This window comes from Rhipicephalus sanguineus, chromosome 1 (genome assembly GCF_013339695.2).
Source record: "Rhipicephalus sanguineus isolate Rsan-2018 chromosome 1, BIME_Rsan_1.4, whole genome shotgun sequence".
Lineage (NCBI taxonomy): Eukaryota > Metazoa > Arthropoda > Arachnida > Ixodida > Ixodidae > Rhipicephalus > Rhipicephalus sanguineus.
In genome coordinates, this window is record NC_051176.1 from 224739584 (window position 1) to 225027941 (window position 288358).

Below are 288358 nucleotides of genomic sequence, written 5' to 3' on the forward strand. Positions count from 1 at the left end.
CACACACAAAAAAAAAGAGCGCGAACGTATGAAAAAAAGAAGAAAGGAAGGAGGCAAACAGGCACACCGAGCATCAAAGGACCTCGGCTATCAGGCGTCGTGTGCATCCAATTGAGTATACGTGCGGGCACGTCACTGCCAGAATCGCAGCAAAAGGGCGAAATGGCCGAGTGCGTGACCGACCGACGTGGATCGTGAGAGCTGCAAACAGTCGGCGAAACGGTATAGCTGCGTCAGTGGCGCACATGCTGCATGTTTGATCTGGGACCATCCCGCGCGCGGTAGCCTCGGCACCGGCGGGCGCGTGCCGGTGACGGCGCGGCGCTGTTGACCCATCGGATGAGCTGCTGCCGGATTAACGGCCCTTTAATTGTGCTCCCCATACGGTTTCCCGCGTAGTCGCACCGCCATTCCCATACGCCCCACGCAGCCATCGGGCTGGGCTTCGACGAGAGGAATTCCGCGTGCGATCTGCGTCACCGTCACGCCGTAGTGCGTTTGGTGACGCGGCAGATCTGTTTGCACCGCTGGAATACGCTCCCGCCTCCCCGGTATAGGCAGGTCCCTTCGCGCGAAGTGTACACTGTGCAGCGAAAAGGAGTCCGACGCTGTCTATAACGGCTGTAAGTGAACATGGGTGATTAACATGCAATACCGAGTTCCCTTTCCTCATTTTTTCTTTGTAGGCTTAATGCAAATTTTCGATGAATATAAGAATGTGCTGCAATACAAACATTCACATCGAGGCGGTTCTTCGGCTTAAAGGCGTGTGGTGCGAGTTCGCTTGCACAAGATGTACGAGGCGAGCGTTTAACATCACGCGAGTATCACTCTTTAATATTTATTTATTTATTTATTTATTTATTTATTTATTTATTTATTTATTTATTTATTTATACAATACTGCAGACTCTAATTGGGTCCAAGCAGGAGGGCAATACATGTTTTAATACAGAGAAGTGCTCTCATTCACAATGACCTTGCCACTTCGCGAATTAAAAACGTGAGTTCGTAATGTAATGCATTTTGCGGAGAGCAATGAACTTATAATTGCGTGTGAAATTCTTAGCTGCGGTATCGATTCTACTCGTGTAAAGAAGTGTAAAAATATGACCCATTGTTGAACACTTCAGCAAGTGTCGATCTCAGTACTCTTCATGAGATTTCGGCTTTAAGGTTGCAACCTTATGCCTGTGACGCTGTGGAGCTTGTTGCCGTTACAGATATACTAGATGCGCTTGTCGACTTCTCGAAGAGCCGGCCTCTGTAAACCATATGGACTTTACCTCCGTATTAAGTGCACAGCTGCCCATTTTGTGCTCGGATGTTTATAAATGCGTATTATTTGTCTAAGGACGCCAAGGCGTAGAGCTCTGCACTTATTGTTTATTCCCTCTGAGCATTAAACAACCTTGTAGTAGGCGCCAACAGCATTGAACTAACGCATTCCGACAGCAATGCTGTCTTAGACGAGCGAATAGCAAACGAAAGGCGGGTATACAGAACGTAAGATTGCGGCTTCAGAAAGCAAAAATATTGGCATATTCGATCCGAAATTTATCGTAGGATAAGCCCCTTTCTTTTTCAAGCGACAACAGGTGGCGCCACGGTTTTAATTCCTTGACACAGAATGCTTCGGTTTCTTTCTGTAGTCTGCCGAATGTTTAGGCCGGCGCTTCAGCGGTCCGTGAGTACACGAAACGCTCCTTTCCTAGTCTCCGCATTTTCGGGGGTACGCATGTATACATCACAATGTGATGCCTACATTTAGTTGAGCTCCAATTTTTTTGGCAGGCTTAACTAAGCTACGTCTTTTTCCGAGGCCCATTGTGTGGGCAAAACTTCAACTGTTACAGAAAATACCTTGAGTGGGCCTTTTTTCGTTCAAATCTATCGACCGATACTTCATACAGATTTCCAGTTTCTGCCGCCCCATCACACTGCTGCTCCCATTTTCTTGCAGGCAGCACTGAGTGGTGCGTGTAATAGGTATTTTTCGTTCGCTCCGTCAGATACGCATCTTCATTGCGTCAACAGGATTATGGCTAGCCGCTTAATGCAGTGGACTGGCTGAATGCAGGTCGGTGCGCAGCACGTATATAATAGGCCGCGCGGTGATCCCCTAAGCCACGGGGCCCGGCGGAGATTAAGCCGGATTAGGAACAAATCCGTCGATAGCATTCACGAGCGTTTGTTGTTTCCGCCTGCACCGAGCAGGACTCTCTTGTGATCCCGACGCCCATCCGTGTTTGCGATTGCGCCTGGGCGGCCGTGCTGCTGTACGAGGTGGCGGCGTCGCTCGGGCCACTTTTGTTCGCATTCCTTCCTTTGTCTCCTCTGCTTGCTCTTTTGCACAAGTGTGCGGGGATTCGAGGCGCGCCTGCAGGATTATGGAGGTGGTAAGTAGATGACACGCGATGCGATTTTTCCCACTCCATGTTGCGGTTTAATGCGGCTTTGATGGACCGGAGACTCGATCTTTCAGTTTTGCTTTGGCTCCGTTCGCAATATTTGCTTTAAAAAATATGAAACATGGAATAAAAAGTTGCATTGCGTGTAGTTTTAGGTATAGGTTCTCAATTTTAGTGCGGGGAGCATTAATGATAAGATAACCGAGTTCAACCGTTCGAAACGTCTCGCTTATAATTCTAAGTTTAAATTGTGCTCACGTGCGGGACAGGAGAACTGTGGTGATAATATTTGACATATATTAACAGGTGAAATTTTAAATAACTTTCGAATATCTTGGTGGTTGTGGGCTAAGCAGAGCCACACTTAATTGCTAATAAGGAACCACTTCGAAGCCGATTGCAGCCACGCGGCCATGTGAAGCGCGGCTGACAGCCACGCTGAACTTGGCCTTCGAGGAACTGGTGGTGCGAGGAACTCGACTGCAACGAACTGGTAAACGCATGTGATAGTTTTCGCGCTGAACCTTATAGCGATGTTCGCTACAAGCCGTAATAGATCTGGCGGGGGTGAAAACTGCATTAATGGCAAGATCGAATTATAAGTTGTACCGACGTAGGGGAAGTGTCAGGACATCATGCGGAGAGTGCTGTGACCACAATGATAACCGAAGCTGCATGGGTCCGCGGTCGTCGTCCATTTGCTACTTTCACACTTCTCGACGTCGGCCGTGCAGAAAGCTACTCGTGTGCTTTTGCATTTTTAACACGAAAGTGTTTTATGCCGGGGTCCAATAAGTACATCCGTCACGGATATGACGTTGATAAAAGGGACACCAACGGGTGAGAAAGAAGAAAACCAAGAAAACGATACCCCGCTGGGAATCGAACCCACGACGTTGCGGCCGCGACGGCAAGCGCCCGACGCCCTACCCACTAAGCCATCTCAGAAGATGCTAGGCACGGCGCGAACGCGCCTTATACCTTTCACACATTCTCTTTTCGCGGCGGGCGGAGCGGTGCAGTGCCGCCGTCTGTGAGAGGTGAAAAGAAGTAATGCTTCACGATCGACACTTACTAGCGCTTACTCCGAGATTGCACGCGATATCTGAGGTCATGGTTAAAGCGGCTCGTTACCAGAGAGGTAGAGTGGCCGCGCTGGCGTCGGCGAGGCACCCTTGACGCAGTTACGTTCTTTGCGGTTATTTGAAGTGCATCTAAATCTAAGTGTTCTTGCATTTCGCCTCCACCGAAATGCGGCCGCCGTGGCTGCAGCGAGCCTACGTTCTTGTGCTTAGCGCAACACGCACAGCGTCCGATTTTTGTTTAGCCTGAACGCGCGAGCGAACGCGTCGGCTGATCGGAGTAGTGCAGCTTCTACGTGCACCAACGGGATTTCTCCGCCACCGACTGCTTCAATTGCGAGAGCACCGACTAACAAAACTGCTGCAGTATGCGTTGCAGAAAGGACGCGATTTCGACGGGCGAATGTCGTGCCTTGGTGGAGCGAGAGCAGCGCCTGCGAGACAGAGGCCAGCGGGACGCACGCGTTTGCGGCTCAGGCTGCGAACCTCTACCTCCCGTGTTGCTAAAGCGCAGTGTGTGTTATGTATGCATGAGCACAGGCGTCGGCTAGCCATTACTAGAAAGCGCACACCATGCTGTTTCTCTCCTTAATTGACGACGCTTTGAAGAAGTGCATACCGGGTACCAGTGTTGATTATGAGCTTGTTGATATCATCCTTACGCGGGATTCACGATTCGCTGTGTCCAAATATATGTTCACACCGTCAGCTACCGCAAGGGTTTTAATCATGATCATGGGCGTTAGTCGTCGCGATAGAGACATGCTGTCAACATGGGTGCATCCACGTCAAACGGTGCTATAGCTGCCAAACACGAATAGACGTTGTACAAGCTCTCATATATCATTACACAATAAGCACTACTTCTGTGAAGACACGTTTCACTTTCGTGTTATACCGATTCCTATGACGGAGGGATCAGCCATGTTTTTTGAAATGCACCTGCCTCATCATCCTTGCACACTGGATTCAATCCCTCTTGTTTTTTTTTTTTACTCTGTCTACTCTTTCCTAGATGTGAATTGTTTTTTTCTTTTCGTCTACTGACACCGGAAAAACAGCTTTCGACCTGATCTGGCCTCGTACCTGCACGCACTTCAATAAAATAAATCCCGCTGTTTGGTGGTGGCGCGTATCGAACCAGGGAACAGAATTCAGACGCCTTGAACGTATGAAATTTCAACCATACGTTGCTAGTAAATAACACACAAAACTGCCGTCGCAGTGACGTCTCGTCGCGGTTTCTTGTAACAGGGTCAGGCGCGCTTACCTAGCGTCGGTGCTGCATCTGTAGCGAACAATGACAAATCATGTGAAGTAGTGCCTCGTGGTTGTGGTGAAAAACCTTATTGAGTCGTTCGAGCCTTATGCGGTTACATTCTAGCACCGGGTTGGCTCTTGGCTGCGTGCGGTGGCTGGTAGCTGGTGCTTTTCAGAGACTGCTAAAGCCCATTCCGTTAGCTGTTGTTGCACAGCCGGACCAGAGCTAGACATCGCGGCCTCCCATCGTTCGAGGTTGATGATTTGCCATTGGCAATCGGCAGGCGGTTGGAGCGTAGGGCATAAGTATAGAATGTGATGGAAGTCTGCTTTTCGCGTACCGCAGAGTGTGCACTCAGGCGAGAAAAGTCGCGAGTGTAGTAGCTCTAGATGGGCGGGGGAAAGGAAAACGCGTCACTGATTCTTCTGCCAGAAAGAATGCAGTTTGAGTTACATAGTGTGTCATCGCTCGCTTTGCGCTGCAGTGGTGCAGTATAGAGCTAGGAGCGTAGCAGAAGGTGGGGCCTCGCGAGGAGTGACCACCGCCTTACAACATTTACCACTTTATCGTATTCAGAATGGTTGTCTATAGCATCAACACAGATAGAAAATCATCGCATATAATATCTGACTTCAGTATTCTCGTTGCCATTTGTGTGATGTAGCGACCCGACACTCTTGCCGTCTTCAACTCCTTCATGGTGTCAATACAGCGTCAACACAGGGACGCAAGAGAGAAACGAACGACACAGCTCTGTGTCGTTCGTTTCTCTTCTTGCGTCCTGGAAGGTTCGCAGCCATTCCGACGTGGTTTTCGCAAGGCAGTAATTACACGTGTAATGGTCCGGCAACATAAAAAATAAAAAGAAAGGAGTGCGTGTGGCAATATATATGTATGTATTTGAACGCAATCTTTTATCTAGTTTCTTGCCGGTGGCTTTAGTTTTGTAGCTAACGCTGAATAATGTGGCTAGCAGCGTTAACTTCCACCAATGGTTCTAACCTTACTTAAAGACTCGTATTTCGATCCCACTTAAGCATTTCTTGTGACGAATAAACGTGACGGATGTAGCAGAAAGAAGACCGCATTTAATGTAGCAAAGAGAGAGAGAGAGAGAGAGAGAAAATAACGAAGTGCTGAAAGAGAAAACTCAGTTTTGGAAGAACTTGTATAACAGAAGAGACGAAAAAAAAAAAACACAGACATATAGTACAGGTATTTCGCTCAACAGCAGCAGTCGGGCCTCAGAATCGGCGGCTTTGTACTCGGCTGGAAAATTTCGACCTTACGAGTTCACTTAACGAGCATGGCTATGTACGTGTAAACGAAGTTTTCCTTTCAATTTGTTGACTATCTTTTGAGAAAGTATACGTGGAAGGAAATGAGGCTCAGAAGTAGCATCAGCGTCGCAGCTTTCCGCAGCTTTATCTTTCACGGGCGTCTTTGCAAAAAAGGGCTCGCTCTCATGCGTTCAGTGGAGGCGAGCTTTATGTATGTGCCACAAAATGGATGGAAAAGTCAAGTTCTTGAGTAGTGGTCGGAACATTAACGGATTCGTGGTTTTCTCTTATAGTCTGCCCTGAACGGTATAAAATACGTGGACCGACATCCAGTGCATACACGGGAGTTTAATTAGACTTTTGCTTTGTGTAATAAAGTTTGTATTTAAGAAAGCTTATGCTTTTGTGTCTTTCTCTGCACACAGCATCCAGGTTTTCAGGGGGACTGGAGCTTTCCGTTATGAAGGAAACTGAGAACTCACATACGGTTCCTCTAAAGAGCTCCTATTGAGGCTAGATTTTTGACGCTTTTAAAGGAGCTGTGGTCTTGCCCCGTTTGCTTTTTCTACGTTTTATTATGGCGCTGTAGCACCTAGCGACATCATGTTACTCAAGCAGACCACCGGAATTCGTCCCCAGCAAAGCGGAAGTTGAGCGTTGACTCGGATGTCGTGAGACCCCAATAAAAAAAATAAAAACTCGTACAAAAAGCAGGTAATGGTTTCAAGAGTTGTAGAGGGTTCATATGATATCGGAGCATAAGTTTAGTAAAGATAAGGGCCAGTAGCCTGTCAGAATAATTAATGAAAATTAATCGACCGATTTCATTGAAAGGGCAGACAGTTTTCTTGTGGGTATGTGCCATCAAGATGGCACATATCCACTGCTGAACGGTCTTCTTTCGCTCATCAGCTGACACAATGAAGTGCACGACGGCGAAAAAACCGGTCCTAGTGCATTGCATGTGCACACTGAAGCTAGGAAAGTCGACGACCAAACGTTAATCTAAAGTCTACCCAAGAGAACCAAAAGTTTACCAAACGCTAAGGGCTTGCATTTAAGCGCCACTTAAAACACTTAAATGAAACATTAAGGTCGCCTAAAGTTTTTATTTCCCGATCTGCCTTCATCGCCTGTACTGCATCACGATGCGTGAAGAAGCATCATTTAATATGAAAGCAGCCATTGGTGGATTTCTTTGACGGGTTGCGTGAAGAGTGGTTACATGTAGTTCGGCGATGAATAATGCTAAAAAACAGAAAAAAAGGGGAAAAAAACAAAACAATGTTGCTCATATGGCAGAGGACATCGCGTGTGCTACAGCGACCTTGAGGGTGATCACTTTCGGAGACAGTTTATGAACAGACAGATAGCAGTGCCGAATCTCGCGGATTCTCGCGAAAGTGAAAATATTTCCCGAAAACGTCACACCTGATCTTGCGCATTTGCAAGCATGTGAGGAAGAGAGGGAAGCTTGAGGGACTCTGTGTAGGGAGCACAGAAAACAATAAATAAATAGAGGTAAGGCGAATGGGAAATTTTACATAGGCATTTTGCTTCTGTGCATTGGCAGAGAAGCAACCTCATGAAAAAGCGAATGTAGTTTTTTTTTTTAAGGGAAATAGCCAGGCCCCACTGTTTATCAGTAGTGTATAGGTGGATAAGACGCGTCCTCCAAGGACTTCTATAACGTAGCTGTTATACAATAATGCTAGATAAGTTTATTTCGCTTTTCATGTCACTGATATACGCTTTTCTGGTCATTGTGAGCCTTAGTGAGACCTACTGAATCTTTAAGCGATGAGAAATCCTTGAACAGGAAATTTCACTGGAGCCAAAGTTTCGTCAAGGCAGCAACGTTGAAGCCGTTGTTGCCTTGACGAACACAGATACATCCATTCGTAGTGCGTGCACTAAATAAATTTCAACGTCTACCTTTGACTGATAGAACGAGATGAGAGAAGTGACGAACCTTCTCCAACCCCATACCTGTTTCGACCTGCGTCCACGTACGTGACAAGTACGGGACGTTGTAAAGGCCGCCGCTACATAAGTTCAATACATATTTCAGCACTTGACTCTTTTATTAAGCGTATTGCCCAGCTGTTTTTCGATTATCTTGTTACAAGCATTAGTTGTGCTTTGTAACTCGTCACACGATAGCGTGGGCTGATACTGTGATCTACTATGCTGCGAGGCACGAGGTTCTCCAACTGCCACAGCGCATGAGCACCGGACCCCTTGTGTCAGCGCATCATTCGTCACAAGTGGCCCGGGACGCGCTTGTAGCACGCTTTTGCTCATGACGTAAATAGGCGCGAAAAATCACGATGACGCAGACTAGAAATTACAGGACGACGCGCTGCTATAGCAACTTACATACTTTATTCAGGAACGCAATTATTTACAAAGCGGTTGTTCCCAGTTACCCAAACTCAAACTAAATACTGCGCAGTTACTTCACGTGTCGTCCGAAGAACTTCAGCTTCTTGTAGATTAAGCGAAGGATGGCTTACACAGACTCCTCCCAGTTGGTACGTAAAGCTTCCACTATCTCTGTCTGTACTTGTCTTGACCCTGTGCCTGTGCAAGTTTTTCGCGTCTTTTTTACATCACGAGTCGAAATCAACTCGCCCAGCTTTGCATTGTGCGCTTTTTTTTTTCTGTTTAGTATTCTTTTCCGTCAGCGAAAGTATTGGTAGTATTGGTGCGTTCGTAATCGCAACCACCATTTCCTTTTCGCCTTGAGGACGCTCTTTACGTTAGCGTACTTGTCGTTCAGAAGAATAAATCGGCAACTGCATGAAGCTTTCCTTTACCTGTATTTACCTTTACACTACGTACGCTCCCACAAACGCATACCTCCGTGTTCGTTGGCCTTTTCCTGAGCCTTATCAACACCACCGAGATTCAACAGATGGCCCAGCGTTTAACCACTCCACAGTCGAAGCGTCTTATGCTTTTGCAAGACTTGTTTACTTCAAGAAGCAGCCTGTTTTAAAGATTTTTTAATCATCTCGGAAGGGCGCATGCTGAATGGCTCTATACCAGGTGTTTCTCTCTCTTTTTAAAATTTTCAACACGAAAGTGTTTTATGCCGGGGTGCACCGAGACTTCAGTGACGTATTTCCGTCACGGAAATAACGTCGAAAAAATGTACACGATCAGATGGCAAAGAAGTTCCGTCAACGGGCATCGAACGCACGACCGCTCAGTCCGCAACAAACACATGCCGGGCACGCTATCCACTGCGCCACGATCACAGACACTAGAGGCTTTACAAACGCGCCTTTTGAGGACTACAAGACGGCACAAAAAACTCACTCAACATCACACCGTCGCTTACAGAAATTAGGTAAGAGACGATGGCGAGAATACTGCTCGTCGTTGAGTCCTTTCACTCCTGTTCCTAAAATATGGGCGGTTGTCCGATCCTTCAGCGGTCCCGTTACCCAGATCAATCCTTTCCGAGCTCTTTCAAAAGCCCTTAACACTCAGCAAGCAGATGTTGCTGACGAATTCTGTCGGCTAATAACCAGACCGGGAATCACAATTACATGCCCACAATTTACAAGTTCCGAAGCACTTGCCAATCAAAAGGTGCGTGCGTGTTTTATGTCGCAACACCCTCAACTTGATTGTGAGTTTAGCTTAGACGAACTGAAGAGTGCTCTTGAGTTATGTCGTACAAAGACAGCTGCGGGACCAGATGGCGTTACGTATATGATTCTGAAGAACCTTGGACCAGCAGGTAGAATGACACTGCTAGAGCTATTTAACGATATGTGGATATCAGAGACTCTTCCTGATTCATGGAAATTAGGTCGTATAATTCCAGTCCTAAAACCAGGAAAGACCCCTCTATGCCTTGAATCCTTCCGCCCGGTCTGTCTCACAAGCTGTCTCTGTAAGTTGATGGAGATAATGGTAAACAGTCGACTTCAATGGTGGTGTGAACATACAAGAGTGCTGTCAGACTACATGACAGGTTTTCGGCAAAGGCGATGCACAATGGATGCGGTATTAGATATTGTCACATGCGTTGAGCATGAACGCATATGTGGAAACGTCACAATTGCGGCATTTCTCGACATTCAAAGGGCATTCGACTCTGTTAGTCACATTCACGTGCTGGCTGGTATGTTAGAACTTGGGTTATGTGGTCGATCGCTGCGATGGATTTCAAATTTTTTGAGTGAAAGGCAAATATACATGGTAACAGTTGAGGGACAAAGTAATTACCATTCGGTCACACAGGGTGTTCCACAAGCAAAAGCAATGAATCACGTGATCGCATTCCAATGGATACCAGGTCACTGCAACATTCCAGGAAACACTGCAGCGGACGCCGCGGCAAATCGGGCGCACAATAACGAAGAGACAATTAGCCTTCCAATTTCTCACAATGAAATCCGCCTACTCCTGAGACAGACAACCTTTAGCCTCACCAAAGACAAATGGTTCGATGAAAAGTCTAAAAGTTCGGACTTATATTAATAGACCCTGACATAAAACTATGCATTCCATCAGACTTGAGAGAAAATAGAAGATTTGAAGCATTAGTCCACCGCCTACGGCTTGGCACAGCATTTACGCGACACTTCCTACACAGGATAAAACGTGCGTCTAGTACAGAATGTTCCTGCGGCCACCCTGACGAAGATGTACATCATCTACTTATCGAGTGCACAAACTATGAATCACAACGAAAAGTATTACGAGCAAGTCTACTACTTTTAGATAGAAGGCCTTTCACATTGACGAAAATACTAGGTCCATGGCCAACGGCAAGTCTTCAGAAAAGAGCGCTTGTCGCCTTGAAGAAGTTTCTTGAAGAATCGAATATTTTATGGAAATATTGACCTACTGCACACGATGTCGACTTCCCCTTCATACTGAAGGAATTGTGTTATGTTTGTGATAGTGTGTTTGATTTTAGGTGTCATCATTTGTGTTAGTGTGTTTTCCTGTACATGTCAAGCAATACAGAATATTTGAGTTTGAGCGTATACAGGTGAACTGACTTTTCCCATTTGAACTTGTCATACAGCACTTGTGTACATATGAACCTATTAGACGTATATGAACTGCCATGTGATGTCCGGCTGTGCGTATTTTGTACATATGAACCTATTAGACGTTTTAGAAGTTTATGAACTGCCATGTGATGTTCGGCTGTGCGTATTTTCCTGTGTTCTACTGTATTGCATTTTGTGCCCTTATTAATCTTGTTACTACATATTCTGTATTCTAAGCGAGAAGGAGTAGCCGGTGCCACTATAATGGCACCAACCTCTCCTATTCCATTATTTCAATAAAAAAAAAATATATCTACCACCCTCCCGGTCGGCGGGATGGTGTTGCTCTCTGGGAGCGGCAGAGTAAAGTAATTCGCCATTACTGTGGCCTCCGTGATTAGTACCTGCAACGCGTTACACGTCCGTCCCATTCGGCGCGTTTTCAATAGAAGTTCAATTTTGTCAATGCCTTAACACATGGCGAGGTGGCTACCTTAGCTCAAGCGTCGTAAAAGCGTCAGCCTCTCTCATAGCATCACGCTAATCCAAACCAAAAATAGCTCTGCGAAGCGCGCCTGCCTCACCTGGCTTTAACGCCGCGTTCCCCGCTCACGCGCTCGCCCAGAGAAAAATCGCGGCCGGGCTACCGGGGCAGCACGACGCGCTTTGCGTTTCCCTCTAGTCCGGCGCTTGGTGTTCAATCACATTTTAACAGGCCGCGGGATGGCGACCAAGTTCTGCGTCAAATATGCGACTCTCTTCTGGCTATCACACCTCGTTCTCTGATTACGCTTTCACCGTCAACTACTACAGCTACCACAAGGGTTTGTTTAATCATTTGACATGGACGTTAGCCTTCGGGATGGAGATGTACCACCAATCATCAAAGTGAGTGCATCCATGTTAAACGATGTTATAGCTGCCAGACATCAATATAAATTGTGCAACCTCTCTTATATAAATGTACAGTAAACATTCAGTTACTTCTGTAAGGGCACGCTTTACTTTCGCCTTATTCCGATTCCTATGATGGAGGGATCAACCATTTTTTTTATATCTATAGGCCCCTGCAGTTCTTGCTGACGCGTTTCGGAGCTAGGCGGAGGTTGCGAACAAAGAGAAAATATCATGACAATTCTGCTAATTAATTAAACAATGCAAAGTTCTTAACTACTAACCTTAGCCCACATACACTAATGACGAAATTGAAGCAAGGGAGTAATGAAACCATGCCTGCTTAGCAGAAACACTAACGCTAGCATACGTTTGATGTGTGCCTCCTTGCAATGTGCTATAAAAAACAGCGTCACAGTTGACAGTTTTCCCAAAGGCTCGCCACTGATAGCTCGAGGCAATCTTAAACGGAACGGCTTACAACATCAGTGGGACCAATGAGAGATTCTACTGCCACGATACTTCATCCCAAACGGCTCAGGAAAACTGCTAGTGCACATAGTTGCATTTTTCACATTTTGGATAGGTTTTGGGCTGCGGGTTACGATTAGAACTACGGAAGCCTGTCCATCCACTAGTCGCGATTGACTACTTTTTGCACCGACTCTCACTGGGCAGTGAGTATAACCGGCCGAGGCAACTGACGTGATTAAAAGCTTACGCACCGCGATTATCAGCCGTGACACAAAGAGTCACCGACGGCAAAATAAAGGACGAGGAAGATGGCGATGTGCCTTCTTACGTGTGGAGGAGAGAGAGCAAAAAAAAAAAAAAAAGATGGGGCCGGATGTCGCGTGCGTGTTGTTAGCGCTGCGACGACTCTTTCAGCCGAAGAAAACAGGGGAAAAGAGACGGCGACGGTCTCCGCGCGACCGTGGGCTCATCACGTGATCGATGACGCCCCACGTCGTGATTCGCTTCGATGCTCTGTTCCGCGAGGGTGGCTCACTAGAAAACTAATTCTCCCCTCCTCCCCCACGCGTTCGGAGGAGTGAGCCCCGTCCGCCATATTGGTGCTCGCCACTGTCGCTGTGCCGGCCTCGCCCCCACACTCGGTCCCGAATGTGTTTGTTAGCGTATGCGATTACAGGCCGGGATGCCGGGCTTGCGCAATAAATCAAAGCCTCCCGCGACGCGATAGAGGTGGCCGTGTTGCGTTCTGTTGTCGTTGCCGATCGGAATCGAATAGCGGGGCGAGATCGTTGCATGCTCCTCTGCCCTTTTGGCGCGCGAGAGCGGCGTTTTGTTTGCTTCGGCGACGTAAAGAGAAGCGCAGGAGTGCCTTAAGTGAGTTTTGCGCCCGCACGTGTCGTCGGGATCGGGGGGGGGGGGGGGGGGGGAGCGCTGGCTCGGATTCGCGCCCGTCTTCGCCCGAGCGCCCAGAGGTCGGAGGGAGCGCGCGGATACGGACGTGCACGAAATTCGAACACGCACCGCGACTCCTGCTCGACGCTTCTTGTTGCGTGCGGAGGAAGGGCTTATTCTGGAGGTTAACATGATCCATATATGCATGGTCTTCCGGTAAAGATTGACGCGGTTTATCGCCCTTTAAATGTTGAACATGAAACTCGTCGCAGTGTCCTAGATTCTTTATTTACTCATGTTTTTTTTACGTTTACTCAATTCGAAAACGGGTTACATTTTTTTTTTTTATTGACATGATGTAAGGAGATGTTGGCGCACAAATAAGGCTCCGGCTACTCCTTAGCTCTTGGAGGGTTACATTTTCCTTTGCATGTTATTTATAGGCTACGCTGTCATTAATAACGTTGCATGTTAATCACGGGTAGGATACTTATTGGGAGAAGGAGAGAGAGAGAGGCATAACTTTAGTTTTGTCCTTGCTGGGGTCGAGGGAGGCGGGGGCCGGAAGACTGAGGAACAGGAAAGAGAGAAAAAGCAGGGATGTTAACGAGTCTTGAGTAACTTATATGCTACCCTACAATAAGGAATAGGATGGGGGAGTTGACGTCGCTAAGCGTTGTAGCGGACGCAGTAGAATATAAATCGCGTGTCCTAAGTCCTCTAAATACCGTAGTGGAAGGACTGTAGAAAATCTAGTAATTGCATGCGCAGGCCCTCGTTAGTCGCGCTGGTTTGTTAGCATGTTTGGGTTAAGAAATTAATGTGGAACTGAGCCTGTAAGCAGAAGCCCACTGTCATGTTTAAGACTTGTACAATTCGCGCTTTGGTGCAAGCCTGTCTGCAGTAAAATCATATGAGCGTATGGGAGCTTAAGAAGGATTCAACGTAAATTAAAAGAGACAGAGAGATATAGGTTCTGTAATTAGTAGTCATGCCTCGTTAATATGGACGCTTCCGTTGCCCAGAACAATCGTCCATAATGTGAGCTGTCCTTAAAAACGAATCAAGGTAAAAAACACAAGAAAGGACACGGGTTATTCAGCCAAAAAACAAGGAGATGTGGATATTCACTGGTGCCTTCGATCATAATATAGTGTCAAGAAAGCGCAACGCGTCGGCTACTTAAAGTGATCGTTTTCCGTGTCCCTTCTCTGTTCAAGGTATGCGATTGCCGTTACCAAGCCACGGCGAGCTTCATGTCGAGTAACGACGTGATGCAAATATTGTCACGTGGTTGCGGCGTTGTATTGGATGTTCGGCGAAGCGTGTCGGCTTGCGTTATCACTGGTCGTCGCGCCAGTTCCAGAATGTGCTCGATAGGCGCACGCGCGTCGAGCAGGCAATCTGATGAGACAGTTCGACACCATCCCAGCAGGTTCCTCTGCACACAGGCGCGGAACTTGTTCCTTCGCTTTTGAAAATTTTTGCTTTCTGTACCCGTGTCCACAATAACAAGACGAAAATGCCCGTATTTACATGTTTCGTCCCCAAAATGGCCCTCCATGGCCCGGACTGCGGGTTTCTATATTAATTGCGTGCCGAGAGACCGGTCGCCGAAAATTTCGTCCACATTGCGCTGCGTCCATATTGCCACGCCCGCTTCTTCTTTTGTTTTGATGTGTTCGAGTTTGACCAGCAAGGACGGTTATCAACGCTCGACGCTGGCCCCAAAGCAGTGTTCGAGAAGCTTCACGATTTTGGTAGATCGTTTTGTTAAGATTGCGCGCCGCACGCGAATGTTCCAGCTTTGTCGAGAGATAACACCGCCACCAGCGATATCGCTGGAAAGTTCCATAGCGCCTGTATAAAAGCCGACGCGCTTGACCGCTTGTCAGTTGATCGACGGACGACGCCCTGTTCGCCGCTATCATTGTACAGCGTGTATTGCTGTATTGCTAGTTCTCATTTTCCGGCCACAAGTTCGGCCAAATAAACAGTTTCATCCTGCAAACGCCGACTGCTGTCTTCGTCGACGTCACGACCACGTGACAATATTAACGGGGTCCACATTAACGAGACGTTACTGTATACAGTTAAGTGTGCCTGGCGGTATACGCATGGTATGCTACTCCAGGTGGCTGTCACATTTTGTTGCCCCTTCGTTATGCAGCAAATGTGGGACTCTCATCTAATTCTTCGTAAAACGTTTACATTGCCCCTACTTCCGGCTATTTACTTTCGTCGAAGTGAAATGACAGAGCACATGCCGGTAACCTGCACAAAAACATCGCAGGAAAAGGAAGGTCCTTATTTCCCCGTAAACCTCTCTAATGAGTGGTGGGTTCCAGATCGGAGCATGCTTTATGTCCTTGAAAACAAGAAAGAAATAATAAAAACACACTAGTGAATGCATAGAAAGCGCACGTCCCGTCCTCTTTCTGTGGTCCCTGTCTTATCAGCGCTATGACTTCAATGAACGTAACAAACCAACTAGCCCAAAAGTCTGTTCTCTAGTGAATGCATAAACACAGATTCCATATCTAAGGTTTCGCAGATATGTCGGGCAGGACTATGCGTAAAAATATATTATTAAAAAAATGATTTTAAAAGCTTCTCCTATACTGCTCACTTTTCACTGGCTCACTTTTTTCAGAGACCGAGCCGCATTATGGTCTCCACCGAGGAGCTCTTTTCATGGCACTCAGACTAACAAACTACCAAGAGTGAAAGCCTGACGTTTCTTCTTTCGTCGTTTGATCATACTATACGTGGTTCTTTTTTTGTCTTTTTTTTACGATAACAAAATTATGAAACATCATCTTTGACGTATACACTAATCTGCTCACCGAGCTGGGTTACTCTAAGAGGTGGACATTATGCACAAAATCGATATACATAATTAACTAATAAATGAAACTTCACTAATCAAACTTATAATTAATTACTCTAACGCACGCATCGTTACGTACTAAAGGAAGCCAGTGATTTCGCAAGGCACATTCACACGAAACGAATTTTGAAATTAACAGCACTTTCGAGATGATTAATCTACAACTTAAAGGGGTCATGAACCACTTTTCCAAGTAATGATCTAATGGCCTCAGTATCGGAGTGTACTGCCTCCCGAATCGATTGCCGCAAAAATTTCTCGAATCCGTCAAGAATCAGCGGAGTTACGGGGGTTTGGCGCACGCTCCCAGCGCTTTCTCTCTTTTCTCGTGCCGGCGAGCGCACTGGAAGCTAGACAGGGAGGGATGGCATGGGGGAAAGAAGTTACGCCAGCGCGCGTCATGAAACGCGATCGCTCTCCCGCTGTGATTCGCTTGCGCGAGTGCGCTAACCGTGCACTGAGGAGTGCGGCGCCGGCAAGTGGCGGCACCCCGCGGCAAGAAACGCATCTGATCCGAACGCCGCTCTCGATTTACGTCGGCTATCGGCCAATAAGCATGCTATGTCTCTTGCGACGTACAGCGGACCGACGCCCCGCCCACCGACGAGAGTGAGAACCGGCCTCTGTTTGAAAAGAGGGTGCCTGGGGAAACGGCAACTTCGCGCTCCGCTTGTGGTCATTACGCGGCGCGCACGACTGTAATATTTGGCAGAGCAGTTCATAGCCGTGTCAGCTTTCCGCAGGATGTGTTTTTTCAATCAGCCCAAGGGGTGCTTCATGACCCCTTTAAGGTAAAAGTGCACTATTTTTTAACTTTTTTTTAACAAACGTCTTTTTTTTATACATTGAAGCTCAAAAATTAGTCGACCACAAGTGTTTATCGGCGTAAAGTTTGGGAACGCAGATCTTGAAGCTGATGTCATTACCAGAGGTCATTTCAAGCGGATAATACTTTTGAAGTCAGGTCGGCTGCATTTCGTAAATTGCAGTATGTGACACAAAGCGACTAGTTTATAAGTTAATTAGCGCATAATTTGTAAACCACTCAAGCATTAATATTGACTTTCAGTCTAAGCAATACGTTGGCCTTTGGTAGTAATCCACGCAGAAATTACAGTTGTGTTATATGCCAACTTTCTCAGCAACTTTACCGTGCGTCAGGGCAGCAAAGTTTCTGCCCTGACAAAGATAAGTCCTCTCGTTGACGCGTTAGTTCAAGCGATATTCCCTTTGCATCAATTTTCCATCACCTCTTGGGGCGAGATTATATATAGGGTTTATTTTTTTAAAGGCAATACGGAATTTTTAAAAGTCTGCTGTGACAGCATAATTGTAGTCTTTGAGCACGATCACTCTAAGAGGCGGTTATTGTAGAACAATATCAAAATACATAATTGACTAATGAACTAAGCTTTTTAATTAATTTTAATGGCTTATTTCTCGGCACATATTGTAATTGATGAATATTAGTCGGCTAGGCACGTAAACGCTGTTTTGTGCGTTGAAGTGCTAAAGTTACTTGAACGCCCGTATCTTTCGTCGATACTTGTGCATATTGACGAATTGCAATATGTGCCGTAAAGTGATTAATTAAGATTTATAATTAGCAAAATTCTGTTATTTAATGAAATGTGTATATTGATTTTTCGTGCTAGTGATGTCCGCTGCTCGGAGTAATCCAGACGAGAAACTGGAATTATGCTATCTGTCGCAGGGAAATTTTAAAAACTACGTATTGCCTAAAAGAACACCCGGCATCGTGCTATCTTGTAGCACTTAGCAGGGCAAGGAACAAGGACAGCGACATAGTGCTTAATTGTTGCTTTCTTGCTTGCGGGCTCTTGTAGTAGTACCATGTGCAGCTGCGGACCGACTTCGTTCAAGAGAGCAAATGGAAAGAAGGGAAGACAGAAAGGTCATCCACGAAGATGCAGCCCGTTTTGCTGCCCGTCACCGGTGGTAGGGATGTAAAAAGGAGAGGGAAGTATGACCTGAGGGGAGCGCTAGCAATCTTTATGCGTGAGGCTATCTATCACACTGACAATCGTTCATTGGGGCCAGTCGATTTCTGGCAATTTCTGTGAAATAGACTAAAAGCAGCTACCCCGCGACTTCGCGCGGCTGGTACTGCCCTCCCTAAAACTTTTCATACATTTAGTTGTATGCCATTTAATAAATGGCTAAGGCACGCAGATTTCTCTAAAACGCATCTTGGATTTTTAGCATTCGGCCACTGCCTGATAAGTCATTACAGGAAGCGCTATGACCCTTCTGGGGTACCAGGCGAGGCGGCGCTGGCAGAAGGGAAAGCTGGTTGACACAAGCTTTCCCAATATCCTGCTTGTTCCGAGCCTACTGAACGTAATAGGGCGTTCTTTTAAGCAAAAATACATGGGTTATAGCGATATCCATCGATGATGCATAAAGTGATCCGCGCGCTACTACAATTTTTGCGGAACACGGGCTTCAGTGGTTAATTTTATAGTCCAGCTGTGCATCCTACTTCCTGCATGCAGTTCTCCCTGTCTGGCTCGTATCTGTTTTCTATTACTCCTTGCTAAGTTTAGAGTAGCAAACGTCAGGTTGTACTCCGTACCTTACCCCCCTCTCTCTCTCTTAAAAGGCTGCGCGGGTAGCGAACGCTCCAAATGTTACCTTGGGTCTGGACTACTTAAGAGAAACCAAGTAACCTACTAAAAAAGTTATGACAGGTTCTGATGACGTGTCGTGCCGGCAGTCGTTTCCAGAGGGAGTGTTAGATGACATGTACAGATTCACATCAGTATGGGGCTCTTTTTTTTCTATAAGGGCTCTAAAGACAACTACTTTCGCTTTAAGAAAGGGAAAATAGACAACCACCTGTTGGTAGCACGAAGCCACAAGGAAATCCATACGGATTTCTCAGAAATAAAGCCTCTTAGTCGCCGAAAAATTCGTCCTGCTCCGGGGTTCGAACCCGGGACCAACGCCTTTCCGGGGCGGTCGCTCTACCAATTGAGCTAACCAGGAAGCCAGCAATTGGCAGCGCGAGGGCGAATTCATCGACAACTCGAATCAACTGGACACACATTGTAAATCAGTTCTGCGAAATCCCGCAAGGTGGTGGAAGGGTTAAGAAAGGGAAAATAGACAACCACCTGTTGGTAGCACGAAGCCACAAGGAAATCCATACGGATTTCTCAGAAATAAAGCCTATTTTCCCTTTCTTAACCCTTCCACCACCTTGCGGGATTCCGCAGAACTGATTTACAATGTGTGTCCAGTTGCTTCGAGTTGTCGACGAATTCGCCCTCGCGCTGCCAATTGCTAGCTTCCTGGTTAGCTCAATTGGTAGAGCGACCGCCCCGGAAAGGCGTTGGTCCCGTGTTCGAACCCCGGACCAGGACGAATTTTTCGGCGACTAAGAGGCTTTATTTCTGAGAAATCCGTATGGACTTCCTTGTGGCTTCGTGCTGCCAACAGGTGGTTGCCTATTTCCCCTTTCTTAACCCTTCCACCACCTTGCGGGATTTCGCAGAACTGATTTACAATACTTTCGCTTTAACATGGAAGTCCTTCACGTGAAGCTGAAGTAGGAGCACGGGAGCTTCTAATTCTTGCCCTTGTTGTCCTTCCTTGTATACCAAATATATCGCATGTTCAAAAGTGGAAGACAACGTACTGCACATCTTCGTGAACGTCTGTCTTTTGAGGCTACGTGTGGGACTTCTTTAAGTGCTGTGACACGTTAACCTATCTGCCGTTGTTGCATTTGGGCAGAACTGCGAAGCCTTCAATTTTTCTGCCTGTATACACTGTTTAGTGTTCTGGCGGTTCACCGTTTAACCTGTGCGCGCAGATGAATTTCAATACATGATGAGCGTGCGTCAGCTGAATGTTGCGGAATGACACGTTATTTCAGAGAGTCTATTAGCCTTCAATACGCATGGCTCCGACAATTAGCTCTGGCAGAACTTAGCTTGGGGCTTGTGACACCTCTTCAACTGCAACGGATTCTATTCCTGCATTTTTTTCCCCTTGTAGCTTTTTGCCTGTCAGGCCTCTAAGCTTCTGATCCGCGCAGTGCTGTTCCCACATGGCAACGTGTCGGTGTCATTCAAGCATTTGTGTGTGTTGCTTCACAGTGTGTGTGTCACGACAAAATTCATGCACGACGACAGGCGGCATGACGACTGCGAGACGTTGACGACGATGATGCCGACGGCAATGAAGCCTCTTCACGATGACGGCCACGTATAAAATTAGGCGCGTTAAGAGAGTATGATAAACCACCAGTGTAAACAAGTCAATAACAAAGTAAGGACGTTATCAGAGTCCACTTTAGCTATTTTGAGATTGCTCTAATAGCTTCGACGTCATTCCTACGAAACTCCTTTTCCTACTGTTGTTTTCCTACGACGGCGAAGTTACTCAGTGCCGAAACGCGTCTGTCACTGCTAGCTGTTTTTCGTCATATTTTCCACAATAACTGGGGCGCTCTCCGAGTCCCACCTTGTGGCGATGGCCGCGTTCTGCAGGCTCGCGCGGCCAGAAGTCGCCGACCTCAAGCTCTTCAGTGGCTCAAGGCTCAAGGTCCAGCACCATCGAAGGCTCAAGAGATGCTTCTGCTCTCGTGCCCATGGAATGAAGAGCTGGCCACAGCTCAACAGTCTTCAGCTCCTCAAGGAAACGAGGCTCTTGGTGCAGCTCCAGCGAAGACACAGATATCTACTTAGTCACTGGCGACGACTCATCGGACGACAACTTCGTGTCTGTGAGGAGTCGAAAGACAAAAAGGGGCTCAACAAGGCGTCATCACCAGCGAGTACGTCAACCATGAAGGCAGGAAGTGAACGCTGGCCGCATACTATCCTCTTCATTCCCGTGGATTCTGGCGTCAGCCTTCGAGTATTGAACAGGCAAGCTATACAAGTTGCTCTTGAGGGAATAGCGCCAAATGAAATTAAGGAGGTCCGACTAAATACACGTAAGAATCTTTTGGCTATCGACACAATACGTGTAGACACGCTGGATAAACTTCGACCGATGATAGAGTTGGGAAACGTCAAAGTACGACTGGTCGTGCCAATGGATGGGGCCTGCACTGCAGGTGTAATTTACCTCATTGACTTGGCACTTCCAGACACGGACCTCCCCATTCTGATAAAACTGGCGTATGAAGGAGTGGTCATCACGCATGTACGCCGCCTCGGGAACAGCCTCTGCGTGAAGATAGTCTTTAAGGGTGTCTCTATCCCCACGCTCGTCAAGGTTGGTCACTTCCGGCATGTCGTACGGCAGTTTGTCCCAAAGCCGCTTCAATGCCATAAGTGCTTCAAGATCGGTCATGTCAAGGGCGTCTGCGAAAACTACCGTATGCCCACGGTGTGCGGAGTCAACACCTACTGTGCGACAACATTTAAATGCAGCAGCTGTCAAGGTACCCGTGAAGCCGCGTCTAAGGAATGTCCAAGACTCAAGAAAGAAGTTGATATTCTAAAGCAAATGGTCACAGATAACTCCACCCATAGAGAAGCCTCAGTCAAAATCCGGTGTCGGCGCCGCCATTGACGGAAACGCACAAGTCGCGGTGGTGGTCGTGCACCACTTGAGCCAACACCATCAACTTCTAGTAGAAAGTCGGAGAGCACAAGGTGGGCCTAGGTGGTCAACAATATTGTTGGACACGCAGTTACTTAGAAGGACGGACTTTATATTTGTGAACACTGAAGATGGTCCAACCTCCCAACATCACACGTGCCGTGGAGTCCGCAAGGTGGCGTCTTGAGTCCAGCTCTCTTCAACCTCGTACCCATCGGTCTTATGAAACGACTACCGAGTGTGGTCAAGCTATCATTCTATGCTGACGACATCTGCGTCTGGGCGTCTGGTCTGGCGTTACACGACTTGAGGTACGCGCAAGGCTTCAGAAAGCTGCGACGTTGGTGTCGGTGTACCTCAATGAAAAAGGTCTCAAGATATCGCCAGCGAAATGCGCATTGATTGCTTTTAGCCGAAAGCCTATGAGACCATTCGCTATATCTATCGACGGCCACGTCATACCTGATTTCAGTACGCACAGATTTCTAGGCGTACTCTACTCATCGATAGGGACCTCTGCTGGGGTCCTCACGTGGCCTATCTAAGAGAAACGCCTGACAGACATTGCTAATTGATTCAAGTATCTGGAGGAAAAACCTGGGGACCTCAGTACATGCAATGTTGCAACTATACAAGACGCTTTTTCTCGGCTATTTGCGATACAGCTTGCCTGTGCTGACTACTACCTGCAGAACCAATATTCGCACACTCGAAAGCGTTCAGGCTATGGCTCTTGGAGTTTGTCTGGGGCTAACGCGATGTTCTTCAACTGCTGAGGCCATTGCGATTGCAAACGACTACCCGGTCAAGACGCAAATTGCAATGGAAGTGCTCAGCGCACACGTGAGGCATCTTGCTCGCGCCCCTGCCCATCATTTAGCCTCACTGACAGAAGACCAACCTCGGGCCTCATTTTGTCAGGCAGTTCTATCCTACCGTACATGCCTACCAACAGGATATACAGCTCCAGCAAGTGTTCCAACTACCCATGGTGTATGACTCATCTACAAGTTCGACTCACTCTTCCAGGTATAAGGTCAAAAGCACAGCTCTCGTCTCCAGCGCTCAAGGAGCTTTCTCTTCTTTTGTAGTATGAGAGGTACAGCGAGCATAGTCATCTACATACTGACGCCTCGACCACTGTGGATGGGCCTGCAGGGTCGGTGACCTTTCCTGCAAGAACAACCCCTGCGAAGATTAGGCTATCCCACCAGACGACGCCGACAGCTGCGGAACTTGCTGCTCTGCGTAGCGCACTTGGAGTAATTCATGATCAACCACCCAAGAAATTGAGCTTCTTCACGGACTCCAAGGCAGCTCTACAGTGCCTGATATTCGCCTTCCGCCGGGGACCTCACGAACAACTAGTGTTGGGAATTAGAGAGTTGCTCCATAACATTTTTGTGTAAGGACATGGCATCACATTTCAGTGGCTGCCGAATCATTGCGGCATGTTGGGCAACGAACATGCCGACGCAGCTGCCCTATGTGCACACGAAGACGGCGTGCAAGGATCCATACCGTTCTCAAGAACAGATGCTGCAATGAAAATTCGAGAGATTGCTGATGATGACAGAAAATCTTTGTGGAACACACTAAGTTTACAGCACACACGACTCCATAGACTGGACCCGTCTCGTCGACTTCGGCCTCCGTCCGGACTTTCTCGACTCGAGACAACGGTGCTTTGCCAATTGTGGCTTGGTGTCGCTTTCACCAAATCTTTTGCCTTCCGAATCGGCATGGAAGACATTGCTGCTTGCAGCTACTGCGGCAGCGATGAAACGATAGAACACGTTCTTTGTCGCTGCCCTTGCTACAGCGCGCACAGACTGCCGCTAGCTGCTGTGTTGGCCCGCCTTGACGACAGACTCCTGTCGGAAGAGTCAGTGCTAGAATACCGACCCGAACTGTCTTCACACCGAAAATCAATTAAGGCCTTACTGAACTTTTTGCGTGGCAGCGGCCTATTGAATAGGCTATGGTACTCTCGCTCTACACCTTCCTTTTGTTTATTTGTTCTTTTTTCGGGCGCCTGCTTTTCTCTGAGCTTTCCTTTCCATCTTTCTTTCTCTTTACCTTTAGTGTAGGGTAGCAAACCGGATGCTAGAATTCTGGCTGACCTTCCTTCATTTCTCTCATTTTATTATCTACTACTTCTACTTCGGGTTAATACTTCGAAGCCACACCGGCGCGGCGGACGTTTGTATAAACAAGTAAGAGCAAAAATGAAAGCCAAAACAGCCGACCTTTCAGACCTCCTCTTCTGGTGACAACATCCATTTCGGTGGTGACGTCAACTATACCACTTGAGCTATCTTTGCGCCTTGTCTGAATGCGATGCAGAGACATATCGAAACACGTTCGAAGGTAGACGTCGCAGGCACAGTCGCTTCTAAACACACGCGCACGCACGCACGCACGCACGCACGCACGCACGCACGCACACACACACACACACAACACACACACACACATACACACACACACACACACACGCACGCACGCACGCACACGCACACACAGGAAGCCTCGCATTGTGGATGGAAGTGTGGTGCGTCAAAATACACGGTCTGATTATGGAGGCCGATTCCGGAAATACCTGCGCAGGAACTGTAGGATTAGAAAGTCACTGTCAATCGAAGGTCCTGTAAAACTAACGACAAGCCTTGATTCTCTTCTTTTTAGTTTTTATAGAATGGACGCTATTCTGCTACGCTCAAACACAGCGTACACGTATGCCTTCACCCGCGCAGTATCTGTGCTCTTGTTGCTGTGCTATTATGAACTAGCGAATGCATTTCAGCGTACCCTTGGATTTCGCATATGCCGTAGTCAAAACGTCTCACATAAAGCAGCTAGAGTGCAATATTCCCACCGCTGGGCCACGACCCTTTTTCTGCGCCTGAAAAAGAAAAGGGCAAGGCGAGTGGTCACCTAAGTTCGATAGGGCCCTTTGACACTGCATAACGCCTTTCCCAGCAGTCAGGTTACTTAAACCAACAATTAATTGGTCATGGTTTTGATCAACAGATCAACATGTGTTGTCAACTATGTCACGCTACTCAAGAGTGTTGACAACAACGGCGACATTGCCCGGTTAGAAAGTGTTGGCAATAAAATAAAGTGGCAATTTTGACCAACACATGATCTCTTTTTTATTGGTTGTACCTTCCCCAACGTGCGTCTTGCAGTGCGTACAATTATATGCATCAGCGGGTTTTTATTTGCGGTATTTTCTTTTTTTAGGGGGGGGGGGCTACACTCCACGCTGGGTGTCAAAGTACAGGAATCGCACTTTTAAAATAGCTTGTGCTCTTGAGCTTGTAAGTACACAGCGTGACGCTCTGCGTATTACGAAACATATTTTATTATATAGCTTTTTAAGAACAACCTTAAGATGGATAGGCGTGGTAGATAGATGATAAATAAATTAACAACAAAAAAGTAGAGTGTCCACGCTTAGTATAAAGTAGCGTGTCCGCTCTTAGTGTACCTAACGACTTGACAAAACTTTGCTCGTATAGAGGTCATAGGCGCTAGCATATTTTTGTGAAGGTTTTTCGGATTATCGGGAAGTGGCTTGTCTTGAAAATGTTCGGGAATAAAGGTAAAGAAAGCGTCTCTCAAAAAGAAAAGAAATGAAGATAATAATAATTACCGAAGAGAAGATGTATCGTTGCCCAAAAGTACGTGGGAGTGGGGGCATGCTAAAAAGAATAAGCTCTGCTGTGGCAACACCGTACAGTGAAAGAGAACGCAGCCGCTGCTCCTTAAAGGGTACCGATACGGCTTTTGGAACTATGTATGCGATTAGGCTACAACTCGAGTAAAATAATTTGCGCCATAATTTAAACGAAGCACCTTGTATCAGTAGAGGTACGGGCCATTAAAGGTTACAATCATTCTAAGCAGTGTTTCTCCTCCTCAACTTCGTAGCCGAGCTCCGCCTTCCGCTATCGTCTGCCGGCGCACGGAAGATCGCGGAGGCCACACTCCGTGTTTTTATGGTTGACCTCTGCGCCACCAGGTGCCGCCACAAATCCGGCTGCTCGCATTTTTTTCCGGCATAAATGCTATAAGAAGCCGATCAAATCTGTCGCACGTATGACGTCCCAAAACAATGCCACGTCCTAAAATAGGGGCGGCTGAATGCCCGGTGTGGTGGCGTGCTGTGGTCTGGAGCGATGCGCATGCTTAAAACATTACAATAAATTACTCGCTTTTTTTGCAGAACGTTTAAATAGGTCTGATAATGATCCGAAGGGCCTAAGCTACTGGCTCAGTGGGTTCGGAAAAAAGTCGTAACCGTTTCAATGTTCCTTTAACTATTTCGTAACCGTGGGAAAATTGGTCACATTTTGTATGTTTTAGTAATTATTTTTTATTATGAATAATATGATACATACAGTATAATATTATATATCAACATGAAGCTAAGTGATTGCACTTTTTAATGGTGTTACTTCAAAAAATAATAGTAGGGTATAATATGCAAGAATATTTACGAAAAACAAGATTTATTGAACATTACATTGAACAATCTTTAACGTTGTGCCCCCAGCATGAAAGAAAAAAAAAACGAAAATTAATCTGCGATATACAAAATATTTGCTCAACAGCGTTCTATATTAGAGGAAAGTTTGAATGATCTAGCTTAAAAAAGCATATGAGTTACAAATTCTTTTGTCTGCCCAGTGAAAACTGCATTATTCCATCAGGTTACACGCTGATATTTTTCCCTCTACAAAATTTTGAAACACAGCAATACAATAAGCATAATTGAGAAAGAGAATAAATTTGCTATTGAGCCATAGGTATTTTAGCAAATTATGCTAAATAGCAGCACAGAAAAAGAATCAGATACCAAAAGGTAGCACAGAACACGGCACCAAAACATCCTAAAGCATGGGGCTTCACCGCACACAATAATAATCTTCTAAACTTGTAAGCTACAAAAAAGTCTTTACATTACAATGTCTGACATTATCGAAATAGGTAGAGCCATGCCTGAAAGCTCTAAGATATAAAAAAAAAGTTCTTTTTATAAGGTTGGTGCGCCACTGGGCAAAACAGGCGTTGCAAGTGGCATTTGTCCAGTCGTCAAGTTTCTTGTCCCCTTGGGACTTTTTGTATTAGGGGCGAAGCACCTTAAGGCGGCACCCGTTCGTCCCTCGTAGTCGTAGTCGTAGTCGTAGTAGTCGTAGTGCGTAACCAGTCTTACGCTTTGACCTCCAAGGTGGTGCCGGTGGGAGATTTTTCCTGTGCGTTGTTGAACAATAAAAAATTCGCAGCGTGCGCGTTAACTAAAAGCCGAATTCTTCTGTCTCTCATTCCCCATTAGCAGCCATTGGCATGTTCCAGTAGGAAACGTTAGTAGAAGTAGAAGTGTAAGTGTTAGCTAAAAGCCGACTTCTTCTGTCTCTCATTCCCATTACCAGCCATTGTTTACCTCCAAGGTAGTGCCTGGTGAGATTTCTCCTGTGCGTGATTAAACAATAAAAATTTTGTTCAAAACGCCGTTGATTGATGAAATAAACCAACGAAAGACGCCAGATGTTTTGTAAAAGCAAAACGAAAGAACGCCAGATGTTTCTAAAGCAAAACGAAAAGATGCCAGCTGCTTAACGAAACACGCCAGATGTTTTCTAAAGCAATGGTTTTCTAAACAATGAAAATTCACAGCGTACATGTAAAATTAAAGTGAGCTGCAAGTCGTCATAACTCATCGAACCTTTAGTATAAACGCGCCCGATCTCACGTCGGTGATGATGTACTGGGCAGAATTCACGGAAGATTCACGGTTTACCGATGAACCTCCGCAGCTTCGCCCACTCATCATCATTCACTCCGTGGATATGCTGTGATTTTTTTCTCCGCTTCGTCAATCGGTAGGACTTGTTCTGAATGTACTTGTTTTGGGGAGGTGTAGTCACGGAAGCTCGACGATGCCCATATAGATCAGCAGGCAAATGAAATTCACCATCTCGCGGCTGTGACCATTTCCCAAGAACGATCATCTTTGGCATAAGACTGCTTGTACAGGATTTGCAACCACGAACACTAATTTTTGTCAGCACAAGTCCTGCTTATTCCTTCCGCGTTGAAAAAGATGCCCAAAACGCCGATTTTCTTTGTGACACATATCGCTTCACTGCGGAGCACTACTCTGAGGTCACGGCCGGGTAGCCTTCTTGGGCTGAACATTACTTCCTAGTGGTTGAAGCTTATGTCAGCAAATGTTTACCATATACTGTTGAGACACTACAAATAAAAGATATAACAGTGCCAACGTCCTTACGATGTTTCAATCGGAGTGAAAAATCGATGTGCCAGAAAGCGTAACGCACTGATCAACACCTGACTACGATCCGGGCTCGTTCTGCGGTTTTTAATCATCCGAACTATATTTCCATAATTCGACATCATCCTCGGAGTCACTTCTGCTAGAAACAGCAGAAAAATCGCTTGCGGACGCAACGGAATCGTCCAAGGAACAACATTTCTGAGAGGGTCTCGCTACCGTTTCGTCTGCCATTTTCGCGAACCAACCAAGCGAACCGCTATCTGAGTCGCTGTTAAAAATCGCTGCCACTCACAAAAAAAAAGAAAACTAACTATGCAGGAGAAGGAACATTAGTGCTTGCAGAATGTGCTAGATATGGTACAACTAAGTGATAGGAGCGCCCGTACTTTTAAATTCTCGTTCGGCGCTTTCGGGTCGCCGATGACCCACGTTCTATAGGCTCGGTCACGAAAGAGATAAAATAAACATTTTCATGATTGGTCAGTTAAACCACCATGCAATCGGCTGTGAGTGTGCCTGGATGGGAACAAGCCATATAATAGATCACATCGTGTCCGAGTACCAGAGAGCTCTTTATAGATACACTACTCTAGCATGTAAAAAAGCACACAGAGACTTTTTTTTTTTACAGAAAACGTAGTTGACTGTTTTTATTGTGAGTCAAAAGTAAGTTAACAAAAAAAGTTCACAGCTCGCGACAAAATGTACAGCATTAGTATAATACACACAATCGAATAAATAAATCAGCATACAAATACAAGCTCCAGGAACCATCAAATTTGGGACCATTAAGTTTCACGTTTAATATCAAGACTACATTCGAAATCACAGTGCTTGAGCCTCTAGAGATCCGTAAAGCTGGGCGCTATTCGACGGTGTTCGTGTAATTTTTTTTTCTTTTCTTGTTTCGTTTACACTATTGAGATATGCAGAAAAGACCAGCCTCGTGCCCTGCCACCATAAAGCCTAAATCTGGTGTTTAATTTATCCGAAATGGAGTAAGCGTTGCATCTAGGTTACATTTATGGCGCTTTAGTGGCGGTAAAAAAGCCGCCAGTAATTGCTTTTAGAGCACGTGGAACATCGAGTTCATAAAAACCAGAATAAGTCAAGGACGAGTTCCACTTTACGTGTGGGAAGTGTACCTATTTTTTTTTTTTAGTCATTCTATTTAGCACGCGATCTGTCTTCCAGCATAGCGCGTATCAAATTGCCCTGTTACAAATTTTAAAGCAATAGCTGATATTTTATGGCCGTTTACAGCTCAGACAACCGTTTTTTGTATTCAAGCTGAGACAGGCCAATGTTCAGTAACAAGAGATATAACAACTCTAAATCGAGTATGTTGCTTGTTGAAGACACGGGCTATATGTTCAGTTGTAAGCATCTGCAGCATTTTTCTGTTTTGTCTTGCCCCTAGGAATCGCAAGTAAACGTTTGAAGGTCTCCCCGTGGTAATCATTCAGATTTGAGCACTGTCTTGCAAACAAATAAAGAGCCGGTCAACAACATACTGGACAACTACGTTTCCGTGAACACTGGAGACAATGTAATAATATTATCTGTTAACCGAACATTCTGTTGTGGTGATGCTGCTGCTCAGCTTTAAATATTACTGTCCACAATCTGAAGGAGCGTGTAGCGGATATTTATCTGGTTACCTCCTCGTAGTACTGTGGAACTTCCAATTGTGTTGCGAATAAATTCTGTGCGTAAATGACTTTCGTAGGAAAAACAAAAGAGTCGAAAACAAAGAAGTTGACTAGATTTGTTGTGGAAACACAGGCAGCTTTGTCGCTTTTTGGTTTTGCTGCACACACACAAAAAAGACCGTCAATGTATGTTTAACATACGTTAACACCAAGATTATATTTCCCAATGCTTCACATTCATGGGAAGCTAAATTTAGGCACAGTGATAAAAGAACGAAAGGGAAAAAAAAAAGTGTAAGCGTACAGTGTGAAATCTTCTTTGGCTCTGCGATTACTTCAGTAGGCATTCGCTAACAACAGATCGAGATCTTCGAAAGAAAAGCATCAGTCAAAAATTCAAGCACAAGAGTGACTAGACCATTAAAACGCTATACTCGACATTTTCACACAGGATGACAAAATTCGGTCAATGGATACTGAATCATTTCATAACGAACGCCACAGCCCTAACTTCACTGGGGCACATTTCATAAAAGCCGTGTGAAGTGACGACGTAACAACCAACAGAAGATGAGCCGAAATTTAGCGTGCGGTAAAAGTAAACGTCGAAACTTTAAGTATAGAGAGTGCCAAGCATGTGTCATTACGTCGTTTGTCTCACTTTGAGTTTTGTATAGCATGTAAAGGAAATAAAAGGTTTATATATGAATGTAAGACCACTTTTGCGTCATGCTCGTGCTTGTAGTGGGACCAGGTGGCAAGAAAAAAAAACACGAGACTGCAAGGAACCAAGTTGGCAAGGTTAATTTTTACAGTAATTTTCACGCGAACATAGTTCAGAGATGATAAGTATCTTTTTCATGTGTCAATTGCGAAAGGTCACCGAAATCGCTCTTCTAAAAAGATCACAGAGAGTGCTACATAGATACGAGGCAAAACGAGTAAATAAACTCTGCATGACCAGGTAGTCCTTTTTCAGAATATGCACGTGCGCTAAAATAGGAAGCGCTCTTTGGCATGGTCAGATGCCAGTGTTGTCCAGCTTATGTATCAACATATTATGACATCTTGAGTGCTACGTCTAGTCATTAACTTCTTGGGTACGTTAGTTGAAATGTAGTTAACGTATCCCCGCCCTCTTCAAATAGATCTCAATGGTGATTCATTAGAATAATTAACCAATGTTCGGGGACTAAACCTGACTAGGATAAATGAAGTAAATTATTTTTTTTTGCATCTGCCAACATATAAAATAATCGTGGCACTTTCTTATTCTTCGCATTCATTCTTTTGATACATAAATATCGGAAACAGCCCCGTAGAAACAAGTACGTATGAGGCTTAATCTGAGACTTGTTTATACAACTTAGTACAGAGGTATATACTGAAAACTTGAATCACTGTTTTGTTTTACTATACACTGCTGTGTAACGGGAACACATATCTTAACGCCTAACTGAGAAACAACGAAAAAAATAATGTAGAGGAATAGAAAAACGCTATACTGCTGGACGAAATTGTTCTCGACTTTTTTTTTTTATAAAGATGGAGGGCGGTAAACCCGAAACACTGAACGACTACATACATTAAACCGATAACCTTGTGGCTATCGTATTTGATTCCACGATATTACCACCATTTCGCTTCACCTGTCCCAACACAACTCAGCCATTCCACCGCGACCTCTGCCCGTCACTTTTTTTTTTGTCTCACTTTGGATGCGCTTCAAGAGACAAAAACGAAGTACTGGTCACTTCGTTGGCGGGAGCCATTAGACGACATACTCTAATATTTACAAAACTTATATTTTGAGTACAAGAAATTACACGGCGATGCAATGTGACAGCTATCAGCGAAACCCTGGGTACGTACGTATTTGTTCAACACACACACACACAAAAGTGGCGCCACCAATGGTGTATGCGCAGCCGAGCGCCTGATTCTGCTGCATCGACCGCCTGCAGGGCGGCACTTGGTGCAGTCAGCGGTCAAAGTAGGACAAAGCCCCGATTTCGTGAAGACATGGGGATGCATGATGCTCCCGAGGTTGCTCAGACTTTTTTTTTCCGAGGCCATCTTCGTCGCTTGGCGGCGCCGAAAGCACGACAAGAACGTTCCTCAAGCACTAGGGTTACCCGATGTTCCCCTCCGTACGACCGCAGCGTCGACAGGGATGACTCCCGGAAAAAAATAGCAACCTTGTCCTTTCGGCGTGAAATCGCAGCGATAACCCCGTTTTACTTATTCTGGTGTTCTGCAGCGTCATAATATGGGAGAGTCATGACCTCACCAGGAACATCGAGCCGAACCACGCTTGTCGGTCGCTTTCGCTGTGTCGCAGACTAGAACCGCAATCGGACCAAGCCGTCGAAATGACATTGCGGCAAGCTGGGCGCCCGCCGTTACATTTCTCGGGACCAGCCTCGATCGGGCTGCTGCGCAGCTTATACAAGACTAGGACGACCTGCGCGGGCTCACATGATGGTACGTAGGGGTCAGGCGCCCCGTACATTGTCGGCGCGCCGCCAGGTTCCGGCGCGCGAGCGCGCACACACAGACACGAGCGTGGGCCACGCTTCGGGGTCCGATCGCGCAGCGTCCGGCAAGCCCGCCTACATCGGGAGTCACGCGTAGTGCGGATAGGAGCCGATGTGTCCCGGGTGCGGCATGGAGTGGTGCGACGAGGCGTAGAGGTTATTTGGTGACGTCCAGTAAGGGCTAGGCGACGGGAACAGCGATCCCGTGGTGGAGGGAAAGTTGAGCTTTGGGCTGGCGTGGTAGCCGAACAGATCGCTGGCCGATGACTGGTGGTGGTGGTACTTGTAGGCCGCCGGGTCAGCGGCCGCGGCGGCTGCGGCTGCTGCCGACGGCGGCTGTGTGGCCTGCGCCAGGCCCTGGAAGTCGAAGCGATAGGCGTACCGCTTTCCGTGCACTTTGGTCATGATGTTCTTGTCGTAGTAGTAGCGAAGCGCCCTGCTAAGCTTGTCGTAGTTCATGTTGGGCTTGCTCTTGCGCTCGCCCCAGCGACGCGCCACTTCGTCCGGGTCGGTGAGCTTGAACTCGCCGTTGGTGCCTTCCCAGGTGATGCAGCTGGCATTGCTGCTGTCCGACAGGAGCTCGAGCAGGAACTGCCACAGTTGGATCTGGCCGCTACCTGCATGCCACGACGTGCGCGCATCGTGAGTATACGCGCTCGCTAAAGCATATTCAGTGTCTGCAGGCGATTTGTAATCAACTCCCCACTTTGTAACGTACTACATTTTTTTTTCTTTCGTGATAATCGCACTTAATTCGAGGTATCCAAGACGGAATTGCGACGCTAAATCTAGAAAACATAAACCAAACGTGCAGGGTGTATTTGCTTAGTACGTTCCGCGGGCCATTTTGTTAAGCAGGGTATGAGAACCACAGCGCGAATTCAAGAGACAAGGGCAAAACATTTACACGCAACACAGGCGCGTCTCATATATCGCGCAGGAAGCACAGAAGAGACAGCCTGATGCACGTAAGGCTGAAACGGTTCGTTAGGAAGTGCGCCACGAAGTTTTAATGATGAAACACAGCGGCGCTTGTCATTGTTACTCTTTCAATGCACTTATGTTTTGCGCACTTATCCAATGACTGGTTTTAGGTCTTACGAACTAACATCTAGAGTTACGGCAGGCGCTTGACAGACCAAATATGCAGAATCAACGCGTTTCGCGACTGGGAGTGACGTTCAGTTTTAAAATCAGCTTTTCGCCACTGGGCTTTCTGTCTGACATAATAGCCGGGTGATTTTTTCCCCGTAGCTTCCGGCGTGCTTGGTTTTCGTGGTTCTGGCCTTGATTGAGCATCGCAATTCAACAATGAATATGCAAAATTAGCTGTGATTTAGAGGTAAGGAGGTTGTGTCAAAATGTTCCTTGATCTAAATGTTGAAATACAGAATTGCGAACGAGGTTCAGACAAAAAAGTTACTCAACGAAACGTGATTAGCAGTTAAATATGTCTACGTCGCCCAGGAACTCCTTTTCGATCTAGCAGAATTCTTGTTTGAGCTAGTTGGTACTGGCTCATAACTGAGGATACTTTTGGCGCAAATCGAACGAGGACACGTGACACAAAAGAACAGGACGGGCGCCAATCGGCGCCCGTCCTGTTCTTTTGTGTCACGTGTCCTCGTTCGATTTGCGCCAAAAGTATCCCCAGTTATGATCCTTTTCGAATACCACGTTCGCTATGTTCACAGCTTTTTAATGCATGTAACAAAAAACGCCATTATGTTAAAGCTTTTCCGTGTTGCGTCGAGGCGCAACACAGAGACAAGATTGTATGTGTATCATGACAAAGAATCTGGCAAGCAAACAAATTGAAAGAATGCACACTAGCTTTTATATACAAGACCAGGAAACGCGGTCATGGTGCAAAGAATAGTGCTAGCTCACCTGAACTGGCGAGCCTGCTACTTGTGGGTCCAAAAACCTGGTACGGATCTGTAAGAACATATTTTAGAATTATTCACACATACGTCCGCTGTTTGACATACGCTTTATATTGCAAAGTTAGAAGTGGTACGCTATTCTAAAAAGAAACAACGAAAGCAGGGCTCTTCTGTGGGGTTTATGTTACATGCCTCGTCATGCATGAAATCAAACAGGCCACTATGTAAAAACTGATAACCGAAGCTTTCATTTCAATAGAATGCACCCAACCTGGATTGAGAAGCATATTTCAAATGCACTAAGCCCTTTTCTTCTTCTTCTCTTTGTGTTGGGCTCGCAGAGTTAAGCGACATTTCATGTAAGTCCCTTCAGTATTGAAATTCACCGGGCTTGGTTTTTACCGGTGCAACTTCTTTATTCCTAACCTATTTTCTTTACATGTACCGACAGTCATATAGGCCTGCATATGCGTTCTACCTGTAGTCGGCTAATTTTTTGTCTCGTTCATGTCTTTTTATTTTTGTAGCCTTTCCCAATACATTTGAAATACGCTTTATAAGTCGAGCAACCGAGACGTGTAATGATGGATTGACTCAGCTAGGTTATTTCGTTTGGCGAAAGGCTGTACCCGAATTCAGAGATATTCGTTTCAATATTTCTTTTTAAATGCAGTTACTCATAGCGTGTGGTTTCTCTTCATTTCTGTCCCATAAAAAATAATAAAAACTGAGAAGTTGGGCTGGAGGCACGGAAGCACGATAGCCCACAAAAGTACGCTGAACCGGCACGTGCGCGCCCTTATCTACGTATATTAAAACATGTAATAAATTTAGAAAGAAAGAACATTACGCGCATGCATAGTGTGCGCGCGAGCCTTGACAGCGGCGCGTCTCCCAACTTAGAAGGAATTCGTTCGCGTGCTCTTTGTCGTCTCTTTCCATCTTTCCGCGCACGTCCGACAAGCACGTCGAGGCCGCCTTCCTTAGCTTTCCGATACCATTTCTTTTTAAATCCCGATGATACAAGCCATTTTGACTGGCGCGGTTGTCATTCGTAATGCGGCTCTCGTGTAGACAGGAGTAGGTCAAAAAAGAGACGAAAGGAAAACATATATAGCTCGATAGTCAAACATAAAGCGCCGCCAGTCTCCATAGCTATAGAAAACAAGCACTAAAGCGAAATTGCCGCGAATACGGCCCACACGACTGGAAAAAGAGAAAAGTAAAAGGATCGGCATAAACGAAACAGCGAGCGAGAAATATATAAAAAAAGGAAGCCTTAAGCGACGAGCAGCAGCGACAAAGCGCGAGTGCTCTGGGGCGCGCGCAGCGGAACGGAGGCCACGCCGCGGCTGGCGAACACAAAGGACGACACAGATTCATCATTCTGCTTTGGACTGTCGCAGAACGCGAAATCGAATAATGAGAGTCCTTTGACCCTTCTCCCAATATTTAGCGTGTGTGTGCGTGCGCGAGGGCGGCTTTTCGGCGTCGCCTTGGACGCGGTGCGGCGCAGTTCGCGGCTCCTTCAACTCGGCCGCTCCGGCATCCAATGCATCTCGCTTCGTCATTCGGGCATGCGTGCTGCGGCGTCTACTTTTCATGCATATTCCATCTCTATTTATCAGTATCTGTTTTCTTAAAGGTCGCATAAGATGACTACAGGCAGATCAACTTTGAAGTGATCGAAAAATGTAAAAAAAAAAAATGCGAGCCTATTGAGGGCCGCTAGATTAGCGCATTCGCTGCTCTATATATGTGTAGTGCAGCGGGTTGGGCTGAAATAACGTTTACACAAAGATTAACATTATCGAATAACATGGGTTCGGTTCTTCTTTTCTTCCGAAAGAGAAAAGTTTTGATAAATAATTTCTTCCACTATTGGACATTACAACCCACTGAAAACTTACGTACACGTCACTATATAGCACTGTTGCATAAAGGTTCCTTCGTGACTGGCAGGGCCAGCGATAGTGAAACAAAATTGCACTCGAACGGGTCCTTACTTCTGTCACTCTTTCAGTGCCAATGAAGAAGTAATAATAATACTCGTAATGGTAATAAAACCCAGCGTAACGTAAAATGCACGTGAAATAAATGGGGATCGAGTCCTCATAAACGAGGAGTGGTCAGGAGCCTCGCTTGCATAAGCTCATCCACGTTGATGCGGATTAGATCAAAGGAAAATGAGGAAGAGCCATGCTAATCAGATGCTTAAAGAGGTGACGGCGCTCGTCGGCTTTGACGCCGTCCCGTTACTTCCTTCCTTTAAAAGCGCGTCCTCTGTCGAGCGTGATAAGAAGCGAGGGCGCGATAGCGCCTTGTTCAGTCGCCAACGCGTCGCGAGCGCCCACGGTATAGACGCGGGCCGAGTGCCACTCCCCGTTGTGTCAACGTGGGAGCAGCACGAGGTGGCAGTCGCGAGCAGCCGCCCGCGAGCAGGCTGTACTTTCTCCGTAGAAGATGCCGCTGTGTGTCTTTTGCCGCACGATTCTGAGCAGTAAAACGTCCGAGACCTCCAGCGCAGGGAGCAAAACGTTTTCCGACAGGGAAAAAAAAAAAAAAAATGCGGTGGAGGGTACGGCGACGAGACTGGCCGAAACAAAACTAAATGAAATGTTCGCACTTCGACAAAGTCGTCCCCTACATGTAATCAAGGCTTGTTCTCTGCCTAAAGCTTCTAGAGCACCCCCCCCCCCCCTTCCTTTCTTTTCTCGCTCTACGGCTCGAGCGCTGCTTCCTGCCCACATATACGCCTCACGCGCGCTCTCCTAACTCAATCCCCTCCCCGCCTACATTTTTTTCTTTCTCGCAGCTCTATCAGACCTCGCTTCCCTCGCGTATTCTGGCGCCTCAGTCGTTGGCGGCTGTAGGCCTTCTGGCGGCGCTGTTGCCACTGCGCAAGCAAACTCGTTTCAAAACTGCTCCCCCTCCTCCGGCGTGCGGCCAAAGTTCTTCGCAAACCCCGCTGGTTTCTCCCCGGGCTTTTCCCTTGTCGCGCCCCGCTCGTCTAACGCCTCGGCGGTCGTCCTCTTTTGTTTTTGTTTCGCTCGACTCTAGTTGTTCGCTGTCGAGCGGGAGAGCTGTCTGCTGCGCTCCTCGGGGACTGCCAATATCGAGCGTGATTGGTCAATTTTGAAGCGCAGGCGCGTCGGGCGCTCCGCGTGTGTGGATGTGTGCTTGCGGCGCATTGCCAGGGTGCGACGCCGACGCCCTCTATTTAACTTCCGGAGGAGCCTCGCTAAAGCGGCGCAGCGCACGAACCGTCGCTCACCTTCGGTCGCCGCACGTCCTGAGCGTTGCCGCAGCTGAAGGCCGAAAAAATGAGGGAGCCGAGGATGAGAGCAGAGTGAAGCGCGCCCGCCGCCCAGGGCTCCGAGGAAAGAGCGGCGCCAGAAGTGGCTTTCCACCGGCGTCCTCTACTTCACAAATATGTACCGCCATGCGCGTTTGCTTTGTTCGCCCTGTAAATTTGTGTGTTTATTGCGCTGCAGGCCTTCCGAACATTTTGTTAAGCGTTGCCATTGCACCTATTTGTGCCCTCTGGGGAAACTCTGTCGTTGCTGAAAAGTAGCCGAGCGATTTTAATTTTGTTTGCATCTTTTTTATTTATGTATCTGAAAATTATTATTTTTAACATGTATTTTTGGTTGCCCTGCAAAAACACTGCGTGTGCCAAGTACTTAGCACTTATTCTGACTCTTACATGACTACGTGAAAAAACTTTTTGTTAAGTTCCTCACAATGCACTTGGTTTTGGAAACGAAGAAATTACCATTAGATAATTATGAGCCTTCAAAGTTCGAAACACTTAAAAGCGAAAGAGGGCGATTGAAAAGAACATGCTAACTGATGAATGAGGAAGTATGCCACTTTAACAACAAATCTAAACCGTAACAAACGAGCGTATACATCGATCACAAGGTGTACAGGCTTCAAGAAAAAGCGATGTGGAGGTGCGAATGTGTGTAATTAGGGTTTGGGGGGGGGGGGTATATTCAAAAGCCTAAATGCCAGGAAATGCTTTATGTCGTACATGACGTTTCAATATCAGTTGGCACGGAGCCGATAAAAAAAATCTTAAGAAAACAGGTATATAAGTAGCTGCAATCTTCAATTTGCTCCCACATGTTTCAGTCCGTCAGAATGCGTACAATCTAGACACAACTATCGTATCTCGGTCATAAAAGAGATAAATCATGAATGTTCTTACGAAGCAAAGGTATTGATGCAAAAGCTTTCTTATTAGGTTCATGTCATGCGAGCTATTATTAAGCACTACCATGTTAAGCACCGTGGAATTGCCAGAGACTCGACGGTACTTAACAACGTTTGCGGACCTTTATTACATTCAAATTGTATTAGAAGAGAGAACAGAAGCTGTTTTTGTAAAAAAAAAAACGGTAATCCGCTTCTTGGGATGAATAAGCCTGCATGTTTGCTTTTGATTGATTTACGCACGAACTTTTCCGTGCGCGTGTGTCCGTGTCAAGTGTAACTTGCTCTCATCATGTCTTAGCCCTCTTTTTTCCTTCCCCAGTGCTCGGCAGCCACTCAGTCTCAGCTATAGCTAACATCCCTGAATTTCCCTCGTGAGTTCTCTCTTTCTCTGTCTCTCACTGAACATTTTCTCTTACGTTGATGAATTCTTCCATTTTTCCATCCAGATGTTTTCACCACTGTTCACCCGTTGAAATGACTTGGGAAATAAATGTAAAAATTGGTGAAGGCATAGACCTTTTCTTTGACGATCACTATACTCAAGTGCGCCTGACTATTGTTTGGTTAAAAGTTTTATGAATTGACGCAAGTGCCATGTGGAGAATCATCTGCAACAGTTATGGACACTGTTCTTAGACAGGCGGCAGTCTTCTCCTTGCCGGACCTTCTTACACGAAAGCCACCTTATTTTTATGAGCCATCCCTGTAGTAAAGAATTAGCCACGACAGACGAGGCTTAGCACGCGTGATAACCTAACTAGACGAATAGCCAAAAAATAATCACGCAGAGGCTCAGGTGAGAGATCAAAAGGAAGGAAAAAAAAGAGGGCCAACATCGGCCTCCTACGAGGCGACGAGAACGAACGAGAAAAAAAAAAATGCAGAAGCAGGGCAGCGCCGAGAGCAATCTCATCCGAGGATGATGCCGGAGAGAGGAGCAGATTGTCGCGCAGCACGCGCTGCTATCGCGTGGGTCGTCCTTGGCGAGCGTCGACCGCCGGAGCGGCTCGAGGCGAGGAGGGCGCGCAGTCAATTTCCGGAGCGTGCCTGAGCGCCGCGAAAAGCGCATCATGCCCGAGGCAAACACGTCTCCGGAGCCGCCGTTCACTGCGACGCACGCGAGAGCCCCGGCACCGAAACGCCGACGAGCGCGGGCGGCGAAGACACGCCGCGGTGGACGCTGCGCCATTGATCCTGTTACGCGATCCTATCTGCCACCCCGGCAGAGTAGCGCTCGCACGAAAGCCGAGATTATTAGTCCGAACATAGTTCATGCCAACGAACGGCCCGTTTAACGCGCGCCGTTTTGGGCCGTGTCGTTCACTGTCTCTCAGTTCAGTCAGTGATCGCTTTTCGTGCTCATCATATGCCGTTGTGTAAGAGCGCCACAAGACGTTTTGTTTTTGCACAGCGTTCTTATAGAAGCGTCGCTTTGGGGTAAAAGAGGGGCGTAAGGTTCGATCTAAAGCTTCAATTAAAAAACTAAGGCAACTTGGAATGGAGAGAGCAATAGAGTGCTAGTAAACCTGTAGGTGTGCTTTGCCGCATTATGATAACAACTGCGGAAAAGCACGCTTCGAAGGGCGTTAAAATTGGAAACTCCATAACTTTGAAATTACGCTCGAACGTCTGAATTGACTCAGCAAAATTTATCGCAACACCCATATAGCGACCCGATGTAAACCGAACAAAAGCGAGACATTTACGGCTCAAGAGGGGACTTAAATATGTTGCTCGAAGGCAGAATTTATGCATGCCTCTAATTTTAATTGGGATTGTTCTTTTATTGTAGCTTGGTTTTAGACGCACTTTGTCTGGACATAAATGACACAGCGTTACCATGGACATCAGATGCAAACAAAACAAAATGATTTGACTAAACATATATGTTACGATGCAGTATCTTGGCACATTTGAGTGCGTCCAGTTGGTGTCAAATGTTACGGGCTACAGGGATCTGAGAAAGCACTGATTTTCTGAACATTTTGTGACCGTAGCTGGTAGAACAGTACAGCATTGTGTTATTCACATTCACTATCACAAACTGGGAATCAGAACATCAGTAGGAACCCAATCTTTGGAAACGCTTCGCATTTTTCTATTTCGTTTTTTTTTTTCAGCTTCCCCACTCCGTAAGAATTTAATCTCCTGTTGTGCGTTCGAACACGGGCATAACGCAATAACGGCGATGTACTCACCTTGCATGTTGCGCAGATGATTGTGGGTATGAGCGTCAAGAGCATTCTTTGGCATAGCTGGCAGGGCGTTGTGTGGGTAACCTATGGGGAACAGAAAACAAAATACTGAACACATGTGGATCGCTGGGTGCCTGTCTTCTTGTATGGTTTTAGTCTGGCTCTATAAGTTAGATGTTCACTAATACTTTTTCTGCGTCTTTTTTTTTTCTGTTGTTGGACGTTTAGGGGTGCACAGTAGCAGATGTGACTGTGTTTCGGAACCGAAAATTGGCTTCAATCTCTTGAAATCTATGTGTCTGTGCGCCCATGTGCAAAAATCAAGTATTGCGTAAGTTCGGCATCGCTTAATCTATCAAGTAATGAACTAGCATACCTAGAGATAATGACATAGGTGTTGAATAGCGCCAGCTGGTTTTTACATTGATATGGATTGAAATGAAATAACTCTCATATAATGTTTTACATGCCGAAACTATTATTTTTGTTTGATTTTTATAGTATATGCATCTGTCCGTCTTTAATAAAATCAGCCTAAAGTCGGCGCTCATATACGTCGTTAGATTTGTCTTTGTCATGTTTTTTTAGGGCTAGTCGCTTCAGTTTCATTCATCCGACTGACGTGCGTTTCAAAAGCTTGAAACGCTGAAAAAAAAAAAACGATTCTGTTATTATCATACTGGGGAGTTTGAGACCATTATGTAAACGTTATTCAAGCACTCGCGCCCGTCATGTAAACGTTTTCTTTTTTTTTTTGTCTGATAAATCAAATTAGCTCAAAATATATAAAAAAAAACTACCGTGATAGAGCGCAGTTAAACCAATTTTATCGAGCGATAGCTCGGTTTCGCTTGTTTTGGGAAAGGACGAGACCATTGGTTTGCAGATATTTAACTTTATTAAATGTCTTAGTTTAGGCAGACAGCCGCTTTTGTAGCAGCAACTGCCCCATCTACAATTGCACCACAAGACAACACACATACACTGCTTGGTGCTCTCGGCGCGAACGTGCAGTGAACTTGGGTGCAGCCAGCGCTTCTTACGGTGGCGGCATGAAAGCCTGACCTAGAGCCGCTGTTCGTTTTCGCGAACGCGGCGCACAGGCGTTTCGATGAAGCTCTTTGGCCGGCGTTACGACGACACCCGAGGTGTATGGATCAAAGTACGGGATCAACACACGGATACGCTAGAAAAACGTCGGCGCGAGCTCATAATCAAGAACTTTTGCGCCATCTCGCGAGCGATGTGTAAAGACTTTTCTGCTGCTCTGACGCAGCTCAGAGACGCTGGCATGACCTTGGCTGAGCTTGAAGGTCAGATTCACGGAACGAGGCGTTCTCTGGCTTTGTACATGGAGGAGTTGAGCTAACGGTCTAGTATTTGAAAGCGTTAATTTGGCGAAGGGACTGTGTAGAGCGCACGGCGCTATGTGCATGCGGCTCTTGATAACAATGGAGACAGCAAGTTAGCTTTATCGCGCCAGAAGGGTCACACAGTATTTGAAGCCTCGAGTAGCTGGTAGTTGACTAGAGATTACACCGGCTACTAGCGTACGAAGCCCGTCAGATGTTTGTTTGTTTGTGGGGTGTTTTAACCACGCGATGTTTTAAACCCTTCGTGCGTCAGCTCGACCCGTACGTCTCATTTTTCTTTCTGCTGAAAAATTTTTCTGCCACATCACCTGTCGCAACCCCTGCAACGCTGAGTGGCTGCTATCTTAGCTAAGTCTGTGTACGCTCGAGAAAACTTGTTTTACCGCAGTTTCGGAAGGTGGCAGTGGTGCCACAATGCCGTTGAAATGTGTTCTATTTTTTGCTGAAACTTCTGAATTTTCCTCTCGTTCATATAAAAAAAGAACTGTTATTCGAAATGACAGGTAATTTGTTCCTTTCCTGGTTTTCTAGAGAGGCGATTCTAGCTCCCAGTCATCATACGTTTTTGTAGACTTGTGCAGTAACTCATCTGATAAATGCATCGAAACACAATTCTTTGCGAAATTGCCACTCTCTCTTCGCTAAGCCTAACTGTAACAGTGCATGGGAATAATTTTCTTGATATCATATACCTTTTGAAAAGTGCGCAGATATTCAGGGACAACATCAGTACTCGACAATTTCGACAGCGGAAGGAGGGACAACCAAATCGACCAAAAATGGTTTATGCATGCGGTGAAGCAAGCTTTACAGGAACAGACCACCGCCCTACGAAGGCTTGTAAGGCGAATGTGTAGGTGCTGTTGAGCTGCTGGAAATGAGGTGCGCATAACGTCCGTCTGCACATTTTGAGAAGTGCTCCTCTGCGCCACTTGTTTCAGCCGTTTCATTCTAAATACCCGGTGACGTGATCGCATGGTGGTGCCTTCATGAGACAGTGGGACATATGTGTCCCACTTTTTTTCCAGCAAAGTACTGATGAAATTTGTTTTATACTATTTATTTGTGGTTTATATGTATATACCACAGCCTGTTTTTATAAGATCATGTCAAAAATATAGGCAAACCTACAAAGGGCTTAAGGTTACAGTGCAATAGTAAAAATAGTAAGCTGCCGACATCTGCCGTCAGCAAACCGGCCTATAAATTACTTCACTTATTATTACTATTATTTCAAGTGTTCGGTGATCTTGCTACTATTCGTGAACCTTACACTGCTGTTCATAAACTTAACTTGCGTTCCTCATACCGCCCCTTTCATTAAAGAGCGTGATGTGATCCTGTTTCTAGAATAAATTGGAAAAAAGAAGTCATGGGGCCCTTAACAGCCAACTACAAAACTTGGTTTCACTTGCTTCACCCCTGCCCTTAGCTTCTTTTCCCCCTCCCACATTTTTTTTTTATTTTGATGAGTGGTAATTTGTTGCATTTGCTTCGTATGTCTGACTCTTTTTTAATGTCTTCGCATACACACGGTGTTCCAGTTATTATTCTATGCAAGACGCTAACTTTTAACGCACAATATATTAATGCTGCTAGAGGGACAAACATAATAAACTTTGATTACAACCGGAAATTAGCTTAGGAGCCTAACAATTTTATTTATATAAATCGCATAGAGAGAGAGAGAGAGAGACAAACATTTTAATGAAGCTGGAGATGTTTGCCTGGCTGTACGCCCGACTTGCTACTCCAGGTGCTGGGTGACGATTATGATATATACAGTGATAACCACATAACACATACAGTCACACAAGTTTACAAAGTTTCGTTCAGGCTCGTGGCCCGCAAGAAAGTCAACAGCGCTTTCGTGGCACGTAGCGCACAGGTGCTGCTTTGCCATGGGCCCAGAACATGTCGCAACTCTAAGCACGATCCCCGTTGAAGGTGCAAGGCCGCCTTCAGAGGCTGTCTCTCTGATGCGTATCGCTTGCATTCACAAAGAACATGATGTAGATCTTCTTGGAGGTTACATTGGACGCACATTGGTGAGTCCGACAGCTTATCTTGCTCCTGAAGTAGTTGGTGTATGCGACGTTTAGTCTGATATATAGAGCAAGTTACACATTGTGTAAGTTAACTAAAACTCTTTAGATCGACAAGTGTATTAATAAATTGGGCTCTTTATTGGCGCCGCATCTACCAAGAATACAGCGCGATATGAGGAAGTGGCACTGCAGGCGTGCTGCTTCCATATTCACTGCATACCTTCCTCTTTTCGCGCTGCACTTTGTGTAGTCAACCGCGAACAGCCTCAACGATAGTCAATCTTCTGCGATTCGAAGGAAGCCCTGCAATCTTTGCTGCGGCACGGACCATACGAGCAGTTGGTCTTCAAGGTTAGATATCTCCTCCATACTTCGTTAGGGAAAGGATACCACGTGACATTTCAGTGGCTGCCAAGTCAGTGCGGCTTGATAGGCAATGAACACGCCGACAATGCTGCTCGATCAGCTCTTCAAGGTGACAGGCTCGAGACAATACCCCTGCCAAGGACCGATGCTGCTAGCCAACTTCGGGCAGCCGCACAAGAAATGACTTCCTCCAGTTGTAATACAGCAAGCAGACTGCACAACCACCGCCGCCACTGCCCGACCACTTTACGTCTTCAGACACCTACGGGACTACGCCAAAATGATGCCACTCTGCTTTGCCGTTTATGGCTAAGAGTGGCTTTCACAAAGTCATTCTCCTTTCGAATCGAAATGGCTGACAACCCGTTTTGTGACAACTGTGGTAGCGAGGAGACATTACAGCACATCATCTGCGACTGTCTCGCTACAATGCGCAGATAAATATGACTCGCAGTCGCTCTTGCTCGTATAGATCCCTGACCGATGACGGCAGAAACCATACTGGAATGTCGTCCTGAGAGGTAATCGCTAGTGAAGGCGACGAAGGCAGTGCTCAACTTCTTGAAGGCATCAGACTTGCACAGGCGGTTATAGACTAAGGACGTTAGCATGACTGTGAAATGTGTGTGACTTTTTGTGCGCGCGTTCTCTCCTTCTCTCTCTCTCTTTACATCTCCCCCATCCCTTCCCCCAGTGTAGGGTAGCATACCGATCCTTCTAGACTGGTTAACATCCCTGCCTTTCCTTTCTCTCCTATTCCTTCCTTCCTTACGACTAGCATCTTTATACAGAGCAATGCACATTCTACCTGAAGGCATGTGCGGCAGCATGTGCTTTAATAACAAAGCATGTTTATAACCCGTGTTTTTGTCATCTTAGATGAGCACAAGCGAATGCAGCTCAAAAAGTTCTGAAACTTGAAGTAGTTGGAGTTGTCCCTAAATCCGCCATATCACCAGGAAAAAAAAATTCGAATGCGCAATGCGCTAGTGGAATGCTGCCGACCCGTTAAATTTCCCGAAAGTTTAGTGAAAAAACTAAAGTGCAAGTGGAGCCCGTGCCGGCAAGCCAGATAAAACTGAGGAGCAGCTTTCGTGAGAAATCGACAAAAAAAAAAATAAAGTGGTTAGTGGAATACCATGGCGAAATAAAGCAAGACAGCTTGCTACTATTATTGCGCCGTGAACGTCGAATTACACAGAGACGAATCGTCGGGAGATGGTGTGCCCCACGGGCAGTCGTCCTCGAAACACTTTCTTCGCTTTCCGACAAGATCGCTAACAAAGACTGCGATCGGAGCCATCCTTCAGATGGAACCACAAAGGCGCGGTGAAGCGCGAACGCTAGAAATAAGGACTGCGGGAACAAGAGGCAGGGAAGGGAAGACGTCGGCCTGCAGGATCCAGAATGCGAGCGCTGGCCCGAACGAGGGACGGCTATCGCGCGGGCCACTTCTGGTGGTCCGCCTGAGTGGACACGCGCGATCCCTTTTTGGAGTGCTCTCGAGCGCGTTATCTCGTCTTGGGGACAGCAGACGTTTCGGGTGTTCGGATGCGCGCGGGCGCGCCGTCTCCCTGCTCCGGTCACCCATAATCGAAACCGAGCGACGGAGAACAAAACTGCGTGGCGAGCTCTTATCCACAGCGCGGCAGCGCGGACCCTGCTGCTCGCGTGCGCTCGCTTGTCGGTTGTCATCGGTCGACTAACCGAGGCAGCGCTGCGATGGAATGAGAACTTGGTTGAGGATATAGCAGTGCCTCTAATAGCAGAGATCAGAACAAGGCAACTGAGTGGTGGGCAGCTGAAGAAGGAAAGCAGGCAGCGGTTTCTACAGACGCTATTCCAAACAGACATGAGATGTAAACGGGAAAGTAAAAAGAGTGCACTTTAGTTAGATGAGAGATGTTTCTTTGCTCAGTTCAGGAAAAATAGATGTCAGATAGAATGCCATAGGAAAAGAGCGTTCATGTGACAACTGTCAACATACCGAGCGTTGTTTTCGTTCTTGCTGGAATAGTCCTCTTCGTACTTCATTTGTCCATGACTGTACAATGCGTTCGGCATGTGCAGAGCGTGCTTTCGGGTTGACTTGTGTAGAAGTTCTTTTATTAACGTTGCGAGAAGTCTTTCTTGCTGTTCCGTGATACGACGCTTTGTTCCCGCCTAAAAAAATGTTTAATAAAGACGTGTGCTACAGAAGGAGACTTCCTAAACGAGATTATGGATATTCGCGATGCTATTTTTCCCCGTACGTGGCAACCAGTTGGTTAGCTGTAGTGCTTCCCGTCGCATCACACAATCCTTTGCTTGCATTTCCAATAAAATATAAATAACTTTAGCATCGGTTTGTTTTCTTGACACTTCGTAACTTGTTTGTGTACTGTAATCTTCTGTTTATACTGTTCAAACTGAAGTATCATTGTGTTACTTAGTTTTGTTGCGTTTCATTCTTGTAACCTTGCGTTGCCGTTATGGGAAAGATATTTACCTTTGTGCATGTCTACCACATGGTGCATCAAAGTGAAGACTGCTGCTTTCTAGACATGCGTAGCTGCATCTGTTTTATTTTGGTGAAAGCCTTCAAACCTTGATGAATATACACTTGGTGACGAAAAACGACACAAAAGTTTCCCTTATGTAACGAGTTCAGCGCCTCAAAACTACGTAACGTCTTCGACGTTTAATCGCCTGCATGACCTGAAGGAAAAGCTGGGTCACGAAGAAACGCGTTGGCGTAAGGAGAACGGCTCAAAACGAAGTCATCACAGGTGTGGCTAGATTGTGGTTGGTCATGCGTTACCGAAATTAGTTTTCGCGTCTCAAAGTGGTTTTGGCATCTCTGCAATAAAACCCGTCAGACTGCGCGGAATTAGCTGCCCTGATGTCCTTGAAGGGTTATATGATGCACCATAAACGTCAGCAGCGGTCGTCCTGCTGATTCGTATTTTTCTTTTGTGCATTGTCTCCGTGCGCTGCTTCACACGTGAAAATGAACATAAGTCACATTTGTCCGTGTGTGTAGTGCACATGAATAGTAGTGTAAAAGATTCCACAAAGAAATGTCTGCGAGTATGTCGGACGGATCGGTCAGCTGTACAAACGACGATATTTGACAGCATGATTATATGTGCGATCATGGCCCGACGTGCGCTTGGCTGCGCATTGCCGAGATTGTGGGCGCTATACCGAGTTTTGAGCCATGCTGTCGTTAACAGCAAATGAGACCGACGCACGGGTGAAATTGTAGAGGCAGCATGATAAGTATCGAGACTTCTCCGCGCACCACACGAATGGCTATCAAGTGAAAATAAAAGCAATCAAACCTTCATCATCTTGCAAATACGCTACAAGGACTAAGGTTGAAAGGGCGCGACTGCCATTGATTTCTTTCTCGCTCTCTTCCTCCCTAAACGCAATCGATTTGGCTTCCAGTTTGTAACTTCTTTTTAGATTCGTGGTCTCAACGTATAGGCGACGTTGATAAAAGGGCTGTGGTGAGTCGCTATGTAGCAAACATGGCCTAAAAGCGCAGCCAGCGCAATGGCAATACATCGGCCATTCCCGGCGTCAGTACAATTCAGGATCCATACGGAGCCGTACCGCGATTCTCCTATACAAACGTCTGCCATATTCACATTTGATCCTAAAATGCAATAATTACCTGTATGCCTAATGGTACAGGTAAATTCGCCTTTACTCGTCCGAAGAACACTGCAAGTTAGGTGTGAAAAAAAAACATAGCTTGCGGCAAATCCGTGAACATGACGCGAAAGAAAGACGGCGTGAAATCGCTGCATCCTCTTTTCTTCTTCGCGTATTTCAAACTCCGTGCTTTATTGCACTGCAGTAACACCATACGGCCGAATTCATCCCAAAATTACAGCGAAAACCATAACGGCGACAGGGATACATTTATCTCTAAACTGCACTGAAGAGAGTGAAGCAAAGCGGCCGACGACGCAACAAGAAAATGTAATTCGCTAACTTCTTCACTTTAGCATCATGTTGCTGTTCCATATTGGTTCCCCAGTCTTGCTTATTCAAAAAAAAAAAAAAAAAAAAGAGAGAGAGAACTGTATAACGTCCTTAGCGCGCTACTTCTCGTGAGAAGTTTGCTGAATATGAAACATAACCCCTCGCTTTGTGCCATTGATTTCCTGCCTTGTGTACTGAAGAGTTGAGTAGAACGCATTATTACAAGTTAACGGTGTGTGTATATATAGTTACTCAGCTTAAATTTGCGTTACTATGCATGCCATCCCACCACAATACGCGTTGGTGCCACACTATAGCAAAATACCCTTCTCACTAAAGGTGTATTACCTAAGCGCTTTCATTAAAAACGGAAGCGCTACATGTAACCAGCCTTGTCTATACATATCAAGCAGTATCTGGTGGAGATGTATGGCTATATTAGGATAGCTGCACGGAGTGTCGAGCGTAGAGAACGGGGGGACTTGCTTCCGGTTGCGCCACTTCGCTCGTGAATGCAAGAGAGAATTCAACGCCTAACCGCTTGTAACAGACGTTGAGAATGATACGAATAGAAGCACTCAGGTGCTGCAAATTTAGTAAAAATTCATTAGAGATCAGATAGTCAGTATAAACTCGCACTTGAGCGCCGGCTATACTAAAACAAAAGCGGAAGTGAGCGGAGTTAGGAAAGTACGATGCACACGCCGATGGATTGAAACTATCTCGAAAGTAACAAAAATCGCGCCCGAACACTGAAAACGCGATCTTTTCAAACTTTAGAGAAGGCTGTGATGTAAGATTAACCAATGAATAGCTCTATGCTTGACATGCAGTTTTCATGTCTTGTGATCATAAAGCGGACCGGTTAAAAGCACGTGAAAAAGATGCGCTCTTTTTGTTCGCCTCCATATTTATTATTTGAATCCCGCATGCACGTTCACTTTTACAGCCGAAGTATCGCTGTCGTAAAGCAACACCTCACCGGACTAGACTAAACCGGGTTAAAATGTTTCACACTAAGATAATACGAAGCATATTTTTTTAACCCGTTCTGTAGCATTGACCGTTGATGTGCTTGACGCGCTGACGAACAATGTTGGGCAACGCAGTTTGCAAAAAAGTTTGTTCAGACTGCATTTGTTACAACAGGCAGCTCACCGTATTCAAAGGGCCTCTTGTGAAGTTTCATCTGCCCTTACAGTTATTATAATAAATGCATCTGCGGCAGCTAATGGGTGCCAACTAAAATACTAAAATTGTTTCATCTCCAAGAAATCCCGCACCGCGAAGATATTCTATTATTTAATTACCAATATGACTGAATGCCCTTTTAGTTCCAATGATGCGCAGGATTCATCGTAAACACAGCGCAAAAACGTATAGACGAAAACACACAAGAAGGTAAGCACAAGAGCAAAAGCTGTCCTTGTCCTTACCTTCTCGTGTGTTTTTGTCTATATTATTGCTCTGTATTTACGACGAATACATACCAACTTGCCCAGCTTACCTCACGTCTGCGCAGGAGCCAGGACTCCGTTTTCGTTGCCAATCAAGCAATGATCATTTTTAGGGCACTTGTATGCCGGAAATCAGCTTTGTTGTTTCCGGTATGACACACAACGTTAATACATAGACTGTAACACCGAGAAAACAACCTCAAACAAGCATCTTGCCATCTTCGATGGAATGACCAACAGAGCCCATATTCGGAACGCTTTTCTGATGTACTACATGGGCGTAATCCACGTTGACCAACGTTCAGACGCCAACCACCTATTGCAGCCATCAGCCTGAGCGACACGGCGATGTATTTTTTTTTCGGAGGCAGTTATTTGTCAGACGTTTTATTGCAATAGCAATTATATGGACAGTCTCGGCTGGAAAATGTCCGTCCCCGTCGCCGTCATTCACCGTATATGTATAAGTATGTATATATATAGAAAGGCCACAAAGAAAAATAATTAAGAAACTCTTTCCGACGCGCGGAATCGAACGGGCGACCTCTCGCTTTGCAGCCCGCCGCGTTAGACGCTAGGCCACGACAGCACCGTCTCTCAGCCTGCTAACGGCGAGCTATTTATATAGACCTTTTCACAGACGGCTCCCTGGGCGCCGCCATAATCCTCTCTGGGCTGCGCTAAATAGGCATTACCCCCCAAAAATGCACTGTGGAGGCTGTGACCTCGGCCTTTGTACACCCGCGCGCAGCCCAACATGGCGGCGTTTTCCCTCTCCTGTGAAAAGGTCTATACACCATGTAATTCAGCATGCTTTCTTAGTGGCCACATAGATGGCGCGACGTGCGCGCGTGTTGCGCGCTTTAAAGATCGTCGCCCCGCCCCTGCGAACGCCGTTGCTGTTCGCTCTACAGGGCGTCGTCGCTTTCGCGCGCTTATCTCAAGGAAAGAAGGGGCGGCCGGTGGGGTGCTTCGCTTCGCTCGCTGCAGCGGCCGCATTTGCGAAAGGAGCGCGCTGTTCAAACAGAAATAAGTAACAACTGTCACAATTAGTTCACGCTCGTCCTATGTGCGTTCTTTTCGTGCGTCCTTTGGGCTCGAGCGATGCGCTGACAATTTCGAGCTGCTTTCCGTTCTTTTGTGAATATAGGCCCTGTTTCCTGCCACCGTGCTTCTCGCAAAGCTGGCGATTGAGGTTAGAGCAATATTGAAATGTCATACGTAAAACAGAAATCCAAAGACACTTGTAATTAATGTCGCAGATGAATGCGTGACGATGTTTTGGTTTGCATTCATAGACGCTTGCTTCGTATTTGCCAGGGCACTTATATTGCACCTGAGAAGTAACGTGGGTGGTAGCAGATAGCGGGCGTTGCTGCACGTTTCTTGTACCGTAAAGGAGAAACAGGCGGTCCTAGTGCACTACGGCACCTTCGCCTTTTACACTCAACAATAAACACGAATACAGCCATGAACAGCTATTGTTCTTACTTTGGTCATGAGAAACCTTACAGTTTGAACGCCTAGCGTCCCAGTGCAGACCGCACAGAATTCGTACCATATATATGTATAAATTTCCAAATGAAGTGTGGGAACAAGTTTCCTACTCACTGTACGTGTTAGTTCACCTCGCCCACAGCGTTTTTCATGCTGAAACTATACTAAACGCTAGCAAGGATACAGAGCACAACGAAGTGGGGAACACGAGCAGCAACCACCGTTTCCCTGAGGAAGACAAGGTTGGCGCGTCTGCTCTGGTGGACTCCCAATATTATGGGTACCAGGCCACTGCGGAATATATTTAAATGAGATGGCGGACACATTAGCCACAATATCTTTAAGGGGACCCATTATACCAATTATACCCGATACTGCTTACGCGACAGCAATAAGATTTCGAAATGCGTGTCTGCTTAATGAAATAGGCAAATTTTCATGGGATCAATTCAGCGACTTCGCACATCTAAGATTTGGCTGGAATAAGCAGTGGTGTGTATCACGGCAAGTAGAAGTTACTTTCACCAGACTACGCTGCAGAATTCCGAAGTTGCATTATTACTTACACAAAGCTGGACTCAGCGCGTCTCCGTTATGTCAGTTTTGCGGTGAAATAGAGACAATAGAGCATTTCTTTTTATTCTGTCACCGGTATTCTAATCAGCAAAAAAGATGCCTCGTCGCTCCCCTTCAGAAGTTAGGATTACAAATCAATGTTCCGCAAATGTTATCATTTGGTGGCATTACATTAGGTTATAGCCACAGGGAGGTCCACTCTGCAGTGTTTGATTACATACAGGAAACCAAAAGATTACCATGCTAGTTTATATCGGCTTATTTTCAGTACTAATTCCAACCGTTGTTACATCCGTCAAACATCACACCTGATAGACTGTGTGCTCTGCAGAATTTTCAAGTATTAGCTATGTTTTTTTAAAATCTATTTTAGTCAAAAATTACAACGTTTATCTTTAGCCTCAAGTATTTACCTCAAAATCCTGCCGCCCGGTTCTTGGCCCATCCCCCTTTGTGGGTAAGCGCCACTAGTAAGAGGTCATCATTATCATCATCATCATATAGAGTCGGAACCAGAGGCGACAAAACAAAACATATAGAGCCTGTCTTGCTTTGTTGCATCGTGGTCCTGCGTCTTGTTTTCTTCGCGTTGAAACAATATTCATCCCCAATTTTTATACCAGCTTACGTCCAGGTCATGCACATATGAAAGACATTAAAATAAATTGGGCGTTCTTGACATTTTCTGAATTGGGGCCGTCAGTATAAATGTTCATCATATTGAAATCGTTCAAGCGTTTCAGCGTTTTGTTTAACACGGCCTATTTTTTTAGCTGAAATTCATACCACGCTCCAAAAGAAAACTATTAACCATGGTAACGTTGCAAACAGTCTAAGCAAAACAGGAAAACGTCTGAGCCTTCCGGTTTGTAATATTTCGTATTGGCTCTCCGCAGTGATGTTACTTATTAAAACAACAGCTTCGAAACCCCTAATGCTGCATTTTACTGGAAGATTCCTGCGCGGAGACACGGGAGACGCGGACCGTTGGTAAATTTACCGCGGCCGCTTCAATAGCTTTGCGCGACTACTAGCAAGCCGCAGCATGGAGCGTAGTCGAAAGGGGCGCCATTTTCGTGAAGCTTTTTACCTTTGCCTCCGCGACATTTTTATTCGCTACTGAGTTTCACGAGGGGTAAATTTAGCCATGGGTTTAAATGTTTCATTCATGGAGGCCCTTGAGTGTACTTGAAGATAGCTACCGACATTCTAGGCGTACGTGGTTTGTGCTCATGCTTATAAACCATGAAGTGGTATTGTCCTTCCGTAACTGTGTTGTAAGGGAAGAGTAGTATCGATGATTATGTTCTTACATGGTTGCGAGCAGTGACACGATAAACACGACGCTGACGTTTTTCGTCTACACTTCTTTGTTTCTGTTTTCCTGTACTCTGTCTAACCATGAATTCGAACGAAGTTGCCCAACCCTATGCTCTTGGGGATGTCTTTACTGTGCGGTAATTTATTGCCCATCTACTATTCCTTTAGTAGACAAAACACGCAGAAATGGCAAATACCAGGACCTACGACGCAGTGAGAGCATTTCAGTTTGTATTGACAGAACGTTTTGTCCATAGAAGAGGCTCGTAATTGGCGGAACCCTTGGCTATCGCGATTTCCGCTTACACAAGCGTTATTAAATGCGTAAGCATTTCTGTGCCGACTCCACGAGAAAACTATCCGTTTCTCTGTATGCCCATCTATTACGTAGGACGACCATCGCCATAAAGAAAGAAATGAATCAAACAGAAGAAATTTTCTTGCCGCAGCTGGGTGTGAACCTGGGCCTCCACGCTCCGAAGGCGTGAGTCTTAATTACTGTGCTGCACACCAACGCTTGCAAAATCTGAATATATCTTAACCATAGCGAGAGAGAGAGAGAGAGAGAGAAATAAAGGGTAAGCGAAAAGCAGGGAGGCTAAGCGGAAATTGAATGTCAAGTATGCTAGCTTATGTTTGCATAGGCTAGCCTACATTGGGGAAGGCGTAAGGGGAGGCAGAGAGGTAAGAAAGAAAAGAATGAGGGAGAGTTAAAACAATAAAGAAAAAAAGGATACGCACGGTTTTCTGCATACCCTCCTTCATCGCCTGGACCCGTCCCTTCAATTTCCATCTAGACTATCCCGATACGAAACGACCGTTTTTTGCCGCCTGTATCATGGAGTCTCATTCACAAACAGGTTCTAGACCATATGAATGTGGTCACAAATGTGACCACATTGTGAATTCACAAACGTAAACGAGGACACGTTGAATTTCGTGGAAGCGGGATAAACGCTCTTTGAAAGACTTGCTGTTAAAGTCGACACGGAGGATTGTGCACATCAGGGAAATTCCAGCTTCGAGAAAATGTGATGCAAAACGCGCGTATCGGTGGTCGCAGGAAGCGCGTGTCATCGGGCCGTTCGAGACGCTGACGAGTATAAAAGATGAAAGATGCCAAGTCGATGCCGCCTGGAAACGAGGACACAACGTACAATAAAACTCTACGTATCACATAGACAACTCGCGAAGGAGATTCAGCGTGGATTTATTGTTATTATGATTATTATTACGCCTGATTTTAGCTCTTTGAAACCTGTTAGTGATTGTGATTGTTCATGTGATGCTTCGCTCTGCCATAGCTGCAGTGACGTAGTCGCGGTGTTTCCATAAATACATATAATAGCCAGGCTACGCGAAATGGGAAATAGAAAAAAGAACCACCAAGCAAAAACCTTCGTCGGCGATACTCGACACGGGGAAAAAAAGAAAGAAAAAAACCTGAAAGCTACTTCATCGATGCGCGTAAGCACACGGGGCGCGTAAGCGGCGTGGGAGCGTGCGGCGCACACGCGAGACGGGAAAGACGATCGCGTTTCGCGCAGCACCCGACACCAGCCGGAAACGCTGCCAGGAGAAGGAAGTGCGTGAGCGCGATCTAGTCGTGACGTCACGTAGCTCCATTAAGGGAGCGATCGTTGTAAGGACGAGAGGGCACCTTTTGGATATGGCCGGAGTAATCAGGCTTCATTAATGGAGCAAAGAGGCAAAATAGAAAGAAATGTAGGTTCAAGGTGGGTGCGCGTGACGGGCCACACGGGCATCGAGCGATCGCACATGCCGGCGTGGACCGCTGCGCGCACGCAGCAAATGGGAAAAACGAGACGCCACGTTGGATGTGCGTCGACTGATACTCGTATAGAGAAGTAGCTGCATATAGAACGCTCGCGTCGGGAACGTCAGTCGGCGTAGCAACGCTGGGTATAGGAAAAAAAAAAATCGAATGGGAATAAATACAGCGTGTCTTCATGACAGAGATCGGAAAATGTGGTAGCATTTTGGCGCACTTTACCGCAGGTTTACAGACGTGGCAGTTTCAGATAAACGAAGTGTAGGCTGGGCTAGTATGCCATCCATTTCTGATGAGCGTCGGCTTCTTTCACCGTGTTCCTCACCGCGTGTTAACGCTAATATGACGTTGAGGACATCGTCAGTAATGCGCTTCTACTAACGTCGAGAGCGGGATTTAGAGCTCTGAAAGAGAGAGAGAAAGAGAAAACATAACTTTATTTTCGAACGATTTCATGTCCCAGCTCTCCAGTGGCGGTGGCACCACATCATCATCGTTGCAAAGCGCCCTGGACGTACTCCGCCTGCCTTTCTTATTCTTCGCCTTCCGTGAATTCTTCGACATCATCCACGTCTTTGATGCACTTGCTTTATTCAACGCTGCGCGCCAGATGATTTCCTGTCTAGAAGGCTACCCGTCTCAATGTGAAATAGTGTTCTTGACAGGAAAGTGATGGGGATATAGAGCAATCACTGAAACTATATATACACGCAATATTGATTGCAGTTGTGATTGTGGGTCAAAATAAACAGCAAAAGAGATGAAAAAAAAAATGAGCGTTGTTGTTTTTTTTTATCCACGCAACATGTGACCGTTGCCTGAGCAGGACACAAGAACACTACTGTCAAGGCTACGTCTCAAACGCATCCATAACACGTCCCATGGCCTTCATAATCATCACCATACATCCTATTCGTGTCAACTATACATAACGAAGATTGGGACGTTAAAGCCCAGATATTATTATTATTATTATTATTATTATTATTATTATTATTATTATTATTATTATTATTATTATTATTATTATTATTATTATTATTATTATTATTATTATTATTATTATTATTACACAGAACGAAGAAAACTTCCTAGCGATTTCCACTTACGACTGTGTTGCATCAGGCAAATCCATCCTATATGCCTCGCTAGCGAAGACAGCTCGTCGAAAGCAAACAGCTCTTACGAACAATTCGACCCCTATAGTCTCATCGCACCATTTGAATACGCAAAAACAGAAGGAGACGCTGTTTGAAGGTAGACGAACAGCTGCACTCGTCTACCTTTGAACTTTGTCTGCTTCAGCGCTCGCCTACCTTCAAATGCAGCACCAACTATGTAACCCAACGACTCACGCTTCTACATAACACCCTCTCATCCACTGGCGTCCGTCATTATGTTTTTTCTATGCTTGGCGTAATTCGAAGGTTGTGGATTCGTATCCCACCGACGGAAAGGATGATTCTTAGTCCACTTTAATTCATTTCAATTTACGTTATGATTACTACACTACATTTGAGGACAGCAATTAGTGGCCCCTGTGCTTTCCCTGGCCTAATTATCTGTTAGATTCATTTGGTTGTCTCTGACAAAGAAACGAGCCCTTCGAAAAAATTCCCCTTCTTTGGAACTCATTCTGTTACTGTTAGAGGTCATCTGCTGTGCACATTGCGTGACCTGCACCGCACCAATCCTTTCTCTTAATTTCAATCAGAATATCAGTTGGATTAGCTTGCTATATGATCTCTGTATACTGCCGTCTTCCTGTACGCTTTATTTTCCTTCCAGCGCTGGTTGCGCGGTCTTTATTTAGTTTGTCCTCAAGTTTCTCACTTAAAGTTCATCCCCTATAGGTTAGTACTGGTGGAATGCCCTGGCTAGGTGCTTGCTCTCTTTTCTTTTGAAGGATATGACCTGACAATTTCTTGACTTGGCAGGGCCGGCCGTGTGGATTCCAACTCTTTATTAATTTTCCGTGCGACTACTTGGCATGGATGACTCGACTGCTGCAGAGCATCAGTGCTCACAAGCTTTTCTGCATAGGGTCAAGTTTCCGCCAAATAATCCCACTGACTGAGAATTTGTTGCATTTTCGCGCTGAACAGTGTCCAGTGATGCGTATGTATATAAATGACGCCGAGTTCATGTTACCTTTGATCAAATACGAAGTCGCCCCCGGTTTGAGCTGGAAAAGCTCAGGGCTATCAACTTTTCGCTGTTCTCCAGTAGAGCTGATCAAAATTACGGTCAGTTGAAATAAGGAGACTTCTTCGGTTACACCTGCTTAGGCTTCGGAAACCCGCCGTGTTGTCTTAGCAGGTAAGGTGTCACGCTGCTATAAGCTCGAGGATGCTGGTTCGATTCCCGGTTGCGGCGGCCGCATTTAGATGGGGACGAAATGCGGGATTATCCGTGTACTCTGATTCAGGGGCACGTTAAAGAACCCCAGGTGGCTGAAATTAAGACGGAGTCGCCCACTACGGCGTGTCTCATAATCAGATGCTGACTTTGACGAGCAAAATCCCAGCAATTATTACATTATTATTAGGCTCCGAAATGTTGCGTTTCCCTGAGGCCCTATTTTGCCTGTGCCTGAAGCTGTGACCCCAGCGTTGCGGACCATCCGACGCCGAACGAGCGCCGAAGCTCGCAGAGAAAGCGGCCGCCCGCGCAGCAGTCACTGCGGTCTTTATCGGGCCGGTGGTGTGCTCCCCTCCAGCTGAGGACGATCGCGGTGGCCGCTGGCGACGTGGGCTGCCTCTTGCTCGGCACCCGGGACAAAGGAGAGCTAATGAGCCCCTTTCCCTCTCGCTCACCCCAGGAACCGATCCCCGATACGCTCCGAAGACTGGACGGGCGCCCGCGTTGGGGGATGCCTGTGCATCGCTGCGCCGCTCTCTTACTCGACTGCTGCTGCTGCTGCTGCTGCTGTCACTGCTGCCGAGCAGCGTAGCGTACGCGTGCGTCGCCCTTATCTCCCTTCGTGCAAGCACGGCCTGTTTCTCCTCCTCCTACTCGGCACGAGCGTCTCGTTGCCGCAGGTTGCGTATCGCTTTGCTCTTTTTTGTCTGCTTTTTTTTTTGTCGTCTTTCATTTCCCTTCCTATTTCTTTCATTGCGATGGGCGGACGACATCTGCAACGCTTGGTTTTAGCTTGGTCTTCGCTCGCATAGTTGACTACTGGATTTTAAAAGCCCACTAGTTAGTGCACTGAGTTATTATCTTTCCAAAAGGATGAAGCCACGAAGAGGACGTCTATCACTTAAAATCTGCAGGATTTTCTTGAACGTCAACGAGCTTAACGTAATACTTAAATGTGCGTGGAAAAAAAAGGGGGGTTTGATAAAGCGAAAATATTGTACGAAGGCCGAAGTGGTAACGCGCGCTTGCCAAATTGTTAGAAAGCGTTGAAGGAGGTGTGGTTCTTGTTTACTGCATAATAAGAAGAAAAAGGTAAGCAACAATTCGATAACAGTTGCGGACAGATGAGTTGTTACGGTGCTGCTGTCGGCATATGAAGTTTAAGAGGTGGTTCACCATGGATGAAGTGAATGCAATTATCTCCGAATTATCTCCAAGGTAGAGTAAGGGTTCGGCCGCAACGCTGAAAATTTTATTCCTAGTGCGAATTTACGATAAACTGCCTCGGACTCGCTTCCTTGAATAGTATGCACAGAAGTGATAAGAAAACGTTGTCTCTTATCTGACTTTATATTCTGTCAAACTTAATATCCTGCTTGCATGTGTAAACTTGAATGTCAGTGTAAGGTGCTGGGATGTGGACGGACTGTTGTGTCCAGGTGGCTCCTCGAAAAGGAATCCTCGGCACAAAAGGGTTCGTGCGCTTGAGCGGTGTGCGTCGGTGGTCATTGGTAATAATGAAATAGAAGGCGGCCTGCAAATTAGAGTTAATTATTTATACCGCGAAGCTCTGGAAAACCAGCATCGTATCAGAACGACACGATTGCTGTGTAACCAATTCTGAAAAATGCAACATGTTTGCGACGGTGGTAGGGATAATGATGAAGATGATATCTACTGATGGCGCAAGGACTAGGCGTACTTAAAAAGCGCCAAGAGAATGTTTCGCAAGAAACGACACAGGAAGGTTTCGCAACACAACCATATAAATGAAATTTTCAATTGTAATATGTGGCATGGATCTCAATAGCCTAAACTTTGTTGGCTGTAAGCCACAATGACGTAAGCATTTGGAGGTGTCCATGTCAACGTGTTTTATACAGCGATATGCGGGTTATAAGTAACAAGACACGCAAAGGGTATCCTTCTGGTACTTCCCTTGCGCTCAAGAGATTCTGGTTGTTAAAGGTAGAAGAGTTGGTTGGTTGGTTGTTCCTTGACAAACTGGCGCAACCCACGGCGGGGGATCGGCCATGAAACGGGCGGCACCTTATTTTAGAGATAAAATTATTTTATATTTCAGGTCACAGCTAAAGCTTCTTCGTCTTCTTCTTTGCGTACCAATTTTTAAAACATGTACTGCTTCAACGCGATAGTCTGCACAATATTAGTTAAATCAATGTTTTCTGTACACGTAAACGTTCTGACAATATGAATTAGAGCGATCCTTCAGTTCTAGTTTAAATATGATGTACTCAACGTACACAGCACTAGCGAGCGCTTCTTTTTTTTCGACGAGATATCAGTGAGAACACTTCAACAAAAGAACTGGTCGCGGCTTGCGAACAAAAAAAAAAAAAAAAGCACGACGTCTATGGCGTCGTTAATAAAAACTGCACATCGACAGCCATCGGGAGAAAAAAAAGTAAGGAGGAGACAGGGTGGAGTCCATAAAAGAAAGCGCACGAGGCGAGCAGACGCGGGGGCCAATAAAGCTGTAACGCAAAAGCAGGAGACACAAGTTTTACTGAACGTCTCTCTTGAAGGCGCCCACGCAAATACACAAAAGTCACACAGTGAAGACAGGGACGCGCGAAGAACAAAATGACAAGCGGCACAGAACGGAGTCGTCTTTATTAAAACGACTGCGGGGTCAAAGGAGCGATGCAAATGTTCGCCGAGCAGCAGTGCCGCTATGGGTCGGCGCGCGTCGCCGCTCACAATGCTTCTGCTGCTGGAGGCGGTGCATGGTGTTCGCGTCGAGTTCAGCGCTTCTAGCAGTGGCGTACGCGCGACAAGAACAGGCACGAACATATATACCCACAAAAATGATTCGTGTTGAAAAAGGAACTTCGAAAGCAAAGCACAGGCCGTGAAAAAGAACGATTCTCTTGCTCCGCCGAGTTGAAAGGCATTCGCACTTTGCTCGCGGTTAGTTTGCTTTATGCGATTATCTAGATATGACACTTATTAGATGCGGCCCCAAAAAACGGTCTATCTTTCTTTTCGCGCGCATTGAAAACAGGAGTGAAGAAAACGATATGTTTCCGTTCCTGATGTGGTTGTTTGCGAACGCGCAGGAGTGACTTATGTACGCGCTTGCTCCTGGGTCGTTAAGTTTCTCTGCATCGCTGCTGGTGCTGACAATGGTCCCGGTGTCAGCATGCTTCTCGAGTGCCGCCCTCGACAAAAGGCCGTTGATACGGCCTGAAACCCGAGTGCTCTGTGGGTTGCCCCTCTGGCAGCGCGATTGCGGTACGCGTTGTTTACGAACGGCGCTGTCAGAACGCCGCTGAGCTGTCGTGATGGACAGCATTCCACCGCTAGATATAGTCAGATATGCGTTTCTTGTATGACAAGCGAAAAAAAGAAAGAAAGAGTTTTAGTGTTTCGGCAGATAGCTAGCTTCTGATCATGCCGAATAATTTGAAATGGTACAAATGCTGTGAGCGCTTTTGCTTTTTGTGGATGTGGAAGCATACGGTTACGTTCCGCTTTCCATAGGTGTAACGAAAATCATTACAATTGTTTCGAAAAAGCAGTTCCTGTAGAAACAGGAATAGAAAGAGTATAGAGATGACTTTGGAGTAATGATTTCTGAAAGTTAAATCGCACGTTGTTTTGTCGTGCTGTTTAACCTTCTTTTACGAAATTTGTAGCTACTACTTCCTTTGACACATAGTACATTTAGGTATGATTGCTTTATAAAAACCTATATTAGAAATAATACCAGTGTACGCAGTAACATTGTTACTGAACAGCATATAAATAAAAGGAGAAAGAAAAACGCCGCGTAAATTTCACGCAACAAAACGAAGCCACTGGCAGCCATATAGCCCTCCCCTTACAGAATCCCAGGCACACCAACAACGTCAGTTACCCATGTGAAGGACTTACTGTGTGAACGGAACCGAGAAGTGTGCCTTGAGCCAGGCGCAAGCATCAGTGCCGAAAGCTTAAGCTTTTAATACCACATGCAACAACGTGTTAGAAATGTAAAAACTGCGTATGCTGCTGTCGAGGCTTCCCGATGTTTGGATAGTATTTGAATGAATTATATCCCTTGCGACTAACTTATCTCTTCAGATGAATACCATCGAACGGTAAGTTTAGCACTTTTTCGGAGATCGCTTGCCAGATACTACGGATATGTTTGCTTTTTTAAATACATTATTAAAGTTACCTGTCATTATAATTACTTTTTTCGCACTCAAGAGCTGCATCAGAACTGCCAAAACATATTTAGCCGTCACTGTAGCAGAGTGGATAAGTTGGAATAATCTTCCACAAGGTTGCATAAATTACGTATGATAGTGCGGGCTTGAAGGCAAATACTAATGCTCTGCAAATCACTTTGCAAACCCTGTCACGCACGCAATTCAAGGTTTTCCTTTGCCTTCTTCTTGCAACATCTCACTTTTGTCTCTCATCCCAGCTTGAAACGTCCACTTTCGTACCGGGGGGGGGGGGGGGGGGGGTCGAATGGAGACCTTTTTTTATCAATCAATTAAATTTAATTCAGTTCAGTTGAATTTTTTCTTTTTTCTTTTTTCTAGAAAAGAGAGGCGGAGCTAAAAGCTGAAGTACCAGCTTGACAAGAGGTTCTGACTTCAATACCTTTGCGAGGCATGTCGAAGGGCATGCCCTTGAGTTGGCTCAACCTTTAGCACACGTTATAATGGCAGAGCACGCTTTACAGGAGAAAGTTGTGGGCTTGCATATCTGATAGCAGCGCGCTTCGGGCCACCTAGCGCCATCGTTCGAGGCGCATTATACACATTATACGTACGTGTTAGCACGTGCTGCATTTTGCAATTTTGTGCCGACAAATTAAAAGATACAGTAGTATTGATCAAACTTTTGCACGTGATGGGACATTTGTATTTCATCTAGAGAACGCCACGCATTTGCGCGAGGATGTTACTTCCGCTTTTTAAGGCTAAAGCCTTAGATGCCTCATCGAAGGCGAAAATTGACCATCAGCGTCAACACGAGCCATGAAAAAAATCATCATCACATGATATCGTCGCTTTGCACTGCCTCCGTGATCGGTGGGCCGATCACGGAGGCGGTGCAAAGCCAGATCAGGTGCAGAAAGCATTCGGAAGGTGGTGGGGAAGCATCAATACATCGACGGAGAAGAAAAGAAAAGGTGGCTTTCGCCTTAGAGCGCGCACACACGCACACACACACACACACACACACACACACACACACAAACACACACACACACACACACACACACACACACACACACACACACACACACACACACACACACACACACACACGCGCGCGCGCGCGCGCACACACACACTCGCACACACAGAAGAAGATGGTATGACAACAGGATGGAATCACACACACAAGCTCGAACCCGCTCGGAGTTTGCACGTACACACAGAATGCGCTGCATTGTGCGGGAGTTCTTTCCGCCCTAACAAGGGCACCACCAGCAAGGAGAAGCACAACAGCGCCTGACACTGCAGATTCTGACTCACTTATTTGCAGCCAATGTCCGGCAGGCGCCTGACCGTGCACTTCTGATGTTTTTTTCGCACGTGCTTTTCTTTTTGCTTGTCGGTAGCGGAACGCGGCGTAGAACGCGTTGCGTCCTACGCAGGCACTTATTGTCGTTTCACTTTTCTTCTCAGCAGGAAAAGGCGGCCAGTGGGAAACAATCGCATTGGCACCTCCCGGCAATTGCATTTCGCGCGCCGGCCTGATTCTCAGTTGTCGGCACTTCTCTCTTTCGTGAACACGCTTGCACTCGTATCCGTGTGTCCGTCTGCTGATCGTGTTCGTACGACGCTGGCGTTTTCTCGTTCTTGTCTCCTTTACTTTTTTCGGTCTGCTCGCCACGGAGCACCTGACTACACGACTCTATCCCCAATCAGTGGCAAATAGGTTAGACGTCGAGGGATTTTTTGTGGCCGCCTGTTATTCGTCTATGCGAGATACGCGCTTGGGTCCGTCCTATCCGATGGCGAACACAATCACGAGTGCGGGCAAGAGCCCGGCGTTCGTAAGGAACCGGAACAAGATAAGGCGAGAAAAAAAAGAACAACGAAGAGAATTTTCTTTTCTTGTATTGGGAAGGGAGAAAAGCAACGAAGTTGATTTGCACATACAGTGGTGGGCTTCTCTGGTTTTTCTTCGCACACTGCTCGACTCTTTCATGTTGCTTGAGCTCGTGACTACCACGAGGTGCCTTGCATTTTCTCTATTTAAATGTTCCCGTGGATACAAGCTGTTTATTTTTGTTCTTGTGTAGAAGCTTTAAAAATCATTTTTAATTTGATTGTTCTGCTTTTTTTTCTTCTTTTATACATTCGCCTGGGTGTGCAAATTCAATCAATCAATCAATCAATCAATCAATCAATCAATCAATCAATCAATCAATCAATCAATCAATCAATCAATCAATCTTAGTACAATATGAGTAGATGAAATATTGGATCTGAAGAAACGCATTGAACTGTAATAAACTGGTCTTCGTGGCTTTTGATATGATTGTATTCGGTGTTTTAATTATTATATTATTGTATTCCATTCCAACACACTAAAACGCGCTGAAGAAATGAAAACCTACTGAACTTGATTATCTTTTCCCAGATGAGTGACCTTGTTAAGAATGTTAATTCATAACGCCAGCTAAAGCAGTAATGCCACTACTACGCTCATAATAAAGCGCCGTTTTCATTGCGATGATTATACATCATTATTTAGCTAAAAAATTTTACAAAATCAAGAAGCAGGGCTCGTATTCACGAGAACCTCTTAGCTAGAATTGTTCGTAAGAGACGATGCCAACCACACGTGCTGTGTGGCATTCTATTAAGTAAGGCAATAGACAAACGGCGAAGGACACTATAGGGATAATAGTTTATTAAGACGACAATAGCAATCACACAAGATCAGCTGACTTATTCCAATTTTGTACTTTCGCTTAGCTCTTCCACGCACAGACGGATACCTTCAGAAGTTGCGAGGCCAACAACTTCTGAAGTGTGTTGTAAGTGCGCTCTCATTGCGGAAAGTGCTTTGAATTGCATAAGAAATCTCTCTTGCAAGAATGAACGAGAGCCACCCTTCGTGCACGCTTTCATGAATGGGCACGTTTAATTATCCCGCTGAGAATATGCACCCAAAATGCTCCCAACAGACAAATGAAAGCGAATGTCTTGAGGATTGCGGGTCAAGACATAAAAGATAAACGTTGATAGAATAACATTCGCGCGAAATAATTAAGAGAGGGGATTGTGCAGGATCATTGCTCGTAAATCATTAACGGAGTCCCCATTAGTACTCCGCGAAATGTTCCCATCGCCGCAGTGTATGCCACCTCTTCTGTTACACCACTTTCAAGCGGTGCAATCATTCTTTTTCGATTCGAGGAGACGTAAAAAGGAATTTGTATTTCGTGACCCTTTTTTCTTCTCTCTCGCGCTCCTGTCTTTGTGTAACTTACGCGTTTGGGCAATTCTATGTTCTTAATAGCAGAAACGTAGCGTAAAATTCTGTATGACAAACAGCGATTGATTTTTCTTGTATAAGAAATCAAGCCTGTAACAATAGTGGGAAACGAGTGATCAATTTCTCAAGATTTTTTTATAGATGCTGCGAAAGATGATTTTCATTCCATAGGAAATAATGCGACGTATACAGATGCCAAAGTGTGTTTGCATTAGAGTTAAGTCATATTTCCCTCTTTACGAAGACAAGCGCGCACAGATGAGGAGTGCTCAGCAGAGAAGGAAAGAGAGGCGAACGGTTATGACCACTTCAGTGTCGACTCGCGCAGTTCCTTTGACTTGATATCTTAATGTGAGCTGTGTGTGCAAACCTATTCAGTACACAATCAAGTAAAAAAAGGAAGAAGCGCAGTGACACCCGAGAATAACTTGTACGCATTTAATCGACGGCAGTGGCTTTTGAAATACAGAAAGCATACGAAGCGCTTTCCGTCATGACGTTCGCTGGCCATTGCTCGCCTTTCTAAACAAATGAAGCGCGAAGCCAGCGTGCAATGCAACAGGTCTGGACGGCGCATGCGCTCGCATGGTTTTTTCAACGCGAAGAGACTTGTGAACTACCGATACCAGGCGTTGTTTCCACCATAGGAGTTAAGCTCATAATTGATAGCGCTGGCATACCTCAGAGTTGTCAGGAGACAACGCGCGGCTGTGCCGTGCGCTCATCCTTAAATCATTTTCAAGTTAAACAGCACTCTTCATACTAACGCTTCCCGATCATGCACATTCTGACGTTTCAGCGGACACGCTTATTGTGTACAAAACATTCCGACGACCACCGCCAGTCACTTGTCCTCCCTGCTTTACAGGCGTCGATAAAGGCAGCTCGGTGGTCGTGCCGGTTTCGTTGAAAGGGAGCATGTGTAACGCTTCGGATCGAGCGGAGGAGAGATGGGTCGTCCAGCGGAGCGCGAGCGAGAGGCGTCCTGGGCGGTGACAGCGATTTGTTGGCGCCCGACGTCGTCCCAGGAGGGTTTTTGCCGCTGTCGCCGCAGCAGGCGCGGCTGTGGGTCGACCCCTGTCGGCCTCATGAAAGTCAATGAACGTGCGGTGGCAAGCTTTGTCGGGCGTGCTGCGACGACATCGGGTAATCAAAAAGCTCAGGTCGGGTGAGTACCACGGGACACCCTTCGGGGACACGTCGCCTCCCCTCCCTCTTTTCCCAATGACCCCGCTTATCGGCACCGCGACAACTGCTCGCGCTTGTGTCGGGCAACCCCGACCCGACTGCCGGCTTTTACACCCACGCGGAGGGAGAGCGAAAAGCGGCTTGCAAAAAGGAAAATAGAGGCGTGAACAAATTCGAAGCGATAGCGCACAAAGAAGCGCGACAGAATTCGCGCGAGTTAACCGCACTGTTTTGCAGCGAGAAGCAGATGACAGGGGCGCTTCTCGAATTCGCTCGGCTGAGAGGACGGGGAGTTAAATTTGCAAGTTGCCCAGCGTAGTTCCCGGTGTTTCTGCACAGCGAAGAGCGTGGGGTGGCGAAGGAACCGCGGAGGTGTCGACATGACCGCACATGCTGCCGCGACTTTCTGGTCGGCCGAGCGTGGAGGTGGACGATACAGCTGTCCCACCTTACCGACACGCTGGCTACATTAAACTCATTTCAACGACGGCCCGTCTACGCTCTTTCTTCTACAGCTGGCTATGCCTTTCGAAATTGCGAAGGTGTGTGCTGAGCTTGGTCTTAGTTATTTTTATTGTATTCAGAGAAGCTTTGTGAAGCGGACCACTGGTATCCGTGTCTTGCTTTTTAGATGTTTGCTTTGCATTCTCTTTTTTCACGTGTCACTGTAAAATTTAAACCGGCGACGAGGCCGTTGGAAGAGGGTTTCAGGTAATGCTGGGTTGCTGCATGGTCGTCAGGTCATTTGTTCTATAAGGTCTAAAGAACATTTTCTCACAGACATGTCGTAGAAAACAGAGCTGCACTATATTATATAGTGCCTTGGGGTTATTTCAGACACGCGTTGATGGGAGCGCTAGTTACTTTTCGCGAGAGAAACTGCGTAATTCTTGTGTGATCTTGAAGGGTGAAAAACAGTGGTACTCAAAAAGCGTTTTACGTGCTCGGCTGCCTGGAAACATTCAAAATGCTTCAAATGATGGAAGTCGCAAAAAAAAAAAAAAAACGCTGCGTGACTCGTTTGTGACAATATTTTCAAACCATCCCTGTGACCGACTATTGCTGGAAAGGAAGACTGCGCATTTTATTTTATTTTCCGCTTGGCCGCATGCTTTACGCACATCACGAACATTTAGGATTTCAGCCACACTTTTCACTCCTTCGTATTTTATGCACTTCCCCATGTGTACGGTCGCTGACGCACTGGTGCGTTGGTCTGGCAAAACCCCATGTATAAATTCATCTATTCACATTCTGTCTCTTTCACACATGAATTGGTCCCCATCTTACGTTTCTGCGTGCACGCAGGAGCTTCGTTCTGTACGGCGGAAGAGCAGGAGCGCGAAACGTGTTTCGTCGCTAGATCAGAAACTTCGCTACTTTACATACAGTCGCCGCAGCACCTCGTATGAAGCTATAGTTGCTGCGGCGAACGATGAGCTATGCCACGTTTAAGTAGAAACGTCGCTTCACGACTCGTGCTGTCACGAACACCTCTGCATAACTCTATTCCGCGAGAATATATATGTCGCATATTTGTCGTAGGCAACGTCCGTGCTCAAGTTTCACACTAGTTTACGGTCTTTCAAAACACGTGAGAACACAAGAAAGACACGCGATAATGAGGAAATCGGTGATGCGTTTATAGCCAGCTACGTGCGCTGTCACGCTGAAGGTAGCCGGCCAGCCACATAAGCGACGAACCAAGTGGACAACGTAACATGTTAGTTACCAGAAAGGCGCGACGGTGATTGTAACGAAGTGATTTCATTCGAAGTCACACGTATACTCAGACACTCAGATCGTGATTGTAGTTGCAGCACTTTGCGTTCATAAAGATAACGACTGAGCCAAACTTGCAACCTTCGTGGCGGTTTCCGCAGTGTACGGGTCCGTCGTAGGAAGAGGATGTTGTGGATTGCAGGCGACTCGAGCCTTGCGAGATGAGCAGGCGCAGAGGCGCTAAGCTGAAGTTTTATGACGCACAAGGTTGTTATACCTGATCACATTATTATCCGTAAAAAGCGAAATATGAAACGGTTTGACTTCGGAAGAAACGGTTGCTATTCAGGTATTTCGTTTGAAATTACATTGACGGGTGCTGTGAGTTGCACATAGATTAACGACAGCAGCATTCAGGTAAAACCTGCATATTTCTGCGTTCTCTCTTGAAAAGTGACGCATGCAATGCCTGCGCATATGTGATGTCGTAATATGTTAATATGAGTAAACGAACTTGTACTAACCTTGTGCTTGAGTCGGTGATGGTGATCCCCATGCGGCCTTGTACGACGTTTCTGGAACGAAAAGAGCATCACAGAATACGTTAGTTCATCTATTGCTATGTTACAGCACGCGCCTCTCTTTCAAGGAGCGTTGTCAGAATCATCCACTATGCACATGGTTCAAATCATTGTTCAGCTTAACGAATGCATCTACAGCTTGATACATCTCCACATTCTTGATATTGTGGCGTTAGAGGAATTGTACACCAAAATACGCTCCAAAAAGTAAAGATTTCATTGTAGACACTGGAATGCACACGACACCTTAAAGTGCTTACTGTGGTTCTATTCGCGGAAGGTCGCCGGTTAGTCTTGATTCGTTCTGATCTGCGTTTTCCCGCAGCTCGCGTGACTTACGGAATCGACTGTTTCCATTGGTAAGATTAGTACGGAGTAATTCAACCGGTCGCGTCGGAACATTAGGGCGAAAGCCTTAGATGCCTTATCAAACACGAAAATTGACCGTTTGCATCGTTGGCGACGCCGGCGTCCCGCGTCGGCGGCGTTAACGCGAGTGATCCAAAAAATCATCATCGCGTTATACCGTCACCATATGACGTCACCATGACGTCACAGATCGTCAAAATTTGTGAAGTCATCATGTCGTCACATAACGTGGCGTAAAATGATGACGTCATCTCATGACATGTGGCTTGGTCAAAGGTGGCCCGATCACGGAGGCAGTGCAAAACCACGTTAGTCAAATAGAGCTTTCGAAAAAGGGGAGGGGGGTATCTATGCATCGACTGGGAAGAAAAAGCAGAAGATGGCTTTCACCTTCGAGTGGTCTTAGGCGACTGCATAATAGACCCGGTGAGTTTTGGATTTACCCTTGACACAGTGAACATGAAAATATTGCCTCTTTTGTGGCTAAGCTCATCGATTCGACAAACATGGTCCAGGCTGTCGCATCTTATGTACGACCATCCACACAAGGCACAAACAACCAAGACCCCTTGCAAGCGGTATCATAGATGCATTTCATGCGCATGGTACCTGATGTAGTTGAATATTCCAAGTAAAGTCGCTAACAATATGATCTAAGCGTCGCAGTTTTATCTATACACTATCTGTTAAAAAAGAAACATTATCATGTGATTTATCTGGCGACTTTACTGCTCTCAATAGCTTGTCAGAATATGCTCTACAAAGCAAAACCAAGCTGACAGAACGACCTGCTTTTACGTATAAAGATCTGCAAACAGTGATCACGAAGATAGATTTGTGCCATTATGGCTATAGAAATACAATCTATACCTTCGATTTTAATGCGAGACAAGCGGCAACTTTCTTCCATGAATCTCATTGTTGCGTCTCACCGTCGACGTTTTCATGTAGACTGAGTGTAGCGTCCGACTACGGCTCGTATAAGTGTGAAACAATCAGGCAATTACGCAAGCCAAGGCATAACTTTATTTACGATTCACGAGAAGTTTGGAGCGCGGTAGTTTTCAGAACTAAGAAGTCGAGGATGAATAAAAGCAGACATGTGTTAATAATCGTTCATTTCTTCATCCTGTCTTACGGATTGGGCATTGCACTTTGTATGTTGGGAGTACTGGCAGACTTAACGTAATTGACACAACGAAGCGCTTTCGGAGAATATAGCCCTGCATGGCATTTCTTGAGAACGTGGTTCCTGCAGCGAAAAACAAAAACAAAAACGCTAAAGCGATCTAGAGCAGCCTCTAAAGGTGAGAGTGAAACTACCGAAGGGGAGAGGGCAGGTGAGGCGCTGTTATACCTGAACACCAATCGTGTAAAACATAATTTCGAGAAAAGCTTGCCCGTGATGGGTAAGTTGTGTTTCACCCATCATTTTTTTTTCTGCACATCCTTTCGTTTGTTTTTTTTTTCCTCCCTGTTTGTCAAAGCAAGTTGAGAGACAGGAAAGAGCCCCCTCCAGCTACGGGGTCTGCATGGTAGAAAAAGAAACGAAAAGAATGCACGCTTTTATCGCAGATTTCTTTTTTTCTGCCCCTGTTTTAAAGAGAGATTCTAGATCTTCTCTTACATTGGCGCAATAAAAAGAAAAGTGGTCAAGGCAAATTTTCTGCCGCTTGTTTTCTTTTATGTCTGTCAGCAAGGCTAAGAATATAGATGGCCCGGCGCAGACAGAATTGACTGCAATGAGGTAGGAAAGAAAGTAAGTCGGTAAAGACGCCGAAGGCGGTCTCGAGAAGAAAGTGAAGGAAATGTGCGTATCGATCGTTGCTTCCAGCCAGTAAAATCTGCGCCAAGAGAAGGCACTCGAGGCGCTCGTGTGTATCGAGCTGCGTCGCATCGACTCCCTGGTCCGACGACATCGGCTGCTGCTGTGCCTCCTGGCTACGCCGCGTCTGCCCATGCGCCATTTGCCTATGCTTCCATTCCTCTTGCGCGCGCGCCCTTCCTCTTGCTGAGGAAAAAAAAAAAGACTGCAGGCTTTAACACTGCCGCGTTATAGGTCCAGACTTGCGCAACGGCGAGCTGCCGCTCTCCAAGTGGCGCTGCGAATGTATGTACGCATTTTGCTCTTCGCATTGCCTTCTACGCTATACCGGCACGGTCCCGGCGATGATTCTTCGAATGTTACGTTCACAGCGGCATGTAAAATTTATACTGCTTTTTGCTCATTCCTCGATCTTCTTTCACTTCCTCTCTGTTTTCTCGTCGATCCACTTCTCTGCACACGAACGGCGCGACAAGTGTACTTTTGGTAGTTTCTCTGCTTCGAGATGCTTGGATATCGAGTAAAAATAGGAAGCAGTGCTTCACTTTTGCGCGGCTGTCAGCGCTTGCCTCACGTTAAGGCAGTGAGGAAGTTTAGCGGGAAGGGCAGCATAGGCTTCTGTCTCTGTAGTAAAAACATAAGCAACAGGATATTGCCGTAATAGAAGAGAGGCCCGCAAGCTACTCGATCTTTACACCGTATGTTGGGAAGGAACGAAAGATTGAATAGGGAGTTTTTTGTTAGGTTGCCTTGTATGTAAAGAGTCGCATAGCCCACAGCATGAGTCCTAGCGGTGAAGTTGGCTGCATTCGCATGTCACAGCACGCCACGGTAAAAGCCTCGTGGCACAGTCCTCGAAGCATAATGTGATATATAGAGTCGAAACACGCAAAGACATGGCTGTAGCCCCAGATGAATGATTAAGGTTAAGCTTAAAGGCATATCTGTTAACGTTCGCAGCGAAAAAAGGAGCAGGCTGCTGAGCTCCAATAACAGCTGCCTTATTTGGAATAACGCATAAGAAACCCGTATTGATGCGCCTCATCCTTCACTTATAACATTATTGGGGTACAAACAATGATTAAAAACGCCTAGCCACTCGAACATGGCTCATTAGTTGGAACATGAGGTGGTTGTAGAACGAATAGAGCAAAATCGATATAATTTGTTTGCAGCCGTAAACCACGCCAACACTACGCGCATGAACACTTTTGAACACATGTGTGAGGAATAATATATATATATATATATATATATATATATATATATATATATATATATATATATATATATATATATATATATATATATATATATAATATTTGCTTAGTGGTATGATAGTGATATGATACTTTATCTGCTGCACGCTTGAGACCTATAGAGAACATCTTCTTAGACTTCTTGGAAGGAGGGTTTATTGGGATGTTCTACAAAGTACCAATGAACAATATCCTCTAGAATGCTCACAAGATGCTCTCCGGGATTTTCATAAAAGGTTATCATCTCTCTATTTCTATCAATTTCCACCCGTGACTAAGAAAACGAACGCCCCGTCTAATACAGTAACGTTGGCTGTGCCGTATAGCGCAAACGCATAGTGGTGCAACATATAGACATTGACTATAGGGCTATGCGACGTAAGTCTCCCGCAGCATACGCAGAAACCAAAATGCGTTGCGACGGCGCACTGCAACGCGTTTTGCCTTCGCGCAGCAGCCGTTCGCAATTAATTCTCGCAAAGTGCTTCGTGCGAGGCCCGCGAAGTTGTGAAACAAATGCTCAAAAAGAAAGAAAGAAAGAAAGAAAGAAAGAAAGAAAGAAAGAAAGAAAGAAAGAAAGAAAGAAAGAAAGAAAGAAAGAAAGAAAGAAAGAAAGAAAGAAAGAAAGAAAGAAAGAAAGAAAGAAAGAAAGAAAGAAAGAAAGAAAGAAAGAAAGAAAGGAAAACGCCCGAGAAGTAAGCGGAACTCCGTAAAAGTCCACTCGTGTAGTTTCCGCTAACTGAGCGTGTCTTTCATACCCTGCTTCTGAATGCGCTGCGGAAAGAGCACATATCCCATTTCGCGCGCGCATTATACTTTTAACAGCGAAGCTGTTCTTGGTCGAGCCTTTCATGTCTGGGATCCGTGGTAACGCTCGTGGGCATCATAAACGGGTACGCGCCGCAGACATTGGGTAAATCCCATGTACTCAACACTGGTCCACTGAAAATGAAGGCAACAGTTAGCCCAACAAGCGGGAATGTGCCACAGGAATCTGTGCGGCCCGTCAGAAAACTATCCTCATCATAAACTGGTATGCGCCACAGAAATTGGGTAAATCCCACTACACACAACCTCCACTAAAAAGGAAGAAGGCAACGGTTAGCACAACAAATGACGTGCGCGTTACCGCGGTCACACCACTGTCACGTGACACTTTGTGGTTATAAAAGGTGGTGGCTATACTACCACCTCAAAGCTTAACAAAGAGTGCTTAATAAGGAGCAGTGATACAACATATCGGAGCATCTTAAGCTAAGGCTTCTGTGTCAACCTGTGTATGAGAGTGGTATGGTCAAGATGAAGTGAAACTATACTACCAACTCAAAGCTTAACAAAGAGTGTTTAACAAAGAGCAGTGATACAACATACTTGAAATACTTGCAAAACATAGCAATACGTTAGCCTGATGAATGGGAACGCCACCAGCTGCACTGTTTCATCGATGTCCGCGAAGTGGAGCTAGTTTAATTTTTTTTATGTGCATTTCAGGGTGGTCTTTCAGGGTTGTCCAGGAGCTCTCCCTATGGCGCTGCAGCTCCTTTGGTGTTCTGGAATACTGGCCGCTTACATGGCATTAAATTATTACAGTCTGCTGCCCACTATTGCTTTTCCACGTAATCAGGTTGAGGGAATCAAACAAACCTCCACGACAAGCGTCACCGTCTACGTCACGTGCCATTTCCGCTCGCTACACCTGCAGCATCACGCACACGCATATTTAGCTTCTATCTTGCTTTGTGCGCTGACAGCTCAACTTTTAGTTCTAGCTCCGCTGAGAAAGTATTGTGCGAAGTATACGCTCTTATGGCTTCACACACAAGGCCGGCTCCTCAAGGCAGCTCACTTTTAGTCCTTTTATGTAAGCACAGAAATATGGTGTCTGCAAACGTCAGCGATATTCTTGCATACTTTTGCGATAGATTGCAAACTGCTACTTGTGTAGGTCGCAGTTACGCAGCTGTTATCTTTGTTTGCTCCCTGCGTATTACCAAGGGAAAGACCATCGTTCACGAATGTCTGTGCGCCGTATCGTACGTATTAACGCCTGTGTGTCCGAGTTAATCGTATATGAATTTATCTTTCAGTGCCAACTTGCCCAGGTTACAATTCTAATTATATACATCTGTTGGGCGAAAATAAATCTAGCCCGTATCACATCACCATGCGTGCTTTTTTTTTTGTAATTCAAGGTAGGGTGTAAATCAATGAATACACAGACAGTTCATGTAATATTACCACAATTTTGTGGCCTCAGCCGCGGGTGTCATGTACTGTTGATCCTGCATGTATCTGCAGACCGCTGAAATTCTGGTTGGTCGAACAAAGAAAAACAAAGCAAGACTGCATTACTTTACATATTTTATATTTTATCATCTCTGTATATGAAGTTGAAAGATAGAAATATTTCTTCAGCCAGCCGAAACAACGTTATTTAGCGCTCCTCCGAACGCGTTCTGGGGCGTATTATGAAGGCAGCGACGGTAAGTGTTGAACAGGCGCTCCTATAGCGCTAGCTTTTACTGCTCGGTAATGCAAATGTTTTCCAGGTGCGCGCCCCCATGAACACGCACGTGCCAGTGCGACAGTTGACAGTGCTCAAAGCGCAGCAGTCGCACGTGGACTGTCGGCCTGATCGTAGCACCACTCGTTGTGTTCGCCTTTCTGTGTAGCATATGCTTGCCCCGAATATGTGCACGAAACAAATGCGCAAATGTTTCTGCGTAGGTGCTGTACGCGGAGCCGGTGTTTGCGAGGACAAACAAAGCGCCGGTCAGGGCTAATGGAGATCGCGGCGGCTGACTCGCCAACGCGCTCTTTATTCTCGCCAGGCGTCTCACCTCTCCGTCTCGCGCACGTGCACACCCGAACGACCTGGCATGCTCTCTGCGAGCAGAATTTGCTCGGTTGTTTCGCGGGTCGCGTTGGTTCTGACGGACGCGCGGCCATTAGAGCGCGTCGCGCTATGCGTGCGACCCGTGTGTATTTGTTTGCACTCGGCGTGCATGTGCGGACGTGCAAGCGCGTCGCGTGCGAGAGCAGGGTCGTTTCGGCCGCCTTGACGTGCCTCGTGCGCGCCTCGGCAAGCGCACGCGAAGAACCTTGACGCTCTGTTGTCGCCCATTTTGTACAATTCGGTATATACTACGCAAGAGGCATAGGGCGCGTTCAAGCTTGTTTCGACCTTCTGTAACAGCCGGCGGTGCAGCGGAAGCGTTCGAGCTGCACGCATATAAAGAGATCAAAGCAAACTTGTTCCGTTAGCGTAACGAAAGTTTAACATAAATAACTCCGACACCTCTCAGGGTAACAAAACGTCGCTCGATTTATTCCGTGGGTGAAAAAAAAATAATAATACGAAGAAGAATCACACCGCATATTCACTCACACGTAGGAACTAAGAAAGAATCGGTTTCGTGATTTGCGATGATCACGGTTAACAACGTCCATATGCTAGCTGGTGGGGAAAAAACGATGTACTAAGCAGGACACAACGCTCTGATATAAGCAGACTGACATGCGACCAAAATTGGAAGCCGTATACAGCGCACTCATGCGCAGCCGCGTCACTGCATGATATATGCACGTTTGCGCAGTGAACCCAGTGAGTAGTGTGTCAATGTTCTTATATACCAGGGCCGGAGCTTCGCTTATTTTTTATTCCAACTGAACATGTAGCCAACGGTACGCGTATTGGCCCTTTCTTTCTCTCTTTCTTTCTGTTTTTATTCCATACTGTTTCGTGTGAATATGCCCACAGCGGATATTAAATCCATATCTCGCGACACCGGGCTCGTCGGCAGAACATCATGACAACGTCCGGTTCAATTTTTGAAGAATTCATTCATAATATCATGGTGGGGAAACCTGGTGCCCTAACTCTCCTGAACGTCCTTTCGGTCCGCAGCCTTCGTAAACAAAAGAGAACCCGAAAGACGCGGGTTCGATCCCGGCCGAGGCGGTCGCATTTCGATGAAGGCGAGATGCTGGACGCCTCTGTACTGTCCGATAACAGCGCACGTTAAAGGACAACAGGCGGTCGAAGTTATTCGGAGCCTTCCGCTACGGCGCGCCTCATAATCATATCGTGGTTTTAGCACTTAAAACCCCGGAAATTATTATCCAAAGTTGAATAGAGAACGCCCTTTGAGCATTCGATTCTTTACTTGCTATCAGTGTGTTATTCATTACGCAGGAAATGCAAAGGGCGTCGTAATAATCAGATAAGGTTGCACATCTGTGACGTGTACCTGAATGCGTCATCGCACAATGAGCTATCTCTATTCGATGTGTCGCACACGAAAGGAGTACTCCCCGAGAAGGCAATTTGACTTTGTTTTCGAATGCCAAGTTAGTAGATGTACTACAAAGACACGCTGTGGTAAATAAAACATGTCCGCTTGGCTAAGAGTATACGTGCGGTGACGTGTAGCTTGCTACAGAAACATTGTTCCAGCTAAATATCGGAGCAACCATTTTGCAATGTCTCCCGCTTAAGACATCGCAGCTAAAAGCGACGAAGGCACTGTTGCAGTATTTAAGGGCGACACGCCTGTAAAAGCGGCTTTAGCCTGAATTAGTGTTTTGTGTGATAGACAAGTGACATTGCGCTGGGACAATAGTTACCCACTGTGATGATGTGTCTGTGCTCCCAGCTTTCATTTTCCTCACACCCTTACTCTCTTATCTTTCAACCAACCACGCCCCCGTTCTCCGGTACAGGGTAGCATACCTCCCTGCCTTTTCCCTCTCTCCCGCTATAGATATTGTAGCATTCATAATTTACGCCCAGCTCTTTAAGGTCGTGCACAATTTCACCTTTACAAAACGAAGTTACTCGTATAGGTCTTCGGCCGTTGTGTCCGTGTTCAAAACTTCATTTTAATGCGGAGCATTCTTTGCCGCGGTATTCTCCGAAGTGTTCTCGGCCCTTCGTATAGCGAAAAATAACCTCGACAGGTGTGCTTGTAGCAGACTGTCTTATCTGCACGACTAAGCAGTCAAAGAACAAATGGTACTTGAATATCCTCACATGCCAAAAGTACACACCAATCAAGACAACCTCTCTAATAAGAAATACATGTCTCAATTCCCAGGGTTTCTGGTTCGGTGTTCTTTACTTTCATTTCTCTTTCCCACCCCTTGCTATACTGTACTGTACATGGTTATGCTATGATTTGCCCTCTCACCTCCTCCCTTTCCACCAAACTTCCCTCCTCCTCATCCTTAAATCAGTCCTTCTCATCCTCACTTCCCTTCCCCGTTCTCTTGCTAAACATACTATATACAAGGCTATGCATGCCTTACCCTCTCCCCTCCTCTATTCCTTCCTCCTCACCTCCACATCACTCCTGCTCACCCTCATTCACATTTGCCACCCCCATGCTATACTATACATGCATGGCTAAGATATGCTAAGAGCTGCTTGACACATACCCACTGTATGTGGCGCATACTGATACGTACTGATCCTCCTGATCATACGTACTGATCCTCCCCCACCTCCGAAAGCTTTCTTCACCTATAGCGTGGTTTTGCACAGCCTCTAATATCGGAGGCATTGCAAGCTTTCTGCACCTGACCTGGTTTTGCACTGCCTCCGTGGTCGGCCCACCTTTGATCAAGCGATGATGTCATGTGATGACGCCATCACGTTTCGTCATAGTGACGTCGTGATACGTCATATGGTGACGCCATCGCGTGATGGTTTTTTGCAGCACCCGTGTTGACGACGCCGACTGTCAATTCTCGTGTTTGATGAGACATCTGAGCATTTAGACTTAATGAAACACCAGCACTTAAGGAGCTGACATTGCAGAAGCTTTTGCATGTTTCGGGGTTCGTTCGTCGCCGAACGCAAACTCTTGCAGCACTTCGGCACGCACATAGTGCCTTCCGAAATACAGATGCGCTGGTTAGCGGCTCTGTTTTATACAAAATTACACAATAAAACAACAGGCCTTATCTAAGCTCCTCACTGCAACAAATATACACAGTCACGGTATCATTCACTTTATATAGCTTTCTTAATTCAAGCGTTTATTCAAATTCGTCGACAGTTATAGTCGATGGTTTCTGTAAAACTTTTCTAGATATTTTTTTTTCTTCCCTTAAAAGGCTTTGTAGTATTCGTTCACTTGAATTGTTCCAGGGACACTGAGAAAAAGCAGCGAATTGTGCTGCACTGATAAATTATTCTTTCAACTGTCTGCCTGCATTTGTTAAAAGGCCAAAGATTGCTTAATATGATGACATAACGGAGGCCAAACTTCCGTATATACTTGAGTTTGGTGCACCACATATTTCTTCCGTGTCCTCTTTATAAAAATAGACTTGCTGTAGGAAGGTGTGCTCTATGCAATTTACGACACACATGCATGATAGATTGCTGTTTCCTGTGTTGGAGCATGACGAACGTGAATAAATGAAAATTCTGTGAAAGGAATTGTTCCGTGCGTTTGTCGGTATGATTATTCGTATACGGAATATCACAGGTGACGTTGTACCATGTCTTCTGTGCTCAACGTTGAGTGCAGAAACAGCCTTGCCTGTTCGTGTCGCGCGATTCTTCCACAAGAGCGTTTTGAAGAAGGTTAGAGCAGTGGTTGATCATTCTACCTATGCCTCATCACCTACCTGAATAGCTTCCATGGTAAAAATGTAAAACAGCGCTTACTTAAACACAAGACGAAGGAAGAAGAGACACACACTTCCTTCGTCTTGAGTTTAAGTAAGCGCTGTTTTACATTTTTACCATGGAACCTCACCAACTCGCCCAACTTGCGTGTCTTCTTCTGAATAGCTGAATGAGAAGTGGGGAAAGCCGTTCAGGGGGATGAATGAGATAACTTATGAATGCTTGTCACGAGGGAGGGGCAGCGGCGTGCGTGCACTTTTTGCATGGCAAAAACAGTAAAAGGGAACGGCAGGTCACTGAAAAGTACCCCGTCATTTACCTACCCAGGCTCTGGCAAAATGAAGATGCCTGCAACGTCATTATCAACATGCACATTTTTACGTGCTATGGCGGGAGGCCACAAAGGCTCCAAAGTCTAGCGACATTGTACAACCATTCGCGCCCGCAGAGGAGAGCAACGCGCACTTTCCTGAAAGGTTGTTGATAACCCTCACTTGTTACGTGCTCGGTATACATCGAATCCACGAAATCACACTATTTCTTAAATTTTTAGCCTAGTTTGTGTTGTTGTGAAAGGCGCATAGGAACCAAGGCTGGTGCATCTCGGACCCAAAGCGCCCGCTCACTGCCCGCGTGCTCCATGTAAATTTGTTTCTCGCCGATGCTGTTTTCTCGTTCAATCAAGAGGGAGGATACTCCACTCCCCGGAAACACCCGCCGCGTTCCCCCCTACGTGTTGGTATATTCTTCCCGTTTTACTCGCGCGCATCTTTTGAGCTGTGTGCTTCCTTTGGGTCTTTCGTTTTATCTCTTGTACGTTCTGCCAAGCGAAATGCGCTGAATAAACACCGCGCCTTCTGTAGAAGGAGCTTCCTTCCCTCCCTACATGCTTAAGAAGAAACTTACTTTAAGGATAACGTTCTTATGGAGGCGAGCTTACGGAGACCCTAAAAAAAGGGCGTTATGGGTTATTAGTAGCTGTGGGTTATTATATTTATGACAGTGAGAAGAGCCAATGCACATAGCGGACATGTTTACTCATACCATTTAATCTAGGCCAGCATCCTTACAAAAAAAGTCAAGTAAGTGCTGGATGGCCTTGATGCTAAATATAGTATACTAACTTCAACGGCCGAATTTAATGCCTTATATGACAAACGTTGGCTGTTGTCATATAAGGCATTACAGTATATACGAACTAACCTTCGTCAATCTTCCATGCACTGAGGATGACCACATGTAGGATGTGTTATATATTTATGCTTATCGTCCAGCTTTTAGTCTGGGGACTCAACATGCCGCACAAAATTCACCTAACGACGTGTAAACGGCGATTCCCAGCACAAACCGGTGCAGAATACTGGAACTGCTGCACTAAGTTTTTGTTTTCTATGTTCTTGCAGCACCTGCTACTAAAAGCGTCTTTGGATGCTCTCCCTATGGTCGCACTTATTACGGAGAAGCCCGACAGCTCTACGCATCAAGAATCAGCAGACGAGAGTGGAGGATTATTACAACCAGTATAATTAGGCGAAAACCTTATATGGTTCATGAGAAATCTATCTGCCGTCCGGCGTCGAAGGCGCGAACGCGAATTGTACCAAAGGTCAGTAATTTATCGAATGTCTCTTGACAGCATATATGCCTTCGCCTGCGTTCTCCTTGTCGTTAGCTGTAAAGAGACTGTCAATTCTTTTTGTCCTTTTTCATATCCACCCGAGAAAAGGCAATTGGCGTGCGAGAAAAGGAAATAACAAGCTGTGTATGTGTGTCGTCGAGAGCCTTCGTCGTTTCAGCATCGGCGTGTTCGTTGCCCCGCAGACTGTGACCACACATTTGAGTGTGCAGCCAGGGCTTGAGTTTGCCGCCAGGGTTTGAGTGTGCAGGTAGAGCTAGGAACAGCCAGGCCTTCTTTACCTATAAGTATCGCTCCATAGTCTTACTTCGTGTCACTGAATGCTGTTCACATTTTGAGGGGGTTGCCATGATATGTAGAAAACTGCCTCTCCTATTACCACACGTTTACTGAATGACGATGTTCTGTTGTTATACTATAGGCGAGGCCGTCAAATGACGCGTATTCATGGCACGACGAAAGCCAGAGCGGATGCGAACGATCACCGTCGAGCCGTTTGTAAACACCTTTATCGAGGAACTATGTTTCGTATCCATGTGCTCGAGTGTGAGCAGTTAGAGACCCGTGTTGGGTGGAATAGAGAGGCGCATTCGTATTGTAGCTGCAACCCATCCAGACAAGTTTTAGAAGTCAGCGAAGGCAAAGAATACCGCTATATGAATTCATGTCATTTAATGGTAAATGTCGGAAAAGGCTGTATAGGGAGTGGCGTCAGTGATGCGACCACAGCCGCAATAACACCCAGAGTTCTGCAGCGCCAAAAAAATAATAATAAATAATTAAAGCACAGGAGCATCGCGAACTACTATCGCGTCATGAGCCTAAATGCAAGGCGGAACCCGTATTCACAGCATCTGGACCTATGTGCCTCGCAACACTTTGAAAGATGCGTAGGTCCGGATGCTGCGCTGCAGAGCTCTTGGGGTGTTCTTGCGGCTGATGTCCCGTCACCGTCGCCGCCCCCTATGTAGCCATTTCCCGACGTAGGTTCGGACAACCCACATACGCAGAAATATGAGACTCATGCTTGACATGGCCACAAAACAGTATCGAATGTAACCGACTAGTGGTTATGGTGCTCGACTGCTGACCCGAATGTCGCGGGATCGAATCCCAGCTGTGACGGCCGCATTTCCATGGAGGCAAAATGATAGAGGTCTGTGTGCTTAGGTTTAGGCGCACGTTAAAGAACCCCAGGTGGCCGAAATTTCCGGAGCCCTCCAGTACGGCGTCTCGCATATTCACATCTTTGTTTTGGGACGTAAAACCCCAACAACTATTATATTAATAATGTAACCGATAAGAAAGCTCAATTGGCACAGTTTCCGAGTAGACACTACTGCAGTGGGTGCCGCAATTTATACCGGTCAGAAAGCAAAACACTCGCTTATCTCCAGCATATGTCTGCTTTAACGCTATTACACGATTTTATCATAAAATTCCATGGGCAGAGACGGCGTTTAATTATCAGCGGTTGATTACGAATGGTCAAATATCGTTATTATAAGTCAACGGCTCATTAGTTTCCGTGTGAACGACGTGGATAGCAGCGCACCTAGCTATATCCGTTGCCATTTGCAGTTCTTGGCAGCACATGTACTGAGACGCTGTGGACACACCTGACTGATGTCTTGCTAACCCTTGTTGTCCATGTTACTTCGATATCCCATATTCATATCATATGTCTTCGGTATAGTAACGATGCACACTCCCTCCGAAATAACTTCGGCAAGGCCAATGAGGGCCTCATTGAAAATGACCGCTGCTCCTTGCAAGCCTTCACAGATCATTTCACAGTTCCATTTTTTTAAAAATAGAACTGTGACAGGAGGTCCAGGGGCCATACTGACAGTTTAGTTGAAAGATTCGAGGAACCAACTTCCGCGCGCGCTGGACCATTCGCGGAGAACAAGTCTATTAAAGTGATCGCATTTTCATATTAAGGAATCCTATGAAAGCAACGAGAACAGGATGAATCCTGTTCATTCCTATCCACTCCCCTTTGTAGCTCAAGGCCGTTCTGCTCATTCTACAGGCATCCTTTGCCAACCCGTCTCGGATATAATTACAGTGACAGTAACGACTATGGTGGTATCATTCGTTGCGGGCCAATAACCAAAAATATGTTGCCCGCCGTCATATAGCGGTTATTTCTATCTTATTTTCATTTTTTTTTCGTACCAGTGTAATTTTCATGCCTCTTCGCCCAAGATGCAATGACTTTTCTTTTTTTTTTAGCGGATAAGTACTTGGAGTACAAATGCTTATTAAAGGCGCATTGAATCTCATCACTGAATGTCACACTTATCGGCTAGCAGTTTTTTCTCTTTTGTTTGTTCGCCTGAGAATAGAAGAACAAGTTCGGATATAAATTATTATTTTTCTGGAAAAATAACGTTGTTTTGTGGGATGGCTAATTTTGTATTACATAAAGTTGTTTAGATCGCTGGCCTTGCGGATTGCCTTAACAACGTCAGACCATTTTGTTTCTTGTATAATGACTAACGATACATTTATTCAATTACAAACTGTTTTGTCCCTTTCACCAGATGTGAATTGCAAGTGCTTGCACTATTAGTGCTATTATTATATGCGAATCATTTCTTGGCGACCGAATGCATTTTGACGGTTTCTATCTATACTATCCAGCCGCGTACGTCTTGCTGTTCTCATGGTCGTCTCCTTAACCTGTTATACGTACACCAAAATTGGCATAGGAGGGTATGAGTGTATGACGAACATGTCTGACAGGTCATGACATGTGTAACATTTAGGGATGAGCGAATAGTGACTTGGTCTAATAATTTCGAATCGAATAGTTCGAATAGCATATAGTATACCGTATATATGACATATTATAAAGAAAAATGAGCATTTTTGTCATGACCCAACTAACTTGCACAATTATTTAAGAATTGAAGCTATGCATGTGTGAATGTGACTTTTTTGGTTCGAAGTGAAGTGGAAGAAACTTCGAATAGCAGTAAGGTTTGAATATCAGTAGGGTGCAAGTTAATAGTGGTACAATACGTTACGCTTTAAAATTTACCGTGCTTAGCGCACACAGTTTTCCACCTGAAAAATTCACTGACTATTACAGTACTGCCTAATGCGTATTCCGAGCGCAGCTTCGTGTTGGGGCAACGCCAACCGTGTTTGAGGTTTTGGCTTTCCGCAGTCGTAGCAATGTAACATTCGTTACATATTGCCACAGAAGCTGCCATCGCTCGAGTGCTACGCATACCACTCTGTGCATTGCAGGCGTCGTGGACCAAGCGAAACGCTGACACCCCCGTTACGAGAGGCGAAGCAAGCCGCAGTGCACGTGCCAGCTCTGAAACCGCACGAGCTCCGACCGAGGGGACAGCGCGCGTGACGGAAGAAGAAAGCGAGGTTATAGGCCAGTGTCTGTGATATCGACAGACTCCGCGGTCGCTCGCTTTCGTACTCGTTCGCTCTATCGGTTACGCCGACGCCGCTCGGCGCAGGAACGGGCGCAGCTGTGCTCTAAAACGCCAGGTCTGCGCGGAAGCACAGTCCCAGCGAAATCTGGAACAGCGGCCTTTCTAGAGCCTCTTCTTAATTTTCTCGGGGCAACTATATAATACGAGTACACATTCAAGGTATCCACTACGCCATAAATGATAAATTTTGTGAAGTAGGGAAGCACGGACTACGCCATTATTCGTCTTTCTGCGGATAAGCGAGGTACCCGCTACGCATCTGTAAGGTATTATGTGCACTTTGTTATTGCTGCATGTGGCTGATGACGATGAAGAATTATAGCTGAGCACTTTTCAGTGGGTGGGAAGCTTTAAACCACACATTCGTTTCGCAATTAGCATTGTGTGATGCCTGATTGTTTTACTCTTCTGCCACGCTATATTACAGGTTAACGCGATCCCTTGCCCGACATGACGCCTGTATGAGGTCTTTTTGTAAATCAATTTCAAGTACCAGCGTGGTTCTGACAACAAAGGGAAAAAACAGCGATCATTTGCACCGATAAACCAAGTGTTGAAAATGCGATATCTGAAATTGAGAAATTTGGCATTGTTTCTGGAGCTCGTTTAAACTCCTCAAAAAGTTTAGGATTATGGTTTGGCTCATGGGGCAGTACGCCGAACCAGTTTGCAGGGGTTAACTGGACTCGCATTCCACCAAAGTACCTTGGTGTACCACTAGATGCGTATAGATTCAGTGCACGCTATTGGAAAGAACGTGTCCCTTTGATTGAACGGCAGGCCCAGGCATTTGTTCCATATCGCCTTTCCATTTTTGGGAGAGCCGAAGCTTGTAATACTTTTTTAGCAACAAAGCTTTACTATGTGCTGCAGCTTATTCATTGTGCTAGGTCTTACGTGCAACGCTTCCATCGTATATTTGCAACGTTCATATGGTCTTCGACTTTTGAGCTCATGCGTCGTGACAACATTTTCAGACAAGTTAGTGACGGTGGTTTGGGTTTAATACATTTGTATCTATGGCAAACAGTTTCACGCTTCTTCTTTTTCCGTGACAATTCCATCCCATCATTCGTTCGTTCTTGCAAGTTAACTTTGTTAATTGTTTCCCTGACTTGGTTGTTTCCTCAAACTTCTCCGCACGCCCATGCCTGTGGGGATTTATGGAGGAAGTTTACTCTGCTGTTCGATTTCTTAAAGCCCGATTTTCAACAGAATATTTGTATACTGTATCACGCAAAACACTATATAAGGACTTAATATCTATGCTCTTCCCACCTCCGCTGTACCGATCATCATATTTTGATCTTCCAGGCCATGATGTGTTGAAACGAGTGCAAAAAATGTATATATCTCCCAATTCAAAAACATTCTTCTATAAACTCCATTCTGAAACACTCCCCGTAAAAACATGGTTACAAACAAAAGGCATTTTTGTATCCTCGGTCAACTGCCGTCTCTGTGATGTACCTGAAACAATAGAGCACTGCTTCGTGAGCTGCAAAGATGCGATTCTTTTCTGGGATGTCCTTCAGCGAACTCTGCAGAAAGAATTTGAAATTAATTCGTACACTATTCGTTATTTGATGCCAACACCTCTTGATGAAGTGCCGTACGATATGTTCCTTGTTATTGGTATGCACAGTTTGTGGAAGACGCGAATGCAGGACCGTAACGCAGAGCCGATCACCTCGTCACGTATACATTTCACCCGAATGGTTATTAATTTAAAAGAAGTTTACGACGAACTTGATTTCAGACCGGACTGGTACACAATATTGGCGAGGTGCTTAGCCTCGCCACCTTTTCTGTGCAACACCTGATGAAGAACTCTCCCTGGAATGAAGGACTATAAGTTAGTCTTCCAGTTTTGTGGAAGTGCTTGTACTTTCATTGTCGCTAAGTGTCTGTAGTAGTGTAACTCTACTGTTGTGATACTGTGTACTATTTTCATACGCATTCTATTAAATACCATGATCAAAAAAAAAAAAAACAGCGTGGCTCTGAGGTAGAAAACTCGAGTGCCACGCTGAGATCCCGGGTTCGAATCCCATTCGAGCCTTGATATTTTTTTTCTCACTTTATTTTTTCATGTGTGTTGGTTACACTGACGCCAACGCCGCTCAACGCAGGAACGGGCTTTTAAGAGCTGCGCTTTAAAGTAATTGAGGTGAAGGTAGCCTACATAACATGTACGTACACTTAACCTGGAAGCGTAGCTTCGCAGCAGTGAGAATTTTTCTTGGATAGGTGGTTTCACGGTATAGCACCATACGCTGCAGTGAAACAACCTTTACAGGGGTGTTACAAGCGGTCAACTATACATATATTCGTTCATTTCGACTACTTCAAAATTTCGAACAGTTTAAATTCGTGTCGAAGCGCTCGTGTGTGTCAAGCCTCTTCTCTCTCCCCGTCTTCTGCGCATTTATTCTGTGAGTACTGTACTATTCGTTCGAATATTCGAAGCGCTCGAATATTTGGCCATCCCTAGTAACAATACAGGCCCGTAGCCAGGGGCGGGGGGGCTAGGGGCCCGCCTCCTCCCCCCCCCCCCCCGATATTCTGATGAAATTGGTGTTTTTTCCAAAAATAAATAATGAAAATAGATGTGATGTTTTTCTCAAATAGTCAAGTTTTTCAGCAAGTGCCCCCCCCCCCCCCCCTCCCGAAAAAAATTCCTGGCGACGGGCCTGTGCCTGTCGTGTACGTTATGAAACCCTTTCCCCAATGTCATGCGTAGTATGCGCCTATCCGCATACAATGGCCCGTGGTATGCGGGTATTCGTCACAGCGAAAACAGACATTGACTATCTTATACGACAGTGACAATAATGATTGCTAATGAGAACTAACAGACAATAATGCCAAGGAAAGTATAGGGGATGTTTTTAGTAATAAATGTAAGGTAATTGTGAAGAAAGAAAAGTGGACGAAAAGATAGCTTGCCGCGGGCAGGGACCGAACCTGCGACCTTCGAATAACGCGTCCGATGCTCTACCAACTTAGCTACCGCGGCGGCCATCCCCCCGTCCACTTTTTAGGGTATATGTGTGCATTTAAACGTGGGAGCGTCAGTCAGCGCCGCCAGTAGCCATGACGGCGAGTGTGGAACACTCTTTTTCTGCCTTGTTGGCGTCACGTAGCACGTGAACTTATTACGAGCTGGCAGCTGACCAATAATCCCTCGCATACCACCTGAAAGCATCAAGTCTGCAAGAACGAGACCAAGAATGATTGCTGGTGCTTTACGTGGCAAAGCCATGATATAATTGTACGGCACGTCGTAATGTGGTCTCACGATTTATTTCGACTACCTGGGGTTCTTTGACATGCACCTATGCTTATGTGAACAGCTGTTCTTGCGTTTCAGCGCAGCGCACCGACCCAATCCAATGGAGGCCTTTACGACGTATCAGCTACAAAACACAACTATGTACTCATGCAAAGCGGCGCACGTGGCAATGCCACATTGCTGTTTCGGGTTTACATGCGTGCATGCACGGCTGCTTCTGTATACACGGTGACAGGTTCGCCTTTTCTGAGTCCCGGCCGAATCCCGGCCGCGGCTGCCGCATTTCGTTGGAGGCGAAATGCTAGAGGCCCATGTGCTTAGATGTATAGATGCACGTTAAAGAACCCCAGGTGGTCGAAATTTAGGAGCCCTCCACTACGGCGTCTCTCATAATCATATCGTGGTTTTGGGGCGTCAAATCTCAACATTTATTATAACAAGCAGATTTTGCACGCATACTTTCACTCCACATAGAACTGCTCTGAAGTGATAAGCAACAAAGAGGAACTGGAAGATAGACCACAGAATGAGTGCAATTGAAATAAATAGTTGTACGCACACTTTACACATATGCAGCTAATTCAGTGGCGTTCAGACTATGAACGGTAGACTGCAAAAGTAGCGTGCCGTCGTCTAGTTACATTTAGGTGTAGTTCAGGCCGAAATTCCCGCACGCTACCCTAAAATATGGTCAAACGAAAAGAATGGTGTTGTAATTTCATCGTTTTCCAACTATGCTAACTGCGGTTTATAAGCTTACCCGTCTCGCAGACGCCGTAACTGTTTTTCGTCATCCTTAATGCTTGAATGGTAAGCGAATGTACAAAAGGGTTTTCAAGATCGGCGACAAACGTTGGAAGTTGTATAGCGTGCAGCACGCACATACAAAAAAAAAAAGACCAGGAAGATGAGGGGTGGGTGGGGGAAGTGACAAAATATGGCTGTCCTTGAAAAACGGAACCATCGGCATTTTAAAAAGCTGATCTTATGAAAGTTCGTAAAAAGCAAACAAATGGGTTGTTCATTCCGAATGCTGCTCGCTTGACCTTTGCAGTACCAGTAATCACGAGCGATCAGGACGCTTTATATAGGACAGTAAAACAAGCGTTATGAAACACGCACGAACTCCTTGCACCAAATCACATTTCCTCCTCAAACAAACAAAGGAACGTGTATGTACATGCAGGCACCACTGTTTGCTCTCCGTTGGCAGGATTCGATGTAAAACAATGAGACATTTCCGGCAACATTTTGTGGTACGATGGCAACCATCGACGGAAACGAGGGTCGGCACCAAGACAGTAGCAATAGTGTCGCTCCGTCGACTCACTAAGCGAAATGTGGCTGGTAACTTCCTGTTTCCAGTACTGGATGTAATGCGATTTTAGAGTTTCTTTTCTGTGTTTTTTTTTTTTCCTTTAAGAGACGGGGGTGTCGGCCAGCTTGTAGTAGGGTACGCATTTCGGCTGGTTGGTTCATCATTACGAGTGAAAAACAGCACTAAAAAGACGGGACGAGAAAGGACACAGCGCCGTGGTCTCGTGTCCTTTCTTGTCCCGTCATTTTAGCGCTGTTTTTCACTCGTAATCGGCCAGCTTGTTTTGTCTCCGATTTTTTCTCATCCCTATAGGATCAGACAGGTCATACTTTGTAGCCTGCTTTCTAGTTATGCTGGAAGAGAAGCAAACAACCGAAAATGAACGCTGTTCTATTGTCTTATTGGTACGTCAGTTAGAGGACAAGACGTCTATATGACGTGTAACAGGTGCCGGTGAAAAAACGGGAGCACACAAGTGTGTCCTGTTTCTTCGTTGTTGTGTGCCTGCTATGACATATGCTTCCTCTACGAAAGGAACCTCAGCGCAATCTATGTGTACTACATACTAAATGCAAAACAATATCTGAAGGAATGTGCTCATTTTCAAGAAATTACTGATTAAATTTTATCACCTTGCAGTTTTTTATTTTATTTATTATTATTTTTATGTTTTAGTGTGCTATAGTATAATTCGTAGTATAATCTGTATAATCATAATATAATAATAGTATAATCTGTAGTGTGCTATAGTATAACTCGTGCAGAGTGTTAACGAGAAGGAGTGTACGATATACCTTGCATCGTGTGAATTATACTAAAACTTATAGAAAATTTTCTCGTAATTGAATAGTCACCATGATTTGGGGATTTCACTATGATTAGGGGTTTTAGAGTTTCGGATCTCACTGACAGCAGGCAGTGTTTTCTTAGTTTTAAAATTCGTTTGCATTTGGCTGATTACTTCGAAATTTCACTTAGCACTGCAAATAACTTACGGTTGGGACTATGGGAAAAATCGAGCTCATCAATTCCCTTTCTGGTTCGGGACATTAAAGAGGATTTCGCACGCGCCTCTCAGTGGCCCTTAAGAAACTTCCAGTCAAATGCCCTACAAGTAGAGAACACTTTATAAACGCACTATAATATGCCGTAAACAAACAAACAAACGAAAATTGGAGGACACTTAAGCTTCGCATTTGAGAGTGGAACGCGAGAGCGTTTCGGGCCCCGTTCGCATCGCCTTCTCATATGCGCATGTCATGCCTAGCTTCTCGATGGACACCTCGGCCATGTCGTGAGGAAAGGAACGCCCGAGCGCGTGACATTTGCCTTCGTAAACTTTCCTAGAGCGCCTAGGCTGCAAGCACATTTGCGAAGTACCCCACTGCGCCATAATGCACCATTTTGCGAAGTACCCAATACGCGCCTGTAGCGCAATGCGCGCATTCTACACACTTTGTTGATGCAGTGGCCGATGATAATGAATTATGGCTTAGCCCTTTGCAATAAGTGGAAAGCTTTAAACCAATCACTCGTCGCACAATTGGTATGGTGTGACTCCTAGTGAGATTCCACGCTTCTGCCGCACAGTATTCCGTCTGACTCCTCACCCGACATGACGGCTGTATATATAAGCCACAGAGCCACTGGCGTGGCTCTCTGGTATAGAACGCTTGTCTGCTACGCAGAATGCGTGGTTCGATTCCGACTCGAACCCTCAATTTTATTCTTTGCATCCATCAGGATTTTTCGCTCACGGACAACGCCGCCGACACCGCGTTTTCTGCGACACGGGCTCTAAAACGCTATAGCGTTAAAAAAGCAAGGCTTCAAGATAGGTACACTGTAAGAAAAAAACCGGCTCAAGGGGGAGTAACGTCAGCTTTAGTCCTCAAAGCGTGTCGTTAGTCCGCGAGATGAACAACTGTCGCGAAGTACGTGTCGTGTGCAAATTCGGGGGACTAAAGATACCTCGGAAAAGACTAATGGGAGGACGAATGGTTCATTTACTCCCGCGGGTAGAGGTTGAAGGCAAGACTTTTTTTTTTTGTGAGCAAGGCTCAGCAGCGTACGCGAAGCAGGGATCGTACATCCCACGAATGCCTCTTTCAAAGGTCATGAGCTTAGCTCTCGGCCAGGTGCGCCCTATTGTTCCCAAGCTCTCCTTTCTACTCCGTCGCGGGGCTGGTTGCCGGCGGCGGGGACCTGAGGGGTGAGGAATTCGGCGAACGCATGTTGCAAATGTCCACTGCACAGATGACAAGAAGGCGTCGGCCCGCTTACTTCTGCGATCAAGAAAATAACGCGAGAAAAGATTAATTTGCGGGGTGTTAATATTGTGTCGTCAATTATGAGGACTTGAAACTTTGTTCACCAATAAGCTTCGCAATATTCACTGGCGGTGACAATCGTGTAAATCTTACGGACGTTTCAGCGCTCATATTGGGTATCTTTCCGCGCCGCACTTTCTTCTTCAGTATCGCTCACCGGATTGTCGAGTGCGGGTCGTGTTTGTCACTCGTGATCTCTCTTGCTCGTGTTTCGGGGTCAGCGAGTGCCGCTATTTATACAGACTATCAACGCAGCTGTGAAGAACATACCTCGCTACATGTGCTGCAATTAATGTGGACGCGCATGCGCGTTTGTTTCTGTGTATCGGTTGTTTATTGGGCCCAGCACCGTAACTTTCCTGCGGAAAAATGGACACCTCAGCTTACATGCAAGACTCCATCGCAGCTTCCTTTCCGCAAAGCTTCAGAGATGGACGCCGTCACATCGAGGTGTTATCAACAGTTTCTGGATTTACAGGCTCTGCAAACAACGTGCCTCTGCTAATTTTGAAGGTAAGTTTATCATTTTCATTGCCTTGGTACATTGTATTATAAAGAATATGAAGACTAAAAAAGCATTGTGCGTCGCATGTTTTCTGAGCATGCGACTGTGCAATTATTGGGGCTCACGTGATTAAGCCGTTCTCTTCTGGCTACTTTATTTTATAACAAAATTTTCTTTTTTGTATTTCTTCCAGGTAGGACTCGCCCTAGTTATTCGGAAACAGGCCCTATATACACCAACTAAATGATGGCATTCGTCTCTCTTGGTGTTTTCGTAAAATAAAGATTGATGTTAATATAATCGTGTTTTCCTTTTTGCCTTTGAACTCTTCATGGAGCACCGTAGGTGATCTGCATCTTACACGATCAAGAAATCAAAACCGTGTGCATGCGTGTGTGTGTGGTGTCAGTCATGTGACTTGTGTTCCCGTGTCCTAATTTGCCACTTCTCGCCAAGTTTTTACCTTGTTCATCAGATTGAAAGTGTTTTAAAAGAATGAAAGATCAGGGCACGTAACTAAGTATTCTCACGAGGGCAAGTCTTGAAGCCGGTATACACAATTTCATTCAAGTTCGGCAAAGTAAATTCGAATTATCAGCATTATGGCTTGCAAGCGCTTAAAAATGCATTAATAGCAGTTATTACATATAAAGTGGGTACCGCTTCTAAAGCACTATTTAAGTGGCATGTTTCCATCAAATGTCCGTTCCTAAGAGCGCAGGAACTTCGCGACCATTTTTTACAATTGCAAAGCGCGATTTGCTCTCCCAAGGATAATTTCTGAGGATCAACCATTGGTCCTTACAGGAGTAACATTTGCTCCTTCAGGGACCATTTCCGGAAACCAACTGTTAGTCCTTACAGGAGTAACATTTGGTCCTTCAGGGACCATTCCGAAAATCAACTATTAGTCCTTACGGGAGCAACCGTTAGTCCTCTGGCAGTTAATCCTTCAAAGACTAACAGTTTATCCCCTTGCAGTTCATCCCCAAAAGGACTATTGGTTGTGGAAAATCAGTTGATCCACAAAAGGACTAACCTCCCTACCCCTTTTAGTCCTTGTTTTCTTAGAGTGTAGACGTAGGAGATACCTTTTCATACGTTTCGAAATAAAATAAACGCTTATCATATTTCAAGTACAGTTAAATTTAATATCATATATCTATTAAAAGGGAAAATTGATTTCGATGTTTTTGAATAACTGCAGATTAAGATTGTTGAAAACCTGCGGAGTCCTGTTTTGCTGCACAACTGCTGCTCGCCAGTCTGCCTTTCTTGCCCACTCAATTTCTATGTTGAAAACAGGGAGCCTGCCAGAGTCCCTGTTTATTAGCGCCAGAATAGTCTCTATATATATATGGCTTGCTTTCTCCCTTATTCAAATACTGTACATGCACTGCGTGGTTGACATCAAGAGAGGAGAAATTTGTGCTTGTAAAATGGTGCTTAAAACAATCACCTAATGGCAAACATCATGCAAATTGGCTAGTTTATCGACGTATAAGCATTAGTTTGTCATGCCATTGTCACTCTCCACAACTGTCAGAAAGCGCCCACCAACGCCGTACTCATAAAGCACGTGACTAACAGGACGCAACTGCGTGAGGCGTTCTCCAGCAACGCCTCAGACAGCTGCCTGGTTCGTGCATATCTTCTCGCATGCAGACAAAGACATCCGTCCACATGCTCGTCGCCAAAGCGCGCGCGGCAGCATCGGTGCCAGTTTACCGGTGAACAGCATGGTGAGGTTTGTGACGGAGGCGGCGTTGTTGAGCAGGTGATCCGTGGGAGGCACGCGTTTTCCCGAAGTCATCCACAGGCGGCAGACCTCAGCCGCCGCCGCGACCGCGTGCCCGAACCTCGGCTGAGGCTGCCGGCAGTCGGCGGCCACGTCGCGAGCCACGATGCCTCCACGCCAATCACGCCACGTCACTCACGGTCTGCCGCCACCCGCGTCACGCCCGGCCTCGTCACCTACAGTCATGCCACGCTGGCTTGTCACGCGACTTGTCACACGGTGCGCTGGACCGCTTCGGTGGGCTTGCGGAGTGAGCCTGGCGTGCTGGGCGCCCATCGCACTCGGGCCTCCTCGCTCTCGATCCGAGAAGGCCGCCATTGGCGCGGGGCGACGGCCAATGGGAGAGCGCGACTGCGAGACCCGGGGAGAGGGCTCCGGCCGGCGCCGACCAATGGAATCCGGATGCGGTACATTATGCGCGAATCCGGGGGCCGGAAGGGCGGGCGCCGGTTCTTGTTGCCAGGAGTGGCGCGAGAAATCCGCCGGAACCAGACGATTTCCGACCACCGGAGGTCGGCGAAGGAGTGCGCCGGAAAAAACCTAGAGAAGACCCTCGACGGAAACACAAAAGGGTCCGTAACGAGCTACGAAAAGAAGCACTGGCGCGCTGGCCCGGGGTTGTACGTCAGTCGTCCGACCGACTTGATCGGCGGAACGCTTGTTTCGGGGAAGCGTCACTGACGGTGCGAGGTTTCTAAACGGCCGCTAAGGACGCGGAAGTCCGGACAGGAACCCAGCAACGGGCAAACTCCCAGGCGCCTCGCCCTTACTTTCTTTTTTTTTTTTTGCCCCCCCCCCCCCTCCCCCTTTTTTTCGTCTCTTTTTATTTCTGTCGCTAGCACACCGTCAGACGCAGAAGACAGCCGTTCGCCTCGCCACCACGTGATTCCTCCCGCGGCACGGCACCTGGGCGCGCACATTCCACGAGTGGCGTGGTCATTGGAATACCGTTAACGCTCATTGCCCTTCGCGCCACTCTATAGTTGCCGTTTCGACACGTGCGTTTTCGAACGATCGAGCAATTATCGATTCATGCGCTGTAGCTGCATTAGGAGTATATAATTCATGACGCGTATATATACGTGAGTGAAGGGGTGCGCCGCATACATTTGCAGGGAGCGGAGAATTTGCAGGGAGCGGAGAAATCACGTGGCTTAATTTACAGCACGCCACTTGGCGTGCAACGCTCGCGTAGCATACAGGGCAAGATCTACGACGTCCCCTGACTCAAAAAATCATCGGCGGTTTAACAGACTTGAAACACTGTGGGTTACGCAGAGCGATCCTCTATGAGGTCAAGCACCGGAAAAAGTAAACGTGCAAAGATAGAACAAAAGAGGTATTTAGCCCATACGAGAGAACAATAGGAGAGAACAATACCTATTTCACCAAAAATTCGGGGGGGGGGGGGGAGGCCCTAGGGCCCCTCGCCCTGGCTACCGGCCTGACCTGCGGTCATCTGACATTGACCACGAAAAGCTCCCCATGGATCAAACATTCCCTCCTCAACTTTACTTTATTTCAGTGTCGCCTCTTTTTTTTTGTTTCTTTTTTTTCTCGTTCATTTGGCAAGAGCGAGAAAAATGAGCGGGGCGGGGGGGGGGGGGGGGGGGGAGGGGTAGAAAGAAAATAAACCAGCGATTCTGCTTGCACAGAACTAAATTTCTGCAACAGCTGGCACAGCCACTTCCTGCAGAGTAACGTCTTATCGATGTATACAACTTCGTGCTCGTTTGCTACATACAGACGATTTCCTTTTCTCAGAGTGACCACATTCTGTTACCAGGATATATCTTGTTTCGTCTGTAGTCAATCGATACCCTGTTTAGCATCAAGCACCACAAGCGTATGCGTACGTGGTCTCGTGTGACATCCAGGTCTGATTTGCAACAATCATTGTTTCCCAAATGCTACTGTATTCGTAAAGCCTTCCAGTTTATTGAAGGTATTTGAAACTTCAAGAACAGGAGTGAAAGCTGTATTGTGCTCTTTTGTGCAGCAACTAATTTACGTTATATTCCCCAAATATAGACGAAGCTTATAATTTAAAGCGAAGTATTATTAATGGCTAACCGCGTATTGCTTATTTACATAACCGAGCTCCATCATGTAGTGCTTGCAGACGACAACCTGTGTGCTATACTTGTCACGTGGTATATAAATATATATATATATATATTTGCCACGGAGTATCAGGATGTATCGCGATGCATTCATAGGTTCGGACGAGTTGGAGAAACTCGGGGATCATTTCGATGACTCGTTTCCGCCGCCCCTTTCGTCCCCACATAAATCTTGCTTTTCATTCAATCGCCAGAGAATTGGTGCCTCCGCAGCCGCGAATGCATGTATGCCTCCGCCCTCTCTGGTGCGACTCGTGCTCGAGAGCTCTTCGGAAGCATCCCCGTCGAGGGCGTGCAGCGCTGCGTACGGGCCGTGCGTGCGCGTTGAGCTATAGCGATGACCTCTGTCGTCGTACATCATCCTTAGTCACGGTTGCGCAAGCCACACGTTGATGGACTGCGCGAGGCTGTGGCCGGGGAGCGATCCCTGAACCACGGTGCCCTGCGTCCCACCCCGTCGCTCAGCGCCAGCAGACCTTCCCTCCCACCCCCACATCTCCGATGAGCCAAGACGAAGTTGCGCAACTAGTCCGACCCCTTCAAAGCCGACCATCGGTCCACAGGCCTCCAACAACTCCCTTCCGCAGTCCCGATTATCCACCGCGCGCTGGCTTAGTGGCTATGCATCGTTGCGCTGTGAATTAAGCAGTAGAGTATACGCGGGTTCGGTTAAGTCACGGCGGCCACATTTCGATGGAGGCGAAATACAAAAGTGCGCCGAGTAAAATGAGGTGATAGGTAAAGTGAATCCGTGCGGTTATTCATAGTGCTTCGCATGGCTATCTGAGGTGGCTCAGTGAATGTGATGTCAGACTGTTCAGATAGAGACCGCGCGTACGAACCCGAATGTATACTTTGATTCCGGCACTTAAAACAGAGTGCACTGTATGTTCGAATCGTCACGCGCACGTGTAAATACGCACGGGCTAAATATGTAGTATATATATGTTGCTGGATGCTTGCGGACGCGTAGGCAATAACTCGCGTGGACCACCTTTTCCGGCAGACATCGCATGGAGTCTGTGATTTCCAATGCAATGCGGTCGGGTTGAAGATTGCGTGAAGCTTTGGCCAAACATTGCCCGACGTCGTCCTTCTGCAGAGTGAGGCAAACCATGCGTTTACCTCAGTTTCAGCGGTCCTGCACAATATTTCGTAATTTCTTTATTGCTTTGTTTTAAATTTGCTTCCTTGTGCGTGTGTGTGCGTGTGTGTGTGTGTGTGTGTTTGTATGTCTGTGTATAATTGCTGCAATCGAAGGGCTACAATTATTCCAGCGATTGCTGGTTTAAGAAATATTAAATTCGGTGATTTTAAGTTTGTAACGACGCAGTGGGGAACCATAGAATAATTCTGGCCACCTGGGGTTTCTCAACATGAACCTAAATATAAGTACACGGGCGTTTTTATTGCAAATGAGTTCTGCGGAACCCCGCAAGGGTTACGAAAGGGAAATTGACAACCACCCGTTTTGCAGCGCAAAGCTACAAGGAAATCCTTGTAGCTTCGCACTACGCACTAGGGTGGTTGTCAACTTCCCTTTCACGGGCGTTCTTGCAGACCCCATCAGCACACGTGCTTGAACAGCTGTATCTATACTTATAATCAAATACATCTGCTAAACGTTCCTCCCGCCTTATCAAGATTGCGATTAGGCTGAACGATACTTATGAAATATCTTCCCTGATGCGAATGAAGAGAGTCATAGTCCCTTGTGTTGTAGATACTTACCTTACGCGCATCGCGACATATAGGACAATATATCAATTGAGTTCGCGACGAAACGTATATGAAAGGTATGAAGAGCGCAGGCTTGCGCTTCTCATCTGTCGGCATCAAACCATCCCCGGTGTAAATATGCATTTCAGCACTAAACAAAGCTCGTAAGAAAGGAACGACATACAATCTCTTTCTGTACGTGGCACATTTGTGCGTCGGCAACTTTAGGCCACGAGTGATATAGAGCGACCCCAAGAAGCAGGGCTATATGGTAACGCGTGCGCTTGTAACCATAGATGCGCTGGCGCGCCGTGGACATATACGGGCCGCATTCCCGGCCGAGTGCTGCGACCTGTTCAGGGCCGCGAGAGACGGAGACGCGCGGGGCGGACGCGCTGGCCTCAAAGGGCTGGGCGGAAATGGACGGCCGGACCCTACCGGTCTCGCCATTGTCCGCACTCCGACGGACGTGAGGGAGGGGATCGTGCATCTCACGGAGAGTGCGTCCCGCGCAGCCGATGGAGCAGCAGAGCCCGTGGCGACCGCGGACCCCACTCTTGCACCGCGGATCGATGACTGTCGAGGAGGGGGGAACCCCCCTCAGCACCATCTTGGGCCGCTCAAATGCAGCCGACACTAAGTACATGGGTGGATGTGGAACTCATAGAAAAGGCCCTGCAGTATACCCTCCCCAAACACACACGTACAAAGGACCGTGTAGAGCCTTAAGAAGAATATTTTAAATATAAAGTGTGACGTATTCTGCGACAAGCACGTGTTCGCGTTTTTTGACCTCGGCCTTCCCTTCTGACGGCAGTCTGGTGTCTTACGAATACGACTTTAAATGAGACGATAAGTCAATTGAGTCGATGTCTTGCGTGAAAAAAAATACAAAAGAATTGAACTTTATCTGAATAAATATTCAGCAGAACGGGTATTTATCGAACTCACCCCCCTGCCCACAAAGAAAAAAAACGCATTAAATGCGACGTTTATTCTTCACCAGTACACGTTATGTACTACGGTGTGCATCAGTGGCGTAGCCGGGGGGGGGGGGGGGGGGAGGCGTAACACCGGGCCCGTCCCCCCCCCCCCCCCCAGCTACGCATCCCACGGGACAGACAAACAACTTTATTAGAAAAAAAATTCAGGAGGGGGGGGGGGCGTAACACCGGGCCCGTGCCCCCCCCCCCTCCTGAATTTTTTTTTCTAATAAAGTTGTTTGTTTGTCTGTCCCGTGGGATGCAGCCCACAAAATGACACTCGACCACACTTACCTGCCTGGATCCCATGTCGGATCAAAAAGGGTGACCCCCCCCCCCCCACCCCGAAACAAATTTCTGCCTACACCACTGGTGTGCATTATAGTTGACCGAATGAAACAACGTTTTTGCTGCCTGAACCTTTGATCGCGCAATCAAACTAACCGTGTCTGCTATGTAGCATTGGCCACGATTGCAATGCCTAACGCACCTGCCACAACTTTTGCCCCGTTCAAGCGATCGAAACTACGCCCGCAAACGCACGCAATAAAAAGTTGAACAAAGCCGAGGCCGCGAGCAGCTATACGCCAACTCAAATTGCCATACGCCGTTGGCTCGTGTCCGGCACTCACTTATTTGTACACGGCAAGCGCGCCTGGCCCTCACGGAAAGAGCTTGTCCGTTGGGGGAGCATTGTCAACGCACAGATTGCGGCTCGCGCGCGCGACCGCGGGTCAGGAGGCAAACGGGGCAGTCTCTCGTAAACAGCTTTAAGATAACGCCCAAGGAGCAACACACAAGCCAAACAACGAAACCAAACAGAGCGCGAAGCGGATTAGACTCCACAAGTCCGTTCTACACGCAGCGGTCGTAATCCCGAGGCCGCGGTTGACGCACTGGTCTCGCGGGGCCAGAAGGCAGACCGCTATGTGGCCCGTAGTGAGCGTACCCCACGCGGCAGCGGCCTCGCGGAGGGTCAAAGGCAAATCCCATTGTCCTGGCTGCTCGGTGCTATCGCGGACGACATCGACGATCCCGCGCGATTCCTCACTGTTCGCGTGAGCGGCCGTATCACCGGTGGTGACGCTCTCTTTTTTTTTTTTTTTTTTTGATGCAGGCTCACAAACACGACACAAAGGTTAGGCGTGCGTCCGCTGTTTGTGTGGCTCGTGCACCCTTTTCAAGAGTAACCCGAGCGTCGAAGTCTGCATGGCTTGTCCGGTGTTGTCCGGGCCTTTGCATGCGGCGGATTGCGTCTATTGACTATGTCTGTGTGGGGTACACCAAGAGACTTTTGTTTCTGTTGTATGTTTTATTCATTACGCCGTTGTATAACGTTATCAAAGTTTAACACCGAGTTTCATTTTGTGAGAAAGCATAGATTAATTTTGTGAGAGCGAACCACTCAATATCACTGTTCGATATTCATGTAAGTTTCGCCTACACTGCGTACAGCGTTTCCTTTACCCTACACGCAAGAACAATATACCTAAGACACGCTTTTGGGTATGTAACTTTTTTTTTTTTGCTTTTGTAACTGGCCAGATATTTCCTCTCACGTCCCATGACTGAGTTTCATTTCACTTCGGCGCTCTGCACTGTCGCATCGCGATGCCGGCTGTCTGATCATGTCAGCTTGTGCATGCATACTTTCATGACAGTATACTTACCGTCACGAAATGCTATAGTGTAGTAATACGCTATCTCAAAGGTTAAAAACAGACCCAGAAACAACACCATGAACGGCACCAAAGTAGTGTAGTTGACGAGCTGTGCTTGAATGTGTGTGTCGGTGCCGGAGCACGGCCGCTCTGTGTGTTGTAGGTTTGTTGAGATGGCGCCGTTCCGTGATGCTGTGTTCGCGTTGCTTGCGTGCCGCGCTGCAGAAATACGACACGTACAACCACGTGCGTTCGACTGATGTATACCGCGAATTTTGTGCGCGCTGCCTACACTGTGTCATCACCGTCAGGTCAAAAGTTCATCTAGACCGAAGAGCCAGGCAGGAGGCGCCTGACGACGCAGTTGTAACTTCGATGCATGAACTGGGGCGGTTCACGAGGGAGCCAGAGTAGTAAAGATATAGCTCCTTCTAGTAATAGAGTTTCACTTACTGAAAACCTTGAAAACGTATTCTTTCTCCTATTTTCCCTGGCATATGACTCGAAGTACACTTCGCACCGTGCTTAGTGTTGACGAAGGCAACAGCTTTTGACAGTCCCTGTAATCGCGTATCGTTATGAAGAGAGCACACAAAGTCACCTCACAGGGCTACACACGCACATACTTTTCGAATAACGGCTTGCATTTCGGTAACACTGGTCTACGTGCGTGGCTGCCTTCACTGACTTGGACAGGAGGCTGGGTATTGAGGTCCCCAAGGAGATGGAGTCCTCAGTGTTGGGTCGACCTCAAGTGCATTTACTAGTACATCCAGACAGCGCAACACGGCGACCTCGTCCGTCATGTAATCTTTTGCTTCAGCCGCGTAGCCGTGCAACAGTCTTAAAGCGACGGACATATCTCGCGGATGTGTACCGTGTCTGTTGTCTTTAGGTTGCGTCTTTTTTCGTAATGGGAAAGAATTTGCACTCTGGCATAATAATTCATTAATTCTTCACTTCAGTGCCTCCGCCACTTTGGTATGAAAGTATCCCATAATACCTCATGATATCGTATTCAATAAGTCTGGGTATTTGCACATATTCCTTACTTTGTCTCTCTGAAAAAAAAAATCTTATAATACACTGTTGTTATAAACTGAATCTTGCAGACAGGTCTCGAAGTATGAATGTTCTTCTAACGATGTTTTTTGTACTGTTATCAAAAATTGGGTAATTGTGGCTGCTTCTTCGTTTCTAATCTTCTGACATGTGTAGATCGCTGCTCGTTTTGCGCTTTATTGACTGGGACGGGTTACGGCACTTTGTCAGGCATTAAATTGCCCTTTTGCCAACCCTGCCCCTTATCTTATATGTGCGATCAATGTACAGTACACTGTACTCTGTAACTGACTGTTGATTGAATATAGTTTGTTCTACTACACCAATAGGCATGCACACAACTTGCGCTACAGCTAAAAAAATTCAAAAAAGTATTTGACGTAGTGATCAACTCCTGAATGGTGCAGAAAATATTGCATATGCTATGGTCAAATGATAAAAATATGGATATGCACATTTCTGTGAGAGTTCCTGAATCATCCATAGCTGTTAACGTAACACAGCGCATAAACGTATAGCTATGATATATATATATATATATATATATATATATATATATATATATATATATATATATATATATATATATATATATATATATATATATATATATATATATATATATATATATATATATTGAAATGAGTCCCTATAATGCTGGTGGACAGAACAACGCTGTCTGCATGCAAACCATATCAGTTGCTGATGTATTCACCGTTGATCGTCATTTCTAATCCTTCCAAGTCTAATAGGCTGAATGCTCCTTCTAAACATACATACATACATACATACATACATACATACATACATACATACATACATACATACATACATACATACATACATACATACATACATACATACATACATACATACATACATACATACATACATACATACATACATACATACATACACAGTGCGCGCACAGTCAAAGCAGCAGCACAGAGAGACGGCTCTCTCGGGGACGCCGTCGGCGGTGTTCGGCGCTCTTTGTCGCGCGCCCACGTCGCCCCTTTGTGACAGTGGCGGGGAGCCCCTTTCTCTCCGGCTGACGACAATGGGCGCCCGTGCGCCTCAGATAGCGCCGCTACCATCGACGCGGCGCTGATGAATCGGTCGCTCGCTGCTGCAGCCGGCATGGCATACCGGCGTTGTGTGCCCAGCGCGCGCTCCGGCCCGCTGAGTGCTCGCTGGCCGACACGAGCAGGATAAATAAAAGGGGGCCGCCGGTGGGACGGCGTGGGACAGCGGCGGCGCACCGAACTGTTTAACGCCCAGAAAAAATGTCGCAGGTTACGACAACCGTGTGCTCGCCGGAAGATTGACGCTTCACTATAGGTGGACAGTTATGAGACTAGCATGGGCAATCTACTTTCATATAGCATGCGCAGTGAATGCGCAGGCGGATTAGGTTTTACAGCCTGCAGTTTCGTTGTTACATCGCCTGGGGGATGAAAAACTTGAGAAAAGGATGCTCGAGTTTCGCCTTCAAGAGTAGAACGCGATAGCTTAATCGGGCACCGTGCGCATCGCCTTCTCAATTGCTAGCCTCGCTTCGGTTCTCGGTGCATGCCTCAACCGTGCCGCAGTGAAATGAACGCGCGTAACATTGGCCGTTTCAAACTATCCTAGAATGCCTACTACAAGTACAGTTTTAAGTGCCCATTATGCCATAATTATTCCTTTTGCGAATCAACGAAGGGCCCACTACGCGTCCGTAAGGCAACACGCGATTCTACGCAGCTGTTCACTTTGTTGATGCTTTTGCTGCTGATGATGATGGTTAAATGTGTGTGAACGCTTTGAAATGGGTGAGCTCTTAAAACACCCACTCGTTGTGCAATTCGCATGTTTTGACGCTTGGCGCGATTCTACGCTTCTGCCATGCAATATTACACGTGTGAAGAAGACTCGTTCCGCTACATGACATTCATATATAGCGCTTTTTTTTTTCGAAGTTTCAAGCAATAGCGTCACTCTGTGGCAGAAAACATGCTTGCGACGCAGACGGCCTGGGTTCGACTCGAACCCGAAGATTTTTATTAATTTTATTTGCATCTTTCTCGATTTTTCGGTCATGAACAAGATTATTTTTCGCTCACAACCAACGACGCCGTCACCGATGCCGACACGTGTTCTCTGATTTGCTTTAACGCTATCGCGTTAAAACAAAGCGGTCTTTAACGAGCGGCGTGAACATAAGAGCGCAAAAGTATTGCAATAAAAGTACTTCAACACGAAAATGCAAGAATATTCGGACGCTGCTCAGCGCATGGCGCGCGCGTGAATGAATCACGTAATGTTGGCTGCGGCAGGAAGCGCTTGATGATGTTCCCTTGCTCTCTTCGCCTTCCTCGATCACGATGCAGGTGACGTCTGCGGCATTCCGCATAATTTTCAACGTCACTGCTGCAAAACATTGCATCTTAAACGACAGCTGTAAATTTTCACCTTGTCATCAGCTACGTCGCATTGTGGTAGAGGTAGTACGTCCGTTCAACCGGTGGAAAGAAATGGCACACCCTGTCTTAAGAGCAGGAATGTTCACGTGCACCAGAATTCCTTCGATGGTCATCTCGCGAACTGTTTCTTGCATATATATATATACACCACTGAATGCTATCAAGAGGGATAAGCGATGTTACGGACTTTCAGTACCTACGTGCGGATTATTGTAGACGCGATTATTTATGTGATGCTTCGGACCATGGTAAGTGTGCAACCCATTCTCTCACTATTCGCAGCTAGATCTTGTCGCTTGCAGCAATTACCTGTAATTTACGCGGCGAAACTCTGTCTTGTTCACCGCGAAAAGGAATTATTCCTAAGTGGCGCAACATTTTGTTTGTGTCGCCGGATCTGCACGATCACATTCTGTATACCTACATAAAGATAAACGCGTCGTGCGCGCTTTCATGCCGCAGCGATTTCCGAAATCTGTCGCATGTAATATTTGGAATTCATTTCTCTTCGCTTACCCAGTAGGAGTGCGGACATCAGCGAACGCGCCTGTGGTCGCCCTGGTTATAGATTGAGACCGGAATTGGAACATATCCGCACCGCGTAAGTGGCAGTTTGGCCAGGCTCCAATGGATATACAAATATAACCGGGTCAGACGGTTATGGTCTGGCAGACTGCCAGCCACGCCTGAAAGCCACGCAGCTACAGCTCAAGGAAAACGGGCAGTGAAATGAAAATAAAAAGCAACTTTGGAGGAAGACGCCAACCCGATGCGTCTTCGCGTGAGACGCCTTGGACTAACCAACATTTGAGATAGAGAGAGAGAGAGAAAGTGAGTGAGCGTTCCACTGACCAACGCAAAACAGTCGTTGTTCCTCCAACTTACACACGACACCACCCCCCTTCCCCCCAATTCATATAGATTGCTTTAAAACTCACAGTTGGGTGATTTGATAGGTACTCATGGCTAAATTTGTAGCGCGCACAGTTGACACAAAGAAGAGAGACTAACGAGCGTTTGTTTTCTATGCGAACAAAGTCATCGGCTTGTCTCTTTTCCATGTTAACAAATTTCAAGTCATTTTTACGTGTTAAAAATGCGGCTAAGTTATTTTGAAACAAAAAAAAAAGATGATAGACAAGTATAAGCCTAAGGGAATATCGTCTTAGTGGTCTGCTTTCCTCACACATCCGCATCGGCACACTCCAAGCAGAAGCGAGGCGCGCACACGCAGGTTAGCATGCACGCACCTTCCCTCCTCGCTCCCGAAACGCGACCTGAACCATGGACATCCACCTGAATGTGATCTGCTAACCTAATAGAGTAAAGTGTGTGGGAAAGACCCTCTGTGAAATTATGTCTACCGGCCTTTCCATTGTTTGCATTCAGGTTTCATAGCACGAATACATTGTAGACTGTTGAAAACCGGCGCAATATATGAATAGTGGGTCCTGTAATGTGGATGGAGGTTTTAAGCTTTATAAAACTGATCCATCGTGTGCCTTCGATATGCCGCGAGACCTCAACAGACAAGAGGAAACATGCTTGCACCGCATCAGACTAAACGTCGCCTACACTCATTACTTCAAGAACAAAATCAAGCTGTCGGACTCACCGTTGTGCGTTCAATGTAACGAAGACCTAAAACACGTTCTCTGCGAATGCAGGCGATACGCAACAGAAAGACTTTCTCTGAAGGCGGCTTTGCACCTTCAACAGGACTTGTGTTTAGAACTGCAGCACATTCTGGGCCCATGGCAAAACAGCACCTGTGCGTTACGCGCAACGAAAGCGCTGCTGACTTTCTTGCGGGCCACAAGCCTGACCGAAACTTTGTAAACAGTGTATGTCTATGTATGTATGTGTGGTTATCAGTGTATATATCATAATCATCACCCTGGAGCACCTGGAGTAGCATGTCAGGCGAATAGCCAGGCAAACATCTCCAGCTTTTCATTAAAACATTTCTCTCTCTCTCTCTCTAAGCAGATGTTCCGAGAGGCTCATCAAACGAAGAACTCAGTTTGAAACAGCATGCGATAAGTCCGTTATACTCCGTGGCTCGAATAAGAATTAAAAGCACTTTGATTGAGGTATCTATTCCCTGTGTCTTTTAAGCAAGCTGGGGTATATATTTAATGCTGGTACGAACACTACACTGATTCACATGTTGCTATAGCTCTTGCCTCTTCACATTCTCGATTAGTTGTTTCTTTCGTATTATTCTATACTAACGATAGCGCGTCTTTTTTCCGTCTTGGGTATTTTTCAGACGTATACTGCCCGGAAGCCGATCCTATTTGTCACATGAATGAGGAAGTGCTTGCTCGTGGCAAAAAGGAGAGCCTGTTCACTACGGGCACTGTAATTGTTTTAATGGCGGCGAACAACAAAAGGCTTTTTTGCCAGTCGAGGTTTCTAAAAATTTTCCGCGCTCAGTGTGGGCCTATGTTGTTGAAAATTCTCTATTCACGCTATACTGGTGAAACATGCATTTCTTCATGTCGTAACAGTATGGAAAGACCATGGCTGTCGAGTGTTCCTTATGTTTGCTCCCTTTATGTTTTATAATCCTACGCTTCTTTCTCTCCCTCTCCCACTCGCTGTCTCTCTCTTTCTATTCTTGATTTACACGTTTTATCTCTCATAACAAATCGTCTTCAAAGAGGACTAACGTAGAAGTTTGGAGAACCAGCGCCGTCAAGCAGCATTAAAACAAGGCCCGCCGCTCCCGCGTATTACCCAAACTTAATGAATACAGCCGCGAAGCAACAGCAAATCGGCGCCCATCATCTCACTCTGCTGGACACAAAAAAGCTTCCTTTGCGGCCGTTCATGATGTAGGCGAGATGCCCTACGGGGCTCTTGCGCACTTTATAAGCGTCGCTATTGTTCCTGTTTGGGCGATAATTCTCCGCGACCGCAGCCGAAGGACGCGCAGGGAGGTTTAGGCTTCCACGGTGGCTTTGTCGGCGTTTACGCGGGCTGAAATGCATTGCATTGTCTGAGCGTTGGCCAAATGAGACGGTCCCTTCCGGCTTCTCTTTCATTTTCTTCATCGCCTCGCCATCCGAGAGTTTAGGAAATACGAAAAAGAAAAACAATGCTGGGAAGTGAAGGCTCAACCAAAATGAGGGAGAAGCGCACGCAGTGGATCGCGTTTTATTATTTATTGGGCTTTTTTCTTCTTAGTATTCGTGTTCGAGTCGAGCCAACATTGCTGCGTGTTTCTTCGCTGCCCGAGCGAAGAAAAAATTGCAGAGAGGAGCCAGGGGATCACCAACGTAGACACCAGCTTGCCGAGGGACGTACAATACGCATGCTCACTTTGCGTTAAAAAGAAAGCTAGGTGGAATGTGGAACTTTTAAATAGCGATTTAGCATTGGTGCATGTTCGAAGAACGGAGAGAAACAAAGAAAAGCAAAAAAATGAGGTAAACGCCGCACAAGTGCCGATAGTCCTACACGATCGCATATTAGAATCAATGGGAGCTGCAGCGCGCCAAGTTGTTCGGCCGATCTCAGGGCCTCAGCACCTCGGGGTATCGCCATTCCCTTAAACATTAACTATAGGGCACCTTCATCGAACTGTATAAGCAGCGGTTCGCCAAAGTTGACCAGACGCGTATGCTGCGAGAGATTGTGTTTTCACCGTGCTCTTCATGACACTTTCACCAATTCGGGGCCCGCACATAGCGCATGAAATACGTTGTGCATATATGCACGAGAGTATATACGGGGCGACGTGTTCGCGCGGACGTTTTGCCCGTCATTCTCAAGGACGAAGCGTCGACCGTTTGTGGCTGAAAATGCGGAGACCTGGACCGAACACGCACACACGGTCATCTTGCGTTGCGCGCGCCGTTGCGTCGCTCACTGTCGGAGCCCGCACGCGACGTGCGCAGTCTGGAATAGCGGCCGCGCTTTGATATTTATGTCCGCACCGCATGACGCCAAAAGTCGTGCTATTCTGACAATGGTATCACGCCGGAGAGTACGTATATATATATATAAGCATTGGCCATCGCACGGCGGTATACGGACACGACAGTGCCAATTGCGTACTGACCGTTGCCGGACGCGTCCATCCGTCACCGCAGGGGACAGGTCGGCCGTGGGCCGCCGCGGAGATGCCCGTTTGGTCATTTGATATGGAAAAACCGACTGAGCCATACATCATAACGCGATTCACTCTCGGAATCCGCAATGTCGCCGCCGATGTACTGCGCTGCGCGGACCCGACGTCGCGTGGCAGCCGTGCGTCCTTGGAGCGTTTCGTGACCTCGTTTCGGAAAAACGGACGGCCGAAGGAAGCAGCCGGAAAACGGCGCCACTGCATCCTCTCTCCCCCGCCGGCAGAAAAAGGAAACACGAGAAAGGAAAGCCCATTGAGAGTCGCGGGGGAATCAAAATTGGGCAAACCGGGAGGCGTGAAGCATTCAATGGAGTAGCTTTCCAGGGGGTCATGAGCGGGGGTGCGCTGCTAGCTTGTTGCTTTGTACGCATTAGCGTTTTCAGACTCCCGCAACGCCTGCTTGACTCAGTGTGGCTACGCTTATACTCTGTTCGAGTATATGCGTGAGCGGAAAAGCTCTAAACATGTTCGTTAGTATGCGTTATACACGTTCTGCTAAGCTATATGTGCATTACAAGCAGAAGGGTAGTTGTTACTTGTGACAAGATGATGCTACAATACGTTTTTATTCTAATTGCTAAACGCCAAGTTTCACTCAGCCAGCGCTTTTGGCAGTAAATCATGTCAACCTAGTGGTATCTCTCCTCGACTTTGAAGAGGACAGAAGGAATAGCTGAGAAAAACATAACGAAAGGAAAGGCGTGAAGAAAGAGGGACTTGTTTCACGCTTGCATATGTGCAAATGTTATGATCCCAAGAATTCTATTATTTCAGTTGTCTTCTTCGGCATTCACAGAAATATGCTAAGGATCGTTATTTATTTTATTTGGTGTTGCAAAATAAGAAACACATATAGTACTCATATAAAGTGTACATCAAACGAGTGGATTTTCCCCGTGAATCCAGTGCGTGAAGAGCCATAGCGCTGATGTACATTGATGACGAGGCAGATAGCAGATATTCTCTCGTTAAGTATGTTGTGCCACGTGCACTTGCTCAGGTAAATAAATTAGTGAAACGAGTGCCTATATATCGTCTGAATATAGCAGGGAAACTGGAGCCGTCTTTGCCGTCGAAGGGTGTGGAAACCTGCTGGGCGCGGAGAGCAAAACGATACCATCATTTGGCGACTGGACGAGACGAGAGAGAACGCGGGTGTCTGCTCATAAAGGAAGCGCAGGCTGAAGCAGTGCTCCCTAAATCACTCAAAGCCCTTCGCACACTCATGTATCTGCAAACCGCACCTCGCGCTTGCTCTTTTCCTGTCTTCGAGGATTCTTTCAGCGCCGAAAGAAACGGGCAGATAGTCAAGAAGAGAGGAAACCGGCGACAGTAAAAGGGACGCCACTGCAGGCGAACTGGGCGGCGGATAACCCGTTAACAAGACGGCGTATTCAAAGGGCTGGCGGCACTCGGTGTGCGCGAATTCGTCTTGTTATGCGTGCGGGAAATCGGAGAGGAAATGCTAACTGGGAACGAGGCAAGGAGAGGCGCGCCAAAACACTTTGCAAATTGGAGTCGCAGGAGGGAGGCGAGAGAATCGGTGGCGCCGGAGGAGTGGGTCTTCCGGCGCCGCACGCTTCTCGCCCGCGCCGCACCGTCAGAGCTGCATGGATGAGCGCCGTCTCCAGGAGGCACTGGAAGCCACCACAGTATCCCCGCCTTCGCACCTCTTCGTGTCAGGTGGTTCGTTCATCACTAATTAGAATGCGGCTTCCTTTACATTCCTGTTGCCTTGGGGCAAACTTCGAAGAGCACGCCACGCTATACGTGGTGCACTTTCTCTTTGCAATTTTTGGCGCGCTGCGCTGTTTTCTTCGTTTCCTTTTGTTTTGTTTTCTACTGCCTTCAGCGTTTCGAAGTCGATAGCATCTAAGGAATGCTTGTTTCTAATTTGTACGCCGCGGTACGTTTGTGGCGGCGGCTGCTGCTTTCATGCTCATTCAAAGAAAACAGCTATACTTTGATAACCCTCCCTGCTGGATGGCGCTAATTCAAATTTATAAGGGGAACTCCGCAGGCTGTCTCTTTGTTGTTTTTTTTTTCGGTGCCTTTTGTGGCTGTCGTGCGTACACATAAGTAAAGCCGCTCCCAGCAGAAGCCGGTGTTCCCTGTTAACAATTACACCTCGCCGGCCTCAGTATTGGCGTCCGCCTATAGTATGCGTGTATTAGTTATTAATTTCTAAAGTGGTCATTTATTATTATCCGAATGAGCATAAAAAGGGGGTGCTTTTTTATGGTACTTTGCACGGAGAAAACGGACATATTCGAAGTGTTGTCGCGTCGTTGATCGCGGTTCAGACAAGATTTTTGCGACTGCTGCACAGTGGCAATAAATGCGACTACCGCGTTCTATCGAGACATGTGTCGTTGAAGCGACAGCTTTCGCATCAATGCGAAAGTTGTGAGTTCGCGTCACATATAGGCGGTAAGTTGTTTCTTTCGTTCAGTTTCATTTTCCTCTATCTAATTACTACACTTCAATTGAAAGCGGCAAATAACGTCCCCCATGCTTTCAGTGTTTTAATTATCCTGTGTTGCCTTTATATGGTTGTGACAAAAATTGGCCCCCAGAACAGTTGCCATTCTTCTCTTTATCTTATAAATTATACGGAAATAAAGAGGAAACACTTTTCCTGATACTTACTCTACATGTCTACTCTGCTTTGTATGACAGCGCTGAGGTATGTCATACGTATAGCTATTTTCTACGAGCTGGTAGTCTTCGTTCTATACTCACACATTTAACGCGCGAGCGTTAAAGAGCTCGTTTCGCAGAAATTCCGGTGCCGGCGTCGGGGTCGGCGTCGTTCGTTGGCAGGTGTTCTACCATAGAGCCATGATATTGCTTGAAACTGCTTCTAAAAAAAAAAAACACTATATGAATGTCATGTAGTGGAAGGAGTCCTCTTAACACGTGTAATATTGCGTGGCAAAAAACGTAGAATCGCGCCAAGCGTCAAAACATGCGAATTGCACAACGAGTGGGTGTTTTAAAGGCCCACCCGTTACAAAGCGCTCACACAGATTTAATCATCATCATCAGCAGCAAAGGCATCAATAAAATGGGCAGCTTCCTATAGGTTCGCGCGTTGCCTTGGGCGCGTAGTGGGCCCTTCGCTGATGCGCAAAAGAATTGTGGCGTAGTGGGCACTTAAAAACTGTACTTGCAGTAGGCATTCTAGGATATAGTTTGAAACGGCCAATGTTACGCTCACAGTCGTTCATTTCTTTACGGCACGGTGGAGGCATGCACCGAGAACCAAAGCCAGGCGAGCAGTTGAGAGGGCCCTGTACTCTTGATCGCGTTCTACTCTTGAAGGCGAAGATCGAGCGTCCACTAAGTTTTTGTTCATAATACGGCCCCACCTTTCCGCTATGTGACTTGATGAGTGATGCGAGAGCATTACTGACGATTATTTCCCATTTGCTCATCTTTATATTATAGAAGAGCGGGCAGGTGTTCCATATACACTTTATCTATCACCGCTAGGAGGGCACCTGCATATCACATTATATCGCACTCGATAACGTTGTTGGGCACTTCGTACTTGCAGGAGAAAACGCTACCCTGTAGAGGAGTACACGCGGGGGAACGACCGTCACTTTACACCCAACTTTCAACGCGAAGGCATTTCTTGTCTATATTGGCGAAAGCGATCACCCAGCTGGCGTCGCCGCAGCAACACTCGGCGTGCGCTCCACTATGCAGCAGCAACCATCTGCAGCCACGGCGTGGGAGAGGGGAATATCCGCAGCAGAAGGGGAGCTCCCCGACACGAAGGGAAGAAGGAAAGCGCACAGCGTAAGCGCGCCTACGTTTGCAAAACGTGGCCACCAACGTGGCATCAAGGAGCACGCCCTTGCCCGCCGTGTCAGTTGGCCTCCAACGCAACTCGAGAATACCACTTTGCAACACCCCTCCGTGACAACCTATAGCCAAAGGAAACGCTTTCGTGTTCTCATCTAATAAGAATATCCTCTAGGGATCCTCTACAACTTTTTCTGGCACAATGCATGCATGTAAGCACACGCAAAAATTTGCCATTATGCAAGCAGACGAAATTTGATGCTCTAGAATAAAGAGTGATAGGAGCATGTGCAGGGGTAAGAGGTGTACGTTGGTAATATCATTTCAAAAGGTTCTCGAAGCATTCTTTGAACGGTATAAAGCGCATTACATGGAACAAAAATAAATCAAAACCTGCTGGTGCTCCCGTGACAAACAGATATGTTGAGATGGCGCTTGTCGGCGAGCAGTGCATTTCCTGGCTTTATCAGGCCAAACAAGCGCGAGTCTTAGTACTTAGTTTATGACGCTGCAGTAACAACCGAGCGCAGACGGGAGACGAGTTAAAAAGCTGAGCTCTTGACGCAGACATGGACGGCCGGGAACTCGAAACACAGAGGGCCGCCATTCGTTCAGGTTCGGGGGTAAGTGAATGGACGGCGAGCATTTGCACCGCGCTCCATAATGATGTCTCCAAGCGGCACACGCCATGGCGGCGACAAACTACAAAGCGCCGGGATCGGCGAGGGGAGGCAACGAGAGCGGGGACTCATCGCAGGCTCTGTAACTGGGTGTGCTCCCGAAATCACAGCTCGTCGTGAGCGCTTGCGATCGCGTGTTGGCGCCCAGGGTGCTGCTTGAAATTTCTGCTGTCGATTTGCTTGTCGCTCCAGTTCTGCTTCAGGCTTCCTCCTTCTAGCTCGTATGCAGCCCGGGCGGAGAGTTTACGGAAAATTACATTTGGGGATCGGCGCTCCGTTGGCGTGTAGGGGGGGAGCAGTTAAATACGAAAAGTAGCCTCCTCGCTATTCGCGCGCTCCTGCGGGGCTACGCGTTTTCCACGCTTCTTTGTGCGTTCTGTTGCTCGGGCTCAGTTCTTTCATCTTTCGCGACGCCAAGCAACATGTGTCTATTCACAATGGGAGGCTCGAACACGTGGGGAACAATGATAATCGAACATCTGGGTCTTCAGGCGTGAGTTTTAAACAAATAAAGAAACGATGGAAAGGAAACGAGAAATAAATCGGCTTCAAATTCTCTCCGCCCGCAAACGAGCGCCGGACGGGCTGTTTGAATGTAAAGGGAGCGATAATCATATCATTAAAAAACGAAATATAAAATCGAATGGAAATGAAGGAGCGCGGGGACACACTCTTCAAATTGTATTGTTGACGCAGTCAGTCAAATGAAACGTCGTTAAGTGACTTGTCCGGATAGAAACAAGTCGTGTTTGCCATTAAATGAGAATGCCCCGCGCAGTCGAACGGGAAGGGAAAGTGCAGAAGGTGGCGGTGGGCTCGAAATTCTCTGTCGGTAACCGTTCGTGCAGCCGGCGAAACACGGGGGTCTGTAATTGGGCGAGGAAAAACGCGAGAAGAAAAAAAAAAGAGAAGAAAAAGACCTCGCGATTCTGAGCGCAGCGCGACAATGTGCCAGATAATCAGGGCCGGTCAACGAGTTACCCGAGCTGTGACCCGCGCCCACTCCGACGCTCGCAGTGCCGCGAATCAAACTCATCATGCAAATTGGATTCCGTGGACTCTGACTGCAGCGCCCAGGTGGCTGCGCTCTTCTTTTATTTGCTGGTGGTTTGCTTTTTTTTTTTTTTTCAACTACGGGATTGTCGCGAGCTGACAGGCGGCGCTCGCGAGTCTTGAAGAAAAAAATAATAATAACAAGAGGAGGTGAGGGGTGGCGGCTGCACCGCTGTCAACGAGGAGAAAATGGCAGCGGCCGGCGGCGCGCTTCGGCCAGAAATTGCGGGCCCCGGCCACCGCTATTTCTCATTCATTAGAAAGTTTTACCTTAAAGTGAATGTGCCCCCAATGTGAAAAAAAATATTGAAAGACAATTTCAAGAGACCAAGCAGCTGTTTTTATAGAACTTGGGTGTTTTTGCGCATTGATGGCTCTCCCAAGACTTGAAAAAGGGGGTACCAGCGAAAACACTGAAAACACGTACACAAGAAGAAGGCGTTACACACGGACGAACGCTGGACTTTCAACTGTGCTTTATTGGAAATTGCATTGCCGCACAAGGCTTCTCACACATGCGCATTACCATCACTTCTCACGACACGTCACACTTCAACTTATTATTTACGCTAAGTAGGCACGCTCTTTCGACGTCAGTGACAAGGACGTATCGCTGACGCAATTATCTTTATGATTCACAATGTGAAATGCTTCTAAAATCTCCCGCGAATATCTTGTCTTTCCCCTGCCCAAAATGGTCGTGCGATCGAACATCGGCTTACTGGATTTGCATTTCATGCAACTGCGGCAATGAACAACTCATGCAACTGCGGCAATGCTGCGTGTGGCAAAGTTTATATTGGGCAAACGGGAAGGTGTATAAATAAGCGGCTGCAAGAACATAATACATCCTTGAGCGGGGACTTGGGAAGCAATCTGGCTGTTCATTGCCGCAGTTGCATGAAATGCAAATCTAGTAAGCCGATGTTCGATCGCACGACCATTTTGGGCAGGGGAAAGACAAGATATTCGCGGGAGATTTTAGAAGCATTTCACATTGTGAATCATAAAGATAATTGCGTCAGCGATACGTCCTTGTCACTGACGTCGAAAGAGCGTGCCTATACTTAGCGTAAATAATAAGTTGAAGTGTGACGTGTCGTGAGAAGCGATGGTAATGCGCATGTGTGAGAAGCCTTGTGCGGCAATGCAATTTCCAATAAAGCGCAGTTGAAAGTCCAGCATTCGTCCGTGTGTAACGCCTTCTTCTTGTGTACGGGTTTTCAGTGTTTTCGCTGGTACCCCCTTTTTCAATTTCATAATGCACCAACTGGCCCAACAGCTAGCGCTAATGCACATTATCTCCCAAGACATTTCCATAGTCGGAGGAATCTCCTTTCTGCAGTTTGTATACGAATAATGCTGCGGGAATGTTAAGCGAGGCAGAATGCGCAGCGTTGAAGTTATCCTCTTACATTATTTCATACCCCATTTCTCTCCAAGTAAGGAGCAAGCGAAATGGAGAGCTCTGGCTAATCTCCCTGTGCTTACTCTCTCTCTCTCATAATGTCATAATACCATGGGATTATAAGCGATAATTAGTGCGCAAGGTGAATAAAATATGAATTGAAGTGAATTAAAAGGAATGAAATGTGAATTAACCGTGAATCAAATGCTAAAGGGAATTAAAGTGAATCAAATGTTAACGTGAATTGGTTCACGTGTTAACGTGAACCAAGTCTGAGCATGTAGAGCCAGTGGTGATGTCTGGGCGACCGAAAGCTGACAACAGGACAGGCACCTAGGCACATAGGAACGGAAGACACACAGATGTATCGTATTGGACCTCTTTATAGCAATAAATGTTAATTGTGTGTTTGTAAGGGGGAGGAGAAGAAGGACAAAAAAAAAGAGAAAGAAAACGGAAGGTTAACCGGGTTCGAACCCGGTCGGCTACCCTTCACTACAGTGAAGGGCAGAGCAAGGAAACGTTGAGAGGCAAAAATAAAGACCACTGTGGTGCCGCCGACGTATATGTAACAGTTCTGCACTCGATGTCACAGACGGTAAAGCAGTCCGATAGCCGTGATAAATTGCAGCAGCACTTTCGTTCCTTTTTGTAGCTGTGATGCGCAGTCTCATGGTCCCAAGATCTTTTTCATGGTGAATGTTTTTCCGTTTAGCTGATTTAGAGCTGTACACGGAGGTTAAGTCTTGCATTTTCAAAATAGGCAGCATATTGCACAGGAAGTGATCGGTAGTCTCATCGACACCGCAGCCGTTGCGCTCGGAGCTATCGACCGTTTAGATCATGAATGAATATGCGTTGTTGAAAGCAGCACCCATATCTACCGACACAACGCTATCTTCACACCGGGAAAGACCATATGTAGCAGCCGCAGTCGCAACGTTGAGTCCAGAGAGCAGGGGCGTAGCCAGAAATATTTTTCGGGAGGGGTTCAACCATACTTTATGTATGTTCGTGCGTGCGTTTGTATGTGTGCGTGCCTATATACGCAAGCAAAACTGAAAAATTTCGGGGGGGTTTGAACCCCCCCAACCCCCCCCCCCCCCTTGGCTACGCCCCTGTCAGAGAGTGCAACTGATAGAGAGTGAACTGAGGTGTGTGCCACTTCTGTAATGTCATATACTGTGCCGTCAGCGATTAGAACTGTATGCTGTGCCTTCATTTTTACCCAGATCGACAGCTTTGCGCCAGTTCTCACTGTCTTGCATGCGTAGTCACGCGAAGCGCAATTAAAATTTGCAGCCGGATATATCTCGGGGCACGGACATGCTAGAATTTCAAGTGGAACTGCGCATAAATACGACTGCCTCCAACATTTCCATACCAACATGCCCGCTTTCTGTGGTCACTATATGTTCATTATTCAATTTTAGTTAATTGGGCGACTGACAGCAACACTTATGATCTCACTTTGAATCCCCCTGCATAAATAACTTATCTGCAAAGGTGGTCTTCACGTACCTCTCAGTGATGAATTTTAAGAAAACCATAAAACTTAATTTCGATCACCCGGTATACTGCTGAGAATGATAAATTATATATATAGCGTATATAGCGTAGTAGGTACGTTCAATGATTCTTGCTAATTTAGCAGTATAGTGCCGAACACGAGTCCGATAAGTTACGGTTGCTACCTTTTGTAGTTAGTACAGGTTACTGACGCTACCGTTACATTGTCCAGTTACTAACACCTTAATGACATATACAGCCAACAATTGTCAACCCATAGTTAGTAAACACAACGGGCTTTTCCTTCTATTGGTGTATATAGATAATGAAACACCGTAGTGTCGCGCACATCCATCAACAAGCTCCTAAGTGGAGCCACGGAAACGGAATCGAAAGAACACAATATCACTCTATATTGAAAATCCGCCCCAAGACCGTCGTCAAAAGAAAGGAAAGCGTGAAAATAGAGTCACAGATGGAGAAGAAAAACAGTGGCAGCTCTGCGCAGCGAACAAATGGATGCAAGAAATATGTGACGCCCTATCTCTCTTTGAAGGCGCAGCGTTCTGTGTACCATAAACGCCATATCGCCCGAGGCGGAGCACAGTGGCGGAAGCGCGGAGACGTGGATGCGCGGGTTTTCAAAAAATGTCCGCGTGCGCGCGAGCTCCCATACAAAACGCAGTACGACCTCAGCGGATCGACGGCGCAACCCACGCAGGCACGTGACAACACCCTCGTCGCCATTTATATTCCATACGCTCTGCGTTGACAAGTGAACGCCCTTCTCCGAAGCCGAGTGCGAAGCTGTGCGTGTGGTGCGGAAAGTGCCTGGTCTGAATGATTTAGCAGGATTTTTTCTTTTAAAAGTGTTAACCCTCGAGCCCGGGCTGTGCAAGCGACACTCATCGGCTATTAGAACAAGAAGCGTCTCAAACCACTCTACGGTCATATTATAGGAGTGCGCATGCATTATAGCTCAAGTTTATACGCGAATATACGGGAAGATTGGGTACGTTGCGCGTCGTTAAGGGAACGCCAGCGCCGATGTCAAAGAGAATAGAACGGAATGAAAAAATTACGACGCGGCGCGACAAGAAGCGGGGACGGCCGAGAAGAGAAGAATGGACTTCCGTTCCTCCTGATAGGTCTATATCCGATACGCAACGCGGCGCTGCCTCGTCTTGTGCGGGACTCCTTTCCGCGTATCGGCCGCGACGTCTGCAACCTCGTTTATGGCAGCGTGTTTATGGCCCCGTTAATGTTTATGTCAATATTTCTTCGGTTCTTCTTATTTAGCGTGGAGAAACAATGCTCCGATACGTCGCCGGGCACACTTGCAAGATGCACTTTAAGCAGCTCTTTCTTAGTGAGATCCTTTTTTTTTTATTTTATACTCGTTCTATATCCAAGTCGCAATAGCCTCCTTCTTAAAAGATCATGATAATCTCTCCATGTCTTTCTGTTGTTTGTTTTCGCTCGACAATCTCAACTGGGTCTCACAGCGCAAGAGTGAACCGGAGAATGCACGAAAGCCGCTCTCGTGTTAGTTGCCTATGTTGGTCATCTCATCCCCACGTCCTTGACATGGTGCATCACACGCCTGTTTACGTAATCGGGACATTGCATCGTTAGCGGGAATTATATTGCCGATAAGGCCACCAGCTCTGGTCATGAAAGCTGTCGGCGTGTTTTGATTCCGCTTATATCGCTAATTGATGCCGCAGCTGGACGCTTGATATCTCGTGAATGTGCCACGCCCTTGTACGACTTGTGCCTTCGCCATGTCTCGTATATACCTTGGATGTCCCCCTGACCTGTAACTGTGTTTACGTCTCACACCTATAACGTGAGTGTAACACTTGAGAAAAAAATCGCGCCACGTTGGTTGAAAACATCCTTTTTAGAGGAATTTAACGTGGCGATCGTGTACCTTAGCAGAATACAATGTTTGGCCTTTCCTCTCCGTCTTTAAATCTCCCCCACCCTGTTCCCATGTGTAGGGTAGCAAACCGGTTTTTATAAGCTGGTTAACCTCCGTACCTTTCCTTCTCTACTATTTCTTCTTCTTCTTGGCGAGTTGGCGCATAGCTTGAGGTAATGAGGCACAATGTAAAAACTTTAGGAAAAAAAGAAGACAGAGAGACCCCCAGACCGGCGCTATTTCTGTCTTTTTCTTAGATATGTAAGTTTTCACGTTGCACCACATTACCTTGTTACGAGCGTATACGTATATATATAGGCGACACTGACAGCGCATCAGTTGCTCTGCGATGCAACACTTTCTAACATCACAAAATCCATAACTAATACTCAGTGGCTCGCTCCACGACTATGACGGCCACCAGGGTTTCGAAATGTCACCCATCTCTGCATATATTCTTCGCCGAGAATTTTTTGCCGCGCTCCATCGTCGCGCAGAACGCGCCGCCGGTCATGGCGTTCTCCCGCGGCGTTGAGTGGCGTCGAGAGCGCGGCGTTAAGCGATTCGTTTTGGCTCTCGGCGAATGCAAACACCGGCCGAGCGGCGCGCGTGCGCCACGCAAGACGGGGTCACTTTCCGTCAGCGGCCTACGCGGGGACTCTCTCGGCGGGGCCGCCAACGGCTCTGTGGGAAACCGATCCATATCCATATCCCGCGAGTCACCTCGCTCGCTTCCCTCTTGGCGGCTTTGCACGCGCCGTCAGAAAAAGGAACGGGGGAGAGAGGACGAACGAATCAAGGGAGGTTGAATGAAAGAAAAAAAAAATGTGGCTGGCACTAAAAGTCCGCCATCAGCAGCAACGGACCTGCGCAACGAAAAACAGAAAGGGACGGAGACCGAGCAAGAAAAAAAAAAACAGAAAAACCGCAGAGATTGACACGGGGGTGTCTTCTTTTTAGCCATCTCTCGCGCTTTCTCTCGGGGAGCGGCCCCGACTACCGCCCATCGTATAATAGCGGCAATAAGGATAACACAGTTCCCCCCGCGTGGAAATATCTTCCCCTGCTCGCACGTTCCCGCTATGGTCGCACCCCTCTGCCCGAAAACGCGAGCCCCGTTTCGCTCCGTTGGATGCGACGTCTACTCGAGGAGGTTTCCACTGCGCGGCCCCTGACTGTAGCTGTTCTTTATCCGAGTCTTCGTTGTTTTATAGTTTGCCTCTCTCGGTTGGCTCTTCTCTGTATGGCGACGAATGCGCCCTTTGGCACAGCGATCCTTATTAAATGAGAACACGCGCGTCGGTCCGGTTATACTGGATACTCCTCCCAGTAGGCCATTTATAGTATAATGCTATCTGCTATTCCCTAAAGCTGTTGGTGCACGAAATGGCGATGCTGCGGGACAGGGGAAAAAATTCAGAAGTAGAAAGCAACCGTTTTTGTACGCGTCAAACAGGCTACGCTTTGTCTACCGCCACAACCTAGCCGGCTAGTATATGCATTGGTAGTCGCGTGCGGCAGTGCTTTGTCGACCCTCGGCCTGTGCCGATCCTGCGAAGCTTGGCTAGCGGTCTCCGGCGGCGCCCTCTCACATCTCGCAGGGGAGATCTATATTCGGCCCGTGGCGTGCAGGAGCGCCTCGGCGGGATGCGCTTCCGGCGGCCGCCGCCGGTGGCGCGCGTGCAGCGATACGCACGCGCTCCGCTAATGCGCGCTTTCGGGACGCACGTGCCGCTTTATGTACGGCGTGTCCTACCCGCTTGCTCGGACAAGTCATAATAATAATCTTAAAAACTCAACTGCCTGGGATATACGCGATCAGGCCATCGCCGCAGTGATGGGGAGGGGAGCACAGAAATATATCTGTCAATCATAAACAGCAGCGGCACGGGACCAGAAGTGGGCCGCTTTCATTTTTTCTCCGTACCACTTTTTTTTTGTTTAGTTTTTCTTTCATTCTTTCTTTCACTGTGGGAAGGCGGAAGTATAGTGTTCGACACAGCGGGAACAAAAGGCTTCCATAAATAGACTCGTTTCCAGAAGCCGCCCTCGTTCGCTGGGCTGGAAGTTAAACCACGGTTTGGTTAGGCGACCCTCGTACTTTACTGCCCATGGCCACTCATCGCGCAACCCGTGCTGTCACGTGGCTTGGTGCCTTCGCTTTTTGCCATCTTCCGCGCAAGCACATAGCTCATGCATATAACAATGGCCGCGGTCACCGACCGAAACGTCGAATAAAATTTTTATGCGCTCCCTGCATTACTTGTGACTTATCAACATCGCATTCAAACAATTGCAAAGTTACTTTATGTATATATGATATATGAGGTGTTAAATCTAGTACACATAAGTAAGGAGAGCACCGCATGCACGCGTAATACGAAGACACGGGTTCGAATTGCCTACCGCAAGTTGTTTTAGAGCACATATCGCTCTTATGCACAGGTTCCTGCGTTGAGCGTCGGCGTGCCTCGTCCCTCGTCGTAACTAACCGTAACGAGCACAGCGAAAGATGAAAGGGTGAGGAGGATCGCCTCGCGTGCCCCGTCGCGTGTGCGTCCTGAAGGTAGTAACTTGGCGAGGCACTTTGGTTTCTTCCGGGATGACATCAGATGTCCCTGAACTGCACGCATTTCTGCGGAACATTTTCTCGGCGGCGCCGGCGCGCGCATTGACACCTTTCGACGAAAGACACACTGTTGGTGCTAACGCACGTTCGTGCAACGTATCCACCTTTCGCTTGTCATTGTCACTGTATAATACCTGCGATACCTTTGTGGTGCAGGTGGGCTCTCCAGCCCTTCTCGCACTCTGTCACTTTATAGTGTTCAAAATGGATAAAGCCACATTCAACCATTAAACAACAATCATTCTTAACATAGTTTTTTAGGAGTGTATTATTTGTGCGGAAACGCGAACAATTAATAATAATAATAATAATAATAATAATAATAATAATAATAATAATAATAATAATATTAATAATAATAATAATAATAATAATAATAATAATAATAATAATAATAATAATAATAATAATAATAATAATAGATAATTTGTAGGGTTTTACGTCCCAAAACCACGATATGATTATGAGAGACGCCGTAGTGGAGGGCTCCGGAAATTTCGACCAGCTGGTGTTCTTTAACGTGCGCCTAAATCTAAGCACACGTGCCTCTATCATTTTGCCTCCATGGAAATGCGGTGGCCACCGCCGGGATTCGATCCCACGCTGCGGGTCAGCAGATGCACACAATTCATGTAGTTGGAAATTATGTGGTCTGGAAACACGGAAAACACGCGTAGAGCCATGCTCAAATTTTGCTTCAGGGAACACCGTATAATGGTCAGTAAATTTCCCCTTGTGCTTTCGTTTCCGTTTACGTCGTCATGTCTACGTTGAAATCAAATTAAACAGAAAAAAAGTTTTCTTTGCCTTCCTAGGCTTGCACTGTCTGTTGGCTTCACATAATTGTAACTAACAGATCTCATTTAATCCTCATATACATGTAATGTGGGTGTGTAAAGGGGGGGGGGGTGATGTTTATTTTGATGTCCGCACTCCTTTTTGTCTCCTTGTCAAGCACTCACGGACGCAAGTACTGAATTATTTTGCAAAAGCTCAAACATCCCCCCCCCCCTCCCGCCAAGAAAAAAAAAAAAGAGCGGTCGATTATGCAATATGGTAGGAAACAAGAAGAGACAGCGAATCATCGTTGATATCAAATCCCGCGGCTTCAGGGGTATCGAATGTCAAAGACGATTTCCACCGCATACGTGAGAGGATGTGAGTGCGACAGCTCAACTGACGGGCCACCTGTTCTTATTTTTCCTTGCTTCCTCCTCTTTATTTCTTTTTCTCTTCTTTTTTTTAGTAATGTCATCCACATTTGTTTCTCTTCATGCGGCTTTTTTCTTCGTGTGCTGTCAAAAGTGTTTTCTCTTTCTTTCGACATTCGTGATCTCTCCTTCATCTCCACGCTCCCCATGCATCCTTATACAATTGTTACTTTTCCTCATCGATTGATAAGCAGCGATTCGTAGCCGGTGCTGTGTTCCGCGGATCTGGTTGCCATTGTGTGCGCTAGCCGACGCGTGGGAGCCGATTCTCGGCGGATCAGTGCGCTGCTGCAGCTCAGAATCCGAGAAGCAGAATCCAAAGAGCATGTTAACATAATGTACAAGTACATATGGGTTCATGCCTTAAGCTTACTTGCTGCGTCTGTTTTTGCTGTCTTCTTTTCTTTTTTTCGAATGATCCATTCGTTGATGTCTTGTTTTTGTAGAGTTTGTTAAGAATTAAGCCCGAGGCACTGCTGAATTAAATGCTCCTTCAATTTTTTCAGCACGGCATTTGACTTGTTGCTTTAAACGATGTACGTTTAAACTTACGTGCAAAAAAATAATCCTTCAGTGCTTCTACGCAGCATGCGCTCACTTGTGGCAGTTATAACTTTGTGCTTAGTCGTGCATACGTTAAAGCTATGTATATATATCAGCCTTCACTGACATCAGTACCGTTTGCTTTCTCCTTTAGTCCGCCAGTGAGATGTTGCGGTAATAATGAATGAATAAGATAATGTACAAATTGACGTGTGGCGCATTGCATTGTTTATTCATTATACATTCAGATGACATCTCCTGAGAGAAACAGGAGAAAAAAAAGCAAAGTAACTAGGGCCGTATTGTGCAAGATTTTGTTCATTCGATTCTACATGAAAAGCATCCTTACGTCGTGCGGCCCCAGCACAACTCATACGTTGTATAGAACAAGTCATACAAGTATAAGTCATGTGCGTGACTTGGTGAGTACAAGAATTACGATGCCCGGAGCAACTGCTGAGTTTTGCTGAGTTTTACGTGCCAAGACCACGATATGATTATGAGGAACGCCGTAGTGGAGGGCTCCCGAAATTTCGACCCCCTGGTGTTCTTTAACGTGGACTGACATCGCACGGTACACAGGCCTCTACGATTTCACCTCCACCTAAATGCGACCGAACCCGTGACCTTCGGGTCAGTACGAGTAGCCGTGCACCGAAACCACTGATCCACCGTAGCGGACAACTGCTGAGTTTTTGTTGGGCACCGATAGTACCCATATATTGAAACGCGCTTTGTAGAAAGAATATGCGTCCGACAAAGCTTGTGTGATACTCAGTCGTGTGAAGTTCGTTGTGCTCATTCGATTGAAGAAAGAAAGAAAGAAAGAAAGAAAGAAAGAAAGAAAGAAAGAAAGAAAGAAAGAAAGAAAGAAAGAAAGAAAGAAAGAAAGAAAGAAAGAAAGAAAGAAAGAAAGAAAGAAACGTGAATGAGGAGCGCACAAAATCGCTACTGGAGTTTGAAAGTTCAATAACTCTCCCGCACAAACCACAGATACGTGCCAAAACCCTCGCAGTGAGTGACACCGTCACCGGTGCCGAAAGTGGATACCCGACCCAACAAAAACGAATGAAAGCGATCGAGGGGCACCGGGGTTCTGGTAGCGCTTGAAACAGTGCGTGAAAAAAAGTGCCGTCACTGCGCTGCCGTGGGTATAAACGGCGCTACGAGGGAAGATGCATGAACGTACAAGTACGAAAACATCTCACTGACCGCGCGTATAAAGGGAACTGTTCGGAGGTTGAGCGTGGCTATATAGTTTTGAAGTTTTTATCTCGTTCCTTGCGTCGTACGTACACCTCGGCGAAATTTCCATATCTGCTTTTTCTCAAGATGTTTCAATTAGACGTCATTTATCGCACGTTCCTTTCATTTATCGCTGACATGCATTTCATAAAAACGTTTTTGTACACCCTTGTCATTAAATTTCAATCCCTTACGCTTGGTAGCTGAAATATCGCGGTACTATTATAACAGTGATATGCCTGTTGAAAGCTAGATTGCTTTCGTATGCTTCGCGCGTGTGGCACCTAATCAAGGCGTGACTAACATGTGTGGAACACTGCAATAGAGCGGGAAATTTGGCTGGATGTTTGGATAAAGTTTATTAGTTCCTCTCAAAAGTCGCGCAAGATGGAGGTATTAGTTTAAACCGTTGCCTGAAAAACAGTCATTGTAATGCAACTGACAGGATTGTGACAACAGCAAGGACGGCTATACAATGGCCTGACGAACACAATATCAGCAACGAGGAGGACACGCGATGACGACCATATATACGACAGTGGCGTGACTACTCGTCTATATGACGGCATAACGGCAGTGGGACAACGGACATGAAATCGTGACCCTTTTTGTCACAACGCAGTTGAGCGTTTAAACGACTTTATACAAAAGTGCCACGGCCTCGAAGCGTACTTTTGGCTCCGTCTCCAAGAACATAGTGCGGATCATTACGCGACATGGGTGTACATCTACGGCTGAGTAGATAAGGGGAGAACGTCATCAATACCTCCAGCTAATGCTTGAACGCATGTAGCGCCTACGTCACGCTACCTTAACAGCCGTGCAAGCTTTCAATCAGTCTATATCACATGTGAGAATAACATTGCAGCATAAAAATGTACAAACGAGTGTCTTAAAGTACGAGACTGCAACGAGTCCTTCTTTGAAAATTACACATAAGCGATGCAAATAGTATTAGCAACAGTGTTAGCAGTATAATCTGCACAACACAACCGAACATTGATTACATAAAAGCACATTTTATAGAAGCAGAAAGCCAGTACAAAAACTAAAAAAACGAATATCAAGAATGTAACAAGTAATCGTTGAAGAATTTCTCGATTGAAAGTAACGAAATGTTGGTCTTTAAAGGCAGGGGCATAGGCAGGAGGGGGGGGAGTTCAAGCCGGCCCCCCCTCCCCGGATTTTTTCAGTGTTGCTTGCGTATATATACACGCACACATACAAACGCACACACGAACATACGTAAAGTATGGTTGAAACCCCCCCCCCCCCCCCCCCCCCGGAAAAAATTTCTGGTTACGCCCCTGTTTAGAGGCATGGGTAAATGACTCCATAACACGTCTCGACAGGCTGTATAGACATGTTGCAATGACTTCTTGTGCAAACGGGACCACCACGACTACATGACGTGTACTTTCGTGATGTTTCCGTCTCTGGATGCGCACCGAGGGCATCTCTCTCACGTGCCCAGGGAGCCAACCGGCGTATGCGACTGAGATCTTGGTTCGACTGCTCTCTGCAGGAAGTTCTCTTTTCTTCCGTATTAATTTCCCTTTTTCTTATTTTTCAACATTCTAGTATTCAAAAGTTAATTTACACCGTGCTTGTCTGGATTTATTGTCATTTGGCTTTGTATGGCCGGGACTAACCAGAAATTGAACGCTTACAGATTCTCCTTATTCTTCTTTCTGTCTGGAGAGTTTGATCGTACTGGTTTTTGTCTCTCGTTTACTCTCGACCACAGTGAGCCTTCACGATACCGATGTCGCACGCCAGTGATACATGTCGTGTAATTGAATATACGCTGGTTACACTTAGCTCCGACGTATTCTCACGAGCGCTTCCAGCACTCATGCGGTTGGACTTCGCGCGGAGTCGCGACGTTCTGTATAGTCGGCGCCCGCAAAATGCGCAACCGCGCTCGCACATTTGTAGCAACTCCATTCACACTCGCGAAGCGCGTGCCGGTCGCGTGGCCGCTTTTCGGCGTCGGAGTGCATTCAAAGGCATGCACAACATAGTAGCAGCCGAGAGGCGCCGTCGCCCTTTTTACATAGACGCCGCTACAACAACGCGCTCTCGCGGCCTCCGCAATTACTGCGCGCCCTGTTTTCGCAGTCCGGAAAGGACGGCGGAGCCGAAAATCCCACGGCTCGCGGCCCAGACCGTGGCCCTCCCAGTGGCGCCCCGTGGCGGCGGAGACACGAGCCGGAGCTCCGAACAAAATGGGTCGCCGGCGACCGAACTTCGATGAATGGCCGCTGTGTGGCAGCGGCCGCGGGTCGCGCCAGTGTCGAGCGCACAATGGCGTGCGGCTGGTGCAGCCGATTTGGCCGGTGTTTATGTGGCGTTCGCCTGGAGTGGGTTTGATGGACGCCTTCGTGCTTCCACCCCGTACAGCCTGCACACTCTCTCTCTCTCTCTCTCTCGTGCGTCGCGAGGCCCTAGTTGATGAATTCTCGGCACTGCGCGTCATCGAGCGGGGTCACCTCGTTGTTGCAGCTCAGTCACCCGGCTGGGAAACGAATATGGGACTTGTCACATCGACGCTTTTGTTGCGCAAAGTGCGACGCCTGTGCGTGTTTGATTGAGGGCGAAGTTTTCATTGGGGCCTGTATAGATGGATGGTACGGGTGGCGGTCGTGTTATGCGTGCGAGCGAGCGCCGAACTTGTTCCGACCTAAGAGTGGCTTAGTCAACTGAGTGATTTAAACCACCTCCATACTCAACCAAGCTCCCTCCTTCCCCCCTCCACTCGGCCTTCATGCTTAATCTTTCAGCTTTCCCTTTCCGTTTGCTCTTTACTTTCCCGATAGCTTTCAATTATGAGACTGTTCACGACAATGCGCCATTTACGATCGCAAGTTACTGAATAAGAGAAAAAAGGCGATTTGTGTGGTTTACTGCGCTAACTCTGAAGATAGCCTGAAATAATTACCCAATCACTCGGACTTTTTACAAAGGCTACAACGAGATTTAAACATCGGTAACTCATCTTTCACACATGTGAAGGGAAAGAAAAAAAAGAAAAAAGATCCGTGCTTTCAGGTTGACACAACTTAACTAGCTGCATCCATTGTGCTTCTCATTTTCGCCTGCGTTTACTGATCTATATAAATGGAGTAAAATAAGTATACATTTCATAACAAATAGTTACATTTCGTGAAATTTCTGCAATTCAATTAGGTGAGATCGTGTCAGCATTTGTTACTTAATTTGTTTGCATGGACATTTCACTAAGCCGCCAACGACACCTCCACACGAATTTTCACAGAAGTTTTATAAAAAATTTTTAGAGAACTTATTAATTCAATCTCACTATAGTTGTATGTTATTATAAATTGTAGAGATGAGAAAAGAAATTCCAGCTGGTCGCAGTGTGCAGTATAGAGCCATCTAACGTTGCGTTGACGCTTTAACAGATACCAGAAGTGTGCGAAGAGGAAAGAGGGTAATAAAGATATACTTAAAGACGTTTTACATATATATAGGCGCCCTTGCGCGCTGCCGCGCTCTTAATTACAATTAATGAGCGTTTAACTGTTGAACGTTTGCCAGCGCAAAGGACGTCACTGCTTGGATGATCGCAACAACCTCCGAGAGGTTTAGACATCCTGCTGTTGCACCTGCACCACATTCTAGACCTGTAGGCAAAAGTGAGCTCTCACTGATTGTCTTCCACAGAGTTTCAATGCTACGAATCACATGGACGTGGCATGGCGCAGACAATAAACAGCAGCGCTCAAGTTCGCTCTTAATTTCATCATTCATTTTACGAAGGCTGCTCCTGCTACAAGTGTTTTCAAGCCCAGCAAGTATAAAGAAAGCCACAAGTCACTGGCATAAATATAAAACAGAAAAAAGTCCGAACAAGATGTGATCGAAAGAAAGTGCGATCGCCAACTACCGTAAAACAGTGAAAAAAAAAAAAAAAGAAACCTCTCATATTTGTAACTCTCGGGAAAGAAGCTATATTATAATAGTGTAACGACACCGAGAATCATGAAGCCAATACTGCAGTCGCCGTTACTGCTTATTCTGGTCTTTCTTCTTCCTTCCCGGCCCTTCAAGAACTGTACTCTTGCGTGTTCTTTTCTGTCTTCTTCCTTAGACTGCCCCCTGTTTTCTGTTGTTCACCCCTCCTGGGGTGATATCGAAGAACGTTTCTTTCAGCTGCGAATTATAGCGGTCCGTTAGTGAGGTAGACTATGGCCTTAAGCCCACGTTGTGTGTGCTGATATTTTTATGACCTTCCAAGAATTCTTGTGTCGCTACCCTATAGCCCCTTCCGCAAAGGCGCAAGATTGTTTAGTCCAACGTCCGGCCTGTGTCCATGATGTCGCTTGTCGAATTGGACATCCATCACCTTTCGGTAACTGCTTTCATACTGGTTGGCTTTCCGGTGTTGAAGCTGTTGAAATTTGCTTGTTCATTTGCCTGCAGTCGATGCAGAAACGAAATGGCCCGTCCGCTTTTGGTGCGATGACTATCGGTGAAGCAAAAGGCGACGTAGAAGGGCGTATGACGCCGGCATCAATAATTTTCTGTAACTCTCCCTTCAGCCACAGCTTCTTTTCTCTCGGCATGCTCTATACCTTCCGCTTTACTATACGGTCGTATCTCGGAGCTCAATTGGCACTGGAAACGTTGACGGCGCCTACGGGTACACGCCCACGCAAAGTAACTCACGATACATTCGAATGACGTCTTTGGGCTTGCGGAGGTTTTCGTCAACGACTGTAAAGGTATACCCAGCCGGCGGTTATCTTGCGCGGTAACTTACCCATCCAAATAGAGGTTTAAACGTGCCGTAAAATACCGTGGAAGCGCCCACTTCACTTTCACTGAAAATTGGCTGAATCTAAATATGGGCGCTTGTCCGGTCGAAGCAGTAAAGACCAAAATGGCAGCGAAGGAAGAAAGGGCTACGGAATCGAAGAAAGCATGCTTATTTTCAAATGACGGGGTCCACGCCTACTCATCCACTCTAAGACAAAATCGAGTATTTTGGGAGTGTTTCTGCCACACAACAACAATCGTCATCCACCTCGCGTGCTTTCCTCGCGTTATCACCGCGGTCGCGGCACTTCCCGGTCACGAACGGCGCGCGCGTTATCAGCATGACATAGCATTCTTGACAGGAAAGTGACGAGAGCTGGGTTTTCAAGAAAGGAAACGCGAGCAAGCCAGATGACGATTATTGTTGTGTGGCAGAAATACTCCCCAAATACTCGATTTTGTCTTAGAGTGTCGTCACTGAACACAGCAAACGAGTCGGTGCAGAATAAGAGGTCAATGCATTCGTCGCTCACACTCCCACGACTTGAACAGACCGCGGGCTCTTCGATGCCTGCAAGTCGGTTATCACTTTGTGCGTCTGCGGGACACACACGCCCCACATTTCCTTCTGCAGAAAGTTTTTTTCTCCCACATCGCCTCTCTCAATTAGCGCAACGAAAAGTTGCTGCTATGTTACCTAAGTCCTTTGTAAACGCGGCAAAAATTGTTTTACCGCACTTGCAAAAGGTGGCGGTAGTGCCACAACGCCGTTGAAATTTCTTCCATTTTTTTTACGAAAGCTTCCGAATTTTCCTCTCGTTCAGACAAAAGAATCTGCCATGCAAAATGGCCGCGAATGTTCCCCTTTTCTGGTTTTCTAGAGAGGCGATTTTGGCTGCCAGTCATCGTTTGTTTTTGTAAACTTGTGCAGTAATTCGACCGATAAATGCATCAAAACACAATCCACTCGGAAAATGACACGTTCTTTGCTAAGCCTGATCGATTGTGGATAATGGTGCATGGAAATATTTTTCTTGATATCATTTACCTCTTTGAAAGTGAACAGATAGTCGGGGACAACATCAGCGAAAGAAAGGACAACAAAATTGGCAAAGAGAAAGAAAGAAAGAAAGAAAGAAAGAAAGAAAGGAAAGAAAAGAAAGAAAGAAAGAAAGAGAGGAAAGAAGAAGAAAGAAAGAAAGAAAGAAAGAAAGAAAGAAAGAAAGAAAGAAAAGAAAGAAAGAAAGAAAGAACGGCTTTCGTATGCAGTGAAGTGAGCTTTACAGGAACACCAGAGCCCTGAAAGCGAAGGCGAATAGGCGAAGCTGCAGGTGGTATTCTGCTGCGCGAATGAGGTGCACAAAATGTTCCTCTGCCATCTTGAGAAGTGCTCGTCTGCGTCACTTATTTCGGCCGTTTCATCCCAAATACCCGGTGATGTGATTGCAGATGATGCCCTCATGAGTCAGTGGGGCAATGTTTTCCCATTTTTGAAAACAATCTCGAGTGAGCGGGACATATGGCATGGCATGGCAAGAACTTTATTATGGTCCAGAGAAACTACGGCCCAAGGGCAAACCCCCCAGGCTAATTCGGTGGCTCCTCCCACGTAGGCACCGGTAGGCCAAAGGCTTTCCCGATGGCGTGAGGTCTCCGGACGGCCAGGAGTTGATCTTGGAGGACTTCACTGGATATACGCCGACTCCGGTCCTCCTCACTGTTGAGATCCGAGGCCCTTTGGTTGGGGCACAGCCAGAACATACGATCAAATAGACACGATGTGTGTGCACAACGTTTACATTTCGGGAACATATATGTCCCACTTTTTTCAGTAAAGTACTGGCTTGATTCCTATGAAATTTGCTTCATGCTATTTCTTTGGGGTTTATATGTATGTACCAAAGTTGGTTTTTATAACATTGCGTCAAAAATATAGGCGGTCCTACAAAGGGATATGCAAGTCCCCCTCCTCGCCGCCGTCTGACGCGACACTCTTTGACTTCCATCTTCCTGTCGGTGGTGTAGAAGTGCATCGTGCGGCTAACGGATTGCGGCTACGTGCGCGCTTTATCAAGATGTGTCTGACAAGAAAGCCCTGCGTCCACTGGGTTTTCTTTCAAGGACTGGGGGGCGATCGGAGATCTGTTCGTTCCGCTTGTTCGTTCTCCTGGGGAGGAACAAGCGCGCTGATTGGCTGAAGCGGGAGATGCCACTCAAGGCCAGGGGGTGTCGCCATTTTTTTTTTTTTTGCTTGATCTTCTCTTTTTTGGTGACGTCACATCGCGGCATAACGAGTGGGGTGATCGGAGATCTGTGTTCTGCGCCGTTCGTTCTGTACCCATCCTGGCGACGTACGCGATTTGCCGAAGCCGGAAAAAAACCACGTCTCTGAGGGGCGTAGCCATTTTTCTTTTTGCTTGATCTTTTATTTTTTGGTGACGTCATACCGCGTCATAACGAGCATGTCGTCTGCTACAAACGAATGGAGCGCGAGACCGTTCGCACGCGTTCTCTCGAGCGAACTAACGGCTAGAGGTGTGCACGGGCTCCGGGTAGCCCGAAAGCCCGAGCCCGACCCGGCCCGCGGGCCGGGCTCGGACGGGCCGACGTATTTTCACCTCGGGCCCGGGCCGGGCTCGGGCTACTTGGAGTTTTATCGGGCCGGGCTCGGGCCCGGCGCAAAGCCCGAGTCAAGCCCGAAATATAGAGAATGAGGGGGAATTGTTTTCCAGCACGCATACAGCGCCTTTTCCGCGACCGTCCTTTACCGCTTTTCCTTTCCATTCGCTACTTTAAACAAAAGGGGAGCAGGTAAAGCACTGCCTCTGTTGCACTCCGACAAACAGAGAAGTAACACCACTTGAGCTAGTGACGGCGCCACGCGACTCTTCGCGTTAGATTTAAGGCCCAATCCCATATGAGTGAAAATGCACGTGACAGCGACGAGCAACCCGACGTAGAACGCCTTCGTGCAAGCGGATGCTTGCATGGGCATAACCCATACACGTGACGGCTTTGACAAGCGAACTCCATTGTTGCTGGCATGAGGCCGTCTACTTGTATAGCAAGAGTGCCGCGAACAGTCTCTATTACAGACTGTTCGTCGTGTGTCGTTTGATCATACTTCACATGCTCAATAAAATGCCAAATTACCGGAAAACGATGTTTTGTTTTCGCAGCGAACCTTCAAAAAGCCGGGCCGGGCCGGGCCGGGCCGGGCCCGGGATTGTGTTTTCGTACGTCGGGCCGGGCCGGGCCGGGCGGGCTCGCAGCCTTTCGCCGTCGGGCTCGGGCGGGCCTTCGACAAAGTCAACGGGCCCGGGCCGGGCTCGTAAATACGGCCCGTGCACAGCTCTACTAACGGCTTCGCACGGCATGAAGCGCTGGACACATGGTGCGAATTCGGATGCGATTCGTCGTACGGCTGTTCGTGCCAACAGCCGCATCCGACAGACGCCCAACAGGTTCCATCAGCGTGCGGAGACGATTCGCACGCCGCACGGGCATCCAACTTGCTGAATGTAGCCGCGCGGCTGCCGCGTCGGTCTGACGGCCGCAGCCAATGGTAGTGCGGGAGACGCCTGACGTCACGCCTCTGGTGGCGCGTTTGTTGCTTGTTTGTTTGTTTGCGCGTTTGTTGCACTACGTTCGGACGGCTCCGATCATGAAAAACGTTGGATAAACTTTCTTTCTGACATCAAATAGCCCATGACGTTTGAAGTGTGTCATTTGTGCAAGGCGGCGCCCGTTTCCTAACCACTAGGGAGATATCGAGCCGTGATGGAAGGCCACTTCGCAGGTAACAGCCGCACCGGCCGTCTCGGCGAATCGGCCCGCTTCGCTTCCACCGTTGCTCGTTAAATCGAGGCCTACGAGAAAACCAATTGCGCATGTAAACGCGTGTCATCAGCGTAAAAGTTTTAATCATGTTGATAAAAATAAGTGCTCGACGATCAGCTCGCGTTTGATCGCGAACGGCGCTAGCGACAGCGTCCGCCTTGCTAGGCCTACGCTCGGTGTCGTGACAGGCCTACTCTCGGAGTCGCGAGTGAATGCGGGCTGTTGAGATGTTTGTCGCTTGCGAAGGCGTAGCTTTATTGGCAATGTTCTTACAGAACGAAGCGTGGCTGCGTAAGGTTGTTTGTTTTGTAGTCAACGAAGAGGATGTGATGTCTTCCGAGCGTACAAGCCGGGGTGCCGTGTGTGGGCGGAGCCTGCGCGCTGATTGCTCGTTCGCCCCATGTGTTCTGAATCGCCGTATACCGCGTGCGGCGTCGCACGTCGGATCGGATGCCGAATCGCACCGTGTGTCCAGCACTTGATGCGGCGGTTGCGGCTGCCGCAACAGCTGATTTTGAGAAAATGGCGCTTGCGACGTGTGCTTCTCTTGCGGTTGGAGGTGCGAGATGCGTTTGAAGACATGAGCGAGTGCGGCGTCGCTTTCTGTTCTCGAGACGAACAGTGCGAACAAAATGAACGGGCCTGCCACTGGGATGTGGTCTAACGCGCAGGGACTTCTTAGTTCAAAAGCGCTACCAGCTACTGCCATGTGTCGTCCCGGTCCTCACTCGTGAACGACGGCCCCAATGGGTACGACGGCGTAGGTATCTGTGAATGCTCTTTTATAAAAGCCAGCAGAAGCTTTTGACGATTCGACACGCGGCAGCCAAGCCAGACATTCCGGTGGGACGACATCTTGAAAAACTGTGCCAACCGTCACTTTTCTCTCTTTTTTTTTTGCGTGCGCGACTTCACATAGCGAGCACGTTAGAAAAACTAACACCAATAAACATCAGCGCTCAAACCTATTGCTGTTTCAGAAACTGTTTGAGCTTGAAAAGAAAAACAATATCTTTTCTTATAACAACTGTATTTATTAGAAGGCGAGAAACACTTCGTTTTGAAATATACGGTCCCCTTGCCGAGGACAAACGATGCGCGTCTACTTCCGGAAAGCTCGCCGCTCACCGCTTGACGATTGGCTGTCCTCTTCCTCTCGGCGGAAGAGAGCTGTGGACCGCCCACTTTTGTGACGTAACACCGCCAGAACGAACGCGGAACGAACAGAGATCTCCGATCCCCCCCCCCCTGTTCATTGCGACTCTGCATTATCTTAACTCCAGTGATATTTCCTTTTCCACCGCAAGGAAGCCAATATTCCCGTCATCGCACTTAGTGGTCTTGTAACGGCCGGGGCGATATTTCGTCGCGGCAGCCGCATTTGCTATGGAGGCGAGAATGCTTCAGGCCCGTGTACTTATATTTAGGTGCACGTTAAAGAACCCTAGGTGGTCGAAATTTCCGGAGCCCTCCACTACGGCGTCTCTCATAATCATATCGTGGTTTTGGGACGTTCAACCCCAACAATTATTATTATTATTATTATTATTATTATTATTATTATTATTATTATTATTATTATTATTATTATTATTATTATTATTATTATTATTATTATTATTATTATTATGGGTGAATATTTCGGCAGGTGCTGGCGTTTTGGTGGGGGTGGGCGCTTAACATATAATTTTCACAATTCTGAAGTTTTGAAAATGTTAATACTGGGTTTCTTTGCGAAACTGGGCGATTGGTCCTTGACTCCGCGAAGGACTAATGCTTTTGCAGTGGTGCTCTTGCCTTGACACGCAATGATTTCTGCCCATTGTGCAGTTCATTCTTTTCATCATAAGGACAATTTTTTCTTAGATTCAGCTCAGTCATCACGTTCTTGTTAATGACAGTGATAGATGCTTCGCTATCAATCAGAGCTTTCACTTCCTTCCCACTGACTTGCGCATACACGTATACCAACTTGGCGTGGTCAGTAGGAAAAATTGTTCTATTCGGGTACAGGCGTCGTTAGGAATTCCTGTGATAAGTTTCCTTTTCTTCTTGTGCCTGACGTTCTCTTCCGCAGATGAATCGGGTTTGCTGAGTGGGTCTCGCCATCCAGGTGCTGGAAACGTTTCAGTGGTGCTGAGTTCTGTCGCTGCAGACTGTCCCTGTTGAACCAATAACAGCTCCATAATCTGCAGTGGCTCCCCTGGCGTTTGTAATGTTCAAAGCTGTACGTGGTGCTGTTGCTCGTGTCTCATCAGGTCTCCGCAGCTCCTCCGAAGTACAGTCGTATGCTCATAACTTGTCACGCTCGTGTCGCCTGAAATTCCTATCGCACGCGTGATCACATAAGTCAAGACAGACCTGAGCACTCATTGATGATGACCCATCGTGACCCATCGTAGATGCCCGGTTCCTACAGGTACTAGGAAACTATTGAGCTCTTCTCGTGTGCGTGTCCTCGCCACGGCTTATAACGTTTATGCACCAAAGTATTTTTAGACCGACCGGATTCCAGATCATTCCATAGGCAAATAAATAAATAAATAAATAAATAAATGTTGGAACTGTGTCCACATCCTCCTGCGTGCACGCATATCTCAATCGCTCCTTTTCATTTCCCATTTCCCCTAACTCATCCCCCTCTCCCCCGCCCCTCCATATACAGACGCACGCATACCCGCGCTTGCCTTCTTCGGCTGACGTTAATCTTCGTAGTAAACCTTTTGAAGATTTAAATATAAACCAAGTTATTGACAGGTACGCAGAGTAGCGTGTATATTTGTAGCATATAAAAATGAAAGTGTCCTGTCTCTACACGTCCTGCGTACATTTGCTCAACAGGTTGTGAAAATATTCGGACAAGCGTCCAATTCTAGACATATATGAGCGGGCAAAAGTTTCATGCTGTATTGAGCGATAAGTTAACCAACATTAACGGGAAGAATACAGAGGAAAAAAAAGAAACTAAATTGATCCCCCAATGTTACTCAAAACCGCTCGTGAACAACCGAGTTTGCCACACAACACAGAGCGGGACCAGCGGAGCGCCTGTGCCCTCCAGGCAGAGCGCCAGCACGTTGGCTGCGCCATCTATCAGATAGAGAGGGAGGCGCACAGACAACTGGTTCGGTCGGCGGCCTCACAGCGCCGCTGAACATCGTCCGCTCTCGGCTGCCGTTTGCACTAAATTTGTGCTCCAATGCAGCCGGTCATAAATCTATATTCGGCATTTTTTACACCTACATCTTGAAGAACTAGCGTTTGAATACGCAAGCTCCTTTCGAGCAGGTAGCTCTACCAACGCCGTTGAAAACGAATAAATAGCGAACTGTAGAACTGCGAAGATGCTGAAAGTTGCCAGTAGTTCAGCAGTAATGTCAGCGCCTCGTCATAATGCGCATGAAGGTTATGACCATGTTTATGAGTGGGACAAAATGTGAGCTTTAACTGCTACGCTTATATGCCTCAACGGTCATATATATATATATATATATATATATATATATATATATATATATATATTATATATATATATATATATATATATATATATATATATATATATACGGGGTGTTTCAAGAAATGTGTCCAACCTTCTCAAAAAATCAGGAAAATGCGATATTTGCTCGGGGCTTTCAGAATTGCTTTTTCTGTAGCGGCAGGAATCTAAAGGTAGTTAATGACATCATTTAGGACAGTAATTAAGAAAGTTACATTAATAAACTTTTAGTTAGTGGAGTTCGGTGATTATGTCAAATGGGAGAATTGAAGTTCTTCATGCGAGGAACCCATCCGCGCTTTGAGATTTCGAAAAAAGCGTCCCTCTAGTAATTGTTGTGGCGTAATGAAATTCAACCAAATGCAACGGCTTTCAACAGCGAAAGCCATCGAATTCGGTTGAATTTCATTACTTCGTTATTATTACTAGATGCCGCTTTTTCGAAATCTCAATGTTGGGATGGGTTTCTGGCACGAAGAACTTCAATTCCCCAATTTGAAACAGTCACCTAACTGCACTAATTAAAAAGGTAATTAATTTAACTTTCTTAATTACTGTCTCAAGTCATGTCTCTAACCATCTTAAGATGCCTAGCGCTGCAGAAAAAGTCATTCACTCATTTTGGACGTCTCAGAAGAATATGGCAGTTGCGTTCTTTCATGTTTCTGTTTAGGTTTCGCCATTCAATTTGGTTGAATTTCATTACTTTGTAATTATTACTAGATGCCACTTTCTCGAAATCTCAAAGTTGGGTTGTGTTTCTGACATGAAGAACTTCAATTCTCCCATTTGACACAACGACCTAACTCCGCTAATTAAAAAGTTAATTAATTTAACTTTTTTAATTACAGTCCCAAATAAGTTCTTTAACCATCTTAAAATCCCTGCTGCTACAGAAAAACCAATTCTGAAGGCAGCAGTCAAATATCGCATTTTCCTGATTTTTTGAGAAGGTTGGGCACATTTCTTGAAACCCCTGCATATATATATATATATATATATATATATATATATATATATATATATATTATATATTATATATATATATATATATATATATATATATATATATATATATATAGATATTAGTGAAAGACTTCGTACTACAATATAGGAACCAAATATTTATTTTGCCCTGACAGTTTCGGCTGGAGGACCAGCCTTCTTCAATGGATGTAAGTGAAATGAAACGGCCATTGCCGAACCCGCTGTACAATCGCCGCCCACCCAGTTTGGGGGCCAGACAATACTTTAAAAAAAAAAAAAAGAAAAATAGAAAAAGGAAGCGAGAACTCACGAAGGAAGCAACAGTGACAAAACGAGGGAGGGAAAGAACAGCGGGAGGAGAGGCGGTGGGCTATGCCCGTCTTATCTTCGTACGGTAGATAAGAAGCGGCGTGAGCAAGGGGAAAAGACAAATTACGCTTCTACACATCACACACGCGGCGTACAAGTTCAGATGGCTCGGCGGTTAGCTCACGGCGCCGGGCCGTGTACACACATACGACCTGCTCTAGCTGTGGGAAGACTCTGGCCACGATACAAGGCTAAATGTGCCCCCCCCCCTTTCTATTTCGGAAAAAAAAGAAAAAAAAAACCGGAAAAAAGAAAAAAAGAGAGTGGAGCCAGCTGATACATGTGGTGACGACTGGGTCTGTTTTCACGCGCTCGATCGTTTCCTTAGCGTCCCGTGCGTCTGCACTAACGTGTGTATAAATAAATAAATAAATAAATAAATAAATAAATAAATATATATATATATATATATATATATATATATATATATATATATATATGAGAGAGAGAGATGTGAGAGATATTACTAATGCGGCAAAGGAAGGTTATTCAGAATTGAAACATCTGACTTCCTACCCTAAAGTGGCGTAAAGGGAAAGAAAGATGGTAAGGAGAGTGGAGAGAGAAAGCAATTATAAAAAAATGGACATAAGTGCTAGGATAGAGGCGTAGCATTCGCCGATATCCTCCTTCTTGGTCAATGAAAAAGCGATTCCACCTCGTGGAGTATGTTTGAAAAGCATAATAAACAGCTTCATGTATACGTATTTATTTTTGTTAGTTATGCCATCCTATGTATTCCCTCCCAAACTCGTAGAGCTACATTGCGTCCTGTTATAAGGCGCGCTACAGAAATGTTAACATGCTTGCACTATTTGAACCATTTTCTTCTTAATTGAACCTTCTGCATGGAGGTAAACTTCGTGCAAAACTCGCCGCCGCGAAAGTTGCGTGCGTGTTTGAAAAACGAAGAACACAGTTTAATTAACAATCGATTCAGTCGTATTGATTGTTATTATCGATTTTCTTTGTGTGTGATAGCAGACGCTGCGTCCTTACTGGCACGGAAGCTTTAATTGATTAGCGTTGCTTTGTCTCTCTGTGGCGCTCATAAACAAGTCGACGGTGAGGCTTGACACAGACAGAACGAGCATGGCGCCTGGAATCGACGGGCTAAAATTACAAGCACAGTTGTAAAACTGAAGCCACGATGCGCGAACCGTTTGGCAAAATTTTTACTTCCGTTGCGGGCCGCCCCTTTTCCGGCGCTGAATGTTTGCTACCGCCGTTCTTTTAGAAAACTACAGGACATAGAGCGATGTTGATGACTAGCTGTCTATCGTTTACCGTCTCCATAAAAAAGGAAAGAGTAAGCGTCGAGCGTGACTTCACGGTCTCATTAATTGAGTTGTCTGCTTTAAAAAAAAAAATTCACAGCAGCTTCAAAGTGTGTACGTTGTACCTTGTGTATGTAACATAAGCTGCTAATGTGTTTCGGCATTTGCGCTTCGCCGTGGCTTCGTATTGAATATGTATGGCATGCGGGAAGAAACATCTGGCAGCGTACAAACTTCGTCCCTACAAAGAGTTTCGATTTAGCGACGTTGCCATCCCCCCCCCCCCCCTCCGCTCCTCTTCCCGCCTCTTTCCTCCTCTTCATCTTTCGCTCGCTAAATAAACGCGTTACGAAAAAAAAAACATTTAAGGAGCAAGCGAGATCGTGCAGTTTTTCAATTTGTGATGATCATGGCCGTTATTCATCCTAACACCGAATTATTGAACAAATATTCAAACAATACGCATAACTTCCAACATAGTGGCGGAGTTTAAAACCACATTTTCTACGCTCTGTCGAGAGATGATCAGGACTCAGGTCATCATCTGAGCGCCTCTATAGATTCTAAGAGTGCGGTCACTGGCTTTCAATTTTTTTTTCGTTCGTTAACGTCCGAGTATATTCACTTTTAAACGGGTGATAAGTTTACTTGGAAACATCGCGTATTCGATTCTTGCTAAGAAACAACCTGCGGTAATTTCCTGCATGCAGAATTCACGTTCTTTGACAATGAATACAGCTTTTAAGTGCGAAGCATTTCTTAGCTAACCCAAGGCACTTTGAGCGTTTCTACCTACGTATCTACGCGTATCTATCTAGCCGCCTACGTCTGGGAGCTCTCGTGATCACCTCCTTAGCTTGGTAGACTAAAATGGGCATGGGAGGGTAAGAGGGTTTGACGAGTATGACTGTCCGGTCATGACATTAATAACGTGAAAATCCTGTCACGTTCGTCGTCAAACCCTTTCCTCCAGACACGTGTGGCACACACCCGTACACCACGTCCCACGGTAAGCGGGTATGCGCCACAGGTGATTGACAGCTTATATCTATACCCAGAAACGACGAGAACAGACATTCGTAATTTAAATGCGAGAGCGTAAAGAAAAACCGACATCGGCAGCGTTGACCCGACTAATGCAAATAATAAAAATCAGGATCCCAGCAGGGACCGAACCCAAGCATTCTGCGTGGCAGTCAGGTATTCTACCACAGAGCCCCGCCATATCTTGGAGTTGCTTTCGAAAAAGACCCTATACAGGCATAATGTCGGTGCAACGTCAATTGTGGTTGCAGTGCCGGCTATCTAATTTTACAACAAAGCGATGAACAGTACAGTCATCAGCAAGCTTAACTCGAACGCTCCGAAACGTGGCCTGAACTGGTTTGACTTATGCCAGCCGCTAAGTGCTGGACACTGTTGCCGAGATAATCGGTATGCTTGGATATTATGTCGGCATGCAGTGGTAACATCTCGGCAACAGAACCCAAATCTACGTGGCGCTGACGTCAATCAAACGGTTTCAGGACACGCTGCGGAGCGTAGGAGTTAAGCTTGCTGACGGCTGTACATATGTACACAGTACTCCTATATGATGCAGGCGTCATGCCGGGTTAACGTCAGTTGTCGTTCCAGTGTTGGCCCCGCCTTTATAGAAGTCTAATAAACATTACATTTGTAGTTTTATGATTCAGCAAGCTATATTCAAGCGTTGCTCGACCCCGGAGGAATACGCTAACGAAAGTTACATATGATATTCTCATCATCGCAACGTAAAGTGCACTTCGTTTCGATAATACTGACGTCTGTGCTCTAAAGTGAGTGCTGACGTGACGTCAGACCATAGGTTTCCCTCTAAACGCCAGTGTAGTCGATGTGCCTGCTAAAGCCACGATGCGCGCACAACTACTACGCTTAAAAAAACACGTCGATCCACCTCGTGTAACGCTTGGCTCAACGCCAAAAAATGCAGCATAGACAACTACTCGCTGACTGCTTCGCATGAAACCGATTCTCACAAGGCGTGGGATCTGCAGAATTTTAGGGGCGAAGCTCCTCTTAGTCTAACCTTGTCACGTCTCCGTTGTCCGGCGTAACCATCTTTGCAAACTGCCCACTACTTCGTCTTTGCAAACATCCCACTACGACCCATCACCGATCCTTTGCAAACTGCCCACTACTTCGTCTTTGCAAACATCCCACTACGATCCATCACCGATCCATTACTTCACCGACCATAAAGCCGTTACAATGAAGGGGGAACGGAAGCAACCTTTGCAAACTGCCCACTATTTCTTCTTTGCAAACATCCCACTACGACCCATCACCGATCCATCACTTCACCGACCATAAGGTCGTTATAATGAAGAGGGAACGGAAGCCACGTTATAATGAAGAGGGAACGGAAGCCACGTCTAGCTACCACTTACGATTAATAAAATTTCTTGTATAAATATGTACAGTGTTTGTCACGTCTTTGATGATGTACTGGGCTATCGCTTTGATTACTGCTGAGCGAAACCACTGAAGATTTCACGGTGTAACCATGATTGCTTCAGGAGCTTCGCCCAAGCTCTTCATCATTCACCCGTGGATATGCAGTGAATTTTTTTCTATGGGCCATATGCCATTAAATTATATGGAGGCGAATTAATAAATTTAGTGCTAGGAAGCATTACATCAAATTAACTCTCCTATCCATAATATAGATCGGGCGTCAACAAGTTCAGTCTGCTGGAACTATATCGCGGTGATAAGCCGCGTCTGTTAGTTCTCACGCGCTCACTTGTCAGCTTTTTATAGACATGAGGTACAGAAACATTACTTTAATAAATGAGAGTGTGCAAGCGTGCTCGTGACTCGCGCGCACGCAACTGTCATCCTGTTGCAGTCGTCATAATCTAACATAGCGTGCGTGGATGGACAGAGGTAGCTGTGCTGTATAACTTCTGGCCTATCTCTATTGTTATTCTTATTTTACCCTCTACTAAACCGTGTTCGCTCTGTATATGCGGCACAAGTAGCGTAAACCTACTCCACTACAGAGTATAAGAAGTCTCCCCGAAGTGGAGTTGATTAGGAGAAAAGCGTGGCATTGCTCCCACATAAACGGGTCGTCATTACTGCCTTGGTTCTCATATCGCAAGACAAGCAAAATGCGCTTCAGGTTTCATGCCCCGATTATCTCAAGGAAAAATTTCCTGGATTATCCTTTCTAACCACACATTATGTCAAGCTGGCACTGACGCTATGGAGACAACTTGAAAGAAATATAAGGACATCTGAACGAAATAATGCCGAATTTTACTGCACGTGCTTCGCTTCGAAATTCAATAAGCACTCAAGAATTCACAGCAGTCATCCAAGATTATTTTTAGCAAGAACTAAAACAAAAGTATATACCTATTTGTATTGATAACCACTGAAAAGAAAAGTTCCAGTGGATTTGAATTGTCTAATGGAAAATAATAAAGGACGAGCCAATACGAGCAGTGCATAGACGCATACATAACCACAGAGTTTCCTATAGATACACTAGAGGGAACTCTGGCGCTAGTGTCTATGGGAGGTGCAACGCATGGCGCTTCAGACAGCATGGCAATGATGGGTAGTACACGAATTTGTCCAAACTTCTTTCTTTCGGCTCCGTTTGGCTCCATGTCGCCTGCATTCGCTTTGTCGCAGGACGAAGTTCAACAAAAGTCAGCAGTTCCACTTCACCACTTTAATATTTTTAGGCTCACCAATTCAAATTTGGTCACGAAACTCACAACGGTCCATTCTTTTATCCGAAACGAACGCCAAAACACAGCAATAAACAAAGCCACAAGTGCGTTCGAAGCCGTAAGCAAGAAGATTAGGCAAATCCGTGTACTACCCATTATTCCTGTGGTGGCTGAACGATCGCAGCGCCAGAGTTCCCTCTAGGTAATTGTAGAAAACTCTATGTACATAACACTGCTCGCCTTCAGATGCAGTAAAATCTTCATGCACCACTGGCGTAGCGAGGTGAGAGGGAGGGGGGAAGGTTCAACCCCCTCCCCCCGAAATTTTTCAATTTTGCATGTGTATATACACACGCACACATACAAACACACGTACGGACATGCACAAAGGGCGGTTGACCCCGCCCCCCTGCCCCCGAAAAAAAAGTTATGGTACGCCCCTCCCTGTTATGCACTGATATATCGCTCCGTTTGTTGCCTAAAAGAAAAAATAAGAAGTCGAGGGTGGTTTCGTGGGGCGTACGGGAAGTCTGTAATCTAAAAATTTAAACGTTATTGGCTCATAATGAACGATGCCACACACACACACACACACACACAAACACACACACAAACACACACACACACACACACACACACATACACGCACGCACGCACGCACACACACACACGCACGCACACGCACACAGACGCACACGCACGCACGCACACGCACACACACACACCACACACACACACACACACACACACACACACACACACACACACACACACACTGTTGCTATGGTTGTAAGAGCGCAATTTGGTTCGCATTTCTTTTAAACACCGATTAAGCGCGCTGCAACAGTTTTTCCTTCTTTTGGATGAATTTCGTAACTATCAAAATTTTCCCCCAGCTTGTGGCTTCTTGCAAATAATCCCAGCTGTGTCTGGTCAGCATGAAGCCAGACGAGTGGAGTGGACATAAACGAAACAAGATAAACGGAGATAATGCGCACTTCAGAAAGCTGCATCTGTGTACACAAACTTCTGACGCAGCGTTAAACTTGCACGTGGGTGACTGAGACCGCCTGTGACCGCTAACTGCATTGCCTATATCGTCAGACGAGGACGCTGTCTTTGGAATATAGTCTACAGAGCCCCGCGTGCACCATGCTCACAGGCAAAGCGGCGGTTACAAGTTTCGCTGTTTACATAGTCAGCGTTTGCAAGTCTGCATTTGGGCGCCGCATGTTTGAACTACTTCCAACTTACACGTGCACGGACGGGACACTGCATGCGGGAAGCTGGGTTGTATATAGGCAGGCGGCGATGCGCTGCTAACCCCACGGCCTGTTTATAAAAACACAAGCCTCGGGATACATTGGAACTGTTATAAATACCCGTTAGGACTGTTTTCTCTGTTGAGAAAATCTGCGGCGAAACGATCAAGGGCTGAAGCTCGGTGTCGGTTTTCTGTCTTTCAGAGCACGAAAATTGTTACATCTTTCATTGATTTGTATGTGAATCACCGTTGCGGGTATATCAATTCACATTAAACAAGACAGAGTTAAGCAAGAAGATTCTGAAAGAACAAACTTTATTCTATTTACGTTTTGATTTTTGTGCCAGCTCGTGTTGCGGTATTTTAGCTCGTTATCAACAAGCCGTATCAGCTGTTCCCTCCTGTCCGGTACCAGCGGAGGATTGCCGACGGTCCGTGCCTGAGCAAAACAGACGCCGTTCACATACACGCAACCCGCGCTTCCGTCTTCGCGGATTTCTTCCCACTTTTGTTCGGCGCACCGCTCATCCTGACACGCCGGGTCCGGCGGACCCAGCGTTCGCGTGGTGCCCCGTTATCGCTAGCGGAAGCGGCGACCGGGGCTCGGCAGGCCGCCGTGGGGCGGACCGGAGGCCGCCCCGCGTGGTATCGCGCGGCCCTCCTCGCTCCCGACGTGTCAGCCTGGATGGGCACGCTGGGCTCCCCGAGCGCGCCTCCATCAACGCGAGCCGTTCGGTGTGTGTCACGGGGACCCGGGCTGGCGGGGATCAGCGGGCGATAACGCTGCGCTGGGCGCGCCTCGCGTTAGCTGGCGCCGCTAACGAACCACGAAATTGGAGAAGCACGCGATACGGTTCTCCCCGCTAGCCCATCGCGGCGTGCAATCACCGCTGGATGAGGCGAACGGCGGCCGCTTATGAACTGCAGCGCGTTTTGCGTGGGCGCGCAGCGGTCAACGCGGGCCCGCGATAGGCGTTTAGCACGGGAAGCCGTGCGTGCGGAACGGGGCACGCCGGTTGACCGAGGCTTTGTTCGCACCAGTGACATCTTCGTCAAGCCATCTTGTCCGTACTATTTGTCCAACGTGGTTGACACGTGGAAGAAGAAAAATAAATGCATACGCGGCGCTCCGTTGCGTCTCGCGAGAAACGTTCAGTGACATTATCAGGCGTGGCTTTGTTGCCATTCGAGAACGTTAACTGTTGCTGCAAGAGATTCCGCGTAAACGCTGGATACGGGCCTGGTAGTGAGCAGTACAAGAACAGAAGGTTACGTTATAGCTGCTCATTACAGAAGGATGAAACACCTATCGTGGCAGGTAAACTGTCAAGCTGCTATAATCTCGAGAACACGGGTTTTATTCCCGGCCACTGTGGTCACATTTAAACGGCGGCTAAATGCAAGAACGCCGTGTATACTTATATATAGCGGCGCGTTAAGAAGCCTATGGTGGTCAGAATTGATCCGCATTACCCCACTATACGGCGTGCCTCATTATCATATCGTGATTTTGGCGCGTAAAAAACTTGGAGGACACTTAAGCTTCGCTTTCAAGAGGAGAACAGATTAGCGTAATCGGATCGTGTTCGTATCGCTTTCCCAACTGCTAGCCTAGCTTCGTTTCTCGGTGGAGACCTAAGCCGTGCCACCACGAAAGCCAAACTTGAGAAGGACCTCCGGGTCCAATTTCCGTGCATGCGGCACCACGAAACACGGCCACACGACGGGGCGATGCCGTTTAAAAGCGCGCCCGTGGGCCCTTTTGCGCCATCTCGCGGGTTATAGTCAAGCCGCTGAAGAACCTCCGAGATGTGCGTACCACCAACGCTCAGTGGTGTATATAAATAGCTCGCCCTTAGGAAGGAATGAATACAAAAGGGAGAAGGCAGGAAGGTTAACCAGGCAGCAGTCCGGTTGGCTACCCTACGCCGGGGGAAAGGGAAGAGGTTTAGGAAGATGGGAGAGACAAAGAGAGAGAGGGGAGCGAAAAAAGGGAAATAATCAATAAATGCGCTGACACGTATCCTCTAGCATGCTAACGGCCAGCTGGCGATACCAGCTCGCAGATTCAAGTCCCCGGTTCCGCTCGAAGAGAAGAGTTCTTTATTATTTCTTTATTTGCACCTACCTCGAATTTTCGCTCACGGACAACGCTGGTTTTTCGCTTACAACCAACGACGCCGACCCCGACACCGACACCGGAATTTTTTGCGAAAAGAGCTCTTTAACACTATTGCGTTAAAACCTATAAATTATTATGAGAAGAACGAACTACACTGTGCCTTACCAAGTGCAACTATATAGTCGCCGACAGCACGTAAGTTTTCACTGATATTTAGAATATGTATCTCCAAACGTCCTGAACGATATTTTCAACGACATGAAAGAGCCGAAGCCTGTACCGGTTCAAAAAGATGATGCCTGAAGTTCGTGAATCACTAATGCGGAGAAACAAAGTAATATTATTTTGCCGGTATTTATTTTCAGCAGTACCTTTCCTGCGGTGGCCCTTTTCGCATGTTATCGCATGACGGAATAGCACAGCGCATAGTCAGGGCAAACGACATAAAACCACAGTGAAAAAAAAAAAAAGAAATGACGAAAAAGGCCCGCATTTCCGTGGGAATGCGATAAGGGGAGTGGATTTGGCGAGGGGTTCGCGTGGTACCTTTGCCGTTTGTGGATCGGACCGTCGCGATCTGCGTGACTACGACCTCGTGCGTGAGCGCTCGAATAACGTGCCCGTTTAGCGGGGGGAAACCGCCGAATGCGTCTGACAGCAGCTGCTCATCGCATGCGACTCCGCTTCTCTGATCACCCCTCAAACGCGGCCACCCGTCACCAGTCGCACGCCGGAGGTCGAACCACAGCAGCAAATGACGGACCACAGCAGACACGGATGATCGTGTCTGCCTCACTGTTTGGAGCTGGTGGCGTTGGGATGTCGACGCACTAAAAAAATTGCGCATGCTGAAATTACTGGGAGAAAAAGCGCTGTCTATACACTGTATGACAAGTGTTGATGATTGGGAGAATTGGTGTTCCGTACTTGAACAGGTATAGCGCATCACGGAAAATTAAATGCCGAGCCGGCCAAACGAAAGGGCAAAGCGCTAAATCCAGTTGGAAGTTCGTGCTCTGCCCTTCGTTTGACCGGCTTGGGTGTTTATTAATTTCCGTGATACGCTATACCAGTTCAAGTATGCACTATTATAATGAAAATCGTCATTTCTGTGGGACTCAGCTTTATTTATTTATTTATTTATTTATTTATTTATTTATTTATTATTTATTTATTTATTTATTTATTTATCGGTACCATGGAAGGTGGGCATATTATTACAAATACATTGCACATTTTAAGCATGTACAACAGTTACAGCAGCATATGCAATCTAAGTATGTACTTCCCCCCCCCCCCCTCCCCCAAGAAAAAAAAAGTGTGTTCAAGAAATACGCTTTGAACCATAACGACGGGGGCACCGCTCTTGAACCGTGTGATTTGGCACTTACTGCATGCTGCAGAATGTCGACAGTGCATTCGAGTGAGCAAGATAGAAATTCACTCTATGCCTCGATAAGTATGTTATGCGCTCTTAAAATGAGGAATCGTAAAAAAATTAAAATTCACATCAGGACCCAAGTCATTGTCAGTAGCCACAGGCATTTCTCTTGCTCAATGCATCGCTATAGGGCGTATTATGTTATAAGAGCCACGAAACGGAAAAAAATCAACGCTATAGTTTTACAACGGGTAGGAATTTAACCACCTAATCGGCATTCGGAAATCCTTCGACAACTTCGTTATTCTGCGCAATGTGACGGCAAATGCCACCTAAATGAGAAGAGATTGCTTAGCTGACTCGCGGTGAATAATTTAGGCAATATACTTGCAAAAAAAAAATAAGGTGTGCTTGCTGCGCAGTGTATCGTCATGCATCAATATGTCGGAAATAGTTTCAGAATGGTAAATTTTTGGAACACGGTTAATTGGTTTGACATATTGCAAAGGGCGAGCGCAGAAGCGGTGCGGAAGAAAAAGAGAGACTAGACAGGAAAGACGCTCACTTGTAACTGAGTTCATTAGTAAAAAAAATGAGCACCATGATTATCCATGCGCGAACGCTACAACCTATTTTCTTCTGCATTCAAAGGGGAAACAAAAATCTAATCCAGTTCCACCCCAAGTGAAAGCTGTACGTACGAACTGCGGAGCATTGGTTTACCTGTGCTTCCCTTGTGTTTATCTTGTATTTATGCGCTATTTTCTGCTCTTTATGCGTATCAAACGTGGGACCTGCGTGGCGCCAACGCGAGACATGAGACAACCACAGGACGATGCTCCGCGGTTAAAAGAAAGGAATGAATACTGTCACTTCGCTGGAGAAGGTGTGATAACAAGTATAAAGCGAAAGCAACAGAAAATAAAACCAAGGAGACATTATTTGTTGTTCTTTAAGTGTAGTGTAATGATTATGACCTAAATTGAAAGGAATTGAAGGGGACGAAAAAACACCTCTACCGTCGGTGGGATCGGAACACACCGACGGAAGTACGTCTGCAGCGGTACTGCGTCTTCGCAGTATTGCTGCAAACGCGCATACGTATCAGTGCTTTCTTAGTGTATCCGAGGGAATAGGAGTTAATGTTGCTCTCTAGTACTGAATTAATCAACATTGCCCCCTCCCTCCCTCTCTGTTCTCTCTTGTGCTTCATCTTCATATAGTTTTTTTTTTTTTTTTTTGCATCTGTAGATGTTATCCCAACTTCCCTGAACTGACAGCAGTTATCTCCCGCTCTTCTTCTTCATTTTTTTTTTATGAGTAGAATAAATACGATTATAGCGCTTGCGCATGATGGCTCGTGGTGGACAGTATTTCCAGATAAACTCAGCACTTGAGCGCATTTGTTGTCCAGTCTCTTTTGTTCTGCCCGCCCCCTTTCTGCGCTCCCCCTTTACAAGAAATACTTTTGCATCTCTAGACCTACCAGTGGAATATTAACACTCGCTTCGCTATACTTTAAGAGACATAAGAGAGACGCAAACCTACTTCACGGGGAAGTGCCGTCATGGACATTCTGAATTACGAACCCCCGTATGCTTCTTAGTAAGGGGGACCAAGGATGATTAGCGATAGGGAATAATAAGATGAGAGTGCTCTTCACTATTTTGACTGAAGGAAGTGCTAAATAAATACGTTTAACGAGACTAGAACTGGAAAACAGCAGCGCAATAGGGAAGGAGAAGGTTAATGAGAGGAGGTGGGGGAGTACTAGCATGGCCCTACTTGCCTCGCAAGCTAGACACTATCAGCGCTAGCTTCGACATCGCAGCGAACGATGTAGCAATGCACGTGTCACGGTTGCGACCATGGCCGTGGGATGGCGCCACGCGTGATTGGTGGCACGCGGCCGGATTCGGAAGCGCGCTTTGGCACGTGACCTCCCCGGACGCTCCCGAACTTGCCGTGTTGCCGTCAGCACACGAAGAAGCGGCATCGCGTGCGCCTAATTACGAACAGTGCGCTTTGCATGACGAATGAACCTGGTCACTGTGGCAGCGGCCCCCATTTGAGCCACGCGCGCGAACTGTACCGCCGTCTTTTGTGTTTTGGGATGATCCGGACTTTTTCCTCTGTCTCAGTTGCGTGCCATCGGCTCGTGAATGGGGCGCGTCTCGTGGCGAAATTCATGGTTCAGCACACTTTTCCACTGATGCTCTTTTCGGGGTGGTTCATTGTTTCGCCAGGCTATCTTTTCTCGCTCCTTGCCTTTATCGTGGTATTGGACGCATTGCCATCGGGCTTTTTTTTTTTTTCTTCTTTAATGACCTTACACTGTCAGAGTGTGTGGGAACTGCTTTTGTGATGGACATGTCCCTCTCCGATGTGATGACATACTGTCATCGGTGGCGTTGAGGCTGCAAATAAAGTGCAAGTATCCATAGCCGGATAAGGGGCGCGTAGGGTGGGGGGAGTCGGAGCTGTGAGGTGCGGCGCCGTGGGTAGCCAGTATATACGCTGAGTCAGCTGAGATGAAACTTTCGTAACTTTCCTTAGGGTTAGACACACTCGTGCTAATAGTTTTTATCGTTAATGGAATTTGACAGAAGAGTGCCTCATGGAATAGCAAAATTCTACTTATTGAGCCAGACTGCTGCGAGAGGTGCACGTTATTTGCGCGAAAAATTAAAACGAATATTCCAATAATTATCGAGGTATCGATCATTAACATTCTTAGTAATTAAGCCGTGGCACAAAGTGCACGTTGTTGGAATTGAAGCCGGTTAAGCGAAACATTATATCCGCTAGGAACGAATTTTTAGGATGACACAAGTTTCGAAATATGTATTCTCAGTTTGAGACGAACTGGATTAGCCTTCTAGCTATTCTTGAGCTTTAATGGATGAAACGGTGTATAGTTAAAAAAGAAAACTACGCTGAACATTAATCAAATCTTACAGCAAGTTCGAAGGCCCTTACCTTAAAACTTATGCGTTCCAGGTTGATGCGCCTTGCCAAACCACTGTCTTTAATTCATATATTGCAATGTTAGATGTGTACTGTGTCTGTATTGTTCGCTCCCTTGTTTGTTCTAAGCCGGACTGTCCTTACTGTGCACTGCTTGGCCAAGAGAGGATTAGCGGGTATGAACTACGAAGGCCGACCCTCATACACACACATTTAGTAATAGTAAAAATAAGAAACTTTCTCTCTTTTTTGTCAGTGTGAAACAGCCGACGGGCAGAGAGTAAGGTGGGCGGGTAGTGCGCGTAGCCGCTGAGGCTAGCTGCGGCTTCGAAGGTGAGGGCGAAACGAAGGGGCAATAACCGCAGGGACTGGGCTGTGCAGTATCGAAGATACGCGTATCTTAGATACTCTTCAGGCATATTGTATCTATATCACGATACCTTTGGCAGCTGCTTTCATACTTCGTGCGCAGTGCCGTGGAATTTAAAACACGAGATACTTCTTATGGCACAAGTGCCTGTAGCTTTATAGCAGCTTGGGGCGGCTGAAGTTTAACGCAGATCACACAACGCAGATCACTATTCGAAAACTCCTTATTAGGGAGCTCCTGCTTGACCCAAAGCGAGCACACGCAAAGGGCTTTGGGGCCCCAAACTTTTGGGGCCCCTATTCGAGAACGCGAATGAGTGAGGAAGATGCTGCGGTGCAATAGTAACAACAATTATGAAATTTTAATAATTGCTTACTTGTTATGCGGAATGTTGAAACTTCAGAAAAATCAAACCAGCCAATTCTCATAGCTAACCGTCTTGCTTTCTTTGCGCTTCAAGAAATACGTTCTCAACACGTGTTACAGAGTGTGTTACTGTTATACCTAAGACGTTTACATAAAATATATTGTGCATGTAGACACTTATTATCTGGAACGGCAGTACATATATCTGCTAATTTGAGTACCGAGATCGAACTTTGCTGGCTCTTCCATTTTGAGTGAGGTGAGAACTGCTCGAAACAAACAAACAAACAAACAAACAAACAAACAAACAAACAAACAAACAAACAAACAAACAAACAAACAAACAAACAAACAAGCAAGCAAACAAACAAACAAACAAACAAACAAACAAGCAAGCAAACAAGCAAAAACTTCGGCAGATCCCACGCGTTGTGGGAATCGGTTTCATGCGAAGCAGTCAGCGAGTACTTCTGTGCTGTATTTTATAGCTTTGAGACAGGCGTTACGAGGTGGATCGACGTGTTTTTGCAAGTGTAGTAGCTGTGTGCACATCGTGGGCTTACCAGGCACGTCGACAACGACAACACTGGTGTTTAAAGGGTAACTTATGCTGCGTCGTAACGTCAGCCATCTGTTAGAGTACATACGTCATTATTATCGACCCTAAGTGCACTTTATGGTGCAATCAGGAGAATATCATTCGTAACATTCGTTAATGTATTCATCCGGGGTCGAGCAATGCTTCAATATAGCTTGCTGAATCATAGGAATACAAATGTAATGTTTATTAGACTGTTATAAAAGCGGAGCAAACACTTGAACCACTGACGTTAATCTGATATGTCGCCTGTATCGTAGGAGTACATATGTAGTGTTTATTGCTTTCTTGTAAAATTAGATAGTCAGCACCACAACCACAATTGACGTTGCACCGACATTACGCCTGCATATGCTGTTTTTCCAAACCAGTTTACAGACCTGGCGTGGCTCTGTGGTAGATTACCTGATTGCCACGAAGAATGCTTGGGTTCGATTCCATGCTGGGATCCTAATTTTTATTCTTTCCATTCGTCTGGTCAACGCTGCAGATGTCGGTTTTTGATGTGAAGCATCTTATAGCGGAGTTCAACCCGGTGGTGGTGGTGGTGTGCGGCGTGACCACTAGTGATGCAGAACTATCGGTAAATTGACTATCGATAGCAGCGATAGTTTTCATGAAACTATCGATAGTGTAAAGAAACTATCGATAGTACTACTATCGACAAACTATCGATAGTGCAATCGGTAGTACCATCGTTAATATTACTAGCGATATTACTGCCACGCGTGTTTATTGCTTTGTTTTCATGTATTCAGGTTTCATCCACAAAGACTCTTAGCACCGTTTGACCGCGCCGTAATGTTTGAAAAGCTTCACGATTGTTTGATATTATTTTGTAAGATTACGCGCCGGACGCTAATAGTCAAGTTTATTCGAGAGCTTACGCGAGCACCAGCGATAACGCTGGAAGGTTCGATGACTGATGTATAAAAGACGACGCGTTGCACCGATGATCAAATTACTCGACGGCCGACGACTGTTCTCGCCGCTCTCAGTGCGCAGCGTGTATCGCATATTGAGTTTTTTTTTTTTTCTGGGTAAAAGTGCGCCAAAATAAAGAGCTCTGTATTTCCCAGTCTTGCTGCAGTATTCTTCACCGTCACAACCACGTGAAAATACTATCGATAGTGGTGAGAATAATGATGCTGTTGCTGGCCGGCCACATTGCCAAAATATTTGCGATAGCCTACTATCAGCTTCGCTTAATTTATGAGCAACTTTTGGCGAAATAAATCACTTTTTTCCGCAGTGAAAATGGCGGCATATGTTCATCAAGAAAAACACATCGAAAAACAACCAGTTACACCATACAATTAACACACTAAGTTCTTGATATTTTTTTTTAATTTTGAAACCATAAAGTGCAATATAAATTTCAAGCCGCGCAGTTCCACAACATGTAATGCCTTTCTTTCCGCTAGACCTGAACAGTGTGACTCTATGTTCATGTGTCAGCAAAGCACTGTGGTGAAGGCCACAAGCATGTCAACTTTCTTGCCCTTCAGTCTTCTCCTCCTTCTGCACCATGTACCACGCGCGCGGGGAGCCAAGTTTATTCTGCAATGAGTTGGTGCTGTTGGTTTTACACTATCGATAGTACCATCGAATTTTTTTACTATCGATAGGCTATCGATAGTATTTTTTACCATCGATAGTTCGATAGTGACTCAGCTATCGATAGTATCGATAGTACCATCGATAGTTCTGCATCACTAGCACGCAGACGTAGGCGGCAAGATAGATAGATACATGCGTCGACATAAACGCTCAAAGTGCCAAAGGTTCGCTAAGAAATGCTTCGCATTTAACAAACAAACAAACAAACAAACAAACAAACAAACAAACAAACAAACAAACAAACTAACTAACTAACTAACTAACTAACTAACTAACTAACAAACAAACAAACAAAAATTCGGCAGATCCCACGCCTTGTGCGAATCTGTTTCATGTGAAGCAGTCAGCGAGTAGCTGTCCATGCTCCATATTTTTTTTTTGCTCTGAACCAAGCGTTACGAGTTGGATCAACGTGTTTTAGTAAGTGGAGTAGTGCGCACATCGTGGGCTTACCAGCACGTCAACTACACTGCCATTTAAAGGGTAACTTATGATTTGACGCAACGTCAGCAGTCACGTTAGAGCAGAGACATCAGTATTATCGAAATGAAGTGCACGCTACGATGGGTTGATGCGAATGCAACGCAAAAATAATGCGAATATCATTCGTTAGCGTATTCCTCCGGGGTCGAGCAACGCTTGAATATAGCTTGCTGAATCATAGGAATATATGTGTAATGTTTATTAGAGTGCTCTAAAAGCGGAGACAACACCGGAGACACAACTGACGTTAACCCGACATAATAATATCTGGGGTTTAACGTCCCAACACAATGATATTATTATGAGAGACGCCGTAGTGGAGGGCTCCGGAATTTCGACCACCTAGGGTTCTGTAACGTGCACCTAAATCTAAGTACACGGGCCTCAAACATTTTCGCCTCCATCGAAAATGCAGCCGCCGCGGCCGGGATTCGATCCCGCGACCTTCGGGTCAGTAGTCGAGTGCCATAACCACTAGACCACCGTGGCGGGGCGTTAGCCCGACATGACGCCTGTTTCATAGGAGTACATATGTAATGTTCATTGTTTTTTTATATAAATTTAGATAGCTAGCACTACAACCACAATTAACGTTGCACCGACATTACGCCTGAATAGGGTCTTTTTTTCAAGAACCTGGCATGACTCTGTGAAATACGTGACTGCCACGCAGAATGCTTCGGTTCGATTCCTGCTGGAATTCTGGATTTTAAATGCGGAGCATTTCTTAGTCGCATCTGCGGCATCGGCCGCCGTCCACACCCCCACTGCGCATGCTCGGCTCGTCTCGTGCCGGCAGCAAGCCTCTCCTCACCTTCCCTCGCATGCTCGGCTCTTCTCGTGCCGGCAGCAGGCCTCTCCTCTCCCTCCCTCCCTCCCTCCCCTCTCCTCTCGATCGAACGCGGGCGGTGTGTATATAAGCGGCGGAGCGCGCGTTCGGAATTCAGTCAAGGGCGTCTTTACTTGGCTTTCGCTTGACTTGACGCTTTGCTTGACTCGAGTAGATGCGATGGAAGCAACAGTACCGTCAATCAGCGTCCCACCACTCGTTGAAGGCAACGTTACCCCACCCTCACCGTCGTCGGCGTCAACAACAGCAAGCAACGCAGAAGACAAGTGTGGGATTGGGCTAGTTGGTATGCCATTATTAAACTGCTCAGCGCGAAAATTTTTACACGGTACACATACAAACGACGAGGACAAGCGCAGACTTCCAACTGATTTTTATTGCAAAAACGCACACATATATAGGCTACAGACCAGAATAAGATCACATGCTTATCCAGGCACTTAAAAACAAAAAAGAAACAAAAAAAAACCTAAAAGGCAAGAAAGACCCCCCAAAGAACCAAGATATCACCTTGGGACACCACATGCCGAAGAATTCAAATACGTCAATTCTTTTTCCGATAAGTAAATGGACGGTGTACTGATGCAACTTCCTTGAGCTATTGTTGCGGCCTCAATTATGATTCTAGTGCCTTCTAGTGCAAGGGGAGTTGTGTACAGTATACCCTTGTCTTGTGGACTAAGGTACGTTGGTCAGACAGGCAGGTGCCTAAATGTAAGACTACAGGAACATGGCCAAAAAGTAGGAAATGTTGGGGGGGGATGGTTTTTTGGCTTCTCGTTGTTCTGAATGCGGATGCCAGCCTTTGTTCGAAAAAGCAAGTGTTCTCGCGACGCAGCCTAACGAAGGCACTACAATCATAATTGAGGCCGCAACAATAGCTCAAGGAAGTTGCATCAGTAAACCGTCCATTTCCTTATCGCAAAAAGAATTGACGTATTTGAATTCTTCGGCACGTGGTGTCCCAAGGTGATATCTTGGTTCTTTGGGGGGTCTTTCTTGCCTTTTAGGTTTTTTTTGTTTCTTTTTTGGTTTTACGTGCCTGGATAAGCATGTGATCTTATTCTGGTCTGTAGCCTATATATGTGTGCGTTTTTGTAATAAAAATCAGTTGGAAGTATGCGCTTGTCCTCGTCGTTTGTATGTGTACCGTGCAGAAGACAAGGCTGCGAAGAGACGAGCATACGACGCTGAACGCAAGCGTTTGAAGCGAGCTGCGGACCCGGAACTTCGTGCACACTGGAGCCGTTCAAGTCGTACTTGGTGTGCGCATCGTGTAACAATTAAGCATTCCCAAACCATACCCAATTATGCAACATTCACGCGATACTCCTGCCTTCCTCTACTCTTTCTCTCTCTCTCTCTCACGCGATACCCCCACCACTCTGCCACGCATTTACTCGAGTTCTCCACGCGGGAAGATGCGGGCGACTTTTTTTTATTATTTGCATTCGTCGAGTCAACGCTGCCGATGTCGGTTTTTCTTAACGCTCTCGCATTTATATTACCAATCTCTATTCTCGCTGTTCCTAGGTAGATATAAACTGTCGATCAGCTGTGGCGCATACCCGCATATCGCGGCTCGTGGTATACAGGTATGTGCCACACGAGTCTGGACGTAGGGGTTTGACGACGTACGCGACAGGATTTTCTTGTTAGTCATGTCATGAAAAGATAGTCATATTCGCCAACCCCTCTTACCCTCCTATGTAAATTTTGGTCTATGCCAAGTTAATGAGGCGACGTAGGCGGATAGATAGATAGATAGATAGATAGATAGATAGATAGATAGATAGATAGATAGATAGATAGATAGATAGATAGATAGATAGATAGATAGATAGATAGATAGATAGATAGATAGATAGATAGATAGATAGATAGATAGATAGATAGATAGATAGATAGATACGCTCAAAGTATCTGAGGTTCGCTAAGAAATGCTTCACATTTAAAAACGACGACAGGCGGAAAGAACGAGCAAGGCAGGCCCAAGGGTTCATAGTGCCAAATGTTTATTCTTGGAAAGAAAAGCACGAGCATTTTTCAAGCAAGAACCTAGGCACGTGACCACATCGTCACAAATACACATGCCGGTAAACATGGAAAAGAATTTTGCCGACTAACTCTGTCACCAAGGTTGCAAACAAATGGCCATCAGGTAAAACGTGGACTGATCTATACTACATCTCTTAACGGCGCCGAAGTGAAGGCTGTACACACATTAGCTGAAGGCTTCAGCTTATATGTGTGTAAGCAATCTACATTAAAAGTGATCGTCTACTAGAAATATTGAACTAGAGGAGAATCATGGTGTGAGAAATGTCATCAATGTACACGTAATCTGTATGGTAGAAGAGGGATCACGCGCTTCTGGCAGACATAAGGGGCCCAGTTTCAGTTGTGGAATGCGAAGTAATCTCGTTGGAAGATACCTATATAGGCCTGTGCGGATATTCTTTTTCACGAGCAATCTTTAATTATAACATGACGGGATCTGATGTATACGCATCTAAATTACTTATTCCTAGGTCGTCTTTGCAGGCTTACATATTTTTCTTCATATTTCAACTTAAATGACAGACGAATTTTTCAGAAAGAAAGAAGAAAGCAAGGAATAATTTTTCAGAAAGGAAGAAGCTTTCTTTCTGAGAAATCCGCATGGATTTCCTTGTGGCTTCGTGCTACAAACGGGTGGTTGTCAATCTCTATCTCTTAATCCTTCCGCCACCTTGCGGGATTCCTCAGAACTGATTTGCAGTTACGTTCTTTTAGTTTAATCCTCGGTGTGGTATCATTCATTGCCGTCAGCAGCGCGGACATTGGCGGTGCGTCAGAAGGTGCTTCCGTTGACTGCGTGTGCTAGTGACAAAAAGGAAGTTCGGCCACGCGACGCAGGGCTTATTTCCCTGCAACAACGCCAGATGATGTGGCCCTCCGCGCATCAATAGGGTGCCTCGATGCCGAACACTGCTGGCATCGAGGCATCCTATATACGCATCATGGCGGCGGAACCCTCCGAGTATCATGGAAATATTGCCGCAGCGCGTACACGCCTTGCCTTGCACTTCGCGAGTCGGTGGCGGCGCTGGCGTTTGCTGCCGCATTGCGTTAATCAGATAGTGTTCACTCATAGGCAAAAGAGGTGGTGGTTCGCTCTGTGCGCTGCTGAGGGCCCCGCTGTACCAGTGTATATATGCTAACACAGCCGGTGAGCAGCGTCGGAGAGTATAGCGCAATATAGTTTAACCAGCTGAACATCTTTTACACTGAATTGTCATGCAGGAAGTAAGCGAGTCTTTGAGATTAATATCGGCATCGACGCCTGCCATGCACAGCTAACGCGTAAAGGTTCTCTGTACGCTCTTGTAACCACTGTGTTATTTTTTTTTTCCCTTTGCACAATTGTCGCCCTGTTTCTCGAAGCACTTCTCTGATGAGCTACACGTGTATACGGGCATGGCTGCGTTGTGGGGAATGTAGAAGCACTCACCGTCCTTGGTCAGCCTCAGCGGGTGACTATCGGGCGTCGACGCGTAGGCCTTGGCAGCAGTTCGACCCCCTGGGCCGTCGTTGTTTGAACCCGCGCTTCCACCGCCTGCGAACACGCAACCGCGTAAGCACTGTCAGCTGCCGCTGCACGCATTCGGTGTCCAACACGCTGTTACCATTATATGGAGTTTTCCGTGGGAGGTGCCCAGTTTGTGCTCTATAGGGTTGCCTTGAATGTCCTTATTTTTTTTCGCAATCTTTCGTTTTTCTGCCTACGGAGTTCAAATAATTGTTCGGATTTAACGTCCCAAAACCACGATAATTATGAGAGACGCCGTAGTGGAGGGCTCCGGAAATTTCGGCCACCTGGGGTTCTTCAACGTGCACCTAAATCTAAGTATACCGGCCTCAAGCATTTTCGCCTCCATCGAAAATGCGGCCGTCGCGGCCGGGATTCGATCCCGCGACCTTCGGATCAGCAGTCGAGCACCACAACCACTAGACCACCGTGGCAATTGAGCGTCGCGTTCAATGTGCCGAGGGTCTCCCGACAATTTGGCTACAAAGGCTTGAAATAACTGATAGCATGCTATACTCACTGAAAAAGATCTAGAGATTATACCAAAAATGTGCAAAGGCCGCATTTTTTCTCAACAGAGGATATTCATAAAGGCACTGCCTGTGTCAAGGGCTTTCACATTTCTTGTCGTACACATATTAGGAGCAAGCGGGTTTTAACTCCCCCTCCCCCCTCCCCTCTCCCCGGGCGTCCCCTATCGAACTTTTCGAGTGGGCTTTTCTGCCCACTGCTGAAAGTTGTGCACTATATTCTACCCTATACACATTACTCTGAAAGCATTTGTGGAAAACTGCCGTTACAGCTGTGGTTCTCCGTAAATGCGTACAGCTGTATATCCCATGCCCAATAAAAATCACCGTGCATGTCGTCATGGGTTTGATGAAGTGAAACAAGAATACAGGTCAAAGAAAGGAATGCGCTGCAACAGGTATCAAACCAGGGATTTTTCTTTCGGAATACTGTAGCTCCAGTTAGGTGCGCCAAGACATCATCGATTGTTCAAGTATTGACAAAGGAATTATACACGAGTGTTAGAAATTAAACTGTCGCCTTTGCTCAGCGTGTAATAGGTCCATGGTCCAGCGACACTTGGGCCATATGCTTCTCCAACACTCCGCACAAACGTGACGTGGAGTTCGCACAGTGCATTTTAAATCAAATGTGATTTGCGTGGGCCACACGAAGGTGAAAGGCGGCCTCCGCCCACCGCGGTAACTTGCCGCATACGTACGTATACACTTAATTTGTGCTCAGGGAGACAAAATTGATCGATGCAAAGTGTAATCGTTCATGGGCAATTCTCGACTGTTGGCCCCGTTTTAATCTTATTACTTCACAAGGCCTTTAGCACGCTAGTGCAATGACGTATCTGCTATAAGGATGATTTATCATCCTCAATCAACGTAAATGGCAAATGCCGTGTGTCACTCGATCGAGGCGACGCGGTGCATGAGGCTGTCGTTCCCTACCTAACTTCGCCTTGTCAGACGAGCCTCGACTTGAAGTTTATACTTCATTCGACCGCGTTGATCATAGCGCCGCCGCCAGACTAAATATTACGTCGCGATATACAAGAATGGTTGCCGATTATCGCTCATACGCAGTGACCATTTATGCCTAGGGGCGGCGCTGCCATCGACATTCCCGAGTCAAGGTGGAGCGTTGAGAAAACAGGGGTGTCTGATACCAGTCATCCTGTCCGACGTTCAGTTCTTATAATTGTCCACGCTACGTAACAGTGTATATTATATCCTGAAGGATAACCAAGTGATCAGGTTCATAAACTAAAAAGGGTGGGCTCGGGTACTTAACATTCTTCTTCCTGTATAGATTGGCCTACTGACGAAATCGGTGCTTTAGTGTTTGGTGACTCAATACGTTTCTATTGTGGGCAGTTGTTCGACAGGTAAGGAGGAATTAAGAAAATTCGTTTTCCTTCATCACATTTTTATGATGGGCCACATTGTGGCAATGTCACAAAGTGAAGAGCCACATTTTGCTATCGAAGAGAAAGTGATAGACATATGAAATCAAAGCGCATTTGGAAATGCGTATTTTGGCGTGCAGGCTTCAGTGCGATATGAAAGCTTAGGCTGTATATCCGTCAGGGGCGGCGCCAGCGGGGGGCGCGGAGGGGCAGCTGCCCCCCCCCCTAATATATCCGCCTGCCCCCCCCCCCCCATCGCAAACATTCGAAACATAGTGCATAAGTTCCCAGCCTCCATGCACCCTCCCTGAAGAAACTCACTTGTCGTCGGTGACCCCCCAGTAAAAAAGTGTAAGGCAGCTTCGCACTAGTGGCGCCAAGCCTGAAGGAAGTGCCTTCTTTGTTTCTCTGCAGTTTTCTCTTTCTTTCCTCCTCTCTTTCTTTTTTTCTTTTTTTCCAGTTCTTTCTGTCCTTTTTACTCTCTTTATTTCTATTTTTTCTTCCTATTGTCTCCCTTTCTTTATCTCTCTTTCTATTTCTCGCTTGCTTCCTCTCTTTTTCTATCGTTATACGTGGTTTTGCCTGCGTTACGCCAAGCGACGACGGCATACGACTGCCCGGGCCCCTAAAGTGCTCCGCACTTAAAATATCCTGGCGCCATCCCTGATATCCGTACTGCCAAAAAAACCCCTCTGGAAAGGCATTCATGACAGCTCGCTGCAATACCTTATAATCTCTTGAGGAGCGAAAATATGAACCTTCTGGGCATCTGACTGGAAACACCAGAGAAATTTCCCGGTATTTTTATATTTAAATGTTAACGAAATACACGTATTTTTATTGTTTCTGACTTTTCACGATATATATTCATACACGTATAACTCCCGCTGTATTCATACACGTCTAATTTTAGGCGCACTGTTAACCGTATGTTATTAACCCTTTCAGGCCCAGTGATTCCAATTGGAATCATCAGTTTTCTAGGTCACTCAGCAAGCACCTGGTAAAGATAAAGCGCTGTTCTTTTTCAAGAGTTCATACTTAGCATCTGCTCTACGTATGGTGCCAACCTGGAACGTACACGAAGCGAGGTCACTTGTGAACAAGGAAATTACAGAAGCGGTCATGCTGTTCGCGCATTTCGCTGAGGCAGCTTCTTCTTTCACCATACAGAAATAATAATAATATCTGGGGTTTAACGTCCCAAAACCACGATATGATTATGAGAGACGCGCCATACAGAAATAGGGCACTTATTTAGTTTTGCGTCGAAAATTGGAATGTTGGCTATTGGGCATTATGCTATCCCATCTAAATAACTGTTTGAGCAATGAATTAAGTAAAAATAATAGAAATATTATTAAATAATAATTAATAATTAAAATTTCGACATTAATTACTCTTTATTGAAAAGTGGGAGCAAAGAGTTTTTTTTTTCATTTTTTTAATTACCATGATCATCCACACCTCAAAATTTAAAAACTGGTTGCTTACATTTAAAGTAATTAATTTGGGACTGAAAGGGTTAATCACAGGAAAAGTATAGCTTGAATGCCTGCAGTTGCTGTGTTATTCTTCTGTACACGGACAGAGAAGTAAGTACAGAGCATTGGCACAGAGTGTTATACAAAAGACCACGGCTATAGTCCCTGGTTGCAATCCCCCCCCCCTTCCCCTCCCTCATTGCGCTGGGCTATCTTGCGCATGAACAAACGAACGAACAAACGCAAATAAACAAAATGACTCTTATAATAACAACCAAAAACAGCTACGCTGAGCCACATGAAGAGTTATGACATATCGTAACGCTGCTATGCATGCAGGTTATCAACCTGCATGCATAGTTTAAGGGCGCCAACATCCGTATACATTTCAATATATGTAAAACAGCATTTAATGGTACAGCGTATATTGAATACCGAGATAACGAAGGATGGGCCCCGTGATTTAGCTTCGCTCAGCCAGAAAACATTTGCTCCGGCTCCTTCAGTAGTCAAGAGGGAAAAAAAAGATATGATCGCTTAGCCTGTCCCACAGGGCCGTGTTTGTCAATGAAAGCGACGAGAAAAAGATGCTCGGCGTGCGAGCAACACACCGCAGCGGCCTATAGTGTTCGGTGCAGCTCGTAACAGCTCCCCCGTGTACTCCCGACATGCAGTGCGGCCGCACAATTGTGCACGCGAACGGGCGCCCGTCCCGCGCGACCCGCGCAGCTATCGGCGATCCTGCACGGCATATACATGCGCCCACAAGCCAGCTCGTTTAGCCGACACGCGACACGTTGTCGCCGATGATGTGCGCGCAGCGTATGCCGAGGCTGTATTGTGCGCGCAGCAAATAAATTCACTCCGCGTGCGTGACGATAACTCACGCGCATGTGAGGGGGCGCAAAAAGAATGAGAGGACCGCGACGCCGGGCAGAGAAGACGAGCAGCGGGGTGGTGCAGGGAAGCTTCCCAAAGGCGGAAGAGAGTCCGAAATCATTGCGACCCCAAAGTGCCACACGGCCGATCAGTTTCCAGCGAACGGTAGTAGTGGGGGACACGCGTGGCAGGCCACGCGCTTTCCCCGCTCGCCGCCCGCGCCGGGGTCCATTGGCGCGACACTTCGGGCGCACAATCGGGCGCTGTCGACTTCCAGTTGAGTTCCCACGAGACCAGCGCTTCAAGGCAGCACCCCGTAACGAGAGGTCGCTCCCCGGTCGCGCTGGCTGCATGGTGGCAGCCGCAGGGACGCGCGTAGCGGCAATTACCGCCACCGGCGGGGACGAACAGCGTTGACTGCGCGTCGTCGGCAAGAGACGCCTCGCCAATGGCTGTTCAATGAGAAGTCGATGGCGCCGCGACTATGACCCAGTATCGAGACCCGCGCTCTTGTTAACTCTGTGGCAGTGAGGGATGACCTCACTCTTTTTGAGTCCCGAACTCCTGCATCCAGCAAGGTTAGCCGATCCCTCTGCGTCCTCGCTTGGGAACGAAGCGGAGACTTCACGCAATACCTGCGGTTACCGTGAAATGTAAGCGGCCTTGCGGACGAATACGAGATCTCGAGACTTCGTGGCTGCACGCTTAAGTAATCATCTCTTCTATGGTAGCGCAGAGTTTCGGGTGCACGAGCGCGAGTTTCACTTTTTCATGACATTATTGGTGCTCTTTCCTAAAGCCAATGGCGCACACTGCTAACTTAATACGCTAATATGTATGTATTTTTGCGTGGTGTGCGATGATCAAAAAAGAAGCTTACACTTCGATCAACATTACTGATGACGAAAATATGTCCCCAATATACAGTAGACTTTTCGAAGACATTTTAGTCCTTCAGGGGCACCCTGCCGTTTGGTCTGAAATACGTCGGTGCGTTTACGATTCCTGGGATAATTAACACGATAATGTACTCGTCGTATTATCTATGCTTCAAAAGAGTCAACACAGCTGCAGGGGTTAGTGGTTCATTACTATTTATCTATGCTTACCAGCGATTTGCGGATGCCGTTATGTATTCCTAATGACTACTGGTGCTTTTGTGAAATCTCGTGTACCATGAGATACGCATAAGTTCTTTATCGATGCTGACGACCACACAACCTGAATAACATAAAATAATATTGATGCTCGCTGTGAGCAATCTTAAAAAGCTTCTTGATGTTCTCAACGCTTGTGACCTCGAACGCTCAATATGAAACAATAATAATAATAATAATTGCTGTGGTTTTACAAGCCAGAACCACGATATGATTATGAGGCACGCTATAGTGGGAGAATGCGGCCGCCTTGGCAAGGAATCGAACCCGCGCCCTCGAGCTTAGCATCTCAAAATAAAATTAAGCGTTGCTATACGCTCAACGTGGTAACACATCTGGTAAAATGTTGCTCCCTGAAACTGGCTTTGAGCTAAGATTGGTCCATTCAACTTAACAGGAACTGAGGTGTCACCTGTCCTATTCTCTTGAAATACATTCTTTGAGCACTGCTGATCCCGACCGCGGCGGTCGCATTTCGATGGAGGCTAAATGCTGGAGGCCCATGTACTTCGATTTAGGCACGCATTAAAGGGACACCAGTGTGAAACAGTGAATCGGTTTACATTGATAAACTGCACCCTGAGAAATATAATACCGTTAATTTCACCATCATACGTTTACTCCTTTCCCTACCGAGTTTTCTGGCCGAACACGATACCAAAATACCCATTTCTTTGATTTGCCTATTTAATTATACGTGTCTTGAAACATATAAAAAAATATTCAAAGGCGCTTTTCGCAAGGTACACGCAAAAAAAAAAAGATAATGTGCAGAGGATGGGCTTCACTGTACTGCACCACGGAAGCTGCCCTAATCTCTTCAGCTTTCGGTGCAGAAAATGTCTCTTTGGAACTTAAAAAATAAAGCGCAGGGAAGTGAGTCCGTGAAAACAAACCATGGACGCGCCGGTTTGCTTACATCTAAGGGCGTCCACTGCCGCTCGGCGTATACGCCGAGACGCGGTGGTCGTCCGAATCCCATGATTTAGAGAAGCTGTGCTGCTATGTGTAGTCGCTGCCACGCACGCAGGAGAACTGAAATTCTTCACTTCACGAAACTTCGGCAAAAAAGGGCATTTACTTTTCTGAACGGAGCTGTTCCGGCACGCGCGCATCGTTCGCGCTAGAGGAGGGCGCCGTTTTCTAATTCCGTTTACATGAATCAAGTCCTTTCTCGATCAAAATGCACGCTTTCAGTGCGTTTTTCAATATTTTTACTGCCCTATCTGTCGAAGCCAAAGAGAACACAGCAAAATGAATCAGGGTAGCTTAACTGTGGAGCCCCCAAATGCTTGTTTCATGGTGGACGAGCCCAGCCCGTCTTCGGTAGGAGCGGTACAAACTGTGTGGACGAGCTCAGTCTTCGGTAGGGAAAGGGTTAATAGAAGAAAAAATCAAGCACAAAATTTCATTTTTAAATCTCGCGCCGAAATATACGTGCGCGCCGTCACGGATTTCAAAGTGTATTTTTCGTATTTTGGCGACACTGGCTCAACGAAATTTCTTGAAACTTGGTACGTTAAGTCTATGGTCCCCTGGGAGTGCAATGTAATTCATTTTTACCGATTAGGAAGACCTAGTAGACGCCGTAAAAATCTATGACGTCATGCCGTTTGGTGCGGGAATGTCAATGGGGCGTCGCCACCCGCATTTTCTTTTTGCACATTTTTCTCGCTTACAAAGTGTCTTGTCACGGCAAGCATGGGGATTTTGGAATTGTGAAAGATAAATTTTCTAATATAAGAAAAATCGCTTTCCTCTTCCGTGTCCCCGCGAAGAACTCTAGCTAGTCGAAATTTCCGGAACAATGGCGTGCCTCATGATCATATCGTGGTTTTGGCACGTAACACTCCAGATATTATTAGAGCGAAAGCCCTAGATGCCTCATCAAACGCCCAAATTGACCGGCGTCCCCCGTCGGCGTCCCCCGTCGGCAGCATCGACACGAGTGACGCAAAAAAATGATCATCACGTGATGACGTCACATATGTATCCAAAATTTGTGACGCCACATGGTGACGTCATCACATGACATCATTGCTTGGTCAAATGTGTGCCGATCCCGGAGGCAGTGCAAAACAAGGTGATCTGCAGAAAGCTTACAATGCTTCCGGTCAGACGGAGGAGAAATGCTCGGGGGGTAAAGGCGGAGCCTAGTGACGTCAGCTCGCGCGGAGAAGTCTCCACAAATGCCCCCCACTCACACGGACGAGGCAAACGGAGGGGGAGACCAGTGTTACTAGACTACTCTGGTGGCTTGCACCACCCGTTTGACGAGCTGCTGACGACGAGCTGCAGCAGACGACCATCCAGCTGCAGACGGGACACCCACTGCCGCTCTCTGCAGGAGCAAGTGCAACAATGTGGCCAAACAAGAGCCCGAAATTCCGCCACATCCCCCACCGCAGGGGGATCGTTTGTCCTTTCGGGGAAAACGTCCCCGTCTCCTCCGAGGAGGCGCGGGGGGGTCACGCCCACTCGCTAATCCGTGACGTCGCGGTCACGTGATCCGCACCCCCCCCCCGTCTCCCCCGAGCATTTCTCCCCCGTCTGAATACCCCTTTAGTTGCAGAAATATTTCGGAGGGGGGCGTGGGAAGTTCAATACATCGACTTAGAAGAAAAAGAAGAAGATGGCTTTCGCCTTCGAGTCGAGTGAGGCGGATGCATAAGGGATCCTGTTTAAAGGGCCCCTCACCAGGTTTGAAAATTTTGAGCTAACGAGCGCAATGCATACATTGGGCGTTCACGATCACGTCTGCCAAAATTTGCAACGCTACACGCCGCGGAAATGGGTTAAATTTCAAGCTGAACGCTGCTTGCCCTTCCTCTCGTGGGCGCGCGCTTTAGAGAATGAGGGGATGACGTACATGAGAAAATGGACCTACGTAGATGGTAGTGCTGTGACGTCGCTCCTCCACGTAGACGACTGTGCTCTGACGTCGCCAACAGTAGCACGTGACAATGCGATAATTATTTGACACGACATGTGTTGTTTGTGTAATTTGTTGCTTGAATAGATTAAGAAAACTTGAGAGAAATGATGAGACACACAAAGGGTATGTGTGCGTGTTTTTCATTTATTTTTTGGTGAATCGCAGCGAGATGCGGGGCTAATGTGCCTCCCTTTCCCGCGCGTTCGTGTCCCCGCGGTTAGCGCATCGAGCAGACGCCAGCCCTGGAAACATAAGTAATGCTCTGGCGCGTTCGAGCACTCGTTATGCTCATTTATTCTACCGCGTCCAAGTAAACGTTAATGCGGCACTGGCTTATGATACTGCCACTCTCGTGCCCGTACAAATGCCTCAACTTTCATGGCTGTCCCGCAGAAACAGGCTGGAAACAGGCAGTGCACCACAGAGAACGCCGACAAAACGCCCATGGCCGCTACATTAAAAAAAAAAAAAGGTAGCGGCCGTGCAACGCCGCTCGCGTGCTCGGGCTGGCTCGGGCACGTCATGCGTGCGCATGACGTGTTCATGCGCATGTGTCAAGTGAAGAGGGCAGGGAAGGGATTTGGCTTGCTAAGGCTACACGGGGCGAGTGGCAAGGGTTTGAAACACGTCTCCTCGCATCATGGTTTCGCGCCGCTACAAATTATTGTTTTTCTCAGCTCGTAATGAACCGATTTGAAAAATTCTTGTGGTATACTGCTCTTCATTCGGCACACAACAACTTCCAGCGTCTAACTAAAATTTGATATATGGCCTGGTGAGGGGCCCTTTAAGGGGCGAAGCTCCTTATGCCCTGGGTCTGTCCATCCTCCGTTTGTAGGTTTGTTTGTATTGGCCACCTCTAGTTCGTGAGAAGCGCGCGTTCTGCTATGCAGTAGAAGAAGAAGACGACGTTGACGAGTGATACTCTCGTGCGTGCTCGCCTGTGTGGCATTCTTTCTTCTTTACTGCGCGCGTTCTGGTATGCAGTAGAAGAAGAAGACGACGTCGACGAGTGACACACTCGTTGCGTGTTCGCCTGTGTGGCGTTCTTTCTTCTTTACTACGTCTCGTGTTTTCAACGACACCCGAAGACAACATTTCAGAAGTAACGCGCCATGAGGCTCCCTCTCGGCACGCTTTCTCTTTAGCTCGGAGTCGCCAGATGGAAGACAAGGCTGCGGAACGGAGGGCACGGAAGGCGGCGGCAGCGCGCGCTCGCAGACAGAATCCTGAGGTGAGAGCCCGCGAGGCCGAAGCTGCACGTCGACGCCGCGAAGCAGATTCCGCCGTTCGAGCCCGCGAAGCCGAAGCTGCTCGACAAGCTGCACGGCTGCGGCGAGAAGACCCCGCCGTTCGAGCCCGCGAAGCCGAAGCTGCTCGACAAGCTGCACGGCTGCGGCGCGAAGACCCCGCCGTTCGAGCCCGCGACGCCGAAGCTGCACGGCTGCGGCGCGCGAATCGGATTTTCAAAATGTGAAGGACCGTGAAGCGGCGAGAAAGCGCGCGTACCGGCAGGCAGAGCCCGAGGCTGTGCGAGCACGTGAAGTGGCTGCAAAACGCATCAGGCGGGCTCTGCCCGAAGGCGCCGACGCGCGCTTCCAGCGGGACTTCCTTGATAACAGTTTCGGCCATAGTTGCGGTGTGTGCGACAGATTGTGGTTCTCAAACAATCTAGTCACAATATCTTCCATCAAGAAGGACCACGCTCGCGCCAATGCCATCGCCGTGCTGCAGCGCTGCCCCACTCATCATCATTCACCACGTGGATATGCTGTGATTTTTTTTATCATTATTTTAGTTGGTTTTTTTTTCATTATTTAAGCTCTGCCGGACACTGCGCCCACAAGTCGTGGCCTCATCACTGCAGTTAATTCAGAGCATTGCGCTGAGTGAGAAGCGACTGAGCTCGCACTGAGGTTACTTGTCAGACTGCGCGTTCTGTACTATACCACGCATCGTATACTAAGCCCATCGATTTCCATCGACTGACTGCTCATCGGTTCGTCAGACTTACAGCCATCTACAGTTGAAACCCGCAATAACGAAATCGGCGGGGAAAGCACAAAATTTCGCTCTTGCGGGAATTTCGTTGGCGCGAGAATGCGGCAGAAAAGACATATAATTTACAAAAAACAGATTTTATTTCCAAAAGTCAGTAAGTTTGCTTTGGCGGGCCTTACCATGCAGCAATTTCATGCCTCTCGATCGGGAACCTCGTTTCCCAGGGCACAAAGTTCGCCCCATGCACTGGTCAGTGTCGGCGGCACTGCGCAGTCACCAATATTGTCATCAAGTGCGCTGACAGGCGAACCTTCTTCCGGCTCCGCCGGATCAGCGCAGCTCAGAGCAGAATCTTGGACAGCATGCTGCACGCAACGCCGAATTCTTCGGCGATGTCAATTTTTTTCCTGCCTTTTTCCACCTCACTGATGATTGCAGCCTTATCTTAGAGCGCGATGAACTTCCGCTTTTTCGATGGAGGCGGCATCTTCTCAGGCAGCGAAATCGGACGAAGCAATCGCAACACACAGTTCACGTTACAACAAGCGACCAAGCAAACGCTCCACAAGTGGCTCCACACACGCGACCATGTGCGCGCAAAGCCGACAAAGCCAAGCCAACGAACGAAACTCCAATGAGGAATGTGGCTTTGGCTACACAGTCCGCGATAACGAGCTGGTGTTTCGGTAAGCCATCATCATCATCGTTGTCGCCAGCTTTATGTTTTTTTTTTTTTGTAAACAATGATGGCGGCTGCTTCTCAAGTGCGCTGTAGCGATAGCCTTGCACAACTTAAGTGTAGTATGAATGCATTTCAGCAGTTTTCGAATGTAGTTAATGTTGCGAGAGTAGATTATTTGCGCACTCGTCTTTCAAAAATTTCGTTAATGAGGGACTGCGGTATGAATATCTTTCGTAGTCGCGAGTTACGAAATGCATTGCCTCCTATGGGTGTTCGCAGGTGCTCCGAAAATATTTCCTTGAGGTGAGAATTTCGTTCCCTCGGGATTTTGTTATCGCGGGTTTCGACTGTTATATACAAAGAAGCCATGAGGACAATAACGACATTGCTGCGTTAGCTGCCATCATGGACAACCTCAGTCACGACACTCTCAGATCATGTCCAGCTTATTCTGCAGTTTGCCAATCAGCGTGATCAAGCAAGACAGCTAGAACGGTGATCTTTTCCAACATAAAAAAAAAACGGTGATCTTTTCCATCAGGCCCCGCCACTGGGGTCTAGTGGTTATGGCGCTCGATTGCTGAACCGAAGGTCCCGGGATCGAATCCCGGCCACGGCGGCTGTATTTTCGATAGAGGCGAAAATGATTGAGGCCCGTGTACTTAGATTTAGGAGCACGTTAAAGAACCCCAGGTGGTCGAAATTTCCGAAGCCCTCCACTACGGCGTCTCTCATAATCATATGGTTTTGGGACGTTGAACCCCAGATATTATTATTATTATTATTATTATTATTATTATTATTATTATTATTATTATTATTATTGTTATTATTATTATTATTATTATTATTATGTTCTCTTTTCCATCAGTGACAGATCTTCATTCCAATTTCGTCGTTTGTCATTCTACGCACGTCGTCCTCTTGCGTTGGATCACCTACCACCTCGATGGCCTGTGCATCTAATCATCGTCGGCAACCTATGTCCACTGCAGGGCCCTTCCCGATGACCTCCAACCCACCATGTCCTGATTCGATTTTATGCCTACAAATTTCTTAATCTCGTCGCTCCACCTAACCTTTTGCCGTCTTCGGCCGCGCTTTCCATCTCTGTGAGCTTACAGGCTCCAATTCATACTTTTATAAGTGCTCGAATGTGGTTAGTTAAAAATGTTAGTGAAACTCCGTTATTTAGTCAGCTATATGCATTCCGATCTTCCCGTGCAAATAACATCAGCCTCTTCGAGAAATAGGCCCAACTTTTCAATGCGTAGAGCTCCCAACAATGCATTTTAATGAATTTTCTTATGATATTGAAATTCTCAAAACGAAGTAATGCTCTGGTGCAGGGTTGCCTTTGGTGGCTACTTTGCGCCAAATCGGCTGCCTTACGACCCCGTTTGGCGACAAACATTTCAGTTTGGCTCGGCTATTTTCCGGCTACTTTTGATGTTTTGTTTTGCCACATTACGTACAGCCATTTTTCTTTTTATTTGCACATAAAATACGCTGTTTTGGAGCTCTTCTGTCGCGCATGCCGCTGCGCACGCCCATGCCCCCACCAGATATGGCTGGTGCGCATCGAGAAAGTGCAACGTAACGCGTGGCGCGCCTGCGAGTACGGAGTGGCGAAGTTGCGTGCACGTTGGCAAACGCGTGGCTAGCACGCTGCGCACGTTGCTCGCCATCTTGTCTGCAAGTTTGCTAATTCTGATCCGCATCACGTGTTCGCGCGTGACCTTGACAGAAACAGAGATCAGAAGCAAAATGAAGCTTGGCTGTACATCTCTAACCACATGTCGCTATGTGAAGCTGGACTGGTATTATGTAAACTGTACTAGCGAAATTCGGTCCGCGGTTTAAAGGGAAAACGGCGTCAGTGTTTAATGTTCGTACTGACTTGTTGGCTGGAATGTTCGAATATTACTCTGTATCTGGCAAGGACTCTAGCTATTCTGCATAAGCAATATGCAGGTGCGTTGAATTTATTATAATTTGTTCATTTATTTGCAACTTATCTGTGACATGAAGACCCAAAAAGAGGGAAAAAATTCTGGTCTTATTTCTATAATCTTCTTTATTCAAGGAGGTACTATTTATGGTTTAATAATAAAAATTTTACTCATAATACCGGTTCTGTTTTATTTGGCTACAAATTTGGCGACAAAATTCGATGGCATGGCTACTTAGGCTACTTTTAGCTTACGATCTGGCTCCTTTTCAAATCCACCCAACGTCAACCCTCCTCTTTTGCCTGCGTAGGTAGGAAAACTCACTCATCCGTCAACTTGCTCAGACTCAGATTGAGCCGTGAGTCTGACTGAGTTCGGGTGAATAATAAATATTTCGATGAGTTTGAGTGCGAGTGAGTCTGGTTGAGGATAATATGGGTAAGTGTGAGTCCGAGTTAGCCCTAAGCACTAAATGTATTTGTTGAATGAGGCTCAGTGAGCTCGACCTTTTGTTGCCGACCTATGGTCCTATCTGCTCATCCTCAGCATTATTATCAGCCTTCTGTCGGCTTACATTTATACTCACGCACGGGATTAAAACCACTGAAAACTCGTATTTCAAGGTAAAAGATCAAAAGGCGTATCGTAGAGCACCGATTATATGAGATATTGGCGTTAACGAGCATTGACACCATGATCAAAACAGCTAATTTGACGCTAACGGACTCATGAGTCGACTCACTCAGACTCCGGTAAAGCCGTGAGTGTGAGTCTGAGAGAGTCCGGCTGAGTAATTTGTTGCTGTGTTTGTGTCCGAGTGAGTCCGGCTGAGAAAACGTTTAGTGAGTCTGAGTCCGAGTGATTCCGGTTGAGGAAAATTCTGGTGAGCCTGAGTCGGAGTGAGCCCTCAGAGCAAAATGTATTTCTTGAGTGAGTCTGAGTGAGCTCTAATTTCTTTGCCGACCTATGGGTGCCTGTATACTTTATACTCTCCTGGAAGATTGTATATAGCTCTGGGGGAGCATGTTTACTGGAAATTTGTACACGTGTGATTATGATACTGCACTTTCGGCATGTTCCCTGTGTATGCGTTGCCACACTTCCCGGAAATTCCATTCCTTCTTGCCTCTTACGCCTTACGATGGTGTCTGGCTCATAATGAAGTTGCATTGTGCACGCTCTGAATCCTCACACAACTATTTTTTGTAGTGCTTATCCTGATTTTTTTTTTGTCAAATTCTTTGCAAACTATAGTTGTGCAATGTTTCAGCAATACTGTACGTCCCGAATTTGTATAAAATTGATGTCATTGCTATTGTAATGCCATTTTTAATAAAGGCCTGTTTAAACTCGTTTCCTTCAGCGCACATATAGGAGAAATCAGTCTGTCTCTGCCATTAGAAGTGGTGGAGGCGCTTACGTTCCATTGTTTTATGGCCCGGAGCTTTCTTTGCTAAGACAGCGTGCACCGAGCTTTCACTGAGCTTCCACGGGGCGTATCTTTTCTTCGAAATTTCAGTTCGTTCATTGTAGTTCAGTTCATTGTATTTCAGTTCAGAAAGCATTGTAGGCCCCATGAAGAGCAAAATCCGGCGAACGTCGGCGTTAACATTTGATGGCAAGAAAACTGACGTGGCTAAGTGACGACATCATGTAAGTTTTGGCGCCAAATTCATAAACTGGGCCGATCGAATTCGAGCACGAGCAAGGGATCACGTCATGTGACCATACGTCAGCATACTCACTCAAACTCAGATAAGGCCGTGAGTCTGAGTTTGAGTGAGTCTGGTCGAGTAATATTTTGGTGAGTCTGAGTCCGAGTGAGCCCTAAGTACAATATGTATACATATTTCTTGAGTGAGGCTAACAGAGCTTCTTTTTTTTTACCGACCTACATGCATGTGATATAAACACGTGACCACGTAAGAACCTTAAGTTACATTCGAACAAGTTCACAGGTTTTTCCGGTGAATTATGTCGAATTTCATTACCATGCAATAATTAGCAGAGGCCGTTTTTTCGTAATCTCAAAAGGGCACTGGTCTGTTCTCAAGGAGGGTTCCACGCAATTCTCCCATTTGACCCGATCGCCTGTTTTCACTAACTACAAGTTAATTAACCTAATTTCCTTAAATTACTACAGTAATTGATTATCTAGCTTTATTAAGATGTCTGCCACCACAGAAAAAGTAATTATGAAGGCAGCGAGCGAATACTGCATATTCCTTATTTTTTAGGAGTTTCGGACACATTTATCTAAACAACCAGTAGGATATATATATATATATATATATATATATATATATATATATATATATATATATATATATATATATATATATATATATATATATATATATATATGCATGCCGTTGTGGATTCCGAGTTGATCTGGTATCAGCAAAAAAGAACTGCAGTAAGTCATCGCTGCAGCATTTACATATTGAAATGATAGTCTATTGCACCTCTTCACAATCAAAGTGTATGTTACACACAAAGAAAAAAAAAAAGCGGGAGGGGGGCACTTGGATCCAACAATCCCTTCGTGATTAGTATGCGATGGCAATGGCAAACTGAATTAAAACACGTCGACATTTCTTTGTTTCCCGCTGTCGACGGACGCGGCACTGTGTTCCCTCAGTCCTCTTCAACAAACGTGCCTTGCAGAGAAGACAAAACAAGTGCAAGCAACGCATCGCGGGCACACTTTACGGTTCCGTCGCTTTCTACGCTTTTCGGCAGGAACAATGGGGAGGCCGCTCGGAAACAATAGATCCGCATATCGATTCCCGCAGTCTCGCCCCTGGCGTTCTATTGTGCCGAGCGCCCCCTATCGGCCTGCAAGTGAAACCGGGCGCATTAATTTTCCTCCGGTCCCGCTCGCGTGTTGAAACTTTCTTCTTTAAAGCGCAGCGCGGCTTCGAGCATACCGGGCTGGGAAAACAGTGGCACAAAGCTGCAGCAAGCGAAGCGCGGTGGGCCGAAGCGCACTCCTTATCGCTGTGCGCGAAACCGAAGCGCTTTGTGCCTCGCTGGCCGCTTTGCTGAGCGAACGCAGAAGCCGTCGTCGCCCCCGTTTCTTCAGCGCTTGCGAAGCAGCAACGGAGTTCGCGCGCGCCCCAAAAAAGGCTTTATCAGCGCGACGAGCGAGCGCGTAGCGTTAATTTTCTCGGCCCGCGAAATTAACGGAAATTCGGGGATGCATTCACGTCAAGCCCCCTCGCGTCCCTTTTCATTCCTTCTCCCGTTCACGGGAGCGCGCCGCGCGCCGGTTGACTCCCTCGTTCTCTTGGCAACTTCCTGACGTCTCCCTTTCTCCCTTCTTCCGATTGGTTGCGCGACGTCACGCCAGTCCGCCGCTCCCATTGGCTCCCATTTAAACTCGCCGGCCCTGCTCTTTTGCCGTGTACTTTCCTCCCCGAAAGCAGCAAAGCCGCGTGCTTCTTTCACGGGGGGACCTTTTCCTCTTTCTCCTGTCCCTGTTTCTGGGCGCAGGGAAAGCAGGTTTTTCCTTCCATCCTTTTTAGATTGTTCTTTGCCCAGATGAGAGGGGAAATGGCGACTTCCGATTGGTTGGCGCTTCGCCAATCACAAATGAGGAGCAGTTTGGTTTCGTTTTCATTGTGCGACGCCGATGCTGTCCCGTCGACCCACTTTGATGAACTTTTTGGCGCTGTTGTCCTGCTTTAGGTACATGTACAAAAATCATTGTAGCATGCTTACAACACCGCGCAGTATCGAAGACAAAGAACGTTATGCTGTCGTGGCCGTTATTCGTGTTCGTTATTTTTCACTCTGAACATCGGTCATCGAACGACGTGTCTCAAAGTTACGCAAGTGTTATACCTATACGCTAAAACGGACCAATGCCACGATGTTCTGTTTCTATGCTATTGTGCTCGCTAAACCTATTGCGTCAAGAACGACCTTGTAATAATGGCATTCGTATTTAAGGCCGTGTCTGGGACGTCGGAGTGCTTGACTTTCTACGCAGTGAATGAGCTACTTCGTTTTTGTTTAATATAGGAACGTGGGAATATATAGGCTGCGTCGTAGCCTGCTTCGTCTCAATCGCAACATCGTTGCTCAAGTAATAATCAAAAAGGAAAAGAAAGAAGAACCTGTCCAAAAGCACTATGCCCTTATGAGGTCAAGCACCGACAAATGGTTTCTATTTCTAATACGCTCTTTAATATATATACGTCTAGAGAGCAGCTCAGATAGAGAACACCTTGAAGACCGTGGCTTTCTGCTTATACTTTTCTTTTTTTTTTCTTCTTTTTTTATTTGTATGCTGGCATGTTATAACCTCCAGCACTATGGGCCCGCGCAAAATAGCGTAGAGCTTGGATGCTTTCCTGGATTTGTTTTTTTTTCGCTTTATTAAAAAAAAATGAAAGTAGTGATCTAGCTCTTCGAAAATAGAAATATAACGTTACCCGTGAACAGGAAAGTGCTACCAATGTCTTAAAAAATTGTAACACAGCATCAATTTCCTGGACCAAAAAAAAATCAAAAAGGAAATTTGAAAAAAAAAAAAACAATTTCCTGGAGTAATACATGATAGCGGCTATCCTGGGTCCCCATATAAAGGCAACATCTTTCAAAATGTGTAGAAATGCGGAGTTTGACCAAAGTTCTGTAAGAGTCCTGATTTATGCCATATCGATCCACTAAGTGAATTCGAAATTACTTTATCTTCAGATATAGCTATCCAAATTCATCGGTCAAGAGGACACTGCCCACATGAAATGCTTTTTACACAGAATTGTCCGTACTGAAGCTCCAGAATGCGACCGTGGATGACATATGTGCGACCTCTTTCTAGACTGCCCACATCACGACACACCAAGACGCCGACTTCAATAAGAACTAATGGCATTAAACCGTAGAGCGTTCAGTATAAGTAAACTTTTGGACCCGTGGCCAACCAGAGCATTACAGTAGTATATACGCTTTAAAAGCTTTAAAACGCTTTCTTGAAGACAGCAGCATTGTTGGCCATTATTAATACATCTAATCTTTCTATGATTTTAAGGTCGCTTAGTATACGTATCTCGTAGTTATTATGTTGCGGTATCTGCGATGTATGTGCTACCAGCTGATCAGAGACATTATTATTATTATATGACATTATTATTTGTGTTCTTGAGGCTTTTTTTTTCTACACTGTCATGCTGTTACTGAAATTATATATTGTATGTGTTACGTGTTATTTGTGACCTGGTGTTATGGTGAGAACGTTGTTTGACATGTATTTTTTTCAATCGTCCTGATGTTACTGCGCTGACGTTGTTTGGCACGTACCTTTTTGACGTCGGGATGTTACTGCGAGAACGTTGCTTCATATGTAATTGTAAACACTTTAATGCTCGACCTCTTGAAGAGCTAAGGAGTAGCCGGCGCCTTATTTGTGCGCCAACATCTCCTTATATCATATTAACAATAAAAAAAGAAATTGGCAAACGCTATTTCTGAAGTTCCCCGAGGGAGTTTGCCTTCTTTCTTTCTTAATTTTTTATAATCATTTTCACAGATGAGTGTGCAATGCGTAATATACAATGGTTACTCCTTCCGGTCGAATATAACTAAATCTAAACCTCCAGAAAATGAAAAAAAAAATAAAGAATGGTGCCGTGAGTGGCAGGCTTAAATGTGTCAAAGTCGATTGTGATGAGCGTAAGCAGGGGTTTCAAGGCGCTAATACGGCCAATTTTGGAGTATGCGAAAGTGATACGATACCCGCATACAAAAACCAGTTGCGTTGAAATCTCCCAGATTAAAATTGCCGACAATGAAAGGCTACAATTATTGTTCCTCATAATTAAAGTAAAAAACGACAAACCAAAGTACGTAGAAATAAAAACCAGGGAAATATAAAGGCCCTCTCACAGCGTACAGGGGTGTTCAAAAGTTCCCAGACCGCTGTCCCATACAATCCTATATGGCAGGGCATCCAGGGAACTTTTAAACACCCCTGTACTGTCTTCCTCCGAGGTTTCACGGCCATTGCTTCAAGCACAGCTTTCTTCCGCGGGTGATCAGTGAGTATAGAGCAGGCTGACGAACTTCGTTGTTTTATCTCCATGCGTAACCTCTTTCTTGTAAAATTTCAATGACTCGGTTTTCCAGGAAGTTGCATATATACGTCCTGGAAACAAGGATATAGTGCAACTTTAGTTTTTTGATATCCTAGCTTTCTTCGCCTACGCCTAAAGTGGTATTGCTTTTCCTGTGAATACTTTAATTCAAGTGTACGTGCTATTCATACATTGTGTATAGCACGAAAGGCTTCAGTGTGTTTTGTGTTTCTATCCACCCCTGTAATGTACCTAATTGGGCTGACAGTATAATAAAATGAACTGAAATGATATGATCCGGATGCAGTTGTACAAACGCGAATTACGAAATATGTTAGCAGCTTAGCAGAAACCTGGCGTCGTGTTTCACCGAGAATGCACAAGTCGCAGCCCTTTTCGCCCAAACATAGAGAAAAATACATTAGAAATAGATCTGCGCGCGAAAACAAATGAAATGACTTGCTCATTTACTTCTGACACGTAGATCCACGTGCATTCTCCTTAAAAAGCGGGACATGCATGAGCGAGAAGCCTTGCAAGAATGTCAGACAAACCTAATCCAAAAGATTTTGTCGGAAAAGGCAGCGCGGTAGACGTCATTCTTTTATCCGTGGCTCAGCGAAACCCATGCATGTATTCTCAAGGCATGGACACTGTCTACTGTGCTCCATTGTAATGTGCACCCGAAACCGAAAACAGTTGCGCCTCAACCAATTTTATGAGTGTTTCGAAGTATTAGAAAGTTCAAAGTGTTGTGTAACGAATATTCTTGTTGTAATTCTTTTTTCTCCTGTATACCTTTAACGTTAGCTGTTGGTGTTATGTAACTTGCTATACCTTATTATTGTATTTGTTTACAGGGTTTTGCATAGCTGTCACGACAACATTGAGGTCAATAAAATTGGACTGGGGCTTTGAAATGAATAAGGCTGTCGTGATGGATAGCGCGTCATGACGATGGTGTATTTCATTCGGTAGCGTTCTTGACATAAAAAGCTGAAGATGCGTGGCAGTGAGGGTATGTGGGACATAAACGACTCTCGCTTTACTGAGCCATGAATATAGAGATAGTAGATAACGTAGGCTGATTGGAGACGTGTAAGGTATGAATAAATTTATTATAAAGGAGAAATCTTGACAATTTTACGACTAAGACCCATCAGGCCTCTTTTTTTTTTTTTTTAGAGAGATATGAGTACGATAAATGGGTAGTTTAAGAGGAATCAGAACAAGTGAATCTTGAGGCACGCTTCTGAAGGAATTACATCGGTTGGAAGGGCTTCCGCATAATCTCAGACGGGGTTCGTATGTTTCAACGCATCCCGTTTCGTCTCTCTTTTTATGTGTATAGCGCGCGCAAATGACGGAGCAGAAATGAGATAGAAATGATGCGGAACACGTCCGCTATCGGCGATGAGCAACTGCTGAAGCTACAGCGCTTCATCTACCTCAATTCACCTATTTAATATTTATGACCCGACATCGCGTATCTGAAGTATTTGTATTGATCGAGTGTCTCGGAATAAGCCCATTTGACTCAAATATATTGTAGTTCACACGTATTCAGGCGTCAACATGAAAGTACAGCTGCGGAGGCTGCGATCATATTGCCATTCAGCACGGCTTTCACTTAAATACTGTCGATATTGTTGTTGTTTTAAAGGCAGTTAATGTTTCACGGCGTCTTTAGTGGACGGCGCTTGCCTAATTTTTGACGTCTCTGTGACTTATCGCCCAGTGTTCGAGATAATTTCGCCTTCCAAAGCAATTTTATTAATTATATGAACATGGCGGCTCAACTGGCTGACGCTTCTCAACACGAGTAGTTTTCCTTCAGTAGGCGTCGTGATCAGTTGAGATTTCTTTGATCTCTCGTATATAGGCAATGGGATTAGTTCACATTCAGGCAAAAACTACGTAGAAATTAACAATTCACACAACGTTATACTTGGGCAACGTACGTAAGCAACTTTACTAATAATGCCCGCCGAATTCTTGGTTACCTCCACCGGAAGATATACAAGTCAGTTCGTCATTGACAAGCTATACACTGTTATATAGAGCGCTAATTAGACGACGACGACAAAGGAAAGGAAGAACACAGCACGAGTGTTGTTTCTCGCCCAACTCGCCCAAGTTTCTGTCCTATAGTATAGGTCCGAACCTTTGCCCAGGGGCGCCTGTATGCCAGCTGCAAAACTGTTCCAACTTATGCTAGCGGCCGGGTGCGCCATGCAGCGAGCCGCTGGGTGCGCCTTCTGCTCTTTCATAGGATGCGACAAACTTTAATGGCTTCCATGACCTTAAACGACATACCCGTTTCCTCCCGCATGTTTTCGCCGATAATTTCGTTAAGTATATAGGGCGAGACGATCAGCTCACTGCGCTGCTTCAAGGTTTTCAACTTGTAACGGTTCTATGAATATGTGTCGAGGAACAGATGACACTTCGTAAGGTAGAAAATTTTGTTAAACCGGCTTTCTGTCAATCAGATTATGGCAGCATATATTAAAAAAAAAAGCGTTGCATGGCACTGTTCTATATTGGGGCATAGATTTTTAGCAACAGTGGCTAAGCCTTTCGACAAATAGCGACATCGCTGGCGCTGCCTTCATTTTTTTTTCGAATTTATGTTTTTTTTTCGTCATGGCGGCGTAAAGAGGTTATCATCTTGTACTAGACGGGACAGCGTCAAATCGCTTCGAAGCGAGTTCCTCGACCGTCCCATGCGACATGCATTTATCGCCGTATAGATGATGGTTGCTTCTCGCACGATTGTGGACACAGCTGGACACATATATATGGTGCGGGGTACGGTATTAACGAGTATTTCTATAGAAGCAAGAAAAAGATAGTTTTTTTTAATGGAGCCCAGACATTTAGGTCATCATGTGTTTAATCGCCTGTATGCTACTCTGCATGAGGAAGGGAATGAGGGGTTGAAAGGAATTGGGGACAACCTGCCAGTGGCGTAGCCAGGGGGGGGGGGGGAGGGCACACCGGGCCCGTGCCCCCCCCCCCTCCCCGATTTTTTTTGCCATTGCATATAGAGCCCAAAATGACACTCGACCACATGTGGCTGCCCGTCCCTCAGTTCAGATCAAAGTGGTGCCCTCCCCGCAAAAATTTTCTGCCTACGCCCCTGCAACGTACCAATCCTTATTGTGAAAAATTGTGCTACTACATAAACCCTTAATTATATACCTCACTACAATGTACACCCTACATTGTTGATACATTTCGGGAAAGCAAAACGGACAAAATTTTTTAGGCAACATCAACAGTGATGGTAAGGTATACATGCATGTCCTTGTCCTTCTAGCGTCAAGCTCTAAGTTAAATTGTTGTTTATCCTTCTTTACGACATTTGCTTGCATGACTGGCTTCAGGAAATGCTGTGTGGGCACTAGAATGTCCGAACTTCATTTTGAATAATTTTGATTTTGCATTTGGAATGTCGTGTATCGTTATATATCGAAATATAAATTTAGTCATTTTTTTCAAGTGATGGTAAGTACAACAATTTTCCTTGCGCTTTGTTTTATTTTGTGGTTATTTCATTAAAAGTACGATATCATAACTTGTATACCCATAACACGAACGACCTTGGAGAAACCGTTCTTGTCGAATCTTGTTCGTACAGTGGCGACGCATACGCGACCCGATTTTTCGGATTCGAAATGGTATTCAAAATTCTGTAAGCTCCTCGATGTGTCATTGCAATGGCATAAAATACAAAAAAGGAAAAAAAATAAAGAAATAAGAAGATAATGTAGCAGTGCTGGAGGAGGAGAGGAGTCAAAGACCTGAGCTCGTCGACGCGTGCCCGTCAGTGGATGGGGCCGGAATTTCGCGTCTCTTTTTCCGCGTGTTGTACCGTAGCCTCCCCAGATAGTTTTATACACACAAACTCCTTCGCTATTCAGGCGGCCGCCGATACCGAATGCGCGCCGGGTCATTTCGCGAGTAGAAGAAATGCGAGCGGAACGGGAGAGAGCGCGGGGATGTTTCTCTACCGGAAGCGAACCGGAAACAAAACCGGATGTCGCTGTTTTTCTTCTCGGAAGCGATGCGCTTCCTGCCGCGAACTGCACGCGTTTCTTTGGACTGCGCTGCAAACTGCGCGGCGCCGCTTGTGTTGCAAACTTCCGCAGAATTTGATATCATTGCGCTGTGCCGGAAATTTCTTATTTTTTTCCCCTCGCCGCTGTTCTTGTCGCTACACCTCCCACCATGTTATATAGTATAGACGCGTGCACTTGGCGCTGGGATCTGTGCATAGAGATATTGATGATCTCCGCAAAGAATGCAAGGAATGGGCAGACAGGTTCGAAGGAGTGTTCTGTTCGTTCAAAACTGTCATCGCTTGATTTCGCTAAGAGAAGGACGTGATACAAGACTCGTTATCTTGTTGAAGATGACCTTGTTTGTCTTAGCTTTTAATTATAGCTTCTCGTGCGAGCTTACATCGTTACGGATGAAAACAATACCTTTCGGAGGGTCTTGAGTGACATATTGCGAAACAAAGTTTATTATAGAAAGAGTGGACCACAGTGTAAATAAAGGCATGCATGTGTTTTCATAGTCATGTCCGTATTTACAGCACTGGATGCCGCAACCACAAAGGCCTCACGCACTTCATTCAGTGCGGGCGCTTACAATGGACTTGCACATCGCTGTATCAATCGGGAAAAATATTTGACGCGTCGACTGTGCAGAGGATAGCAGGTTTAAATAATTGCATAGGTTGACCGAACACGAAATTAAACACAGGCGGTGTGCTATGTAGGCTACTCTAAACAATAAGCTTTATTCACTGCTGCAGACAACGCTGGTCTAATGGTATTCGCAAGAGGGGAGCGTAGAAACCTGTGCATAAACGAAAAAGGTGTAGCTATAGGTCATCGTCCAGTAGTCTCGTCACAACCAACTTTTAAAGAATAATCTTTGGTCACTGCAATGCAAAAGTGACGTCTTTGATATATTTATCTCCTCCGTGAGGTTACTAGTCAAATAAAGACCACTGCTCTTCTAAGGAAGTAGTCTCCACCAAGTTTGATGTTCAGAATGAAAGATTGGTGAGAAATCGTATGGCGTATTGCCATGGTTTATCGAACATGTCGATAACAGGACAGCCTACCCTTTGAAAACAAAATAAGAAAGAACTAGGTTGTTACACGTTGCAGCACAATATTTCGTCAGCTTTGGAGTTACTTTGGTGGTCCCTCTGAAGAAGTATAGTTCATATATACCATTTAAAAGGTGCGATCAATAAGAGACCCGATTTACTGTAAAGCTCCCAGACCAACAGAGCAGAACACATAGCGACTCTATAGCGACGCTGTCTATATGGAGGCAACTTTCAGTAATGTACAACACCTTTTGCTTCATCGCTGTATCAATGATAGTGAGCGACCTACCACCACTGAAGAAAAGACGTAGAACGACCGGCCTATACTGTATATATCCTGAGGCTCGTAAAAATATGAGAAACTCAGAAAAAAAAAAAAACAACTCGTGTGTATGGAGTTCTGCTTTAAACTCGCTACAACTGCAAGCCTAAACGCAGAAAAGGCTCCAGCAAGTCTTCAGGGACCCATGTATGAGGCGATCGCGTTGCTTTGAGTGGCAGAGTTGTTGCAAACCGGGAAGAACGTCGACTGATGAAAATCACCGGAGTGGGCGACCTTCCCCATCAATAGCTGGCATTCTTGTGAAAGCAATTTCTTATTTTATTTTCTTCAAAACTTGCCGTTTCACTGTCGGAGGGACTGCTGAATATGCACGCATCAGTTTTAGATCGAATGTCGAAAGCCTTGCGCCGGAAGAGGCCTCAGCTGTGAATGTAGCTGAGTTGCACGTTTATACAACCACCGGCTCACACGTCGCTCCTTGTGAGCGATTTTTTGTAGCAAAACAAAAGCACTGTTACAGCACAGCCATCCTGATATCTAAGTATGACATCAGCTGATATTTCTTTCCTAAGTTTAAGTCTGCATTGAAGTTATATCGTTTCGATATCTTTCAAGCAAAAAAAAAAAAAAAAGCGAGAAATCGCAAGAGCTCAATTTTTTTTACTTTCTTGTGCTTTTTATTTTCTTGTGCGTTTTCTAAAGAAACACTAAGGAAGAGATTCCAAAGTTGGAGAGAACGTTTGAAGCAGTGTGCAGCTATAGTATAGAAATAATTAACTACACTGAGGGTGACACGCGTTCTAAAGTTTGTCATATTTGAAGTAGTTCTCTTCGTAATAGCACACCGCTTCCAAACCTTGCAATAAAAACAATGCTTTAAATGTGCATTTTTTATCGCACCCCATCATAGCATCTCCGAGGTCGCTCGGGGGAGGTCGCAAATTTATAGTTTTGCAATCAAGAAAATATGCTTATCTAAACGGTGTCAGCACTTGCATTAGCTATATATGTTTAACCATCCCTGTGGTTCCTATGACGGGTTCTACGGCTTATCTTGGTTTATAATCTCATCTTTGGTTCCCAACTCGGGCGGCTCTCTGAATCCACGTGTTCACAACTACTCACTATGTAAATGTCTACAAATACCAAGTGGGTGTCCTATATCGTCAGGCTGGTTGGCTAGGTTGGAGAGACACTTCATGCCTCTTTTTTTTTTTTTTCTCTTCGCGTGCCATCATGACTTCGAAGTGCCTAAATACAGCGTCACTTTCGCCTGCTCGTTGGCTGTATAGAATTTCACGGAAGCTTGAAACGGATGTCGCCCCCTCCGTGCAGTTACGAACGCATATACAGTCGGACGCCCGGCCATCCTGTTTCCTTCCTGCCTTCTTCCTGACGACGAACAGGCGCAACTACGCGGCGGCGTGCGCGTCTAGAGTGCGACGAAAAAGCGCCAGGCGGATATAAAACGAACTGCAGGCTGCTTGAGAGACCAGCGTGCGCGACCTTGACTATACGCGGCCCAAATAGAATCTGGTTACATTTTACGGCTATTACCATCAGGGGGCTGCTCCTGATGGTAACGTGGTGCAGTTATACGGCGTGGTCTTAACAAGACGTCCATTTGGCGGTATGTATTGCTCTCGGGATGTCAGCGTTTCGCACCAGCTTTTTTTTTTTTTTTTTTCATTACTGATATGATTTGTAGGAGATGTTGATGTATTTACTGGCGTCGGCTACTTCTCTTCTCATGACACACACGCGCGCGAGCGCACGCACGCACACACGCACACGCACGTTGAATATAATATATAAAGTGCAGAAGAGACAATCTAAAACACATGGCAAGTTCCGTGTATGTGTCAATAAATACAATGAAAGGACTAGTATAGTTCTCTCAACAAGACAAATTGCACGAAATAGCAAAAACAGCATATGAGTTCTGCACCTAGAGTAAAATCCGCATATATCGAACTCGCAAAAATATGGGAATTAATTTGATATATCGTATTATTCTATCTAAAACTTTTAAAGAATTTACCGTATTTTCGGCGCGAATTTTGGTGCGCAAGATTGCTTCATGGCACTGCCTCACGATAATGCAGTGAAGGCGGCTTCACGGCAATACGCTGGTATATTTTTATTTATTTATTTATTTATTATTTATTTATTTATTTATTTACTTATTTATTTATTTACTTATTTATTTATTTTTCAGAGTGAAAGGTTGGTGGTTTACCAACAGTGAGTCGGCTTTTCGATTTCGTTTCGCCGTCGCGGGCATTAAGAATTCGTGACCACACGCACATTGAGGTCTAGCGACTAACTCAAGTATAAATTACTGTCGGCACGTCACATGCCGGTAACTTCGCCAGCATCCACGCCTGATAGTTGTCTATGTGCTTATCTTCCGCTTGTGGCGAGAGCTGTTCGCCCTGAGTGAATTGTATAACTGCACCCATCTCGTTTGACGAACGCGCACATATGTTTAACTTGGCTTGTCTGTGTGGCCATCTTCTCAACCTCAATATATGGTGCGTTGCCTAATAGATTATTGTGTGCTGTGCAATTTCACATTTGATTTGTTAGATATTATGGTAGAGATTTTCAGCACAAGAAGTATTTTCGGTTGTCTTACAGGGTGCGGTCAACGCCTATATAGAACTTATAACTCTTATAGATTATGATTGCAGGATCTCTCGGTTGATTCTACTGAATATAGCATATATTTGTTACATCACTTAAACGCTTTTTTTTAAATATTGATTTCCGATGTATACCCAGGTAGGTAACACATTCAACTGTAACAAGAAGAAGCAACGTAAGTTTAGGGTACAGATGCGACAATGCTCTTTAGCCTGTAGTTAATAAGAAAGCTTAAACTCGTCACAACGCACACTTTTACGAGGTTCCAACACAATAACGTCCCGATGATATATCGAACTGTCGCGTTCTGGAGGCAGCATTTTTTTCGTTCTACTAGTGCACGAATACATGAAGTCACCAGCAGAATACATATAGACTACTTCGCACGCGTTGGTATTTTCTGGAAGTTCCCTTCAATTCTTTCGGAATGTTTTTAAAGAACATATGGGGATAAACTGAATGGAAAATGCGGTCGGGTTGGCTCGCGAAAGGGCGCTATATCTCATGGAAACATGCTATCTGCATCGGTTCACTCAAACAGATGACAGCAATATCCGCTTTTATCAAATTTAAGGAAGCGCTCGTGAAAACAATCATTACGTGGGCTGCAGTCCAAATTATTCGGCAGGGAAAGGAAAACTTTACGAGCAATGCTGCCACGACAGCCAAAGGAGTACACACCTAAAAAGCTGCGGAAGCATTTCGTTATTCCAACTCGGCCTAGATATGCAAAATAAGCAAATTTCACTCTGTCTGTCTTATAGGCAAAACCTCAAACTGAGCAGTCACTCAGGGTGACCTTCAGCATAAGATAAATCAGAGGCACGCATGCTCTCTCGGATCCTCACCAGAGGGAACCAGACCTCACCAAGCTCACACTGTATTACCTTCACCAATGATTCAAGCAAGCTACTTCAGGTTCACGGCATGACGCACCTCACTGCGCCTCATTCTAATTTACGGATACACCGGTCCACACCGGTTCATTTGCGAGTTTGATTCTCCTCGTTGATACACAGATTAACACGAGTTCATGTGTACTTATCATCGCATGAGCTAACTTGGACTAACAGGAATTAGAATCGCATGCAACTGTTTTACTTCATTTCACGCAGAAAAGCACAAACTTTGATTCACTGGAGTTCATTCACTCTTACCTATACAGACTCACGCCCTCCTAGAAGTGGCTTGGGCTCCCTGCGATTCGGACAAGCTCACACCTATACGCGGATTCATCTCGATATGCTCAGGCACACTCCCACTCATACTCACTTCGGCTCATTTAAACTCCATCTTTATAAGCAAGCAAAGCGCATGCTATTGTCAATTTAACCTATAAAAAATGTTGTCTACATGCACTCAACAGCCCTACAACGACGCTGTGGAAAGGTTCCCAAGTGTCGTACGTATAACATTTCATTGCCGACTTAATCCACTAGTCCGTGTACGAACCTGCGACACGGTACCCTTTCTGTATTACAGTGGGATAATAATATAATGAAATGATGTCCTCTGGTCTACTTTAGCAAGTGGACGAGGAGGAGTTAGTGCTATGTATGGCTCATCATGGAAGCTTCACATGAGAAGTTCCGTCGTGAATTGAGTGTCTTTTTGACGTCAGCTCAGACCTATATATATGGCCCTCGGCCCATGTCACCTCTTTCATTCTCACACGTGGTAGGAACATTTGAAGTTGCCTTCTCTGAGCATGCATGTCATCGCATGCTTGCGGTAGTGATGGTGACCTTTGACGCGGCATTATTGCTTTGTTACACGCAGTACGAGATTGACGGTACAGCGGTCTTCGCTGCAGATGTTCACTATGCGGTGGTCGAAGCTACGAAATCGTAGCCTTGCTTCATATAGTCGGACGATATAGAAACCGGAAGGTGCGTGTTTTTCGCCGCTCTTTTCTCGCAACTGGGAAACACCAAGCAAGAAGCAGCGGATGTGGAAAATACCGAACATATCGCGTGTCTGGATTTTCCAAGTTCGAAACACAACAAGGAACTAACAACAGTACATAATGATGAACCGAAAATTGCACCGCTTTCCGACATGCTATCACATCAGTAATGCAATGAGGCGGGCGTGCGTCTGCTCAGTTTTCTCGATAAACAAATCATTTATTTTTTTAATTTTTTGTCTTCAAGCAACATCTTTTTCGTTGCGGATATCCTTGATGTCCTTGCAGAGCTTCCTAAGAAGATATATATATATATATATATATATATATATATATATATATATATATATATATATATACACACGACACACTTCATCCACCAGAAATGTACCGTTGCACAGGAAATGAGTATAGTCGCTGTAGGTCGTGCAGGCCGATGGCTGACAATAAATATAAACGTTAAGTTCAAACTTTCTTTAGTAAAACAGCTAAAAGAGATGTCTTTGGTTTGCAGCTACACAAGGGATGATCTCTATGTGTCCAAAAAATAACCCTCGATGTGATACAACAAAGCTTCGACACTATATATATGTACGCATAAGTAAATCTATTTATTATGTCAGGGACGCTATATATTTCCGATTCGCTTTTTGCCTCTCCATATGACTGCAGATTCAAAGCGAATTCTGCACCTTCGAAGACATCGCACCTGTTCTGTCTCTTCAGTTCAATTATTTCTGCTGCGAAACAGCGATATATTAAAGGTCAGAACATGGCAGAACAGTTTCGCTTAACTGCGTGCGAAGCCACCCGCCGAATGTACCTTTCATAGGAGAGCAAAGATCCTAGGACCATGACAGTGCGCTTTGAAAAGAGCATGGTCGTGGAACAGGGCACGGAACTTTTCTACAGTTCCTCAGGATGGCATGTCTGTACAGCCGCTTGAATGTATACTCGGTGCGCACCTTCATGTGTGCGCTTTTCTTTTCTCCTTTTTTCACTCAATAGAAAGATGACAAAACTGAAGCGAGGTTCGTCCTGTCTTAAGAAATAAACACCCTGACAGAAGGTGTGCCAACGTCGGGATAACCGAGTAAGGCAATTTTTTCTTTTATTTCGTTTTTTTTTATTGTGCAGTAGTCTGTTAGACTTCGACTGTCAACCTTGGCCTGAATCGGTCTGTACGAACAAGGCTAAAATTAGGGTTAAATTATTTGTGATATGTAAATAAAAAAGTGCATTCAGTATATCGCAACAAGTAGTAACACCACTTCGAATTGAGCGTTATTAATTTCCTTATTTTGTCCTGATAGAACGTGGCATCTTTTCTTTTTTTATTCCGCGCCGAGTCTGCAGAACAAAGTGCGGTATTCGTAAAGTCTTTTCTTTTTTTTTTTTTTTTTTTTTTTGCTGCTGCTGCTGCAAGTCATGTCTTTCGGATGAAGATCTTCTCTTTTCCTGACGCATTGAGCCGAATATAGGGAAATGGCGGCCCAAGATGTCACTGCAAACTGTCCTTAAACACCAAAAGGATATGTGGACCCTCTGGTGAAAGTTCATTTTTCTTTGTCAGCTTCAGATGGTGCTATCATGGTAGCACTCGCCATGAAGCAGCGTAAGGAAGGCAGCTGTATAATTGAATCGTGATGAATGGATGCAAACCTTCACGAAGCGGCTTCTTTAAATACTTGACGCGTATATCCTGAAGTTTGGTTCTACGTACCTGTGCCTTTCGTGCGTCGAGTGACGAACGATTAATGTAAACAGGTCGACAATTTCCGCTCAGTACGATAAGTCTCAGTTGAGGTATACAGTGCATACAGCGGCTTGAAACTGCGAAATTGAACGAGAAAAAAAAAAAGAAACATGCCGAAAATCATGCCGTGACGCACGACAGTGCCGAAGGGGACGTGCGAGGGGGCGGACGCAAGACAGCGCTCGGTGCCAGCCTGGCGCGAACAGTAGCGTGCACGCGACGTACACGAGAGTGATGCGCGGTTCGAGTCTTGTGATTAATGTTGGCGAGGTGGGCACCGCGTTTTGCCACTGGGCATATTTCACCTGGCCTTTTTGATGACCCCGCTCGATAAACGCGCGCCGTGGGTGCATCTGTGTTTCTTTTTTTTTTTTGCCTTCTTTTTGTTAGACGATATTGCAGTTTGGAGGATCGGGAGAAAAGGGGAGGGGGGGTGCAAGCGCTTCTTTTGTTGCTCGCCGATCGCCAGAGGTCGTCGCGTGATGCGACGGAAGCGACAGGGCAGGTATACAGAGATGGCAACGTCGGCTCCCGCCGAAGCGCTCGGTGCCACCAGCCGGCGCGCACCCGTGGCATCAACCACATTTGTTACCGTTGCGGCGTCGGCGGCGTATTCGACGTGGCGACCTATCGCGTGACGCCGGCGCAGGTTGACAGCGGCACCTGGCGTCGACGGTGAGCATGACGCGGAGGAGAGTAAGCGGCGGGCGTGGGCGGCTTCCGCACCCTGCCGCTGAATGGGCGCGGTCGTTTCGCTGAATTTATGAGCCATCGCGGTCGAAAAAGTAAAGGTCAATAAAAGGGTCCCGCACTGCTGAAGCGACTTCTCGCTCGCTCTCAGTGATTTGCGGCGCTCACCGCGGCGGGAGATTACGACCCACCGCGGGCGTATAACGGAAGCTCACAGGTGCTTCGTGATATAAGGAAAACCGTAAGGACGTCGGCAGTATTATATATACACGCGTGTGTCTTTTTTTTCGGGCATGTTATTACGACACACCTGTATGCGCTGTCGCGCCCTGACTGACACGCAGACTATGACAGAATCAACATGATGTTATACGAACGTATATTTTCAACGCCTGCTTTCATCTCTCACAGAAGAGTCAATTGACGCGACTCTTCAAGGCAGAGATATGTCCATCTGAAAGTGCCTCAGTATGAAATGATTCGTCTTGCTGTTCCGTCTCTGCACACCACTTAAAGGCACCTCGTAACAACTACGCATACAGACACCTCAAGAGTAACTTTACGCGCACTCATTAGTTCAGCTGATTCCATATTTACAGCACGTACGATGGCACAGAGAAGACAGGCACGTAAGACAGAGCGCTTACAGACAACTGAAATTTATTGAAACCAGCAAGCCTTTTATATCCACTCTGGACAAAGAAGACCGTACAAGAAACATGCGCGGACAGTACATTAGTGCCGTGCATATTTCGTGTACGTTTTTCATTCTGGTCACCAGTGGGCATAAAAAGCTTGGTAGTTTTAGTAAAATTTAGTCGTCAGTCAGCACCCTGTGTGTTTCGTGTGTCCTCTTCTCTGCGCCGTCGTCGTACGCGCTGTAAATATGGAAGTTAAAAACCAACTCGCCCAACATATCGTATCGAGGAGCTTAATTTAACCTCATTTCAGGGGGGTCAGAGGGTCAAGCCGGATTAGCAGTAACTCGGAGTGGAGGGCACAAGATAAATCTGTTATTGTTGTGACCAAAATGAGGAAGTTTGTTTGTGCGAAGTTCACTCCAGCGTTATATATAGTATACATGTTTAGAGTAAAATGCAGCCGGCAGCTGCTAATTGAAGTTGCTAAGGTATGCGACCCAGGAAGAAACGGAGGGATGGCCACTAGCGCTACCCCTCCCGCCTTCCCCCCTGTAAATGATACCTCTGGGTCAAGGAATGTTTGCATTGCTTGTTAATACAGTACTGCAACAATGACGCCGCAGTACTTTGCCTCAGGCAGCAGCATTCTGTCACCAGCTGCACTCGGCCTACCACTTCCAGTCTATGCGTGCTATATAAAATCCAATTCGGTGTTTTTGTTGGTGTTTGCGCAGGTAGCTCTTGTTTCGTAGGAGGGCTAGTCACTCAAGTAATTTGCTTCTTAGAATGATAACATGCCACATATGCTGACCATTTAGTTGTTGCTCATTCACCTTTATTTAACTTGCATAAAGGTGGCAGTATAAGGACTAGTCAACAATTTTTTTTTGCTGCAGTTCTTCGCGCCAAATATCACTCAATAACGAGAAAGCGCATCATTTTTTTTTTTGCGCCTGACATATTTTTAACCCATAGACCTTGCATTTATCCTCACTAAAAGATTGACAGAGTCAAAGATGATGATTAGTTTTTTTAGTTTAACGTCCCCCAAACCACAATATGACTATGAAAGACGCTGTAGTGGAGGTCTCCGCAAATTTCAACCACCTGGGGTTGTTTAACGTGCACCTACATCTAAGCGCACGGGCTTATAGCATTCTGCCTCTATTTAAGTGCGGCCACTATGGCCGGGATTCGACCCCGCGACCTTCGGGTCCACAAGTTACCCACCGCGGTGCCACCACGGCGGGTAACAATGTCGAAGCTCAGCGCCTTGCAGATAGCATTACGTCATCATAATGCTATCGTAAGCACTATGTATACGTGTACAATACTCCGCGCATAACAAACAAGATTAGTACAATTGATATTGTATCATTATGATTACGACATAGCATGTGTCAGCATCCGGATGGTAATATAACTCATCATCATAACTTTCAGCCCATTTTATGTCCACTGGAGGACGAAGACTTCTCTCAATGTTCTTTAATTTACCCATCTTGTGCGAGATGATTCGATTTTATGGTTACTAACTTCTTAATTTCGTCACTCCATCTTCATGCTGGGCTACGTTTCCCGTCCCTTAATGCCAACTAGAATGTCGCTTAATGTCAACTAGAATGTCGGCTACCCCTCTGTTCTCAGACCCATTCGGTTGTCTCCCTATCTGTTTCAACATTATTTTTTATGTTTGCTCCCTCCCCCCTCATGTAATACTTCAACAGGTGTTTTTAAGGGTCAATAAATGATGCTGAAATGATGATTTTTTTTTAAATTACGCCTATCATTTTTTAGGTTTCTACAAGAGTTAATGGTGCATATAACTACTGCCATGTGCTTAAACAACGATGCAAAGGAAATAAGATTGTCGGTAATAGGCGTGTGAGACATTACGTATGGATTTGATCAAATCTAAGAGTTAGCAAACAATTTCGAAGCATTGGCATTTTCTGTGTTTGTATGCACTATTTACCTGAAGAATTAATTATTTAGCAGTATCATCTGGTTACATGGTTTAGACGAGTTGCTCTGTAGAGTGAAAGGTATAAGAAAATTAGTCAGGTGCAGTGAGAGATCATTAGCCCAAGGACGGATCTTTGGGGCGTCCAAGTTTTTATGTCCCTTCTGGTCAAAGAAAAATTCTGTAGAATTGTACTTGGGCAGCACCGATCACTAACTTTCGAATGAACTATGGCTATAAATCTATAGCTATAAAGCCGTAGCGCTTTTTCCTAGAAGTGCAATTCAGTGGTTGATGAGAACTATACGATAACTGCCGTGTACTAAAATGCGAAGTTGATTATTTACCATATTGATAACACGGTGGCGTGCGTTTGATATTGAGACTGAAATCCGTAATGCAGAGGCCGAGTTACGTTTTGCTTAACTAAAAATCTGTTCTAGTGGCAAATACTTTTTTTAAATATTGTTGATGGTGTAAACTGCGGATTGTAAACTTTATAAGGCTGACTCTCGCAGCTGCTGCCCAACGAAACATTCCTGCGCGCGCGCGCTCGCGCGCGCGCGCGCGCGTGTGTGTGTGTGTGTGTGTGTGTGTGTGTGTGTGTGTGTGTGTGTGTGTGTGTGTATGAGACGTGTATAGGTGTAACAAAGCTCACACTAGGGAAAACACAAACATTCAAAATTGTGCCGGCATACTCTGATCATTTCGCGTGTGTCACATGCGTCTGTCTGCGTCCAGTGTACTGAAACAGTCCACATCAAACTCCGAGATATCAGGCACAAGATGCAGTACAGCAACCGAGTTGCTGATTCAGATAATGTAATCATAATTCTTAGGGTCAAACGTCCCCAAACCACGATATGATGATGAGGGACGCCGTAGTCGAGGGCTTCGGAAATTTCGACTACGTGGGGTTCTTTAACGTGCACCTATAAATCCAAGTACACGGGTCTCAACCATTTTCGCCTACATCGAAATGGGGCCGCCGCCGCTGGGGCTCGATCCCGCGACCTTCGGGTCAGCAGTCGAGCACCATAACCACTAGACCACCTTGACGGATGTGCAGATTGTAGAAGTGGTAGGTTAAAGACAGTTCAAATTGTGCTCACCGGATGGTGGTTCGTTGGCTGCGAAAGATCTCTTGTCGGAACCAGTGGCCGAAGTCGCACTGGGTAGCATTGCGGGCCTGGTGACGGGCGGAGGGGCCAATGATCCTCCGGCAGGGCTCGCAGGGCTGGCCGATGCCGATCCGCGGCCAGCAGGTCTTCGTGCCACTTCGGATGTGCCTTTGGAAGCCGCGGATTCAGCCGCAGAGCCCAGGAAGTGCGGGGGCGGTGGTGGTCCCAGGAACGGACCCATGCCCCCGAAGGGAGGCGCCGAAGCGCCCAGGTACCTGCGTCCGACCAAGCGGGACCACATTATATATCGACATGAGCGTAAAGCAAGCACCCAATGTTGCTAATCATGCAGACAAGGCCACGACACTCGGTTTCTGTTGCTTTACCTCAAATTCCATGAGAGCTACTAGTTGGGAGTGCACCACACCATGCGCCATCGTAATGCATCACCAGCATGCATGCAACCACGGGTATAGGAATCCTTATAAGTCTTCATTTTACAGATTCGTGAGATATGGACATTATTTCATATCAGGACAGTCCCGGAGCCACAAGAAATTGGACTAAGTAGTTAATGAAGGTGTTTATTCTCTTTCTTTAAATTCTATCCTGTTTATTTTATTCTGTTACAACAGTTAATACGAGATTCGTTTCCAGCCTAAATTTTCGATTGATATGAGCGATGATGTTGACGGCTGCCGTAAGGACATATTAGGTGTGGAGAAGTGCCGGCAACAGACACAGAAGATAAAAGGAAGCAGCGGTAAGCCTGTGCATGGCTAGCAACTGGGGAATAACATTAGAAAAAACGGAGAAGGGCAAATAAGTAGGAATTTGCGGCAGTTTGGAGCTTTGTAGAAGAGCGCGAGGCTGGATGGGAAGCTCTGCGTTTATGGTGGGCTACACTCAGTTAAGGATGAAGAGCGGCGATTTGGTTGAGCGAGCACCAATGAGCATCTGGCAAGCTCCTGCATTAGGAGTCTCACGCCCACATAGCTAATTTTTCTTCGGAAATATGCACCAGCGTGTCAAGAAACACAAGAAACACCGCTCTGACAAGAAAACACAGCATTGATTATTATTTTATTATTATTGTCGTTGCATAGTTATTTGATCTAGAAACAGTGATATACAAATTCAGAGGGGCAACGAGAGAAAGGAGGAGTGAGCAGGCTGGCAAACTGTCACTGAGGAAAGTACAGATGGAAGGGTATAGACAAGAATTTGAAGATATAGGCAGGAAACGTATCAGTTACCTGGCGTGCACCGAAGTTTTACGCCTATACAGTATCGCATTGTTTACGCAGACTCATGCACTGCGTATCATCGATCGGTTACTACAGGCGTACGTCGTGGGAGCCATTCTTAAAATAAACACCGCCTATGGGACAAGGTACATTCGACCACATGCGCTCTACGTGTATAGTCCGGTATACTGCGCTATCGCATACAACGATTGCCTACGGATTCTGCCCTTTGGCTCAACATTTGCCCAAAAGAAAACGTTGATCGGGACTCACCTGTCCCTGAAGCTTGCAAGCAGCGAGGAGTCCACGGGACCCGGGGAGCCCTTGAGTGTCGGCTCCCCGGGCACCCCCGCGCTGGTTGCGTAGCGGCCCACCTGTCGGCCAGTTGGTGCAGGTCCTGGCTGCGGTGTCGGCGGGTGCAGATGGTGGTGCGGGTAGCGGTAGGCGCCCGGCGGGGCCGCGGCAGCCGCGGCCCACTCCTCGAGCTTCACCACTTTGCCCAAGTCGCCGAGCGGACACGCGCTGCTCGCCTCCAGCATGCCCCCGCACGAGGCGCTGGCGCTGCTGCTACGTGCGCCGGCGGCTGCGGGCCGTCCGTCCTCGGCGCGCTACTCGCACACTGATACCTGCGGGCGCGATTCTTTGAAGAGTCAGACTCCATACGTTGCAAAAGTAGTGGACGGACGCGCCGATACACAAACAGTTCGCTCAGATATATGACAAGCTATACGGGAACACTAGACTCGAGTTTAAACAAAGTGACTCGCTACATAGTACAACCAGTGAGGTCACAGCGCTGAGTAGACTGGGACAAAGGAAGACGACAGGACGCGCGCTATGGCCTCATTGATTGAATTGAACCAACTAGCCCAAGATTCTGTACTCTCGCTATATGGTCCTCGCTTATGCATCGCTCACAAGCCTCAGCGGGGTTTATACGATGTAAATTCTATTTTTGTGTGCAATCTTTGCAATCACATTTTTCCTTACTGTCCTTACCGTAATCTTATCGTGCAGATGCGCAGCGCGTCACTCAAATCAATACAGAACTCTCTGGCGCATTGCACTTCTCTTGCTATCTTCGATCACAGACACGGAGAGAGCTTTGGCTTCAACGTCAACGAAAGCGCCCTCCATCACCTTGTCGCAGCCCCGTTATTCTGCAATCTTTCGTGGCATGGACATGCCACGAAAATCAGGCATGTCGTCGCATGGACATGCCTGATGTTGACGACTGCTTTAATATGTACAAACGCGTCAGCCCGTACACAACAGCTGAGACGCGGCTGTGATGTTTACGAATGCTGCGAACACACGAGGAGATATGGTTCCATTTCCAAATAAAATGCTTTGTGACCTCTTCAGGTGTCCAGGTGGTCGTGCAGGCGCTACAAATGATTGACTCGCGATTGAAGCTCAAAACCAACAGAGCCATTCACTGCGTTCTTACTGAAGGCGTAGCCGACGCTCCGTTGTATCTTAGCAGTCAGGTGTCGCATTGCGAAGCGCAAGGACGTGGATTTGGTTCGCGACCACGGCGGACACATTTTGATGTGGGCGAAATGCAAAGACAGGCGAGTACACTTAAAGGGGTCATGACACCCAATTTTCGATCATAAACTGTGTTATGTAGATTAATCCTTGTGCATTCACAAATAGGCTTGCGAAATTTTAGCGCATTTGGTCGAGCACTTAATTTATAATCGAATATTTTTATAAACACGCGAGCGGCCCGAGAGTCAGGCAACACTGGTGCACTCGTGAGCCGTGACGTAACAAGCAGCTAGCTGTGAAAGCGTCTGCATTGCGGCGAACGATATTGTCACGTCGTCAGCTGCACATGACATCGAGATATTTTAGCTTTCTTCAGCTTGGCACTGAAACTGAACGATTTGCAGCGGCTGAAACTTTGGTAGAAGACGACGGCTCCGTTCCGTGCTGCACGTACGTCACACGCGCCATCGCAAAATGGCGGTCGCCGGCGGTGGGCGGGGATTACACCCGGCGACGTGTGGTGTTTGTTTTGCACTGAAATATTCTTTTACGGCCCCCTTTTGAAATCTATATAGGCATAATAGACCTCCTACTTCTAGTTTTCGCTGAAAACCACAAATCTTTGGGCGACCGTGTTATGGCCTCTTTAACTTTAGGTGCACATTAAATATCCACAGGAAGTCAAAATTAAACCGGATTCTCCAACCACAGCGCGCCTTACAATCACCTCGAGCCACAAGTCCAGTGCCCATCTTCTGTGGGCGGCTTCTCCAGGCGCGTACGGTCCACAATATGAAAGATTTCACGGATCGAGCATGACTATAGCTCGTCCGCCTGCCCGTCACCGCGACCGACTTTTAGTTTGAGTTTTCCCTGTCAGGGTCGAGATGGATTCCCGACCTTGGTGATTATAGTGTGCATGTTTCACCGAGTACTCAAGAGTGCCTCTCTTGCTCCTCGACAAAGCCAACAATTCGTGACCCTAAACCTGCCTGATTGCGTCCGTTGCTTGCCTACAGTTAGAAAACATGGGCGCTGAACAAATATGTGCCTCCGACCACCCTGACGCGAGCACTGGGCACAAGCACTGACACTGACGCGAGCTTCTGGCATGTCTCCCTACCGAACGCTCAACGAAATATGATATCTCAGTCGAATCGACGGCACCAGCAGTACAAGTAAGGTATCACGATGCTGCTACTACTGGTTATCGTTGTTATTATTGCCTTCGACCATAACCGCTACCACGAGAGTCTAGACCATGGAGTTTAGGCAGCAATGAGCTCCTGTTGTCCGTTACTACAAGACGACATTCCAGCCGGGGACCGTCGCCCAAGGATTGCCACTATACCATTACACATCACTGAGAATATCCCCGTCGCTTACTTCTTCGCGTCATCTTCTCTCGAAATGCTGCATAATGTACTAATATAATACAACTCTTAGAGTAAAACTCCCAGAGGCGCGATCGAACAGACTTCTACTGTCTATGCCCACATGGCAAACTCTTCTGGGCATCAAAGGCGTTGTAGCCATGGCATATGCCTCTTCCGAGCTTATGGAAAGTGGTGTCCAATTATGTTATAAGCACCCAGACCTGTCTGCTTCGAAGAGACCTTACAAACGATAGGTCGTGCGATTCGCTGATGGAGAAAGGCTTTAATTCATTGATATGTACAAAGGAGCAAATGGCGTATGTCATTTGCTCTTTTACAGCTATCACAAGCTATACTTTATCTGTTTTATTCACTGTCCTTGATAAGTACGTTCCCGATCTTACCAATGGTATTGTCAACAGCCCTATTCCCAAACGCCCCTGCTGCCTGTCCGCGCAAGACCATCATAATGCCACGCGCGCTCCTTTTTTTTCTATTTTTTATGTTACCGGCCCATTACACGTGTAGCTTCTGCCTTGCTCAAACCACGCCCGAATGACTGGGAACCTTCCAGATTATTTTAGAACATTCCGTAAAATTACGCGCACAACGTGAACATTACACTTCATTCGGGAACTTACGCGGTCGCCAGCGATAACGCTGGAATCTTCGATGGCACATGTATAAATGCCCACGCCCTTTACCGCTTGGCAGATCACTCGACGGCCGACACTGTTATCGCCGCTATTAGTCCAGTTTGAATTTCTTTTATTTTGACCTTTCATTTTCAGTGCACAAGTTCGCCCAAATGAAGAGTTCCGTATTTCCGAGTCCTGCTGGAGCCTTCTTCACCACCACGGCGACGTGACATCTGAACCTCACCGGCTGTGCTGGCTGAGGAACACCAAGTGACTGCTGGATTTCCTCGCACACTACTTCAGCAATCGACGTCACCTCAGGCTGCAGAAAAGAGAGCTTCCGCAGGTCCTCTCGCACGATGGCTCGGATGGTTTCGCGCAGATCGTGGGAGCCTAGGGCTTGAACAGCTGCGCTGTCTGAAATCAGGCGACGATTGTACTGTCGGGTGCGCATTTCTATAGCTCCTTCTCGATCGTTGTTGCCTCCGAGAGGAACTCCTGGATGGTCTTGGGTGGTTCCTCATCAGTCCCGCGAAGAGCTCCTGTTTTACCCCTCGCATGAGGAAACGAACTTTCTTCCCCTCAGGCATGTCAGCGTCGGCGTGGCGGAAAGGTCGGGTCATTTCTTCCGTGAATATCATGGCGCTTTCGTTTGGGAGCTGCGCCTGCGTCTCCAGCCAAGCAGCACCCCTTCCCTTACGCACTATGCTCGTGAAGGTGTCAAGAAATGCGGTTCGGAAGAGATCCCAAGTTCGAAGTGTAGACTCCCGATTCTCGAGCCAGGTCCTCGCGGCGTCTTCTAGGTAGAAGTAGGCGTGACGCACTTTCTCATCACTATGCCATCAGTTGTTGAAGACTGCGACGTGGTCGTATATTTCCATCCAGCTTTTCGGGTCTTCAAAAGATGATCTGCGGAAGGTTGGTATCTCACTGGGCGGCTGCATCACGACTGTAGCCGGGGACATCGTGGTCGTTATCGTGGCAGTTGCCTTCGTCGCCGTGGCTGTCTTATTGGGTAGGTGTCCGTACTCCGGCTGCAAGCCTTGCAGACTGCGGCTAGCTCGTTGCTGCAGGAGGGCTTCGATGTCTTCTTGTTCACGCTGTGGGCTTGGTTCCCGGTTCATGGGCGTCCGGAACATGAATGAAGCAGCACCTCCACCAAATGTCACGTGGCCGTGACGGTGCAGAAGGCTCCAGCAGGAGTCGGATATACGGAGCTCTTTATTTGGGCGAACTTGTGCCTGAAAAATGAAAGGCCAAAGTACAAGCAATTCAAGCTGTACACTGATAGCGGCGAGAACAGCGTCGGCCGTCGTGTGATCTGCGAAGCGGTAAAGCGCGTCGGCATTTATACATGTACCATCGTAGGTTCCAGCGTTATCGCTGATGGCCGCGTAAGTTCCAGAATAAACTCACGTTGTGCGCGTAATCTTATCGGAAGGTTCTGAAATAATCTGGGAGGTTCCCAGTCATTCGGGCGTGGTTTGCGCAAGGCAGTATAGTTACAGTTGTAATGGATCGGTAACATAAAGAATAGAAAAATAGAGGCGCGGGTGGCGATATCATCAAAACGAAAGGCGATAACATCTTGGGGCCGCCTTTCTTCAGTCCTCTGGGACCACCGGCACTGTACTTCGCTGAAGAGTTATATTCGGCCCTTCTGCCTGAAATGTTGACCCCTGAACGACGTCAGTAAATGGGTCGTATTCTCATTGCTTCGCACCAAGAACGCGCTTGATCGCCACTGTTTTTCTACTGGCGCTATAGTTACTGTTACAGCGAGATTTCTGTCGGAGAGAAAGACCACGAAAACACCACTCTCATCATCCCTGATGGCTTCTTCCTGTTTAAAGTTGTGCAATACGGTCTTTCCAATGTGCAATCGATTTTCGAACGCTCCGAGGTTTCAAAGGAAGTCTCGGATGATTGGTGAACATGACTATATCGTTTTGACGGAATTTAGTTGCACATTAAGGACGTCTGACTGCATATGAGGCTTTCGTCTGAAGTACGTGTGGTATCTCGAATCCCGATCAAGTTAATTGGTTAAAAAGGCGCAATAATAAGTGAAAAATAAAGACGCAGCTCCACCCTGTCTTTTGCACTCAAATAGGAGCAGTTGAGTCGTCAATCGTGGTTAGAAAGTTCTTGGTGGAAAAGGTGGCGACGCAAGAGGGAAAAGGAGAGGCGGGTATGTGATTTATATTTCGTGCGCAAACACGGAATTATGTACCCTGTCGAATATTGAAAGGTCAGTGCAATAGGGATGACGACTATATAACTGCAATTCAATGCAGTTTGTGAATATGGTGCTCATAAATTGTGCGAATTTTGACAGCGGGGCTTTCATCCTGCAATGGACGTAGAACGGGCTGATGATTATGATTATGATGATGAAACGCGCCCCTCTTCGTGGATAGCTTTGGTATTGCGCGTCAGTTATGTGTACACGTGTTCGCGAGATTTATGTCGCGTCATGTATGGTACGTTTCTCATCGAGAGCAGTTATAACCGGATCTGCATGGAGCTAAAACTATAACGTCTCCGGCTTCTATAAAGTAATTGCTTGTTTTCTTAGCGGACGCGGATGCCTTTTTTGCGTTATTCCTGCCCTCCGACACCTTATAGTTCCGGCACTACACAAGCATCCAAGATGTGGCTCATCCACGGGCTCTAGCCAGGCCTCTACTCAGAAAAAATCTGGGGCCCTATAGAATTATTCGTAAGCGCTAACTTCATAAAAAACCAGCTGTCATGTCATCATACTATAGACACAATATAAGCGAAAATTCCTGGATAATGGGAAAAAAGAAAGTAATAGCAATGAACTTTATGAATAGGGACTTTGATATTTTCTTCTATATTCTTTTGTGCGTGCGCGCGCGTGCGCGCCCGTGTGTGTGTGTGTGTGTGTGTGTGTGTGTGTGTGTGTGTGTGTGTGTGTGTGTGTGTGTGTGTGTGTGTGTGTGTGTGTGTGTGTGTGTGTGTGTGTGTGTGTGTGTGTGTGTGTGTGTGTGTGTGTGTGTGTGTGTGTGTGTGTGTGTGTGTGTGTGTGTGTTGTAAAACTCTATAACAGATCTATATCAGACGATCGAGCACCACACTCTTTCTATTTCACTAACATGTGACTTACCGCGTGCTTTTTGTTAATGCCTGCGCCTGCCTTTGGGTGGTTAACAAGACCTGCCCAAGAAGTTATCGTTTAGGCACGCATGAGTCTCGGAAGGACCAAGTTTCGGATAGCCCAACTTCGTCGCTTGTTCCAACGTTATAGCCCGTTTTCATGCATAATTAACTAGGCCGCGCTTTGGCCCCGGCGCGTCGCCGCATGCTCGCAGTCGACGAGGAACGGTCTCGATGCGTAGCGCTTATCCGCATTTCTAAAACCGGAAATGGAAACAAAGAGAAGCCGTGCCTTCGATGGCGCGCTTATCGCTCAAATAACACGCGCGCCCCAGCGTTGCTCGCCTCACGTTATATACTTCCGCCGTGTTACCCGGCCGGCCTGGAAGGGTGCCGCGAGCAGCAACATATTCACAGTTCGCACAATTGTTGGATGTGTTCGTGGAGGAGGGCAGCCTAGTGCGAGCGGGCGAACGTCACTTTTCCAAACAGAAGGCATATTCATATTCTTCTTGCGTTTCGCCTCTGTGTTTCGGGTGCTTCCCCTCCACCGACCGGCCTCTTTTCTTGCGACACCATGCATATAAAAGAAAAACGCTTCGTTCGCTTATCGGACCGCTCGCGTGAAATGAGAAGGACGAATGATCGACACCGTCACAATAGGACGCACATTTCCGGCTCGTTCTCCGGGGCGCACAAAGGTGATGGGGGGCCGCGATCTCCAGGCCGTAAAACTACGAAGAAACGAGCTGCGGCCTTTCTTTTGCTCCCGCGGAAGCGTAATTCACGCCCGGCTGGTCCATATATACGACGATCCCCGTATTTCACTATCGCGCCAGCGCTGAAGCACGCAAATATCGCAATTTACAGCTCCGAAAGCGCATATTTCCCCGTGTAAATGAGAGGCGCCACCCATGCAGTAGTATATGATCATGTTTAAGAGGCTGTAAAACAGTGACGTCAAATTTATTGCCATACCATTAGACTAAGGCGCGGCGCCTTCACTTGGTTTATATGCACAGAAAACTGGTATCACGTATGAAATGTGGGCGTATATCTGCGCTTCCATGTAGCGCCTCCTTTGTCAGCTGCACTGAACACTCAGGTCACACTTGTGAAGCAGGGATGGACACCTGCTCAATACAAATTGATCTCTGTAAAAAGTTGCTTAGCGCTGAGCCTGCAACGGACTTCGATCGTTGCTCCATGCAGTTCTATGTGTAAAGAACGGAAAGCGGGTGCGGATGATCTTGAGAGAGCTGCGTGCCGCAAAACCACACGATTGTTACCTTGTGAACAAATATACACTCTCACTCTTCTCCTAATTGTTTTTTCGTCAGACACTCATAAAGACGAGGCGAAGGTCTTATATATGTTGTGAAATAACAGCGTGCGTTCATTGGACGGTTTACACAAAGCAGCAAGTGCATTATTCGAATTTTATCTCTGCTGCGTGCTTTCTCTCTGACACTCTCTTTCTTCATGACAAAGCATTACGCATAATTCCTTCCAAATACCTTAGCAGACATTTCAGAAGAGATGGCACACGTTCTCGGTTTTTATATACCTTGTGGCGGACCTCAAGGTCCGCCGGCTACCAGGCTGTCTTGAACAAGAGACGGCAGGTCCGAAACAAACACTCTTCTTTTAATGGAACATCATGACTGTAAAATCAATGGCTTCATGCTTTCGAGCGAGTGGCAGCTCGTGAGGAGCAATTACGATGATGATGAAAGACGTCTGCTAGGCAGATGAAGACGACGTTCCGATATAGCTTTTGAGAGGAAACTCTTATTTCAACTAAATTTATTCGTAATTACTGCTACGTTCTGATGCTACAGGAATAGCAAGGCACAAACACATGAAAAACTTGGACTCGTGAGTGATGGCATCCTGTCTCATTCAGGTAGGGGTGGGGTTAGCAGTAGTTGTGCCTGTCTTTTCTTATAGTAGGCCAAGGAGGGCCGCCGCATACAGACGAACACACATCCAAACCTCAATATGTACACAGAAAGATACACCCTGCACGTTAGGGATATATATATAGAGAGAACAACTTTATTAAAATAAACAAACCCCAGTCCGGGTTATACCTGTCCTTGGTGCGAGGAGCGGGCAACTCTTGCCCACGTTACGTGGGCATGTGAACTACGGCTTCCAAATTCCATCGTCCTATACGTCGCAAATGTCATGTGATATGCAGCGAGGTGTTTGGCTTGCTAACGAAGATCTAGAAAGCCAGAGAGCAGTTCACGATAAAACCCAGCGAGCCGCCGAGACCAGAGTCCTATGGACTATGCGCTGCAGCCACCGACCGAGAGCCCTAAAGGAAATAAAGGTTATACTACTACCTTCTCATTCTCGTTCACGCCTGCGTTTTGAGGTTACTGCGTCATACGTAGCGAGAAAAATATTTACATACCAGGGCCCCTCCCCCATCTCTTCGTTCCGTCTGTTACTTTTTAAAGAGCGAAAGTGCTATCAGACTAAAAAGAAATGCCTGAGTTCGCTACAAGCCACCAGCTCTTCGTATTTAACAACCAACAGTTTCGGCGTCATGTCGAAATAATGACAGCGCGTGTTTCTTTCTAAGGTTAAAATGACGAATACTGCTGAATTCACCTTGACTGAGCTTATATGTTGAACGGAAACCTTAATAACCCCTTTCTCTGCATGTCTGACTGCAAAAAAAACGTCCCTCACATACCAGAGATGATAATGCATGACAGACGCCGAAGCGCAATTTTGATAGTTTCTTACAAACATTAATACATGTAACGGCGACATTGTTTTCAAACGCAAATTTTATTCCTTGTGCCGCCTAAACAAGCGTATAGCGCGAACAGCAACAGTTGTCTTACGCTGGTTTTAATTTACACCAGTCTTGAAAGTTCATGGAGTGCCACATGTGTAGCCTTAACTTGCATACCGAGTACGCCACGTCAGTTCGCTCTTTTTTCTTTTTTAAGTCACCGCACCGTGCTTAATGAGGATGCGCGGTACCGAGGCGATAATGCCAGCTCAAGCTAATTTAACATGTTTTTTATCGCGCGAATGATTGCAGTAATTTTCCCCAAGACGCAGCGACAAATAAAGGATCTCCTTATGTGACTCTGGGTGGCTAGCTTCACCTCAGGCAGACGTCATGTTAGGAGAAGTATTCATCACTTGTAGTGAGAAAACGCGTACAGAATTTTGCAGTCACGTACGTCAATTTTTCTACCAGCCATTCACGTAATATGCAGCGTCAGTGGACTGCTTTGTTATAGCAGGCATTCTTCACCAGAACTGAACTTTTGATGCCGACCCAAATATTGAAGTAAACTGTGATAGTACGAGGTGACGGAACACAAGAAAAGTTCTCGCGATAAAATAAACAAACTTATTTTTCCTTTTTTTTTCTTTTTTTGAAACCGTGACATCGCTGCTGAGAGCAGTGACAAAATTGACACTTTCCCTGGCATGAAATGGTATGTGAAATGACAGAGGTCAACAAGTCCAGCCGAAATACATAAAACTTCTATTCCTGAAAACCTGTCACCTACAGCAAGCTGTAGGTGACAGAAATGAAATACTCTGGGCTTTCATCAAAATTTCTCGATAAGCGTGTTGAAATGCTAAGGCACGTACTCGGCGAAATGCTGTTTATTAGATTTCTTCCCACTGTTCGATTTTTGCGATTCGGGTGCGACGAGCTGCACCGTGTCACCAACCGCACTACTGACTATACCACTCTACCGTATATAAAAACATTCGAACCCTGCTTTGTCGTGAAAGACACTCATGACTGATCTTTGCTAGGCAGACTTTTGAAAGGTAAAACAGCCATGCCACGTAACTATATTACCTTGTGAAATAGATCGGAGGAAGTACACAATCCGTTCTGTCATCTTTGAGGATGCTTAGGGCGCGTTTATGGTTTTCCTTCGTGCCCTGAACAACCAAAGACGACGCACTCTCGGCAAAGTACTTACATGCTTCTTTCGACAGACCTGGAGGGAGGGTATACTCTCACTGAAGATGTCGCTGGATTTCCAGACAAGTTTTAACTAGCTTACAGCGGAGCTCATACTACACGGCTGATGCTGAAACCGATGACCGTCTGACCTCGTGTAACGGCAAACTTCCGAGTGTAGCGCAATTGGACGTCGAAAACGCGCGTCCATCTCCGGACAGCTGCTCTGGGACGCCTTGTCTAGACCTTGGAGCGGACACGTCTCGTGCCGCGATCCGCACGCGCCCCGTGCGATGTACTCACCACGCGCTGGTCGGGGGCGTCGTCGTCGGCGTGCTTGGTGCCGGCAGCCGCGAGGGGTCCCGGCCGCGGTTGCTGCCGTCGGTCGGGCTCGACTCGCGTCGGCGGCGCGTTGTTGTGCGCCCCCGGCGCCGGGCGGAATTTCCTCCGGAGCCAATCCGGTGCTTCCTTCCTTCCTAAGCGCGCCGGATGGGACTCTAGTAGCGGCTCCTCGCCACTGCGCCCCCTCTCCCCCGCGGCTCCTCCCGGCCTCGCCTCCCTCGCCGCGCCTCCCTCCTCCACCCTTTGGGCACGGCCCCCTCGTCGCTCGGCACGCACTGCGCGCGCGCTGTCGATGGGAAGATCGCGTTTTTCGTAAGCCGGCGCTGTTTTAAAACCGGCGGCACTTTGAGACTGCTCAAGAGGCACGAAGGGCATTTGGGAGAGGTTTAGGCGGCGTAGCGAAGCAAGTTTCCGCTATTCGATGGGGTGGCATACTGCGCACCTCTCCGTATCATTTAACAACGAGAGGCAAATTTATGCAACGATGATCTGTCCCAACAAATTACTGCGTAAACGCAGTGTTTGCAGAAGCAGCCATTACGCAGTCACCATGATGGAGATTGTGAAGTTTATTCAGCTGCTCGGTACAAAGTCGCGGGTTTGATTCCCGATGGGGCGCGTTACAAAGGGGGGAGAATGCTCGAGTGCTGAGAGATAGATAACACTCGATACACGGCAATAATACACGATAAATAACACGCGCAAAAATGGTGCTCTGGGTCATTCCGGAATATACCCCCCTCCCTTACGGCGTCCCTCTTAACGCCAGATTGCAGCTTAAGCCCGTAACCCAAAATTTCTTGTCTTTATTTTTTTTTTAATTTTTTTTCCCCTGCACGCTCTTTAAGGCGTGACGGTTGGCGCAGAGCCTTCTGAGTATTCGCAGAAGCTTATTTATTACTTGGTTTAAATTATAAGCCGTCAACTGAGGGTCAACGGCAGAACTTGGTAGACGCCAACAATCTATCTGTTTCCTGAAATGATCAGCACAAACACAGAATAATAGTAGTGCCCAGCAGCCGACTTTTCAACGAGGACACCGCGATTGAAAGTTCCGGATTAAATTGAATCCCGTTTCAAGGCGCATATGTTCTTTTACATTCACCTGTCGAGTTATTTATTAACGCGTCTGTTGTTTTTTATTAGGTAATACGTTATCGTTATGTGTGCAGTAGTTTCGGTATTCGATTGTAACGCGAGGATCGACCTTAGGTAGCCAAAATCTGAGAAAAAAAACTCACGTTACATTCGAGTAAATACGGTATGTTATTTTAGAGCTTGTTCGTTTATTTTAACCCGATTTTGAACGTTGCCAGCCTCGTTTAACGAGGCCTGTATTGAACACTTGATTTTGAGCGCGATCACACCACATGAGATCTACGGATGGACGACAAGCCGGGCTGGCCCCTAAAGTGCTACGCACTTAATAAAATGACCTCTCTGCGATGGGCAGCGTCGTCTTCATTTGCTGCAATAGTGCCTTAGGTGTTGTCCGAAATGCATGTTCAGCGGCGCCCCTGGCAGGTCCTCGGATCCTACGCGATTTGCTAAACCCTGCAGGAATTGTCAGTTGCGAATGCCGCGCGATATCTCAGTCATTAGCATGGCCAGCGTGCGACCGCACATTGCCACAATGCCATTTCGGCGTATCTGGAAGGGCGTATGCATTGGCAGACCCAACAAACCCTGTTTCAAGTGTTTAACTGGGTATAGCTACTAATGGAAGCCATAATGAACGCGTACTTTAGAATTATGTAACTCACTCCTCAACCGAATGAAGTATTTAAATTCTTCAAACTACGTCGGTTAACAAAATTTTCCTGAACATGAAGGTTTTCCAGCGAGCGAACGTTAGACTTCTGTGTACATAGCAAGTCGCGCATGCTGTGTTGCTAAAATTCTAAAAACTAAACAGTGGATAGCTGCCGAATGATGCTATTAGAAAGTGGCGCCCGCGTTTTCCTGCCCACCGATATTGGCGCGTTTGTCATGGGGGGCATTGTCCTTCTTTAGATATGCGCAGTGGCTGCTCCACGGGAGATTTTGTTAGCGATGTGATACCCATTAATTCAGTAGTTGTTTCATATGGACTAGTCTGCGTTAAAAAATTAATGGGTTGAAATACAATTATCGCCACGTGCATAGCGGCGAACAGCACTATCACTTCTTTTGTTTTCTTATTATTTTATTTGTTCTCACTTTTTTTGTTTTTATGTGTTGTTTCAATATCAATAATATGATGTCGTGATAGCCGCCTCTAACGTAGCCTACCTTTCCATGTTATCGTATATAAATAAAAAAAAAGAAAGAACTAAGCTTTGTGTTTAGTTATGCGATGACGGTAGGCTGCTGTTCGCTGGTACTGCGCGTACTCTGAAGATGAAGCAGGAACCCAAACGAAATTATGTCTGCATATATTAGCAGCTGAACTGCCTGCGGGGAAAACGAACGAGCAGATCGTTTATGCTTACCTTTACTGCGTAAATACACAGCCTTGCTGGGCGCTAACGTGTGCAATGCTCAACTGCGGCATTACTTTCTATATATGAAAAAAAGAAGAAAAGTCGTCACATAGTCACACCACCACCGAAGCACTCGGCAACTAATTTTGATCCCTTCCAACATGTTGCGCATGGCTTCTACACTCTAAGATAAAAGAGAGACCTTTGACTCTTTTTTTTTTTTCTGAGTGCTGACTCTCCACGTGTATGACTCCGTTTATAGAGACCTGTGAACTCTCTTTGGAGTTCATTATACTCTCTTCAGAGAGTTGTGCGACCCAAAAGAGAGTTAACGTGTCTCTTTAAAGAGAGTCATATACGTGGCAAGTGAGGACTCAGCGAAAAGAGTAACACATACCTTTTGTTTCTTTTTTTTTCTTAGAGTGAAGAGGAGCATTGTTACATGTAGCATCGACCTATAGGAAAACAGAGCAAAGCATACTTTACGATGCCCTTACTCATAAAAAACTTTTAAGCTACATTTGTTAGTAAGAAGCGTTAAACAGCCCTGATGCAGGACATAGAGTATAAGAGAATGTGGCGCGCTAAAGGCAAAAAATAATAAGAAGAAAAGCTTACGAACCTAATATTTTAAGAATTCAACCTATCCCCCCCCCCCCGTTCACCTTTTCCTCTTTTTTCCTCTCTCTCTCTCTCTCTCTCTCTCTCTCTTTGTTTCCTGGACACATGTTACAAGGTTTCTGTGCTGTCAATGAAAAAAACATCACCACCGAAAGCCTTCCATTGAAGGGGTAAACAATATGGCCCTTGACTTATCACTGAGAGTATAGCTTAACACTGTGACTTATGACTGTGAGTATAGCTTTTCGTTGTGATAGGGCGATACTACGTAAAACCAAATAAAACTATTTCCCTTTTTTAACAACGGTATCCGGAGTCATTTTGACGCTTCACTGCATTTTTTTTATGTACTGCAAAGCAGTAAACTTATCGAAAACGCTAAAAGACTTTCTGTAGTTAAATAAAAACAAACAAGTTATCTTTTATTTATATACATTCTAAAGAATGCAATGGATATTGGTCTAGTTTGCGAAACCACTGGGTGCGGGGAACGATAACAATTTTTCTCTTTGGTCTCAGCACAATATAGCCGCTCTTCATACGTTTTAAGTTGGCTTTGCCACATTATAAGTGTTTATGCAGAGAAGAGGACCACTACGATTTCAGGGTAGTAACGATGTGTAACACTCGTGTGTATTGCTCATTTCAGCTGTGTCTTTCTGAAGCATGTTTACAGGTACTACTTTATTGTTATGCTACTTAAAAACTCCGACCATAGTGGTTTTATTGCTGTCAAAAATGAACACAGGCATTCCAGCACAATGAGATTTCGGTGCACGCTAAAGTAATCGAGGTTGTCATAATTATTCTGTATCTCTCATAGTGTCTTCCATAAATCAATAGCGCAGCCATTGATTTATGGCGTAAAACTTGAGGAATTGGCTCTTTTTGATGCAGACGTAAAGAAATGTTAATGGCTGCAATTGGCGAGCAGCGCGATGCTTACCAATTTTTCGTTCTAAGAGAGTTTCCATATCGGGCTACGCTTTTTCGAACGGCTTTGCAATACACCCTTGATGTTACCACATTTTAATTTGTCACAGTTCATGTGATTCCTTCGTCTCACAAACAAGGCTGCTATAAAGAAAGAAAGGCGACTACAGAAACAACAACAACAACAACAACAACAACAACAACAACAACAACGACAAAAAGAGTGGGAGCACGCAAATCGACGTCTCTAAATTACTCTTCAACTCACTCAGGACCGTCAAGTAACTGTCAGGAGAAAAATTTGCCCCATTTTGCCTTCAGTACCACTATTTCAATATTCTTGTTTCCTGTCAAATGCCGCAACAGCGCGACAGCCTTCCTTTTTCCTTACCCTCTTTCCATCTGATGCCTGCATTATACGTGTGTTGCCGTGCTCATGCACCTTGTGCTCCTTATCGCAACCAATTTTAAGTCTATTCTAGAAAAACAAAAAGGCATAGTCAGTGTGAAACCTGCTCATAATTTGGATACGAAAGAATATCGTTGGGCCTCTCTCGCATAATAATTTTACAATACACGCACAATTCAGAGCAACAATATTTTTAAACTCGGGAATCGCTCTCAACTATGCGTTTGGAAAACGGGGTAACATTTTTTTTAAGTATTATTTTCTTGTACTTAACTCCTGCCTATGAGCCTGACCCAACCCTCGCTACATGTCGTTAAGAAAGTTCGTCCTCCGTCGCATTTGTTCGCTACCACTGCTCGTCTTCCAGCGTAACACCCTACGTTATTGCAGAATATTCATCTTAGAGAAGTGACAACCTAATTTCCAATCATAAATGCTTAAACGAGTCGCTAGAAATATTTTAACAGATGAAGCGATGAGAATCCTTTCTATCATGACACGAGCGTTAAGTAGCAGCAAATATCGTCTGTTCTACCGAAAGGACAAGGGGCGCACTGACAGCGTCGTTCCTTCGCGTTTCCAATCTATCCGTTCTGCCTCTTCCAGCATTCAAGAGTCCGACCGCAAGAAATAACGGCGTGGCAGTAGTTCTCCGGCAGGCATCCTTGCGGGACTCAACAGGCAGACTTTAGACGGGCGCGACTGAGACGGATGGCCCGCGCGAGAGCGTGTTTGTAAACAAGTCATGGGAGGAGGTGGCCGCGTTTTTGACATGGGCAAGGGGGTGGTGCCGCTTCCCAGGCTCGTCGTGAGTCAGAGCGCGCCTTTGATGCCTCTCCCCGCGCACAAGTGGCCGCAGCGCACAAAGCGCTGGCTTCGACCGGCGTCACTGGAGTAAAACGCCGTCCTGACAGACTCGTGGGCCAAAATGAAAAACGAACTTTGCACTCGCTGGTTGCGATGGGGGGGCGGCCGTCATTACCCTCCTCCTGTTCACCACCCGCAGTCCGGAAGCGAGCCTAAAACGTTTTCTTCTTGCTGTCATCAAAACTGCAGCCTGCGCTGGGCCTCGCCATCTTCAAGTCTGCCGAGAGGACGGACTAGGGGTCCAAAGGATCGGAAAGGGGTGGCGGGGAAGGGCGGAAAGAGGGCTCCGTCGTTACTTCCGGTCGTGCGCTGCCGCCACCAGGGGGCCTACCGGAAGTCGTTGGGTCCGAGAGCGGACAGTGCCATCTATCAGGGTCGTTAGGCGACGGCGCCTAAGACGCTTCTTCAGACAAAAGGGGCCTCCCCCTGGTCGCTTTTTATTTTTATTTCGCTCTCAGCTGTAGAACTTCTACGTCACCAGCTACAAATGTTGTATTACGTTTCTCTTTTCCCTGCCAGCCCTGCGTCTCTTATGGTATTCGCTTCGACCCCGTTGTTGCCAGGAGGCAGCACACGAATGGCGACGTGCACAGATCATTGCCCATACAGCACGCCAATTCATAAGGAAACCGAATCGATGATCTACTTCGATATGGCTCCTCTCTTAGAGAACCAGTCGGACGACAGACGATATACATCGTGATTACACAATACACTATTCGCGGAAGCATTATATTGTTGATTGAAATTAGGCTCTGATGTTAAAATGCCGCAGCCATATTCCAAATGCAGCTTGACTCACCTTTACTTGCTTAATTCAACACCGTTTCGGGGAGAAATTGAGTATATGAAACATGGCCTACGAAAGTACGTCACAATTGTATTTCATCATCATCGTCTAATGTTATGTCCTCTGCAGGACGATTCCTCTCCCAACGATCGTCAACCCACCATGCCCTGCGCGAGCTGGTTCCATTTTATGCCTGCAACTTTCCTGCTTTCGCCGCTCCACCTAACCCTTTGGCGTCTTCGGCCGTGCTTCCAATCTCTCGGTATTTTTTCTTCATCTCTCGCTATTATTTTCTTCTCGTAGACATCTGCCTAGCACTGTACTTTTATGAAGAAGGTCCTTAAGCGCTTGTACGGAGTCCATCGTTAAATTCAGGAATATTAAGTAACATCATTAAGCCTATTGAAGTAATACTATTTTGTTTCAACAAAATGGCATTACCTTATTAGGCTTAAAAATATACGGCGCCAATGGACTTTGCGTGGTTTGGTTTTAGGTGCTGCTGAAGTTTGGAGCTGTAATAGCGTAGTTTGTTTAATGGTGAGAGAGTGGTAATAGGACGACTAGGGAGGTCAATTAGACGAGCATCCGCTTTGCAACAAGAACCCTGACGTTAATAAATGGAAAAGAGAAACAGCGGCACTGATCTTTTTTTAAGGTTTTCTGAACGCATTTGGATGATAGCGTAATGCAAAAGCACCCACTGTATGCTATTCGTTGCACATTCAAGAACTCCACGTTGTCGAAAATAATACAAAATCGCCTACTAAAGCGTCCCTTATAATTATCCTGAATTTAATTCTAATTATTTATGTTTTTATAACATGGGATGGGGATAATTAACGCCTGTTCCATGCGGCCTGTAAGCGTAATGTGCGAAATACACGCGTGAATTTTGAAAGGTATGCTTTGTATTGAATTGTAAGAACGTATAGGAGGTAGCTACTTCCAAAAAACCTTTAGCGAGTCAAAAGCCGCAGCATGTATGAATAGCATATAATGAACGTGACAATTTTTCACAGAGCGTGCCTTTTGTAAGCCACCGTTTCTGTGCTCACAAATATCATTCACTTTAATATGCCGAGCATTCCTTAAAGGTCAATATGTTTTCCCTGTTAAGAAAACCAATAAGTACAGCTTATAATCATACCCGCCTTTTGGATTTTTCGGATATACACTGATTATGCAATGAAAAAAAAAATAAACATTCCGGCTACGTTTCCTTGATTACGCAAGAAGCCTTGCAACTTAAAAGAAAAATTAAACGCTTAAGACGACAAGGTGCCCCTCGTAATAGTATTCTTAACATCCAACCTAAATTAAACCAATTAGTGAGAAGCGCAAAGGAAATGTATTTTCAGCATACGCTGCCATATTTTATTCGGAATACACCGGAAAGTTTTGGAGGTTCTTGAAAGAAAAAAAACAAGGACAGTTGACCTGTGCACGAGGGATGCCTAGTCGTGGAGAAGCAAAGCATTGCTGAACATTTCAACAAACATTTTCACGGTGTTTTTCCAGTTCTTGTGACCGGCCGTCATTAAATCATATGCCATGTATCGTGCCGCCCGATATAGTATCGCAACCGGGGGTAGTTTCTATGCTGCTCAATATGAAAACTAGGTCATCACCCGGTCCGGATGGTTTACGAAATGTTTTCCTGCACAGATATGCAGAAAAGTCGTCCCATTTTCTAGTTGTCATTTTTCATGCATCATTGTCCTCGGCAGTCCTTCTATAGCGACTGGTTGAGGGCGCGTATCCTACCTGTGCCAAAGAAGAGCGGTGCTACACTTTTAACAAGCTATCGACCGATTTCACCTACATCGTCCTGTTGCAAGCTACTGGAACATCTCATAGCCAGAAAAAAAAGATTAACAAATTCCTTAGTGATAGAAATGTTCTAACTGCCAGCATCGCTTTCGTAAAGGCTTTTATACGGTTACCCAATTAACTATCGTCGTCCACAACTTTGCGAATGTCCTTGACAAATCCGGGCAAATTAATGCGATTTCTTTAGATTTTAGGAAAGCATTTGACCTTGTTTCGCACACTAACGTCATAAAAAAACTCAAAATAATTAACTTGCCAGCTTATCTAATTAATTTGATAACTGCCTATTTGTCTAACCGTAAGCAGTTTGTTGTACTCGACAATAATTTTTCAGCTGAACTTCCTGTGACTTCAGGCGTCCCACAGGGCTGCATCTTAGGACCCTTATTATTTTCACTATACATTAATGACATCACTAACGTAATTACAGCGCCCGTGCAAACCAGATTGTTCGCTGATGACTGCGTGATGTTCAGTGAAATAACTTGCAGTGAGGACCAAGTCGCAATCAATTATAACCTTCAAAACATAGAGTCCTGGTGTTGGAAATCGAATATGGAATTAAATGCTGAAAAATCAGTGTTCATGAATGTTGCCAAAAAGGTTAAAAATTTATCCTTTCCCTATAACATCGCTTCCGAACCTCTAACTGAAGTTAATCAATATAAGTATCTAGGTCTCACAATAACTAGTAGTTTATTCTGGAACACGCATGTTTCTAACATTTGTAAGTCGGCTTTCCGTAAACTTTGCTTTCTCAGGCATAAATTAAAACAGGCTCCCTACAACACTCGTCTAACAGCTTATTACTCGCTAATCCGTCCTAAATAAGAATATGCATGCATTGTGTGGAATTCTTTCACCAAACACTGGCGCATTAGAGATGATACAACGCAAATCAGTAAAATTCGTTTTTTCCCCAAATATCGTTCAACTGACTCCTCAACAACCCTAATGCTAACTAATAGCATTCCAACGTTGCAATTACGGCGGAAATTGTCAGCCTTACATTCATGTTCTTACTGAAAAATAACCATTTCTCTCTTAACGCACTTTTTTTTATAAAGCCGCTCGAAGCACGGCGAACAAGTCATCGCCAGACTGATCTTTAACGCCTTATCGCACAAGAACTAACCTTTTTAAGTATTCATTTTCGTTCAAGTACTCATAACAGACTGGAACAACTTGCCTGATGCACATCTCTCCAATATTTAACGCGATAGCGTTAAAGAGCTCGTTTCGTGGAAATTCCGGCGTCGTTGTCGGCGTCGTTGGTTTTGAGCGAAAAACCACCATCTTGTCCGTGACCGAAAAATCGAGAAAGATGCAAATAAAATAAATAATAAAAAAACTTATGTTCGAGTGAGAATCGAACCCAGGCCGTCTGCGTGGCAAGCACATGTTCTTTCACAGAGCTATGGTATTGTTTGAAATTGCTTCGGAAAACACACTGTAAGAATGTCATGTAGAAAAAGGAGTCTCCTTAACGCATGTAATATTGCGCCGCCGAAGCGTAGACTTGTGCCAGGCGTAAAAACATGTGAATTGCGCAACGAGTGTGTGTTTTAAAGGCCCACCCATTACAAAGCCCTGAGACATATTTAATCATCATCAGCTACAAAAGCATCAACAAAGTGAGCAGCTGTGTAGGTTCGCGTGTTGCCTTACGGACGCGTAGTGGGCCCTTTGCTGACTCGCAAAAGGAAGAATTATGGCGTGGGGGGCACTTAACCATTGTACTTGCAGTAGGCACTCTAGGATACTTCGAAACGGCAAATGTAACGCGCACAGTCATTCGTTTCCTTACGGCGTGGTTGAGGCATGCACCGAGAACCGAAGCCAGGCTAGCAATTGAGAAGGCGATGAGCACATGGCCCGATTACGCTATTGCGTTCTAGTCATGAAGGCGAAGCTAGCTCAATCGTCTATAGCACAATTAAGATGCTAAGTGTGTTGTGTGTGTTTTTTTTTTTCGCTTCTTTTCTTCGGAACTTGTACATGCTATGTATATATGCCAACATATGTATTGTTTTGCTCTCCTAATTTTGTTCTATACTTACAATGTTGCTTCTCTTTTTATTAGTTTACCTTGTACTTTGTTTCACGTCTCCTTGTTGCATTGCATTATGACAGAATCACTGTTTACTTGTTTTTAATGTTCACACGCATGCACGCACGCACGCACACACGCACGCACACACGCACACACACACACGCACACGCACACACGCACGCGCACACACAAACGCACACACACACGCGCGCGATCGCGCGCGCGCCTGCACGAATGGGAGAACAAGGCGGCACTGAATGAAAGGCCCGCAAAAATTATTTTTAGATGTCATATATGACATGTAAATGTGTAGTCATTGCGCATAAATACCTAAAGGAAAGGGGGTGTGTGTGGGGGGGGGGGGGGGGGGGGCAGGCGGATTCACATATAAGGGTGCGTTTTTTGCGTTATCGACCACGTGAATTCGCTAATATCATGTCGAGTATTGGGACTGGCTGGACTGCTTTCTTACGCAATATATTCTGGCTTAAGCTTGCCCGGCCAATCACACAGAGCCCTTACGAACGTGAGCCCGTACTCGCGAAAAACATGGTTGATACCACCGTCATAGGAATCGGTATAATACGAAAGTGAAACGTGTCAGTTGATGTTTACTGCACATTGATATAAGAGAGCTTGCTCAATGTCTATTGGTGTTTGGCAGCCGTAGCACCGTTTAACGTGGATGCACCCAAGTTGACGTTTGGTAAAACATCTCCATCCCGACGACTAACGTCCATGATAAAAGACTAGACAAACCTTTGTGGTAACTGTAGTAGTTAACGGTGACAGCGTAATCTGAGAAAGCGGCGTGACAGCCAGAAGAGCGTCGACTAAGGTCGCCATTCCGTGGCATGTTGAAGAGTAAACAGAACACCACAGCCGGAATAGAGGGAAACGCAACGCGCGTCATGTCTTCCCTCTAGCCTCGCCGTGATTTTTTTCGGGGCGTGCGTAAGCGGGGAACGCGCTGTTACAGAGGCAGGCGCGCGTCGCAGAGCTATTTTTAATATGTATGGATGCTGTGAGCGAGGCCGAGGCTTGGGCTAAGGTCACCACCTCGCGGTGTGTTAAGGCATTGACAAAATTACACTTCTGCTGTTGGAAAAGCGACGAATGGGACGGACGCGTAGCAACGACGCGTTGCAGGAGCTAATCGCGAAGGTCGCGGTCATGATGCGTTACTTCCCTTTACCGCTGCCAGACGGCCACACCACCCCATTATGATATAAAACTTTGGGCGTAAATAAACGACGCAGGACGACGAAGTTTATTTGCTTTCAAAGTTTTATATCATAATGCGATACCAACTAGCCCACCTAGCTATCCTGACGCCACCCCGCCGACCAAGAGCACCGTGAGAGGAAAGTGTGAGACATAAAAGGCGCGTTTGTAAGGGTTCCTAAGTATTTGACGGTGGTGCAGTGGGTGGTATGCCCGGCATCTGTTGTCGTGGACCGAGAGGTCATGGGTTCGACTCCTGTTGATAGAACTTTTTTTCTTTGTAACTTTTTATTTGCCATCTGATCGTGTGCATTTTTTCGACGTAATTTCCGTGACGGAAATACGTCACTGAAGCCTTGGTGGACCCCGGCATAAAACACTTTCGTGTTGAAAGTTGCTTCGCTAGTAAAGTTCGCAAGAACTAAAAGCATTCAATAGCGACAGTGAAAATATTTTAGATAAGGCCGCTGACCACTCAAAAATAGTTCTTACATTTCTGAATTTGGTCCATGGTCCCTAAATACACTCAATCAGCAAGGAACATCTTATAGTCAACTTGAACTTAACCTCTCGGTCTTAAGATGAGATCACATTGTGACAACCGTCAGTTGCTGATGTGGGCAGCGAGTGAAATGAAATGTACAAAGAAAAACTATCGCAAACTTAGGGGACGCATCTCGTTCGAGTAAACCATTGTAAATTAAGGGAACGAAAAAATAACGGTGGCTCTAGTTATCACAGGCTTCCATTGTATGAACTGGCTCTTGGTGGATCGCTACAGGTTACGTTATTCGCTAAATATTGCAGACAGACAACCGAAATTATGATATGCAATCCCAAAATAGAAGCATGCCTGAGAAAAAAAATTCTAGTGAAACGATTCTAATTCAGTATTCACAATTAGTACAGCTTCCTGTAGTTCAAAGCCAAGTTCAAGCCACTATAGCTGGGACCGAATTAAAAAAAAAAAAAACTTTTCGTTCGCAAGTGCTCTTTTCGCCACTGGTCGGTAACCATCGCGAATAACACGTCCAGCGTCACGAGTGGCTGGCATGTTCCTCCTAAGAAAAATTATAGCAGAAGAATGTTTCGTGAATACTGGCCGTGGTCTTTTGCAGCTAAATAACCTCGTCACACCTCGCGAAAGAAAGAAAGCAATGAAAGGAAACGAAAAGCAAGCTTTGCGCCGTGCTTATTCTCGAAAATTCACTTATATGCGGACTGTTGGACGAGGAAGAATATATCGCATACGTGGTTAATAACCGCAGTTAGGTCCGATCAACTCGAGCACTTCATAATGGCTTTAAACACAATCTCCTTCCAAAAGCGGCTAGTTCTCAAGAGAGCTCCTTGTGGCGTGTGATAGATGCACCAGAATGGCGTATCACAATCTGGCCCCTGGCTTTCTCTTTCGGGCGAGTTTTCTTTTGTCGCTGCCCAGCGGTCGCTGCTCTCTGCTTTTTGCTCGCCGTGTCCCTTCGAGGTCCCGCCTCACTTGTCTGGCCGAGGTGGCGCTTGGCGGCCGCCGGGCCGCAGGCGTCGTGGCGTGGTCGGTCCGGCAGCGTTGCCCGGCAACGCGCCCTTGTACCGGAAGTGGCTACCGGAAGCGCCCTTCCGTTCCCTCCTCCTGAACGGCGCGAAGAGAGCTGCAGCCCGGGGTCCGGGGCCGGAGCCCTTGTCCGGCGAAACCCGAGCTCAGTGGACCAATGGGAAGGAGCGCGAGGGAGCGCGGTGGTCGACGCCGCTGCGTTTAGTATGAATATAACGCGCGCGGACGCGCGCCGACGCGGACCACCACTTCGACCGTCCACTGAGTGCGTAGATGCACTGTGGACGGACTCCCTCAACCTCTCCCTTCCGTCCAGCCAGAATATGTGTCGGGCGCCCCGGGCTGGCCGCACTTTATCTGCCGATGAAGATCGCCTTTGCCTCGGGCCAAACTGCAAAGAAAGCAGAAAGAGAAAGAGAGAGAGAGAGAGAAAAAACGCATGGTGCGCCTGAAGTGCCCGCCGCCACGGTCCTTGTTCTCTTTTTTTTTTCTTTTTTTGCGGTCAGCTCAGCGCAGTCGACCTTTCCTTTTGTCGGTGGATGATCGAAGCGCTCCCAGTTGCAAGCTTCACGCTTTAGGATATGTTTGCAACTAACGCCGTCATACTTATACGTAAGAAAAGCAAATTAGGACACAAACACGCATACAATAGAGCTTCACTTCAGTTGAATTGTTTTTCATGAGTAACACATTTTCCTTCTTCAGCATCAGGACCAACGATGCCGCTGTGATGTAATTGTATAAAGACTAAAAAAAGTCCAATATGGCGTCAAGACAGAATGATAACATAATAACTTACTTTGTGTCCAGAAAGCTGGGCACACTACTGTGCAGTATAGAGAAGATATTCGCATTTTTTAAAAGTGTATACTACTGTAGATTGTGCGATACTGACCTGTCGAGAGCTCAGAGTATCGACAGCTGCGGAAGCAATTCTTTACCCAAAGAGATAAGGTCGGTTGGGGCAGTATTGTACCCATTTATTTCAACTGGTGATCAACGGCAACAATAAGCGCGGAATTAAGCTTCTGTAATTGATGCAGGCATTCTACAACGACGTTACGGCTGTTTATCATTTTAACTATTTTCGTTCAAACTTAACAGGCCATTGCGCGAGTGGGCAGCAGTGCTCCTGTCGTCGAGTGGTGTTGTGACGAATGTATTGGACTCCTTGACATTTCGAACGACAAGACATGGACGGACATTGTCCTCACTTTATGATCGTGTGAAGCACGGTGGGTGGTATACACTATTCGTGTCACACGTGCCACCGATTGAGTAGTGGGCTCTTGCTGACGATCAGGCATACACAAAGACGGCGTACGAGTGGAAAAACGGTGCTAAAAAGACGGGACAAGAAAGAACACAGACCACGACGCTGGCTAACAACCATATTTGGTTTTTTAGTCAGAGCCGTGGTCTGTGTCCTTTCTTGTGCAGTCTTTTTTAGCGCTGTTTTTCCACTCGTAATCATGAACCAACTAGCCCACAAGCGTACCGTACTGCAAAGACTGCGTGTCTTGCTTTCGACGTCTATACCGATGGAGTGTTCAACGCAACTTCGTTTTGATTATTTGATGACGTTGTTTTCTGAAACGTCTTGCATACACCTCAAGGGATATAGGAATCCAGCCATGACAAGACTAATTAGACTTGTCAGACGCCTCGTAAGATTTCTCTCGCAGTGCTGCCCCTAATTTCACCATCACGTGCCACTCATTTGTTAGCACATATATAAAGCCTAAATGGTAACCCGCTACGCCAAAGTCCAAATGCGCACGACCCCCCCCCCCCCTATTCATTGGGGGGTGGGGGGCACTTTGCCCCATTCCTTTATTCAGTGTGACCTGTTTCGTCATTGTTGAAAGTGAGAGGTTATGGCCATACTGGTTTTTGACGACGGTGACGGCCGAGGATCACTGATGATCACCGCCGGAAAGCCGGGGACCAAAGACAGGCCATTGTGGGACGCACGTCATCGTTACATTTTTGCATCCACTGCGAAGCTTGTTTTCTTTCTAGCTTTACAAACGGGGGGGGGGGGGGGAGGCGGGGACGCTGAGGTAAGACTTCGCCCCCCACCCCCGCCCGAACCCTGCGAACGCCTTTGGTTAAGAGGGCGAAGTATATAGGATGAATGGTGCACATTGAATCGAATCTGTTGTCGTCATTGCTGTGTCATGTATGTGTTGTGACGTGCTTCAGGCTCTACCTTATAAGTATAGCACTCGGACGGAATGATTCCCAGCAGTTTTTGCAACATTACAGGCCTGCCTGAAGACCCAGAGCTGGTACTCCCACTAAAGAACTTACTCGGAGTTTCAGTGTTTTTTAGGGGCGGAGCACTTTAGGGGCCCGGGCTGTCGTATGCTGTCGTCGCTTGACGTAACGCAGGCAGAACCACGTATAAAAATAGAAAAAAAAAACGAGGAAGCAAGCGAGAAATATAAAGAAAGAGAAAGGGAAAATCGGAATAAAAACAGAAATAAAAACAGAAAAAAAAGACAGAAAAATACTGGAAAAGAGAGAAACAAAGAAAGAGAAGAGGAAAGAAGGAGAGAACCGAAGAGAAGCAAAGAAGGCTACCCAGCTCCACACTTCCTTCAGGGTTGGCACCTCTAGAGCGAAGCTTTTTATTATCGTCTTTTGTTGGGCACTGTTTATCTTGCTTGTCGACAAATATACGTTCTTCAGCACAGATAATTTGTGCATCTTTATTGCTGTTGCGAAAAAGTGAAGAAATATACAGGGCTTTTTAAATGGTAGAAAAAGGAAAATGAGAGCGGATGTGTGTGTGTGTGTGTGTGTGTGTGTGTGGTGTGTGTGTGTGTGTGTGTGTGTGTGTGTGTGTGTGTGTGTGTGTGTGTGTGTGTGCGTGCGTGCGTGCGCGCGTGCGTGCGTGCGTGCGTGCGTGTGTGTGTGTGTGTGTGTGTGTGTGTGTGTGTGTGTGTGTGTGTGTGTGTGTGTGTGTGGTGTGTGTGTGTGTTCTCGCTCGCTCGCGCGCGCGCGCGCTAGCGAGAAAGAAGAGAGAACGAGACGTCTCTTCTAGTTATAAAAAATAGGAAACCACTCTAACACAGTTGGCCTCTCTTTGTTAAGACCGCAAACTGAAAGCAAACATAAAAACTAAAAAGCACATGGCACCTGAATATATGCTGCACCTCGAAAACAGTACAACATTATAAAGTATATGCCACGTATTCGAAAACTGAAAACGTTTCTTCCTTTTAACAAAACGCACGGAAGCGACGTGATGGGGTGGCTTTCACATATGTGTCAGATTTCTTTTAAACGTGACGAAAAAGAACTACACGATAGGTAACGTGCCGGAACAACTGCACGTGAGGCTTTCGAATCGTCTTTATGAACCTCGAATCAACGTCGTGGACTTATAGTTAATAATTACAAAGTTAGGTAAATAATCGCTACAAATGGTTTCTTTACGGAAACAACAAATAAAGGAGAATGTATTTTCAGATGGTCGCTAACGACATATGTAAGTTCATTTGAACACTGGGGTTTTACGTGCCGAAGCAACGATATGATTATGAGGCACAGCGGGGGACTTCGCTTTAGTTTTCACCTCCTTGGGTTCTTTAATGTGCAGTGGCGTGCCCCCACCCGAAATTTTTTTTGCCATGGCACACAGAGCACAAAGTGACACTCGACCACATATCTGCCTGCCTGGCCCCCATTTCAGATCAAGGTGGTGCCCCCCCCCCCCCCCCCCCACGAAAAAAATTCCCGCCTACGCCCCTGTTAATGTGCACATAGATCTAAGAATACGGACGTCTTTGGTGTTCTGACCCCATCGAAATGCGGCTGCCCTGGCCGGGAATCGAACCCGCGCTCTTGTGTTTAGCAGCGCAATGCCGTCGCCGCTATAACCTATACCACAGTAGCGATGTACTGTTGGTCTCATCTGCACAGAAGGCTTCGCCCTTTTTCTTTTAACCTGGTTCAACCATGTTATTTGGAACAACCCGTGTATTAACGTCAGGACATGTGTTTGGCTGATCGCGCAACCAGAATACGCGACACTGATACTTTTAGTTTTTTGTCTTCTCATCTCCTAATGAGTGAGTATCATTACACCTCCTACGCGTAGAGCTTACTACTGCTCCTGATAAACCGCTTGCTTTTCCAAATGAGTCGCACGTTATCTTTCAAATTGCTCTACACGGCCAGAACTCACAATAACCAGCAACCACAATTCATACCATGCTATACTAACTATAGTTCTATGAAGAGCTGCTGCCTAACGAACATCGCCAACTAATGGTGAACGACGACCGCGCTGGCGTGCTACCGAAGAAGACTCGCGACGTTGCAGACGCTCATTTAATTCGCGGCCCCGGGTGTCCATATCATTGTAGCTACATGTTTCTAAGCACCGTGGGCGCATATTGTGCGCTTTGACTATGCGCGCGTCATCTAGCGTGACTGCGGCGCGAGCTTCGCCCTGATTAATGGGCAGAGTTGACTGGATCGTGGCCACGGCACTGTCGTCGGCAGTTGGTGGCGACAGTGAAGGCAGCCGTCGCGGTGCGGGAGCCCTGCGGCAAGGGTATATAATTAGGCGATTTCCCGTCTGTGGGATCCTCTCCGACGACGCTGGCCGCTCGAAAGGAACCTATCTTAAATGACTCTCGCTGAGTGGAGATCGCAGGACGATTACAGGAGCGGAAGTCTTGTTCGCCCGTGCGTACCCCTTTCTGCGGATTCATTATGATGGGTCCTCCTCTCCCTTCCTCATCTGCCCCTCTCACTTGCTGCGGCCGCTGCATATAGCTGTGTGGTATTACTCCGCTCGATTCGGAAGCTGCGCCCTCTCACAACGCAGAACAATTTAATATTCTGCTCTTTACACCTCCATTACGTTACCCTTTGCAGGTGCTCTAAGCAAGAAAGGCATAACATAATGTATGAGCCAACCATTCTCACTCACTTCCTCACCAGAACAGGAATTGGCCTCCCTGGTGCTGTATTAGTTGGCCACCTCCTGAAGCTTTCGATTAAATCCTGGCCCTCAGTCTGCGGCGCCTCCGGAACATGCGATCACGGCGGCGGTCGGACTTCTAACGCAGCGGAGAATGCTAATAATCACTGTATCCGGACAGGCCGCCACTGTAAACTGAACCTGACAACGTTTAACCCGCGGTCCTGAAGCTAGACTGGCGGAGCTATTCGAGGAAAGGCAGAGACGTTAACTCGGATATCATTAACCTTGGCTAGGTAAGCTGAACTGGGAAAACATGTACAGTACTGGCTAATGGGCACGTCCTTTGTTGCAGAGGGCTTCCTGAGAACAGAGAGTATGGCATGGGGTTGCTAATTCACAATTTTGTTGCAGGCAACATTGATGAATTCTGAAGCATCAATAAAAGGGTAGCAAGCATCGTAACAAAAATATACAGGATATATAAACTAAAAGTAGTACAAACTACCCTCGGAGGTCCAGCCGCGACAACGGAGAATTATAACAGTTATGGGAGGGCATGTATAGCACTATCACACTCATCACAGGCTTCAATGCAAAATTGTGAAGAAAAGAAGAAGTAGAACCAGTTCAGGTTCAAGTTTATTAATTTCTGACCTCCTGGTACTAAACACAGGCAGAATGAGTGCAGATTACAGCATCACAAAAAAATACATTCACAAGAAGTATTGCATAAAAGCTAAATAAAGCGCAACAGTAAAAAATAAAAGCTATCAAATCAAAAACAAGAACGTGATATCAAAGCATGACCATATACTGTACTTAGTCTAAGCCGGAAGTACCTGCAAGCAAAAAAATTTGACCCAGACATCATGAAATTATTGCAACAAAATGAATGCAACAAAACCGAAGAACAAACAACTGTACAACGTCGCTGCTATGAAACAAAGCAAATATATTCCTTTTAGGAGAAATAAAAGATATTACACATTGAGAAATAGCGATATCCAGAGATTTGCACATATGCAGTTACGAAAAAAAATAGCGTAGCTTGCACTAGTGGCGCAAGGCTGGAGAAACAGCGGAGCTGATCGGCACCTAGCTGGTCCTGGCATTTGCGAGGTTTTGCTTGGTTTTGCTAAGTTTTTTGCGAGGCATTACAAAGTGACTGCTAGGCTAGGCATTTTGGGCCAGGCTAAGCTCAACCAAGCATTACCTGGAACTTATTGGTTATTGATAGATTATTTATTGGCTGTCGATTGGCTATCGATTGGCCATTACAAGCTATTGGCCATGCATTTTGGGTTAGGCTAAGCTCATCCAAGCATTTTCTAGAATTTATTGGTTATTGATCGATTATCGTTTAGCTAGTGATTTGCTATCAAGTGGCTACCTACTGGCTATTAAAAGGTATTGATCATGCATTTTGGGCTAGGCTAAGCTCAACCAAGCATTGCCCAGATGACCGAAGCGCGGCAGCTGATCGCCTCCTCCGCGACTAAAGAAATTGTTCCGCTCATGTACTCCGCAATGTTCGAAGGCGGTGTCACCGGCCGTGCAGCTCATGACGTCAGTCCGGAGTGTGCGCCCATTGGGGCAGGCTTGTGTGGATCCGCCTTTGAGGGGGAAATGTCGCGGACCTCTAAAGTTCTATCCGACTATAGAATTCATTGGTTATTGATCGATTATCGATTAGCTATTGATTGACTCTCGATTGGCTATCACATGGTATCGATTGTTAAACTAAGCTTAACTAGTCTCAGTCATGTTCAGCTGAAATTATCCAGGCTTAACCAATCTTGACTTAGACTATCTAGGCTATGCAAAGCCAGGCCGAGTCTTTGCGAACGCCGCACGGACCAATGGCGAGCTTCAACGGCTCCGCTGTTAAAAACGGAAGCAACAAGTAATATTAAATAGAGAAAAAAAAATCTCAGGATTAGTAACTAGTGCAACTGTTCACATAGTTTGCCTAGAGTCGACAAGCAGTCGGTTATTGCGGCATCGACTCTAGGAACAACACTGCAGAGATGTTAGTGACATTCGCAGAAAGAAATCAACTCCGTGTAATGTATACCTTCTCCAGAGGGCATATAGCCTAAATAGGAAGTAGAGTACGCCTCGGTGGTACCGTGGTTACGGTGTGCGGCTCCTGACCCGAAGGTCGCGGATTCAATCCCGGGCGCGGCGGTAGCATTTCGATGGAGGCGAAGCGCTAGAGGCCCGTGTACTATGCGATGTCAGTGCACCTTAGTAAAGAACACCAGCTGGTCGAAATTCCCGGAGCCCTCCACTACAGCGTGCTTCATAATCATGTCGTGGTTTTGGCACGTAAAACCTCAAATATTATTATTAATAATAGGCAGTATACATGAAAAATCTCTAACGGAGAAATAGAAAACGAAATAGAATTCATCATTTGCTAAGACCGAGGCGGGCTACAGGACATAAAAGTAATGGGTAAGGTGTAGCGTAGTGATCATAGATTAGTGAGTGCGACGATCGCCCTCAGCCCGTAGAGAACACGAACAAAATTAATGACTGAAAAAAGGTCGAGCTAGATGTCATCATGGTAAAAACAAGAAATTTAGTGCTGCGCTTGGGAACAAATATGGTGTTTTAGAGCGAAAAGAAAATTATAACCTACACGAAATGAAGGAAACCGTAACTTCACTGACTTCTGAAGCAGCAACTTTAGTTGTGGGTAAAACACCAAGGAAAGAAGTAAGAGTGATCTCTTAAACCACAAAACACGCAATGAAGAAACAAAAGCTTGAAGTAACTACCCTAAGAGATAATATATAGTTTGTTTAACTGTCAAAGCTCATCAGCAAGCAGAAACACAGTCAAAGTCGAAATTATCACGTCAAAGAAACCGAGGCAGAAGCTAAAAGGAAAAAGTTTCCTTTTAGGAAGGACCGAAATAGGAAAGACCAAAATGCACACAGTAAAAGATAAGCACGGCAGTATTACAGGCAATTCTAACGACAGAGTGAAGGTGGCAGAAGACTTCCATTCCAAATGTTTCTTAATACTTTCCCCACCTAGGATGCGTTGGACCTGTTTGAACTAAATGCTGCAAGCACAAGTTCGGCTTCACCTCGTATAAGTTAGTTCGACATCATTGCATGCATTTTTTAGGCTTCATGGTAAGGCTGCATATTCTTGTATAAAAGTGCCTTTCAAAAAAAAAAAAAAAATGGCGAAGCTTGCACTAAGTCGCGCAAGGCTTGAAACGGTGAGGCTGGACGACTCTGAATGAAGTCTAATCTGGTTGCTTCTAGGTTGTTGCTAGGCTTTAGCTAGGTGATGCTAGGTTGTTTCTTGGTTGCTTCTCTGCGCAGGGAGGTTTGAGTACTTTTCACAGACAGTCAGCGACACGACACGGATGTCCAAACTCCAGAGACAGAAACTCGCGCTGAAACAGAGCCCTCGCACCTCTCATTGATCTACGGGCACGTCGTCGTTCGCGTAGGGTCTTCCATTGCTTCGGAGTATTCTCGCAGCAGCAACACTCGCAGCCGCCGTTGCATTTCCGTTCCCTAGTATTCTCTCGTTGTACGTCGCGCTGAAGCGCTCCGTACAGATGCCTCAGCGAAGCTGATACGTGCGGCCACGATGTTTATCACTGGGTTAATCCCGACGGTTTGTTAAAACTTTTATCAATTACTGGTTACGTCTGTCTAGAAATCTTAATTGGTGTTTGCCGCCCGTCTGTTGCCTTCTTCATTTTTAGCGGACCAGCGGTGAGTAGTGGAATGTGTCCAATTTCCGTGGCACATACCTGTTAATGATGATGATATTTTTTTGTACACACTTCTACACACAAACGTTTTTACGGTCGGCTTAAACGGCTTCGCTGTTAAAATGACAAGGTCATCTTGCAGAGGCGCTCATTGTGCGAGAACTCCTGGCCTCAACTTGAGAAAAAGGATACAAGTTCTGAGCTGGTCGCGATACGCCTTTGGTAAATTACCACAACGCTGATAATTCTCTTTGAAGTTTTTATGTCTGCTCACGAATTTCTCTTCCAAAGCTGAACGTCATTCTATAACATCATTGACGCCTAGCATTAATGGTTCTCTTATTGAATGTTTGACGTCGTTTGAAGCGGACAGTTCGCATACCGCAGCCAGCTGCTATTACCGAATTGATGTTACACTAACGAGGGTTTCGCACAAAAACCATTAGGACAGAAAAAAACGAAGAATTCTTAGTGCGCAATCCTTTCCGCTCTTGAAAGAAGGTCTCTTTTTTTAGCCACGTTAATGTAAACCGTAAACAGCACATCTATAGGCACAACTCTTATTTGTAGGATTATTGAATGTCCGGAAACTACGCAATGGGCTACGAAGGACGCCACTTCCTTTTCTTAGTTTTTGTAGTCGATTATCACCGTATGTGGCTGCCACAACTGGAGGTCAAGCCGACGACCTCTCGGAAGCGCAATGCCATACCAACTAAAGCCACCACGACAGGCAGCTCTTACATGATTAGAATTTCATGTTGCGGACGGCGCCATATGTACAAGGTCTAAATGTAAAACAGAACAGAGCTACGATTGATGGTAAAAATTCATGAGCCATTCCACTCTATGAAGGTGGATCACCAGCGAAGTTTTGTAGCAAACGGCACAAAGGTGACGCAGAATTTTCATGAAAGGCACAGAAAGGTACAGAAAGTCCCTTTTCAATTTAGCGCATGATCCTTTAAAGTTTTCCATTCGAGCAGTACGCGCCTTTAGGCCGTTACATGCGCCTTCTTGAATGCCTTGCTCTATGCACTTGGCGTTTTGTGCACGATCTCGGAGAGTTCTTTGAGCAGCGTGCGTCTTTTGCCGCATTCTCCGTTTCGCGACATGCGTCGTCTTGTCTGGCTTTCCGCGTGCGCTTCGCGTTTCGTGCACGATCTTAATTGACAGCTTGCAAAATAATTACTGCGCATGCAAACGCAAGTTCGTTTTCCACACGAATAGCCTCGACCTCAGACTAGCAGGCAAACTATATTTTTCCCCCATTCACCACTAATTCGTGCCTTTTCTGTCTTTCTTTTATCCCCTTCTCTTAGTACATGGGGGAACTTACTATGAGGTGTGACATTCACGCAATACGTCTTGAAAAGCCTTTGTGGTGCGCCCACACTTTCGCTGGAATGTGGAGGGGAGAACGTGCTTAGAGATAGAAAAGCAGGCTGGGAACGAGAGGTTCTGCGTGGAAAACATTCTTGCGTAAAAGCCAACTTGCAGGTGTTTTGAAAGCTGGGGTGCGCTCATATTTTGCAAAGCCTTGGGTTTTAGGAACAACAATGGAAAGCTCAACACGCCCGCAATATAAATAAGAGACGCTCAGAGTATTGGTGGCAGAAAACTAGAGAGAAAGGACAAGATTACATACTGGGAAAAATAAGGACATTCTGTCGTAAGGGGGCAGAGAACTGGGCTGTGAAATTATGTTTTTTTTTATAGTAAGAACGATTTATGCGAAGTAGACAAGGCAATAGGCCAACATAAACAGAAAGGAGAAAAAGTGTTTATATTATTTTATTTTTTGGTCGAGCCTGGTGCCACACATACCACCGCCCCGTTATAAAGGGGACGCTCGTAGCATCCATCCATCCATCCACCGTGTCAGTTGGTATTTCTCGCCCTTGCGTTCCCTTCTTCATTTTTAGTGGACCAGCGGTGGGTAGTGGAGTTTGCCCAGTTTGTGCGGCACATACGTGCCCTAGGGGTTTTCATTTCCCGGAGTTACGACAGGCCTAGTTACATAAAGCTTAGCTGCAAAAGTAGCTTCAAAACGCTTGAAAGTAGTCTCGTTTGACTCATCAACAATTCTAACGCAGACTGAAGCTTCACTGATGCCGACATTTAAAAATTAAACGTAAAGTCATTATCACATGATATCCCCTAAATGTGTTGTCGCCTTCTTTCTCTGCACAAGCTCGGCGATCAACACACTTAAGTTCAGATTTGTTCAAACACGTCACATCTATTTGAGTTATCGCGTTACGATAGTAATGTGTAACATTAGAAACGACTAGATCCATTAGAACGTTAAAGAGCACGCGTTCACGTGCAAGCGTTTAAAGCTAAAGCGGCGGAACCTCGCCGTCCTTACGCACTTAAGCTTGTGCGAATATTAAATGTTTCCGAACATTCGATGGAATATTACCATATTTTATTTCATTCGGGCTCGAACTTCAGTGCTCGAAAGTTTTCACGCGAACAAATCTGTTTTTCGGAGTGCCACCCACTTCAAAAGTGGTTTCACGGCATAGCCATGTCGCTTCGCAGTGAAATAACCTTTACAGGAGAAATTCACTCTGGGGTGAGGCCACATGACTCAAAGCAGATTAAAGTAACCACCATAGGCGTGCGCACAGAGGGGTAGGGGGGGCAGGGGGGGGGGCGCCCCGCATCATCACCTAAGAGGGGGGCGCAAATTCTACCCCGTACATTGACCGTTCTAGTCACCTAAGAATGGGGGGGGGGGGGGGCGCAAAATCTACCCCATACATTGACTTAGTAGGGGGGGGGAGGCGCTGCGATGAACCGTTGCCCCCCCCTGATGGGGAACCGTGCGCATGCCTATGGTAACCACGAATTCTCCAGACCATTTCAGCAAGATCATGAGTCCTAGCTTTACAGCTGCGAGGATACCTTTTATCCATATATGTAAGCATTTATTTTCGTATTCGCCTAGCTGGCGGCCGATACAGTATGCCCCACCGCCACCTCCCACTTACGAGCACATGTCGTGACGGCAAAGAGAAGCACCCGTTCGCAAAAGTGTCTTTCTATAAAACTAACTTAAAGTTATTCGGCCCAGGACGGCAGCTCCAGAGGGCATCGCTGTAGGCTCGACGACTACGAAAGCCATAACGACGGTGTCGAGTAGCTGCTGGCGACGGCGGCGTCCTCTAAGGTCCACGAGTACCGTACCACGAGCGAAAGAAAGCACAGAGTGAACAGGCGGAAACCATGAGGGATACGTCGCTGTTATGCACCCTCTTGGTTTACCGCCCGTGACATTTGACCTAGATGTTGTGGTCGTGTTGCTCTTGCTTTTCCGCTTCGTGTCTCGCACGATGGACAGCTGTCGCGCCGGCACGCCGAGCCTGCTTCCCTGAAAAAGTGGCCATCTTGCTACCGGCAGGGAGCAGGCCGGAATCGGCGCTGTATATTGTGCCGAAGGTAGTGTCGGATGGCCAGTCCAGCAGGCTGGATTCGCCACCCGCAGTCGTCGCACGTCGGATGCCAATGTCTCGCGGGACTTCCGCTGGTTGTTCCGAGAGGCACATTCGTGCAACTGGCTGCAGGAGGGGGATACGATGGGCAGCGTGACGGCAGCCGACAGGGACAATCTTTTTCCCGAGAACGCAGCGTCCTCCTGATCGTGGGGCCGTTTGTATGGCCGTAGCCTCAGGAAATCGGCGTGAAGGCGGCCGTGCGTCTCGTTCGATGTTCCCACCTGGACAACAAGGGAGCGTTTTGCGCGTGCTCCGACGTCGGAGGTTGTCCTTGTGTTCCCAAGGGGGAAGCCCACCGCTTCCAGTGGCAACCTGAGAACTTTGCCGAACTGGGCTCGGCATCAGCCGTCGCCTCAAGCGGTGCCTCTTCTGGGCTCGGACGTTCTCCAGGGGCAGAGATTCCATGGCTGTTGAGCTAGTGGTGACATAACCGCGGCTGCATTTCTTCCTTGGCACGAGCTGAGCCAGAAAAATTTGAAATGGAACGCCGTGTCCTCGATGCTCGCAATGCTGACGCCGAAACTGGCCTTCGACTGCGCCGTGATTGTGAGAAGCGTGGTTCCAGGGAAACGTACTAGTTTGGCAATGGCTCCGGAAGATGCAGTGGCCGAGGTTGGCGGGCGCAAGGTAGACCGGCCGTCTGATGAGTACGGGGCAGGCGTGGACGCGGTGAGAGTACGGCAGAGGAACGGGCTGTCGTGACAGAGTCGAAAGGCGACCGGACACTGCTAGGAGAGGGGCCCCCCGGCGGCGACGCTGGTGAGAACGTTGACGCGGCATTGGTCGACGTTCCTGATGGGACTCGACCAGATTAAGAGCCAGACAGAGGCAGTCAGGATCTCCGGACCTTATCCCCAGGACGAGTGCGGCGGCTCCCAGTGGGCTCAAGTTCGAAAGGTCCGTCCGAGGTGACTCGCCGCAGATACGGGCAGGTAGACCACTGACGAGACGAATGGCAGCCAATTGGCTTGTCAGTGCCTTAAATGGGCATTGGAACGTGAGCCACGCGGAGGAAACGTCATTGTCTTTTCTCGAGCCGAGTGCCACGCAGATCACCTGACGTGGATTTCTTTGAATTGTATCGTGGAAGAAATCGAATTAAAAAAAAAAACATGCGGTTAACTGGCATTACATGATAATTTATATTGACTGTGAAAATGACAGTAATATTCTGAAAGACAGGGCGTGCAAACACGGACACAGGAAAGAAGTCAAGACGCCACAAACGCCGACTAACAACTGCAAGGCCGCACAACGGCGGAAAAAAAAAAGAAGGCACGAAAACTTAAGTGCGTATGCCCAGGATATAGGCGAACCTATCAATCCCACAAGCGTGGCGGTCTACGTGAAAGATAACTGTTAAAACATTTGATTACTTCTTTATGCAAATTAATCGACGGTTAACTTACGCATACCACTATTATCGATATGCCATGCTTCACTCATTAGATGCGTGTATTCATTTCTGTGCCGGTACATGAGTGCGCATTCATTGAATTTTCGCGTGCACTTACACTATCGCCAATTTAAAGAAAAGTTAGAAGGTGAGCATCCGGAGCGACCTCTTATGTTTTAATAATCTCTAAACACAGCGACCCGTCTGTCCTACGTAGAAGCGGGCGCGCAGCTAAATGGAACCTTATAAACCACACCTATACGGCAATCAGTTAATTTGTTGGTGTGTTGTACGAAACAAATGTTGGCCCGCTTCTTGTGTATTACTCGCTCATTTTTTCTCAGCACAGCGGCACAACTCTTACCTAGCTTATTAGCAGCCGTAAAAACAACGTTGACACCGTATCTACTTCCCGCTTTCTTTAGCCTGTGAGATACGAAATGAATGTAAGGAATACCAAAAAAATTCGGCAGATCTCACGTACCGTGGGAGTCGATATTATGCGAAGCATGCGGCGGGTAGGTGACTGTGGCGTAAGTTTTTTACATAGCGACACGTTATAAAATGACGCTAAAGATATGTATAAATTTTATACGCACACACATATATATGTTGAAGAGCCTCATATGTGTATATAACCAGTTGTTTACGGTTGGGTAACGCTGTCAATGGCAACGTGGGTATTACCAACACCAGAAGCGGTAAGCTGATATGTAGTGCTGATACGTGTCCCGAAAACGCACGCATGTTTCACGAACCCGTGTACACGTGTGCAAGAAGTTCTTGACAGTTCTTGAACAAGGGCATGATTACCGTGATCAGTGAGCACCAGCAGCTGGTCATGAATTGTTATAGGATCCGGTCGTGATCGTGGTGACGAGGGGTCCATGTGTAGTGAAGTATGTGGTACAGTAGAGCTGTTGGAATTCGTGGATGCCTCGGTCATTGTGTCGACAAATTGTCTGTCGACAGAGCCGGCGACGTGTCGGAACCTGAAGCCACCCTTCGCGTTGGTGAGGTATAGGCCGTCGAGGCTGGTAGGCCTGGATAGTGGTACGTAGACCAACATCAGTGGATGGTGTTTGTCGTATTCGTAGACTATACCTGTGCGTAAGTGGCCTACGTAGCATAGTCTACCAAGCGGCTGTCAGTCAATCTGGCATCGTCCTCGGTCAGCATGAGGCCATCGCACAGCCTCGTAAGAAATGAAGATCGTAAGAAATGCTGCGTCGTTCTGGCGGTCTAAGTGCACTTTACGGTGCGATGATGTGAATATCATACGTAACTTTCGTTGATGTATTCCTCCGGGGTCGAGCAATGCTTCAATATAGCTAGCTTGCTGAATAATAGAAATACAAACATATCGTTTATTAGACTGCTCTAAAAGCTGAGCCAACACTCGAACTACGGACGTTAATCTGATATGACGCCTGTATCGTAGGAGTACACATCGTAGGACTATCATGCAGTGTTTATTGCTTTCTTGTAAAATTAGATAGCCAGCACCACTGCCACAATTGACGCTGCACCGTTATTACGCCTGCGTAGGCTGTTTTTCCAAACCACTTTACAGACCTGGCGTGGCTCAGTGGTAGAATACCTGATTGCCACGCTGAATGCTTGGGTTCGATTCCTCCTGGGATCCTCATTTTCATTCTTTCCATTCGTTGAGTCAACGCTGCCGATGTTGGTTTTCCTTAACGCTCTAGCATTTAAGTTACCAATGTCTGTTCTCTCCCTTCCTGGGTAGATATAAACTGTCAATCACCTGTGGCGCATACCCGTACACCGCGGTCCGTGGTAAACGGGTATGTGCGACACGTGTCTAGTGGAAAGGGTTTGACGACGTACGCGGCAGGATTTTAACGTTATTCATGTCAAGGCCCGGCAGTCATATTCGTCAAATCCTCTTACCCTCCCATGCAAAATTTGGTCTACACCAAGTTAAGGAGGCGATCATGAGAGCACCCAGACGTAGGCGGCTAGATAGATAGATAGATAGATAGATACGTAGATAGAAACGCCCAAAGTGCCAGAGGTTCGCTAAGAAATGCTTCGCATTTAATACGACGCTTTTAAATGCGAAGCATTTCTTAGCGAGCCTCAGGCACTTTGGCTGTTTCTATCTATCTATCTATCTATCTATCTATCTATCTATCTATCTATCTATCTATCTATCTATCTATCTAGCCGCCTACGTCTGGGCGCTCTCCTGGTCGTCTCCATAACTTGTAATATACCAAAATTGGCACAGCAGGGGATCACTGTATGACGAACACAATTCACTGGTGATGACATGAATAACGCAAAATACCTGTCGCATACGTCATGAAAACCTTTCTCTCAGTCACGTATGGCACATACCCGCAAACCAGAGTTAATGTTATGCGGTTATGTGCCACAGGTGACACAGAGTCTCAACCAACACAGTAACTGCGAACACACACATTGACACGCAAGGAAAGTGATAATATTAATAATAATAATCGTCGGGGTTTTATGTCTGAAAACCACGGTATGATATCAGAGACGCCGTAGCGAAGGGCTCCGGAAATTTTGACCATCGGGCATTCTTTAACGTGTACCGAGATCGCACAGAACACGGGCATCTAGCATTTTGCCTCCATCGAAATGCGACCACCGCGGCCAGGATCGAACCCGCGCCTTTCGGGTCAGCAGCCGAACACCTTAACCGATACACCACTGCTGCTGACGCAAGGAGAGTGAGGAAACTGAAGACAGAACACCCCTGGGAGACGCTCAACTACCATCCACTCGTCCACGTGGTCCGCAACGTGGACCACGTGGATTACGCAAAAACCGGCGTCAATTCAATGCTTTCTACAATAAATCTGCTGAGAGAACCACGCCCTCATCATTACCGGTGAGATCAACATTGATTTATCAAGACCAAACAACGCCTGGTCCTTATACTGTGTGAAAGACGGATTGGATGTGGAGAAGACATCAAAAGACCTCGTTGCCGCGTCCACGACACAGCTTCGCTCTTAAAATCGAGTATCGCAATAATCGATCTAATATTCGAGAACATTGAACATTTCGGCAAGCGTTAGTGCGGAGTTCTCTGCATGGTGAGGTTCCGCATCGTTACCTTTAAACTTTGAGTTATATGCCCGGGCAGTCGCCTGCACATGAACGCACGCTGTCTTATGTTCTTACTAAATAGAGCCGTTTGCAATGTTGCACACTACTCTTCTAACACGATAACGGAAACAGATGTGACGTGTTCCCGCAGGTCTCAACTCTAGAGAATTTGAAAACCGAGCTTGTGCGGAAATAGAAAGCCACAATATATTCGGGGGATTTGATGTGATAATGACTTTACGCTTAGTTTTAAATTTCAGCAAACAGTTAGGCAGCGTTAGAAATGTTTATGTATCAAGGAAGGCTACTTTCAAGACCTTTGACAGTACTTTTCCAGGGAAATTGTACATAACTAGGTAAGTCGTAACTCCGCAAGTAGAAAACAGCCGCACGCATGGGCCTCAGAAATTGGGTGCACCTCACTATTGATCTACTGGTGCACTAAAAAAATTGGGGCAGCTACGCACTAGTGGTGCGAACACTGAGAAAGCAGCGGAGCTGTAGGCAGTGCCCTCCTCTTTTTCCTCCTCTGGAAAAGGAAGATGAAGGTGCTCTGGAAGCGAAGCAGGAGATGAAGAAGAGGACGAAGAGAGCGCGTGTCGGTTCATGATGATGCTGGTTTTCAGGTCACGTTACGTGGCATAACGAAAAAGTTATCAGCTCCGCTGTATAAGCGAAGAAGAAAACAAAAGGGCGGCAAGCACCTGGCTATGATTTCTGGACAGAGGTAATCATTGTTTGAGAAGTAACTTAATGAACCGTCGCGATTAACCCAATGATAAACACCGGGGCCACACATTTCGGCTTCGCTGGATAACCACCTGTACGGAGTTCTTGGGCGTTGATTTTTTAACAGCGAAGGTGTCACTGGTCCATGCAGGTATTCCCGGGACGATCGGCGTAGCGCGGCTCGCAGCGTGTATGTGGCACAGAAATTGTGCACGCCCCTCTACTCACCTTCGGTTTACGACGCCATAACTAGATTACGATGCTACGCGCCCCCGTTAAATCTATATTCACACAGGGCTGGTCTGGCGATATCGCCCCTATGTCAATTTTGTTCAGAAATAGAATCAATAGAGTGGTATATTTTGTCATGCCGCCACTATATATTACTTCATGATATCCCATTTCTTAAGCTGGGCTTAAACTGAACAATATATACTGTACTCACCTTCGATGCTTCGGCTCTGGGCTTCAGCCGCAGGAACGTTTTTGATGCTGTTTGTGCTTTGCTTCACGAAATAGAATGAATGCGATCTTAAATTCCTACTTATATACGCGTTCTTAAAGTAGTAATGAATCAATAACAAGAAATATAGAAAATAAAAAAATACCGTTGGATTACACCTTATTTCAATTAATGTAATGTACAAATAAATAATTATTGCACTTTCATTTGTATATGTTTGCTTTTTTTCTCTTTAATCACTAGTTTATAATATACATATTTAAAAGTTCAAATGAACAATTCTGGGCCAATTCCAAGTGTGGGTACGAGCCATATGTGAGGGAACAACTACAGCAACTAGCCTAGCGGATGTGTGCCACAGAAAGTGGGCAAGCCACACCGCTCACCTCCGGTCCACTAAACATGAAGAAGCTGTTTATAACTAGTCTTGCGGGTATGTGCCACAGAAATTGGGCAAGCTCCACTACTCACCTCTAGTTCACTAAAAATGGAGAAGTTGTCTATAACTATCCTGAACGTCCCGCAGAACCGCGGAACCGCGTACCCTGCAATAAAAGCGAACTCTGCATTCATTTGCCAGCAGGAGAAAACGTGTCTGATCGAGAAGCCCGGTGGTCTTTCTCGACTGTTCAGCGATGGGTAAAGTTGTGCGCTCTGCTCATGAAGCTGCCAATCGGGAGCGTCAACGGGAATAGGCGCGTGAACGGCAACGTCGACGTCGTTCTGTTCCAGAAGCCCACGCAAGAGATGCCGAGGCCAAGCGCAAGCGTCAGCGGGAATAGGCGCGTGAACGGCAACGTCGACGTCGTTCTGTTCCAGAAGCCCACGCAAGAGATACCGAGGCCAAGCGCAAGCGTCAACGGGAATAGGCGCGTGAACGGCAACGTCGACGTAGTTCTGATCCAGAAGCCCGCGCAAGTGATGCTGAAGCCAAACGGAAGCGTCAACGGGAATTGGCGCGTGAACGGCAACGTCGACGTCGTTCTGATCCAGAAGCCCGCGCAAGAGATGCCGAAGCAAAGCGCAATTGTCAACGGAAATTGGCGCGTGAACGGCAACGTCGACGTCGTTCTGATCCAGAAGCCCGCGCAAGAGCTGCCGAGGCCGAGCGCAAGCGTCAACCGGAATAGGCGCGTGAACGGCAACTTCGACGTCGTTCTGATCCAGAAGCCCGCGCAAGAGCTGCCGAGGCCAAGCGCAAGCGCCAACGGGAATTGGCGCGTGAACGGCAACGTCAACGTCGTTCTGATCCAGAAGCCCGCGCAAGAGCTGCCGAGGCCAAGCGCAAGCATCAACGGGAATAGGCGCGTGAACGGCAACGTCAACGTCGTTCTGATCCAGAAGCCCGTGCAAGAGATGCCGAAGCAAAGCGCAATTGTCAACGGAAATTGGCGCGTGAACGGCAACGTCAACGTCGTTCTGATCAAGAAGCCCGCGCAAGAGATGCCGAAGCAAAGCGCAATTTTCAACGGAAATTGGCGCGTGAACGGCAACGTCGACGTCGTTCTGATCCAGAAGCCCGCGCAATAGATGCCGAAACAAAGCGCAATTGTCAACGGAAATTGGCGCGTGAACGGCAACGTCGACGTCGTTCTGATCCAAAAGCCCGCGCAAGAGCTGCCGAGGCCAAGCGCAAGCGCCAACGGGAATTGGCGCGTGAACGGCAACGTCAACGTCGTTCTGATCAAGAAGCCCGCGCAAGAGATGCCGAAGCAAAGCGCAATTGTCAACGGAAATTGGCGCGTGAACGGCAACGTCGACGTCGTTCTGATCCAGAAGCCCGCGCAAGAGATGCCGAAGCAAAGCGCAATTGTCAACGGAAATTGGCGCGTGAACGGCAACGTCGACGTCGTTCTGATCCAGAAGCCCACGCAAGAGCTGCCGAGGCCAAGCGCAAGCGCCAACGGAAATTGGCGCGTGAACGGCAACGTCAATGTCGTTCTGATCAAGAAGCCCGCGCAAGAGATGCCGAAGCAAAGCGCAATTTTCAACGGAAATTGGCGCGTGAACGGCAACGTCAACGTCGTTCTGATCAAGAAGCCCGCGCAAGAGATGCCGAAGCAAAGCGCAATTTTCAACGGAAATTGGCGCGTGAACGGCAACGTCGACGTCGTTCTGATCCAGAAGCCCGCGCAATAGATGCCGAAACAAAGCGCAATTGTCAACGGAAATTGGCGCGTGAACGGCAACGTCGACGTCGTTCTGATCCAAAAGCCCGCGCAAGAGCTGCCGAGGCCAAGCGCAAGCGCCAACGGGAATTGGCGCGTGAACGGCAACGTCAACGTCGTTCTGATCAAGAAGCCCGCGCAAGAGATGCCGAAGCAAAGCGCAATTGTCAACGGAAATTGGCGCGTGAACGGCAACGTCGACGTCGTTCTGATCCAGAAGCCCACGCAAGAGCTGCAGAGGCCAAGCGCAAGCGCCAACGGAAATTGGCGCGTGAACGGCAACGTCAACGTCGTTCTGATCCAGAAGCCCGCGCAAGAGATGCCGAAGCAAAGCGCAATTGTCAACGGAAATTGGCGCGTGAACGGCAACGTCGACGTCGTTCTGATCCAGAAGCCCGCGCAAGAGCTGCCGAGGCCAAGCGCAAGCGCCAACGGAAATTGGCGCGTGAACGGCAACGTCAACGTCGTTCTGATCAAGAAGCCCGCGCAAGAGATGCCGAAGCAAAGCGCAATTGTCAACGGAAATTGGCGCGTGAACGGCAACGTCGACGTCGTTCTGATCCAGAAGCCCACGCAAGAGCTGCCGAGGCCAAGCGCAAGCGCCAACGGGAATTGGCGCGTGAACGGCAACGTCAACGTCGTTCTGATCAAGAAGCCCGCGCAAGAGATGCCGAAGCAAAGCGCAATTGTCAACGGAAATTGGCGCGTGAACGGCAACGTCGACGTCGTTCTGATCCAGAAGCCCGCGCAAGAGCTGCCGAGGCCAAGCGCAAGCGCCAACGGAAATTGGCGCGTGAACGGCAACGTCAACGTCGTTCTGATCCAGAAGCCCGCGCAAGAGATGCCGAAGCAAAGCGCAATTGTCAACGGAAATTGGCGCGTGAACGGCAACGTCGACGTCGTTCTGATCCAGAAGCCCACGCAAGAGCTGCCGAGGCCAAGCGCAAGCGCCAACGGGAATTGGCGCGTGAACGGCAACGTCAACGTCGTTCTGATCAAGAAGCCCGCGCAAGAGATGCCGAAGCAAAGCGCAATTGTCAACGGAAATTGGCGCGTGAACGGCAACGTCGACGTCGTTCTGATCCAGAAGCCCACGCAAGAGCTGCCGAGGCCAAGCGCAAGCGCCAACGGAAATTGGCGCGTGAACGGCAACGTCAACGTCGTTCTGATCAAGAAGCCCGCGCCAGAGATGCCGAAGCAAAGCGCAATTGTCAACGGAAATTGGCGCGTGAACGGCAACGTCGACGTCGTTCTGATCCAGAAGCCCGCGCAAGAGCTGCCGAGGCCAAGCGCAAGCGCCAACGGGAATTGGCGCGTGAACGGCAACGTCAACGTCGTTCTGATCCAGAAGCCCGCGCAAGAGATGCCGAAGCAAAGCGCAATTGTCAACGGAAATTGGCGCGTGAACGGCAACGTCGACGTCGTTCTGATCCAGAAGCCCACGCAAGAGCTGCCGAGGCCAAGCGCAAGCGCCAACGGAAATTGGCGCGTGAACGGCAACGTCAACGTCGTTCTGATCAAGAAGCCCGCGCAAGAGATGCCGAAGCAACGCGCAATTTTCAACGGAAATTGGCGCGTGAACGGCAACGTCGACGTCGTTCTGATCCAGAAGCCCGCGCAATAGATGCCGAAACAAAGCGCAATTGTCAACGGAAATTGGCGCGTGAACGGCAACGTCGACGTCGTTCTGATCCAGAAGCGCAATTGTCAACGGAAATTGGCGCGTGAACGGCAACGTCGACGTCGTTCTGATCCAGAAGCCCGCGCAAGAGATGCCGAAGCAAAGCGCAATTGTCAACGGAAATTGGCGCGTGAACGGCAACGTCGACGTCGTTCTGATCCAGAAGCCCACGCAAGAGCTGCCGAGGCCAAGCGCAAGCGCCAACGGAAATTGGCGCGTGAACGGCAACGTCATGTCGTTCTGATCAAGAAGCCCGCGCAAGAGATGCCGAAGCAAAGCGCAATTTTCAACGGAAATTGGCGCGTGAACGGCAACGTCAACGTCGTTCTGATCAAGAAGCCCGCGCAAGAGATGCCGAAGCAAAGCGCAATTTTCAACGGAAATTGGCGCGTGAACGGCAACGTCGACGTCGTTCTGATCCAGAAGCCCGCGCAATAGATGCCGAAACAAAGCGCAATTGTCAACGGAAATTGGCGCGTGAACGGCAACGTCGACGTCGTTCTGATCCAAAAGCCCGCGCAAGAGCTGCCGAGGCCAAGCGCAAGCGCCAACGGGAATTGGCGCGTGAACGGCAACGTCAACGTCGTTCTGATCAAGAAGCCCGCGCAAGAGATGCCGAAGCAAAGCGCAATTGTCAACGGAAATTGGCGCGTGAACGGCAACGTCGACGTCGTTCTGATCCAGAAGCCCACGCAAGAGCTGCAGAGGCCAAGCGCAAGCGCCAACGGAAATTGGCGCGTGAACGGCAACGTCAACGTCGTTCTGATCCAGAAGCCCGCGCAAGAGATGCCGAAGCAAAGCGCAATTGTCAACGGAAATTGGCGCGTGAACGGCAACGTCGACGTCGTTCTGATCCAGAAGCCCGCGCAAGAGCTGCCGAGGCCAAGCGCAAGCGCCAACGGAAATTGGCGCGTGAACGGCAACGTCAACGTCGTTCTGATCAAGAAGCCCGCGCAAGAGATGCCGAAGCAACGCGCAATTTTCAACAGAAATTGGCGCGTGAACGGCAACGTCGACGTCGTTCTGATCCAGAAGCCCGCGCAATAGATGCCGAAGCAAAGCGCAATTGTCAACGGAAATTGGCGCGTGAACGGCAACGTCGACGTCGTTCTGATCCAGAAGCCCACGCAAGAGCTGCCGAGGCCAAGCGCAAGCGCCAACGGAAATTGGCGCGTGAACGGCAACGTCAATGTCGTTCTGATCAAGAAGCCCGCGCAAGAGATGCCGAAGCAAAGCGCAATTTTCAACGGAAATTGGCGCGTGAACGGCAACGTCAACGTCGTTCTGATCAAGAAGCCCGCGCAAGAGATGCCGAAGCAAAGCGCAATTTTCAACGGAAATTGGCGCGTGAACGGCAACGTCGACGTCGTTCTGATCAAGAAGCCCGCGCAAGAGATGCCGAAGCAAAGCGCAATTTTCAACGGAAATTGGCGCGTGAACGGCAACGTCGACGTCGTTCTGATCCAGAAGCCCGCGCAATAGATGCCGAAACAAAGCGCAATTGTCAACGGAAATTGGCGCGTGAACGGCAACGTCGACGTCGTTCTGATCCAAAAGCCCGCGCAAGAGCTGCCGAGGCCAAGCGCAAGCGCCAACGGGAATTGGCGCGTGAACGGCAACGTCAACGTCGTTCTGATCAAGAAGCCCGCGCAAGAGATGCCGAAGCAAAGCGCAATTTTCAACGGAAATTGGCGCGTGAACGGCAACGTCGACGTCGTTCTGATCCAGAAGCCCGCGCAATAGATGCCGAAACAAAGCGCAATTGTCAACGGAAATTGGCGCGTGAACGGCAACGTCGACGTCGTTCTGATCCAAAAGCCCGCGCAAGAGCTGCCGAGGCCAAGCGCAAGCGCCAACGGAAATTGGCGCGTGAACGGCAACGTCGACGTCGTTCTGATCAAGAAGCCCGCGCAAGAGATGCCGAAGCAAAGCGCAATTTTCAACGGAAATTGGCGCGTGAACGGCAACGTCGACGTCGTTCTGATCCAGAAGCCCGCGCAATAGATGCCGAAACAAAGCGCAATTGTCAACGGAAATTGGCGCGTGAACGGCAACGTCGACGTCGTTCTGATCCAAAAGCCCGCGCAAGAGCTGCCGAGGCCAAGCGCAAGCGCCAACGGGAATTGGCGCGTGAACGGCAACGTCAACGTCGTTCTGATCCAGAAGCCCGCGCAAGAGATGCCGAAGCAAAGCGCAATTGTCAACGGAAATTGGCGCGTGAACGGCAACGTCGACGTCGTTCTGATCCAGAAGCCCACGCAAGAGCTGCCGAGGCCAAGCGCAAGCGCCAACGGAAATTGGCGCGTGAACGGCAACGTCAATGTCGTTCTGATCAAGAAGCCCGCGCAAGAGATGCCGAAGCAAAGCGCAATTTTCAACGGAAATTGGCGCGTGAACGGCAACGTCAACGTCGTTCTGATCAAGAAGCCCGCGCAAGAGATGCCGAAGCAAAGCGCAATTTTCAACGGAAATTGGCGCGTGAACGGCAACGTCGACGTCGTTCTGATCCAGAAGCCCGCGCAATAGATGCCGAAACAAAGCGCAATTGTCAACGGAAATTGGCGCGTGAACGGCAACGTCGACGTCGTTCTGATCCAAAAGCCCGCGCAAGAGCTGCCGAGGCCAAGCGCAAGCGCCAACGGGAATTGGCGCGTGAACGGCAACGTCAACGTCGTTCTGATCAAGAAGCCCGCGCAAGAGATGCCGAAGCAAAGCGCAATTGTCAACGGAAATTGGCGCGTGAACGGCAACGTCGACGTCGTTCTGATCCAGAAGCCCACGCAAGAGCTGCAGAGGCCAAGCGCAAGCGCCAACGGAAATTGGCGCGTGAACGGCAACGTCAACGTCGTTCTGATCCAGAAGCCCGCGCAAGAGATGCCGAAGCAAAGCGCAATTGTCAACGGAAATTGGCGCGTGAACGGCAACGTCGACGTCGTTCTGATCCAGAAGCCCACGCAAGAGCTGCCGAGGCCAAGCGCAAGCGCCAACGGAAATTGGCGCGTGAACGGCAACGTCAACGTCGTTCTGATCAAGAAGCCCGCGCAAGAGATGCCGAAGCAACGCGCAATTTTCAACGGAAATTGGCGCGTGAACGGCAACGTCGACGTCGTTCTGATCCAGAAGCCCGCGCAATAGATGCCGAAACAAAGCGCAATTGTCAACGGAAATTGGCGCGTGAACGGCAACGTCGACGTCGTTCTGATCCAAAAGCCCGCGCAAGAGCTGCCGAGGCCAAGCGCAAGCGTCAACCGGAATAGGCGCGTGAACGGCAACTTCGACGTCGTTCTGATCCAGAAGCCCGCGCAAGAGCTGCCGAGGCCAAGCGCAAGCGCCAACGGGAATTGGCGCGTGAACGGCAACGTCAACGTCGTTCTGATCCAGAAGCCCGCGCAAGAGCTGCCGAGGCCAAGCGCAAGCGTCAACGGGAATAGGCGCGTGAACGGCAACGTCGACGTCGTTCTGATCCAGAAGCCCGCACAAGAGCTGCCGAGGCCAAGCGCAAGCGTCAATGGGAATAGGCGCGTGAACGGCAACTTCGACGTCGTTCTGATCCAGAAGCCCGCGCAAGAGCTGCCGAGGCCAAGCGCAAGCGCCAACGGGAATTGGCACGTGAACGGCAACGTCAACGTCGTTCTGATCCAGAAGCCCGCGCAAGAGATGCAGAAGCAAAGCGCAAGCGTCAACGGGAATAGGCGCGTGAACGGCGACGTCGACGTCGTTCTGATCCAGAAGCCCGCGCAAGAGCTGCCGAGGCCAAGCGCAAGCGTCAATGGGAATAGGCGCGTGAACGGCAACTTCGACGTCGTTCTGATCCAGAAGCCCGCGCAAGAGCTGCCGAGGCCAAGCGCAAGCGCCAACGGGAATTGGCACGTGAACGGCAACGTCAACGTCGTTCTGATCCAGAAGCCCGCGCAAGAGATGCCGAAGCAAAGCGCAATTGTCAACGGAAATTGGCGCGTGAACGGCAACGTCGACGTCGTTCTGATCCAGAAGCCCACGCAAGAGCTGCCGAGGCCAAGCGCAAGCGCCAACGGAAATTGTCGCGTGAACGGCAACGTCAACGTCGTTCTGATCAAGAAGCCCGCGCAAGAGATGCCGAAGCAAAGCGCAATTTTCAACGGAAATTGGCGCGTGAACGGCAACGTCGACGTCGTTCTGATCCAGAAGCCCGCGCAATAGATGCCGAAACAAAGCGCAATTGTCAACGGAAATTGGCGCGTGAACGGCAACGTCGACGTCGTTCTGATCCAGAAGCCCGCGCAAGAGCTGCCGAGGCCAAGCGCAAGCGTCAACCGGAATAGGCGCGTGAACGGCAACTTCGACGTCGTTCTGATCCAGAAGCCCGCGCAAGAGCTGCCGAGGCCAAGCGCAAGCGCCAACGGGAATTGGCGCGTGAACGGCAACGTCAACGTCGTTCTGATCCAGAAGCCCGCGCAAGAGCTGCCGAGGCCAAGCGCAAGCGTCAACGGGAATAGGCGCGTGAACGGCAACGTCGACGTCGTTCTGATCCAGAAGCCCGCGCAAGAGCTGCCGAGGCCAAGCGCAAGCGTCAATGGGAATAGGCGCGTGAACGGCAACTTCGACGTCGTTCTGATCCAGAAGCCCGCGCAAGAGCTGCCGAGGCCAAGCGCAAGCGCCAACGGGAATTGGCACGTGAACGGCAACGTCAACGTCGTTCTGATCCAGAAGCCCGCGCAAGAGATGCAGAAGCAAAGCGCAAGCGTCAACGGGAATAGGCGCGTGAACGGCGACGTCGACGTCGTTCTGATCCAGAAGCCCGCGCAAGAGCTGCCGAGGCCAAGCGCAAGCGTCAATGGGAATAGGCGCGTGAACGGCAACTTCGACGTCGTTCTGATCCAGAAGCCCGCGCAAGAGCTGCCGAGGCCAAGCGCAAGCGCCAACGGGAATTGGCACGTGAACGGCAACGTCAACGTCGTTCTGATCCAGAAGCCCGCGCAAGAGATGCAGAAGCAAAGCGCAAGCGTCAACGGGAATAGGCGCGTGAACGGCGACGTCGACGTCGTTCTGATCCAGAAGCCCGCGCAAGAGCTGCCGAGGCCAAGCGCAAGCGGAGGCAGAATATCCAGAGCTTCGAGTGACAGAAGCAGAGGTTAGACGTGAACGGCTTGCATTGGAGCCCGAGTTTAAAACTAGGCCAGACGTGCGACAGAGAGCGCTTCCCTGCTTCATCAGCCTTTACGACGTTAAGCCAGTGAAGCTGGGCTATTTTTTTTTTAGATCTTTGCGACCATGGGATTCTTCACCAACGGACAACACCACCGACACTGCATTTTATGCGACACGGGCTTTTTAACGCTATCATGCTATAATAGGAATATTTATTATATATAACTACATTTGCATTCATCTTGCATACTGTAACAGCTGTTAATGCCGCTATTGTCTAGGGGTTTTGCCGTGACACGCAGATAAGTTAATTGTCATGAATGCTGAAAAGGCGCCTGCCTTTTACCGTAATGTTATACTTAAGTTATTACTCGTTGTGGCGTTTTGCATACTGCCTTATAAAACTGCACGAGGTGAGCTAATGCCTATAAGCTTGTGGGAATACCAATTTTATTTAGTTCGAAGGGAAGTGGAAGTGAATAGTGATTACTTTCGAATTATATCAAAGCGAATAGTCTGAGTAGTGGGACTTATATAAAACCCTGAGACAGGTGCGATAGGTGAGCAAATCTTAAAAAAAAAAAGAAAAAAATTCTTGGTATTTTTTTTTCTAAAAAGAAAACAGGATATTATTTTAAACTTCTGTTGTTTAGATGACGATTTTTATAGAAAAAAATCACAGCATATCCACGGGGTGAATGATGATGAGTGGGGCGAAACTCCAGAGGGAATCATCGGTAAACCGCGAAACTCTTCCGTGAAATTCGCCCAGTACATCATATAAAGAGTGTGAAACACCGTGTATATATTAAACATCAAACTTTTATTGTACTGTTGGTTTACGTGGTCCCTTCATTATCACCGCTTTGTGATCGGTGAAATGCAGGGAAAGTGTCCGCTCCCGAGCGAAAGAGAAAGCGCGCCAAGAGCGAGCGCCTTTTACGATCACAGGCATCCAATGACATGCGCCATTCGCGTTATACATGCGCCATCTGTCATCTTTAAACAACAACTCTAAGAAATACATGAAACGCCATCTAGTGAGCAATTCATTAAACTAGAGCTCTAAGAAATACATGAAACGCCATCTAGTGAGCAATTCATTAAACTAGAGCTGGCTACATACATACTACTAGTACTACAGAGGAGGGAACGACCCACACCCTAAGGAGCTTCGCCCCTAAAAAAAATTAACTTAGCTTGCATTAAGTCGCGCAACGCTGTGACACAGCCGAGCGGGTGAGCACCTAGCTGGTCCTGGCTTGGCTACAAATAGTGATTTATACCTTAGCAAGATTGACAAACGTTTAGAAGGCGCTTTAGGTAATTCTATTAATAAGGTTTTTCGTTATGTGGACGATTACTTGATTTTTGCAGTGGCGAGGACTTCGAATCCGTGGTGACGTCAGTGAGCGAAAAATTTGAAATAAATGGAGGAGGGCTGAACATTACTAACGAATTGCCCCAGAAAAATGGAATACAATTTCTAGACATTTCCTTAACGTTTCAGAAGAACCACGAATGCTGGCAGTATTCTCGTTGACCTTCGAAACCGCCGTTAAACTTTTCGTCGAAGCATTCTAAGGTTGTAAAAAACGGTACAGGCCTTGTCATGCCTTAAGTCTTCCCTCACCAAGTCGTGTGAGCACAAAAAAAGTGCCAGCTTTAACGCACAGGTTACGCGTCTTTTAGACGTAGGTTATCCTCGCGTTGCAGGGGCCACTGTCGCTGAACTTTTAAAGAAGTCGGTTTTTGTTAAGCCCGAGCATGGTTGCAGAAAGCGATAGGGAAAAAAAAATTGGCAGATCCCACGTACCGTCGGAATCGATGTTATGCGAAGCATGCGCGGGATGGTGACTGTGGCGTAATTTTTCACATTGAGCGAAACGTTACGGAATGACGCTATGGAAATATGGAAGTGGTATACGTACACTCATATGTTGAAGAGTCGCATATCTATTATATAACCAGTTGTTTACAGTTGCGTAACGATGGCAACAGCAACACCAGAAGCGGTAAGCTGATATGTAGTGCTTATATTCTTCAATACTGGATAGCGCGAAGCTGAAACGGACAAAGATGGAACACAGACGCACAGGACAGGCGTTACTCGCCCCTAAGCTTCATTCAGGAAAGTTTCCCTAGATATATAAACAGCCGAGTGGCACGCGCCGTCGCACTGCACGTACGTTATAGTCACAGTTACAGTTATGCTCATACTTGTCCGTCATGACGGAGAACGCGCGCACGTTTCACGAACCCGTGTGTATGTGTAAAGGGGTTCTTGACAGTTCTTGAACAAGGTCATCATCATCGCGATCAGTGAGCACCAGCATATGGACCGGACTTGTCAATCGGATCCGTTCCTGATCGCAGCTATGAGGAGTCTAAAGTGCAGTGAAGTGCGAGGTATAGTGCAGCTGGTGGAAATCCTGGATGCCTCTTACGATGAAATGATCTACGATGCCTCCTGTCGTGGACGCGGCAACGAGGTCTTTTGATGTCTTCTCCACATCCAATCCGTCTTTCACACAGTATAAGGACCAGGCGTTGTTTGGTCTTGATAAATCAATGTTGAACTCACCGGTAATGATGATGGCGTGGTTCTCTCAGCAGATTTATTGTAGAAAGCATTGAATTGACGCCGGTTTTTGCGTAATCCACGTGGTCCACGTTGCGGACCACGTGGACGAGTGGATGGTAGTTGAGCGTCTCCCAGGGGTGTTCTGTCTTCAGTTTCCTCACTCTCCTTGCGTCAGCAGCAGTGGTGTATCGGTTAAGGTGTTCGGCTGCTGACCCGAAAGGCGCGGGATCGATCCTGGCCGCGGTGGTCGCATTTCGATGGAGGCAAAATGCTAGATGCCCGTGTTCTGTGCGATCTCGGTACACGTTAAAGAATGCCCGATGGTCAAAATTTCCGGAGCCCTTCGCTACGGCGTCTCTGATATCATACCGTGGTTTTCAGACATAAAACCCCGACGATTATTATTATTATTATTATCACTTTCCTTGCGTGTCAATGTGTGTGTTCGCAGTTACTGTGTTGGTTGAGATCTGTGTCACCTGTGGCACATAACCGCATAACATTAACTCTGGTTTGCGGGTATGTGCCATACGTGACTGAGAGAAAGGTTTTCATGACGTATGCGACAGGTATTTTGCGTTATTCATGTCATCACCAGTGAATTGTGTTCGTCATACAGTGATCCCCTGCTGTGCCAATTTTGGTATATTACAAGTTATGGAGACGACCAGGAGAGCGCCCAGACGTAGGCGGCTAGATAGATAGATAGATAGATAGATAGATAGATAGATAGATAGATAGATAGATAGATAGATAGATAGATAGATAGATAGATAGATAGATAGATAGATAGATAGATAGATAGATAGATAGATAGATAGATAGATAGATAGATAGATAGATAGATAGATAGATAGATAGATAGATAGATAGATAGATAGATAGATAGATAGATAGATAGAAACAGCCAAAGTGCCTGAGGCTCGCTAAGAAATGCTTCGCATTTAAAAGCGTCGTATTTTGGTATTCCTTACATTCATTTCGTATCTCACAGGCTAAAGAAAGCGGGAAGTAGATACGGTGTTAACGTTGTTTTTACGGCTGCTAATAAGCTAGGTAAGAGTTGTGCCGCTGTGCTGAGAAAAAATGAGCGAGTAATACACAAGAAGCGGGCCAACATTTGTTTCGTACAACACACCAACAAATTAACTGATTGCCGTATAGGTGTGGTTTATAAGGTTCCATTTAGCTGCGCGCCTGCTTCTACGTAGGACAGACGGGTCGCTGTGTTTAGAGATTATTAAAACATAAGAGGTCGCTCCGGATGCTCACCTTCTAACTTTTCTTTAAATTGGCGATAGTGTAAGTGCACGCGAAAATTCGATGAATGCGCACTCATGTACCGGCACAGAAATGAATACACGCATCTAATGAGTGAAGCATGGCATATCGATAATAGTGGTATGCGTAAGTTAACCGTCGATTAATTTGCATAAAGAAGTAATCAAATGTTTTAACAGTTATCTTTCACGTAGACCGCCACGCTTGCGGGATTGATAGGTTCGCCTATATCCTGGGCATACGCACTTAAGTTTTCGTGCCTTCTTTTTTTTTTCCGCCGTTGTGCGGCCTTGCAGTTGTTAGTCGGCGTTTGTGGCGTCTTGACTTCTTTCCTGTGTCCGTGTTTGCACGCCCTGTCTTTCAGAATATTACTGTCATTTTCACAGTCAATATAAATTATCATGTAATGCCAGTTAACCGCATGTTTTTTTTTTTTTAATTCGATTTCTTCCACGATACAATTCAAAGAAATCCACGTCAGGTGATCTGCGTGGCACTCGGCTCGAGAAAAGACAATGACGTTTCCTCCGCGTGGCTCACGTTCCAATGCCCATTTAAGGCACTGACAAGCCAATTGGCTGCCATTCGTCTCGTCAGTGGTCTACCTGCCCGTATCTGCGGCGAGTCACCTCGGACGGACCTTTCGAACTTAAGCCCACTGGGAGCCGCCGCACTCGTCCTGGGGATAAGGTCCGGAGATCCTGACTGCCTCTGTCTGGCTCTTAATCTGGTCGAGTCCCATCAGGAACGTCGACCAATGCCGCGTCAACGTTCTCACCAGCGTCGCCGCCGGGGGGCCCTTCTCCTAGCAGTGTCCGGTCGCCTTTCGACTCTGTCACGACAGCCCGTTCCTCTGCCGTACTCTCACCGCGTCCACGCCTGCCCCGTACTCATCAGACGGCCGGTCTACCTTGCGCTCGCCAACCTCGGCCACTGCATCTTCCGGAGCCATTGCCAAACTAGTACGTTTCCCTGGAACCACGCTTCTCACAATCACGGCGCAGTCGAAGGCCAGTTTCGGCGTCAGCATTGCGAGCATCGAGGACACGGCGTTCCATTTCAAATTTTTTTGGCTCAGCTCGTGCCAAGGAAGAAATGCAGCCGCGGTTATGTCACCACTAGCTCAACAGCCATGGAATCTCTGCCCCTGGAGAACGTCCGAGCCCAGAAGAGGCACCGCTTGAGGCGACGGCTGATGCCGAGCCCAGTTCGGCAAAGTTCTGAGGTTGCCACTGGAAGCGGTGGGCTTCCCCCTTGGGAACACAAGGACAACCTCCGACGTCGGAGCACGCGCAAAACGCTCCCTTGTTGTCCAGGTGGGAACATCGAACGAGACGCACGGCCACCTTCACGCCGATTTCCTGAGCCTACGGCCATACAAACGGCCCCACGATCAGGAGGACGCTGCGTTCTCGGGAAAAAGATTGTCCCTGTCGGCTGCCGTCACGCTGCCCATCGTATCCCCCTCCTGCAGCCAGTTGCACGAATGTGCCTCTCGGAACAACCAGCGGAAGTCCCGCGAGACATTGGCATCCGACGTGCGACGACTGCGGGTGGCGAATCCAGCCTGCTGGACTGGCCATCCGACACTACCTTCGGCACAATATACAGCGCCGATTCCGGCCTGCTCCCTGCCGGTAGCAAGATGGCCACTTTTTCAGGGAAGCAGGCTCGGCGTGCCGGTGCGACAGCTGTCCATCGTGCGAGACACGAAGCGGAAAAGCAAGAGCAACACGACCACAACATCTAGGTCAAATGTCACGGGCGGTAAACCAAGAGGGTGCATAACAGCGACGTATCCCTCATGGTTTCCGCCTGTTCACTCTGTGCTTTCTTTCGCTCGTGGTACGGTACTCGTGGACCTTAGAGGACGCCGCCGTCGCCAGCAGCTACTCGACACCGTCGTTATGGCTTTCGTAGTCGTCGAGCCTACAGCGATGCCCTCTGGAGCTGCCGTCCTGGGCCATTGCGCATGCGGTCCACGCAAGCACGACCCGAGCCGCCCAAGTACCATCAGCTGGAAGCGATCGGCGGCGTTCCTTTTAGGCAGTGCCCGAGGTAGTGTCCCTCCAAGCCGCGGGTTAACAGCGTTCTCGCCAGGGGCAGAGACGAGGACGCCACGTGTAAAGACTGCGCGCTCGGCTAATACACGGTGTAGTTGCAGCCGAATAACTTTAAGTTAGTTTTATAGAAAGACACTTTCGCGAACGGGTGCTTCTCTTTGCCGTCACGATATGTGCTCGTAAGTGGGAGGTGGCGGCGGGGCATACTGTATCGGCCGCCATCTAGGCGAATACGAAAATAAATGCTTACATATATGGATAAAAGGTATCCTCGCAGCTGTAAAGCTAGGACTCCGACAATACGCGGTGTAGATGATCTTGCTGAAATGGTCTGGAGAATTCGTGGTTACCATAGGCGTGCGCACGGTTCCCCATCAGGGGGGGCAACGGTTCATCGCAGCGCCTCCCCCCCCCCTATTAAGTCAATGTATGGGGTAGATTTTGCGCCCCCCCCCCCCCCTTCTTAGGTGACTAGAACGGTCAATGTACGGGGTAGAATTTGCGCCGCCCTCTTAGGTGATGATGCGGGGCGCCCCCCCCCCCCTGCCCCCCCTACCCCTCTGTGCGCACGCCTATGGTGGTTACTTTAATCTGCTCTGAGTCATGTGGCCTCACCCCAGAGTGAATTTCTCCTGTAAAGGTTATTTCACTGCGAAGCGACATGGCTATGCCGTGAAACCACTTTTGAAGTGGGTGGCACTCCGAAAAACAGATTTGTTCGCGTGAAAACTTTCGAGCACTGAAGTTCGAGCCCGAATGAAATAAAATATGGTAATATTCCATCGAATGTTCGGAAACATTTAATATTCGCACAAGCGTAAGTGCGTAAGGACGGCGAGGTTCCGCCGCTTTAGCTTTAAACGCTTGCACGTGAACGCGTGCTCTTTAACGTTCTAATGGATCTAGTCGTTTCTAATGTTACACATTACTATCGTAACGCGATAACTCAAATAGATGTGACGTGTTTGAACAAATCTGAACTTAAGTGTGTTGATCGCCGAGCTTGTGCAGAGAAAGAAGGCGACAACACATTTAGGGGATATCATGTGATAATGACTTTACGTTTAATTTTTAAATGTCGGCATCAGTGAAGCTTCAGTCTGCGTTAGAATTGTTGATGAGTCAAACGAGACTACTTTCAAGAGTTTTGAAGCTACTTTTGCAGCTAAGCTTTATGTAACTAGGCCTGTCGTAACTCCGGGAAATGAAAACCCCTAGGGCACGTATGTGCCGCACAAACTGGGCAAACTCCACTACCCACCGCTGGTCCACTAAAAATGAAGAAGGGAACGCAAGGGCGAGAAATACCAACTGACACGGTGGATGGATGGATGGATGCTACGAGCGTCCCCTTTATAACGGGGCGGTGGTATGTGTGGCACCAGGCTCGACCAAAAAATAAAATAATATAAACACTTTTTCTCCTTTCTGTTTATGTTGGCCTATTGCCTTGTCTACTTCGCATAAATCGTTCTTACTATAAAAAAAACATAATTTCACAGCCCAGTTCTCTGCCCCCTTACGACAGAATGTCCTTATTTTTCCCAGTATGTAATCTTGTCCTTTCTCTCTAGTTTTCTGCCACCAATACTCTGAGCGTCTCTTATTTATATTGCGGCGTGTTGAGCTTTCCATTGTTGTTCCTAAAACCCAAGGCTTTGCAAAATATGAGCGCACCCCAGCTTTCAAAACACCTGCAAGTTGGCTTTTACGCAAGAATGTTTTCCACGCAGAACCTCTCGTTCCCAGTGAGCGCCTTCAATACAGCACGGATGTATTTTTTTTTCCCTGCTGTTATGCCCGAAGCCGCATAATATCATGATAAACGCTCGACTTGCGTTGAATATTCTATCTGCGGACGCACAACAACACAGTATTCTAAAAGCGGTTCTTTAATGAAGTAAAGGACTTGGACACACTTCTTTTCACAGCCGGCTGACACAAGTGTTCTGGCACGAGATGAACAACTGCAGTTTCAGTTGCTCGACCATCGGAAGCACGTATGACAGCTTTCTTTAGATGTCAATGGCTTTCTTTTGTGTCATATGTTGCTCATAGAATGAACCTAATTATCTTTAGGGCTTCAGAAGAGAGAAAGCAACACATGAGCGCACTACTGGAGGCGCTCACTGGGAAATTGCCGGCAGAGTTTTCGTTGCATACTATGACATTTGTTCGCACTTAACGGCCTTTAACTTTCACAGTGATGCATTCCTTCTCTCTTTTGTCCTCTGAGCGTAGTTTGGCGCGCAAGCGGAGCTCATCCGCAGTCGAAGCGGCACTCATGTAATGTGAGTGCCCGCAGCATCGAGCGGCCGCTGCTGCGGGTTTGTCAAGCGGCTGATCCCAAGACAAAGCTTGCTGAACCTTGACACCGGGCTGCGCATTTGTTGGTGTGGAGCTGCTGATTTGTGATTATGTCACGTACAAGTATTTTGGGCAACTTATATCAGAGTTTCAGCCCATAACGAACGACGCGACCGCTAGGCTGGCATGGTCTCATTTGACGCACTATAACTTGTTAGCAACCAAAATAATGCAACGTTTTTTTCTGCACAATGGTAGATGACGTCCTTGACTTCAATCAGAGGGATTTTAAAAAAAAAGTAAAAATGGCCTTTTTGAGAAAATCATTTTCAAATTTCGGCGTTTTTGGTAAATTACTTACGTTTCAGCCCAATTATGAAGTAAAACGGAGCGCGATAAAACCACGCAAATTATTTTAAAAGAGAATGAATGTATCAAAGTTAATATGTACCGATTTTCATTATCCTCACTTTAACTTGCTTGCAGCAATAAATTCCTGAAATACAGGTTATTTTGTGTGATTTGCCAAGTTTGTGATTTTTTTCTTCAAAAGTGCTTCGACAAGCAAGAAAAATAATAAACTCATAAGATTGTATTTCACTTGTTCTTTGAGGGGAATAAATATTGTGACGAAGAAGTGCACTGTTTCTTCCCTAGGTGCGCTCAAAATTCAGAAATCGCGAAATTGGCGGAAAAGCGTTTTTTGCGGCCAAAATTTGTATATTTTTTCAGGCGAACAATTTTTTTTTTCGCAAAACTAATTGAGAAACCATTGTTCTGGGTGTAATGCCTAGACCTACAGTAAATTTGATCAGAATCGGGAATGGCGACCGGGACCTCGTGCTCGATCTTATCTGGACTGTGGAGAAATCTCCCACCGGCACCACCTTGGAGGTCAAGATCTGGTACTAGCGTTAAGACTGGTTACGCAGTACGACGGGGACGAACGGGTGCCGCTTTAAGGAGCTTCGCCCCTAAAAATGGCACAATATTTTCTGTTATTAGATCGAATATTACGATATTCAGTTTTATTTGGGCACGCATTTCGTGCTCGAAGGATTTCAGACGAACTAATTACGTGTTTATCGGCCTGAAACCGATCTCAAAAATGGTTTCACCGTATAGCGGCAACGTTGCGCCGAGAATTATCTTTTGCAGAAGAATTCATACTGCGGTGAGGCCACATGACGCTAAACAGACCAAAGAAACGATGAATTATCCAGACCATTACGGCAATATCGGGTATGCCGCGTACTGTCGGAGCCCTTGCTAACAACCGAGACGATACTTTTTATCCATATATGTAAGCCTTTATTTTAATATTCGTCTAGAGGGCAGCAGATACTGTATGCTCCGCCACCACCTCCCACTTACGAGCACTTATGGCGACGGCACAAAGACGCACCGGTTCGCGAAAGTTTTTTTTCAATAAAACCAACGTCAAAGTTATTCAGCTCCAGCTACACTGCAAATAGCTAACGCGACATCTTTACACGTGGCGTGGTCGCCTCTGCCCCTGACGAGAACGCCGTTCTTCCGTGGATCAAACGGGGCGATTTTCGGGCACTGCATAAAAGGAATGCCGCCAACCACTTCCACCACATCTTTAGGGTCTGGCTCCCGTGGACCGCATCCGCAATCGGCTAGGACAGCAGCACTAAAAGGCGTCGCTGTAGGCTGTTGACCACGACGCTGTCGTCGCTGTCGACCACGACAGCAATATCGATGGTGTCGAGTAACGGCTGGCGATGGCATTGAGTAACGGCTGGCGGTGTTGAGTAGCGACTGGCGGCGGCGGAGTCCTCTAAGCTCCACAAGTGGCAAGTGCTGCACCACGAGCGGAAGGCAGCATACAGGCGGAGACCATAAGGGCTACATCGTTGTTATGTACCCCCATTGGTTTACCACCTGCGAAATTCGACGTAGGTGTTATGGTCGTGTTGCTCTTGCTTTTCCGGTTCTTGTCTCGCGCGACGAACAGCCGTTGCGCCGGCACGCCGAGCCTGCTTCCCAGAAAAAGTGGCCATCTCGTTACCGGCAGGGAGCAGCCCGAATAGGCGCTGTCTTCTGTGCCGAAGACCGCGCCTATTCCGGTGTCGGATGGCCAGTTCAGCAGGCTGGATTCGCCACCCGCAGTCGTCGCACGTCGGATGCCAAGGTCTTGCAGAATAGAGCTCCAGGCGGCGCCTCTTCCAGCACAAGCAGGCTTACCAGAAGTAATGCTCTCAACTTCCGCTTGTTGTTCCGAGAGGCACCTTCGTGCAACTGGCTGCAGGAGGCGGGCACGATGGGCAGCATGACAGCAGCCGACAGAGAGGACCTTTGTCTTGAGAACGCCACGTCCTCCTGTTCTTGGAGCCGTTTGTGTGGCCGGAACCTCATCAAGCCGACGTGACGGTGGCTGTTTGTCTCGTTCGACGTTCCCACCTGGACAACAAGAGACCATTCTGTAGGTGCTCCGATGTCGAAAGTTATCCTTGTGGTCCCTATGGGGATGCCGACCGCTTTCGGTGGAAACCTGAGAACTTGGCCGAACTGGGCTCGGCATGAGACGACGGCGCAAGCGGCGTTTTGTGTCGGCTCGGGTGTTCTCCGGTGGCAAGCACACTATGGCTGCTGAGACAGTGGAGACGTAACGGCGGCTGCGTTTTTCCTTTGGCGCGGGTTTAGCAAAAACAACCTGACATGGAAAGGCGTGTCCTCGATGCTCGCAATGCTGACGCCGAAACTGGCCTTCGACTGCGCCGCGATTGTGAGAAGCGTGGTTCCAGGGAAACGTACTAGTTTGGCAATGGCTCCGGAAGATGCAGTGACCGAGGTTGGCTGGTGCAAGGTAGACCGGCCGCCTTATGAGTACGGGGCAGGCGTGGACGCGGTGAGAGTACGGCAGAGGAACGGGCTGTCGTGACAGAGTCGAAAGGCGACCGGACACTGCTAGCCCAGGGGCGCCCCGGCGGCGACGCTGGTGAGAACGTTGACGCGGCATTGGTCGACGTTCCTGATGGGACTCGACCAGGATACCATCCAGGCAGAGGCAGTCAGGATCGCCGGACCTTACACCCAGGACGAGTGCGGTGGCTCCCAGTGGACTCAAGTTCGAAAGGTTCGTCCGAAGTGACTCGTCGCAGATACGGGCAGGTAGACCACTGACGACACGAATGGCAGCCAACTGGCTTGTCAGTGCCTTAAATGGGCATTGGAACGTGAGCCACGCGGAGGAAACGTCATTGTCTTTTCTCGAGCCGAGTGCCACGCAGATCACCTGACGTGGATTTCTAATTGTATCGCGGAAGAAATCGAATAAAAAAAAAGCATACGGTTAACTGGCATTACATAATAATTTATATTGACTGTGAAAATGACAGTAATACTCATCTTTGGCCTAGGCAGAGTGCCGTATTTCGGAGGAAGTAAATATTGCCACAGAAAATCGAGGAGGCAAAGATAAGGATGACGATGATGATGATTCCGCTTTTCCTATGGCACGCACTCACTGTAGGAAATACTCCACGAAACAGGTAGTATTACTGGGAAATAATAATACCAATATTTTAAAACAGAGGTAAGTGCGTATAAATGAAAACTGTGCAAAAGCTTACGCTAAATTAAGAACTATAGTAACTAAAATCGCTCGTCTTGCCTGCTTAGACACGAACTAATATTAATAAATAAAGCTTAACAAAGTAACGCTATTACCTATAAGATGATGTGTTCGAGTGAATTGGATAACTTAAAATTTCGTGTTTTAATTTTAATTTTTAATATATTTATGGGGGATTATTATTCAGATACCCTAAGGGCCCAGAAGGCATTACATAGGGGGGGGGGATACAGTTAATGTGGCAAATAAATAAAATACACACTGAACAATTGCGTTCGAATATTTAAATTTAATCGATGACATATACCTTAATATCCCGATAATTGGAAACAGGAACAAGATTAATCGTATTGTACCAGAGATATATTTATAGACGCTGCAGCAAATGTTACTGCTGCTGTGTCAAAACACCCATGCTCCGCGTGACAGTATAAGAGCAATGAGTCAGGGCAGACTGATACCGAGAAGCCGAATTTGTAAATGTCATATTGGTTAATTGTAAATCATCGAAACAGTAAAGGAAATCGATTTTCCCGATCGTTTCAGATATTTATCGGCGTAATAGGGTACCTCATCCCTTTTCTCGCGTATGTGACATCACTGCCGGTTCTAAGAATACTGTTAATGCACAATCTTTTCCTATTATGCTTAATAGTGGCTCTTTCTGTCCTCTGTCAGTGCAAACTATGAATACCTAGCCACGGTATAGTATGAGCACTAACTGGCAGCACATACATGACGGGACCATTTGAGGAGTCGCGTGGCAGTTCGTACTCTCAGCACTTGCTCCATGAGCTGTTGTTGCCTTAAAGAAAAGCTAACGGTGATTATTAAGTTTTCTTGCGTTCTTAAAACAACCTTCGCGTAAGTGAAACGCGTCTCTATTAAAGTAGTTGCAGCTTCGGTGGACGTTAAGAGATGTAATTTGCACAGTGTGTATTGCTATTGGGGCGGCATGACGGCTTTCGACGTGGATGCACCCTTGTTGTCACCCAGTTCCACATCTGTGCCGAGCAGTGTCGTCCGGCTCCACAGTGTCTTTAGAAGCCCTCTATATCGCGACGCAGCATGAACCACCTGCAGTCCAGCTTTCACTTGACAGCGTCGTGACAACGCACAATACGCGTGAACGCAAAACGCTCCTTTGGCTTCAACTATAATTAAGTTTTCAGTACATACAGACCGGACTACAGCAGGGAGCAAGAGCTTGTAAACAAATTCTTCGCACTGCCAGTGTTGACAGCAATGTTTAACATCTGTTTTTTGTATAGAAATCGTCATGTGAATCATAGAACTTTTGAAAATGGCATGACTGAGAGATGAACCTGTTTTCTGTTTAGAAATTAAAAGACCAAGTTCCTTTATTTTTAGTTTTGTAAACCTCTCGCACCTGTGTCAGGGTTTTATTTATTTTATATTAACTAATTAGTATTCGCTTCGAAACGAGAAAAAAAAACTGATACTGTCACAAGCTTATGCGCTTTAGCTCACCTCATGCAGCTTTATAAGGCAATAAGCCAAAGGAGTTGACGAGTAATAACCTAAGTATAATATAACGGTGAAATGAAGGCACCTTTTCAGCATTCGTGGCCATTCACTTATCTTCGTATCAAGACAAAGTCCCTAGAACGCAGCGGCTTAACTATCACTGTAGTCAAGAGCAATGCAAAGGTAGTTATATGTAAAATGAATTCCTAATAACGCTACAGCGTTAACGAGTTCCTGTCGCATAAAATGCGGTGTAGGCGGCGCTGTCCGTGTGCAAAAGAATTCCAAAGAATAAAAATCAGGGTTCGAGCCTGAATCGAACCCAAGCATTCTACCTGGCAGTCAAGCTCTCTACCACAGAGCCATGCTTATGCTCTTTTTATTTATTGTCTGGCTTAGACAATGTACAGAGCAATCATGTCGTGTACACAATACAAACACATGCCACGAAAATTAACAAAATATGGCATCAGTCCTATTTGGACTGGTGTTGTCAAATTAAAATGGTTACACTGCTGCCGGAGGTTCCATTCTCGACAGCCATTCGTGCACGCCATATACAATGGAGCCCAGTCAACATAACTACATCAAATGGGACTCCATCATCATTCTTTACGGCCAGATACCTTATCCCGTGTGGATCCAGTGGAAACTTTTTCTTTAATGTCCTTTGCGAGATGTCCCAAACGCGCATGCGTGAGCCAACCGTCGATTAACTTGCATAAAGATGAAATCAAATGCCTTAACAGTTATCTTCCACGTAGACCGCCACGCGTGCCGGATTGATAGGTTCGCCTGTTGCATGGGCATGCGCAGATAAGTTTTGGTGCCTTCTTTCTTTTCAGCCGTTGTGGGTCTCTTCAGTTGTTAGTCGGCGTTTGTGGTGTCCTGACTTCTTTCTTGTGTCCGTGTTTGCACGCCCTGTCTTTTTAGAATGAATACTTACCAACTAGCTCAGCTCTCTGTTATTCTAAAAATTGTAGCCTATGAATGATGATTACATTAATTAAAAAAAGGAAATAAGTGCTATTATAATAACGGAAGTCTGAAATTTTGAGCTGACCAGACAGCTGAGTTTACTTGACCCGACCAAATTAGACTATATGTTTTACCTTTAATCACATTTTATAATTATTTCACGAGTATTTTTCCACTATTTCTTAGACATTATGTTGGAATACGTTTGGAGTTCATCATCACCTTCTTCTTCTTCTTCTTTTTCCTCCTCTTCTTCTTCTTCTTCTTTTTCCTCTTCTTCTTCTTCTTCTTCTTCTTTTTTCTCTTCTTCTTCTTCTTGTCCTTCCTCTTCCTCTTCTTCAGCGGCAGCATCAGCACAGTGTACAGCTGCCTGTAGGCGCGCGTATTGCGTTATAGACGCGTTGTTGGCACTTCGCTACTTCTTAAAATAGGTGAATTGTTGCGTAGTGCACTTGCAGTAGCACTGGAAGTGCTACTGCAAGTGCCACTGCAAGTGCCACTGCAAGTGCTACTGCAAGTGCCACTGCAAGTGCTACCGCAACTGCACTTGCAGTAGGCGTCCCAGGAGGGTTTCTTTACACGCCAGTGTACTCGGCGTGCCTGGTAAGCCCACGACACGCGCACTCAATGAACACAAAGACGTCGATCCACGTCTTAACGCTTGGCTCAAAGTACAAAATCCGGCATAGGCTGATGCACGCTGACTGCTTCGCATCACATTGATTCACACAATGCGTGGGATCCGGCAGCTTTTTTTTAGTGCACGTCGAGATCCCAGAGCGAAAGCCCGAAAAGTTTTAATCGGTTGGTTCAACACGCATCCGTGAGTGCATTCTGGTGCAGAGCGACAACTGCGTACGGAAAGGGGGGAGGGTGTTGTACGGTCCCTCGCCGATCGACTGAAAAGCAGGTGAATGTCTATAGCCGCTCAAGCAAAACGGTTGAGGTTGGCAGCGCATACGGTTGGCATCACGCGATCGTTGAACCCCGAGTACACTTGCATAACGAAATGATGAAGCTTGGTCGATACGCCTGTGGTTTTGTATCACCTGCTTCTTCAGGCGTCATAGCTTCCCCCAATTCATTTCTCTGTGCACAGAAAGCTAAATCAGCCGCTCTTTCTTGCTTCGCGTATCCTTTCGTTATTAATATAGTTTTTTTTTTATTAAGCGAAAGCCTTAGATGCCTCATCAAACGCGAAAATTGACCGTCGGCGTCCCGCGGCGTCGGGGACCACACGAGTGATGCAAAAAATTATGATCACGTGATGATGTCACCATATGACGTCATCATGACGTCACAGATTGCCGAATAATGCGGCGTCATCATGACATCAAAAGTTTGGCATGACATCACGTCACGTGACATGATGTTACATGATGCCGTCATCACATGACATCGTAGCTTGGTCAAAAGTGGGCAGATCACGGCGGCAGCGCAAAACCAGGTGAGGTGCCTCCGATCCTAGAGGCAATGCAAAACCACGCTAGGTGCACAAAGCTTTCGGAGGGTGGCGGGGTAGAACCAATACATCGGCTGAGAATAAAAATAAGATGGCTTTCGCCTTCGAGTCATCTTAGGTGTGCGAAAACAATTACGCTGTTTGGGAATGCCATGTGGCATCCTGAACAACCAATATCGATCTAAACTTTCAGCATGCTAAGTAAATTAAAACGAGAAGTATCGAAATGAAAGGCGCTGGCAGAGAAGTCAAACACGTATCATGTTGTAAGTTTTGCTCATCAGCAAAAGCAATCATGAAAAGTATAAAAATGAAATATAGAAGCACTAATGCAGTCGAGCACGCAATGTGGACCGCGGGAGTCGCAATGGAAGCTTCCCACGATGAGCATGGATAGTGTTGGCGTGTCTTCGAATGGCACTTTCTCAATGTACGTCCTCTGAGGATTTTCCAAGTGGCTTCGGGAGCATCTCGTAACGGTGACAACCATTATACAAAACACTCAGGGGTGTTAGCTTGGATGTGTTTGTAATCAGAAATGACCTGGTACGGTGGCATTAGTTTTGAGACAAAAAAAAAAACGTGAGGCCTGCGTGGCACACGCAGCACAGTCACAGCGAAACCTGGAGGAGCGGCTTTTCTGGAGCCCGTTGTAAACTTTTTTGGGGCGACTACTGCAAGTACAGTTGCAAGATACCTACTACACCATCAGTCATTATAATTTGCGAAGTGGGGTAGTACCCACTATGCCATTATTCAACATTCTGCGGAGAAGCGAGGTACCCACTGCGCATCTGTAAGGCATTACGTGCACTCTGTTGATGCGGTGGCTGACGACATTGAAGAATTATGGCTCAGCTCTTCTTAATGGCTGGATATCTTTAAACCACCCAGTCGTTACGCAATTCGCACTGTGTGACGGCTGGTTGTTATTTTGCTCTGCTACCACGCTATATTACATCTGTTAACGTGAGTCCTCTCCCGACATGACGCCTACATGGGGTCTTTTGGCGAAGGAGTTACAAGCACTGGCGTGGCTCGTGGTAGAATACTCGACTGCCACGCAGAGCGCGTGGGTTCGAATCCCGCCCGATCCTGTGTATCTTTTTTTTCCCCCATTGTGCGCGATAGCGGTTACGGAAGCCGGCGGCGGCGAACGTACGCCACAAAAATCGGTTGTTGTTGTGACCTCATAACAGCTTTCCCTGTAAAATCTTCGTATGCGGCAGAGTCTGCACTCACTGAATATTTTCAGCGGCGAGGCAGGCGCTCTGACCAATCTCACTCAATGTGTAGTCTCTATAGGCGTATTAATACAGCATGAACTATTCGTAAACGATATCAAATGCGTTGTGACTTGTGCAAACGCATTTACTAGACGAAAACGTGGATGCTTCCCACATAGAGACGGATATATATCGCCCGACGTCAGCACTATATTGCCACTATATGCACCGTCTCCTATTTTTTCAAAGTGAATCATTCTTGTTTATTTCTGATATTTCTTTCTTGCTTTAAATATGTAATTTTTCTCTGAGAGAAGGCGCACAGTACAATTCACTAATAACGCAATCCGCAGAACTTTAAAATGCAACCACTGCATTCGATCACTTACTGTGGCAACTGTGGGTTAGATTGACCTTGAATCAGCTACTCATCAGTATTTATGCGCTCCGGTAAGCAAGACAGGGCGTGTTCGTGGTCTCGTCCAATATTACTAACTTGCATCCGACATACCATATACTAGGCCCGTCATTATATCTTGCTTATTTCCGCACTAAGCAGCAGTGACCGAGATCAGCGGTAACAGCGTCGTTCTGAAAGCATATACGTATATGGGAAATTGCGTTCACTGGTTTTCAGTGTGACTTGTGCTATGAAATGTCGTTTCTGTTGTGCGCCTCTTTCTTGTTTCTTTCAACTTTCTAAAACAGAGTTTTCGTTGGCTCTTCCCACTTTCGTGGACAGTTCTCTGGCCGAGCTATATGGGCAATTTAAACGACATTTCTTCAAAGTGAGATGGTCTAATTGTGGAAGAGTCATTCTCCCGTGGTTTATGCTCATATTATTAAGGCGAGAGCCTAAGATGCCTCATCAAACGCGAAAAGTGACCGTCGGCGTCGGCGGCGTCAACACGAGGGATGCAAAAGATCATCATCATCATGTGATGATGTGACAGGTCACCGAAATGCGTGACGTCGTCATGACATCGTCACATAGCATCGTCGCTTGGTCAAAGGTGGGCCGATTACGGAGGTTGCAGAAAGCTTCCAATTCCTCCGATCCCGGAGGCAGTGCAAAATCACGTTGGGTGCGGAAAGCTTTGCGGCGGGATCGATACAATAATCGACTGAGAAGAAAAAGAGGATGGCTTCCGCCGTCCAATCGTGTTAGGCACGACTTATTGCACACGTCATGCAAATACATGACGTGTGAATTTATTTATTTATTTATTTATTTATTTATTTATTTATTTATTTATTTATTTATTTATTTATTTATTTATTTATCTATTTATTTATTTATTAGAGTATCTGTTTTTCTGTGTGGCCGATTCGTTTAAATAAAATGTCCGATCTGTTGAGGCTACAACGACTCGCGCACGCTTGTCATAATCTCTTACCTAACAGTTCACGCGCTCCGCTGTCAATTGCATTATTAGGTTTCAACAATGTAACACCCTTCCTTGGCAATCATGGAGGAGTGGGTCTTCCCTTCAACATTTTGGCACTCTGCAGCCGGACGCTAGCACTATATATCGCAATGACTGGCTCCGGAATAGTGCAACCTGATCCTGCGCTCACGGCCTATCGTGTATTCTACAGTAAACTCGGCAGCGTGACCAGTCGAGTATATATTAAGCGGAACGGGCGACCACGTCGCGGAGGAGTGAACGACCGAGCTAAGACGGAATGAATACGTATGACCAGTGGGATGACCACGCCAAGCATACAATCGTCATCGTTTACCTCAGATACGCTATTTATACTGCAGCACGGAGCGTTTGTCAAGCCCCTTCAAAGATTTCGCGCGTCGCTCGGCCATGACCAGCCTTCGTAGGGGGCACGTCAGCAGTCATTCAGAATTTCGAAGTCGGCCTACAAAATTCGGCAGATCCCACGCAGTGAGGGGACCGATTTCATGCGAAGAATTCAGCGATCGAGTAGCAGCCTATGCCGAATTTTTTGCTGCGTGCCAAGTTTAACGAGGTGGATCGACGTTGTTGCGTAAATTAGTACTTGTGTGCATATCGTGGGATTACCAGGCACGTCGACTGCACTGGCGTGTTAAGGGTAGCTCATAGTACGCCGCAACATCGTCACTCACGTCACAGCAAAGACGTCACTTTCGTCGCAACGAAGTGCACGTTACGGTGCGATGATCTTCGTATTATTAAGCCGTGGTTGTCGGCTTATTCGAGCAACGCTTGGCTATACCTTGCTGTGTCACAGGAGTACAAATGTAATGTTTATTGCATTATTACATTGTTATAAAAACAGGATAGCCAACACTGTAACCACAATTGGCGTTGCCCCGACATGACGCTTCAATAGGGTCTCCTTGCAAAGCAGTTTGAAGCACTCGCGTAGCTCTGTGGTAGAATACCTGACTGCCATATACAGAATGCCTTGGTTCGATTCCGGCTAAAGCCGCGTGAATTTTATTCTTTGCTTCCATCGGGATTTCTCGCTCATCGACAACGCCGCCGATGCCGGTACATGGTTTTGTGCAACCTTACACGCTATCTCGTTAAGATTTTCAAAGTCCATTCTCGGTGTCCGTGGTATAGACTGTGAATCACCAGTGGCGCACACCTACTTACCACGGGCCGTGGCATGCGGCTATGTGCCAGACTTTACCGGTGGAAAGGGTTTCGCGACGTACGTGTCAGCATTTCTCATTCGAAGCAATTCTCAGCGACCCCTAGGCACTTTGAGCATTTCTATCTATCTATCTATCTAGCCGCCTACGTCATGGTGCTCTCGTGATCGCCTCCTTAACTTGGTGTAGACCAAAATTGGCATGGGAGGGTATGAGGATTTGACTGCCTGCTCATGACATGAATAACGTGAAAATGTTGTCGCGTACGTCGTCAAACCGTTTCTTCCAAACACGTGTGGCACATACCCGTTTACCACGGGCCGCGGTGTACGGCTTTGCGCCACAGGTGATTGACAGTTTATATCCACCCAGATGCGAGAGAGTTAAGAAAAACCGGCATCGGCAGCGTTGGCCCGACGAATGCAAAGAATAAAAATTAGGATCCCAGCAGGAATCGAACCAAAGCATTCTGCGTGGCAGTCAGGTATTCTACCACAGAGCCACGTACGCCAGGTCTAGAAACTGCTTTGAAAAACACCCTATGTAGGCGTAATGTCGGCGCAACGTCATTTGTGGTTGTGGTGCTGGCTATCTAATTTTAAAACAAAGCAATAAACAATACATATGTACTCCTGCGATGCAGGCGTCATGTCAGGTTAACGTCAGCTGTGGTTCCAGTGTTGGCTCCACTTTTATAAAAGTCTAATAAACGTTGCATTTGTAGTCCTATGATTCAGCAAGCTGTATTCAAGCGTTACTCGACCCGGTAGGAATACACTAACGAAAGTTACGTATGATGTTCACATTATCGCACCGTAAAGTGTACTTCGTTTACTGACGTATGTGCTCTAACGTGAGTGCTGACGTTACGTCCGGCCATAAGTTACCCTTTAGACGCCAATGTAGTCGACGTGCTTGGTAAGCCCACGATGTGCACACAACTAATACACTTACAAAAACACGTCGACCCACGTCGTAACGTTTAGCTCAAAGCCAAAAAATGCAGCATAGAACTACTCGCTGACTGCTTCGCATGAAACCGATTCCCACAAGGCGTGGAATCTGCCGAATTTTTCATACCAAGATCTGAGAATTGTGTTCGTCATGTACTCGTGTCGTCCTCGGCCAATTTTGGTATATGCCAAACTAAGGAGACGACCCCGAGAGCGTGCCCACACGTAGGCGGATAGATAGATAGATAGATAGATAGATAGATAGATAGATAGATAGATAGATAGATAGATAGATAGATAGATAGATAGATAGATAGATAGATAGATAGATAGATAGATAGATAGATAGATAGATAGATAGATAGATAGATAGATAGATAGATAGATAGATAGATAGATAGATAGATAGATAGATAGATAGATAGATAGATAGATAGATAGATAGATAGATAGATAGATAGATAGATAGATAGATAGATACGGTCAGAGTGCCTTTGGTTCGATGAGAAGTGCTTCGCATTTAAAAATCTATTCGTAGCTATACTGTCATGGCACGTACTAATTCATACGTACGGTGATGCCACCTGCGTCAACACCGCGAGGAAGTGCTTTATCTTGACCGTAGAGGTATTACCGTTTGCGAAATAGCGCATTATCGCTACCGCGTACGCCAATGCGCACATGCAAAAGTAAGGAAGAAAAAACTCCGAGGACGCTTGAGCTACGCCTTCAAGAGTAGAACGCGATAGCGTAACCGGGTTCCGTTCGCATCGCCTTCTCAATCGCTAGCCTTCTCTTCTCGGTGTACGCCGTGCCGCAAGGAAGGAAATGTCTGTGCGCGTAACACTTGCCGTTTCAAATTATCCCAGAATGTGTACTGCAAGTGCAGTTGCGATGGGCCCACTACGCGATAATTCTTCCTTCTGCGATTATCCACTACGCGTCCGTGAGGCAACACGTGCACCCGCGCCTGCACGCTTGGTTGGGGCTGTTGCTAGTAATGATCATTAAGTGAGCTTTGTAATTGCTGGGCCTTTAAACCAACCACTCGTTGCGCAATTCACATGTTTTGACGCCAGGTGCGATTGTACGCTTCTACCAAGCAATATTACATGCATTAAGGAGACGCCTTCCACTACATCACATTCGTATTTATTTTTTTTTTCGAAACAGTTTCAAGCATTGGCATGGCTCTGTGGTAGATCACCTGCTTCCCACGCAACTGCCCGGCGTTCGATTCTCACTCGAACCGAATATTTTTAATTTTTTTATTATTTATTTATTTGCATCGGTTTAGAATTTTCCCTGACGGACAACGCTGATTTTTCGCCCACAACAAACGACGCCGACACCGACACCGACACTGGAATTTATACGAAACGAGTTCTTTAACGCGATCGCGTTAACAGATGAAACATAATGACTGTCCGCAAAATCATCGCTAGTATCGAGTGCATGTCCGTGCTCACTCGGTGCTCAAGTTGGCATGTACTTATGCATACAAAATGCGATCTAAATAGCTCGAAACCTTGCGTGCGGCATATATTATGCCACAGTGGTAACGATGATGATATGTTTTGACAGCATTTCTCGCCATGGCTGAAGAGCACAGAATATTTGTTTCAAATTGCTTTTAAAAAAAAAGTATCACGCAGATCAGGCTCTTTTACTGTGTCTATTCTTTGACTACATGTCGACACGAACGTGATGCACATATTTTTCCGCTGCGGCCGGCCGATTAAGTATCGTTCAGAAGAGAAGCATATTTCGTTTTGCGAGTACTCTATAGCCACCGTTGGCGGAGTTTCATATATCTCTCACAGTGCTGGGCAGTATCGAAGATACATGTATCTTAGATACTATCTTAGATACTCTATGTGTATCTTGTATCTGTATCGCGATACGTCTCGCAAGACGAGTATCTGTATCTGTATTTCCGATACATTCGATAATGTATCGTGTATCTTAAGATACAAGATACTTCTATCGCAACACAACCGTGCGAAACAATAAGCACTGGCCAAGCACCGCTTCTGAAGCTGGTGCTGGTGCCACATCTTAATAAGTCTAAGGGCGGTGACGTTATTTTATTTTAACGCCAGAGTCATCCAGTGAGGGTAGAAAATCAGGAAGACAAGCACGCGGACGTCTACGCCCAGCCCACGTACCTTTTGTTTTCTCGATTTATTTTCTTTTTAGTTGCTCCATTGCCGCGACACTTGCTCCTATAGCCACTCTCCTGCGCCGCGTGCTCCACTGCGTGAGGCGTCTATCCCGCAAATTCTGATGTTGTTACAGTGTCGTTATTGAAGATTCCCTTGCGTCTTGCTCCGTAACGAAATGTGATGCGTGCAAGAATGGGGTTGCTTTGCGTCGCGTGGATTTTACATATCAGCGATTTGAAGGATCTCGTGGATGTAAGTTTGACTTGCATGCAATGAATTAACTTATATGCAAATTATATTCTAACAACTTTAGCACCACTGGTTCTGATGCTAGATCTGATAGAGCAAGCGTTTACCTAACAGAAAATATCTTGGCGTACCGTATTTTTCACTTCCATCTACATTTATTCAAAGAATTTATGAAATCATAATTTGATTATTAGCACAAGTACTTTCTTAGCTGTCATTTTGCATCACATACATTACCTAGGTCTCTGCACTGCTTTTCCGGTCTGGTCACTGCAGTATGTCTTTTGTAACGCGCTCCCAAAATAAGATTTCTTGCTTAATTCTTCTGTCTGCTTTATTTCTACTACTGTTTACACATTTATACGTTGCCAAGGCAATTTTGAAAACAAATATATTATTATGTGGGCGTGCCGAGTACACAGTACAAAATATTCTGCTTACCGCTTAAGAAAATAGCGAAATTGAGTTTGCATTATAATAATGGAAATCATTAGGAGCCATCTTAAAGATGTTTAAGAAACGTTGTTTTACTGAATCCTCCGTTTTACTTATGAGAGTCCCAACGAGCCGTTTCAGGCAATTTTCCATAGGCACTGAATTTTCTATTGTCTCAACAGGTAAGTTGACGATACCTCATGCTCATAGCTATTAAGGGCGCCCTCTGTGTTGTGTTTCTGTACTCATTCAATGTGAATGTTTGATACACAACCAACTCTCTATTTTACTTATATTTGTTTTGCTCTTTTAGGCCTTCCCGTATTACTAGTCGCCACGTATAGGGAGCTATAAGCGGCAATAGCGCGAATAGCGGCGGTGTCCTGCGGCGCTTCTTGCAACTATACAATACGTCTGCGACATTTCTGCGTTGCACATGTTCTCTCGTTGAAGAAAAATTTCTACAAGATTGCATGTTAGTGAGTATATCAGCAAAGAATCCCTTACGCCAGCAGCTAAGTAAAACATGGAAATTCATCGCAGTTTTACGTCATCTAAGTATACACCAGGGGTCTCAAGCTCAGCTTATAGCCGACGGGCCGCAGTCGCGAAACTTAGCTCCAAGAGCCAGGACAGTGAAGATGGTGGTGTCGGAGAGAGTTTGAACAAAATGACGTTGCCATTTGAAAGGAAGCCTTTTCCATATCTCATATATAGGTCATTTCTGAATGCGATTTAGAGTCAGGATTCGAGAAAGATCGATACCGATGTACACAACGAGTGAAATGTGGACGCGGATTGAAATATAGAGTTTTTGTTCCACAGTTATGTTTCAGCACATGGTGACCGCATGTTCCTCGCGAAAGAAATGCTTGAGACCAGTCATGTCTGTGTAGCTCACGAACATACTTATTTAGAAAATAAAAACAAATGGGACGGAGACGGTCATGTGTACCTGTCGGGCCACTAGCGAACGGTATCAAACCCCGTATACACCATGCGTCCCCCCCCCCTCCCCCATCCCAAAAAAAAGTTGCTACCAGCGTTGTTGCTGCTGTACACCTGTCCGAATATACGGTATTGAACTGTCCTATACGGACAATGTAAAAGTTCATACCGGTATTTGCGCCGTCATGCGAAGGCTTCTTATTGACGTTATTGTGATTATGTGGCAACCCGCTAGCTGGTCGGCAAGCTGAGCAGCGACTCCCATCAAGTGCAAAAATGACAAGCAAGAACCGCTGTCATCGAAGTGTATAAAGAGTTGTCCTGTGAAGAAGCTAAAACAAGCCCCAATAAGTTGTTTTAAGAAGGAAACTAATGTACTTTGAGCAAGAAGGGCAAAACTAACGACACATTAACAGACATTTCAAACAAAATAGGCCACATTTAAGAAATTTTCAAGCAGACATTTTCGTGTATAGGCGTTTGCTACTACGTTATATCCATGGATCTATAATAAGAAATTTGAGAATGTATCGAAGTATCTTAAGATACAATTTCCAAGTATCGTATCGGATACAATTATTGCGGCAGTATCTTGTATCTGTATCTCCAATACTTCTTGCCTGAGTATCTTGTATCGTATCGCGATACAATTTCAAAGTATCTTTGCCCAGCCCTGATCTCTCATTAACGTAGAACTCAATTGCATAGTGCTTATACGTCGCCGCGTGGGCTAAGAACTTCAATTCACATCACTATTGGCATCGAGATCTTTGAGTGGCGCCCTCTCGCGTGTGACGTCAGAGAGGGGACTCGGGTGCCGCTCTTCGAGCGCGCGTTCGCTACGTGAAGGCTGCTCGACGCTACCGGCCAGTCTCTCCTGCTCGAGTTATTGAAAATTAGTGGTCAAGTTCATAAAGAAATTTGTACTGAATGTTCAAGCAAAATGCCCGGCGAAATCGAGCGGTGTTGCCGTCAGGAGCACGTTCAGTGTCGATTGCTCCTGCTGTCGTCTGCTAGCAATCAATGTGTACATCTGCATGTATGGCTACGATTTCTTTTCACGACTGTCCTATGGCTGTGGCGCACTCAAAGTGACTTTCCGGCCCATTCTCGATCACTGATTTCAGCGTTCGGGCTTTTAAAGCGCAACATACGTACACCGCGTGCCGCGCGTGTTCAGTTGCCAAGCCTGCTTCTTCGATTCAATTCCTTTGTTCAGAGTTTTAAGCGCATGAAAAGCGACGTGTGATGTCATTCAAATAAATTAAATGTTCGTAACAGGCAACAACCTTTAATTAAATCCAAGTTTTCAGCAGCTGCCGTGTAAGCGAGTTGTAAGTACTTGAAGTGTAAACAAGAAATAAAAAGGTTGAGAGCATGTGCCAAAAGGGGATGCACGACGGTGATACGAAATATTTCGTAGGTTGTGCGGAGTTGTTTATTTATTATTTTTTTGCAGCATATTTTAACCCATACGTTAATAAATCAACGTTTGCTGACTCGTCCTCGGTCGTTTGAAAAAAGTATGCTGAACAGAATTAGTGTAATCATACTAAAGTAGAAAAATACAAGGCTTTCGCATCAAAAGTCGTAGTAAGATGTATTTGCAATAAAATAGTGTAAATCGCTCTCAACCGTCGATTCCTGGTAGGGCGTGATGCGGTCACTGTACTAAAAAGGACTCGCAGGGTCCCTTATGCGTGTGCATAAGATGACTCGAAGGCGAAATCCATCATCTTTTTCTTCATCGATGTTCTGTCAATGTTCCCCGCCTCCTTGCGAATGCTTTTTGGATGTAACGTGGTTTTGCACTGCGTCCAGGATCGGAGGCATTGCAAGCTTTTTACAAATCGCCTGGTTTTGCATTGCCTCCGTGATCGGCCTACCGATCACGGAGGCAATGCAAACCGACAATGTAATGTGATGACGTCATCATGTGACGTGATGTTATGACGTCACAAATATTCGCTGTCTGTGATGTCATGAGGACGTGATAAGGTGACGTCATCGTGTGATGATTTCTTGCATCGCTCGTTTTGACGCTGCCGACTAGGGACGCGGACGGTGAATTTCCGCGTTTGATCAGAAATGCATAGCTTTCACCCTAAAATATTCAATCTTGTTACAGCGCGGTAAAGAATAGCAATAACCAGCCAAAGGGGCCGAAAGAATGATCGGAAAGAGCTCGCTTTCTCCTCTTCTTAGACATATTCGCCGATTTTTCCTACTGTTTACCAAGCTGTATTATCGGTGACAAATGAAACACGAACAGCGGAGCGCGTTCCCCAAGCATTAGGAACTGTATAATACGTGCCGTCCTGTAATCACCATTTACATGCACGCACACCCGATTAGGCAGCACTGCGCAATCGAAAGCATGAATCTGGCTCTCGAGCGGCAAACCGCAAGAGTTATCTATCTCTAATCATAAGGGTGCGAACGCGCACTACTGCTGCCGTTTCGTTCGGAGCCGATAGTTTTAATGTGCATCCAACTCGCCCAATCTACGCTAGTTGTCCGCAATAACCCGCTGGTCGATGAAGTTATCAATTTTATTTTGTCGGCAAACGTTTTTTGTACGTGACTACAATTGGGAGGGGAGTGTGAACTTTCGTTCACGTCTGTTTACATAACGCTAACTTTTGCGAATAAGCCGTAATATTGATCGCGCTTCGCTTCCAAATCAGCGCAGACTCTCTTGAACACGCTTGGCGGGACGTTCGCGCTTTCACATAAGCTATTTCAACGCCATCCAGCCCAGTGAGTGACACCACGAACTCGGTGACATGATCCTGACCACGATGGCTCTGTGTAAATAGAAGATACGTTAAATGTTAACGTTTCTTAATCTCCTGTAATGCTAGCAGCCACCTGAAGAACTATCATTACAAGAAAATACAGCTAGTAGTCGAGGAACGCCGTGCGACGTGAGCGAGCTATAAAGAGAATGCTGCTGTTCTAGCCACAGCCTAGCAGACGACAAAAGCCGAATCCCTGCCTTTGCGTCACCGGAGCGCCGTTCGCAGCACCGCCATCGGTGGCACACCAGGCCAATAGGCCCCGTATTTTATTTCTGCACAAGCTTGGTCGTCGACCTATCTAGAGTTCAGACCTGCGCAAACACGTCACATCTATTTCAGTTATCACGTTACGAGAGCAATATGTAATGTTGTAAATGACTCGATTCATAAGAACAGACAGCAAGGATTCAGGTGCAAGCGACTGCCCGGGCATACAACTTAAGGTAAAGTTTAAAGGTAAAGAGGCAGAACCTCACCTTACAGAAAGCTTCGCAGTTAACACTTGTGCGATACAAGTTGAATGCTTTCGAATACTACATTGAATATTCCGATATTCGATTTCAGTCGTGCTCGAATTTCAATGCTCGAAAGCTTTCGGACGAACAAATGTGTCTTTCGGCGTACAACCCATCTCAAAAATGGTTTCACCGCATAGCATTTTCGTAATGCCGTGAAGTATTTTTTACAGGACGAATTCGCTCTGTGGTGAAGCCACATGACGCCAAGCAGACCAAAGCAACCAAGAATTCTCCAGACCATTCTGGCAATGTGGGTTGTGCCAAAGTATCATCATCAGCCTGACTACGCCCACTGGAGGGCAAAGGCCTCTCCCACGTTCCGCCAATCAACCCGGTCCTCTGCTTTCTGCTGCCACGTTCTACCCGCAAACTTCTTAATCTCATCTGCCCACCTATGCCTTCTCTTGGAATCCAGTCAGTTACGCTTAATGACCAGCGGTTATTTTGCCTACGCGCTACGTGCCAAGTATAGTCGGAGTCATTGATTAGCAGTTGAGAATGAATACTTTTTATCCATATATATAAGCCTTTATTTTAATATTCCTCTAGGTGGCGGCGGATACTGCATGCCCGCCACCACCTCCCACTTACGAGCACTTATCGCGACGGCACAAAGACGCACCAGTTCGCGAAAGTTTTTTCACTAAATTCAACTTCAAGGTTATTCGGCTCCAGCTACCCCGCGAATAGCTGAGCGCGCAGTCTCGACACGTGACGTTGTCACCTCTGCCCCTGGCGAGAACTCTGCACTTCTGTGGATCAAAGGGGCGAGGGGCGATATTCGGGCATTGTCTAAAATCAACGCCGCCAGCCACTTTCAGCTGACGTTTCTAAGGCGGCTTGGGTTGGGCTCGCGTGGACCGTATCCGCAATCCGCCAGGACAGCAGCTACTAATGGCGTCGGTTTGTAGGCTCGGCGACCACGAAAGCCATATCGATGGCGTCGAGTAGCGACTGGCGGCGGCGGCGTCCCCTAAGATCCACCAGTGACAAGTGCCGTACCACGAGCGGAAGGCAGCATACAGGCGGAAACCAGAAGGCATACATCGTTGTTATGTACCCTATTGGTTTACCGCCCGGGATTTTCGACCTAGGTGTTGTGGTCTTGTTGCTCTTGCTTTTTCGCTTCGTGTCTCGCGCTACGAACAGCCGCCGCGCCGGCACGCCGAGCCTGTTTCCGAAAGCGGCCATCTTGTTAAGGGCAGGGAGTAGGCCGGAATCGCTGGTGTCGGATGGCCAGTTCAGCAGGCGGGATTCGCCACCCGCAGTCATCACACGCTGGATGCCAAAGTCTCGCGGGATAGAACTCCAGGCGGTGCTTCTTCCAGGACAAGCAGGCTTACCGGAAGTAATGCTCTCAACCTTCGCTGGTTCCTCCGAGAGCCACCTTCGTGCAACTGGCTGGAGGGGACGGACACGATGGGCACCATGGAGGCAGTCGACTGGGAGAATACTCGTCAGGTGATCGCAACGTCTTCCTCGCCTTGGAGATCTTTGCGTGGCCGTAGCCTCAGCAAACCGACGTGACGGTGGCTTTGCCTCTCGTTCGATGTTGTCACCTGGAATAGAGAACATTGTGCGGTTGCTCTGGTGTGGGAAGTTGTCCTTGTGGTTCCGAGGTGGATGTCGGCCGCTTCCGGGGAAAACCTGAGAACTCTGCCGAACTGGCCCCGGAATGAGACGTCGGTGCAAGCGGCGCCTTTTCTCGGCACGGGTGTTCTCTGGAGGCAGATGCTATATGGCTTTTGAGCCAGTGGAGACACGACGGCGGCTGCGTTTCTCCTTTGGCATGGGTTTGGCCAAAAAAGCTTGACATGTAACGCAGTGTCCTCGGCGCTCGCACTGCTGACGCCGCAGCTGGTCTTCCACTGCGCCGTGGTTGTGAGAAGCATGGCTCCTGGCAAACGTACCAGCTTGGCGATGGCTCCGGAATATAAAGTGGACGACGTTGGCGGGTGTGAGGTTGACCGGCCGTCTTTTTAGTACGGGGCAGGCGTGGACGCAGCCGGAACATGGCAGCGGGACGGGCTGTCTTGGTAGACACCCAGACAATGTAGACATAGTCGATAGGTGACCGAAGAGAGCTGGGCCAGGGACACCCCAGCGGCGACGCTGGTGAGAACGTTGACGTGGCATTGGTCGACGTTCCCGATGCAACCCCATCAGATCAACAGCCAGGTAGCGGAAGCGAGGATCGCCGACCTCGTCCCCAGACCGAGAGCGGTGGTTCTCAATGGGCTGTCGTTCGAAAGGTCCGTAAGAAGTGACTCGTGGCAGGCGCAGGCAAGACCACTGACATGATGAATGGCTGCCAGCTGGCTTGCCAGTGCCTTATATGGGCATTGATGATGATGATGATGATGCTCCTTGGATGATGGCACCTACCCACTCAGGGGGATCGGCCAAGAGTCGGGCGGATCATAAAGTCTGAAAATTTTAAGAGCTGATAGACGATACTGTATCAATTGGAATGAAGCGTCTTTTTTTTTAATGAATTTTAGTTTTTGATTAGACCATTGCAACTCGGTCCTTGTTCTCGTTCTCGTTCTTGTTCACCTATATCCGTGGTTCACACCCACTCTGGGGTATTGGCCAAGAATTGAGGGGTTCTATAAAATGTTGTGGAAATTTTGGAATAAGGGAGGTTATAGAATAGGAATATGAAAACCTCGATCCACGCGGAGGAAGCGTCAGTTCCATTTTTCGGACCGAGTGCCACGCACTGACGTGCTGACGTGGATTTCTTTCTGTGGCATCGCGGAAAAAATCGAAATTTAAAAAATGCGGTTAACTGGCATTACATAATAATGCATGTTGACAGTAAAAATTACAGTAATATTCATTTGTGACCTAGACGGAGTGGCGTATTTGGAAAGAAGCAAATATTGCTACGGAAAATTGAGGACACAAAGATAAGGATGACGATGATGACGATTCCCCTTTTCTACGGCACGCAGTCAATATATATCGGAACAATATCGGAACGAGCTCGCTGAGCACGCAAGCTTCTTCGCTGTTTGGTGGCTAAGAATCGGGTCGGGTAGCTTAATATCTTTTGTTTCTATCGAGTATTTACTTTCACCTGTGTTAGGTCTATTTTCAGGGATCGTCCAGTGATCGCAACAATGTCCAGGAACTCTCCTGGGCAAGGCAGTTCGGCATGGTCAGCCTCTCTTCGAGCGGATGATATACCTCTTGATCTCTTTCTACGCAGCGGTGTGAGCAGCATTCCCGTTGCGCTGGTGCCCTTGGGTAGTGGTTCAATCCGGTTGAACAACCCTAAGGCGATTCAGGAGCAACTTCGTGCGGTAACTTCTCAGTATCAGAGCATCACCGATGTGCGACAGTTCGGCCGCGGAGGTATTGTATGCAGATCACCGGACAAAGATTGTGTAGCGGATCTACTGAAATGCTCGTCATTTGCCTCTATCCCGGTGAGTGCATACATTCCACCCCATCTCGCATGCACCAAAGGTGTAGTACGTGGAGTTGACTCACAACTAAGCCCTTCTGAGACACTCGAGAAACTCTCAATGGCCGGAGTAATAGCTATCTACCGGTGCAATCGCGTGGTAGACAACGTGAGAGTACCCACAGAGTCGGTGATTGCAACCTTCGCCGGTACATCATGTCCATCGGAAATAAAAGCTTGGCCTCTAATCTTCAGGGTTGAACCGTTAGCATCGCGTCCCCTGCAGTGTAGAAATTGTTGGCGTTTTGGCCATAGTGCTGGTGGGTGTAAATCTGGAATACGGTGTTGCATATGTGGCGAGGGTCACACACACTCTGACTGTACTGCCCAAGATGAGAAGTGCTGCCTATGTGAGGGCGCTCATAGAGCGGACTATTCTAGCTGTCCCGTTCATTTTCAAGAGAAGCAACTACTGGAAGTAATGGACAGAAGACGATGTTCTAGGAGAGATGCAATGGCAGTTATTAAGGAAAGGACACAAGGTTATGCTGGGATTACCGCTCGACAAAATACAATGACAGATGCAAATATCGCACAAACAATAGAGACCGCAGTGGAAAAGGCAATGTCTAAAGCAATGGATAGGTTATTTACCAGCCTCTCGGAATGCTTGTATCAGATAATGAATACTCACCTAACTCAGCTGATAAATAACACAACAGCTCCTCCCCAGAAAAGTACTTCGCTGTCCGATCAGCAGGAAGCCAGATGCGGCATGAATGAAGAAAGGCAGCCTCTCGATGACTTCCGGGAGATGAATAACTCTACAGGGAGCGAGGGCCGTCTCCACACCCTGGATCTGAGTGTGAATACTGACGTTGAAATAGATTCGCGGGCTCAGAAACGTAGCCGATCCCCCCTAAACCCATCGTCTTCCTTGTCGCCTGAGATTAAAACGAAGAAGGCTCCGCCTAGCAAGGTCATAAAGGAAAGCATCCTTGAGAAGATTGTCTCTACGGTTGGTATATCCAATCATTGAGCCTTTGAAAGTTTTACAGTGGAATTGTCGTTCAATTTTTTCAGCTCCCACAGATTTATCGTGTCTCATTGTTGAAAAAAATCCAGATATAATATTATTACAAGAAACTTGGTTAGGTCCAGATCAGCATTACCATTTAAAAAACTACCGATCATTTCGCCTTGACCGAAGGTCAAGAGGGGGTGGGTTACTTACGTTAATATCAAACAGATTTTGCCACAAGGCGCAAATAGCACTTCAGCTTCTGTCGTCGGAGCACGAAATTCATGTTATTGCATTGAGCCTTCCTTCATGTAGAACATTTTACATAGCAAATGTATATTATCCGTCAGGGGTTAATGACACAAACCCTTTGGATAGTGTAATATCTGTCAGCGGTAATAATGTCCTATTGGCGGGTGACTTCAACTCCCATCATATAACATGGGGTTTAAGGACAGACTCGTGTGGCACTCGGTTATGGGATTGGTCCCACGGTAATGGTCTGACTTGTCACAACTCAGGCATCCCTACTTTTATCAGAGGGATGGCTGCCTCTTCTCTAGATTTGACTTTCTCGGGATCAGGCCTTTGTATTTCATCTTGGTCGACTGTTGATTCTGCTACTAACAGTGATCACATTCCGGTGATATTTATTTAAGATTATATGGCCGGTAATATCAGTCATTTCTAGAAGACTCACGTGCATAAATTACAGTACTTTTAAAAAGAGCTTGCGATGCTCCATGGCATCTCTGTCAGAAGCAACGTCAAAACAAAAAGCATTGAGCATTTGTTCTGTTTTACAGGAGTCGCGTAGAAAAACGGAATTTGAGGTGCACTCAGTTGAACAAAAGTCGATGTCGCGTTGGTGGAATGACGACTGCACTCGGGATTACAGGCGTAGAAAAGCCGCCTGGAAGAAGCTACTACACAATCAATGCCCTAAAAACTGGTCAGATTATAAATTCATTGCGGGTACATTTAAACGTACAGTCGCGAAAGCGAAGGTGGAGTATGACCAGAAGCATTTTGAATTTCTTTCGAAATCAAATAACAAAAGAGCACTATTTGGATTTCTCAGACATAAGAAACTAATTCCTCAATCAGTAAATATTGAATCCATAATTTTATCGCCACAGGAATTGACGCAATCATTGGCGAGCATAGCGCAAGGTTTGGAAAAGCGCTTTGCGGCTAAGGTTCATCCCCCTCCAATAATGCCGAAATCAGGTGATAGTATTACTGAAATATCGATGGAGGAATTATCAGAGGTGATAAGGAAACTTCCCGCTGCTGCTCCAGGCCCCGATGGAGTCACGTCGGCAATGTTAAAAATTTTATTCAAAGAGTCACGGGAAGATGTCCTTAATATAATAAATTATTCCATAAAAGAAGCTTGGATTCCAACTGAATGGAAAATCGCCAAAATTATACCTGTTCTTAAAAAACCAGGAGAAGGATATGTGTTAGACAATATCAGGCCAATTGCATTAACGTCAAATTTTGTCAAGTTAATAGAAAGAGCATTGCTCATTCGGATAGTGAAGTTTGTGGACGGAGAAATGATCCTTCGTCCATGTCAAATTGGATTCAGGCAGGGATGTTCAATATGGCAAGCGCATATTGACCTCGAGAGTCGGATACATCTGGCACGGCGACAAGGACAGTATGCAGCTTTAGTTACTCTGGACATTACAAAAGCCTACGATAGTGTTGAACACAGCGTGTTAATTAGTCGTCTGAGAGAAATCAACTTCCCACATTATTTAGAAGCGTGGATCACGGAATTTCTTAGTAATAGGAAATTTTATTGTTCCCAGAATGGAGTTTCATCAAGTAATTATAAACAGTCAAAAGGAGTACCCCAAGGGGCTGTTCTGTCACCGGTCTTACTCAATATTTTATTAAGCTCGATTCCATGTAACGACAACGTACACACGTACGTCTATGCGGATGACATAGCGTTCTTTTCATCAGCTAATGACATTCACGCTCTCTATCAAAACCTGCAAATGTACTTATCTGAAATAGAACATTGGCTTGACGCTATTCATCTTTCTCTAAACGTGAACAAGTGTGCGGTACTAGTATTCCCTATAAAAGACCCAGTGCATTTATCTCTATCAAACTTGACATCATTCCACAAGTTCAAAATATCAAATATTTGGGAGTGATATATGACAGTTCTCTCTTATGGCGAAAACACATAGAATATATCGCAGCGAAGGGTGTTCGGGCAGTTGGTATCCTACGCAGAATAAGCAACAGGAGATCAGGAATGCGTAGAGCCACATTACTATCAATATACCGCATGTATGTACGACCGGTGCTAGAATTTGGGAGTGTTTTATACTCCGGGGCACCTGCCTATAAGCTTCGTCCCCTTGTTCTTCTGGAAAAGCAAGCACTGCGTATGTGCTTAGGGCTACCTAAATTTGTAGCGAATAATGTGTTGTATATGGAAGCGAGAATTCCCTCACTGGTCACTAGATTCAGAATATTGGCTGTACAAACATATTTAAGGGCATTCGAATCTCCTTTAAGACGTAACCAAACAGTTTTCATTGCGCAGCCGGGCTTATTTTTTGATTGTTATTGGCCTAGATTTCACACACCTCAAGTAAAATTTGTACAATCTCTCCTCGATCCACTGTCCGTCCAAATAAGGGAGGTTATTCCGATTGGTAATGCGACAAATTCTCTTCAAATCTACTTTGATGACATTTTCCCTAACAATGCAAAACACCTACCGAGTAACATGTTAAGAGCTACCCTACAGGACTACCTGGTCAGAATGCAAGCAAATGTAGTCATTGCGACGGACGCGTCGCAGAGAGAGGAAAAGTGTGGCATCGGTATATACCGCCCTGTTCTCGACTGGTCCTTTTCGCTCCGAATTCCAGATTACACACCCATCTTTATTGCAGAATTCTTAGCGATAGTCTTGGCCCTTCGTAAACTGCCGACATCAATAAATTCCGCAGTAATAATAACGGACTCTTTATCAGTGTGCAGTGCGCTCACGGCATCCGGTGATATGAAAACATTGAAAGAGTTCAAATCCCTAACACCTGAGCACTTAACGTACGTTCGTTTAGTATGGGTACCTGGGCATAGAGGTCTATTTCTAAATGAAACAGCTGATACATTAGCGAAAGCGGCGTTAGACGGACCAGCTATTAATATTACCCCTACATCAGCTTTTATAGTAGCGGCTAGATTTCGGAGGCAAATGATGATGCAAGAATTCAGTATATCAGCTCTAAGAAATTCCCCGGACTTTAATCATCTAATGACACCCTGGAAAAGTTCAACATGTCATAACAGAGATCTAGAAGTTATAATTACGAAGTTGCGTTGCCGAATTCCATCATTAAATTTTTATTTATATAGAGCTGGTTTGGCACCATCACCCCTCTGTTCTTATTGTAGGGAAGAGGAAACAATAGAACACTTTCTGATCTCATGTCAGAAGTTTTCTACATTACGAAAGACATCTCTGGAAACGCCGTTACGCATAATGGGATTAGAGTTGAGAACATCAAATTTACTATCTCTAGGTGCACTTACCCTTGGGCACAGCAGCGGGAAAGTATGCGAGGCCATGCAAGAGTTCATAGAACAGTCAAAAAGATTTAAACAATAACCACAATTCAAAAGTTCCATAGTTAACCAGAAGCAAAGTACAGCAAGATTCTTTTCTATATTTATGTATTTCTTATTTGATGAAAATTAATTCCACACCTTTTTCCTTTTTTTTTAAGTTATTATTCTCACAAAATTAACTTGTAAAAAAAATCTTTCTGTTAAACAAAATAGGCAATTATTCTCATTACTAGTTTTTAAATAATTTTTTCTAAGCTACCCGATTCTTGGCCAATCCCCCTGAGTGGGTGTGAGCCAGCTGTACAGGATCTACATCTACATCTACATATATAGTACGCGAAGCGGGTGGTATTATTTAGAAATAGTAATAGCAATATTTAAAAAATGAGATAAGTGCGTAAATGAAACTATGAAAGAAGCTTACACTAAATGAAGTAGTGTAGTATGTAAAAGCAGTTGTCATATTTGCTCATACACGAAGAAATATAAATAAATAACGTGTAACAAAGTAACACCATTACCTATAGTACGTGTTCGAGTGAATTTGACAAGTGAAATTTTCGTGTTGCTATTTTTAATATATTTTTGGAGGGTGGTGTTCGAATCTTTAAATTTAATAAAAGAGAAATAGCTTAATCTCCTAGGAATTGGAAACAGTAACAATGTAATCGTATTGTACCAGAGAGAAATTTAGAGACAGAGCGGCAAATGTTCCTGTGGGTATGTCGCAACCAGCCATGCTCCGAGTGGGAGTAAAAAAGTAATGGGTAAGGGGAGACCGATCTCAGGAAGCGGAATTCCCCTGTTCAATTGGAAATCGCCGACACAATAAAAGAAATTGATTTTCCCGATCATTTCAAATATTTAGCTGAGCAAAAAAGCACCGATGCCTTATTTTATCGCATCTACGACACTATTGCTGGCTCTAAGAATATTGTAAATACTCAAATTCCTTTAATTATATGTAATACCGACTCTTTCTGTCCTCTGTCAATTAAAACTATCAATATCTAGCCGCGGTAGTATGAGCAGTAGTTGGCGGCACAGAGCTAACAGAGCCATTTAAGGATGCGCGTGGCAGTTTGGATTCGCAGCAGTTGCTTCATGAGCTGTGGTTACATTAACGAAAAACTAAAGGCGAATATTAAGTTGACGATCAGTGTTGAAATACCCTACGCCAAGGTGAAATGTGTCTTTATAAAAAATTTGCAGCTTCGGTGGCCGTTAGAGGACCCCTCACCACCCTGAGTTCAAAGACGAGGGAGTGTTGTGGTTTCTTTCTCGCGCTTCACTACCCTTCCTATAGGCGATATGTCCTCCTCGCCACTTATTTCTTAAAAGCACGTGTACAATGCCAGCACTAAGCGTGGAGCCTATATCAGGATTTCGCGCTTGTCGGCTACACGGTGTTATCTCCGCTTGCGCTGTCGAAAACACACAAAATGAAGTGAAATCAGTTGATCGCGCACGATAGTGATGCGAGTCGAGAAAGAACGGGTGGGCGGCTGCATGACAAATCAGTGTAGGAGACAATTCACCACTGATATTTCGCGTATATGGACCAAGCGAGAGTATGTACCATACTGCCTTCGCGTGAATCACTGTTCTTGCGTCACGAAGTGCGCCAGAAAGACGAGAAACGCAAGGAGAGAACAACGCGCTCTTTTCTAGTATTTTCAGAGGCTGGTTAGGGGCCCCTTTAAGAGAATTTGCATAGTGTGTATTGTTATTGGGCTGGCATAACAGCTTTCGACGTGGATGCACCCTTGTTGACACCCACTGGTACATCTGCGCCGAGCAGTTATGTCCGGCTCCATAGTGTCCTAATGCAGCATGAACCACCCTCACTCCAGCTTTTGCTTGGCAGCATTGTGAAAACACACAATACGGGTCAATACAAAACGCCCTCTAGACCTCAACTATAATGATATTATAAGTATATTATATAGACTGAACTGCAACAGTGAGAAAGAGCTTACAAACGAATTTTGCGCACTGCTGGAGTTGACATAAATGTTTAGCGTGTGTTTTTCTATACAAATCGCGATATAAATAACACTACTTTGAAAATAATATTACTCAGAGGTGAGCCTGTTTTTTTTTAGAAATCAAAGAACCAAGTTCTTTTTTCTTTTTTTAGACTTGCTCAGCTCTAGCACCTGTGTCGGGGATTTATGCTAATCCAACTACTGAGGTCCCTCGCCGACCGACTGATATGTAGGATGATGTCTATAGCCGCTAAAGCAACACGGTTGAGGGTGGCGGCACATATACGCTTGGCATCATCGATAGTTGAACTCCAAATACACTTGCATAACCAAATGCAAGTGCATCTCAACCTATCGGTAACCTATCGCCTATCAATGACGACGGCGCTGCCTAAGCGCCGTCGATAAGCGATTGGTTGATGGTCCGCGCGCACCGTAAACTACGGAAACAAAAGACATTTGACTCAGTGGAAATGCCAGCAGCCTCGGAAGCACTGAGTCGCCAAAGGGCACTTGAATCCTGAACCAACATCCTCAGAGGCTCCAAAGCTACCTTGCTTCTGACAATAAAAGCAAACAAAATTGCGATCGTGAAAGAGGTCAGGCAAGGAGATCCGATCTCTCCAATGTTTTTCACTGCCTGCTCATAAGCAGTTTGTCGGAACGGAATGAAAACCGAAAACGAAAAACAAAAAAACGATATTTTTGACCGGAACGAAAACGTAACCGGAAACTTTATTATTTCGTTCCGGAGTGAAACCGAAACTTTTTCAATCGTTTTTCGGTTCACCAAAAAACTTCGCAATCCGGAACAACTGAGCTCATGCAATGTGAGCATATCTCAGGGTACAGTATTAGCGCGTACCTCAGGCAGGAATTCCGAAGCAAAGATGTGTTGAAATTGCGCGAAAAACGAAAACAGTGGCAACCAGATATGTTTACATTAACGCACGTGGACTTTTGCGCAACTGTCACGCAGGCCAAAGTGGAGAGGGAATCGTCGGCGCAGAAGTTTGTTACAGCGAAAGCTGTTATGAGATCACAACAGCTGAATTTGGCGCCATAGTTGTCCGCCGCCGCCGGTGTCCGTGACCGCTGTCGCGTGAAATAAGAAAAAAATAAACAAGAAACAAATTTCCATGATCGGATGGTATTTTCACCCGCGCCCCCTGCGTCGCAGTCGGGTCTTCCACCACAGTGTCACGTTGGTGCTTGTAACTCCTTCGCAAAAATACTCTATACAGGCGTCATGTCGGGCAAGGAATCGTGTTAACATATGTAATATAGCGTGGCAGAAGAGTAAAATAACAACCAGTCATCACACAGTGCTAATAGCGCAGAGTGTGTGATTTATAGCTTCCCACCAGTGTTGCGGAGTTGCCACTCCTGAATTGGAATGACTCCGGAATCATTCCACATTTTCGCGACCCCGGAATGGAATGGGAATGGAATGGGGACAACGCTTGGAGGAATGGAATGGGAATGGAATTAAGCGCCTTTTACACGCAATGTAATGGGAATGGAATTACGTCTTTTTCCGAAAATAGAGCACGTTTTCGTCTACGTGCTGTTTTTCAAACTTCAAACATTAGTAAGGCAGAGCCTCGAATTTAACAATATCTGCGGCACATACGTGCGCTAGGGGTTTTCAGTTCCCGGAGTTGCCGACAGGTCCAGTTACATAAAGCTTCGCTGTAAAAGTCGTTCGAAACACTTGAAAGTAGCCTCGTTTGTCTCATCGACGATTCTAACGCCGACTGAAGCTTCACCGATGCTGACATTTAAATTTATATATCCCCTAAATGTGTTGTCGCCTTCTCTCTCTGCACAAGCTCGGCGATCAACCTGTCTTAGAGTTCAGGCCTGTGTAAACACGTCACATCTATTTCCGTTATCACGTTACAATAGTAAGGTGTAATATTAGAAACTACTCGATTCATAAGAATATTAGAGAGCACGCGTTCACGTGCAAGCGTTTAATTTTATAAAGCTAAAGCGGCAGAACCTCAGCATCCTTATACGCACTTACGCTTGCGCGAATATTAAATGTTTTCGAATAGTAGACGGCATATTACGGTATTCCCTTTCTCTTGGGCTCGACTTTCAGTGCTCAAATGTTTTCACGCGAAAAAAATCTGTTTTACAGTGAAAGCTGCTATCAGATTACAACAGCAGTGGGGTTGTGATCTGATAACAGCTTTCTAAGAACGTTGGGGTTGTGCATAGTGGACACTTTCAGCGCGCTGCTAAAACACAAAGAAGTAACAACTGTGACAGTTGTTAGTTCGCACTCGTCCTCTGTATGCATGTGCGTTCTTTTCGAGCGTCCTTCCTTGTGTTTGAGCAGCGCGCTGCGAGTGTTGAGCTGTGACAGTTGTCAGTTCGCACTCGTCCTGTGTGTGTTCTTTTCGTGCGTCCTTTGCGCTTGAGCGGCGCGCTGCAGGTATTGAGCTGCTTGCCGTTCTTCGTGTCACATTCTAATTTGTTGCTATTGCGTTCACTGCTACGCCCTTGCGGCGAAACTCTGACTTTTTTTTTTTCGAAGTGCCACCGACATCAATAATGGTTTCACGGCATATCCACGCCGTCTCACAGTGAAATAACCTTTACAGCAGGAATTCACTCTGCGGCGCGGTCAGATGACTCAATAATGGCATAGTGGCTGCTTCCCTACTTCATAAAAAGGCAGCTTTGCTCTAGGGGTGCCAAGCCTGAAGAAAGTGCGGAGCTGGGCAGCTTTCTTTCTCTTCGGTTTTGTCTTTCTTTCCTCCCTCTTTATTTCTTTTTCTCTTTTTCCGTTTTTCTTCTGTCTTTTCTTTTCTCTCTTTATTTCTACTTATTTGTTCCTCTCTCTTTATCTATTTTCTTTTGCTCTTTTTATTTTTATTCCTATTTTTTCCCTGTCTTTCTCTTTCTATTTCTGGCTTGCTTCCACTTTTTTTTCTACTTTTATACGTGGCTTTGCCTGCGTTACGCCAAGAGACGACAGCCCGGGCCCCTAAAGTGCTCTGCACTTATCATCAAGGCGCTCGAAGAAGAGGAAGAAGACATCTCTTCGGCGCGAGCGCGCGCTCACTTATCATCATCAAGGCGCTCGAAGAACAAAAGGAAGAAGACTTTTCCTTGGCGCGAGCGCGCGCTCAGTATGCTACAGATGGCTATGCTATTCGTGGTTTTGCCTGCATTACGCCAAACTACGACAGCATGCGATGACAGCGCACGAAAGCATACTACAGGCCGGGCCCCTAAACTGCTACGCACTTGACACTACGACGATTTATGGAAGACATCTCTTCGGCGCGAGCGCGCGCTCACTTATCATCATCAAGGCGCTCGAAGAACAAAAGGAAGAAGACTTTTCCTTGGCGCGAGCGCGCGCTCAGTATGCTACAGATGGCTATGCTATTCGTGGTTTTGCCTGCATTACGCCAAACTACGACAGCATGCGATGACAGCGCACGAAAGCATACTACAGGCCGGGCCCCTAAACTGCTACGCACTTGACACTACGACGATTTATGGAAGACATCTCTTCGGCGCGAGCGCGCGCTCACTTATCATCATCAAGGCGCTCGAAGAACAAAAGGAAGAAGACTTTTCCTTGGCGCGAGCGCGCGCTCAGTATGCTACAGATGGCTATGCTATTCGTGGTTTTGCCTGCATTACGCCAAACTACGACAGCATGCGATGACAGCGCACGAAAGCATACTACAGGCCGGGCCCCTAAACTGCTACGCACTTGACACTACGACGATTTATGGCGTAGTGGGTGCCTTGGATGTGTACTACTTGTATTAGTTGCCCCAAGAGTGTTGACAACGGGCTCTATAGAAAAGCTATTCTTCCAGCTTTTGCTGTGACTGTGCTGCATGTTCCGCGCAGGCCTAGCAATATTTTTTATGCATATATATAAGCATTTATTTTTATATTCGCCTATATGGCGGCGGATACAATATGACCCGCCGCCACCTCCCACTTACGAGCACATATCGCGACGGCACAGAGAAGTACCCGTTCGCGAAAGTGATTTTCTATAAAACCAACTTAAAGTTATTCGGCTGCAGCTACACCGCGTGTAGCTGAGCGAGCAGTCTTTACACGTGACGTTCTCGCCTCTGCCGCTGGTGAGAACGCTGTTTAACCGCGGCTTGGAGGGGCACTGGCTCGGGCACTGCCTAAAAGGAACGCCGCCGAACGCTTCCAGCTGCTTCTACTTAGGCGGTTCAGGTAGTGGTTGCGTGGACCGCATCCGCAGTCGCCCAGGAAAGCAGCTCTAGAGGGCGTCGCTGTAGGCTCGACGACCCCGAAAGCCACAAACGCGGTGTCGAGTAGCGGCTGGCGACGGCGGCGTCGTCTAAGGTCCACGAGTGGCAAGTGACGTACCATGAGCGGAAGAAAGAGTGAACAGGCGGAAACGACAAGGGATACGTCGCTGTTATGCACCCTCTTGGTTTACCGCCCGTGACATTTGACCTAGATGTTGTGGTCGTGTTGCTCTTGCTTTTCCGCTTCGTGTCTCACGCGACAATCAGCAGTCGCACAGGCACGCCGAGCCTGCTTCCAAGAAAAAGTGGCACCTCGTTACCGGCAGGGAGCAGGCCGGGATCGGCGCTGTATATTGTGCCGAAGGTGGTGTCGGGTGGCCAGTACAGCAGGCTGGATTCGCCACCCGCAGTCGTCGCACGTTTGATGCCAAGGTCTCGCGGGACCTCCGCTGGTTGTTCCGTGAGGCACCTTCGTGCAACTGGCTGCAGGAGGGGGACACGATGGGCAGCGTGACGGCAGCCGACAAGGACAATCTGTCCGGCGAACGCATGCGTCCTACTGTTCGTGGGGCCGTTTCTGTGGTCGTAGCCTCAGCAAACCGGCATGAAGGTGGCTGTGCGTCTCGTTCGATGTTCCCAACTGGACAACGAGGGAGGCATCTGCGCGCGCTCCAATGTCGGAAGTTCTCCCTGTGGTCCCGAGGGGGATGCCCGCCGCTTCCAGTGGCAACCTGAGAATTTTGCAGAACTGGGCTCGACATCAGCCATCGCCGCAAGCGGCGCCTTTTCTCGGCTCGGGTGTTCTCTGATGGCAAGCGCCCCATGGCTGCTGAGCTAGTGGAGACGTGGCGGCGGCTGCGTTTCTCCATTGGCACGGGTTTAGCCAGAAAAAATCGACATGAAACGCCGTATCCTCGGTGCCCGCATTGCTGACGCCGCAACTGATCTTCTACTGCACCGTAGTTGTGAGAAGCGTAGCTCCTGGCAAGTGTACCAGCTTGGCGATGGCTCCGGAAGATGTAGTGGCTGAGCTTGGCGGCCGTGAGGTTGACCGGCCGTTTTATCAGCACGGGGCAGGCGTGGACGAGGCCGGAATACGGCAGCGGGACCGGCTGTCTTGGTAGACGCCCAGTCAATGCAGAATGAGTCGAATGGCGACCGGGCACAGCTGGCCCAGGAGCACCCCGGCGGCGATGCTGGCGAGTCCGTTGACGTGGCATTGGTCGCCGTCCCTGATGCGACCCCACCAGATACGTAGAGCCACGTAGAGCCATCCAGGATCGTGGGAGCTCGTCGCCAGACCTAGTGCGGTGGCTCCTATTGGGCTCTCGTTTGCAAGGTCCGTACGAAGTGACTCGTGGCTGGTGCAGGCAGGTAGACCGCTGACGTGCCGAATGGCTGCCAGCTGTCTTGTCAATACCTTTTATGGGCATTGGAACGCGAGCCACGCGAAGGAAACGTCAGTTTCTTTTCTCGGGTCATGTGCCACGTACATGAACTGACGTGGATTTCTTTCTGTGGCACCGTTAAAGAAATCGAAATTAGAACAATACGGTTAACTGGCCTTATATAATAATGTATGTTGACACTAAATATGACAGTAATACTCCTTTGTAGCGTAGACGGATTGCCGTATTTCGAAGGAAGTATATATTGCTACAGAAAATCGAGGAGACAGAGATAAGGATGACGATGACGGTGATTCCTGTTTTCCTGTGGCATGCACTCACTGTGGGGAATAGTCCACGAACCGGATGGCAAAGAGAGAGACTATCTCTCTCTTCTTCTTTCTCTCTCTTTCTTTCTCTCTTTCTCTTCCTGTCTTGCTCTTGATAGACAGAAAGAAAGAAGAAGAGCGACGTCACGTCATGTGATGACGCCATAACATGACACCGTAGCTTGGTCAAAGGTGGAGCGATGACGGAGGCAGTGCAAAACCAGGTGACGTGCCTCCGATCCTGGATGCAATGGAAGACCATGTTAGGTGCAGAGAGCTTTTGGAGAGTGGCGGGGCAGGATCAATACATCGACAGAAAAACAAGACGGCTTTCGCCTTCCAGTCGTCTAAGGTGAGGGCATAAGGGACCCTGTGAATTTTTAGAATACCAACATTTTGAAGAAGATATAAGTGTGTAAATGCAGCTATCAAAAAAAGCTTATACGAAATGAAATTCTATATGATGCATAAGAAATTGCCATCTTTGCTTATAAGCGAATAAATATAAATAAATAAAGTTTAACAGTGTAACACTATTATCTATGGTGACGTGTTCAAGAGAATTAGAAAACTTAAAATTTCGTATTGACATTTTTGACATATTGCTGGGAGATGGCGTTATATCTTTAATAAAGGAGAAATAGCTTAACCTCCCAGGAACTGGAAACAGTAACAATATAATCGTATTGTACCAGAGAGAAATTTAG

At 46.7% G+C, this 288358-nt stretch overlaps 1 protein-coding gene across 2 annotated transcripts; it reads right to left on the reverse strand.

Annotated features, from left to right (window-relative positions):
• Nucleotides 1–28722: 28722 nt before the first annotated feature.
• Nucleotides 28723–204469, reverse strand: LOC119373293 (DNA-binding protein D-ETS-3). Of its 2 annotated transcripts, none has more exons than XM_037643321.2 (8): nt 204352–204469; nt 193736–194088; nt 192207–192490; nt 156904–157008; nt 68255–68305; nt 40583–40663; nt 34168–34215; nt 28723–32894 (listed from the first exon to the last, which is right to left on the reverse strand). In XM_037643321.2, exons 2-8 carry the CDS (start codon nt 193999–194001, stop codon nt 32365–32367), a joined length of 1365 nt encoding a protein of 454 aa, XP_037499249.1. In that variant the 5' UTR covers nt 194002–194088; nt 204352–204469; the 3' UTR covers nt 28723–32364. The 2 variants fall into 2 exon arrangements, with proteins under 2 accessions (XP_037499249.1, XP_049275780.1); XM_049419823.1 differs by lacking the exon at nt 204352–204469 and adding an exon at nt 204201–204312.
• Between the last annotated feature and the right edge of the window lie 83889 nt (nt 204470–288358).

Coding starts and splice junctions, on each gene's coding strand:
- LOC119373293 (XM_037643321.2), bottom strand. CDS start 194,001: ATGCTGGAGGCGAGCAGCGCGTGTCCGCTCGGCGACTTGGGCAAAGTG. Junction 192,491..193,735: donor CTTGCAAGCTTCAGGGACAG/GTGAGTCCCGAT, acceptor GGTCGGACGCAG/GTACCTGGGCGCTTCGGCGC. Junction 157,009..192,206: donor AGCCAACGAACCACCATCCG/GTGAGCACAATT, acceptor GCGTGTTCGCAG/GCGGTGGAAGCGCGGGTTCA.